The following is a 251,928-nucleotide window of genomic DNA, read 5'->3' as shown; positions in this document are numbered from 1 at the left end:
ATATTGTGAGAAAATAAATCTCTCTTTCTGAAGCCACTGTGTTATTTTGTTATGTCACCTGAGCTAAGACTGAAAGGTTTGCGTATACATCAAAATACTGTAATTTCAGTGGTCATAATTTTCAGTCACCTGTAATATGGTCATATAACATCCCCATGGGTTATGTAGAATGCCACTGCTTTCTGGACCCTCACTGCCACATCAGATAGAGCACCTCTGGGTTCGATCCCTAGTATGTCCAAACCAAACCAAATCAGACAAGTAAACAACAATGGTAGTGAGGGGTAGGGAAAGAAAGAAAGAAAAAGAAGAAAAAACCTAGTTATCAAAACAAGTGTAAAAAATAAAACCCACTGATAACAACAAAATAGAAATCAAGTACAATAGTTTAACCAAATATATATTACCATAGGATGTAGCAGTTCTACTTCTGCATTTATACTCAAAAGAATTAAAAGTACGGACTTAAACATTTTAATGTTTATAGCAGCATTATTCACAATAGCTAAAAGTTTGAAATAACTCAAGTTATCATTAGCAAATGAATGGGTAAAGAAATTATGGTATAATACATACAATGCAATATTTACTTGGCCAGAAAATGGAATAAAAATTGCTTTTCTGTGAAGTGGCACATAAGTGTAATCCCAGCTGCTTGAGAGCGGTATTCTCCCTACAGGAGAAGTACAAGTTCCAGGCCAGCTTGGGAAATTTAGTGAGATCTTGTTTCAAAATTAAAAAAAAAAAAAAAAAAAAATGGCTGGACTAGCTCAGTGGTAGAGCAATGGCCTAAAATGTATTTTTAAAAAACAGAAAGAAAAGAAATTCATGCTATGACATAGATGAACCTCAGAAACATAATGCCAAGTGAAATAAGGTAGATATAAAAGAATAAATATTCTGTGTATTCTGTATAATCCTATTTATATGAGGTATCAAGAAATTCAGACAAACTGCAAATAGAATAGTGGCTACTAGTGGGTAAGGGAAGTAGAAAATGTCAAGGCATTATTTAAAGGGTACAGTTTCTGTTTGAACTGAGAAACATTCTGGAGTGTATGATGGTGATGTTTGTATAACATTGTGAATCTCTTAATGCCATTGAATTATGTATTTTTAAATATTTAATATGATCAACTGTACATATTTTATATATATTTATTTCAGTTAACATTGTCTTAAGACATTTTCATCTATAAGCAAACATTATGGAGAAAACATATACCACAAAATAGATGAGCTAAGAAATCCATTCAGTTGTGTTTTTCTAATAATGGGCTTTTATTAGGAGTCTTTAATAGCTTTTCATTGGAAAGGGGATTACTCTCTTCAAGAATCTGAATGTTTTAATACTTGAAACTCCTATTTTTTTCCTCAAATATCTATAGTATTTATTCATGTGAAAAATTGTCTCTAGTAAAATTGAGCAAGCTTATTAGCACAGAGCAAAATCCAGGTATTTAATTTGATGTTCCAGGTGAGAAACCTTTTCAATTATAGAGTATTCTCTGAACTATTGCAACCTGACTTAATCACAGGAGAATACACCCTTTCCTATATATTTGAAATAAATCAATTTATAATAATGTTATATTTATCAAATTTGAAATACAGAATATTTTTTTTAATCCTGAAAATGGGTATTGCACATTTTGAATGTACTTTTTGTCAGTAAATTATACTTTTTAAAATGGCAAATTTTATGTTACATGTATTTTACCCCAGTTTTTTTTTCCCCCAGTACCCGCTGTGACTTAGATGAATGCTATGACATAGATGAACCAATGGCACTCAACTACTGAGCCACATTCCCGGCCCTCTTTTGTATTTTTTTAAGAGACATGGTCTCACTAAGTTGCTTTATGCCTTGCTTTTGCTGAGGCTGGCTTTGATCTCTAGATCTTCCTGCTTCAGCCTCCCTAGCTGCTGAGATTACAGGCTTGAACCACCATGCCCAGCCTTTACCACAGTTTTTAAAAAAGCACTTTTAGAAGCTAACCTTTGATAAAAGCCAGAAACAAATTTCTACTCCTTTTTAGCTAAAATTTAATGTGCTGTAAATTTTTGTTCATGTTGGAATAACAAAATAGAATTGAAAAAACATGATGCTTTGAAATTTGTCTTTCTTAAAGAGTTGGAACCAGTTTTCTCATCTGATTCTTGGTTCTTCCCTAACTGCAGTGTGTAATGCATCTTGAAGACCGGTTGCAGGAACTATACTTCAAGAGCAAAATGCTGTCTGAGTACTTGAGGGGCCAGATGCGCGTTCATGTCAAGGAGCTGGGTGTGGTTCTTGGGTATGTTCATGGTTTCTTTTCTGGCTTTGCTTTCTCATTGCTCTGTCTTTAGGCAAGGGATGTTTCTCAGAATTGCCCTTTTTCCTTTTAAGTATATTTTCCTATTAAAAGTTGGCCATTGTTTTCATTTGGATTGCTCTGTACCATACAAAAGCAGATTCCCTGTCATTCACTGATCTGAAAAGCAGTGTCCATTGTGCCACTACATGCAGTATAATGAGAATATATTCAGAGTGAATTACGATCTAAATTTTTATCTTAGAAAAAATAAGTTAATAGTAAGTTTTTATTTATTAAATATGTTGTAAACATTTTTCCAAGATTGGGTCCTATCTTTTACATGGTGAAGTCACAGCATTCTGAGGATGAATGTTTATATAAATATGTTTATCTACATATTTCTTCTCACCTTATCTATATGTCTGTCTCTTCTGAGTTATTCCATGGAAGGAAACAGTTATCCAAAATGCTAACTGCAGAGAAACAGAAAGTTTGTAGGAGAATAATAAAGCCCTATTTCAGTATATTCTTTGTTGGTGGTGTTTTCTTTTCTTTTGTGTCTGTCTTTTTGAGACAGGACCTCCCTAAATTGCTGAGGCCCTCACTTCTTACTCAGGTGAGCCTCAAACTTGGTGATCCTCCTGCCTCAGCCCCCGAGCCTCTGAAATTACACACATAAACCAACATGCTTGGCTTCAGGTTGTTCTATAATCACCTTTTTTTGTGTTCTGTGACCACTTTTTTTGTGTGTGTGTATGTGTATATTTCATTTCTTGAAATACTAGTTGAAGAAATTATAACAAGATAGAATTTTTTTTTCTAATTCAGTTTTTATGAAGGGAAAAGTGGAGAACATCATTTAGGAATTTACTGTGTGTCGCAAACCAAATTAAATTAAATTCTTTTATTAGTGTTACTCCTTTTTTGTGTGTGTGCATGCTGGGAATTGATTGAGCCTAGGGCTAGGACCTCAAAAATACTAAGTACACACTCTGCCACTGAACTACACTCCCATTTCTTAATTTTTACAGTTGTCCTTCAGTGTGTAGGCAATATCATCCAGATTGGAAATCAGGATTTTGTAAATTAACATGCCAGATGTTACACACTAGTAGGAATGAGTAGGGATTTGAATAACTATATCTTTCTGACGTCAGATTCTGTTTATTTATACCATAGTACCACACTGTTGTTCAGGTCCTGATGAGGCTAGGCTATTGACTTGAGGAGTACATAGAGAATTGTTGCCAAGTATTTGGGAAATCAGAAACAGTATATAATCTTGTTTATTCTAGGGAGGGAAATGTATATGTAATGCTTTTATTTTTAAAAAAATTAGACTAGTTTTTAAAATAATGGGCATATAGCCAAAGTTCATGCCATATTGGCATAAAATGAAAAGTTGTTTTCATCTTTCTCTCAGCTTTGGAGAGTTTAGACTCTTATCTATTATTATAGAACTGACCTTCTAATAAATATGTCTTCAACATTTATTCATATGAGCACATACTGATCACTCATTTTAATGGCAGTATAGCATTCCATCATATATTTTATAGTTTCCTTTTTCTTTTCCTAAAAATATAAATCTTTGGCTTTTGTAGGATATATTTCTGGAAGGAGAATTTTTGGGAAAAGGGCACATAATTAAAAAATTTTAAAGATATTATAATAGTTAATATTGAATACTATGCAGAAAGTAAATGTAAATTTCCACAAACAGCAAAAGCTAGTGTCTATTACCAGACTTTAAATTTTGCCAAGCTGCTAGCTGAAAAGTGGCATCTAATTTTATTCAAATTCCTCTAACTGTGAGTTAAGTCTGAGTTGTTTTTTCTATGTGTACTGGCCATTTTTCTTTTTCTGTAAATTGTTTTAAGATGTATTTTGAAGAAGTTTCCTTTACTTCTTCCAATATACCTTATTATAGAAACATTTTTAGCCAAAACAATCTACATATAATATTATTTAATTATACTAGATTGTACTATTTATACATTATGCCTTGCATAAATGCATTATTAGTGAGTGAGTGAGATGCTTTCCTGCATCCATGAGTTTGTTACCTTTGAGTTTAGAGGCTTTCTTTTCATTTTTTTTTAATTTTTATTTATTCATTTATTTATTTATATTGGGGATTGAATCCAGGGGTAATTTACCGCTGAACTACATCTCTAGTCCTTTTTATTTTTCATTTTGAGACAGGGTCCCAAGAAGTTGCTGAAGGTCTCACCAAGTTGCTGGGGCTGGCCGTGAATTTGGAATCATATTGTCTCAGCCTGCTGAGTTGCTGGGATTAAAGTGCCACCACACCCAGCTTTTCTTTCCTTTCTTTTAAATCTGTGGTTCTAAATTTTACTTACTAAAAAATGTTGCACTTTTGTTTTTCTCCCCTCTCATCCTTTTCCTTTTGGCCAAGGTGACTCCTAAACTGCTGAGGCATAGTAACATTTCAGGTAGTTGTCATCATCTGTAGAATTCATATTCTTGGTACAGAAAGCCTGAACTGAGTTTTCTTTTCTTTATTTCAGTATTGAATCCAGTGATCTTCCTCTTCTGGCTGCTGTAGCAAGCACTCATTCTCCATATGTTGCTCAGATACTCCTTTAACTTTGGTGTAAAGTTAAATAGAAACCAAGGAAAGAGGCACAACATGTATTTATGAAATTTTTTTCCTGTTAGACTTCTGTCTGAATGAGTTCATCTCCCAGGTACCCTGCACTGCATTGCATATTCTGGGTACATTGGATGAGTTTTCTTTTAACTGGATTTTGGGTGGTGGTAGGTTTTTTTTTTAACCAGGTGAAACTAAAGCAGCATAAATAATTTTGCTGGCTGGTGAGTGGGGGGCATTTGAAAAAGCCAAAGCATAACTTTGAAATTTCTACAAAATAAATAATATCAAGGAATTTCATGTCATCACTACAATGTTGTCACAACTCACAAATGAGTGTCTCATGATTAAATGGCTCATTAGTCATTAGTTTTTAATTCTGTAGAAAGCTAAAAAACCTTGATTATTTGTTATTTTGTTTTGCATTTCAAAACAGCTAATTTCTGGTTATTTCTCAATGTAAGTATTTTAAACATCCTGTTAATTACAACAAACTCAGAATAATGAGTAAAAATATATGTTATGTTGTCCACCCAAGTGTACATATGTATCTATTTTTTTTAAATGCAGAGGTAGAAATACAAAATTGGTAAACATGCCTTTTCTAAAAAAAATTTTCAACTAATATTAATTGTATGTAATGTTATTAGTTTATGTGATTTTTTTTTTCTGTTTCATATATTCTAAAATATACATAAAGCCAATTTCTTTTTAAGGCTGAGGATGAGGATTCCTAAAATAAGAATACTACTTTATACTATTTGTTTTTTAAGTATGAGCTAATTCTTATAAATACTAATATTTACATATTCAATAATTTAATAAATGAAAATTAGGATAAGAAATTACACCAAAGCATTGGCAAAAATAAGAATACTATTTTCTTTAAAAGTGCTCAGGTAGTCAAGCCCCTTATTTTCATTATCAGCCCTTTTTGAAACCACAGGAGCAGAGTCTTTGTTACACTGCTTAAAATATTCAATTTACACTAATTGAAATTATAAATTATTCTCTTTTCTGTGACAGTTCCTCCCTTCCAAATGGTGATTTTTTTCAGATTTCCACTTCTCAGTTTTTGTTGTCTTTGTATATACTGTAGAATGTTGCTTGTAAGAAAGGCTAATACGAAACCAAATGTAAATAGAAAGATGGGTAGATAAAATTTTCAGTATGCTCTACTACCTCAGTTTACTTGAATACTGAATTATAGTTTATTCTTTGCTTATCTGGTCTAAGATACATTAAATGGTAGAAGTAATTCTGATTTCTGCTTTGACTATTTCCATCACAATTAACTCATTAGCTTAAGAAAACCACTTGTTTATTCATTTACTAAATACATTTACAATATAGCACATCCATTCTTGCTATTATAACTTTTCAATGATCAATGAAAATTTTATGTTCTTTGTTTAGTCAACCTTGACTAGTGTTGGGTCACATTTTCCTCACCCTTTATGTTTATTCAAGAGATTTCCAACTAGACAAAGAAGTGGTTGTTTTAATAGAAAGTAAATCTGAAATTGATCTGCCTACAGTTTGGCCCATGTCCTTTAGGTGGTACTTGTTAGTACCCAAGTCTCCTGTGGATGACTTGCTGCCAGAATGTTTATGAATGTATTTTCTTTGGCTTAATTTTCTTACTCCATTCATTAACAGAACTCTTCTATTGTGTATTTTTGCAATTCAGTGAGTCGATCTCTGGCAGAATTCAGATTCTATAATACTTCCTATATGGGCCATTGTACATTATTTTTTGGTTGTGGCTCAGAATAATATGTAGCAGGTAGGTAATGTCTGTTTGAGTCAATTTTCTTAATCATCAAACTGTTTTCAGTCCTATTTGAAATGTCTAATAAATTACTATTTAGTAATTCTAGTCTTCAGTAAGTGAATGGCTCATGCTGCTGTTATTCTTAAAGCTAAGCTTTGCTGGGAAGGAAAAGGTTCATCATAGTTTCTTAAACACACCTTAATCCTTATAGGATTCCTGAGTTATAATTCCTAACACTCCTATAATTTCTGGTACCTTCATCATAATCATTCTTTCCTTATATGAAGCCCAAGGAATGATTTACTGCTTTGGTGATCTGTATGATGAATGTCAAAAGAGTTTTGACCTGTTTAAAATAAGTTTTTCAACTTCTTATTGTACAAATATGTTACATATCAAAAATATTGTTGCAACAAGCAATAAAAAAGGGATCTTTTATATGATAGAATTAAAACTAATTTTCCATACATATAAACTAATTGATTTGGTTCTAAGTGTCCTGGCATTTATTAATATGTCTTAATTTTGAGTTTGAAAATATTAAGTGCAATAAACATACTAGCACAGATTTCGTTTTCTTGCAGTTGGTATACACTGAGGATGATCACAAAAAAAAAATCAGATTTTACACATGGCCTACTTCTGTTTGATGTCTTATGAGAATGTTCTGCTTTCTCTAAGTTATTTAGATGATGGATATATAAAATGTACATACTTGTTCCTTGTTCAAAATACATTTTTCAAATGTACATCTGTATTATAATAACCTCCCAGTTCTAGGGGAAATTTGTGCAATAAACACACATCAATTTGATGGGTAGTGTTGGTCTTTCTTTCGTATGTTAATAAGGTCTATGTAACATTATGGACTCTGATGTCAAACACATTAGATGTTTGACACTTCTGGACATGTGACTTTTCAGTATTTGTAAAATATACGTTATGAGGTTGTTGGAATTGAGTAAAATAATGTATGTCAAGAATTTACTTCAGATCACTACTGTGGGTTTAATCTCAGCAGTAGAGTGCCTGGTTTCTTAATGCCTGCCCTAGCATTACATTCACTCCCCAGTACAGGGGTGGGATGGGGATACAACTCAGTGCTAGTGTGCATCAAATGATAAACCTTTTGGCTGTCACTAATAACCTGGTGATTTTTCCAGCCTTTTCCCAATTGTTGTTGGATAATTTTTAACATATGTTCTTATGAATAGAAACACAATAACAAAACATACACTAATACATTCTCAGACTGTATTACTCACAATGACAAAATTTCTTTAAATGTAAACTGAACCCAACCAACTAAAACCTAGAGGAAGCTATGTAAAGCTGTTAAGAACATTGATTTGAATACAAATTAATTATTACAAGACTTTACAATTAAGCAAAAAATTGGCCAATTGGTTTGGGTTGTAATCCTGGTTTGTTTACTGATCTGAATGTGACTTCCAGTAAGTCTCTCCTTTTCATCTGCATTGTAGGGTAGTCAGCTCTTCCTTATATCCTTCAAGCCCACTCCCTAATTCAACCATGAATAAAGTTGTTGGGGAGCTGCCTTTCTCAAACCAGGTTGACTTGAACAGAGTTATGCTTGGAGACAGGACTAGACCAGGGACTTGGGGAGTACCTGTTTTCATATCATATTATGTGTTTGACTTTTTTTTTTTCAGCAATTAGCCAAAGAAAATAAGTGCATTGTTTTCACGCAGGAGAAGTAGCTAATATTTGGGAAGCAACTATCAGTTCTCTTCATCTGTTCATACATACACTTAGAAAAAAATCTTGCAACACTTCTGAGAAGCATCGAGGACTTGCGAATGAGAAATTGAGGTATGATCCTCAGCACCACAAAAAATAATAAATAAAATACATAAAAATATTGTGTCCATCTTAAAAATATATTAAAAAAAGAAATTGAGGTATAAAGAATTTAACATTACCTCAAATCATATAGTTTTTCCTATATATAGTCCATCTTGTCTCTCAGACCAGAAGTTTTCTTAACTAGTTGTGGTGAGAGATGTAAAGATATCTGGGATTTCTTCATTTGTCTTTGCCAGTGTAGAACATAGAGGTGGGGTTGCAAGTGAAACAAATCTGAGATGAAAGTGTAATGGGGGCTGGGAAATTATAGCTGTGTGTGGGAAGGGATTGGGCAGAAAATATAATTGACAGGTTGGAGATGTAGCTTGCTGGTAAAGCATTTGCCTAATGTGTGCAAGGTTCTGGTTGGATCCCTAACACTGAAAAAAATGAAAAGAAAATAATACCCGTTAAAAAGTAAAATGGTCCAAAGCAAATTTTTAAAGGATATGTAAAATTCCCATACATTATTTGTCAAGAGTACTTTGGTGGGGCTTTTGATCTGAACATATGCTCAGTCATAGCATCTCCTCTCCCACAGGACACTAGGTCCCCTTATCACCTTTCTTTTAAAGTAGAATTTTCTTCCAGGGAATATATGACTCTAGACTGTGATCCCTTCATATTGCAGATAACTCTTGGTCTGTATTAACACTATCCTGTTAGATCTCCTGCAGATAAACCTTGATTTTTATTCTAGAGAGAGTTATCAATTTTTTTCTTTCCTTTTTTTTTTTCTTTGCACTGAGAATTGAATCCAAAGGCATTTTACCACTGAGCTACATCCCTGTTCTTTCTATTTTTTATTTTGAGATAAGGTCTTGCTAAGCTAATGAGGCTGTCCTTGAACTTGTGATTCTCCTGTATCTCTGCCAAATCACTGGGATTACAGTCATGTGCTTACACATGCCCAGTGGGGAAGTATTATATTAGGATTGAAATTCCAAATGACTGTTTTCACAAAGGAGAAGAAAAACATGTCTTTATATTCACCTAATTGCTCAAATTCATATTACTGATAAAGGCATATTACTTTCATAAATTGTATCAAGCAGAACAAATCTGATGAAATATGTAAATACATAGAAGGAGTTATTATTATTTCCTTTAGAAACTTATGGTACCACCCTTTTACGACACATTGAGTCTGTCTCAAGTATAGGAACTAGAGTTGAAATGGGTGAAATGCTAGTCTAAAACCTGAGTTTAAGAGATTCTCAAACCTTGGAGTATATTAGAAACACCTGGCTTTTTTTTTTTTTTTTTTTTTTTTTTTTTGGTACCAGGAATTGAACCCAGAGGCACTTAACCACTGAGTCCCATCCCCGTTCCTTTTTTATATTTTATTTAGAGACAGAGTCTTGCTGAGTTGCTTAGGGCCTCACTAAGTTTCTGAGACTACCTTTGAACTTGAAATCTTTTTGCCTTGGCCTCCTGAGCCACTGGGATTACAGATGTGAACCATTGTGCCCAGCAAACACCTGGCTTTTGAAACACACACATTTTGGCTGTGCTGGAGATCCAACCCAGGGCCTCAAGATGTGTAAATGGTTTTGAAAAACATTAATTCCTATCTGGGTTGGTTCAGTGGCACACACCTTTAATCCCAGCTACTCTAGAGTCATGTTAAACATAAGTTTGAGGATCCCAATTTTGAGGACAGCCTGAGCAACTTAGGGAAATCTTGTCTCAAAATTATTTTCAAAAAGAGGCTGGGATTTGACCCAGTAGTAGAACACCCTTAGATGCAATCCCCAGTACCACATACACAAAACAATTTTAATTTCTAAATCCTGCCTTCAGAGATTGTGATTCATTGATAACCTTCTGGATTTGAACCAGAAGTTCTATGGTAACTCAATATTCAGCATACTCATGCCTTAATTCCTTACCTTATTCCAAGTGCTACTAAAACCAGAGCTTTTTACTCCCATTTTTTGTTGTTGATTTACAGTTAATTGGAAAGGTGGTCATATACATCTGCTCAGTGGCTTTCAATTTGGTATGTGCAATAGATCTAGCCAAATTTCTTTCTTTACCACTGTAAAACAATCAAGTGCTTTACTTTGCTTTGCCTTTACTACTACTACAATTACTACTGCTACTTCCTGTTATTTTTTACAAGTATGTGCCATTATGCCCAGTTTCAAGAGCCTATTTTGCTAATAGCAAAATTCCTTCTTAGTATTTAGTTCTATTTTTTTTTTTCATTCAGCAAATAATTATTGAGCACCAGTTATGTGCTAGGTAGGGATAGATTTGGGTGCCAGGGATATGTCATTAAAAAATACAAACATTCTTTTCTGATCTCATGGAGTTTACATTTTCCCCTCTGGTGCAAAAGACAAATCAGGTAGTATAAGTACCATGAAAAAAAAAAATGAGGTAGAGAGTTAAGCTAATTTTTAAAAAAACCTAACCATGTTATTTTCCAACAATTTAATAAATTACTTGCATTCACATCATTATATTTTCACCTTACATACAGTTAGTGCTGGCAAATCCTGTCCTGGAGGTTACCTTATACAAGTTGGTTAAGGCCAAGATAGATTTTGAATATGTGCCCATTTTTAGATAATGGACAGCATTATTAGACAACTTTTAATTGCCACAACAAAATACCTGAAACTGTATAATATGTACAGACATAGTTCTGGAAGCTGGTATTAAAAATAGCATGGGGCCTGATTAGGCAAGGTTCTTATAGCAACCCCTCTTGGGAATTACTGGGGTCCCTTCTGGGGGCAATGTCCAAGTGATATAATTTCCTCACATTGGGTTCTGTCTAGTAAAGTTTCCATCCATCAACACACCAGGTTCATGCTTCCAACACATGAAACTTTTTGGGGACACACCAGCAGCATACCAGATTGTCATTGTGGATAACTTTATTATTGCTGTCACAAAAAAAGTCTAATAAAACAAGTTATTTTTGTGTACTAATTCATTTTCTCTTATGGTATACTGAAAAGTGAATATATACTCATGTAACAATTACCCATGTCGAAAAGTAGATTGTTTTCAGCAATATAGAAGCTCCCTCCTACCTGTATCTTGTCTCTTTATGGTGTGGGGGGGAATTTACTAGGGATTGAACTCCAGGACACTCAACTACTGAGCCACATCCCCAGCTCTATTTTGTTTTTTATTTAGAAACAGTGTCTCACTGAGTGGCTCACTTAGGGCCTTGCTTTTGCTGAGGCTGGCTTTGAACTCACAATCTCTTGCCTCAACCTTCCAACCTGCTGAGATTACAGGCGTGTGCCCACCCTGCAGGGCCATACACACCCTATCTTGATCATAATTTCTCATTTTTGTAACTATCAACGTGACTTTTTGTGAATGTGTCCTGTTTTTTCTTTAGTTTTGTCTTTGTGTATGTATCCATAACTAATACTTGTGTTTGAACACTGAGTGTATTCATACTCCTTATTTTGTTTTTGTTTTTCCCCTCAACATTGTTAGGAGGTTCGTCCATGTGCAATGCAGCTGATATTGCACTGAATGAGTATACCATTCTGATATTTGATTTGTTTCTTTGTTTTGGCAGCTATGAGCATTTTTGTCCATCTTTTTTGGTGAACATAGGCATTCTTTAAAACATTTATAAAGGAGCAGACTTGCTGTCATGGAGTGTTAAGTTTCAGCTTTATAAGATACTTTTCCCCCCTGCCAAAAATTTTTTCCAAGAATTCCTCGTTCTACATTTCATGTTTCTGAATAGAAATGAACAAACACATTAAACTATCCAATTCTTCAAACTTGAGTTTCTACTTTAGAGAAATCATTTCCTAGAAGTAAAGTGAAAATAATGAAGAATGTTTGAATTGTGCAGCAACATAGTGTTTAAATGAATTTTCATCTGTAATCTTAAATCCTGAAGCTATAAGTCCTTTACTATTCCCATTTTATAACTGAAGAAACTGAAGTTCAAAGATAGTTTCAAGGTTGCAGGTGTGGCTCAGTTGTATAATGCTTACCTAGCATGCACTGATACCCTGGGTTCAATCCCCAGTATCACAAAACAAAAAATAAAATAAAAAAAAAAAAGTCACCTAAGTAGAAGTGGTGTGTTAAAAGACACAAATTCAGGTCTGTTTGCCCCTAAAATCCAAGTTAATGACAATCCATGTTTTTGATTCCTTTCCCCTCTTTAAGTATACTGATGATACTGGAAATTGATCCTTGAAGAATAGAAGGGATAATCTTTTGTCTGACATTGGGCAGACCTTTGAGTATGTATAGGTGTGTGTGTGTGTGTGTGTATGATGTGGGGGAGGGATGGTTTGCCTACTGTTTTGTGATTTTTTTTCCACTATTATTTCTGTAATGGCTGAGCCACATCTACTTTGGTGTCTTTTCCCAAAATTAGGGAGAAAGAGACTTGTTAGTAGTGTGTTGTAAACTTCAAGTTTGAGCAAGTCCCAGGACCAGTGCAGAGTATGGCACTCTGAAATATTGTAGCCTGAACTTTTCTTTTCCTTTTTTTTACTCTAAAATAAATGTTAACTTTCACCATGCCATTAAACACATGAAAATCACGTCATAATCTTGAATCAATTTAGTGAAGTATATTAAGATGTATCTAAATGGGGCCAAAGCCTTCAAGGACCTTAAATTTCAATTATGTAAAAGACAGTCCGTGGTGTTGCCCAAGTGAGGAACCTTGTGACTACCATCTTCGCATTAATGAGAAATGGTACAAAGCATTGTTCTAAAATGAAGGATTCTGGAATTTTGAGCGAACTTTTATTGTTTAAATAGCCTTTGCTGATGTCTGATTGCCCCGAAGTGATGTTTTGCTTACCAAAGGACAAGTAAATTGAAATGGGCTTTATCCAGCTTGCTAGGAAGCAGATGCAATGTAAAAGCGCAAAAGCGTCCACTTTAAGTCCAGGAATTCCTACGCCCACCTGAGAGAGGATCTGGGTGGAGGGAGGCCGGTTCTGGGCATTAGGTGAATACGGTTTACACCTGGCTTTGCAAAACGGCGATTATAAGCTGGCCCCCAGCACCATGGACACTCGCCCCTCTCCAATGTCAAAAAGCTTTGCTTTTTCTGCCCTGGTGTTAAAATACTTGTCTTGAGAAGAACAAGCACTTTTTTGTGGTCAGCTTTCACGAAAGATTTTGTTGTATTGAAAGAAACACGGGGAGTGGTATGCGTGGATTTCCTTGCTTGGCGAATGGCGGCTTCGACTTCCGTACGTTCTCCAAGGGCGGGGCGTCACAGTTGCAGAGGAGGAGCTCCGCCTAGCTTCCGAATTTGGATACAAACGTCTCCCTCCAGACGCCTTCCCCAGAGTTCTGCCCAACAAGCTGTTTTCGCTTAGATCCTATGAGTGCGTTTCCGGCCCTACACCGGAAGCTAGAGAGGCCAAAACCACAACTCTGAGGCGGATCCCCTGATCGGTTTAAGTGAGATCTCGCGACGACTCATTAAATCTCACGGAGGGCTGGAAAAGGTTTAACCGCACCGCCCCAGTTATTACGTCACCCTTAAGGCTCTGGTTAGCGTGCGTGCACGTGATGCGCATGCGTACTTGCCTCCCCTCGCCCCCGCGCGGGCTTCTTTCTGGCCAGTCGCGCGTGGGCTGAGGCCCTGGGCGGGCACTGCGAAGGTTTGTTTGCTTGAGCTCGGACCCCAAGACGGTGCGGAGTTCCCTCCCTGTAGGGAGGGCGCACCCCTACGGGAGGTGAATGGGCTGTCCTGTGGGCTGCTAGGGGTGGGGTGGGGAACATCGGGGCTGCTGCCATGAACTCACCGGTGGACCCCTGCGCTAGGCAAGCGCTGAAGAAGAAGCCGCCCGAACGGACCCCCGAGGTAAGGCCGTTTGATCCTGGCGCGCTTCCGCAGTTCAATGGACAGCGTTCCTCAGGCTTGCGGCGACTGTCCCAGTGCCAGTAATTCTCACCTGCTGCCGGGTATCTGTTTTCTGTGTCCTCTAGCCCTGACCCAGGTCCTTGTCAGGGGCTGGATGGTGACCGCCTTTCCTTCCCGAAGTGCGGTCTTCTCAAGCACGCCCGTTCTTGCAGGGCACTTCCTTATGTCTTCGATAAGAAAAGCCTGTTTCTAAATAGTATTTTCTGAGTTGGGTAAAATGTGGGTGGGTGAGGGAGTTTGCCCGTACGTTCAGGTAGACTAAGACACAAAGTAAGAATTTTAAGTGACGTATAACAGGCAATTAAGAACGAACTTCAGTGTGTGCTGCGTCCCAGAAATATTGTACAGTCGACTAAAAAAGGTAAAAGTTTAGAAAGTCCGTTTAAAACTTTGCATCCAGTCATGATAAGCTCTATGGTGGCTGATGCCTGTTTTAAGATTACTTCTCTAGGTACTTTTTCAGACTGTCATTAGAAATTTTTTTTACACTATTTTGGGCTTGACTACACGATAAAGTATTTTGGGTTAGCAGTGATGGCATGAACTGAAAAAGTTTTCATTTGACCTGAGGCTAAATTTCAGACAAATAACGAAAACCTGTTAGCCTTGCACATCCTTGTGGATTATTTAAATTTGGGGGGGAAGGTGTTCCTTGTTTTGGAGAAGTTGTTTTTTTTTTTTTTTTTTTTTTTTTTTTTTTTTTTTTTAATAATCATTGGCATGTTTCCTAAACCAAAACAAAAACTATATAACAACCATGAATGGGAGTACTCGCTTATATTTGCGTTAATGGAATTGAAATGCTTTAATTCTTGTCACTTTTAAATTTCAAGGTTTTGTTTGTTTTTGCGGTGCTGGAGTTTGAACCCAGGGCCTTGTGTGTGCAAAGCAGGCACTCTACCAACGGAGCTATATCCCCAGCCCAGATTTTCAGGTTTTTTGCTTAGTAATAAGTAACTGCGCTGGCCTTGTAGGATATATTACTATTTAAGTCATAATTTAAGCCGTGGTAGGTCATACTTTGTTATTGGAAATCCTGGTCTTTGCACAGGAACAAAGTAAATATTACCACTTTCCAGAGTCCTTTGCATCTTTAATCGTGTGAATCTTAATTTTCTTTCTTTTTGTGTTTTGTTAAATTATTTATTCTAATTTATTATACATGATAGCAGAATGCAATTCATTTCATATTACACATAGAGCACAATTTTTCAAGTCACTGATTGTACACGACATATTTTCACACCATTCATATCTTCAGACTTGTACTTAGGGTAATGATGTCTAATCATTCCAACTTCATTCTTATTCCCTTGCTCCCTCCCTTCTCCTCCCTCCCCTTTGGCCTATCTAAAGTTCCCCCCATCGCTATTATGGAATCTTAATTTCTTATATGATTCTGGAAGGTCATGTGAGCTAAGTGAAAGCAGTCTTTAAAATAGCTGAATTTTCCTTTATTATTTATTTATTTTTGAGTTACTGGAGTTTGAATCCAAGGGCTCTCTACTATGGACTTACATCCCCAACTATCTGTCTATTTACTTTTCTATCTATCTCTATATTTTTTTAAATATTTATTTAGTTGTAGATGGATACAGTATATTTATTTTTATGTGGTGGTGAGGATCGAACCCAGTGCCTCACACTTGCGAGGCAAGCACTTTACTGCTGAGCTACAGCCCTAGCCCCCACAACTATATATATTTTTTATTTGGGTACAGGGTCTGGCTAAATTGCTCAGGCTGGGCTTGAACTTAATATTCTCCTTCCTCAGCCTCTGGAGTCATTGGAATTAATGGTGTACACCACTATGCTCCGCCCTCCCATAGTTTTTTTTTTATCATTAGAAATATTCAGGGGCTGAGGATATAGCTCAGTTGGCAGAATGCTGTCGAACAAACTTTGAATGTTTGATGTAAGTTTTACTTGTAAACATTAGTTTTGATACATTCATATTTTTTTAATTATTTTATTGTTGGTTGTTCAAAACATTACATAGTTCTTAATATACCATATTTCACAGATTGATTCAAGTGGGTTATGAACTCCCATTTTTACCCCGTATACAGATTGCTGTGTCACATCAGTTACATTTCCATTGATTTACACATTGCCTTTCTAGTGACTGATGTATTCTGCTGTCTATCCCATTCTCCACTGTCCCCCCTCCCCTCCCCTCCCCTCCCCTTCTCTCTCTCCATCCCCTCTACTATAAATCGTTTCTTCCACTTATATAATTTTTCTCCTACTCCTCCTTTCCTCTTATATGTAATTGTGTATAACCCTGAGGCTCACCTTCCAATTCCATGCAATTTCCCTTAACTCTCACTTTCCGTCCCGCCTATCATCCCTGTTTAATGTTAATCTTCTTCTCCAGCTCTTCGTCTCTACCCTGTCCTTGGTTACTCCCCTTATATCAAAGAAGACATTTGACATTTGTTTTTTAAGGATTGGCTAGCTTCATATTTTAATTGTAGAATTCTCCTTAATGGCAAAATTATTATTGCATATTTTTTGAGCATAGGAAAATTTTTAAACTGTTTGTGAAGTTATATTTGCCAAGTTGTGCTTTAAGTACTTTATCTTGTTTTACTGGAAGATCAGCATTATTCAAGGAATGCCTACAGTTCATAAAATAGAGCTTGACATATAGCAGCATAATACGTTAACTGCTTCATTCATTGGGGTACAAATGTAGAAATAAGGAAAACATGAGTAAGTAACCCAAATCATAGTGATGGTTTACTTTGATTAAAAAAATTGGGGGCTGGGGATGTGGCTCAAGCGGTAGCGCGTTCTGCTGGCATACAAATAAAATAAAGGTGTTGTATCTGCCGAAAACTAAACAATAAATATTTTTTTAAAAAATTCTCTCTCTCTTTAAAAAAAAATTGGTTAAATTCTCACAAGTTCATTTGCTTTCAGAAGAATCTTTTTCTTTTAGTCGACTCTTAAGGGTATATTATAAATATAGTAATTTGTAATTATTTCTTGTGCACTTACCTGTTCAAGATACAATTCTCTGTAATAGGACGTATCAGTGAACAAATAGGCTGGCCCTAGTGGGTTTTGTTTTTTTGTTTTGTTTTGTTTTGGTTTTGGCACTGGGACTTGAACCCAGGGGTACTTTACCACTCAGTTATATCCCCAGCCCTTTTAATTTTTATTTCAAGACAGAGTCCTTAAGTTGCTGAGGCTGGTCTTGAACTTGTGATCCTCCTGCCTCAGCATGCTGAGTCACTGAAATTAAAGATATGTGCCACCCTCCTGTCCTGTGGTTCTTATATACTAATGGAACAAGGAACGAAGAAGGCAGATGATAAATATAAACAAGTGAATTATTATATTGTATATAAGTAATATAAAAATTATATTGCTATAAAAAAGAGTAGGATCAGGGGTCCTGGAAACAATAGAACAAGAGCTAGGTTGCAATTTAAATAAGGTAGTTCCTGTTTTCCTGGTTGAATTGACTGTTTTGGTGGGGGGGGTTATCAGGGATTGAACTCGGGGGCATTCGACCACTGAGCCACATCTCCTGCCCTGTTTTGTATTTTATTTAGAGATAGGGTCTCACTGAGTTGTTTAGCACCTCGCTTTTGTTGAGGCTGGCTTTGAACTCACAATCTTCCTGCCTTAGCCTTTCGAGTTGCTGAGATTACAGGTGTATACACTGCACTCAGCTTTGAGTTGACTTTTGATTAAAGATTTGATGTATGTGGTGGAATTAATCATGGGGGAAGAGCTTTGTAAGCAGAGGAAATAGGCATTGCCCTATGATGAGAGCATGTCTTGATGCATTGTAGGAATAGCAAGCAACTCTGGAGTGACTATAATAAAGAGTGAACTAGGGTGAGTAAGAAGTGAAGTTAGAGGAAAGAATGGTGACACAGAACTTTCTGAATCATTGTAAATTCTTTGACTTATTTTAGTATTAGGGGTAGAAGGGCCATCTAAATATTTTAGAGCAAAGGAGTAAAAATTATCTTACTTAGCTTCATTTTTAAAGTCTCCTGACTGCTGTGAGGGAGCAAATAGAAGTAGGAAGTTAGAGATTATTGCATTAAGTCAGGTAAGAAATGATGGTAACTCAGACTAAGGTAATAGTAATGGAGGCAGTGAGAAGTATTTAGACTTTGAAAATTGTCATGAGCTATCTATGGGCTGTGTATGTAAGCTATGCACATTTGAGCGTATAAGGGGCCTGGCCTGAAGGTACTGTCTGATTAGGCTATGCGACATATGCATGCCTTTCCTCTAGCTCTGCCTGTGATCCCACACAGCACCTGAGACGGGTGTGGCTTTCCAACATGTCAGTCAATCTGCTGACCACAAGACATTACCAAGCAAGACTTCACTCTTCGAAACCCAGTCCCTTGTCTTATTTGGATGGAACTTTCTGTCGAATGTCTTTTCCCTAAATAAATAGTGTGGGGGTTAGGGTGTGCTCTCTCTCTTGCCTCTTGCCTCCGTTTCTCCCCTTGAATTCCAGCTTGGGAGCTGACATCTGAGGCATCAAAGCTGTCCCTGAGCCCTGAAAAAGGTATTTCTGTGTTTGTATGGTTTTTTGTTGTTGCTAGCTGGACCAGCTGGTGACAGAAAATAATTTGAATGTTTAGCCTGTGGGGTTTGTTAATACATTAGATGCAGTCTTTGAGGGAAAGAGAAGAATCAAACACTATTTTAAGAGTTTTGGCCTACATAACTGGAGTTTAATTAGAGTTTGAGGTGCCCTCAAAGAGCTGTGGACATGGACTGGGAGTGTAGCTTCATAGTAGAGCACTTGCCTCTGATGTTTGAGGCCCTTGATTCAACCCCAGCACAAGCACACAAAAAAGATGCGGAAATTTGCAAGAGGAGTAGGTTTTGTTGAGGAGGATCAGAAATTCAGTTTTGAACATGTCAGATTTAAAGTGACTATTAGAAATGTTGAGTAAGGAAGTGCATGTACAAATTTGTTCTAAAGGAATGCTGTGCTGGTGATTTAAAAGTGTCTTTAACTTGATGAATAAAATTTCAATCTCCAGTCTCCTGGGTGTGGGTGTGCTCTCTTTAAATAATATATGTAACCTTATGACTGCAAAATTTTAAAGCAGGAAACTGGACATGGAATTACTACTATCAAGAGTGTACATTAAAAATAGAAGGGGACTAAAGACAGTAAATTTCCCAGAGCACTCCATCATTTTAAGGTTGGGGGAAAAGCCGGGCGTGGTGGCTCGGGGAAGCTGAGGCAGGAGGATTGCAAGTTCAAAGCCAGCCTCTACAAAAGTGAGGCGCTAAGCAACTTAGTGAGACCCTGTCTCTAAATAAAATAAAAAATAGTATTGGGGGTGTGGCTCAATGGCCAAGTGCCCCTGAGTTCAATCCTGGATACCAAAAAGAAAAAAATAGTTGGGGAAGAAGAGCAAACACCATCAAAGAAATGGGAGCAAACTATCCAATAGGAGAAAAACCAAGAGAGAGAATAGTAGTGTTCTGGAAACCAAGTGAATACAGTGGATGATAAATGGAATTAACATTTGATTGATTAAGCTTAATTTACTTATTTTCCTTTGGGTGGAAATTATTTATGAAAAATACACAAATGGCTAAGAATTGTGTCTTTTTAAAATTATTTTTGTGGTGCTGGGGATTGAACCCAGGGCATTGTGCATGTGAGGCAAGCATTCTACCACCTGAGCTATTTGTGTCTTATAACTTTGTAATAAACTTTGTGAGCCAGACACGTCATGTCTGTCACTTAGATATCTAACAATTTTTACTTTTCTAGCTATTTCTCCAGCTTCCACAGCATTATTTTTTCTGAACTAGTTCTTTGATTTCATTTTTCACTTTATAAAGGTATTTTTATGGGAAAATTTGGACTTAAATACTCTGTGGGAAGCTGGGTGCATTGGCAAGCCTGTAATACCACCTACTTAGAAGGCAGAGGCAGGAGGAGCTCAGATTCAAAACCAACCTGTGCTGGTTTTGACAAAAACTGCTAAAGTACTCATTTTGAGTCCTTACATCAAAAATTACTTAAAAAGTCACAGATAAAATTGAATGTAACTGTTTTTCAACTGAGTGCATATTCGACACCATTCTTTATAACCTTTTTTTTTTCACTTTAGATTGAATGTACATCTCTTTTATGGTTATTTACCTCTCTTTAACATAATGTTTTGCAATATTCATCAAAAAAAGAGAAGAATTGGAAATATATTTTATAAAGTCCTCATATACTAAAAAATACTTCATGTTCATCAGGACTGATGATTTGTGTATGTTAGTCTTTTTTCAGTAACTTCATTTAATTTTTATGGTCTGACATATCCAAGCACCATATATTTCATTTTATCCCCTTTTTATGTGTTTCAGATTCATGTATCTAACTTTAAAATTGTCTTCCAGGTTCTTAACCATTTGTCTTAAATTGAAGTCTTCATTATTTTCCCTTCTTAGTATTTTGTTGAGATGATCGGACTACTTGCCCACCTAAAAAATGTGTGGGTTTTTACTCTTGATTCCTCCTGGTATCTTCCTCTTTATATCCAATTGGTTAATACATCTTATTGACCTTACCTCCTGAATCTATCGTTGGCCTCCCCAGTTCTGCTTTAGTTCAGACTTTTTTCCCCCATTTTTTCTACCCATGTATTTTTTTCTAGTTATTTCATCATTATATTGCTTTTAGATCTTGGATCTAATCATATTCTATTAAAAATATTTTTTAGTTGTAGATGGACATAATATCTTTATTTATTTTTATGTGGTGCTGAGAATCTAGCCCAGTACCTCACATGTGTAAGGCAAGAGCTCCACCACTGAGCCACAACCCCAGTGCTTCATATTTTACTCTTGTTTAGAATTTATTTCCCACTCTCTAGTATAAATTAGCAATATGTTACCATTTGGGGGATTTAAAAGAGTAGGTATTATGTGTGTGTGTGTGTGTGTGTGTGTGTGTGTGTGTGTGTGTGTGTTTGTGTGTATTTACATATATATGTTATATATATATATATATATAAAACTTTATATAACAGGTTAAAGAGGAAGTCTTCTAGAAGTGTACTTGCATTGCTCAGATGATAACATCCATACCTTTAACAAATAATATGTTAAAACTGATATTAAAACAAAGTTGTAGATAGAAATTGAGTACGGTCCCTGTTCATCAGTGACTTAGAAGAAAAACATGAAAACATAAATGTAGTAAAACATTATGGTTATTATTGGGGATTTGAAACTGCAAGTTGGGTAAAGGAAAGACTTTTTTTTTTTTTTTTTTGGTACTATGGATTGAACCCAGGGGTGCTTAACCACTGATCCACATCCATATCCCCAGTCCTTTTTAATATTTTGTTTTTAGAGCACTGATAACATTCTATATTAAATCTTTTTAATATTTTATTTAGAAGTAAGATCTCACTGAGTTGCTAAGTGCCTCGCTAATCTGTTGAGGCTGGCTTTGAACTCTTGATCCTCCTGCCTCAGCCTCCTAAATTGCTGGGATTACAGGCATGTGCCATTGCACCCGGCAGAAAAGACTTCTTGGAAAAGCATTGAATTCAATCTTAAATGTCATGAATAGACATCTGAATGGTATAAGGTATACCAAAGGGAGATCATTCTAGGCATATGCAAAGGCACAGATAGTGGCAAGCCAGGTAGATTTGTAGAACAAGAAGTCAATCTGTAGGAGCATGCATTTCCAGTGGAAGTGATATCACCCCAAAAGGGACAAAAACTGGTTTTTAGGGGGATGGGTGGGAAAAAAGGTGTGGTATTAACTACAAATATGGCCTTCTAAAACCCAACCTTACTTGGCAAAATTTTATTCTTAGTATTAATTGGATATGGGTTGGCAGTTATGGAAAGAATGTCTAATAAAAGGTTCTTTGAAAGGGGATGGTAATGGGGGAAAGAAAAGATTGTATAACACTGGTCTGATGTATGGGATGTTTGGTGGAAGTGGTTCCAAACATGTTGATATTATCAGTGAAGCTGGATGTACTAGTGTGGTTGGATCACTTCAAAGATTTGGATTCCATTTTATGAGTAAAGGAGAAACATTGGAGGGTTTAAATGCTGAAATAAGATAGTTTCTTAAGGATTACTGTGAGAATACGGAGATGTAATTGGAAGTAGAATGAAGCACACAAGAGGCAGGGAGGCTTATAGGTAAATAGAATGAATGTAAAATATTTTGTCTAAACTGATAAACATTTCTATGTGGAAGGTAAGACTATTCATAATTATATGAAGATAATAGGAAACCCAAGAGATATATGTGGTTTAGTTAAAGAAACATGCAGTAGATCATATGTAGATTAGGTCCTGGACACAATAGTGACAGCAGCAGATAAGCTGAGATATTGAAGAGGTAAAATAGATCCAGCATGGATTCTGATGGGAGGGGGAGTATATCTTCCCCACTAGAATTTTTTTTTTTTAATTTTGAAATTGACTAAAAACAATAATAGTAAAGTCTGCATACCCTAAGTATATTTAGCCAGATAAATGTTTAAAAATATTTTTTAGTTGTAGATGGATAATATTTATTTTTACATGGTACTGAGGATAGAACCCAGGACCTCACATGTGCAAAGCAAGTTCTCTACCATTGACCCACAACCCCAGCCCAAGCCAGATAAATTTTTACAAGTATATTTAGTTGTATAGAGCACAATATAGAATGTTATCAGTGCTCTAAAAAATTCTTTCCACTTCTCAGTCAATACCCTTTTCCAGAGGAAACCACTGTTACGCTTCTAATGCCAATATATTTCTTCTTCCCGCTTTTGAACTTCATTTGAGTGGAATTGTGTTTTTGGTTTTTTTTTTTTTTTTTTTTTTGGTTTTTTTTTCCTGGCAGTCGAGGATTTTTAAGCTGCTTTGGTTGTGTTTTCTCTCTAGACTGAACTTTAAAGCTCCTCTCTTGGAGCTTTCCTTGGTGTTAATCTGGGTATCCTGACCAATCCTTTGCCACCTTTTTTTTTTTTTTTTTTTTGGTATCATCTACTTCACTCTGTCCAGACTAGCTCCTGGAATAATTAACTGCTTCTCAGCCCCAGATGCTCCAGTTGTTCCAGATGCATCAGTCCCAAGTCTGGTGAAATATTCCTGTCTTTTGCTTACTGGTAACAAGCTTGACTGGATGCAAGAGCAAAGCAGAAGTTAAATTATTTCTAATTTTCTGACTTGGGTAGCTGTATAGATAATAGTACAGTGTTTAGGAGTATTAAAGAGCAGAGTTGCAGGGGGTGTCAGTTTTGAGACCTCTTACAGAAGATAATAGAGATGTTAAGTATTTGGAGCTTCAGGTCAAACCAGGCTATAAGATTGAATTGTTCTAATATTCTACAGTATTTAGGACACAGGTGAAGTCATAGGCTTGGTTGGAATGCCCAAGGTGAAATGAAGAATGAGAAAAGAAGAGGGTCAAAAACAGACCTTTGTGTTCCCCAACATTAAAAAGGTAGGGGAATAAAAAAGAATTATTATGGGGTAAGAGAACAGAATGCTGTTATAGGGAATGAAGACTGATAAATTCTTTGGATGGCTTCTGTCAGAATGATTCCATTAGACTGATTAAGAGAGAACTTGATTGTGGAGGATGAGAAAATAAGACACAAGAACCTAAAAATGTGGTTCAGACAGAGGTAGAGTCCTTTTCTCATTATGTGTGAGGCACTGGGTTCAATCCTCAGCACCCCATAAAAATAAATAAAATAAAGGTGTTGTGTCCAACTACAATTAAAAAAAAAGAAACTGAAAACAGTAAGTATAGTGTTTATGGTTTGGCTCTAACAGGAAGAGAAAATATACAAGGTTCTCCACGATCTTCTGCCCATGTTGATATGACACATGACTCTAACCTTATCATCCTCTACCTTCAAACACTGACTTTAACTACATTCATGTGTCATATCAACATTTTGGTCAGTAACAACATTGTGGTCAACACCATTCCCATGCTATTATAGTGCCTAGTAGCCAACTTAGTTTATAAGTATATGTTATGATGTTTGCACAGCAATAGAATCACTAATGATGCATGTCTGAGAACATATCCCTGTTAAGTGATGGAGGACTGTATTTAAAAATATCCTAACACTGTTTCAACCTAAGCTCATCCTAAATTTCTTAAATTAGAAACTTCTGAAGGGGAGTATAGACATTATTTATAGAAAGAGCCTCCAGTTGTTCTGATACATGACAGAGAAGTGAGAAGCATTGTTCATTGTGCCATATTCTCTCCTGTATCTGCTTTGCATAGGATAGAAACTATATGGTGTTATATCAGTCCTGAAATTTGTATTTGAACAAGGTGACTTAGATCTGGGGTCTAGGGGCTACAGTTGTGGCTCAGTGGTAGAGCGCTTGTCTAGCACACATGAGGCACTGGGTTCGATCCTCAGCACAACATAAAGATAGATAGATAGATAAAGGTGTTGTGACCATCTACAACTAAAAAATATTTTTTTAAAAATCTGGAGTCTAATACTGAGAATTTGATCCTAGGCAAGCTACATAGCTTCTAAAAATTGAGGAGGGATTGTTGTATTATTGCCCAAATGAGAATTTTATTTACATATGTGTGTGTGTATGAAATATATATTCAGCCACGTGCCTTCACAATGCACCATAAATAGTAGTCATATGTATTAGCTTGTTTCCTTTGCTAGAAAACCATTCTCTGGCTTGAATACAAAATTGAATACAAATTTCTCACTGAAATCTCATCCCTAGTACTCTGCAAATTTGTGCAGCCAGCCTTCTTTACTTTTCCACTTCTCTCTGTTCTCAGGATATAACACTACTTCTACCATAATGATTTCTGTACTGTTATAATTGCTCTTATATTTCTCTTTCTGATTGTAAACTCTTTGTATTGAGTGGGGAGTACTGGATATTGAGCTTAAGGGGTTCTACCACTCAGCTACATCCCTAGCCCTTTTTATTTTGAGACCTGGTCTCACTAGTGTCCTGTGGCTGGCTTGAACTCTTGCCTCAGTCTCCTGTGCTGGAGTGTAAATGGTTATAAATTCCTTGAGAATAGTGCTTGTATCTTTATCTTTCAGTGCTCCGCCATGTAATATTTGTAGAATAAATGAGTTATAAAGAAAAATAATGTGGGAAAATGCTGTTCTTTACAAGTCTGCTAGTGATTTCTATCAGTCTAATAGTTGAAGTGCTGGGATGAAAAGACTGGTGAAGTTTGGCATAACTGCAAAATTTGCTATTGATTTTTCTATTACCAAAAGATGAATAAGTACAATTACCCAGCATTTCCTCTGAGAGCATTGAGGGTAGAGGAAACTGTTATGTCCTGGAACAGGAATTCCTTTTCTGTATGGCTTCAAAACAATTTGTAGGAAATATCAGAGAACTATAGGTAAATGCCACTTTTACCTTTTTGTATTTTGTTACCAGAATACAAAGAAGGAGCTAGAACTGAAAAATGTAAAATTTAATATCTTATAATAATTTATTAATCTGTTTCAGAATTCATAATAATATGGTCTTTAACTGCACGCTTGGTGAGGTTTTTTTCTTCATTGGCAAAAGAACAAAATTGTACGTGGAATCATTTTTGAGTGAGTCATCGTGCATATCCCTGAGGGTGGCACAAAAAATTCTGTTGTGTTTTTCCATAGAAGATGTACATTCAGAGGGTTCCTTGGGAAGAAAAAGAATTTATTCTTCTAGGGTCCTTTGACCTTCATTTGTAAACCCTTCTGGATAGAAGGGGGGGATGTTGGATCTGGATGGTCCCCTTATTGAAGATCATCTTTTTAAGGCATTTTGTTTACATGCATTGGAGATTGCCAAATTGAGAAAAGGCTGTGACAGTCTTGGAGTTTAGATACTATATGATTTTGTTTCTGAGATGCTGAGAAATTTCCCTTTGAGTGAATATTCTAAAGAGGAGGAGCAACCATGAAGGATTTTATCACATGACAAATTCTTTTTTTTTTTAATTTGTTTAAATTAGTTACACATGACAGTACAATGATCTTGACATACATTTGAATCAGTTGGGATATAATTTCTCATTTTTCTGAGTGTACAGGTTGCAGAATTACATTGGTTGTGCAGTCACGTATATACCCACAGAAATAATAATGTCTATTTTATTCTGCTGTCCTTCCATTCCCTGATTCCCCTCCCTTCCCTTCCCATCACGTCTCTCTACCCACTTCTTATTTTTTTTTCCCTCACATCATCATACCTGTATTCTGTATAACGAAGGGGGTCTCCTTCCCTCTTTCATGCAATTCCCATTTTCCCTCCCTTTCCTTCCCACCTCTCTTCCCTATCTAGAGGTAATTTTCTTCTCATGCTCTTCCTCCCTACCCATTTTGAGTCATCTCCCTTATATCAGAGAAGACATTTGACATTTGTTTTTTAGGGATTGGCTAACTTCACTTAGTATAATCTGCTTTTATGCCATCCATTTCCCTGCAAATGCCATGATCTTGTCATTTTTTTAGTGCTGAGTAATATTCCACTGTGTATAAATGCCACATTTTTTTATCCATTCATCCATTGAAGGGCATCTAGGTTGCCTCCATAGTCTAGCTATTGTGAATTGTGCTTCTATAAACATTGATGTGGCTGTGTCCCTGTAGTATTCGGTTTTTTGGTCTTTTGAGTATAGTCCGAGAAGAGGAATAACTGGGTCAAATGGTGGTTCCATTCCCAGTTTTCCAAGGAATCTCCATACTGCTTTCCAAATTGGCTGCACCAATTTGCAGTCCCACCAACAATGTATGAGTGTACCCCCCTCCCCAATCCTCGCCAGCAATTGTTGTTGTTTGACTTCATAATGGCTGCCATTCTTACTGGAGTGAGATGGTATCTTAGAGTAGTTTTAATTTGCTAGCGATGGTGAGCATTTTTTCGTGTATTTGTTGACTGTATATCCTCTTCTGAGAAGTGTCTGTTCAGGTCCTTGGCTCATTTGTTGATTGGGTTATTTGTTTTTTTGTTTAACTTTTTGAGTTCTTTGTATATCCTAGAGATTAGAGCTCTGATGTGTGAGGGGTAAAAATTTGTTCCCAGGATGTAGGCTCCCTATTCACTTCACATATTATTTCTCTTGCTGAGAAAAAAACTTTTTAGTTTGAATTCGTTCCATTTGTTGATTCTTGGTTTTAATTCTTGTGCTATAGGAGTCTTATTAAGGAACTTGGGGCCTAACTCCACGTGATGGAGATTAGGGCCTACTTTTTCTTCTATTAGACACAGAGTCTTTGGTGTATGATTTCTAGATAGTTGATCCATTTTGAGTTAACATTTATGCATGTTGAGAGAGAGGGATTCAATTTCATTTTGTTGCATATGGATTTCCAGTTCTCCCAGCACCATTTGTTGAAGATGCTATCCTTTCTCCATTGCATGCTTTTATCACCTTTGTCTAATATAAGATAGTTGTAATTTTGTGGGTTGGTCTCTATGTCCTCTATTCTGTACCATTGGTCTACCAGCCTGTTTTGGTGCTAGTACCATGCTGTTTTTGTTACTATTGCTCTGTAGTATAGTTTAAGATCTGGTATAATGATACCAATTGTTTCACTCTTCCTGCTTAGAATTGCTTTAGCTATTCTGAGTCTCTTATTTTTCCAGATGAATTTCATAATTGCTTTTTCTATTTCTGTGAGGAATGCCTTTGGGATTTTGATTGGAATCGTGTTGAATCTGTAGAGTGCTTTTGGTAACGTGGCCATTTTAATAATATTAATTCTGCCTATCCATGAGCAAGGTATATTTTTCCATCTTCTAAGGTCTTCTTCTATTTCTCTCTTTAGGGTTCTATAGTTTTCATTGTAAAGATCTTTCACCTCTTTGGTTAAGTTGATTCCCAAGTTTTTTTGTTTTGTTTTGTTTTGTTTTGAGGATATTGTGAATGGGGTAGTTTTCCTCATTTCCATTTCAGAGGATTTGTCACTGATATACGGGAATGCCTTTGATATATGGGTGTTGATTTTATATCCTGCCACTTTTCTGAATTCATTTACTAGTTCTAGTTTCTTGGTAGAACTTTTTGGGTCTGCTAAGTATAGGATCATATCATCAGCAAATAGTGCTAGTTTAAGTTCTTCTTTTCCTATATTTATGCCTTTAATTTCTTTCATCTAATTGCTGTGGCTAGTGTTTCAAGAACTTTGTTGAATAGAACTGGTGAAAGAGGGCCACATGATAAAATTCTTGTCTTTGAAAGGGAAGGAGGAATGAGTGTAAGCTCTAACATTGTGGTTATCATTTGGCTTTATCTTGGACCAGTCTTAATACATAGTGGAAATTGCACTGCCTGGCAGGTATTTGTGAACACTTATATAGCACTTCCAGTAATACTTTAGCTGGTGGGGTCAACCTGTGAAAAGAGATTTACACAGATAAAGGAACTGAACTCTAGAGAGGTAAGATGTCTTAATGCTACATGACTCATCAGTGACTTCCTCAGCCCTGTCCTTCTCTTTATTGAAACAATGAGTTTTAGTCTACCTTTTAAACTTTGAATTTTAAGCATCTACATAGATGTCAGTATAGAAATGATGCCTTTTATTTAGTCTTGATTGTGCTAAGTGAAGTACATTGGCCATTTATATTCACAAGTTTCACATTGATGGATTCAACCAACCCCAGATGGAAATATTCAGGGATAGGACTAGGGGTTTATCTCACAATAGAGTGCTTGCTAAGTTGAATCCCCAACACCTCAAAAAGAAAGAAAATATTCTGGGGGAAAAGTTATGTCTGAACTGAACATGTACAGACTCCTTTCTTTCCATTGTCATTATTCCTAAATGATATAATATAACAACTATATAACATTTTATGAGATATTATAGGTAATCTAGAGAGGATTTGAAGTATATGGGAGAAACCCTTCATGGGTGTGCTCCCCTTTTTTGTCCCTGGCACTGAGGCTGCTGAGACAGGAGGATCTTTTGAGCCCAGAAGTTCAAGACCAGCCTGAGCAACATAGCCAGACTCTGTCAGTTGGGAATAAAGTATACAGAAGGATGTGCTTAGATTATGTGCCAATACTATACCATTTTATATAAGGCACTTGAACATCTGTAGATTTTTATATCTGAAAGGGGTCCTGGAACCAATTCCCCAGATATGATAGAAAACAACTGTACTTTAAAGGTGCCTGTGTTAATTTAGTGAAAGGTGTTTATTTTTTTTGTGGAGTTTTTGTTTGTTTTTTGTTACTGGGGATTGAACTCGGGGTGCTTAACCACTGAACCATATACCCAACCCTTTTCATTTTGAGACAGGGTCTCACTAAATTGCTTAGGGCCTCAGCCTCCCAAGTCACTGAGATTACAGGCATGCACCACTGCACCCGGCTTTAGGGGAAGTTTTTGATTCTTAAATTTTATGTAAAATGAAAATAGGTGTGCTTAATATGTGATCTTTAATATTATGTTTTTTAACTTACACTTTGTTTTCAGAGGATACATGGTAGCCTATTTAGTTTGGCTTCTTAAAACCATTCAGCTAATACGAGAAGGCTCCATCACAGAAGAAAAATGTCCATGAGTATCTTAGGCCTGAAGTTCTGATTATTTATCGGCTGGTTAAATTACTGTGAGGAACATTGAATACTTGAATACACACCTTTTTTTTTTTTTTTTTTTTTTGAAGGAAGGCTGGCTAATGAACATTGTACAATAAATATTTTTTAAGCACTGTTTTTAGTGCCAGTAATAGAAGGTTAAAGACAGTTCTTTCATCAGGTCCTCAAGGAGATAGATAAGTCCACAAATAGTTAATAATATATAACCTGTTTAAGTACAGTGATAATTACAAATACTAGGTACTCTAGAGTTTATAGGAAGACTTTTGGGGATGAGAGGTTAGGAAGGTGCCATTCAAGTTGTTTTGGAAACAGGATCCTGATTTGAAGTTAGAATATGCAAAAATTTAGGTGATAAGTGTTTCTTAATGAGGAACTTCATGTGCAAAGGCCACAAAATGAGCACATACAGCATGTACATGCAAGTTGTCTGTACTTCTAGAACATTGGGACATTAATGAGTAGTAAGATGAGGCCAGAGGAATGGTCAGGATCAAGATCATGAAAGGCTGTATTTTCTTTATTAAAGAGTTTGGATTTGGCATTTAGAAAGATTATTCTGGCAGCAGTATGAAGAATAGATTATAGAGCCCCAGACTAGAGTCCAGAAGACAATTTTCAGTTATCCTGTGAGTATTAATGAGTCCTTAGACTCATTTGGAATGCTAAACAGAGATATTCAGAAGTTAGAATTGACAGATTTCTTACTAGGGCTATTGAAGGTAATACTGTTTTCATGGAATTGATAGTGATTTTTGTCTTAAATATATTGCACTTTAGATAAGGATGGATCAGTCAGGTGAAAGTGTTAGTTTCCAGTAGTTTACTAGAGAACTCTGGGCTAGCAATACAAATAGGGACATCCTAAGCATACATAATAGTAATTAAAGCTATGTATAATGGAGAATACTCCTTAGGCTAGAGAATCTCCAGTGAAATAAGGGTAGATGTAATAATTCTGGAAACATAAACTTTATAATAAAGATTTAAGGGAATAAGAAGAAGGAGGGGGAAAAAAACCAAGAAGCAGGCTGGGATTGTGGCTCAGGGGCAGAGTGCTTGTCTCACATGTATGAGGCATTGGGTTCGATCCTCAGCACCACATAAAAATAAATAAATAAAATAAAGGTATTGTGTCCATCTACAACTAAAAAGATATTTAAAAACACACACAAAACAAGGTGCCTGTAACGGACATTTAGAAGGAGCAGAAAGGCACTGTATAGCAAAAGAAGTACCTGAGACTTGTAAGCTGTTTAGGATTTATTGGATGCCTATCACTGTTATGAAAAGTTTACCTACTTTATCCTTCAAAAAGCCCTCTGAAAGAAGCTATTACACCCACGTTTTACACCTGGGGAAGTAGAATTATGGAAAGATGAACTTGCCAAAGGTACTATAGCTAGGAAGCAGTGGAGAAATTCAAGCCTAGGCAGTCTGATTTTATAATCTTTGCTTGTCATCCTTGCTAAATAATTCTCATGAGGACAAGGACCCAGAGAGAACCATATTACAGAAGGGACAGGGTCTTTTAGGATGGGGATGTGAATGGATGATGAATGCAATGGCAGTAAAATGCTATATAGAATGTAAGGAGAGAGGATTGAAAAAGCATGGGGAAAAGTCTTGGGTGACTTCAGTTATTGAAGTACAGCGGGTGGTAGCATCAGGAATGTGAACTTAAGACAGCACTGTGAATTTATAAATAACAGGATGCCTGCTTTTTTTGATATATTGGAATTTTAGTGGATAATTATTGGAGTCCTGAAGTTAATGTATATCATTTGGGACTTTAATAATAATTATAATTTCAAGGTATAATTTTTTAATGTTAGGGAGGGAGTTTTTATTAATAAAAATTAATTTTTAGTTATGTAGTTAAGCATTGTGTATTAATCTGTAAATTAAAAGTTCAGGTTTACGATGAGATAAGAAATGTATAAAGTCAAATAGTGTCGTGTCCTGTCCATTTGCCATCCCCCAACCCCACTATCATGAACAAGGCAGTTTACACGTGTCTGGCCAGCTGTCTGAAAATTTATCATAATTTGGATTCCTGTGGTTGTTTTCTCATGATTAGATTCAGGTTAAATAATTTTCTTAAGAAAGTACATAGATAGATGATATCCTGTCCTTTCCATATTTGCCCCATCAAGGGTCATATATTATTAGTTATTTTCATTATTGGGGATATTAAATTGATAATTTGCATCTCTGTTGTAAAGGGTAAAGTCATGCTGTAATTATTTATTCATTCATTCATTCATTCATTCATTCATTTATTTTTAGTGCTGGGGATTGAACCTAGGGGCACTTTACCACTGAGCTACATTTTCAATCTTTTTTGCTTTTTAATTTGAAACAGCCTAAGTTGCTGAGGGTGGCCTGGAACTTTTAAATCTCCTGCCTCACAAGTGGATGGGGTGTGCCACTGAAACTGACAAATGCTGTAATTTCTAAATCATTCTACTTTGAGACTGTGTGAATGTTTTAGCATTTAATTGTACCTAAATTAACTATTACTTTGCTGTTACAAAATGATAATTCTCTGATTCTGTATTCTACATTTATTAGATGTTTTCAGTGTAAGAGAGCTTTCTCCACCATCCTCTCTCCTTCCTCTTTGTTTTTTTTTTTTTTTTTTTTTTTTAATCACTATGAATTTAGTTTTGTTAAATTGACCCACATTTAGGTAGTGGGAGCCTATGCCAAAGTCAACTTCTCTGTCTTTTTGACATGATCACCTAGTGTTTTAATTACTTTCTTGCTTTTTTTTTCATAAAAATATGTTCTAGGCTTATAAGTTCCTTGTTTTAGAACTAAAATCAGCCATTTATCCAAAGAAACCTCGTTCCCCTTTAGAGGAAATATATTTAGAAACCAGTATCTGGAGCCAGGCGTGGTGGTATACATGCCTGTAATCCAAGTGGCTCTGAAGGCTGAGGCTGGAAAATAGTAAGTTCAAAGCCAGCCTCAGCAACTTAGTGAGGCCCTAAGCAACTCAGCATGACCCTGTCTCTAAATAAAATGTTAAAAAGGGCTGGGGATGTAGCTCAGTGGTTAAGCGCCCCTGGGTTTAATCCCTAGTACCAAAAGAAAGAATCCAGTATCTGGGCTCTGGGTGTGGTCATTGTAGTTCTGTACTCCTGAATTTATACCTTGATGACTAAGAAAACCAATGGAATGAAATTCTGTGTTTAATATATGTCTTGTTAACTTGGGAAAACTGTTTGCATCTATAAGGTAAAATAGTTTTACTAGTCTTAAGAATGTAAATTGACCCTTAGTTTGTAGTTTTATAATAGTCACTGTGCTATACATTTAATAAGCATTTTTAAATTGTATGTCCAAAAATATTTTATCATTCTTATTGTACAGGTAATAAATTTGTTTTGTGTTTTGTTTATTGACACATAAAAATTGTACATATGTATATTATGGGATGATATCTTCTCATTATGGAATCTAAGATTGTTTTGAATGTTTAAATGGATACATAAAAATTATAAATATGGGGTTTCATGTGATATTTTGGTACATGTATACATTATGTAATGTTCTAACAAGAGTAAATACTATCTGCTCAAATATTTATTATTTCTCTATGGTAAAAACTTTGAAAATTCTTTCTCACAGCTTTATAAAAACTATACAGTATATTATTATTACCTGTCTTTAACCTCCTGTACAATAGAATACCAGAATGTCTTACTACTAAGTAACTTTGTACCCATTGATCAACCTTTCTGCTTTTCTGCTTACCTTCTGTTTTCCCCAGCCTCTGGTAATCACCATTTTCTCAAGTTATGTGACCAACTTTTTACAATTCCAAATGTAAAAAAGATCATATGGTGCTTGTCTTTCAGTGCCTGAATTATTTCATTTAACATAATGATCCCCAGTTCCATCTATATTGTTGTAAATGATAGGATTTCATCCTTTGAATAGCTTAATACTATTCCCTGTGTACATATACCACAATGTGTTTATCCATTTATCATTTGGTAAACACTTTGGTTGTCTCCATTTCTTGGCTTTCGTGAAAAATAGCCAGTGCTACAATAAACATGGGAATACAAATGTTTCTTCAATAGACTGATTTCATTTTTTCTGGCGGAGGTGGGGGAAGTAGTTAATATACCCAGTAGTGGGATTGCTGGCTCTTATGGTACTACTTCTTTTAATTTTTCGAGGAACCTCTGTATTCTTCTTTCATAATGGCTATACTAATATACATTCCAACTAACAGTGTACAAGGGTTCCCTTTTTCTACATTCTTTTCAGTAGTTGCTATCTTCTGCTTTTTTTTGAAAATGGCCATTCTTACAGGAGTGAAGTCTGGGTCATCAGACTGCGGCGGAGGAGATAACTTCATTGAAACCTGCGGCTACAGTGACTTCTTCCCTTCCCTTCTCATACCTTTCCTCCCAAGCATCTAATAAATTTATATGAGTAAACAGTAACTCAGCAGTCAAACAGAACAAGAAGTAACATGAGCAGCTTCAAAAAGCAAGGAAGAAAAGGAGTACAAACAATGCAGGACAGCCTAAATATTCAGGAGGACCTAGAGTCATCAGAAAAATGGTCATATAAAGAACTCAAGGAACACCTTAGACAGATGGAATGGAACCTTAAAGAGGATACAAGACAGCAAATACAAGCAGCGAAAGAACACATTGAGAATGAATTACATAAACAGATAAAAGAAGTAGTTAAGCATCTTTATCAGGAGAGAGATTATAAAAAATAATCAAACAATAATTCTAGAAATGAAGGAAACGATAAACCAAATTAAAAACTCAATTGAGAGTATCACTAACAGAGTGGAGCAAGTAGAAGCCAGAACGTCAGATAATGAAGACAAAATATATCATCTTGAAAAGAGTCTAGCCAACTCAGAAAGGCTGGTAAAAAATCACGAGAAAAACATCCAAGAGTTATGGGATAACATAAAAAAACCAAACTTACGAGTCATCGGGATAGAAGAAGGTACAGAGATTCAAACCAAGGGAATGAGTAACCTGCTGATTGAAATAATTACAGAAAACTTTCCAGAAATAAAAAAGGAAACAGATATACAAATTGAAGATGCATACAGGACACCGAGCACACAAAATCACAGTAGACCAACGCCAAGACACATTGTTATGAAGATATCCAATATACAGAACAAAGAGAAAATATTAAAAGCAACAAGAGAAAGGAGACAGATTACATTCAGGGGTAAACCAATAAGGTTAACAACGGATTTTTCATCACAGACACTGAAAGCAAGAAGGTCATGGAACAATGTATTTCAAACACTGAAAGACAATGGATGCCAACCAAGAATACTGTATCCAGCAAAATTAAGCTTCAGGTATGACAACGAAATAAAAATCTTTCATGATAAACAAAAGTTAAAAGAATTTGCAGCCAGAAAATCAGCATTGCAAAGCATTTTGAGCAAAACACTACACGAGGAAGAAATGAAAAACAATAACCAAAACCATCAGTGGGAAGTGCCTCAGTAAAGACAGAGGGCGAGGGGAAAGATAATCATGGAGAAACAAACTAAATTTTTTTTAAAAAAGGATAAACAATCAAACATGGATGGAAGTTCAAACCATATATCAATAGTAACTCTGAATGTTAATAGCTTAAACTCTCCAATAAAGCGACATAGGCTGGTATCATGGATTAAAAAAACAAATCCAACAATATGCTGCCTCTATGAGACACATCTGATTGGAAAAGACATACACAGGCTGAAGGTGAAAGGATGGGAAAAAATATACCACGCACACGGTCCTCGTAAGCAAGCAGGGGTGGCCATCCTCATATCGAATAAAATCGACTTCAAGACTAAGTTAATCAAAAGGGATAAAGAAGGTCATTATATACTGTTAAAAGGAACCATTCACCAACAAGACATAACAATTATCAATATTTACGCACCAAATAATGGTGCTGCGACATTCATAAAACAAATTCTCCTCAAATTCAAGAATCAAATAGACCACAACACAATAATTATGGGAGACTTCAACACACCTCTCTCACCATTGGACAGATCCTCCAAACAAAAGTTGAATAAAGAAACTATAGAACTCAATACCACAATCAATAACCTAGACTTAACTGACATATATAGAATATATCAACCATCATCAAATGGATATACTTTTTGCTCAGCAGCACATGGATCCTTCTCAAAAATAGACCATATATGATGCCACAGGGCAACCCTCAGTAAATATAAAGGGGTGGAGATAATACCATGCATTTTATCTGATCATAATGGAATGAAACTGGAAACCAATGATAAAAGAAGGAAGGAAAAATCCTACATCACATGGAAAATGAACAATATGTTACTGAATGATCAATGGGTTACAGAAGACATAAAGGAGGAAATCAAAAAATTCTTAGAGATAAATGAAAATACAGACACAACATATTGGAATCTATGGGACACAATGAAAGCAGTTTTAAGAGGAAAATTCATCGCCTGGTGGTCATTCCTCAAAAAAAGAAAAAACCAACAAATAAATGAGCTCACACTTCATCTCAAAGCCCTAGAAAAGGAAGAGCAAAACAACAGCAAATGTAGCAGAAGGCAAGAAATAATTAAAATCAGAGCAGAAATCAATGAAATTGAAACAAAAGAAACTATTGAAAAAATTAACAAAACTAAAAGTTGGTTCTTCGAAAAAATAAATAAGATCGACAGACCTTTAGCCACGCTAACGAAGAGAAGAAGAGAGAGAACTCAAATTACTAACATACGGGATGAAAAGGGCAATATCACAACAGATGCTACAGAAATACAGACGACAATTAGAAATTATTTTGAAAACCTATATTCCAATAAAATAGAAGATAGTGAAGACATCGATAAATTTCTTAAGTCATATGATTTGCCCAGACTGAGTCAGGAGGATACACACAATTTGAACAGACCAATATCAATGGAATAAATTGAAGAAGCCATCAAAAACTACCAACCAAGAAAAGCCCAGGACCGGATGGGTATACAGCGGAGTTTTACAAAACCTTTAAAGAAGAATTAATACCAATACTTTTCAAGTTATTTCAGGAAATAGAAAAGGAGGGAGCTCTTCCAAATTCATTCTATGAGGCCAACATCACCCTGATTCCGAAACCAGACAAAGACACCTCAAAGAAAGAAAACTACAGACCAATATCTCTAATGAACCTAGATGCAAAAATCCTCAATAAAATTCTGGCGAATCGAATACAAAAACACATCAAAAAAATTGTGCACCATGATCAAGTAGGATTCATCCCTGGGATGCAAGGATGGTTCAATATACGGAAATCAATAAATGTTATTCACCACATCAATAGATTTAAAGATAAGAACCATATGATCATCTCGATAGATGCAGAGAAAGCATTCGACAAAGTACAGCATCCCTTTATGTTCAAAACATTAGAAAAACTAGGGATAACAGGAACTTACCTTGACATTGTAAAAGCTATCTATGCTAAGCCTCAGGCTAGCATCATTCTGAATGGACAAAAGTTGAAGGCATTCCCTCTAAAATCAGGAACAAGACAGGGGTGCCCTCTATCACCACTTCTATTCAATATAGTTCTCGAAACACTGGCCAGAGCAATTAGACAGACGAAAGAAATTAAAGGCATAAAAATTGGAAAAGAAGAACTTAAATTATCACTATTTGCAGATGACATGATTCTATACCTAGAAGACCCAAAAGGGTCTACAAAGAAACTACTAGAACTAATAAATGAATTCAGCAACGTGGCAGGAGACAAAATCAACACACATAAATCAAAGGCATTTCTGTATATCAGCGGCAAAACTTCTGAAACGGAAATGAGGAAAAACACTCCATTCACAATATCCTCAAAAAAAATAAAATACTTGGGAATCAACCTAACAAAAGAGGTGAAACATTTATACAATGAAAACTACAGAACCCTAAAGAGAGAAGTAGAAGAAGATCTTCGAAGATGGAAAAATATACCCTGTTCATGGATAGGCAGAACTAACATCATCAAAATGGCGATATTACCAAAAGTTCTCTATAGGTTTAATGCAATGCCAATCAAAATCCCAACGGCATTTCTTGTAGAAATAGATAAAGCAATCATGAAATTCATATGACAAAATAAAAGACCCAGAATAGCAAAAGCAATTCTAAGCAGGAAGTGTGAATCAGGCGGTATAGCGATACCAGATTTCAAACTATATTACAGAGCAATAGTGACAAAAACAGCATGGTACTGGTACCAAAACAGGCGGGTGGACCAATGGTATAGAATAGAGGACACAGAAACTAATCCACAAAGTTACAACTATCTTATATTTGATAAAGGGGCTAAAAGCATGCAATGGAGGAAGGATAGCATCTTCAACAAATGGTGTTGGGAAAACTGGAAATCCATATGCAACAAAATGAAACTGAATCCCTTTCTCTCGCCATGCACAAAAGTTAATTCAAAATGGATCAAGGAGCTTGATATCAAATCAGAGACTCTGCGTCTGATAGAAGAAAAAGTTGGCTCCGATCTACAGATTGTGGGGTCGGGCTCCAAATTCCTTAATAGGACACCCATAGCACAAGAGTTAATAACAAGAATCAACAAATGGGACTTACTTAAACTTAAAAGTTTTTTCTCAGCAAGAGAAACAATAAGAGAGGTAAATAGGGAGCCTACATCCTGGGAACAAATTTTTACTCCTCACACTTCAGATAGAGCCCTAATATCCAGAGTATACAAAGAACTCAAAAAATTAGACAATAAGATAACAAATAACCCAATCAACAAATGGGCCAAGGACCTGAACAGACACTTCTCAGAGGAGGACATACAATCAATCAACAAGTACATGAAAAAATGCTCACCATCTCTAGCAGTCAGAGAAATGCAAATCAAAACCACCCTAAGATACCATCTCACTCCAGTAAGATTGGCAGCCACTATGAAGTCAAACAACAACAAGTGCTGGCGAGGATGTGGAGAAAAGGGTACACTTGTACATTGCTGGTGGGACTGGAAATTGGTGCGGCCAATTTGGAAAGCAGTTTGGAGATTCCTGGGAAAGCTGGGAATGGAACCACCATTTGACCCTGCTATTGCCCTTCTCGGACTATTCCCTGAAGACCTTAAAAGAGCATGCTACAGGGATACTGCCACATCGATGTTCATAGCAGCACAATTCACAATAGCTAGACTGTGGAACCAACCCAGATGCCCTTCAATAGATGAATGGATAAAAAAAATGTGGCATCTATACACAATGGAGTATTATGCAGCAATAAAAATGACAAAATCATAGAATTTTCAGGGAAATGGATGGCACTAGAGCAGATTATGCTTAGTGAAGCTAGCCAATCCCTAAAAAACAAATACCAAATGTCTTCTTTGATATAATGAGAGCAACTATGAACAGAGCAGGGAGGAAGAGTAGGAAGAAAAGAGTAACATTAAACAGAGACATGAGATGGGAGGGAAAGGGAGAGAAAAGGGAAATTGCATGGAAATGAAGGGAGACCCTCATTGCTATACAAAATTACATATAAGAGGTTGTGAGGGGAATGGGAAAATAAACTAGGAGAGAAATGAATTACAGTAGATGTGGTAGAGAGAGAAGAGGGGAGGGGAGGGGGGATAGTAGGGGATAGGAAAGGTAGCAGAATACAACAATTACTAATAGGGCATTATGTAAAATTGTGGATGTGTAACCGACGTGATTCTGCAATCTGCATTTGGGGTAAAATTGGGGGTTCATAACCCACTTCAATCTAATGTATATGTCAAGAGCTTTGTAATGTTGTGAACAACCAATTAAAAAAAAAAGAAACTCAGGTCTGTCTCACCTGAACACAAGTCTTTGCCCAATGCTGGGGCAAGTCTAGGGGCTCTGTCTATGAACTCTGGCCTGCATAAGGGCTGCCAGTTTCTGCCAGGTACTTGGTCTCATTGTGACAGACCAGGCATTGAGTTCCATGACAGAGTCCTACGCTTATTTTCATTACTTGCTTTCCAGCAGGTAGTGTCTAATTTATACTCTGCTACCCAAAGTTGTAGGAGGGGTGATAGAAGTAATCAGTTGCCTGGCCCAATACAGTTCCAGTAGTTCAGCTCGGTACTAGATTTCTAGTCTTATGCCTGGGATGCTTGTAGTTGGAGGAGGAGTGATGTGGAGTGATGTAATCAATTCTTCTTTCTGCCTTTTTCAATACCTTTTTTCATTTTGCTGTACTAAAAGCAGGCCCTGTGATCTTTCACATGACTTCCTTAGCTCTTGTGAAGATATTTTTGTGTGTGAAAAGCTTTCAACATGGTGTATTTGTGGGAAGATGATCACAGGAGAATCTTACTCAGCTGTCATCATGCTGTGCCTTTCACCATACTGTATTAACTTGTTAAGTCCTCTTATCTCAGATGGAAATGATGTAGACTGAAACTTTGGAAATTTAAATTGAGCAACCAAAAAAACTACTTATAATATCTTCCAAAATAAATGTTATTTTAGCATTTTATTATTTGGATAAAAATAATAGGTGCATGATGAAAGCATTTGAAAATATGTCTTTACATTTCCTATACACACATACATATATATAAAAAATAGATAAGGTATAGATTATGATTTCCAACTTCTTTTAGTGAGTCTGTATCAATTTCATTGAAATATTCACAGAATTTGAAACCTGGGTTTTTAATGGGTTAATACTATAGCTTTATAATATATTTTGAAGTCAGGTAGTGTAATGCCTTCTGCTTTGGTTTTACTTGTTCTTGTAATGGTGCTCTACTAGTGAGCTACATCACCAATCCTTTTTATTTTTCATTTTGAGATGGGGTCTCACTGTACTTTTGAGACTGCCTCAAACTTGACAGTCCTCATCCTCCAGAGTGGGTGGTATTATAGGTGTGCATCACTGAGCCTGGCTCAAGTATTGATTTCTTTGTTTTGTCAAACTTCTTTATGAATTTTGATTATGTTTTCTAATGCAGTGAAGAATGCTATTAGTATTTTGATAGATATGTGTCAAAGCTGGAAATTACTTTGGATAGTAATAGGAATTTTAACAGTATTGATTTTTCTGATCTATAAACACATATTTTCATTTCTTTTTGTCCACTTTAGTTTCTTTTGTTAGTGTCTTAGAGTTTTCATTGAAGAGATTTTTTTTCTTTGGTCACAAGGCTCCCCCCCGGCCAAGTTTTTAACCACATTGTTAGAGTGCTTTCCGCATGATTTGGAGAAGATTCTTCAGTATAATTTTTCATTATAGAACCATAGCTACATTATAAAACCAGTCTCTTTTTCACCTCATTTTCTAGGTGAAAAAAATACTGGGTAAATTATCTTGGTTAATGAAGGTTTTAGATAATTAATTTTTTTAAATTGAAAGTTTTATTGATGAACTAATCATACCATAGATAAGAATTTCACTAATGTTAGACTTTAAGACACAGCATGACAGTGTAATATGTTTAAAAGATTCACTAAGTATTCATATATACAGTTCTGCAAACATGAATTTAATATTTTATTCAACAGTGAAATAGAATATATCTACAATGAATGCTAGTTTACCCACCTTCACTCACAAAAAAGACTGGCAGAAGGTATGGCTGATTTGTATAGTCATGCGTTGTTTAACAACAGGCACATGTTCTGAGAAATGCCTCGTTAGATAATTTTTTGTGTGAACATCATATAGCATACTTACACAAACCTAGATAGTGGAGCTCAATCACTTGATGTAGCCCCCCCCCCTTTTTTTTTTTGGTAGTACTAGGGATTGAACCCAGGGCCTTGTACATAGGAGGCAAGCACTCTGCTAACTGAGCAATGTCCCCAGCCCTTGATGTAGCCTTTTGATGCCATAAAGATACGTGGTAAACAAAATGTGAAGCTGCTGCCAGTGTAACATGGTGTCTTGTTTTACAGTTAATTTTTTAAATATGAGAGGAATACACTTTATAATCTCAATAAAAAGTACAATACAATGAGAACATACACCAGTAACAGCCATGTATTATCATCATTATCAAATGTTTTTTACTGTATGTAATTGTATGTGTTATGCTTTTATACAATGACAGTGCAGGTTTGTTTACTCCAGAATCATCACAGACACATGAGTAATATATTACACTGTGACATTACTATGATGAGGAGGCGACTAGGCAATAGAAATTTTTTCATGTCCATTATGATCTTACGGGACAACTGTTGTTCTTGTGGTCTGTTGGTTGAAATGTTGTTAGGCATTGCATGACTGTATGGTGTCAGTCATTACCACTTCCTCACCTTCCTTTTTCTCCCTAGGTGGAGTTCATTATTTTATACATAATCTTGAGCTGATACTTGTTCTTCTAATATTCTTGCATAATTTCTTCAGTGTTTATTGTTGCAGTTACAGAAACAGATGTTACTGATCTGGGATGTCACTATATCCCAGATGGCTATTTTTCTGTTTTCCTCATGATTTCCCCTTTTCAGGCTCCATAGAGTAGCTTTCAAGTGCTCTGTAGGTAAATGATTAGTGCCCCCCTTGAATCTAACATATAAATTTAGGACTGAAGAAATATCTATAAGACTTTTGGTCTGCTTCTGTCCAGGTTCTGTTGTTGGGAGTGAGGAGGCTTTCTGTAATAGATTTTACTGACCTTTTTCTGTAATAGACATACCATAAGCCTAAAAATACAGTACCTCGAGCCTGTTTCACGGGTTATTGATACAAAAGCCCCTCAATTCCCCTTTCTAAGCCTAGCATTACACAATCAACAGGATCCTTGCTGTCTTCTGTAAACAAAATACCGTATTCGTCAAAATACCATAATTGCCCACATTTATAAGCAAGCAAGAATTAATCAGCTTGCCTTGTTCTGGGAGGTTCTTTTTTGTCTCTCTGGTGAAGGCTTAGCAGTTTGTGACCCTCAAATCTCTGCAATACTGGAAGGACTGTGATTTACTAGACATCCTAGTGCTTGTTTCTGTTCCCTACTAATAGGTTACCAGACATATTATCCAGAGTGACCTAGAACATACCTATAAACCTGTGGTTCTTAAGTGTATATCATAACTACGTATACGGCTTCCTAACTACAGACCATTGGACCCATCTCAGAAATTCGGGGAGTAGGACGTGAGAATTTGCATTTTTGGCAGGTTCCCAAGTGATGCTGATGGTGCTGATTCAAGGTGTCATAAGTTGTTACTTAATATTCAACAGAACTTAATTCTGGCCAATTTTAAAGAAAATGAACTTATTAAAAAGATTTGGGGGGCTGGGGATGTGGCTCAAGCGGTAGCGCGCTCGCCTGGCGTGCGTGCGGCCCGGGTTCGATCCTCAGCACCACATACAAACAAAGATGTTGTGTCTGCTGATAAAATAAAAAAAATAAATATTAAAATTCTCTCTCTCTCCTCTCTCTCTCTCCCTCTCTCACTCTCTCTTTAAAAAAAAAAAATTAAAAAAAGATTTGGGCCTGATGTGGTGGCACTTGCCTGTAATCCCAGTGGCTCAGGTGGCTGAGGCAGAAGGATCACAAGTTCAAAGCCAGCCTCAGCAATTTATTGAGGCTCTAGCAACTCAGTTAGACCTTCTCTCTAAATAAAAAATTTTTAAAAGGGCTGGGGATGTGGCTCAGTGGTCAAGAGTCCCTGGGTTCAGCCCCAGTACCAACAATAACAACAATAAAAGATTTGGGGTAATTACAAAATTGCTTGGAGTATTGGAAAAATAGAGTTGGAGCTAGGTAATCACGATCCATTCTTTCTTGTTAACAGATTTGATAAAGACACTACTGCTGCATTGAATATTGGGTGCTATAGCTTGCACTGCTGACCACCTATACTGTGCACTGCATTTGTAGCAGACCCTGCTGCTACAAAATAGCTGCCAGTTTGGATTCTGTGCAGTTCTTGATTCTTGCAGTTATTAGCTTCTCATTCAAAGTCTGGTATTGATGTGTCTGATAGCATTTTGAGTAATTTTCACATGTCTTAAGTTATATGGGAGGTTGTGGGGCAGGGGGAGACTGGTGTTTTTAAGCTTTCATGGTAGAGACAAACCTTTGAAGGTGGAATATTCTCCAAAAAGGAGTTCATTCATTGCTTAAATTGGTTAGATATTTTTTTTAAATATTTTTAGTTGTAGATGGATATAATAATTTTTTAATTTATTCATTTATTTTTATATGGTTCTAAGGATCAACTCAGTGCCTCACACATGCTAGGCTACCACTGAGCCATAACCCCAGCCCAATTGTTAGATAGTCTTGAACATATGTTTCAGGAGTTGTCAAATAACATCTAGGAACCAAATTAGCCTACCATCAATTTTTTGTGAATAAAGTTTTATAGGAACTCAGTCATACCCATTCATTTACGTATGGTTTAGCTGTTTTCATGCTGCAAAATGCAGAGTTATGTAGGTGTGTCAGAAACCATTTGACACACACAAAATCTATAATATTTACTAGCTCACCCTTTATAGGTAAATTTTATCAACTCTGAATAGGAATATTGCTAATATTTCAATCCATACCAGTGTAGATACCATAATAGATGTTCTAGGGAATAGCAAGTTCTTTTGGCCAAATTGTCTCTCTGTAATAAGGATTTTACAGGTAAATAATTGGGCAAACTTTCAGATATTTGAAGAAGCATCTGAAGTGATAAACTTTTTGAATCTCTAGGCTGAGAACTAAAAAGCATGCATATACACAAAATCGTGAATGATACTCAGTTTTTAATAAGTTAATTCCCAAGTTTTTGTCAGATATTCATGTCATAGTACCCTTCCTTCCTTCCTTCCTTCCTTCCTTCCTTCCTTCCTTCCTTCCTTCCTTCTACCACTGAGCTACTTTCCCAGCCTTTTTTTCTTTTGGGTACGGGGATTAAACTTGGGCACTCTTATCTCTGGGCCACATCCCCAGCCCTGTTTTGAACTCGCAATCCTCCTGCCTCAGCCTCCCAAGCCCCTGGGATTACAGACCTACACCGCTGCACCCGGCCTATTTATTTATTTATTTTTTATTTATTTGTCTGTTTCTTTGTTTGTTTGTTTGTTTATTTATTTATTTATTTATTTATTGGCATGGTATTTCTAAATTACCCAAGCTGTCCTCTAACGTGAGGTCCTCATGCCTTAGCCTCCAAAGTAACCAGGATTACAAGGATGCACCATTGCACCTAGTATTATAGCATTGTTAAAGATGAACCAAAGATATCCTCTGACTTGAGAACAGGGGAAATTATATGACATAAATTTAGCTGAGAATTTCAGAAAATTCTGGTGCTTTTTAATTAATGCTTAGCCTACCTTTACCTGGTAGGTCAAGTTATAGGAGTTCTGATTCTGTTAGCCATAAACCGTTGCATTTTAGAGTTTGCAGGACTTGTTTGATACTAAAGCAAAATTGTCTTTGTTTCAAAAGTCACAAGCATATTACCATAGGATAGGTACTTTGTGTATGTTTGCCTGGGTTATAATGACTCCTAATTCAAAGGGTTGGGCTAGCTATGTTTGTAGTACGATCATCCTGTGGTATTCTTACAGGATTGATTCCAGGACCATTTTTTAACCAAACTTTGTGGATGTTCAAGTCCCTTATATAAAACTGTAGTATTTTCTTATCACCTCTGCATATCCTCCCATATAGTATAAAATATTCCTAGATTACTTAAAATAGACCAAATAAAACGTAAATGCTATGTAAATTGTAGTTATGCTATATCATTTTTAAAATAATGACAAAAAAAGTCTCCGCATATATAGATGCATTTTTAAAAATACTTTCATCCCATGATTAGTTGAATTCATGAAGGTGGAACCTATATGGAGGGACAATGTATATGGCCATTGTTTTGAAATTCTTTGTTCATGTGATTAGGCAAGGAGATAGATAGTGAATGAAGACATAATACTGTAATTATTCACAGGTGTTATTATTTGTATGTAGAGAATCCAGAAGAATGTACAAATCATGAGAATTAACTGAAAAAAAATTTTTTTGCCTTGTACAGAGGGTGCTTTATTCTCCACAGAATAATACATGTTATTAAGTTGGCTTGGGCTTGGGCTAATGTCCCCATATGTACAGAATTAATAATGTGGGTCTCTGAGCAGAAGTCTGTTTTGCCTTGATGTGAAAGGGTGATGGGTAGGATGTTACAACCAGAGATGTGTTCAGGCCCGTATTGGTTCTGGCCTGGAATGTAGAGAGATGAGGCAGCTCTCAATGTATTTATTTCCAAACAGGAGATGCCTGCCAGGCTCAAATGGTTTTTTCTACCATATCTTCCCCCTGTCATCTGATATCTCCTGAGCCCAGGCAGGAACTCCTGGTACAAGCAGGCTTACTCTAACCATCTTTCTTTTCACCAGCTCTACGTGTTCTGGGTCCATGGGAATAGAGCTGTGGCTGCTCAATTTCCGTTAGCTCCCTCCTCATCTTCGTCCTCACTGTCCAATGATGGGTCTGGCAAATGAAGCCCCGGGCCTGGATCCAATCTTGGATGTCAGCAACTGCATCTTCTCCATTCCCCACTGGTGCGAGCTCCACCTCCTCTTGTTCAGGATATTAGTTTAAGGGCTAGTAGGAGTAGCTAGCCCTGCCTGTCCTCCTGCTCTTCTTCATGCTCCAATCCCCAGTGCCTGTAGGGCCCAGATGTGGCCCCAGTTCTTCACTCTGATTGGGGAAGATATACTCAGGGCCCATGGTGTCTCCCCTTAGAACTACTGGGGCCTTCTGGCAAATGAAGCCCCAGGCCTGGATCCAATCTTGGATGCCAGCAACTACATCCTCTCCATTCCCCACCGGTAGGAGCTCCACCTCCTCTTGTTCAGGGGCCTCTCAGAGCCCATGGTTGAACCCACCAAAGAGTAATGAATTTATTAGCCAGATTGTTGAATTTGAGTTAAATGTGTAGAATACTACAAAACATTTGTTAGTCTGGTCCTATGAAAAACAGATGTAAATACAGCATTATAAATGCAAGAGATATATTAGGGGAATGCCTATATATTAAGGGGGATGCCTATATTCCCTGTATTAGAGAAATACCTGAGCAAAAATGAAGAGAGCAGTCAGACCAGGATGCTGATGTAAACCTCTTGAAGGAGAGGGGAAAACAAAGTTCTATAGAAGAGCCTTAGACTGCAGTGCAGTTCTGTAAAAGTTTAGCGAGATAGATGGGAAATCCTTGAACCTATTTGAGTAGTTCTGAGTCTCCCGGAACTTGATTGCCCTAGTACCTCTACAGGCTTAGTTATTGTTTGGGAGTAATTCAGGGAAGGTTGGCCCCCATATAAATATAATGAATTTCACACCACAGTTAACAGAGGCATTTGGTCAGTTAACACTCCCTATAGTTGGGTATCTGAGAAGCACATTTTCAAGAACACTTGGGTTTACACTTTATACTATATAGATAACACTTTTTTCCACAGGTTCAATGCTCAGGAAACTACTTTTCTATGGTTCCTCATGAATCTTTTCCCTGAGAAATGATTTAGAAGATAAATGACAGTAGAAAGAAGTATAGCCCTTGTTGTTATGGTTGATCACAGAGTCACAAACCTTCTCTCCCACTATGTGTCTTGTTTTCTCTTTAGTCTCAGATAATCACTTAGGCAGGTCTCAGTGTTTTGTTTTGTTTTGTTTTGTTTTGTTTTGTTTTGTTTTGTTTTGTTTTGGTGGGGCTAGAGATTGAACCCAGGGCCTCTACCAGGTGAGCTATGTCCCTAGCCCTTACCTTTTTTCTAATGGTATGACTCAAACCTTTCCTGGAATGTGTGAACCCTTGGTAATCATATCCTTTTCTGATGTTGCCACATGTATCCATTTACATATACAGTGAGGTAAAGGAATAAACAGTGGATCATCTGGATTCCACACATAGTTCTTCCTGTTAGTATTACATTAAAAAACAAAGACAAAGCCCTTACCTCTACCTTCTGGACAGGGTTAGTTAACCTAGCCAAAATGGCAACTCTTCTTGCCTGCCAGTTCTTGGGCCCTGGAGTTTAAAGTACCCTGGTGGCAACTGTAACTTGTAGTTCAGTGAGACTATTGCACTGTACCCTGACTTCCCAACCTGCAGAGCCCAGATTTGTGGAAATAGGAAGCACCAAATCCTTTAGTGGCTTGTTGGGAGTAATGATAAGTGGGTGATCCTTGCTTCTACTGATTGGTTGCTGGGCCCATGTATTTTTCCTGCTGTGTACAGCACCAGATGAAGGTCTCTGATTTGAAGTATATTATACATCCTAAAAAAACGCATTCATTTGTATTATTGTCCTCAAGCTAAAGTTCATCTGTGTCTTTGCAAGAGTATTTCAGCATTCTTTGGGGCCAGCTACTTCTGAAGTGGTCCAATGGTCATGGTTTGACTCCTGCCCTGGTACTCATCATAAATCCAAGAAGACAATCCCAAATATTGAAATCCTGAAAGATTAAAATCCTAAAGATCAAAATCCTGAAAATCATAACCTTGAAAGATTAAAATACTGAAAGCCTGCTACCCCAGTTCTTCTCATTGTAAATAGGTTTTTGTTTTTGGTGCTGGCGATTGAACCCAGGGCCTTGTGCATGCTAGGCAAGCACTCTACCACTGAGCTTCATCCCCACCCCACCCCAGTTCCCATTGGGAAAAAGAGGTTATTAAAAAAAGGGGGGGGTAGAGGGTTGGGATGTAGCTCATTGGTAGAGCATTTGCCTAGCATGCACAAGGCTTTAGGTTTGATTCCTAGCACCACCAAATATAAATGAAAAAGGTCAAAAGCTGAATCTGAGTGATTGAGAGTACATATAGAATGGATTATTATGTAGATTATTCTCTCACCCGTAATCCATGTTTGCCTTGCAGAAAGCTTCATCAGAGAATGAAAAGAATTTAAGAAGCTCAGTGATCTTCTGACGTAATGACACTTGCTGATAAATAATAGAGTGTTATAAAATATTTAAATCGTGACTAATCTTGGTTAGGAATTTGACTGTTGAAGAAGATAGACTTCATATTTACTTCTTTTTTTTTTTTTTTTTTTTTTGAATTTTTAATATTTATTTTTTAGTTCTCGGCGGACACAACATCTTTGTTGGTATGTGGTGCTGAGGATCGAACCCGGGCCGCACGCATGTGAGGCGAGCGCGCTACCGCTTGAGCCACATCCCCAGCCCTCATATTTACTTCTAAATCTAACAGAAAAACTAGTACATACTTCACTTTGGTTATTGAATGGCACTTTCAGAACTGTCCCTACTTTCTTTTTCTTTATTAAATATTTACAATTTATGCTCCTGTTGCATCTGAAAGTTGAATTTATCTGCTTGTTTATTAATGACTGGAAAAAAATGAAGCACTTTATAATGCTTAATTTGAATGTTTGGTGTACTTCACAGAAGAAAAATAGATTTCATTTGAATTTCTAAACTACAGTAAGAGATTTTTAAATTGGGTACAATTGAGGCTTCTAAAAGCTAATTTCAAGCTGTTACCCATAAAGTTGTTTTGTTTTTTTCTTTCTTTCATTTAGCACAGTGCACTTGCTGGAAAATTCAGATTAGTGTATGGACTACTTTGATGAAGCAGTGAGGGAAAAATATGTCTCCGCTGGCATCCTGGAAGGGTGCTGGAAGGCTGATGAAATTCCAGGAGCTCTTAATGAATTAAAGCTTGGTTTTCCTGAAAAAAAGAAGATAGACACCATTGTTACTCTATGATTACCAGTATTATTTCCACCAAATTTGTGGTCTATATATGAGCACATGTAGAATGGATTTCCACTTACCTAAAACAATATGATGTAAAACTTGGGAAAATGTAATAGGGAATGCTCATGTTCAAAATGCTATATATCAGATCATAAAAGAAGCTCAGAATGAGTAATCCCATGAAGAAAATGAATGTGAAAATATTCTCTGAGAAGAGCCGTGTCCCCCTCCCCAAATAAGCAGCTATTCCCTTCTGATGTAATACTTAAAAAACATAATGATAGTTAAGAGTCAGTAAGCTCTTACAGTACCCATAATCTGCCCCTATAATATACTTCATATATCAAGTTTTCCTTTTAGTTTTTTTTCCTTTTTAAATAATTTTCTTCTATTTTAAATTGTCAGCAGTATTTTTTACAATTTGTTAAGACAACATTCTCAATGCTGAAAGTCTGAATTGTATTCTAATCAGAATTCTAATGTGTTTCCCGTTTTTTGCAAATTTGGCTCCATAGAAGTATATTATCACAACATTGATTTGTGTAAGCATGTGCATGTATGCAAAAATGTTGAAACTTTTTGTAAGTGAAGATATATTTTTTTGAGTATCTGCATTTGTGAAAAATAAAACTTCTTGAGATCTTGGTTCTGAGTAATTGTGTATGATTATGGTGGTGAGCATTACAGTTTTTCAATTGTATACATTAGAAGACTTAGGTTGTCTGTCATGGTGTTTCACATGAATATAATTATAAAACTAGGGGGACATAATTACCAGCCATACTGATACACGAATTAAACAGTTTACTGTTTGATCTCTTTTCTTATGAATATGGCTCATCTGCTCATAACTGTTACACCCACATTTGCAACTGTGCTTAGTATACCTTGTAAAACTGTGCATGTTGACAGTGCACACCTCTTTTCCTAGTTCTAGGATGCTTAGGCAGGAGGATTTCAAGTTCATGTCCAGCCTGTCTCAAAAAATAAGGAGGTTTAGGTGTAGCTCAGTGATGAGTATTTTGAGTTCAATCCCAAGTACTAAAAGAAAAACAATAAATCTATATGTCATTGCCTACTTTATTGAGTAAAATGTCCCATGAAGTATTCAGTCATATTTTTACACATTTTCTTTAAAAATTTAAACAAATGTATTAAAGATTTTTAAAAATTGTTTTCTGCAATTATATCTCATAATTTTCATCTTTTGGAATTTTAGACTTTAGGGATTTTGGTCTTTGAGGCTTTCAACAATTGGGATTTTGGCATTCAGATTTGTGTCTTTCAGGATTTGGGTTCAAACCCCTCCTTTACTTTTTGCTCTGAGTTGAATCCACTGGTAGGACATTTTGCTGCATGGGATTTCATTCCTGTGGCTCAGGTATTCATAAGCCCCTGATTGTAGACTTGGTTGAAGCTCCAAGAAAAGAAAGACAAACCCAAATCCAGACAATAGAGATTCCTGCAAAATGATTTTCAGAGATGGGAGGGACATGTTCCTAAGTAACTGGTTATTCTTGCAGAATAGTGTTATATCAGGAGCTCAAATGGTTGATCTCTGTTGCTGATAGATCGACCTGGATTAAGTGGGAATTCATTCTGTTAAACACATGCTTGGCCTCAGTCTTGTGTCAGCCTGGTCACTCCATTCATGTACTCATTGTGCTAGTTTGGGGATATCTGATGGTGAAGGCTAGCTAGTGTTAACCTGGCCAAGTCTTTTTGTCATTGTAATTTTTTAGTGACTATTCCATGGTTGATGTTTTAGATGAACATTGGTAATTTTGATTTCAGGAATATTCCCACCATTTCATAACTGAAAAAGCATGGTTTTCAGTTCTCAAACTGGTTTTGTAAACAGTATGATTTGTGCTGAACACCTGCTTCTGGGAATCTGGAAGACCTTCCCCAATAAACACTTGAGCACTGTTTTTTATGTTTTTAGACACCTCACAGATGTTATACTTTAATGTTGGAGGAATTAATTGCATCTACTGGGTGACTTTCCTGGGAGAGAGGACTTTTGGAAGCTTGTGCCTGGTGTCCGCTAGATTTTTTTCCACCACTCTTACTGCCTGTATTGTGTGATGCAAGTGTCAAGGTTATTTGCATTATAGTCTGGACCTTCTGCAGATCACTTTACTTTTTGAAGCCATACTCAAAGCTGATGGTCTTCTGTGGCACCCAGAACAGTATTTCTGGGTGTAGAATGTGGTACCTGCTAGTCACATTGCTTCCTTTTTGTTGTTGTTTGCTTTTTTTTTTTTTTTTCCCCTTTCAGTACTGGGGATTAAAATCTAGGATTTCATGAATGATAGGCAAGTACTCCCCAACCCTGTGCTTTCTTATTCCTGGGAGGAGGTGTAAAATATAGCAATTAATCTTTAACATTTGAAATGGGTTTCTTGTAGGCTACGTGTAATTGTGTTTTGCTTTTCTCATACAGTCTGACAGTCTCTCCCTTTTAATTTGTGTGTTTAGACCATTTACATTTTATGTAATATGCTTAGGTTTAAAATCTACCACTTGCTGTTACTTTTTAATTTGTGTCATTCTTTGAATCCCCTTTTCTACTTTTTTGCCTTTTAAGTTGTTATTTTTATCTCCTTTGTTGTCTTATTAGCTATTAATTCTTCTATTATTATGGGAGTTGTTATGGGGCTTATGGTGTGCATCTTAAATCATTCGTCATCTGCTTTAAAATTATACACTAACTTATATATTGTGTAAGAATCTTACACACAATATGCCTCCATATTTACCTCCTGACTTTAGAGGGACGTTTCAGTTCTACATGTTATAAACCTTGTAGTATGTTATTGCTTTAAGTAATCAGTTATCTTTTAAATTTGTTCAAGCACCACATTAAAGACTTTTGCATCAGTTGATCACATATACAAGGGTTTTCCCGTAAAATTATATGGCCTAGTGACAGCATAGCCATCTTAATTTATGTAAGTATACTCAATGATGTTTGCACAATGAGATCACCTAAGGACATATTTCCTAGATTGTATCCCAATAATGAAGCAACATGTGACCCACTAGATTTTCATCTGGTGTTATCTTTCACCTCATGAACACTTTTAACTTTATTTTTTAAAGAGCAGGTCTGCTGGTGATTAATTGGTTCAGATTTTGTTAATCTGAAAAATATTTTGCCTTGGTTTTTGAAAGGTATTTTGACTAGAAATAGAATTTTAGGTCTATAGGGTTTTTTTTGTTTTGTGTTCTTCCCTGTCCTCTGTTTGGGACTTTGAAGATGTTACTTCAGTGTTTTTTAGATTGCATTGTTTCTGACAAGTCTGTTGTAATATTAATTCTTGTTCCTCATTTTGTAATTTGTTTTCTTTCTCTGGCTGCTTTTACAAATTTCTCTTTATTCCTCTTTTTAAGCAATTTTCTAATAATGTATTTTGGGGTTATTTTATTTCTTGTGATTGAGGTTTATTGAGCTTCTTGGGTATGTGAATTAAGTGTTTTCTTCAAATGTGGAATATTTTTCCATGATTCTTCGAATTTTTTTTTTCTGTTCTCCCTTTCTCATAGCATTACTGTAATTATCCAGTGGCTTACTGGGGCATGTGCTCTCTAGCTGGTTTTTATTTTGGTCTCTTTTAAAAATTTTTTCCTCTTTAATTTCTATTGCTGTCTTTCAATTTATAAGTCTTTTCTTCTCTAATGTCTACTGTGTTGTTAGTCTTATCCCGTGTGTTTTTTTTATCTCATACATTTTTTTTTTATCCTTGGTAGTTAATTTTTAAGTATATTCTTATATGCTTATTCTTTTGTATTATCTTGAACACATAGGATATATATATATACATAACGCACTTTAAAATGTCTTTTTCAACAAATTCTATTGTGCATGTGATGATTTAGTCAGTTTTGATTTGTTTTCCTTTTCAGAATTTGTTTGTTTCAGTTTTCTTCCCATGTCTGGTAATAGTTGACTGGGTACCAGAAACTGAATTTTGTATGTGCCAGGTATTTTTGTATTCCTACAAATAGTCTTGAGGTTTGTTCTAGGACTCATTTAAGTAACTTGAAAATAGTTTGAAACTGTTTGTGGCACCTTTAAGTAACTTGGAAACAAGCTTTTGGATCCCCCCCCCCCCTTTCTGGTACTGGGGATTGAACCTAGAGGTGCTTAACTACTGGGCCACATTCCCAATCCTTTTTGTATTTTATTTAGGATGTTGCTGAGTTGCTAAGTGTCTCACTAAGTTGCTGAGGGTGGCTTCAAATTCGTGATCCTCCTGCCTCAGCTTCCTGAGCTTCAAGGATTACAGGCGTGTGTCACTGCACCCGGCTTGGATCATATATTTGAGCTATGTTATAATGTTATATAGCACCAGGATAGCACTTGATTTCTCATTAATTTTGTCCCAAAATCGAGTCCAAAGCCTTCTAAGTACGCCATTAAATGTGCTGTGAATTAGGAGATCTTGAAGACTTGTATGGTGAGAACATGAACTGTCCCTGTTTCTGTGTACATTGTGGATCTTGTTCCCTCTTACCCAGGGTGTTGAGGTTAGCCTCAACATTTTGGCCCAGATAATTCTGTTCTGTGCATTATAAGGTGTTTAGCAACATCTTTAGTTTCTATCTACTTGATGCCAGTAGCACTCTGCCACCACCAGTAGCACCAGTAGCAATAACCTGAAATGTCTCCAGACATTGCTAAATGTCATTCAGCAATGACAAAATCAGTCCTCAATGAAGACTACTGCTTCAGTCCTTTTAGGTATTTTCCTTTTTAACCTGACTTCAAATATTTCTTCACTTGCATGCCATGATCCATACTTTCTCAAGACTCAAGAGAATCTTCTGTAGGTTTCTGGAACACATTTTATATGTAGCTCCCTATGCATCTCCTTCCTGCTCTGCAAATTTTAGTCACTTCTACTTCCTGGGTCCAGCTTTTTCTCAACTCAAGATACTACCAGGTAATGAGGTGGAGTAATCATTTGTGTCACTTCATTTGTTTATTCCCTTTCAGATGCCACTGTTCTTTGGTTCTTAATACCCTATCTATTGAAAAATGTTTTTTTCCTATATTTGTGTTTACTTTTAGTAGTTTTAAGTGGATACTGAGTTTATTTCTTCTTATTACATCTTGACCTAAAGCTGAAGTTGTAACAGTTGGTCTTTTGCTTTGTAGGGAATGTCCAGAAGTGCCCCTAACCGCCCCTAAAAAACTTAAGTGGCAGGTCTGTGAATCTTCATAATGTTTATCTCCCTACTTCTGGAGCATATGTGTATTACCTAGTACTCTGGAGTATCAACCACCTGTGGATTATTATTTTGTTAATTCTCTCCAATCAATATGATGTTATCTGTGATCATGAGGTGTAGTTATCTGCAGACTATGGTGTAGCAGAGTGGGAGAATTAAAATAGCTTTAAGCAAATATAATTTAGAATTGCCCCACATAAACACACACTTTTTCTGATCTTAAATTATAATTGGAATGGAAAAGGATGCATTCACCAAATCAGCACTACTTGAGGATTGCCTAGCTTCAGTAACAATATTTTGTCTGAGATTACATATGCAATTAGGGCTGGAATTTGATTAAATCTATGATAGTCATTTTTTAGGATCTATTTGCTTTCTGCTGCAGGGTCCACACATATTAAAAAGGTATGATAAGGATCATCACTCCTTCATATTTTAAGTGTATTTATTTGTGACACTAGTCTTTGCTAGTTGACTTAATAACCTACTGGAAAGCTTATCTTAATTTCTTTTCTTCTTTATTGTCATCTGATAATTGGCAAGTTGCATATCAAAATTTGGGTGGCAGTGTTTGGGAATGGTCTACCCTTATATAGAGCATTATTCTCATAACGGAATAAAAAGGTACATTTTATGTGCAGAATTTAAGCTCATCTATTATTATTATCACTAACCAGTAATCTTAAATAATGTCAGTGGTAAAATACTCCTTTCCAGGGATATCTACTACTCTCATGTCTCATGTTGTTTGTTGTTGGGTTTTTTTTTTTCCTTTTTAATCTATTTATTTATTTATTTTTAAAAGCAAATGACCCTTTTTGTTGGGTTTTATTTACTTTTTGTTGTGCTGGTACTGGGGATTGAACCCAGGGCTTGGTGCTTGCTAGGCAAGCACTTGGCCACTGAGCTGCATCCCCAGTCCTGCTCTCTCATTCTTACCCTGCTGTATTGTTGCTCTTAGTTGATGTTATATTGTGTTGTCCTGGATACTTTTGGTTTTTACTCCTGGTTATCTGAGTGAGGGCTAAAGAAAGATTCCCTGTCTCTTTCAAAGAGTGAACAATGTCCATTGTATATAATTTCATTTAGTGGTAGATTATACAACTTTCATGTGCCATTCAGTTATTCATTCTCTTTTAGAAAGAGAGAGTCTTTAGAAAGTCATATTTTAATGGAATACGAATAAAGTGGGTCTTAAAAAGGGGTTGTCAGCTAGGCTGCTTAGAGATATGGAATCTGCAAATATTGAGATTATATAATCTAGAGAAAACAAAAAAAAAATTAACAAGAATGAGATAACTGTGTACAAATAGTTTGTTGTCACTGAAAAGGTTACCTCTACTTGGAAATAAAATAATGAGTTCATATATTTTTGTATTAAATAATGTGTGTTTGGCTTTTGATGTGTTTGTGTTGAGGAGTTGTTCCTGTGCAAATAGAGGGAGCTCTTTCTTTTTTTTTTTTCTTTTCTTTCTTTCTCTCTTTTTTTTTTTTGGGGGGGGGGCTTTTTCTTATTCAGGTCTTTTACCATTCTGTCTCTTCCATAGTTAACAGCTCTGTGATAAATATGTGTGTGCTTAAAATCAGAATTGTTTGGTGCCATTATGTTTTAAATAGTATATGTGAAAAATAAATTCCTTTCTGTTCCACAGGATTTAAATACTATTTATTCTTATCTTCATGGAATGGAAATATTGTCAAATCTCAGGGAGCATCAGCTTAGGTAAGTGTGGTGTTGTGTTTAAGAGCATGTGCCATGCAGTTATTCATTCATTTAATCACCTTTCCTATTTTTCATACTGTTTTAAGTACTTGACATATACAATATAGATTAGATCCCTACTTTCCTTTGGTTTTTGTATTGGTGGGTTGGGATTTGGGGGTTGTGGGAAAACACTATAAAAACTGTATATAATTTCCAGGAATTATAAGTACTGTGAATACAATAAAGCACAGTGATGTGAAATAAACCGAGTAGCTACTTGAATTTAGATGGTCAGTGAAGACCTCTCAAAAGATGTAATTTTTTAAATAGAGACCTGAATGACAGAAGGAAGCTAAGCCAAGAAAGAGGGCTTTGGTAGCTGGAACACAGAGAGAAAAGAGAGGTGGGATTGTAGAAAATGAGTTTGGATGGTGGTTATAGGGGCCAAGTCATTTGACATTTGTTGGATAGTCATGGAAATCTACATTTCTTCTCCTCCTACTCCTTCCTCTTCTCCATTCTCTCCATCCTCTTCTCCTTGACTCTCCACCTCCCCCTTTTTTCCCCTCCCCTCCTTCTCCTCTTCCTTTTTTAGTTATGTTGGGGATTGAATCCAAGGCCTCGCACATCTTAGAACCATACCCCTAGCCTAAGAATTTGCCCCTTTTTTTGGTAGTGGGGATTGAACCCAGGAACGCTTAACCCCACTGAGCCACATGTGCAACCCTTTTTTATACTTTTAGAGACAGGGTCTCTGAGTTGCTTAGCCCCTACTTTTGCTAAGGTCGTCTTTGAACTCAAAATCCTCCCGGGAGCCTCAGCCTCCTCAGCCTCTGGGATTACAGGCATATGCCACCTTGCCCAGCAGGAATTTTTATTTTTTCCTGAGCAATAGAGCCTTGACCAAGGCTTTTAGGCTGCAGTTTAGTCTCCCCAAAGTAGAGATAATAAAAGTGTAGGGGCCTGGGGTTGTGGCTCAGTGGTAGAGTGCTTGCCCAGCATGTGTGAGGCTCTGGGTTCAATCCTCAGCACCACATAAATAAATGAAGATGTTGTGTCCAACTACAACTAAAAAATATTCCAAAAATATTTTTTAAAATAAAAATAAATAAAAGTGTCTTCGTTACAGTGTTCTGAAGATTAAATGAGAGTAAGAATCTAAAGAAAAGCATAGTGCTTGGTATGTACTAGTTAGTGAAAATAAAACTGTTTTCTTTTTGGAGTTTGTATTAGTATTTGTTATACCAAATGCTTAAGATGATCATGATATCTTGTATTAAAGTGAAAGGAGCAAGGCACTTGATTTGGCACAAATCCCTTTGAAGAAGACAGCATCAACTTTTCTGAACCTCGTTTTTTCCTGCAGTTTGGGCTATCTACCTGTTTATCTTACATGACTATGATTAAATTTGTACAACTTTTACTGTAAAAGAACTGTAAAACACTCTTGTAATTTTGTGTAACATTTTAGTTAAACATTTTTCTTCATGACCTATTTATCTGACTACTTTTCTGGATGTTTTTCTGATTATGGACCAGATTATTTCTAATTTATTCTTTTTTCTATATAACATAATTGAGGTGTTAATCTATATCAAATAAGTATATCAGGTAGAAAGAATACAAATGAAAAACAGAGGAGTTAGTAATATTAAAAGTATTTTTTAAATGTAAATGTGTTTAACAATTTTTTTTGTATGTGTATTGCCTGTGCTAATAATTACTGTTCTTTACACTGAGGATATAGTAGTGAACCAAACAGTGGTCTAATTTTTCATAATATTTATTCAGTATGAATTGACAGGTTTTATAATGTGTGTAAGAATATTATGGTTAATGCCATTTAATATTATCTAGTTGCTCTTATAAAATATTACTATATTATATATATTTAAACTCTTAGGGAAAATTTAGTAATATGATTATTTTCTGTTGGTGTTATTATAATAAAATCTATTTTAAACAATTTTTACTTTTTAAAAAATAGATTAATGTCTGCAAGAGCACGCTATGAAAAGTACAGTGGCAACCAGATTCTTTTTTGGTAAGTATTCCACAATTACTATAAATCAGTGACTTTTATGTTTAAATGTTGATTTTTAGTATTGAAATTCATTTGATTCTGAAATAATTGCCATAGATCAAATTGAAATATAATCAAAAACAATGAAGTATAACATATATAGAATGCAAAGTGTCCAGTGCAGCAAATTTTAATAAATATATACACCTGGGTAACTACTGTTACTAATGAAAATATAGAAGATACCACCTTTTCATCAGCTTTCTTTTTTTTTTTTTTTTTTTTTTGGAAGATAAAACTTTTTTTTAAAAAATTGGTTGTTCAAAACATTACAAAGCTCTTGACATATCATATTTCATACATTAGATGCAAGTGGGTTATGAACTCCCATTTTTACCCCAAATACAGATTGCAGAATCACATTGGTTACACATCCACATTGTTACATAATACCGTATTAGTAACTGTTGTATTCTGCTACCTTTCCTATCCTCAACTATCCCCCCTCCCCTCCCCTTCATCAGCTTTCTTTAGGAACATTTACCACAGTGTGACTTCAGTCACCACAGATTACTTTTACCTCTTTTTTGAACTTATGGGTAGTCTTTTGGTCAGGCTTTTGTTACTTAGCAGATATCTGTCCTAGGTTTTTAATGTTTTGCATTTGTTCTTTTTCACTGCTATGCAGTGTACATTTGTGTGAGAATAACATTTATCCATGCCACTATTAGTAGATATTTGGGTAACTTTCAATGTTTTACTGTTGTGAATAGTAAAGTTTCTGTAGACTTTGCTCATCTTTTTATGCTCTTATGTACTTATTCTTGTTAGCACATTCCTAGGAATAGAATCCTAGAAATTTCCATGTTCAATTTTAGGAAATTCTGACATTTTTCTAAAATAGTTGATTCAATTACAGTAGACATTAGCTGTGTGTAGTACAAGTTTTGGTTATTTCACATCTTTGACAGCTCTTGAAATTGTCAGGTTTTTTTGTTTGTTTGTTTTTTTGTTTGGTTGTTTCTAATTTAATCATTCTGTTGATTGTTACATTATCTCGTGATTGTATTTTACATCTCCTTATTTACTAATGATGATGAATGATTTTAATGTTTTTATAGGATATTTGGATAGCCTCTGGTAGGAGATCCTGGTGGAAGTTTTTGACCATTTTTTTTTCATTTGAGTTATCTGTCATGTTTCTATTGTATGTAAATATTCTTTATTCTGAATCAAAATCTTCTGTTGGATATACTTATTATAAATACTTCCCACCATGTACAGTTTTTCTTCTTCACTCTTTTAATGGCATCTTCTGAGGAAGAGAAATTCCTAAATTTGTTAGTTTGTCTCTTTGTGATTAGTGCTTTTCATGTCCTGTTTAAAAAGTCAAATCTTTCTCTTAAAATTGTGAAGATAATCTTTAGGTTTCCTTTAAAAGTTTTTATGTTTTTTCTCTCAAAATTAATTTTACAGTTCATTTTGGAAATTATTTTTGTTGGCAGTGCAGAGTGTAAATTTCAAACTCATTTCTCTTAATTTTAAAAATGTTTATTTTAAAGTAATAAGTCAGGTGTGGCGGTGCACTGTTGTAATCCCAACTATTCTAGAGGCTGAGGCAGGAGGATTGCAAGTTCAAGCCTCAGCAATTTAGTGAGGCCCTAAGCAATTTAGCTAGACCTTGTCTCAAAATGAAAAATACAAATAGCTAAGGATATGAGTCCATTTACATTTTTGCAAATCTAATAGGTGGTTGACAGATTCTCATAGTTGTCTGCATTCAGTCTACTGTGATATATTTTTTTAAGTCAAGTAAAAAGTTTTTATAGTTATGTAAAACAATAACAGACAAATGGACCAATAAACAAAATAAACTAGAAAGACATGCACACATACAATCACTTAGTTTAGAACAAAGTAGATGCTCCACACAGTGGTATAGAAATGCAATCCCAGCTGAAACAGAAGGGAATAAGCATTTTAGTAGCTTAATAATAAGCATATTATTTTCAAATAATTTGGATATTCTTCTTTGATATAATACCAAAATTTGTTAAGTTTCTTACAGGTTAGTTGCAGTATGGAATCTGACTTTATCAGTGAATGTTTGGTACTCCATTGCATTATAAATCATTGATCTGTCATGTACTTTAATTAATTATTTACCCAGGTTTGATTTTATAACACTATGTCTTAGTCATTTGGAAAATATTGCTTGTTGTACTAGGTTATGTTGTTTTTATAATTTGACACATTTTAATGTATTATCAAAAATGACAGTTGTTATTATCACTCCTGATTTCTTCCAAAAAGTTTAGGAAAGTAGGAAGTTCAATAATATATAATTTAAATTTTGAGTAAAATTCGAATTTTATCATTGTCACAATTTATTATATATCTCTGTGGGTGTCCAGTTGACCCAACATCATATATTGAAAAATATCCCTGTTGAACTTTAATGGAATTTTTGTTTGGTTGGGTGGGTTTTTTTGTTTTTCTTTGTTTTACTGGTGTGGGCCCTGGAACTCTCTTCCACCAAGTTACATCCTTTGCCCTTTTTATTTATTTGAGTGTCGCTGAGGCTGGTCCCAAACAGGAATCCTCCTGTTTCAGCCTCCCAAATAGCTGGGATTACGTCTGCATCACTGTGTATTGCATCCACATTGTTTTAAACTAAGTGGTGTGTGTGTGTGTTGTTTATCTCGGTCCATTTGTCTATCTGATGCCATTATTAATTACTGTGGTATATGTTGACATTTGGTAGCATGTATTTTGTATGCTATTCTTGAAGATTGTCTTAATTAGTATTTTACTCTTCAATTTTAAAATCAATTCATCAATTTCCACACACATATATACACATAAAAACCTTTTGGACAGCTGGGGGGTTGAGTAGCATTAAATCTAAATCATTCAAGAGAGAACCCATGTTTTTATAAATATTATCATTTTTCACAAGAATGTTTTAGACAGATATTTTTACTGCAGACAGAATTCTAGCATTGCAGTTTTGTTTTTGTTTTTTTTCTTTTAATACATTTAAGACATGTTCTGGGTTCTGTGTATTTGAGGACTCAGTAACATTATTCCTTTGCAGGTAACATGTTTTTGTTTCTACCTCTGGATTTTATTTATTCATTTATTTTTTAAACTTTGGTATGGGGGTGTGAATCCAAGGACACTTAACCACTGAGGCACAATCCCAGCCCTTTTTCTTTTTTATTTTATTTTTAAAATTTGTTTTAATTAGTTGTACATGACTTCCTTTTTATGGTTTATTTTGAGACAGGATCTGCATAAATTGGTTAGGACCTCATTAAGTTGCTGAGAGTGGTCTCACCTCCTGAGTCACTAGAATTACAGGCATGTGCCACCACTAGAATTTTTTTCTTTTTGCTTAGTTAGATGTATCTATTATTCCTAAATATGATTTTCTTTGTATTTATTTTGTTTTAGGGTTGGTTTATAGAACTTCTTGATTCTTTGATTTAGTAGCTTTATCAATTTTGAAAAAATCTTTCCAATATTTTTTTATTATTGCTTATTTTCTTTTTCTTTAATTCTGTCCTTTATTTTCTTTATACTTTTTTCTGTATTTGCTGTTCTTTTTCTGTTACTCTATTCTTACTAACTTATTTCTGTTTTGTGAATGCAGATCTCAGTGCTTAGGTCAAATTCTCTATCTTATCTGTTTTCCTGAATGTATTAGATAAACTAACTTCTTTTTTACTATTGGTTCTAAATTTTTTGATCCCATTCTTAGTGATGATGGTAGTTTTATTATTTATTTATTTATTTTTAATTTTAGTGGTATAGCAGGGATTGAACTCAGGAGCACTCAACCACTGAGCCACACCCCCAGCCCTAGTTTGTATTTTTATTTAGAGATTGGGTCTCACTGAATTGCTTAGGTCCTTGCTTTTGCTGAGGCTTTCTTTGAACTTGTGATCAGTGCCTCAGCCTCCCCAGCCACTGGGATTACAGGCGTGCAGCACTGTACCTGGCTGAGGATGGTAATTTTAATTGAATGCCAGACATTGTATGAAAAGTTACAGAAATACTGTCTCCCCTTAGGAAGTATTTAGAATTTTGTTTTGTTTGACATGCAGAGTACAAACATCTTGATGCAGTTGAGAATACTAAATGATATATATTTTTCTTCTAATAATTTGTACTTTCTCAGTGAAATAGGAATCAAGAGTTGAGATAAGGAAGAAGAGATTGTTATTTGAAGAGATTAGGATAATGGATGTGTTCAGAAACATATTATGGTTGCTAGGCAACTTTAAGAGCCCATTTGAAATTTGTGGTGGTTGTAATTTTGTTTGTGGTACTGGTGATTGAACACAGGAGTACTCTACCACTGACCTATATCGCCAGCCTTTTTTATTTTTTTATTTTTTTTGAGACAGTATCCCACTGAGTTGCTTATGTGGGCCTTGAACTTGGTATACTCCTGTTTCAGCCTTCCCAGTAGCTGGGATTATAGGTGTATACCTGGCTATGATGGTTATGATTGTCTTTTGGTTTTTGTTTTTAATCAGCTATGTTCTGCTGTGGTGTAGAAGTGGAGTAGGTAAAAAGTTGGATTTATTTAGCTCACTAAATACATAAAAGGAAAGTAGGCAGAATCAAGGGAGTTTTTCCAAAGAAGTGATAGTAGTAACTTAACAAGAAAGGTACAAAGGGGAATAGAAAAGAGATATGAGATTGATTATGGAAGTCTGGATGTTAGAATCAACTAGAAGAAATCCAGTGGGATGCTTGAGCCTTCTGATTATGAAAGTCTTATGGTTACTGCTAATGCAAGATTTCTTGTGTTTGGCCATGGAAGTGATTGCCTGAAGTAAAGTAGGATAAGATCTTTAAAGAAGAGATGAAGTGATTCAGAGGCTGTCATTTCGGAAAGACAGAAACAATAATAGAATGCTTACCATATTTCAACACATAATCATCACAGATTTTTATGCCAAATTTTTTGGTTAAAAAATGGTGTATAACATTTACAAGAAGCTTTCTAAAAAATTGTGCTAGTATTAATTAAAAAGTATTTATTAATAAGCTGTCTTTGGTGCAGTATTAGAATGCACTGAATACTTGGTGAACATTCATTAAAATTGAATAGTCCAAATCAACCACACATCATTCTTTGTGACAATTTAGTCTTCTGTGTCCAAAAATTATGGATTAACCTCACTGTTTTCCTTACCTCACAAGCAGTCCCCAGCACCACTCATACGTTAGTACTGCAGTGCTAGGCTTTCCAAAATTAGTGTCAATGGGCCTGTGTCTTGCAGTGCACAAGAAGACAAAAATGCATCTGTATGCCACTGGTGGATACACTGCTGCTTTATTTATCTTTTAAGAGGCATGATGAACAAAATTATACCATGAATAATTGTGGACGAAAAGTTGTAAGCTGGTTTTTGCTTTGAATAAAAATGGGATGTAACGGTTATGCTGTGGGGACAATTATGCAGTGAAATTTGGTATTTAAAAGTCAAGAATTAAAATCTACAAGAAATGAGAGGACCTTGGTGTTCTTAATAGGTTGCATTAGAGAAGGACAGTGAATGGAATGATATGATGATCTATGATTCATCAGGGCGTTGTTAGGAGAGGAAAACAATGGTTTCAAACTGATTAGTAGATAGAAGAGATTGTCCTATCTCTAGGCTAGTGGTAGGAGTACTGTGTAATGGAAAACATTCACCAATTTTAAATGATTGTAAAGGAAGTAGTGTCCTCCGGAAATATTAAGAACACATTGAAAATAAAAAGTATTTTTCATAGACTTAGTGGATGAGTTTTAGGATTATGAAAAGGTTGGGAGAAAGACTAATCAGAAACTAGTCCATTTAGGATTAGGCAGGTTAGATACTTGCAGATGAAGGATAACAAGGGAGACCTAGGTTTTTGTGGTGATTGATATAGTTAAAGACTTCTTAACAATGTTTTTCTTTGAGTGGTTGGTGTTTCTTTATCTTAGGGGTAAGTAAGATCTTGTCTAGAAATTATTGTGGCTGTAAGTTTTATTGTAAAACTTCATGATAACAGGAAGGAGAAATGTTTTTCTTAAAGTATGAGATGCTCTTTTTAAGTGCTTTCATTACTGTTTCTGGTTAATGAGTATGACTTGAACAAAGGTAGTTTGGGGATTTAGCCAATATTATATTAGGATTTATCCAACATAACATTTTAGTATTCACTTCTTTCAGGCGAGTGCTAAATCGGGAAATCTGAAAAATTAGAGCATTTGGTAAACGTAATTGAATTGCATATAAAGCATTAGTTATGCTTCGTGGTTTTATGACTTAGAAAAATATTTAATATCATAAAGCACAATATGGCTTTAATTGGCTTTATTTATTTTGGTACTGGGGATTACACCCAGGGTAGCTTAACCACTGAGATACATCCCCACCTCTTTATTATATTTTGTTTAGAGAAAGGGTCTCACTGAGTTGCTTAGGGTCTCAGCCTTCTGAACCACTGGGATTACAAGCGTGAGCCACCACCCTGGCTTTTAATTGACTTTAAATTAGAATTATTTCAGTCAGATTAATAGAAACTCATTCAGACTGTGAAGCTATATGAAATTTTAAATCATGTATATATATAAATATAATTACTTGTGAATAGCTTTTGTCTTTAAAAGATAGTATTTTGTTTTCCATATGTAGATTTTCAACATCTGATGTCCTTAGTCTTCCCTATTTCTTCCTGGAAGTAACATATTTGTGAGAGAATATTTTCCAATGTAAAATGAAATATATAAAACAGTAGAATGTATCAATTGCTGAATTTCCCCTGGAGGACAGCATTCCTTCCTTTACCTTCCCTCCCCACATTCTTGAGAACTGGTTGCTACACATACTTTTGAACAGGTCTTTCCATCTGAAAGTTACTAATAATAATAATAGTAATTCACCCTTAATCCCAATTCTTCCATGCTGTTTTTTGTCATTTCTTTTGTATGTATTCATATTTTGTTTATGATATGCATATGTTCTTTGGTGCTTTATATACAATTCTATTTTAATGTATCTCTATTTTATAATGATTGTATGATAGCCTGTCATATTAATTGTACCATGATTATAAAACTATTCATAATACCAGTTTAGTTATCTAAACAGTACAAGATGTTTAGATTACTGCTATGATTATGTTCTGTATATTTTTTTCTTTTACTGGATTTTAAAAATCATTTCTATTGCATAGATAATGGGAAAATTAGAAAACAGTGAAATAGAAAAACTAATTTATTTAAAATTATATTGTACAGAAATAATAATTTCTCAGTGGTGAATTCCTCAGGAATAATTGTGAGAATAAAGGATATAACATTTTTATGGCTTGCACTGTATAGTACGCTATTGTTTTGAACAAAGTTTGTGTTGGTAATGATTGTCAGTATCACTAAAAAATGAATAAACATAATTTTTATCACACCCCTTGGTAACATGCTAATTTGTGAGGATTTTTCTGAAAGTGTTTTAAATGTGTTTTCACTTTCATTTTCTATTATTACAGATAAGTGTTCTGTTAAGAATTATCTGCTTTTTTTTCCCCATATAAATGCAGTTTTTACAAGACCCTAGACCATACTCAAAATTTCCCATGTTTCCAAGTATTGTTACATAGTTTTTATAATGATTTTTGCAATATTATCAGGATATATTCCATGTTGTGTATTTCATATTGAATCCATATATAAGTGAGTGTGTGTATTTATTTACTTGTTTATTTAAACAGCTCAGAAACTATTGCCAGATGTTGGTATATCCTGCTTTCTGGATCTGTACTTGTCAAAGACTCCATGGTTTTGCCTCCTTGCAGGTAATTTTACATTAACTTCTTAGCGTATAAGGCAAAGTTAACATTGTAGTTGATTTGTCTCTTGTATTAAACTACTTTATGTAAAGTGTTTATTTTCTCTCAGTGGATGATACATTTTTTTTTTTTTTACATCTATGTCTCTTGTTATCAGAAGTAATCTGACAGGAATTGACTGAAATTTCATACTTCTTGAAGCTTACACTGTGACATTGTATCCACTTCCTGTTTGACCCATAGTTTTGTGTGGGATTTGATCTGATTTAGCTTGGCATTTGGATTTATAACATTATTGATTATTGAGAAACAGTATATTGTAGATAAGAAATTATTTGTGGAATAAAGCAGACTAGATTAAAATCCTAATTTTGTCACTTCATATTATGTGACTGGACAAATATTAGTTTTCTTATCTGTGAAACAAGGATAATAATAATAGTAGAACCTGGATGAGTATTGTCATGAGGCTTTAGCAAGCTCTACTACTCAAAGCTCTCAACAGAAGTCTGTAAGGGTTTACACTCTAGAGCCACATACTCTACCACTTCTTGAGCAAATTGCTTAATCTCTGTACCTCAGTTTGCTCATTTGTAAAATGAGGCAGTAACAGCATCTATTTCATTGGCTAGTGCTAAGAAATAAATGAATTATCTATTTAAATCTCTGACAGCAGTGCCTACCTATTAAAAGAAATTGCTCATCATAATTATTAAATCAAAGAGGAGAAGGATAATTAGATGGTCAGTTACAGTATTCTTAGGGATTTTGGTCTTTTAGCAGTTCTTCAGATTTTTAAGCCTCAAATTATGCTTTGGTGACATAGAAATGTAATTTTTTCAATGACATTTCCCATAATATTGAAAGAGATTTAAGCTTTTAAAATAAGACTTGCAGTTGCAGCTAACTGAATTTAGTGTATAGCTATTAAATTTAATTGTCAGAGTATGGAAAATATCAGTTTAGATGCATTTTGAAAGTCATGTCTTGAGTTCTGAAACTTTATATTGCTGACTTTATTGATATAAAAATCTTTGCTTTTTGACTGGTAGAATAAAATATATGGTTGACTTTTTACAAATAAATTATATATTAGTTCTTTGTTATTTAAATCTTTGGCTGTTATTATTTTCCTCTATATTTATGAAACTGCCATTAATGGATTTGTGTTAAATTAGCCATTAAGACAGAATAAGCCAGGTTGATATTGCTTGCAGTTATGTTTTTGGATATTATTTTTCTTTTGAATATTTTCTCTCTTGCTGTTATAAACGGTAAAAAAAATTTTGTGAAGACTTTGTACCATCATTCAGCTACAATAATTCACTATTAGTTTGTGATTAAGACAGTGATGTTTAACTTTTTAAAGTAATGAATAGGAATGCATAAGGTTTTAAAAGACAAAGTCATGGTATGCATTAATATAGTCATCATGAACTTCATAAGAAACATACAAATTTGTTTAATCTCTATATTAAAGAACAATTCTAGGTCAGGTTTTTTGTATGTACGAAATATTTGTTATATCTAGGATGATTATTAGGATTAATGAGTTAATACAGAGAAACTACCTAGAATCATGTTGGCATATTATAATAAAATAATTTAGAGGTTTTGTTAATATTATTATAGCATAATATCAGTGGGATGTGATCATTATGATACCCACAAAATATGATCACTACCTAGTACTAAGTTTAGGAGTAATAATATTTTAGTTTATAGAAATATAGCCATTTTACTTACAGGGACAGTTTTATTTAAAGAATTCTTAACCCCTGAAGAGATCAGTTACTGTTTTAGTCAGCTTTTTCATTACTGTGACCAAAAGACCTGATAAGGAGGAAAATTTTGAGGTGCATGGTTTCAGAGGTCTCGGTCATTAGACAGTTGACTGTATTACTCAGAACCTAAGGTAAGGCAAAATATCATGGAGAAAAGATGTGGAGAAAGAAAGCAATTCAGGATATGGCACAAGTAAGCAAAGATAGAGTAAGCTCAGCTTATCTATTTGGTTACTATAGTTTCAGGGACAAAATATATACCTCAGCGACCCACCTCCTCTAGCCACATCCTGCCTGCCTACAGTTATTACCCAGTTAATCCATTCAAGTGGGTTAATGCACTGTCCTAACACCTTACATCTAAACCATAATAGCTACTAAGAACGAGAAAGGAGAATATCCCACAGCTGAGGGAGAATTCCCAAGAAAGGGATAAATTGAAAGGGGCACCCCTTCCCATGACTGAAATTCAGATTTGGCTGGTGAATATGCTAGCTGCAAACCAGCAGATGGTGAAGTTCACTGGATTGCCCTGGGCCAGAGTTGGTCCATAGTAATCTCATACAGGCTGGTGAGGAGGGTATTGCTGAACAGTACACGCAAGCAGAACCTCACTACTACAGCTCTGCCTCAAGATATAGAAGGGCTCCAAAGCCGGGGACCAGCACAACAAACCTCCTCCTCTAACACTTAGCACTCCCATCCCTAAATGCACAGCAAAAGCCTTCCTACTGCAGTATCCCTCTGATACCCTCTACTAACCAAGCTTTAACATATCCACCTGACAAAAGTTTATATAATCCACAGCCTTTAACATAAACTAGGGCAATGACGGTAGAGTTGAGAGGAAGTAAATAGCTGTCACAGTTCACTACTTTGAGGGCTGATCTTTTATATGAATGCCTCCAAGCACATTTCAAATTTAATTCAACAACAAATTCCACCTAAAAAGATACAGCTGTCCTTCATAAAAGTGAGGTTGTACTTATACTCTGTCCAAAATGAGGAAATGCACAATCCCAACAAAAATGGCTATCTGTATAAATTATATATTCTATCATAATGTCTCTGAATATTCTGATAACTTTATTAAAGACTATCTAATAAAGTTCATTTTCAACTACTAAGAAATATGGGGAAAAGAAGAAGATAGTTAATATAAAAATAAAGAGATATCACAATTAGCAAAGAGAAAATATGAAAAGTTACGGTAGTCCTTATATCTATTATTGGTCAGATTTTACCATCTCTGGTTTCCTTCTTTCACACCTCATTAAGTGTTTTTGCCCTCAGCTACTCTAGGGTCTTTACCTGATCATGGGAATACAGCTTTTATTTCTAAAGGCTTCTCAATTGTCCTGCCCCTTTTTGGTTACTATAGTTTCACATTAACCTTTTAAAATGAATGTGGAAGCACTACGTAGAGTGTTTTAGTCAGCTTTTTTGCTACTGTGACCAAAAGACCTGCCAAGAATAATTTTAGAGAAGGAAGAGTTCATTTGATGTTCACATTTTCAGAGGTCTCAGTCCATAGACTGCTGGCTTCGTTGCTTTGGGTCCAAGGTGAAAGCAGCTCAAGCACCAGGAAGCAGAATGAGTAACTCCCTTCATGACTGACAAAATATATGCCCCCAGAGATACGCCACTTCCCCAAAATCCACCTCCTCCGGCCACATACTACTTGCCCTCAGTGACCACCCAGTTAATCCACATTAGTGGATTAATGCACTGATTAGGTTAAAGCCCTCATAAAACAATCATTTCGCCTCTAAATTTTTTGTATTGTCTGACACATGAGCTTTTGGGGAATACCTGATATCAAAAACATAACATGGTTTTATAGTAGGTCTTAAAGATGGGGTAGTATTAGTTCTCTTTGTTTTTCAATAGGTATTTTTCTTCTCCGTATAAATTTTAGAATAAAATTTTTATTTATTTGCAAAATATTCATATTCATTTTTATTCAGTTCGTAGATGGCCAACTCCATTGTTCTGTGCCCAACATGAAGCAAAACATGGTAGAAGGAAGCAAAACAAGGTAGAGAAAAGCAGCTCACTGTATGATAATCAGAAAGCAGAGAGAGAGAGAACTCCCACCACCATGAACAAAATATAAACCCCAAAGGCACATCCCCAGTGATCCACTTCCTTCAGCCACACCCCACTGATTAAATTAAGGCTGTTTTTTTCACCTCTAAGTTTTTTTGCATTATCTAACGTATGAGCTTTTCGGGTATTCCTCATATCTAAAACATAACAAGGAGCCCAAGAGAGCATTCCCTCTGGGCCCCAGACAGTGCCCACCCACACCCACCCACCCTCAGTGTGTCATAACACAGTTTTTTCTTGGTAATTGTGATCCATCACTTGAGTTAGTAGAATGACATCTTCCGCCCTTAGTGGTCAGGTAGAAGTCTCTCATTGGAACCTTTATTGTGTCTCCTGGGAGAAGCATGAAGACTCTAAACCAGCAGAGCTTAAAAGGTGTTATAAGTGAAAGCAAAATTCTGTGCCACTCCTATTTCCAAGACTTGAATATGAGCCCTTATGTATTTACTCTTGGAGAAGACAAAAAATACGGTTGCTTGAAAAGTCAGTTCCTTTATTGTCCCAAGTAGCAAGACAGGAGTTACAATTTTTTTTTTTTTTTTTTTTTTTTTTTTTTTTTTTGTAGGGCCTGGGGTTGTGGCTCAGCAGTAGAGTGCTTGCCTCAAACATGTGAGAACCTAGGTTCGATCCTCAGCACCACATAAAAATAAATAAAGATATTGTGTCCCACTACAACTAAAAAAAAAAAAATTAAATGTTTTTTGTAAACCCATGCTTAGATGATGCAGAAGTGTTTCAGACAAATTCATTTCCAGAATAAATTTGTTCCATTGAGAAGAACTACCTGCTTCTTCCATCATAGAAGAGGCCCAGTGTAAATAACCTGCTTTTAGTGGCCAATTAGTCCTCTTAAGAAATAGTTCCATGTTAGAGACTCAGTTATTAGTCTTTTGGCAAATTAGGCACCCAGATATAGCATTAGCATTTGAGTCCTCTTGACTCTCCTCCATTTCTGCCACCCTGGTTGCTTTGTCCATATTGCTATTGAACAAGCACTAGAGTAGCCAGGAGAATAGTTAGGTTAGTTGATGTGTGTAGAGCATGCCATTTTTCCTTCTTATTAACAAATTTCTCAATAGTGAATGTCCTTTGGGAGTAAACATGGGATATAACTATTTGTAAGCTGTACGCCTGTTCTGAAAGAGATCCAACCACATTCCCTTCCCAGACTTAAAAAAAAAAAAAAAAGTCTTTCAATCTTATTCTTCCAAGACTCTAACCATTCATTTGAATATTACTGACTGCCCATGAATCTGTTTAGCTCAGAAAATTTTTCATCTTTCAGGCTAGACAAAACGAACAACCAAAAGTACTATTCTATTCCCTGGGAGGATTGCTCTTCACCAAAAGTACTTATTCTATTCCCTGGGAGGATTGCTCTTCACCAAATGATTTTTAGAGATCACCCCTAAGAGTGTCCTTTGTTCTTTCTCTTTTTTTTTTTTTTTTTTTTGGTACCAGAGATTGAACTCAGAGGTGCTTAACCACTGAGCCACATACCCAGCTTTTTAAATATTTTTATTTAGAGATAGGGTCTTGATAAGTTGCTTATAGCCTCACCAACTTGCTAAGGCTGTCTTAGAACTCACAGTCCTCCTGCCTCAGCCTCCCGAGCTGCTGGGATTACAGACATGTGCCACCGCACTCAGTGAGAATGTTCATTTTGAGTGGTCCCAGAATGTTATGCAGACCAGTCTATAAAACAGGTTTAGGTTTTTTTCTTCCTCAGTCAGCTGATCATAAAGAACTTCCATGGTGATAAACATGGATTGGGGGGGAGTAAGTAAGGTAACAGGAGTTGGTGTTGAAGAAATCTGAACTTCCTGAATGTATATCTTGCTCTGGACCTATGTGAACTAGGTCTCTTACATTACTCAGTAATAGGTTGGTTTGGATCCAGCCCTTATGGCTAGGCACTCAGTTCATGATGGTAAATTCAGGCTATATAGTTACCTGATATCTTGTGGTTAAGCATTCAGCCTCTACCAAAGACCAATAGCAAACCAGAAGCTGTTTCTTGAAAGTTGAATAGTTAGGGCATAGATATCTCAGAAATCCTAAAGGTATACATCATCATTCTCTTATTACTGTTTGCAAGATTTAGTGGAGAGGACCTTATTTACCATGGACACTCTAGATAATAGTCACACTAGATATGCTGAATTGTGTGCTTGATGGTACATTGGCTCTTGCTGACAGTTTTAGCATAACTCTGAAGATTGATAAGAGTAGGACACTCACATGTGGTATATTTTAACTCCACAATCAGAAGAAATCAACTAAACACTGTTTCTTTTTTTATGACTGTGATATTTCCATTGCACAACTTAAGGAGGGATATCTTGTCATGTCTCAAATCATGAAACCACCAGAAACTTTGCTGAGGAGGGGGGCCTTTAAATTTTTAGGATTTTGTCTTCTAATGCTTCCCTTATTTTATAATGAAATTTTATATTTTATTTTAACTGGTAAAACATGTTTATAATTTATTATAAACAAAGAAACAGGGTCAGATTTTTAAATTTTCTTTTGGCCTGACTAAAGTTCAAACCCTGGACCTTGTTACATACCCTAGGCAAGGCTTCTACCATTGAACTTCAGTCACAGTCCTTTGTGTCTGAAATTTAAATTTCTTATTTTGAAATAAATTTAGTACTTTTCTATAAGTAAATTCACTTTTTAGTTATTACAGCAAAATCTGACTTTAGCTCAATAAAGACTTTGTTGCATTTGATTTTTAAATAAAATTTAACTATTTATGCAACAAATAATCATTGAGTGTTGTCTATCCCTGCTTGAATACCATGCTGTTGTGATTATTGTGGGCTTTATAATGTATTGCAGGAGCAAGAGAACTCTTAACGAAGTACAGTACTTGAGTATGAGATGTGAATTGACAATAGAACAATTAACCCAAAAAAGGCATAGAAATTTATGTGCACACGCACATCACAGAATGGGGAACACTTACTACCCAATGAAATTTAGAAGCTTATATACCCTTTTTCATAGATTAGAGGGAAGTGAGCCACTATAGGCAATTTTAAAGGCAGAACAAATGATTTTTAGAAAAAGTGAATGGGCCTGAAGAACAGACAGTGAGCCAGGAGCGGTGGTACCTGCCTGTAATCTCAGTGGTTCAGGTGGCTGTGAGACAGGAGGGATCACGATTTCAAAGCCAGCCTCAGCAAAAGTGAGGTGCAACTCAGTGAGACCCTGTCTCTAAAGTACAAACAGGGATGAGGATGTGGCTCAGTGGTCAAGTGCCCCTGAGTTTAATCCCCGATACCCTACCCGCCCCTCCCCGCAAAAAAAAAAAAAAAAAAAAAAACACAGTGGCCTGGGACATTGTTGGTCTAGGCTCTGGTTGTGATATTTGACTCTGATTCTCTTTTTTCCATAATACATGTTTAATTCTCTTACATTGATGAAATAACAAGAAGACAGTTGTGTCCCCTTCTGGTCTACAATGGCTGTAAGTAGATGAGGAAACTTCAGAGAAAAGCCCTTTTCTGTTTTTGTTGCTACGCAGATGCTCTCAGTTTAAGTACAGATTGGTATGTTTTCTGGTGTGCCTTTCTGAGCTCCAGCATATCTTACTGGTTAATAGAGTCATTGTATATAAAGGCAGAATAAATGATTTTTAGAGAAAGTGAATGGCCCTGAAGAATAGACAGTGAGCCAAACTGTCCCACAGTGTTTGTATCATTGTAGAGTCCCACCAGCAATGTGGAGTTGGAGATTCTGTTTCTACATATTGTCAGCACTACATGATGGTGTCAATCTTTTAGTTTAGCTATTATCATTGTGAAATGGTTTTAATTTTTATTTTCCTGATTAATAATGATTTTGAACATTTTTTTCTTGTGCTAATTGGCCATTGCTTTCTCACTTTAGTGAAATATCTTGTTAAATTTCTGGGGTAGAAGCCTGTTTTAAACTCCTGTTGTTTGGCTTTTATTTTTATTCTCTAATATTGTAATACATTCAGGATACAAGCTATTTGTCAAACATTTTCTTTCATTAATTTGGCTTGTATTTTTACTTATGTCTTTTTGAAATGAATTTATTTAGGTATAATTGAGATACACCGAACTACATGTATTCATAGTGTATAGTTTGATAAGTTAGGGTATATGTAAATACTTGTGAAACCACCAAGATTAAAAAGATAATGAATTTATTACTTGAAAAGGTTTCCTCATGCGCCTTTGTAAACCTTCCCTACTATTATTCTTCCCTTGGTTCCCAGGCAATTACTGATTCCCGTCTCCCTTTTTTGCAGGGGTGAGGTGGTCAATGTAGATTAGTTTATACTTTCTTGAAAATATTTTATGTAAAGGGAAGCATATACTGTGAGTGGTATTCTAATCTGGTTTCTTGCATTCAGTAAAATTTTTTTTGACATTTTATCAGTGTTATGTGTAATGACATCTCATTTTTATTTCAAGTGTTCTTACATTGACTATACCACTGTTTGTTTTAGTATTCAATCACTGGTGGACATTTGGATTCTTTTTTAGGTTTGGGTTTGGGGTTTGTTGTTGTTTGGCAACAGGAATTGAACCCAGGTGTTCTTAACCACTGAGTCACGTCTCCAGCCCTTTTCATTTATTTTGAGACATGGTCTCACTAAGTTGTTTAGAGCCTCAGCCTCCCAAACCACTGGGATTGCAGGCATTTTCCTATTTTTTACTGATAGAGAAAGTTGGTATAAATTTTTGTCTCTAATTCATTAAATATCCAAAGAACTTTCACTGTTCTTTAGTAATTGTGTGGGCCCATAACTTTCATTTAATTTTAATAAATACCTAAGAATGGCTACTTTCTATGGTAAGTACATGTTTGTTTTTTTTTTAATGAGAGAGGAGAGAGAGTGAAAGAGAATTTTTAATATTTATTTTTTAGTTCTCGGCGGACACAACATCTTTGTTGGTATGTGGTGCTGAGGATCGAACCCGGGCCGCACGCATGCCAGGCGAGCGCGCTACCACTTGAGCCACATCCCCAGCCCATACATGTTTAATCTTTAAGAAAAATATTATACTCTTCTAAAGTTGTACTGTTTTACACCGTCATCAACATTGTAGGGATTTTTACACATCACATCACCAAGAGTTGGGACAATGTCAATCTTTCTTTGGTACCAGTCATTAAACCCCTTAACCACTGATCCACATCCCCCACAGTTTTTATATTTTATTTAGAGACAAGGTCTCATCAAGTTGCTTGGCCTTAGGGCCTTACTCAGTTACTGAAGCTGGCTTTGAACTTGCAGTCCTCCTATCTCGGCCTCTGGGATTACAGGCGTGCACCACCATTACCAGCTATCCAGTTGTAATTTTCATAATGGTGAACAACTTCATATGCTTGTCTCTTGTGTATCTTTTATGAAGGGTCTCTACCTTCTGGCCATTTGTCAAGGAGCAGGGTAGGGTTGTTTAATTTCCTATTTTTGTGTTTCAAAGAGTTTTGTGTGTATGCTCTATATAAGTCCTTTAAAAAGTATGTGATATACATATATTTTCTCCTTGGCTATGGATTTTGTTTTTCATCTGTTAACTGTTTCAGAGATTAGAAGTACTTAATTTAAAAAATTTGTTTTAATTAGTTATACATGACAGTAGAATGCATTTATGTATTTTGTTATACATAGATGGGATATAATTTCTCATTTTTCTGAGTGTACATATTGAAAAATCATATTGGTCATGCAATCACATATATACATAAAATAATGTCTGCTTTATTCTACTATCCTTTCTATCCCCACCCCCACCCCTCCCATCCCTGCACTTCCTTCTATCTAATCTAGCACTATTCTTCTCTAATGTTCCCCATCTTATTGTGAATTAGCGTCTGCATATTAGAGAAAACTTACAACCTTTGGTTTTTTGGAATTGGTTTATTTTGCTTAACATGATATTCTCCAGCTCCATCCATTTACTGGCAAATGCCATAATTTCATTCTTCTTTAAAGCTGAGCCATATTCCATTGAAAAAAAAATACACACACCACATTTTAATCTATTGAAGGACACCTACATTGGTTCCATAGTTTAGCTACTATCAACAATTGAGCCACTATAAACATTGATATGGCTATGTCACTATAGTATGCTGATTTTAAGTCCTTTGGTTATAAACCAAGGAGTGGGATAGCTAGGTCAAATGGTGGTTCCATTCCAGGTTTTCTGAGGAATTTCCATATTGCTTTCCATAATGGTTGTACCACTTTGCAGTCCCACCAGCAATGTATGAATGTACCTTTTCCCCACATCCTCACCAACATTTATTGTTGCCTGTATAATCTTGATGATTGTCATATATTTGTTGATCAATTGTATTTCTTCTTTTATGAAGTGACTGTTCAGTTCCTTAGCCCATTTATTGATTGGGTTATTCGGGGTTTCTTGGTGTTAAGTTTTTTGAGTTCTTTATATATCCTAGAGATTAATGCTTTATCTGAGGTGCATGTGGTAAAGATTTTCTCCCAATCTGTATCTCCTCACGTTATTGATTGTTTCCTTTGCTGAGAAGAAGCTTTCTAATTTGAATCCATCCCATTTACTGATAGAAGTACTTAATTTTGATGAAGTTCAGTTTATCAAGTGTTTTGATTGTTTCAACAAACTCTTCTTTTTGTGTTGTGTATAAAAAAATTTTTGATTAACCCAAGGTCACAAAGAACATTTTTCTATAGTTTCTTCTGAAAGTTTTAGATTTTACTATGAATTGCTTAGATCTGTTTGAACAATTTTTGTATATGACATGAGGTTTGGATCTAAATTTTATATTTACATGTATGCTATTAATATTGTTCCAGTAACATTTTGTTGATGAAAATATCCTTTTTCCTCTGGACTGCCTTTGAATATTTATTGAATCTTAATTGATATCTGTGGGTCCACTTTCTGATTTCATATTTCATTTCATTGATTTGCTTTCTTGTCGTTTTGTTCTTGCTTTTGACACGGAATCTCACTGTATTGTCTGATCTAGAACTCCAGGGCTCAAATGATCCTTCCATCTCAGCCTTCTGAGTACTGGAACTACAAATGTGCACCACTATGCCTGGCTGTTTTTGTTGTTTTTATCTTTGCACCGTTAACACATTGTCCTATTACTTACTATAGCTTTATAATAAATTACAAAACCAGACCCTCCAACTTTCTCCAGATTGTTTTGGTTATTATAGATTCTTGGCAGTTCCAAATGAATTTTGGCACCAGTTTATTTATTTTTTTTAAATGCAGAGGCTTTGATTGAGAATGCACTGAATCTATAAATTTGTTAAAAGATTCATAGTTGAATCTTTTGAACCATCTACAGGGTTTATTATTTATTTGATCTTCTTTAACTTCCCTCAACAGTGGTTTCAACATAAACTGCTGCATGTGTTGATCTTATATCCAATAAGCTTATTAAAATCACTTATTCTAATTGCTGCTTCATAGAGTCTTCAGGATTTTGTACTTAAGTGATCTTGTCATGTGTAAATAGGCAGTTTTGCCATTTTTCCTAATTGAAAATCTTTTTTTCTTCCTGCTTTGTTTTACCAGGAAGACAATACAGTGCAATATTGAAGAGATATATTGAGAGCAAGTGTTCTTTATTTGTTCTCGGTCAAAAGCAGGAGCTTAAGGGATAGAGAGGTGGAGGTATTCAGTTTTCCACCCAGCGTAATATTAGCTCTACATTTTGCACAGATGTTCTTTATCTAGTTTCCCCTTTTAATCTATACTTTCCTACACCAGCATCAGGCAGCCACTGTCTGCTTTCTAGTGTATAGAACAGTTTACATTTCCTACTAATTTGTATAAATAAATTAATGTGTTGCAGGGTTTTTGCATCTCGTTTTTTTCACTTTACATAATATTTTTATGTTCACCTGTGTTCTAGCACATATCATTTTTAGAATGTCCATTTTTTTGAAATACTGGCAAATTGTATTTTATTCTATGTAGATACCATATTTTGCCTATTGAGAAGATTAAAATTTTGGAATATTTGAAAACTTTGATTGTTTTAATATGGACACTCTCATAAATAACAATTGGCTTGCAAGTCTATTTTGATAGGATATGTTTTTTTTTAATAGATACCCAGAAATGGAATTTCCATGTTATAAGTACATGTTTAACTTTTTAGGAAATGCCTAATTGTTGAAAAAATAACTATCATTTTGTATTTTAACCAGCAACATGGATAGTTTTTATTGCTCCATATGCTCTCCATTGTTATTGACAGTCCTTTTGATTTCTGTTATTGCCAATACAGTGTGTACTTAACAATATCATACTGTTATTTTAATAGCATTTCATTAATGATTGCCGATGTTGAAGATTGCTTCATGCTTCCTTAGCCATTCCTGCATCTTCTTTGGTGTGAAAAGTCTATTTTTTTTTATTTTTTAAATTGTGTTATCTTCTTATTATCTAGTTGTAAAAATTCACGTTTAAATACAAGTTCTTAATCATATACTTGACTTGCCTCTATTTTCTGTCAGTCTGTGGTTTGTTGTTTTAATAGTGCCTTTTAACAATATTGTTGTTAGTACACTATAATTAGTACCTAACATTGGGGTTCATTTTGACATGATCATACTTGCATAGAATTTAATTTGCTCCCAGATTCCAGTGCCTCGTCTCCGTCCCCCCCCCAATTCCTTCTGTTACCCCTTCTTATACTCTAATGATTTCCTTATATTGTTTTTTTTAATGGTATTTTATAGACAAAGGCAAAACTTACTGTGGTACATTTATACATGTACATAGAATAATTTTGTCAAATTAATTCCACATCAGGGGTGTTGAACATTTTTTTCCATGTATTTCTTAGGCCATCTATTTTTATGTGTAAAAATGTCTCTTCTGCCTCCATAGGGGCTTAGTATACAGAATAAAGAACTCAAAATATTTTACACTTAAAAAACAAACCAGACAATAAATGGGTGAAAGAATTAATAGTGCCTTTTAAAGTATAAAAGTTCTGAATTTTGTGTAGTCTGGTTTATTAAAATTGTCTTCTTTTGAGGTTTGAGTTTTGGGCATCCTATCTTAAGAAATCTATCTTTTAAATTTATTTATTTTAATTAGGTATATACAACAGCAGAATGCATTTTGATTCACTGTACACAATTGCAGCATAGCTTTTTATTTCTCTGGTTATACACAATGTAGTGTCACACAATATGTGTAGTCATACATGTACCTAGGGTAATGATGTCCCGTCTCATTTCACCATCTTTCCTACCCCCATGCCCCTTCCTCCCACTCCTTTACCCAATCAAAAGTTCCTCCATTTCCCCCATTCCCTACCCCCCATCCCCCATGGATCATCACTGCCTTATCAGAGAGAACATCCAACCTTTGTTTTGGGGGATTGGCTTACTTTGCTTAGCATGATATTCTCCAACTCCATCCATTTACCTTCAGATGCCATAATTTTATTCTCTTTTAATGATGAATAATATTTCATTGTGTATATATACCACAGTTTCTTTATCCACTCATCTATTGAAGAGTTTCTAGCTTGGTTTTATAGTTTAGATGAATTGAGCTATTGTAAACATTGATGTGGATGTGTTGCTATAGTATGATGATTTTAATCAGACTCACAATTATTTTATGACTTTCTCTAAATTTTCTTTTAATTTACTTTTATATTTTGGCTAATGATTCATTGTGACTTAATTTTTGGTTTTGTTATGAATTTTTTGTTTTTCACATCATTGTTTTTACAGTTCACCCAGCACCATTTATTGAAATGGCTATATTTTCTCCACTGAATTGGCTTGGTAACTTCATTGAAAATCAGTTCGTTATATTTGAGGGTTTGTGTTTGTTTGTTTGTTTGTTTGCTTTAATTAGTCTTATTTCATTGCACTTTTTTTTTAGTTGTAGATGGACACAATATCTTTATTTATTTGTTTGTTTGTTTTTATGTGGTGCTGAGGATCGAATCCAGTGCCTCACACATGCAGAGGATTGTGCTACCAATGAGCCACAGCCCCAGCCCTCATTGAACTATTTTTGTATGTTCCTACTAGTGTCAGCTCTCTTCCTTATTTTGGCTTTATTATAGGTTTTCAAATATTAGTATGTCTTAAAACTTTGCTTATTCTTATAATGGTTTTGGTCATTTTAGATTCTTTATATTCCCACATAAATGTAAAGATTTGCTTGTCAATTTTTACAGTAAATCAGTTGGTATTGATAAGAAATTATTTGAAATCTACAGGTTTGGGGAGAATTGCAGTCTTAACAATAGTGTGTCTTCCAACCTATTCGCAAAGATTACTTCTACATATATTTAGGTGTTTTATTTTACCATAGCAATGTGTTGTATTTTTCAGTGTATATATCTTATATTTTTGATGAATTATTTTCAGATATTTTATTCTCAATGAAAGTATGGAATTATTTTCTTAATTATTTTTTCATTTATTTATTGCTAGTATATAGAAATGATTCATTTTTTATATTGACTTGATATTCTGTGGCCTTATTATGATATTTGTTAAACCTAAACATTTGTTTGAGGATTTCTTAGAATTTAGAGCATAGTCTCCTATGATAAAGACAGTTTTAGTTCTTTGTTTTCGGTCTCTGTGTCTTTTTTTTTTTTTTTTTTTTTTTTCATTATTTTTTGACATTGCACTGGTTAGGCTCTTCAGTATGGTTTTGGATGAAAGTAATATACAGCTTTGCCTAGTGTATACTGCCATCCTATATTACCCAATAAGAAAAAAATTACATTAAATCAAAAAAGGGAGCTGGGAATCTTGTTTAGCATGCACAAGGTCCTAGATTCAATCCCAAACATTCTAGAAACAGGAACCAATGGATTTAAATGATACACTGAACAAAAATGCATCTTTAATATAACTGATGGTAGTAAAGGAAGAACAGAAGAAACCAAAAGGGTGGAGTGCTTAAAAAGCAGTTAGAAAATGGCACGCATAATTCAGAGATGTCAGTAATTTTATTAGTCTCAATATTCCAACCAAATCCATGTTCGAGGTATATGTACTTTAGCTTCTAACATAAATAAAGTGAAAGTAAGAGAATGGAAGAAGGTATGCACCAGACTAATGATATTCATAGAGATCTTGAATGACAGTGTCAGTACTAGTCAAAATAGACTTTAAAATAGGAAATATTTTAAGAGGCTAACAATTTTATAGTGTTAAAATGATCAATATATTAGGAGCAAATACCACTTGTATGTTTTATAATAAATAGAGCCCCACATATTAAAGTGGAAAATGGCAAAATTAAAATTCTGTTCAAGTTTAACTATTATAACTGGAGGTTACTCCTCGTAATAGAATACTAGACTGAAAATAAGTAAAGGGCAACTTGAAGGGTATTGTCAGCCACTTTGATCTAGAACATATAAGGTGTTTTTCAAGACTCACGGGTCATTCCTCATGGTAAGGCATATTCTGGGATTTAACACAAATCTTAATAAATTTAAAAGAATAATAAAATAATTTTTTACAATTGACCACAGTGTAATTTTAGTTATAAATCAATACCAGATTTGAAATAGCATATTTGTAAATTACTCAGAGATCAAGGAAGACTTCACAATAGAAGTTAATAAATAGTGTGAAGTGAATGAAAATGAACATACATCAAAAATCATGGGATGTATCTAAAAGAGTACTTTGAGGAGAAACAGTACAGTCATCTCAATTCAGTCATCTTATGTTTCCATCTAAAAATGAAAAGAAAAAGGAAACTCAAAATCAGGCAGAACAAAGATACCATTGAAAAAATCAGTGAAAGGAAACCAGAAAAATAATAGTGAAAAAAATCTGTGAAATAAAAAGTTAATTCTTTGAAAAGGTCAACTAAACTGATAAATCTTGAGTTAGACTGACCATGAAATAAAAGGAAGCCAAAATTATGAAAATCAGCTATGAAAGAGATGTTCCTATCCTACAGAAATTAGAAGGAAATTTTATGAATTTTATATCAACAGTTTGGGCAAGTGTGTGTGTGTGTGTGTGTGTGTGTGTGTGTGTGTGTGTGTTTTGCTGGGGATTGAACCCAGGGCCTTATGCATGCAAGGCAAGCACTCTACCAACTGAGATATATCCCCAGCCCCTGGGCAAATCTTGCAAAGACATACATTACCAAAATAGTCTCAAAAAGAAATAATAACTTAGAATACAAAGAGAATCCTGAGTCCAGACGACTTGATTTCTGAATGTTTTGAAACTTAAGGAAGCATTCTTACATACCCTATACAAACCCTCTTGGAAAATAGGGAAGGAGAATGCTTTCAGCTCATTTCTATGAGACTTGTAGTATTGCTACCAATGCCAGACAAAGAAATGGAAAGGAAAATTCCAGATCGTATCCTCAAAAAAAAAAAAAAAAAAAAAACCATACAGAGTTTGCAAACAAAATAATAGCAATCTGAATCCAGGAATATGCTATAGTGTATTCTTTAACCATGTTGAGATCATCCCAGGAATACAAGATTGGTTGTTGATCTGTAAATCAATTAGTACAATATGTGGTATTAGTAAATACAAAAACACTGAGTCATTTAAAGAAACAAAAGAGTTGACAAAATCCAAAAACATTCAAGATAAAATTCTAGACATAGAAATAAGGTATATCCAAAAATGTATCACATGGAAAATTTTTATAGTTTTAATCTTTTTATGTATACTTGTTTCTAATCATTTTTTGCTTATGTTGTTAATTAAGACAACCCCCCTTTTTTCCTTCCATTATTGATACCTGGTTATTCTAGCATCATTTATAGAAAAGATTGTCTTTATTTTATTTCCTTGCCACTTTTGTCTCCCCTCCCCCCCAAAAAAAATCATACGTGTATTTCTCCCTTTTTTCTCCTTATCATTGATTTACTTGTTGAACCAATAACACATCATCTTTTTTTTTAAGAGAGAGAATTTTTTTAATATTCATTTTTTTAGTTTTCAGTGGACACAACATCTTTATTTTATTTTTATGTGGTGCTGAGGATCGAACCCAGCGCCCCGTACATGCCAGGCAAGTGTGTTACCGCTTGAGCCACATCCTCTGCCCCCCCACATCATCTTGATTACTGTTTATTTTTTACTTTTGGTACTAAAAATTGAACCCCTGAGCTACATGCCCAAGCCTTTTATTTTTTGAGACAGGAATCTTAATAAATTGCTGAGGCTGGCCTCGAATTTACAGTCTTTCTATTGCAGTCTCAAGAGTTACTGGGATTTTAGGTGTGTACCACCATCTCTGCTTTATCTTATTTTGAAATTTGATAAATAGTATTCTGATTTTTTAGTTTCCAAATCATTTTAGCTCTTTTAGATTCTTTATATTTCCATGTAGGTTTTAGATCATTACACCAATCTTTCTGGGATTTGTTATTATCATTGCCTTGAATCTGTAGATCAATTTATAGAGAAGTGCCATGTAAATAATAGCAAGTTTTTCAATCCAGAAGCAACTTACATTTATTTTTACTTTGGATTTTCTTTAATTTCTCTGGGCAATGTTTTATATGGTTTTTTTTCTAATTAGTTATACAAGACAATAGAATGTATTTTAACACATCATACATAAATGGAGTATTACTTCTCATTCTTTTTGTTATATATGATGTAGAATCACACCAGTCATGTAGCCATGTATACACACAGGGAAATAATGTCTAACTCATCCCACTATCCCTCCTACTCCTATAGCCCCTCCCCTCCCTTCATTCCCCTCTACCTAATCCAAAGTATCTCTATTCTTCCCTAGCCCCTATCCTTTCTTAAGAATTAGTATCCACGTATCAGAGAAAACATTTGGCCTTTGGTTTATATCCTTTAGCATGATAGTCTCCAGTTTCATCCATTTACCGGCAATTGTCATCATTTCATTCTTCTTCAAGGCTGAGTGATATTCCATTGTGTATGTATATCACATTTTCTTTATCCATTTATCTCTTGAAGGGCACCTAGGTGAGCTGCTATAAACATTGATGTGGCCAAACACTATAGTATGCTGATTTTAAGTACTTTGGCTATAAACCAGGGAGTGGGATAACTAGGTCAAATGATGGTTCCATTCCAAGTTTTCTTAGGAATCTCCATACTGCTTTCCATAATAGTTGCACCAATTTGCAGCCCTACCAACAATGTATGAGTGTACCTTTTCCCCACAGCCTCGCCAACATTTATTGTTGATTGAATTCTTGATAATTGCCATTCTCACTGAAGTAAAGTGAAATCTTAGTTTTGATTTACATTTCTCTAATTGCTAAAGGTGTTGAATTTTTTTTTCATCCATTTGTTGATTGATTGTATTTCATCCTCTGAAAAGTATTTGTTCAGTTCCTTAGCCCATTTATCGATTGGATTTTTTTGGTGTTAAGTACATCTTAGAGATTAGTGCTCTGTCTAAGGTAGGTGTGGTAAAGATTTTCTCCTATTCTGTAGGCTCTCTCTTCTCTTCTAGTTATAGTTTTATTTTCTGAGAAGTGTTTTAATTTGAGTCCATTCCATTTATTGATTCTTGATTTTACTTCTTACGCTTTAAGAGTCAAGTTAAGGAAGTCCCATCCAGGGCTGACATGATGAAGATTTGTGCATACTTATTCTTATTTTAGGCACAGGGTCTCTGGTCTAATTCCTAGGTCCTTGACCCACTTTGAGTTGGGTTTTCTGCAGGGTGAAAGGTAAGGGTTTAATTTCATTTTGCTTCATATGGATTTCCAGTTTTCTCAGCACCATTTGTTGTAGAGACTCTTTTCTCCAGTGAATATTTTTGGCACCTTTGTCTAGTATGAGATAACTGTATTTATGTGGATTTGTCTCTGTGACTTCTGTATCATTAGTCTACATGTCTGTTTTGGTGCCAATACCATGCTGTTTTTGTTACTATTGCTCTATAGTATAATTTAAGATCTGTTATTGTGTAGCCTTCTGCTTCACTCTTCTTGCCAATGATCGCTTTGGCTATTCTGGGTCTCCTATTTTTCCAAATTAATTTTATGATTGCTTGTCTAGTTCTATGAGGAATGTCATTTGGATTTTAATAGGAATTGTATAAAATCTATATAATTCTTTTGGTAGTATGGCCATTTTGACAGTATTAATATTTTGACAACATTAATTCTGCCTATCTAGGAGCATCTTTTCATCTCCTGGGGCCTTCTTTAATTTCTTTCTTTGGTGTTCTGTAGTTTACATTTTAGAGGTCTTTCATCTCTTTTGTTAGATTGATTCCCAAGTATTTATTTTATTGAGACTACTGTGAGTGGAGTAGTTTTCCTAATTTCTCTTTTAGTAGATTCATCACTGATAATATAGGAAAACATTTGATTTATGGGTGTTGATTTTATATCCTGCTACTTTTTTCTGGTGGAATGTTTTGGATCTTCTAAATATATAGTCATATCATTATGGTACTACTACCAAATGGTGGTAGTTTGTATCCCTTTATTCTTTCTTCTACTTGCTATGGCTAGTGTTTCAACGATGATGTTGAATAGAAGTAGTGAAAGAGGGCATCCTTGACTTGTTTCACTTTTTAAAGGGAATGCTTCCAATTTTTCTTTCTTTAGAATGATGTTGGCTTTAGATTTAGCATATATAGCTTTGATAAATGTTGAAGTATATTCCTACTATTCCTAGTTTTTCTAATGTTTTGAACATGAAGGAGTGATGTATTTTGAAAATACTTTTTCTGCATCTATTGAGTTGATCATATAATTCTTGTCTTTAAGTCTATTGATGTGATGAATTATGTTTATTGATTTCCATATGTTGAACCAATGTTGCATCTCTGAGATGAAAACCACTTGACTGTGGTGCATTATATTTTTAATATGTTTTTATATGCAATTTGCCCAAAAAATTTAATATTTTTTAGTTGTAGTTGGAAAAATACCTTTATTTTATATATTTATTTTTTTGTAGTGCTAAGGATCGAACTCAGCACCTCACACTTGGCGAGCGCTCTACCACTGAGCCACAACCCCACCTCAATTTTCCAGAATTTTATTGAGAATTTTTTGGGGCTGGGGATGTGGCTCAAGCGGTAGCGCGCTCGCCTGGCATGCGTGTGGCCCGGGTTCGATCCTCAGCACCACATACCAACAAAGATGTTGTGTCCGCCGAAAACTACAAAAAATAAATATTAAAATTCTTTCTCTTCCCTCTCTCTCTCTTAAAAAAAAAAAAAAGAATTTTTGCAACTCTGAAGTTTTTTTCCTTTGTGTGTCTTCCTTTATATTTTAGTTTATTGTTTTGTGGAGACTGTGTATGTATTTTGATAATTCATCTTTTAGGTATTGTCTAGTGGAATTTAAGAGATTATTATTTGTTTGTTGATAATTTACAATAAAATAATTGTTTTGGGGACATTGAGTTCTATCCTTCCTTGCTAAATTCTCTTATTTCTGGTACCTTGTGAAACTCTGATTTTATATGCAGTCATACTGTCTGAAGGTTTTATTCTGCCTCTCATGTGTAAACTATAGTACTGAAGCTCAAGTAGTGAGTAAGGGAGAGTTTTTCTTTTTATCTGTATACCATTTGATAAATTCAGTAAGAATGATAGAAAAATATAAAGCTATTTCGGTGGCCTAACACTTTCTGTGTAGGCACTAATCAAAAATGAATGCGAAAACTGTTGAAAAATTAAGAGGAAATTCTATAATGGGTAGATCAAGTTGACACTGACTGAAGCTGCTCACCAATTTTAACACTGCTAAAATAATAAGATAGGCAGACCTTATATGTCTGCACATGTGATGTGTAGAAATATTCTAGTAAATCATTTTATATCTTCTGTTTCTCATATCTATCTCTACTTTCTTGAATATATTGAGCATACTTAAAAATAGCTGTTTTAATGTCCATATCTATTGATGGTTTCTGGGTCTGTTTTTATTGAGTGGTTTTTCTGTTAGTTATTGAACTATAGTTTCTTATTCCTTGCCCTCCCTCCCCTTTTTATGAGTATTGGTTATTGTGACTTTTTGTGTCATTGATTTCCAGTTTTTGTTATTTTTTTTTTTTAGGTAGTATTGGGTTTTATTTTAGCATATGGTTTAGCTAATTATAATCCATTTTATTATTTTGAGCCTTTTAAAATTTTAGTAAATCCCACATTACTCTGTTGTAGAACTAATATGCCCCATGTGTTATGTGGTCTGTCCACTTTGGCTGTTAGGCTTATTCTCATATATTCACAGTGCAAAACTTACCCGAAGATTCAAGGGACCTTTCTGAAGAGATCTCCCTTCTTCACACTCCTGTGTTTGTTTTCTCTATTACTCTCCTTCCCTGTTCCTTCCTTTCCCTCATTTTCTTTTCTCCCTTACCTACTCCCTTTTTCCTGGTACTCACTCTCACAAATTCAAAGCATCTTTCTCTTATCACCCACACTCCCAAAACTCCTGTGTCTGCTGAGATTATCAAGATAGGCTCCTCTTCTTGTATTGTGGCTATAATGCTTTTTTTTTAATAATTTATCTTTGTGTTTAGCAACATTTCATTATATATGTGAATTTTAATGTTTTTTAAAAGTTTTTAATAATGCAATATTTTTATATGACATTACAGAATTATATACTCCTTATTAGCTATGCTTTCCTTTTCATTTAGCATGTGTTGACAGATGTTTAAAATTGAGATTAGGCCTGTATTGCCTATAAGTGATTATAGTGAATAATTAAAGGCAGGTATTTAAATTTTTCATACAGAACTATATTGAGACCTGTTATATTTGGGCAAATAAGAGCAAAGTTTGTTGTGTGTGTTGACTTGTCTTTTGTTTTTGTTTTTGTTTTTTAAAAGAAAATCTTAATAAACAGAATCAGAATTTCTCAGTTACATCTCAGGGGTTTTTTTGTTGTTGTTTACTATTTTTTCCTATATTGATATACTTTATTTTATAACCTCTGCTAAAGAAATTGTTTTTCTGTTTTTATAGTTTTGGTAAGCAGTTTGGAGGAAAAAGAGGATGTGATTGTCTTGTATTAGAGCCTTCAGAAATGATTGTGGTAAGAACTTTAAAGAATGCTGAATTTTTATTTTAAATGTTTCAGTTTCAACTTCAAATGTAGTAGGCCTTAAACCCTTCGGGAGGTTGCATTGCTATGACTTGTCAGAGATTTTAAGTAGCATGAGAACTATGTATCACCTTTTTCTGATCCCTAAGAGAATGGGAATCATGATACAGTTATATATAACATATTCCAAATTTGTTAATTTCTTTTGCCCATTCCACCAGAAAACTAAAGGTTTGGGGAAAGAGACTGATTTTTTTCAAATGTTTTCTTCTTTTTCATTGAATTCATTCAGGAAACTTGGAATATCCAAGTAATGTACCCTGGAATATAGGGGTAGAAGATAGAGAAAAGTTAGAGTCTTACAAGCAGACACAAGTAAGAAGTGATCTGCATCTTAATATTTTTGCTTTGTAATACTTCATTTATATACTTCATTTTTATATACTTCATTTCCTCCTCCACTCCTCCCCTTTTTCTTTTTTCATTAGAAGAATCAAGAGCAATAGTTCCCTTTTATCTTGTTCTGAGATGCCTTTACTTGAAAACAGTATATGCTCAAATGGATGTATTGTCCTACTAGCATCTTGTGTAGATGATCAGGTCTTACAATATGATTTGAACTTTTGAAAAGTAAGGTTGATTTCTTAATGAATATCAGGGTTGAGAGCTAACCACTTTTCCATTTCATGATACTATAGTCAGATTAACATCTTCAAACAGATTCCTCTTTCCCCAACTGAATCATAACCATAAATTTAGGTTTATAAAAACATTTAGGTTTTATAAAAACAACTGGAATTTGAGCTTCTTATAGGCAAATATTATGTTTTCTTTGGTTTGTATCTCTTGCAGTACAAAAGTAGTTTACTCTTTTTCTTGGGAGACATATTCTAAATGTCCCCTCCCTCCCCAAATGAATGCCTGTAAAAAAACTGTACATGTACCATGACTTTTCCTTTGCACACACACAAAAGTTCAACTTAAAAATTAGTTAGAGTAAGTGATTAACAAAAATAATAAAATAGAACAGTTATAACAATGCAATGTGTAAAAGTGAATGTGATGTTTCTCAAAATTCCTGATAATATACTCACCCCTCTTTTTTGTTGACTGTGTGTGACTGAAACTGTGGAAAACAAAATCACAAATGAGGGGGTTACTGCTTTATTGAAGAGAGTTGCCTGCATAGTAAGTATCCAGTGAACATTGCTTGAATTTAGGTTTGTTTAAAGCACTGATATATTGTTTTATATTTACTTTTTTCATTGAATATATGGGCAACTTGATAAGGCCTCAGAATTCTCTTTTAAATAAAAATATTGAGGGACTCAGCAAGAAAACTGTCCAGGCAGTATATATTTATATATATATATTGGTTGATGTATTTTATATTTCATATAAGAAAAGAATAGCACTTATATACGTTGTGTTTTTAATACATGCTACACATTCTTGTTATTTCATTTGAGGTTTGTTTTGTTTTGTTTTGTTTTTGGTACTGGGAATTGAACTGACATTATTTAAGCCACATCCCTAGCCCCCCTTTTGTGTTTTATTTAGAGATAGGGTCTCACTGAGTTGCTTACTCCCTTGCTAAGTTGCTGAGACTGGCTTTAAATTTTTGATCCTCCCCTCAGCCAGCCAAGCTGCTGGGATTGCAAGCATGTACTACCTTGCCTGGGCACTGTTGTAGTTTTGTACATAAGGAAGAAGAGAAAAATCATGAAGCCAATTAGTGTACAAGGTACTACAGGCTTGTCTTATACTTTCCCTGACCCAAACCTTGAGTTAGTTTTTCTTTAAGGGCACTTTCTTTGTTTTATTGGAGAAAAGTATATAGAAACCATGATCTGGCTGCCAGTTCTATTTATTGCTACAGGTATCTCATTACTTTTAGCTCTCAGTGAATAAAGCTAGAAAATTATGTCTCTTACATGTGCTTGTGAGCATGCACATACACACATAGCTACGTAAACGCTTGTTGTTTTTTCTTTTTTTTTTTTTTTTTTTTTTTTTTTTGCATTACTAGGGATTAGACCCAGGGGCACTCTACTACTGATCTACATCCCTGGCCCTTTTTAAAAAGTAATTTTTTATTTTGAGAGAGGGATTTCACTAATCTGCTGAGGCTGTTCTTGAACTTGAAGTCCTTCTGGCTTAGCCATCAAGTTGCTGGGATTATACGTGTGCACCACTGCATCCAGCCTTTATTTCTTTTTGTCGTATATCTGTTAAAAACACAAATTTTATTCTGGCATTTTTAGTACTTCCTTTTATTAAGGGATAACCTATTGGTTTCTATAATGGATATATTTACTTAAAAATAAGCAATTTAAGAATTGTTTTGCCATAATATTGTAGAAAGTACTAATAGCGAGAATATTAGCATTTACAAAAATACACATATTGCAGATGTTTATTTTAGTGAGATGTGACATATGTGTACTCTTTATCACCACTTCATTGTCAACATGTATTTTCTTCACCCACCCACAATGTAAGGAACTAAAAGGACACAGGAGCCAGGTTGAAGGGACTCTCACTGGTGAAATCTAGTATACTAGGGAATTCAAATGTACTAGTTGATATACAGAATTTTATAAGTCCTAATAATATGAATGAGTTAGGGACAAGAGAACACTCTAACATAATGCTATCTTACAAGTAGTATGAAGGAGTGATTAAGTTAAAAAAAACTTTAATGCTGAAACTTGTTGGGATGGGGGAGGGGAGCTAATGTTTGATGAGAAACAGAATATATATGCAGTCTCAGAGTATATCCCCACAAATCATTTATGAAGAGAAAAATTACCAAGTTTCTGGTGGGAAAACATAGCAGATACTATCATAACAGCAATTATTGTTACCACCATCATGTGGGCACAAGCTGATGTTACACAACTGATGCGATGCACTGAGAAGGACAGAATGTCACCTCTGTGACATAGTCCTACTAGCAGTGCTTACTTGAGATTAATCATTAGGAAATATTAGATTAATCAAATTGAAAGTCTATAATTTGGCCTATTCTTTAAATATCCTAGTGTCATGCAATACAGAGAAAGATTAAGAAACAGTTCTAGACTAAATGAGGGGGGAAAAAACTAAAAACTACAATGCTTCATCTTGTGTTAAATCCTGGAACATAGGAGTTATAGCAAATGATGTTGGAATAATTGATGAAATTTGAATTGAGCAGTGCCTAGTAGTACACACCTATAATCCCAGCAATTACATGATAAACTAGTGAATTGGTCATATTATGAAGTCATATTGTTTTTAAAAGACTGTAAATTTGTCATCTTCAACTTCATATCAAAAATTCATCTTGTCGGGCTGGGGTTGTGGCTCAGTGGCAGAGTGCTCGCCTAGTATGTGCGAGGACCTGGGTTCGATCCTCAGCACCATATAAAATTAACAAAAATAAATAAATAAAAATTTTAAAAATTCATGTTGTCATTTTGGGGGAGGGGCTATGTCAGGGTTTTGGTGTTTTTTTTTCTCAGTGCATTTTTCATTTAGGGTCATGTTTAAAATCTCTCCTCAGCACAAGATTATATAAAAAGTATATTGCTTTATGGTTTTTATTGATTAATTTTCTTAATTTAACTTTTAAATCTAGGTTCCTTTGGGTAGTTGGAAACAGTGCCATCCACTTAACTATATTTCTCTAATAATTTCCTCCAAAGTAAAATTTCCTAATGATGTAGAACTATAAGAAAGATAAAAGAAATCTACATACAAACCACATTCACATCATAACTTGAAGATAGAATGCTTCAAAATAGTCAAACTTTCTTTTTCTTTTTTTTTTATACAATATGTACCAGATTTTTTTTTTTTTAAATTTTCTGTGGACACAACATCTTTATTTGTACGTGGTGCTGAGGATTGAACCCAGGGCTGCAAACATGCCAGGCAAGCATGCTACCGCTTGAGCCACATCCCCAGCCCTCAAACTTTCTTGAAAATAATCAATCATAAAATTTCACAGATAGACAATAGCTGGTATTGGCAAGGGTATGGAGAAATTAGAGCCCTTATAACAGTAATAGAATGTAAAATGCTACAGCCAAATTAGAAAAGTTTGACTTTTCCTCAAAACAGTTAAAAAGAGTTATCATATGATCTATTAGTTTTATTTCTATGTATACCCAGGAGACTAGAAAACATTTGTCTATTTAATCTTGTAAACTAGTATATTATTTATAATATATAGGAAAAATTATCCCAAATGCCCATTACCTAGTTAAATTGATAAACAAAATGTCCTATCTTCATATGAAGGAATGTTATTGTACCATAAAGAATGAAGTAGGGCCAGCACAGTGGCACTTGCCTATAATCCCAGGAGGCTGAGGCAAGAGGATCGAGAGTTCAAAGCCAGCTTCAGAAAAAGCAAAGTGCTAAGCAATTCTTTAAAACCCTGTCTTTAAATAAAATACAAAATAGATCTGGGGATGGGGCTCAGTGGCGCTCAGTGGTTGAGTGCCCCTGAGTTCAATCCCCACCTGCCCCCCACGAAAAAAAAAAAAAAAAAAGAATGAAGTGGGGCTGAGGCTTGTAACTCAATGGTAGCGTGCTTACATAGCATGATCAAAGCCCTGGGTTTGATTCCCAGCACTGGGAGGTGGGAAAGTGAAGTACTGGTACCTGGTGCAGTTGGATGAAACTCAAAAATGTTAACTGAAAAAAGCTAAACACAAAAGACTACCTGTTATTTGATTCTGTTTATAAGAAATATACAGAATAAAGAAATTCATAAAGATAAATGATAAGTGGTTACTTGGGTCTGTGAAGAGGGAAATGGATACAGATGGATATGGATATAGGATTTCTTTAAGTTGATGAAAATATTCTGGAACTAAATAATAGTGATGGTTGTACAACTTTGTGAATATATCAAAAGCCAGTGAATTGTGCCGTTTTTTGAGGTGTGAATTTATAATATGAATTCTATATCAATTTACAAGTTACGTGAGAAAAAAGAAAACAGGACAAAAATAGGACATTTTGTTTATCAATTTGACTATTAAACCAACAAAGATATACACTAGAATGAAAATAAATGTGTTCCTAAATATCAAAAAAAACTTTAGTCAACAAAGAATACATATCTCATAATGTGATAAATATTGCAAACACACATGATTATAAAATGTTATTACAAGGTTGAGATCCAAAATATTAGTTATAATAGTAATTTGAATGGGGTTCATTGACTTTTTGTTAAAAAAGAGATTGTCAATTTGAGTCACAACAGAGAACCCAGTCATGTATTGTTTACAATAAACACTGTAATGATTTGAGAGGGCTACAGTAAAGCAGTGGTTAGTGGTATACTAAACAGGTAAGAACCAGAGAGAACAGGTGTAGTAATTTTATAGCATAAAATGTGGAATTTAGCCAAAAGCATTAACTATGGCATAGAATGATATTTTTAATACTAAAAGTCATCATTTATAATGAAGATACACACAAATATCTGTGCACTTAATTACAAAGAACTCTTTTCTGTAAAAATCTACAGGAGATTCAGTGAAATATAAACTACTAAAAGAATTTAATCAGGCTGGGGATGTGGCTCAAGTGGTAGCGCGCTCGCCTGGCATGCGTGCGGCCCGGGTTCGATCCTCAGCACCACATACAAACAAAGATGTTGTGTCCACCACCAAAAACTAAAAAATAAATATTAAAAAATTCTCTCTCTCTCTCCTCTCTCACTCTCTCTTTAAAAAATAAAAGAATTTAATCTTCTGTTCTTAGTATAAGTTAAATCAAGTAGACAAAAATTACTAAAGTCCTAAACAACATTAACAATAAAATGAATCCTAATATATGTTGAATTTTACAGGGTAATATACATTCTCAAGTGTGTGTAGCACATTTATGAAAACTGGTCATATATTATTTCATACACTGAAGAATAGGTAATTTCCTTTAAGTAAATATATTGAAAACATTTTCTAATTGCATGTCATGAATGTCAAAATTATTACTAAATAGTATTAATAATTACTATACAATGATTCAAATGTATGAATTGCCAAGGTCATTGTAATATCACGTGTAGCTAATAAAAAAATTGAAGAAAAAAAATGTGCAAGCATAAAAAAGTATGAAACTAAAAATAATAATTACTGTAAAAAGTGCATTTTATGTAGAAATTCTAAAAACTGTCTAGAACTTTGCAAAGTGATTACAGTGAAAATGTGCCATATATCAAAAATGTATGAAATACATCTAAAATGGTCAGAGAAAAATTAATAAACACTTTACCAATTATAAATACAAGAAATAAATGTCACACTCCCAAAATTTTGAACATAAAAAGAAAAGTCAAGTAAGCCAAAATAAAACATATAAAATAATAAAATAAGTGAAGTAGAGAATAATAATTAAGACTAGACCTAATGAACTTAAGTCAAGGCTGTGTGTCAGTCTAACGGAATACATAGTTTACAATTATTGGAGGTGTAGGAGTGGTGGCACATGCCTGTATCCCAGCTACTTAAGCAGGAAGATCACAAATTCAAAGCTACCTGGGTAACTTCACAAGATCCTCTCAAAAGAAACAAAAAATCCAGGGACTTATCTCAATAGTAGAGTTCTTACCTAACATTTAGGAGGACATTAGGTTTGATCTCCATTACTGCTAGAAAAAAAAGTTTGGCTGGGCTGTAGCTCAGTTGTTGCCTAGTATGGAGACCCTGGTTTCCATCCCCATCACTGCAAACAAACAAATAAATAAATGTAAAATAAAACACATATAAAGCAAAAATTGTCGTTAGTAAAATGCAGACTGGTCAAACCTGCAATTACAGTGGGAGATTTTAGTGTACATCTGAAAGCAACTAAGAAAACAAGCATCAGAATAAAAGACACTAAAGTTTGAACCCCTGATCATTTACATTTTACTTAATAGACCCATAGGGAATACTGCCTTGTCAACAACAGAATACTTTTCAAATGCTCATGGAATATTTTAAATTGACCATATGGTAAGACATAAGCAAGTCCCCCAAAATTTCAGTATTTAAAACTTTTCAGTTTTAGTTTTACCATCATGAAATCTATAAAACACAACTAGAACAAAATTATAAAATTATTATAAAACACAACTAGAACAAAATACAATTTTTTAAAGTATAGTTTATTTCAAAAGTCTACTTTATATCCCTTGTCAAAGAAGAATCGCTGGGAAAATATTTTATCACAATGAAGAGGACTTCCAAAATGTGTGGATTAAGCTTAAACATTTATTGCTGTGTATCAAATGCCTTAGTGCTTTAAGATGAAATGCCTTCCGTGAGTTAAATATTCATTTCAGTAAATTAAAGAGCAGCATACGCATAGAAATGGGAAGCAACAAATAATAAATATAAATATAAAACTTTAAAATCAGTGTCATGAAAACAAACTTGAAACAAAGAGGATAACATAGAGTCAGCACTCCAACATAGTGGTACAGAAACTGATTTCCTTAACAAGGCCTTTAAAGCTCAAGAAATAAAATGAAGAATATACTAGTGAGATCCTATCGATTAAAAAGATTATTCATCACAAAGGAAACATGAAGAATGTGAAGAGAGAGCATAGTGAATGGGCAGAAATCTTTGCCAGCTATTCCTCTGACAGAATATTAGTAGCAATAATACATATATATATAATGAACTCAAAAAGCTTAACAGCAAGCAAATTCAATAAATAAATGGGCAAAAGAACTAAACAGTTTCTTGGAATAGGAAATGCACATGGCTAACAAATACATGAAAAAATGTTCAGCACCCCTGACCTGACCATCAGGGAAATGAAAATCAAAACTACATTGAGATTCCATCTCAATCTTGTTAAAACAGCAATCATCAAGAACACAAATAATAACAAATGCTGGTGAGGATGTGTGTGGGGGGGGGGGTGAAGGCACCCTCATACTTTGGAAAGCAGTATAGAGATTCCTCAAAAGAACAGGAATAGAACCACCATATGACTGGGCCATCCCTCTCCTGGGTATTTATCTAAAACCACTAAAATCAGCCCACTGTAGTGATACAGGCACGTTGGTGTTTATAGCAGTGCAGTTCATGGAACCAGCCCAGGTGCCCGTCAACAAATGGATAAAGAAAACGTGGTATATGTGCACAGTTGGGTTTTACTCCATCACAAAATAGAATGAAATGATGACATTTGTGAGTAAATGGATGGAACTGGAGAAGATGCTGAGTGAAATAAGCCAGACTCAGAAAGTCAAGATTTGAATATTTTCTTTCACATGTGGGAGCTAAGTCAAAGTAAGTTGGGGAAGAGGTGGGGACAGATCCCAGAAAATAGGGAAAGATCAGTAAGGTAGAAGAAGATACTTGATGGGGAGGGAAGAAAGGGGAGGAAATGCGGAATTAATTTGACAAAATTATTCTGTGTAATGTATAATTGTACCACAGTGAGTTTCACCTTTATTGTTTATAATGTACTGATTTAAAAATAAATAGGTAAACCAGTAGAGTAGAGGAAGGGAGACTAAAAGAAGGAGGGAGGAGGGGGAAGGGAGGAAAAGGCACTGGGAACTGAAATGGAGTAAATTAAATTTTAAGCAAGTATGATTATGTGAAAATGAACACCCTATTAAGTTTTACTAAAAACGCACTAATAAAAGCATTTCAGAACAACAAAGGCGGCAGAAGTTTGTTCTTAGAGAAAATTAATAAAATTGATAATTCCCTGTCAAACATAAAAGGAACAAAAAAGTCACATAAGAAATGACAGAAATGAGAAAGGTTGTATACACTACCATGGATCCGACAAACATGTTTTTTTGAAAAAAGGGTATTATGAAAAACTTAAACCAACTAGTTTTGACGTTCAAGATAGTCCAGTTCCTTAAAATTTAAACAATTTACCCAAACTAGCCCACTCATATAGGAGAAACTGCATATACCATTATCTACAAAAGAAAGTGAATCTGATTATATACATTTCCATCTAAAAATTTAAACGTATATAGCATCACTGATGAATTTTCCAAACATATAAGAAGAAATAATATATAAAGCTAAATAGAAAAACTTGAATAGTTAACCTCTTTTATGAGCCCAGTTTAATTTTGATTACAAAGCCCAACCAGGGCATTATACAAAAGCTCTATTACAAAGACAGTGTTTTCTGTGAGAGTAGAAGTTAGTAAGGTTATCAGGAATCAAAAATAAATATAAAAAATTAATAAGGAATCATCCCAGGATAGGATAAGACACCATAACTAATTTGAACTTTTTCTCAAGAGTTACAAGTTTGGAAAATCAGTAAGATTTACTTCTTCAGTATAACTAGAAAATCAGATGATCATTTCTATAGATACACAATCGGCATTTTTAAATACTTAAAACCATGATTTAAAAGGCTTTTTGAGCAAAGTAGGAATTAAAGGAAACTTCTGTAACTTTATTTAAGTTATCTGCAGAAACCAAACAAAAATTGAAAACTTTCTCCCAGAGTTTGGTAATGTGTATAGAAGACTCACCAATATTAAACCAGTGGCAAGAACGTTCTATATGATGTATTTTAGCAAGAGGGAAAATGTCAGAAAGCAAGGAAATTGCAGAAAAACACGTATTCTTTGGGGATATTAACTCTTATGATCAATAAGGTTGATAGAGAAGTGGTCTTCTCAAAGTATGGAAAAATTATGGGTTGTTTTTTTGAGGGCATTTCCTCCTTTTAGTTTGTTAATGAGAGATGCCTAGGCAGTTGTAGTGTAAGAGAATGACGGAAGGATTACTAGCCAGTTCTAGATGCTGAACTGGCTGAAGAGCCTAAAGTGAGCCAGGAAAAAGCCGTGTGACATCATTTGATGGCAGAGTTATACAGTCTCCTCTCTTGATTTGGACTGTGACTTTCAACAGGATTAGGAGAGCAGGATGACTTTCCACGTCTGGAAAGTTAAAGGAGATGATCTTCAATCCGTTAAGAAGGAACAGATCCAGATTTTTTTTTTAAATGGATTCTCTACTAGAAAGCTTAGAATTTTTTTTGAAAAGGCACAGCCAAGAAAGGGAAATAAAGAATAAATCAGAAGAGGAGCAGAGTGGCAGCACCTTGAAAAAAGAGGAGACTAATATGAAAATGAGTCAGCTACCTACTACTGAGTGGTGATATTGAAGGTTAAATGACCAGTTACAGTTACAGTTGGTCAAGGATGATGAAATAGAAGCTAAGGAAGCAGAAGCATGTAGTGGGGTTTAGAAATCTATTCCATTACTTCTTTACCTAGACACTAGTCTTAACATTGAAATTTCACCAGATCCTCTTCCCTTGTATCTTCAGCACATGCTCACTGTTTTTTGCATCCTTGTCTTTCCCATTTTTGTTAATTTATATGGCACTCTTCTGCCTTGTCTCATTTTTGCTTCCTTTGATGTTTAGGTTTGTTAAGTCCTACCCTATAATATATGGTTTTTAGTCATTCCCTAAATAAATAAATAAAACTTATTAGACTATAGTAGACTTTTTGTTTAAGTACTTACCAAAAAATGTATTCTTCTTAAGGGCTATTTACATTACAAAAGTTTAGAAACAGTGATGACCAAGTACTTAACTCTTCCTAGTGGATACAGAGCCTAGATTATGGTGAATAAGTACCATTCTGCCACTAAGTGAATACAGACCTCCAGGAATCAATTACTTATGAATAGGTGTAGAGCAGGCACTGTCTTTGTTTTAATCAGCTTTTTCCGCTGCTCTGACCAAAGTATCTGACCAGAACAATTTTAAAGGGGGAAAAGTTTATTTGAGGGCTCTCAGTTTCAGAGGCTTAGGCCATAGAAAGCCAGCTTTATTATTCTGGGCTTGAGGTGAGACTGAATGGCAGAAGAATGTGGGGAAGGGAAGCGGCTCACTGTGAATAAAAAGCAGAGGGAGAATCTACTTGCCACATACAAATATATACCCAAAGCCATGCCCCAATTCCCACCTTTTCCAGCCATACCCTAGCACTTCAGTTACTACTCAGTTAATGGGGGGATTAAATCACTGATTGGATTAAGACCCTTATAACCCAATTATTTCTCCTGAACCTTCTTGCACTGTCTCACATGGGAGCTTTTAGGGGACACCTCACATCCAAACCCTGATAACATTCTTGGAGAGATTTTTTTTTTTTTAATGTTAGAAAGCAAGAAAATAGCAGATGTTATTGGTGTTCTGTCAAAAGTTCAAAATAACCTAAAGGGGTTAACTTCAGTATCAAAAAATATTGCTAAGAATTGTTATCAGGAAAGGATTCTGACTTTATTTTTTAAAAAAAGAACTTTTTTCTGCATTTCTAAGAGAATTATGTCTGAATCTATTTATCTTTTAGTATAATAATTTAACAATTTTTCTAACAAACTACCCTTGCATTCTCCGTAAAACTCAGCCTTAGATTCTTGTTATCTTTTTTCTACATTTTGGGCCCAATTGGATAATCAAGTTTAGGAGTCTTGTCTCTTAGTGAGATATTAACCTGTTATTTTAATTTCTTGTATTTTTTGTCATATTTTCTTTACTGGGATTCTGTGCACCTTTGTACTTAGGGTCTTTTCCCTCTTTTTCTGCATTTTAAGATTAATTTTTAACCTGAAAGACATTCATGTTTATTCTGATTGCTGATAGATTTGTATTTACTTTGCCACATTATGTGCTATATATATGTTCTTTATTTTTGCCTCATATTGCTTTTGTTCTCTCTCATAGTAAATTCTTTTCTCCCACTTCTCTTCTCCACCTTAGAAATAGGGTATGGGTCTTTCCTTTAATACTACTTCTGGCTGTTTTTAAATGCCTACTTTAAAATATCTGAAATTAGTAGTAGCCAACTTTTAAGATTTTAATGTTAATACCCAAATATGATTTCTGTTGCTCAGTATTTTAGCTTTATTAATTTCACAAATTTTGCCATATGTTATTATTTTATACAGTCATTAGTTGTTCATAATTAATTATGTATTTGGCATTTTGCTTTTAATTTTTGTTGTCAAGACCTTCCTTATGGGAAACTCATTTTTTAAAATAGTTTGTCCAGTAGATGGACACAATGCCTTTATTTTATTTTTATGTGGTGCTGAGGATCGAACCCAGTGCCTGACATGTACCAGGCAAGTGCTGTGCCAACTGAGCCACAACCCCAGCCTGGGAACGCATTTTTTAAAACACCCTTTGACTTTTATTTAGTGAAGCTCTTTTGTTGGTAAACATCTCAGTTGGCACATTGTTTTGTTCTCTTTTGGGAGGGGGTGTTAAAATTTTTATTTGGTTCATTGATTTTTGGAGGGTTTTGCTGTGAATATTAAGTTTAAGGGAAATATCCATTTTTTGTTTATTTGGTGTGGTTTTGATTTTTTGTTACCCAGGATTGAACCCAGGGACACTTAACCACACAGACTATCCCCAGCCCTTTTTTTAATATTTTATTTAGAGACAGGGCCTCCCTAAATTGCTTTAGGCCTCGCTAAGTTGTTGAGGCTGACTTTGAACTCGTGATCCTCCTCACTGTGTCTCTCAAGTTGCTGGGATTACAGGTGTGCACCACAATACCTGGCCTGCCAGTTTATTTCTTGAAGAATTTATACATATTTCCAGAACTTGCACATATTTCTTTTCAAATTTCACATATTTGAAAAGACATGAGGACTTAATGTGATGTGCATTTTTGCAAATCCCATAGTATTAAATTAACAAAGGTGAATATAATACAGTTGTTGCCTTGGAGAACTTGTTATCTTGCTAGTGAGGTTTTCTTAAATAAATGTGATGAGTATGCTTAGTGCTTTAGACGGGGAGATATCATCCTAGAGTAGAGGATGGATTGTTTGAAGTGGGTAATGAATAACATGTAGGAGACCAACAAGTTACCAGAGAAGGAATGGGGTTTTGGGTAGAAGTAATGGCAGCATTTTCAAAGGCCTAAAATCAATACCATTTATAAGAAGTCTGTGTGTGCATAGACCGAGCCAGTCAAGGTCTGAGGAGAGAAATGTCTTTTGTGATTGTGGAAGAAATGTCCATTGAGGTGTATCTTAAATGATTGGTAGTGTCCAATTGATGGCATGTAAAGATACAGAAGGAAATAACCTGTTACTTAGACGGGAGAGAATATAAGCTCTTTATTTGGAGAGGCACATGAGTAGTAGTATTGACCTATCTGGTACTACCCTTAAACTCTGCCTCAGCCTCCCAAAACTGAGTAAAATCTAAAACAGAATAGGGTAGACTCAACTCTTTCTGAGAAATCACTAGGAAGTTTTGCATATCATTAAAGTTTTTATGTGAGTGTATTTTTTAAGGGGAGAAAGATGAGAACAACTTTTCCAAGGTTGTTATATATATTATAAAATCATAAGAGTATTCCATGGGGTGGGGGTGGGGCGCTGTGGAGGTGTGCGTAGCTTTGAGTATCAAATATAAAAATTTAAAGTTTATTTGGTAAACATTAGAGTCCCATTTAAGTATTTTAAAACAGCAGACCTGACACTAATGATAAATGATCTAGGTGACTTATCTGACCATGCAGGATAGAATTAGAGAATCCCAGCAGCTGAATCACCAATTAGGGATAGTCAGGACTGAAGTGACTCAAGTAAGGGATAGTGATAGTGGAAATGAAGGAGGGGCTTGTACAAAAGAATTGACAATTGAAAAGTGATTGGGCCTAAGATTTGGAAAACAACCAGATAAGCTGGGAATGTTGATTAGATAGCATTTTGGTGCCTAGGATATTGTAATATTAACAAGAGGTATGACATTAATAGGAAAAGTAGTTGTGGGAGAAAACTGAAATCATCATTTGTCACCTGTGGATATGAGATTAATTATTCTCTGTCTCCTCTCTCTGTACTTGGAATTGAATCCAGAGGTACTCTACCACTGAGCTATGTCCCCAGTCATTTTTTGCTTTTTATTTTAAGACGGGGTCTCAATAAGTTGCCAAGGCTGTCCTCAAACTTGCCATTCTCCTTCCTGAGCCTCCTGAGTACCTGGGATTACAAGCATGTACCACTATGCTCCTTTATTAAAAGATGCTAGCCTTACTTTTGGCTGTTGTCATATACTCAGTTAAAACCAAAGAATAATGAGTAACTTGTTTTTGTTTTTGATTTTCAGCATTTCACTGTAAATCATAATCATGATTGTTTGCTAAGTAAAATATGTATGTCATCAGGCCATTTGTAATTAGACTGACTTAGAAGTTGTAATTATTGAATGTGTAGGTGTAGTTAACAGCCTTCATTTCTGGTAAGTGACTTTACTTAGAGGATATATGTTTATGTGCACAAGAGACTATTTCCTGGAAGGAAACTGTGGTCTCCTGATCTTTTATAACATTGTCTTTAATCTTTTAGAACTCATGAGCTTTGTCCTATACAGACATGTTTTTTTGAGGCAGTTTCTTGCCAGAAGTAAATGAAGATTCCTTATGAGCCTGATAAGACTTCATAGACTGTCGGTAACATGGAAAAATTGGGTGTTTAATCAGAAATGTGAACATGTGTTTCAGGTAGAGAATTCTAAAGATAATGAAGATAGTTTTCTACAAAGAGAAATTCCTGCTAGACAGTCTCGACGAAGGTTTCGGAAAATAAACTACAAAGGAGAACGCCAAACCATAACTGATGATGTGGATATTAACAGCTATCTTTCTGTGAGTATATTTGGGGATGTTTCATGAAACTTCTTTATTTTTCATAGGAAGTGAAATTTTTATATATTTTTGATAATGTCAACACTTTGGTCTCTACATGTAAATAAAAGGGGAGGCAAATACATAATTTTTAAAAATTCTTCTCTTTGATTAAATCAGAAATATTATCTGGGAATTTTTGTTTTGATTTTGCTTTTTTTCAGATATTAAAGCAGAAAAGTTGTTAATTTTTTGACACATTTGTGATCTTTCTTTTTATTGCTTGAATGTGGTGTAGATAGATCAGAATCCTATTTGATAACTCAGGTAATAGAATGGGGAGGCATTTTTTCTTTTTTTAATGCTGTAAGACATAGTTCCCTTGAAATGTGGGACAAATATGCAAAGTATACTAGTGTCAAAATATACAATTGTTGAAGGTATGTTTTCAAATGCAAATATTAAAAAAAGAAAAAGCAGATGAAATATTAACTTGTAATACCAGAAAAATATAAGTTGTTTCTTCAGAAGTCTTTAAATTTTGTAATTGTAGATAGCTTCTTTTTTTAACTGCTGTGTTTTAGATAAAGAAATAAAGGATAATCCAAGAATAAATAAATTCATGAGTGGTTTTCAGGAGGTGGTTACATAGAATCAGTTTTCCAAGGAGTCCTGATTTCTTTTCCTCTTTTGTTTGTTTTATTTAAATGATAATATGATAATAAAGGTTCATTTTGGAGGAATAGATGATTGGTAGACTAAGAGTATCTTTTTGGTTGTCAGAAACAGAAATGTTGCCTTTCTATGTTAGGAATAAAAAAGATGATTAAGGTAGTTGTTTACTGGAACAAGTATTCAGTTTAAAGCAACTTCTAAAGATTTTCTCATGTTTGCCTCATTTCATTGATTTAATGTGTTCTGTTTTTGATAGTAAACAATACCAGTTCAAAAACTTATTACCACATTCAGAGCTACCCAAGGTTCATTTTCTCCTTCAATTTTTTAACCATTTTTTCTTTATAAAATAAATTTCGTATCACTATTTAAGCTGTCTTGTTTTACCTTATTACCGACACATTTCTGTCTGTATTTTAAAAACTAAAAACCATTCTCACCATGCAGTTATATAACCATTGATGACATTTTATAGATTTTTGGTTAAAGGCTTTTCAGCATGTAGTTTGTTTTCACAACTTTCAGAAACTTAAAATATATAATGTTTTGTAACTTTTTAAACAATATATAATCTCAACATCTTTGAATGCTGGTAAATGATTTTTTCAGTACTTTTTTTTTAAATGGACACAATATCTTTGTTTTATTTATTTTTTATGTGGTGCTGAGGATCGAATCCAGTACCTCACAAGTGCAAGGCAAGCACTCTACCACTGAGCTACAACCCCAGCCCCCAGCACTATTCTTTTTTTTTTCCTTTAATTTTTATTCGTTCCTTTAAGTTATACATGACGGTAGCATGTATTTTGCATATACACATGAAGTATAACTTCCCATTCTTGTGGTTGTACTGATGTGAAGTTACACTGGACATCCAACACTATTTTTTAAAAAACTTTTATTTTTATTTATTTATTTTTATGTGATGCTATTTTAAGTGATTAAACCCATTGCCTTCACACATGCTAGGCAAGCACTGTACCACTGAGACACAATACAACTGTAGCCCCAATGCTGTTCTTAATGATTGCCATAATTTATTTGGCTTCCAATATTTGGTTATTTAAATTGTTTCTAGTTTTTAAATTTTTAAAACACATTTAATTTTGGTTAACATGTATTAATTGTACATATTAATAGCATTCATGCACTGATCAAATCCAGTCACTGTTTATCTGCCCACTTTTTACCCACTCTCCCCTCACCTTTCTCATTCTCTAGTAATTACTATTTTACATTCAGATGAACTGTTTTAGCTTCCACATGCCTTATTTCACTGAAGATAATCAAATCCTCCAGTTCCATCCATTTTGCAGCAAAAAAGGATTTTATTTTTCTTTATGACTGAATAATACTCTAGTGTGTGTGTATAACATTTTCTTTATCCATTCACCTGTTGTTTGGTACCTAGGTTGAGACTGCATGTCGTAGCTATTGGGAATAGTGCCACAGTGAACAGGGTTATGGTCATACAGATATCTCTTTGGTATGCCTTTTTCCTTTTCTTTGTTTACTTACCCAAGAGTGGGGATAGCTATATTATATTGTAGATCTATTTTTAGTTTTTTGAGGCACCTCCATACTATTGGTTTTTGTGTTTTTTTGTTTGTTTGTTTGTTTGTTTTTGAGGCACCTCCATACTGTTTTCCATAATGGCTATACTAATTTACATTTCTACAAAGATGGTATGAAAGTTGCTTATTCTCTACATTCTTGTCAGCATTTGTTATTTTTTGTCTTCTTGATAATAGCCACTCAAACTGGGGTGAGATGATAGCTCATTGTAGTTTCAATTTTCATTCCCTTAATGGCTAATGATTACTGAGCATTTTGAAAATATATTTGTTGGCCATTGGCATTTTTCTTTTGGGAAGTACCTATTTAGATCACTTGGTCCATCTTTTAACTGAATTACTTGTTTTTAGTTTTCTGTTAAATATTTTGAATTCCTTATGTATTCTGGATAATAATTCTCTATTAGACGAGTAGTCAGCACATTTTCTGTCATTCTATAAGTTTTCTCTTCACTCTGTTGATTATCTGCTTTGTTGTATAAAAGCTTTTTAGTTCCATGTAATCCTATTTATTTTTTTGTTGTTGTTGCTTGGTCAGATGTAAACAGTCAGTGGATATATTAATGCCTTGAAATGTTTCCCCTACATTTTCTTCTAGTAGTTTCAGAATATCAGTTTTACATTTAAGTCTTTGATCCATTTTCATTTGATTTTTATATAGAGTAGGGAACAATTTTCAGTATTTTGCCTGTAGATAATCCAGTTTTTCCAGCATCATGTTTTTCAGACTTTATCAAGAATCAGTGTTTGCTGGGGTTAGTTTAGTGGTAAAGCTCTTACCTAGCATGTGTAAGGCCTTAAGTTTGATGCCCAGGACCACTAAAACATAAGACAAACAAAAATACATAAATTAATTTGCTGTATTTGCATAAATTTATTTCTGGGAACCTTATTCTTTTCCGTTGGTATATAGTTTTCTGTTTTTATGCCATTAGTATCCTGTTTTGATACTGTGGCTCAGTAGTATGTCTTTTTTAAAATTTATTCTAATTTGATATTTATGATAGCAGAATGTTTATCAATTCATATTATACATATATTCAACAATTTTTCATATCTCTGGTTGTATACAACATAGTCACACCATTCATGTCTTCATACATGTACTTAGAGTAATGATGTCCATCTCATTCCTCTGCCTTTCCTACCCCCAAGCCCCCTCTGTAATATGTCTTTAAATTAGATATTATAATGCCTCCAGCTTTGTTTTTTTTGTTTTGTTTTGTTTGTTTTTGTTCAGGGTCTTCTGTGGTTCCATATGAATTTTAGGATTTTTTTTTCTAATTTTGTGAATTGGTATTTTGATAGGAAATAATTTATTGAATCTGTAAATTGCTTTGGGTAATGTGGGCTTTAACAATATTAATTTTCCTAATATACAAACATAGGAGGTCTTTCTAATTTTTTTATCTTTTCCTCAATTTCTTTAATTAATGCGTTATAATTTTTATTTTCGAGGTCTGTCTCTTCATTGGTTAAATTTATTCCTTGGTATTTAAAAAAAAATTACAACTATTGTGAATTGGATTGCTTTAATGATTTCTTTTTCAACAAGTTCATTATTGATATATAGAAATACTATTTATTTGTATGTTGATTTTTTTTTTATTCTACAACTTTACTAATTTCACTTATTCTTATAGTCTTTTGGTGGAACTTTTAGGCTTTTCTGTGGAGAGAATTATATCATCTGCAAATAAGAATAATTTTACTTCCTTCTTTCTATTGAATATGGTTATTATTTCTTTCTCTTGCCCAATTGTCTCTGGCTAAAACTTCTAGAACTATTTAATAAGAGCAGTGAGAGTAGGTGGACACCATTGTTTAGTGGATCTTAGTGGAACACTTTCAGCATCCCCCCTCCTCCATTCATTATGATTTGGATATGGGTTTGTCATAGCACCCTTTATTATGTTGAGGTATGATTCTTCTATACTTGTTCAGAAGTATGTTGTTGTTTTGCTTTGCAGTGCTGTATTAAGACCTCACATTTGCTAAATAAGTGCTCTAAACATCCTTACCTCTTTTATAAATTTGATTTTAAAACATAATCTTACTAAGTTGCCCAGGTTAATCTCAAACCTGTGGAACTTGTGCCTCAGCCTCCCAAGTAGCTGAAATTACAGGCATGAGCTACAATGCCTGGCTCATTCCTGGCTTTCATTGTGAAGAGATATTGAATGTTTATTGATTGGCCTATGTTGAACCATCCTTGGATCCCTGGGACAAATCTAACTTGATTGTGGTAAGTGATGTTTTGATGTGATGTTGAATTTTATTTGCTAGTATTTTGTTGAAAATTTTTGCATGCATGTTCATCAGGGATATGGATATAAAAATGTTTGGGTTTTGTTGCCACCTGATTTGGTTTTGGTATCAGGCTAATACTGTTCTCATAGACTAAATTCAGATTGGTTCCTTCCATTTCAGTTTTTTGGAGTGGTTAGTTCTTCACTAAATATCTGGTAAAATTCAGCAGTGGAGCCACTGAATCTAGGCTTTTCTTTGTTGGGAGCTGTTTTTATTATTGATTAAATCTCATTACTTGATATTGGTCTGTTCAAAGTTTTTAGATTCAATTTTTCTAGGTCACTTTTGGCCAGAAATATATCCATTCTCCTAGGTTTTCCAATTTGTTATATAGTTTTTCATAATAATTCCTAATGCTCTTTTTTTGTGTGATATAAATTATTACATCTCTTTTTTCATTTCTGATTTTTTGGGGGGCTTCTCTTTTTTCTTGGTTAATCTAGCTAGCTAAAGGGTTGTTGATTTTTGTTTTTTCAAAAGACCAACTCTTACTGGGCACGGTGGCACTCACCTTTAATCCCAGTGCCTTGGGAGGCTAAGGGAAGCAGGAGGATCACAATTTCAAAACCAGCCTCAGCAAAAGCAAGGCACTAAGCAATCTGGAGAGACTCTGTCTCTAAATAAAATACAAAATTGGGCTGGGGGATGTAGTTCAGTGGTTGAGTGCCCCTGAGTTCAATCCCCAGTACAAAAAAAAAAAAAAAAAAACAAGAACTCTTTATTCAGTTGATCTCTACTTCATTTATTTCTTCTCTGATCTTTGTTATTTCCTTCTAATTTCAGGGTTGTTCTTACCCCGCCCTCACCCCCTATACCCACCCCCCAGGACCCTGAGATGCGTTGCTAAGTTGTTATAATTTTTTTTGACATATTCGTATAAGTTTATTTGTTGATTTCTAGTTCTGTTCTACTGTGGTCAAAAAGATATAGAATGGGACTTCAGTGTTCTTGAATGTTAAGACTTCTTTTGTGGCCCTAATATATGCTCTATTCTAGAGAGTTCCATATGCTTATGAAAATGGTGATTGTTCTACAGTTATTGGATGAAATGCTCTGTCAATGTCTGTGTTAGGTCCATTCAGTCTGTAATATAGTTTAATGTATCTTTATTGTTGTTGTTTTGTCACTCTATTCATTGATAAAAGTGGGGTGTTGAAGTCCCCTACTATCATTGTATTGGAATTAACCTTGTTAACCTTGTTACTTGTTCTCTGTCATGTGGGACATGGGCAGTTAAGGGCATTCAGCATCAGAGCAGTACAGAGTTCCACAGAGGCATATGGCAGGTGACTGAACAAGGCATACATAGCGCAGGGATTATGCTAAGATAACAATAAATACAGCAGAGCATTACTTCTTTGTAAATAATTAACACAAAACAATTTGTATTTTAGCCAGCCTCTGAAAATCATGAGGACAGTAACTCACAATCTTACCAGTAAAAAAACATCAAATTCACCAGTGTAGAAAGTTAGGAAGATTTGTAGGTCTATGAAATCAGACTCAAATTAAGACAAATTTGTGACTCTTGTAATCATTATTTTTTTAATATTTTTTTTTATTTATAGGTGGACACATATTCTTATTTTACTTTTATGTGGTGCTGAGGATCAAACCCACTGCCTCATGCATGCTAGGCGAGCTCTCTACCTCTGTGCCACAATCCCAGCCCCTCTTGTGATCATTATTATTAGGCACGTTCATACAAGAACCCTTCCTTTGTAGCCTCCAGCTTCACTTAGGTTTGGTAGGGCTGACACAAGTGAACATCTTAAGTTACATTTAAAAAACTATTGTTTTTCTGTTGAGAGCCACAGCCAAAGGGGCCCCAGCAAACTTACAGCTGATTGGCTCACTGTAGCCCCAGCAAACTTACAGCTGCCAGCTGATTGGCTCCTCTGTGGTGATGCTCATTGGGCTGTTTCCCCTCCCTTTCAGACCACGGAGCTGCTCATTGGGGGACTCTTTTGGCTCCACCCACATGACCCAGCCAATCAGCCTCAAGAGCGGGAGGAGTAGGGGTTGAGAGGCTCTCCGGAAGCCGGTGGTGGCAGTTTGGCTCTGAGGGAATTCCTGAAGAGCTCTGTGGTGCAGCAGTGTGTTCTAAAAATAAAGTTCATTTTCTGCTTTACAAATGGCTCATGAATTGTGCCCAGCCAGACTGTGGCATTTTTCCTTTTAAATGTACATGTAGGACTGTGCTATTAGGCTATACTCTCCTGCCAGGTATTTAAGACAAAGTTGGTCAGAAATGACCTTATTCCTATCTATTATTAAAAGCCAGCTGAGATACCTCAGAGATGACTCTTGGGGACATGGGCAAAGCCTCCAGGCTTCTTTAGCTTTCCTCTACCAGTGGTGCCACTCAGCAGGATGGGTCAGAGTCTGGCAGACCATACATGGCTTCTCTTGTAAGCATCAGGGACATTTCCATCTCCAGTAACTCTCCTTTTTTCAGAGTGTGCACTGGTTGGCTTCCTGTTCTCTAGGGTCCCCTCAATTTTCCTGATCAGGTGACTCAACGGAGTTGCAGGGCCCAGAGATGAGTCCCATCATTCTCTGGGTCTTGGCTGACCATAGAGAGCAAGGGCCAAAATGTTGGCTGCTTTTTCCTTGGCTCTTTTACTTCCTTGACTTTGGTCTCCAAATTTTTTATTTTAAACACCCAGCAACCCAGTTTCATCAATCTTAAAGAGAGAGTAACAGGTTATAACTTCAATATCTATAATTTTACAGATACCCCTTTCATTTAAGGGGGTTAGTATTAGTACTGAAAGTCAGCATTATATACTGTCTGTCCTGTAGATGATGGCTTATTATCTCAAATTACCCAGTTGTTTTGTTTGTTTGTTGATAGAAGCAGTACCTCTGCAAAACACTTAATAGGCAACAGTTATAAAGTTTACAAGGAAACTACAAAGTGAAATTAACAGGACAAAAATATATTTCATTTTTGTAATAGCTATGAACCAAGAAAAATGACTTTTATAATCTTGACCCTTTACTTATGTATTATATCCCCTGTTTGAGATCACAGTAATCTTTAAAACAAAAATCAAATTTTTTTAATAAAGCCTTAAATGATCCAGCCTGTTTTAGAGAATTCTAACATGGGAGTAAGGAGGAGACAGAGCCTTATCTCAGGTAAGACAGGGCTGATTACAAATAACATAGTACAACATTACATCTGAAACATGAATTCAGAAAAGATTGAGAGAGCTTTTACCTTTATTTTTGTGGAAAAATTGGCAGAATGCTTCTGTGTTTTACAGTGTCACCTTTAAGCAGATCAGGATCTCCTTATGTCTTCCAAAAATTCATTTATATTCCAATTCCAGTGTGAAGAGTAATATAAAATTGTATATAACTTATTGGCAACAGGTTACTTTATCAAGCTATAAAACATCAAATGACATGAATAACAAATTTGTTATTTCTATACAAATTTGTTTTGGTATAGATAACTTTAGTTTGGATAACACCAGCTTGGCAAAGTGTTCTCCTAAGCTTTATGTTTAATTAAGTTTAACTTTTAAATCACAATTTAGAATCTGGAGTGTACGTTAACGATAATCACAAATCTGCATGGGTTACAAAAATCAAAGGATAGCCTTAAATTTCTTATACATTTAGGAAAATCTTAATCATCAAGAAATTGACATAGTAAAAGCAAACAGATATGAAACAGGTATTCAAATCACAATGTGCCCCTTCTATGTCAGATATAATGTGTAAAAGAGAGCACTTACTGGTTATATTGTCCGTAAACTTACATAAACTTCTCATTTTTACATAATACAAGTCTTAGATATAGTTCTCAGATGCATACATATACTTAGTCACATATATTTTGAGTATGAACAGTATTATTATAACCTAAATAACAGTTGTTTAGCCAGTTATAATCATTTAAGATTTTAAAACAGGTACAAACCCAAATTCCTTTAAGATTTAGTTTCCCCAAGTAATAGAACCTAACAAATATAAGAAAATTATCTCAATAGACACTAAAGCAGATCAGTGTTTTAGACTTTGCTCCACATCAGTATATTAAAGTTCATATAACTTTGACTTTTCTGATTACAGCAAATTTAATCACAAACACAAACTTCTTGATTTATCTTTCACAAACCTTCTGCAACTAATTAAACATTCACACCTTTACATCCTGAGTTTGTCCTCTTTCATCTTGGACTTTAGCCCAAGAATATTACATTACCATACAAAATATTTTCTCATCCAGAAACATTTGTTTTCCTTTCCAGTTTTCCATACTAAAATATATTTCAATATGTATGACTTTGTTTTATTTTTTTCTAGTTTTGAACCCTTTCTTAAATTAACATTCTGAAACAGTCCTTATGAATAGTATCTGTGCATTTAATTTACACAACAAATTTCATCCCAGGAAACAGTTGGACAATCCAGCATATACAAAACTGTGCCTTAATCTCTTTTCTCCCAGGTTGCATTTAAGGGGTTGGAGCACAGGACATTTTGAACCTGACCTGTCTCAGTTATCATTATCACAATGCCATCGACTTTAAGTGAGTTCCCCACTGTCGGTTATACCCAGAGGCTCCTTTTGGGCCTTTTCCTTATACTAGGTTATTGATACGCAATGGGGGAAGCCCTTTCCATACTTTTCTTTAGATTTTCTTGAGATCCCTTTGAAGAGGCAGGTGCATTTATTTATTCTGCCAGTGTCCCCAGGCATTTAGTTTAATGGAATAGTATTGTAGCAAGAATTGCTTTGCCCCAGTAATGAATATCCCCTGGCCAAATTGGGTCTCCTGTCAGATCTTACAAGGGGAGACTATTCCTGTCACCAGGTCGTAAACTGACAGTGCTGGAACCTACTGCCACATCCTTTGTTGCCAGCAGCCTGGTCAAAAGGAGCTGGAAAGCAGGGCAGAGGTCCAATTCTCTTTGACCATTTTTCTACAGCCTAGGCAGCTTTTCTGGGATCATATCCCACCCCACCTGTTTAGGACTGGTGTCGTTGACCACAGTGAAGAGATTTGTGGCTGCCTAGGACCAGGCTGAGGAACAGCACTGAATTTAAAAGATTTATATCTTTTTAGCCTTTTTTCTGGTGTCCTGCTATCTTTACACACCAAAGGCAGTGCCTTTTGGCACCTTCAGCTTAGTTCCTGACAGTTCGGTCCCTTTATCATGCAACTGCATAAATGCCTATACATACAGAATCTCTTTCATATACTTCACCCTTGACAGACCAACTTTAAGGTCAAGATTGTATAATAATGCAGAAAAGCCATTTAAGGCCATATTGTGTTAGAGTAAAGTCTCTTTCTCTTAGACAGGCTTATCCCTATAAGTGACCCTTCAGCCAACCTATCTCTGCTCAAGAGATTAGCAATAAGATCAATGGCCCATGTCTTAAGGGGCCAATAACAGACCCCCCCCCCAAAAAAAAAAAAAAGACGGGATCACAGAAACAGGGCTGACATACAAGAACCTTTAAAACAGACCTGCACATACAGATTTCTTCCACTTACTTTACCTTTGACAGACCAAACCCAACTGCAAGATTGTACAATAATTTAGAAAGTTATTTAAAAAGCCAGTTCATTACAGTAAAACATTATCTTAAACTTATAGATGGCCCTTTCTTCAACTCACTTTACCTCTGACAGACCAACTCCAATTGCAAGATTGTAAAAACAAGAAACGGAGACAACCAGAGAGGAGCCCCAAAACCATGGCTGACAGATGGAAACCTTTAAATTGACCAGCCAAGGGCTTTCCCGGGCTATAAAATCCCAACCTATAAAATCAATGCAGTACTGGCCATGTCTTAAAAGGGGCAGTATGGGATACAAACAAAACAGACAATCAGAGGGAATTCCCAAGCCCAAGGCCAACAAACAGATGAAAATCCAGAACAGATCAGAAGGGAGTATATATCCCTAGGTTCTTGAGTCCCGCTTAACTGTGACGCCTACATCATTGATACCACTGATGACCTCAGAGAATGAGACCAGATGTTCCCACAAAGAGGAACCAGTGTGTGGATTCAAGGGTCTCAGCGCGCATGCACATCGAGGTACTTATTAAATGGCTAAAGTTGTTGAGACTTTCCTTAGTTCAGTTTCCATTTTCTCAAAGGTGGACCATGGTGGAGCAACCTGTACTGTTCAGGGAGAGTTTTCTGTAAAATTAGGAGAACTCATTCTTTTTGGGGACAGCTTTGGAAATTTTACAGGTTTGATTTTATTATTATTTTTATTTATTTATTTATTTTAGTTGTTGATGGACCTTTATTTACTTACATATATGTGGTACTGAGAATCAAAACCAGTGCCTCACACATTTAGGACAAGTGCTCCACCACTGAGCCACAACTCTAGCCCTACAGTTTCTTTTTGAATTAGCAGATTACCGGTTTTTTTCTTACCATAGTGCTGAAAGTAAAGAATTTGTAAGGTATACAGAATGTTTGTGTTTTGTGGCAGTTAGGATTTAGTATACACCCTGTGCATCAGGGTTTATAAGTATTAAATATTTTTCATGAATTTTAAAGTTCCTTTCTAATGGCATGCTTAAAATGACTGAAAAAGATGTTTCATTTGAATGTTTTCATAGATTCATCATACATTGCTTTGTATAAAAATGACAGTCATATTAATGTGAAAGTTTAATGTATAAAGACCACTTCTATAGTAATAGTAACATTTTTTAAAGCCCATTGTGTATTCCTCAGTTTGCACCAGTTTGCTTTTTACAAATTTTATTGAGATGAAAATATACCATACATCTCCACTCCCTCTTCCTCTTTTCTTTTTTTTCTTTGTATGTGGAGGTGTGAGGGGGGTAGCTGGAACTGGAGATTGAACCCAGCAACACTTGACATGGAGCTGCAACTCCAGCCCTTTTTGTTGTTTTCAGATAGGGTCTCACTAAGTTGCCCAGGGTGGTCTTTAACTTGCATTCCTCCTGCCTCTGCCTCCTGAGTAGCTGGTGTTACAGGCCTGTGCCACCAGGCCCAGCAGAGTAAAACTCATATTTAAATTTAAGCGTACAATTTGATTAGTTTTGACATATCTAGGCCTTTATAAATATCATCATAATCAAGATAATGAACATTTTAAAATGTTTCCTTGTCTCCCTTTGTAGTCCATCCTTTTCTAAATCTCAACCCTGAGGAGATTAAATTGCTTCTGTCACTGTAAAATAGGGTTTTTTTCCTAGAATTGTTTTATAAATGGCATCCTATAAGTGTATCCTGTCTTGCTTGGTTTCTTACTAATTTTAATGATTATGAGATTTACCCGTGTTTGATGTTTTGTTAGTCTTCCCTTTCATTGCCAAATTATTCCATTATATGAATATACCACAATTTTTTTCTCTTTTTACATATTTTTGGATAATTCACTTGTTCCAGTTCTGGTCAACTATAAATAAATCTTTGAACATTTACTTACAAACCTTTATTGATACATATATTTTCATTTCTCTTAGGCTAATACCAGAAGTGGGTGACAAGATCATATTATAGATGTAGATTTAACTTTATAAGAAACCTCCAAACTGTTACCTAGATTGGCTGTGCTATCTATGAAAATGACCACTATTCTTCATCCTTATCAACACATGCTAGAATTAGGTATTAATATTACTTTAAAAATTCTAATAGTTATATACCATATCTCATTGGGGTCTTATTACTTAGACATTGAGCTTCTTTTTATGTAGCTTTTAGTCATTTGCACATTTTTTTGTATAATATTCAAATACTTTCAGAGGTTGTAACAAATTTAAATGTCTTCAGTTATTCTCAGAATTTCAGGGCTTTGACCTTTGAGAAAGTAGTATTTGGTATTTAAAAATAGCAAAAAGATGTTCAGGAACAATATTTGGAGAGTAGGATAAGTTATTAAACCAAGTAGAAAGAGTATGAACTAGCCAGGTGCAGTGTGGCGCACGCCTGTAATCCAAGCGGCTCTAGAGACTGAAGCAGGAAGATCACCAATTTAAAGCCAGCCTCAACAATGGCAAGGTGCTAAGCAACTCAGTGAGACCCTGTCTCTAAATAAAATACAAAATAGGGCTGGGAATGTGGCTCAGTTGTTGAGTGCCTGAGTTCAATCCCCAGTACTGCTTCCGCCCCCGCGTGACCCCCCCCCCCAAAAAAAAAAGAAGAAAGTATATGAGCTATCTGTCTTCAGTTCTTCCTTACTAAATGTATGATTGGGGCAGGTTTTTTTTTTTTTTTAATCCTTTGTGCTTTGATCACTTCACCTCTAAAAATTAAGATGGTAATACCATGCATTATAGGATGTTTGTTGAAGTACTTGGAACACATATGCGCGCTTATTATAGTCAGTAATATCTGTGGGGGTTTTTTTTCTTTGAGTGTTTAAAATTTGTGCTCTTATCTTAGTTTCCTTGTGTTGGTACCTTAATGCCCATTGATTTCTTTGTAGAACTGTTAAATTAGCATATCCTAAACTCCCTTAGTCAACAGTACAAGCAATGTGTTTGCAGTTTAGATTTGGAAAACTTTTTAAATTAGGAAATATTGAACAGTCTCTTTATCAACAGAAATCACTTCGTTGTTTTTAAATTTGTTCTTTTCTCTCTAAACTGGTTCCTATACTGCTATCCCTGTTCCCTGCATTCTCCCCGTCATCTTACTATCAACTGGTTCATTCATTTTGTTTTTTGCCATTTCTAATGAAGCTGTAACAATATTCCTTTATTTAAACTCTAAAATCGTTTCATGCTCTACCACCAGAAAAATTCCAATGATTCAGCATATAAGGACCTAAACCAGTTTTGTCTAATAGAACTTGCTGCGTTGGTGAAAATGCTTTCTGTGCTAACCAAATTGGTAGTAACTAGTTACTTGTGGCTTTGGAACATTTAAAATGTGGCTAGTATAACTAAGGATCCAAAGTTTTAATTTTATTTGATTTTGAACTATTAAATGTAAATAACCACATGTGGCTAATAACTGCCATATTGGACAACACAGGTATGTTCTTACTCAACTTTCCAATTTTATCTTTTCTTTTATATATATATATATTCCCTCCATTTTGGCCATGACAAATTTGCCTATCCTTGAAGAAGCCATATTTTCATGTACTGCTTTATTTGAAATGCCCTTTTATTCTTTGTCTTCTTAGCAAAAGCCTATTCATTCTCCAGACTCAATTCTAGATCATCTCACAGAAGGGCTCCATGATCTTTTCTTGGAAAGAGTTAGGTATTCATCTCTGTTTCTACAATATTTCTGCAACTGTTTTTTCTACATTATAGTTGTTCATCTTACTGCCTGTTTCCCTCCTCAGAATTTACATGCCTTAAAAATGGAGTCATCAACATTATATCCTCAAAGCATATTGCCTGTCAAAGAAAAGAATAGCACTTGTTCTTTGATCAGACTTCTTATCTTTCTGTATAACTCTGGGCAGATTATATAACCTTTCTCAGTCTGTTTTGTTTGCTTTTTATAATGCTGAAGAATTCTCAAGTCTGTTTTGATGTATCACATACAGGTTTGCAAAAGGATTAAATGTGAGAATATATAAAAAGGGTTTTGCTTAGTGTCTGGTACCCTGAAGAAAACATTCAGTAATGTCAGAAGTTTCACATTGCTGCTGTTACTATTATAAATATTCAAAAACTATCTTCCTGTTGCTTGTAAAATGATGTTATCTCTTGTATAGTGTGTTAGCTTTCCTATGGCTCTGATAAATACCTGAGAAAATCAACTTAAAAGAGGAAAGATTTATTCTGGCTCAGTTTCAGAGGTATCACTTCATGCTTACTTGGTTTCATCCCTTTAGTCTTTAGCCAGGTTGTACATCATGGCAGAAAGCGCATAGTGGAGCAGAGGTACTTACTTCATAGCATCCAAGAAAGACTTCAAGTACAAAATATCCCTTTCAAAGGTCTACCTCACATGATCTACTTCCCCCATCTAGAACCCATCACCTTCCAGTAGCAACAGGGGCTCATAGCTAAGCCTCTAATACATGGCTGTTGAGGAAATTTCAGATCCAAACCATAACAATCTGGATGTAAAGTGCTTACCAAAATATGTTAAGATAAATGAAAACAAGTAAGTTAAAGAATCAGACCTTAGGGAGAATAAATGTAGGAAAAGTAAAATTAAGCTGGTTTGAAGTTAGTACAATGATTAGCCAACTATCCCCATCCAAAAACAAACAAAAAAACAGCAGCCTCTTCATTGGTAGAAAGAGCCTTTCCTCTGATTTTTTAATTTTTCAATCCAAACCTATTTCTAAATCTTTATAACCATCCCTTATTTGCAGTAAATGGCATGATGAACTGAGTTTCAGAGGATCTCTTGCAGAAGTGTTCATGATTTCTGGTGCGACACATTGCCATCAGTTGGAACGTGTTTTCTATTCATGTCTTCTACCCACAAACTGAATGCCCTTTTTATCTTAACTAAATACTTATCCCTCGCCTGGCATGCGTGCGGCCTGGGTTCGATCCTCAGCACCACATACAAATAAAGATGTTGTGTCCGCTAAAATAAAAAAAAAATAAATAAAATTCTCTCTCTTAAAAAAAAAAAAAAAAACTTATCCCTTTATGCACTTTGAGATGTGGCATCAAAACTAGTACAGTTTTCTTTTTCCTTTTTCATAAATTCTTGGGTAGAAGGTTCATTCTTACTATAAATCTTAGCAACCTCAGACTACAGGACTACTTTTATAGTTTCTCTTTGGCATATCTGAATTGCCAGCATCATTGTTATTCTTCTATTTGAGGGTCATTATTAAATAAGGGTTACTTGAACTCAAGTGCTATATACTATGACAGCTGATCTGATAGCCAAGATGGCTAGTAAGTCATTAACAGGAAGGTAGCATATGCCACACAGATAGACTGGGCAGAGGGATGAGTCATGTTCTGAAAGTGAAAGAACAAATCAGATTTTATTTTACTACTCAGAAGAGCACATAATTTAAAACTTATGAATTGTATATTTCTGGAATTTTCTACTTAATATTTTTAGAATATAGTTGACCACAGTAATTGAAACTGTGGAAAGCAAAACTTCAGATGTGGCAGAGGGGCTTTATGATGGTAATTAGCAAGGCCAGTGTGCAGACCAAATATCTTAAAATTTAAGATTGTGAAATAATTTCCAGACTATGGGAAGAAAATGGTAGAATATAATAAAATTTGTATGTATTATGTCTTATCCTTTTAAATTTCAGGGGATTGTATATTTCATAATGAATCCAAATCTTTTTTGGGTAATAAATGTATTTTAAACAATATATGTTAGAAATGTAGCACAGGTGCCCCCCCCCATTCAGTGTATCATTCTAAAAGACTTGAGATTATATGTTATATGAGCTCTTGCCTTATTTGGCTACACCCTACCTCTAGAGCCTCCTGTCCCCATTAGGTTGGAAGGTTCCTTCCTTTGATCTTATTCTCTTTGTCTGGAAGGTTCTTATGAGCTTTCTTACCTAATAATATTTCTGTGCTTTGATGGGGCTATTTTAAATAAAGCTGCTATAAACATTTAGGTCCATATCTTTGGGGAATATCCAGGAGTGGGTGACAAGGTTAAATGATAAATGTATGTATAAAATCTGTGCATCTAGCTAAAGTCTTTTGATGCAGTATGGTGTCCCACCATGTCTAGCTCCCAAGACTTCATTCATCCATGACCTCTTTAGAGAAGCCTTCTCTGACCTTTTGTTTTAAGAGTACTCTTTTTTTTTTTTTTTAATTTTTAATACTTTTATATTTTTTTTTTTTAGTTTTTGGCGGACACAACATCTTTGTATGTGGTGCTGAGGATCGAACCCAGGCCGCACACATGCCAGGCGAGCGCGCTACCGCTTGAGCCACATCCCCAGCCCCTTAAGAGTACTCTTATCTTCTTTGGTCCCATAGGATGTTACACATCAGTACATGCAGTATGTTCATATAATTCAGCTCTATTCTGATGACAACATGAAACAAAATTTAACAATAGCTTATTAAAAAATTTTTAAGTTTTTAAATTAGCTCAGTGATACTATGTGTAAGGCTCTAGGTTCAGTCCTCACTACCACCCCCAAAGATTTTATTGCTTTATATTTTTATATAAATTTAATTGTGGCATTTAAAATAGCATATAACAATGTTTTTAGATGAGTTGAATTTTTTATGTTGGTATATACATAGAGTTATACGATAAAATTAAGCCAGGACTAATAAGTGTGAAACATTGGTTTTATGAAAGTCAAGCACAAAGGTATGTATACCTTTATTTAACCTGAAGTGAATCTCTGAAATATGAGGTATTATTCATGCCCAGTTAGAAATATGATTGAGCCAAATACAAATCAGAGCATTACTCAAAGGTTTAAAATTTTGTTGGTGTCTCCTTTCTTCTGGTGCTGTATTTTTAAATAGAAGTGTGTCAGAGTGGATGTTTAATATATTTGTTGTCTACTTAACTAGATCTCCAGTTTGTTAATAGACTAAATCATAACATTTTTCTTTCTTGTGGTTTCTGATTACTTTTTTAAATTTTTTTTTTAATATTTATTTTTTAGTTGTAGTTGGACACAATATCTTTATTTTTATGTGATGCTGAGAATCAAACCCAGGGCCTCACATGTGCTAGCCGAGCGCTCTACCGCTGAGCCACAACCCAGCCCCTCTGATTGCTTTTTTATATTTTTAGGTGTACAATAAGCTTCTAGCCTTGTTCCTCTCCTTGTTACCTCCATAACTGAACCTGTACAGACATGAAACCAGCTTGAAAAGAGGGATTTTATGGCAGCATCATTGATCATAGTTTTACATTTGGAATGCTTCCTTTTGCTCAGACTTCTTGTGCATATTTTTTTTCACCCAGACTTTTATTAGTCTTTCATTGTAGTTTACTCTTTCATTGTAGTCTCACACATTATTAATACATCAAGTGGCTCTTTCTAATGTGATTACACTTTTTGTTTCTCTTTCACCTGTAATGCTTCATGTTTTGATTGGATTTAGAGAATTTTTAGAGAGATTAAGGATACTTGTCAATGCATTTGAAAAAATGTAATAATTAAGACACAAGATCCAATTAGCACCTTTATGGTGGTGCACTGAATAATGGCAAATGTTACCACTTGTCCATGAGTCTGACTTCAAAGAGTGTTTTTGCTTTTAAGGATTGTGTGTGTGTGTGTGAGAGAGGGGGGGGGGAGAGAGAGAGAGAGTGATTTATCAATTTGTGTAGTGTGAAATAGGAATCATCCCTTAACCTGCACATGAGAAAATTAAATGATTTTAGTGCAAGTGTGCGATTGCTATAATATCTCCATAGAGCGACAGAGAACAGTTTAAAATCAAGTCAGGATGAAAGAAAGAGGTATAAACACACCTGTTGCATCATTCATCAGAATTTCATTCAGGCTATATAAATTATAGTCACAGATGAGGAAACTATCCACACTGTGAACTTTTATATTTGTGGGCTTGATCCATTCTGATTGTTTTTAATTATATGTGATATTTGGTAAATAGTTGTAGAATAAAATGATGAGTGAATAAACAATTTTCTATTATTTCTAAACCCAGGACTATGTATTTTGAGCCTTTGCTATTATTATTTGTGTGTGTGAGATAATAAGTAATGATCATGCTGCCCCTCAGAAATTTGGAGCTCTACCTCTGAGAATCTGCAGCTTTTCTAAATCACATTTTCTCTCATCCTATTTACAACCTAAGGGACTCTGAACAAATGTTGTATTCTTCATGGTGCTTTCTGTCTTAAAAATTTCAAGAACTTGCTCTTTTTTGTTCCTGGTTATCTAATACCTTCTAGCAGAATTCTGCTGTCTTGTTTTCTGAATAATAACAGAATTCTTGGTAGAAGGTTCTTATATATTCTTGGTAAAAGGGCACTAGAGTGTTATTGAACAAAATTTTTAAAAATTTTTGTTAAAACAAAAAACATTGTGGAAATGTAAGATATTAAGAAGGAGTTCTCTCAAAACTGGAGATAGCTACTGTTGCTAAGGACTTTTAAATGTATGTTTTTGATTAGTTCAGATCTTTTAACTACTTTTAGGTAATGCTGAATATTTAGTTGTATATTGTCATTTTTCATGCAATTAAATTTTCCCTAAAAATACTACTTTTAATATTGTATTCTCGTGCAGCTTCCAGATTCTCTCCTGTCACATGTAGTTTTATTGATAAATCTGTAAATGACTGATCATTTCCTTCTGATTGAGTCATAGAAATTAAATTGGGCTGTGGTTATAGCTCAGTGGTAGAGCGCTTGCCTAGCATGTATGAAGCACTGGGTTTGATCCTTAGCACCACATGAAAATAAATAAATGAAACAAAAGTATTTAAAAATACAAAAACATTAAAGAAAAAAATTAAGTTGCAGGATTTAGGGTATGAAAATTATTTTTTAAGTTTCTACATAAATATTGCTATCTTCTCAGTAGGTAGGCATTTAAAAAAAATTGTTTCTATCATTGACCATATATGAACTTCAGGAGTATTGGGGAAAGAACAGGGCATACCCTTCTGGCTGTATGGGATAGTTCTCCCTCTGCTAAAGGTGACACTGATTCATATGGATTTGCACAAGGAACCAGAATCAAAGGTTTTTGTCATACTTGAAATGATTTACACAGTAAATGCTTGAAAAAAAAAAAACTCTCTTGATTATTGTCTAAGCAATTCAGTATTAACATATTAAGATATAAGTCTATGACAATGATTTGTGAAGGATTCTGGTTAGAAAGAATTAATAACTACTCAAGCATAACAAATAAATTAGTTCTAGTTGTTATGGCCTTTTAATTTGATTTGTTATCTGTTCAATAACTGAACTATTTTCTGTATTTGACTTTTATAGTATTAGAAAATGTAGTTCTTAAAATTAGAGAAGTAATAAAAAGGTAATCTAATGTAATGCAGGCATTTACAGATAGAGACAATATTGATAGTTTAATTTTAAAATGAGATTTTATTGTTTTGTGGGGCACTTTAAATTATTGGCATTTTATTTTTGAAAATTAATATGCTGTTTCAAAACTGTAGATTTATACATGATATATAATGTATTTCACTGACTCCTCTTTTTTTCAGTATGTTCTTTTGTGCGAGTATGAAAAATGTTTGACACAAACTGCCAGTGTAGTAAAGAGTAGAAACATGGTGGTGCCTTTTATTGTTCCTTCAGTTTCACTGATTCTAATTATAGAAGCTTACATCACCTTAGTTGATGATAACAGCTTCTCGCTCCCTTCTGCATTTTCTTTCTAGATCACTCCCTAAGGATAGGTCATATTTCATGGTGCATGTATCCTGCTGGTGGCTTTGACAGGACTTTTTTGACAGCATGTGGTAATCAGTTAGTGGACATAGATGACAGTATGCTGAAGCACACTGTTTCTTACAAAAGAATAGGAAAAGGGTATAACATAGCCCTTCCTTCAGAAAAGCTAAGAAATAGACAGGATAGGCAGTTTGAAGGAAGAATTCCTGGGGGGCACCAGTAATTAGAGTGAACCACATCTGATAACTACAGAGATTCATTTCAGATGTTCAAGTTAGGCATGGGAGGAAAAGGGTGTCGAAAAGCTTGCTGTGTTCGTTTAAAAGGGCTGTATATTACCTCTGTCCACTGCAATGTGCATCATTTATTCATTAATTTTTCAAAAGGATTCAAGTGTTTTACTGTGTAAATCAGTACCTTTAACAGTTTATATTTCAAAAACCAAACAATTACAACTAATTTACTGAAATGAGTGCCTGTTCATTTTATTTCATACAACTACAGAATTTTTTTCTTTTGTTCCTCGCCTTTGAAATTTGGTTTCTCTAAATTGTGATTATGTTTCACTGTGCAGATGGAGGATAGACTGTATTTACTATGCTTGAGATTAGTATATATCTGGTTTTTCTTACTCATGTTTTTTTTTCATAATGCCTAGAATGTATATCTTCTGATAACCTGTCATAATCCATAGTAACCTTTTTACTTCTTTCTTGTTTATGTTATTACTTACTGAAATAAGTGGTTTATATGTAGTCCGTTTAGTAGCAATCAGAACCTTATCTTTGGTTTTCTACACAATATAGTTTGAAATATTCCAGTTTATTTTTGTTTATAGTTTATACAGTTAATATTAATTTTAATAACTGTATAGCAATTACCTTTTTATAAAACTATATTGTAATGTTTTGAAACTTTGTAGTAGTTTAAAGGGTCCTCTAAAAGATTTCATCAGTATGGCTTAGTATCATGGCATTTCATGTGCAGGGGAAGTGTATTCACAAATGGCTGTTCTTTGGTGATGATTCTAGACATTGTGTAGATCAGGACATTCTTCCTTGTTGCAGTTACTTCATTAGAATTGGTAAAATAATAAGGTGAGGTCATGATAAAATTCTGTGTGATGTAAGTGAAAAATAGCTTATTCTTAATAAATTACTATTCTCTCAAGGGATTTTCTTTCTTCAGTAATTAATTAAAAGGTTAAGTCGGTTTTTTCTGAAGAAACAATTTTGTGTATCATCAGGATGCTGTGAATTCATATGCTGAGTATAGAATTTGACCTGTTTGTTTCTTTTCATTGTAGTGTTGTTGCACAGGGAGATTTTGCATAATAGGATCATCATATAGTTTTTTTCCTAGAATAGCAGATATTATGTGGTGATTGGTAGAATGAGAAGGATGATGTCACCTTCACTTACAAGCCAAACTGAAGGAAAAGAGTTTTGTTCCTTTATTGAGTTGGCATAAACCACAGTATATCTAACATATGGCATTATGGATTGTGTTTTACATGCTGTACAGCAGTTTTTTAAGCTGTTAAGTGACCATCCCCCCTTGCTAAGCTTGAGGTCCTTCTTTGTGTGATACCAGCATGATTTATAAAATGGGAAAGGTTTCCATTAGGATTTTGCTTTTTGTTTTGGCTGTAATTTATCCTACTTACACTGTATGTGAATTGAAATTGAATTATATTTGAGTCCTGTTAGAATGATTACGAAGTACAAAATTTTGTCTTTTTGCCAATTTATCTTCAGCAAAAGTTTGTCTTCATCCATGTACAATGATTTTCCATTTTTAAAAAAAGATTAATATATTTTAATTTATATTCAAATGTTTAATATGTTTCAGATATCAACTCGGTTTGAATTAAATTGAAAAAATGCATTTGAGCTTGAAAATCAACCTGAACAAATCAAATATTCCATGTTTTACATTTAGAAAATTAGTCATGCTTATTTTATTTGAAATTTAATTTTATTTTTAAACTTATATTTTATGTATCTTCAATTTGGGGGAAAAAGTTCTTGCATTTTTGGAATCATAAGTTTATAATTATGTATTTTGAAGCATGGCTTGTCTTTGTTCAGGATAATACTTAGTTTTACTTAGTTACATTCTAGTTATATAAGTAGCAGCATAATTTCAGATTGGCAGTATAGTGTTGTTCAAAAAGTGACTCAGACTTTGCCCAAGGGGTATTAAGGAACCCCTCCCTCCTACCCTCCCCCCTTCTTGAGCCCAATGACAAGGTGTTTCTTCTGTAGTAACTGAAATCCTTTGTTAAAACTTGTTTTAATCTCCTTTTATGATGCATACCCTCACTCACTAAATTAAAAATATTAGGTGAATAAAGAAAAATGGTTCTGTTGCCTTAATTTGTTCACTGATTGTTATTCTTGGAATTTTGCAATTTTGCTGCCTGGATCTGTAACTATTTTATCATTGGTAACTGTTTTCCTTTAGCCATTGAGAGGCACTATTATAAGCTTAAGTGCTCAGGTGGGAGTATCTGCAGTTGATGCCTTGTGAAAGAAACATGAAGAAAGAAGAAGTGTGGGTACTAGAGTTATTGTTCTTTTCAGATAGGAGAGGGTGTGGCAAATTAATATTTTTCTGTAATTTTTAAAGAAAAAATTAGGCCATTTCCTTTTAGTTCAAGCTCATATTGGAAGGAGGTTTAATCATTTTCTCCTCTGACTCCTTCTGAGTTTTGCTGACCTCTCATCTCTTTCTAGGAATTTAGCAATGGGCCACAGAAAGGTACTATATTATACAGATTATTATTCTTTTAAAGGAGTTGGTGCAATGCTGCATCTGTTGTTCTGAGGATTTTTTCAACTTTTTCTTGCAAGAATGAAATTATATTTATTAAGCTTTACTGTTCTCATATAAATCTTAGCACCAGTTTTTATATTTTTAATGTTAGAGTAGACGTGAAGATTATACCTTTCAGAACAATTGTTAGATAAAAAGCAAGTTTCGCCAACAAAAATCCCTCAATTAGTATTGTTACAAAATACACATGTGACATCTGAGTACTAGACTGCCTTATGTATTTGGAATGCAAGAGTATCTCACCAGAGCTAATTATTTTCCCTTGGGAGGACAATGCTGTGTTAAATTTGAATAATAATTTACAAGTATGGCTTCTGAAATATAGCTTTATATCAATGTACAGAATTAAAACTCAAAATGGATTTTTAAAACAAATGCAAAGGGTATGTAAGTGAATTTTTTTCTTACAGAATTCAGCTTGCTGATATGTCTCACTGAAAGAGAGAGAGAGAGAGAGAGAGAGAGAGAGAGAGAGAGTGTGTGTGTGTGTGTGAGAGAGTGTGGGGTGTTTTCAATAAATTGCTCTTTGGGCTACATCTGCAGATACAGTAGCCAATTGATCTAATGCAGTTTCTGAAGGCTTTCTGTACAGGTGATGTCATCCTTTTAGCTCTATTCTCCTCCCACTCTCTTTCCTTCTTATTAGATATTTCATCTTACTGCAGAGCATAGAATCAATAGGAGCTTCTCCTTAGGGAACTGCTCTGAAACAGACAAGGACAGTAGGAATTAAGACACTAACATAGAATCTTGCTTTATCAAAAGATGAAGTGTTTTTGTACCATATTATACATAAATTTTTAACCAGAAAAGCCAGACTTAGATCAACAGCACTGTCTTACTGATGCATTATAACAAGAAGCAGTACTGCAGAGCTGTAAACAGTGCTTGTGAAAAGAGGAAATAATTTGAATTTTGGAGATTTCTCAAGCATTCTACAGGATAAACCTCTTATGGCATACATTTTTTCTAACTACTATTTGTTCAGTGGGTTTTTTTTTTTATTTTTAACCTCTGATGGTTATGCATATAAAGAAGAAACTTTTAATCTTTAGGATACAGTATTTTGGTTTGCTTCAGATGAAGAAGGATACTGCAGTGCTTATTCTACAGACTGAAATAAGTTGAAGAAGAAACAGCTATAATACAGAGAAGAAAGGTTTCATAGAATCCAGGAACACAGACTTGGTGCATGTTGCATTATTTGCTTTGATTGGTACAGTATTAACTGTTAAGCTACCATGGTGCATGTCTGGTGCATGTCTGTGCCAGGTGCCTGAGGACACATGTAAATGTCCAAAACAGCCAAAATTCTAAACTTCTTTATTTACCATGCTTTGCTTGTTAAAGTGAACATTCTAATAAGGATCATTACAGTTATTTAGAACAATACTCTTAAGCTTCTGAAGGCTCCTGATTTCAGTTTGTAAAGGGGTTTGGAGAAGCTGCGTTTATATAATACTACAGTGGTGTATGATTTGTAAAAAGAAACTTAACAATTTTGTCAACATTCTCATCGGTGTGGCTCTGAAAAAGAAACTACCAGCCTAGGAAATGGCTTTTCTTGTTCGCTGTTATGCCAATTGTCTTCAGCCATGGGCCTCCAAAGTAAGTAATTATTATTTTCTTTGAGATTGATATAATACAGTTATTAAATTTAAATTATATTTTGAATTATAAATTAGCATTACCATGCTAGTATATTTTCTAAAACTTGAAGAACTACAAAGCAGCCTAAAAAGCTCAATATTATTGCTATTTTATTTTTAATTCAAAGACATCTGTAAAGCATTTTAATATAACCTCTGAGACAATTTGAAAAGTATCTTTTAAATAATCTGTTGTCTTGAAAAATGTAGTGCATTTGATGTGTACTCTCTTCAGACTGAATTGTCATTTGTTTCTTGCCATTACTAAAACTATGATCATACTCTTTTAACTTGAATTTATTTTGTTGCTTTACTTTCTTCAACAGCTGGTATATTTAGATATATGAGTGAAATCCTTATATTTTACAACATTTTTTACTAATATGGTGCTAGAGATAAGTTATGATTGAAGAGTACAGTTTTTTGAAGATTAAGTGGTAATTCGTAAGCAGTAAAATAATATGAAAAAAACACTGTATGAATGTAAAAATATTTAATAATGTTATGAAGTATTTTTGAAGTAGTAATAGATAAACCTTTTGTCATTTTAAAGCAAACAAATATTAACTCTGAAAATAGCAAAATGCCACATATAGAAAATGCTAGGTTGTTGCAAAATACATACTGTAATTCAGTAAATTTTATTGTTCATAGTGGCTATTCATAACATCTGCAGTTTTATGCCACTTGAGTCATCATTCCAGTCTTGTGTGCTAATTTCAAAACAAAAACAGGTGTATAAATTTTTAGTTTTATATAACTGTTTTAGAAAATATTTTAATAATAATATTGAATGTTAAAATTTCTTCATGGATCTCTAGAATAGAGACAGAAGCCCTTTTCAGGAAGGTATGAAAGTCTTTGTTTAAAGGTTTCCCTGTTGATCATGACTAAGGGAGAAATACCGTGGCAGCATCATGGTGTACTGTTTTATTTGGCTTAGCTCATTGTATATCTTTTCTAAAGGCATCTTCTGGAAGGACTTAAATTCTCTATTCATTTGACTAATAGCTGATTCTAATGTAAAGAGATGGAAAGAAATCTAGATACACAATCTATTCATGCTATTATCTGCACATATTTAGAGGATAGCCTCTTTAGTGCAAATGCCACCTGTGGGGCCCAAGCATTACTGAAGCTTGATAGTGGCACTACTGAGGTTTCAAACTATGTGTGGAAGATAAATGGGTGAGATCAAATCAGGCAAAACTTAACAATGAAGCATAGGGGTTGTTTTTTAAGATTACCAACAAAAACACTTTGGAGGTACTAATAGACAACTTTTGATCAGAGATTTAGCAAGTATAGAAGAATTTATAAAAGTACATGTCTTCTTCCCTATCTCCAATGTTACTTCTGACAGAATTTTAGTCTTAGGCTTATTTTATCATTAAATTTTTATTGCTTGGTACTTCTGATTCCCTAATACATTTTCTTGTTTTTAATTTAGTGATCTATGTATTCTGCTTATGTTACTTAGTATTTCACTGCGCCAAATTCATTTATTTTCTTGCTAAAATAAGTAGTTCTATCAGCAAGGTCCTTAGGGGATGAATCTTAAGTCTTTGTATGTTCAAGATTCCTATTTATATTTTATCCTTAAAATGATGTTGAGTTTGTCATAAAATAACAAGTCCAATGTCTTTTCCTTTTAGGACTTTGAAAAAGCTAATGTACTGTCTTCAGCTGATTATAATTTTTGTTATGTTACTTTAAGTAATCTGTTTTTCTTCTTGTTAGTGGTGGCTAATTATGTTTTTATTTGTTTTATCCTTGGTGCTATCAAGTTTTATCATAGATTGTCTAATGTTTTGTTTTCTTTCCCCTTCTTGGTACTTGAAGGACTCTAACAAAAGTTGAAGATTCTCATTTGTCTTCAGTTATGAGAACTTTGTAGTTCGTGGAGAAAAAAATTACAATTGCTTCTTTTATCTAGTTTCTCCACATCTTGGAAATCAGAGTCTGTCAGTAATGTCTCTAAACATTTATTTCAGTTTCAGTTTCTGACTCACTAATTCATTTTCTGTTTGTAACCAGTACTAGTCATATTTTAGATTTGTAAGTTTAACCATGTATTATATATGGAGTTTGTTAAATGATTCTTTTCCTAACTACTTTTGTTTTCATTTTATGGATGCTCTTCTTTTTCCTTATTGTTTTATTAGCTCCTTCTTCAAGTATAAATCCTTCTCTTGGTTGTGTTTTTGGATTTCTTTCAGAGTGGTTGACTTTTCTCAGGGAAGGTTTTAGTTGGGGGATTGTTTTCGTGGTCTACTAGGGTTGTTTAATGGGACTGTTTACTAGGTGGAAGAGGCAGACCACTTGGGTTTCTGTTCTCCTTCTTTTAGGTGCTTTTGGAGTCATTAGTCATTGGAAATTTATGCAAACCTAAATCATTTCTCAGTCCATATTACTTTGATTGTCCTCATCATTTGACAAAGCTGATTGTTCCCTCCTTCAGAGACTTTCTTCAAAATAAAAGTCTTCACCGTGACCTACAAGGCAATGTGATGTCTTCCTTTCTCCCAGCACTCCTTCTTACTCCACCCACTGTGGTTTCCTTACTTGTTCTCAAACTTGACAAGCATTTTTATACCTACTTCCTCTTTTCTCAATGAGTCTGTCTGCCTTTACTTTTATAAATATTAACTGTAAATATTGATTAAAATTTTCTCTTTGGTTTCAAAAATATTAAAGTGGGAAGAAATGCCTTAGAATTAAAAAATAATAATAATTAGATTATTTAACTCTCATCTTTTACAAAATAATGAGGAATGCACTAAATTTCACCAGTAGTTTTGCATGCCTCAGGCATAGTACTGTGATGATCTGGTGGATATACCCAGGGCTAATAAGATTGGATACAGTTGTTTCCTCTGGGTTTTTGAGAAATTTTAGACTGTCCACAAAACAAACTGCAGACTACTTTTTAGATCTTGGAAACATGACCACCCCCCACCACTCCCACCCCTATCCCCCTCAGCTGACACTTTTCTGCATATGTCACTCTGTCAAGTCCTGGAAACTTCCTTATAATTCTGGTGGTTCACTTTTAATTTCATAAGGCTTCCATCTTCTTGTGCCTTGTCTAATGTCTCCTGTCCCTCATCTGTGTGATTTTTCTTTTACTTCATCTTCTGTGTTTCCAGAGTAGTCTCTTCCAACCACTTACTTGCTTAAAACTATTTGAAGGTTTTCTTTTAGTATGGAAATCTATGCCCCCAGGAATGCCATATCTGGCATCTCCTACAATTCTTCTCTACATCCCTACCTGAGATATATTGGATTGCTTATGGTTTCTGAATACAGCATGTCTCTAGCCTCATGCCATTCAACAGAAATATAAAATACTAATAAGGTATTCTACTTTTTTTGTTATTGTTTCAAGTCTTCTAAATTTAGTCCATATTTTACACTCACAGCACGTCTATGTCCGAACTATCCTTCCTTGAAATGCTCAATATGTGTGACTGATGTTACTGTGTTGAGTGCTATATTTCTGGGTCTTGGTCAGCACTGTTTAGTCTTGATTATTCCCAGGACTCATCTTCTTTTTTTTTTTTGTTTTTTTTTTTTTGTTTTTTAATATTTATTTTTTAGTTATTGGCGGACACAACATCTTTGTTTGTATGTGGTACTGAGAATCGAACCCGGGCCACATGCATGCCAGGCGAGCGCGCTACCGCTTGAGCCACATCCCCAGCCCCCAGGACTCATCTTGAACATTATTCTTCCTACTATCTATCCAGTGAGAATGAGGTCTAAGTTACATTAGTTATTTTAACTTTAAAAAAAAAAAAATTGAATCTCCCAAAGATTCAATTTGTGTTGTGGCCAGCATCAAATATACACTAGGTGCTCCTAGTTCAGCAGAGGGAAAATAAGACCACCAAGCCTGTTAGAAATGTTTTATATATATAATAAATTAGTAGAGGGTAGAGTTCTGAAATGTCTTCCTTTAGGCAGCACATTGGCACTTTTTAATATGTATCCAAGAATTATATTTATATCTTGGTCATTTTAAAACAAGTAAGTGACTTGCAGATAGGCACAGAAATTATGTTTTTAAAGGAAGTTTTAATAATGCAGTTTGGAGTTTAACTGATTTTTGAGGATTGCTGTTCTGTTGGAGAATTGATTTTTTAAGTATATTTAAGTACATTTTTAGGGTTAATAGTATATAGTATTTATTATTTTTAGAACTCACTGAAAGCTCTTAAGTGAAATAATGTTTGAGTATGGTTTGTAAGGAACTAAAAGTTTCACATAGCAAAAAGTATCTTAAGATTCTTGGTTGTAGCAGATTATTCTTGAAGGCTAAGTTTTTAAAACATGAAGTGGAACTTAGAACATGCATGTAACATTATTTTTATGCTATATGTGTCTGCATTCCAGTTGATCTCCATACTTCCTTTGCCCTTCTATGCTGAAAGTATTTCTCATGACCATTTCTTGGCCAAACATGTAAATTGCCCTCTAAATTTTTTTTGGAGAGATACCTGGGATTGTCCTAAAATTAATTGCCATGTAAGTATTTCTTTTTGGATATATGGAATTATCCAAAAGCACTATTTCACATTTGTAGGATGCTGATAAGAATATTGAGGAAAAGTAACTTTGGAGAATCCTATGTGAAACAGATTTCTTTTTTCTGGGACTTCCTGACTCTTCCATATATACATTTGCTATCAAAAGAGTAGAGAGGCATAAGAATATCATTGTTTTCCAACAGCCAAATACTCATGGATTTTATCTTCTGGAATGGCTCTAAACAATTGACAACACACTATGCTGAGTGAAATACTGAATATGCATATGCTAAATTTCTTTTTGTTTCCTGTACAGAAAATCAAATGAAATCTCGTCTGTTCAGATATCCTTGGAAACCTGAACAGCAAAGTGTTCAGAAGTCAAATATATTCATTCATTTATGCTGTACATACTTAATGAGCAGACATGTATACAAGATAGGTATCACTATGCCAGGCCTTCATTTGGTAATAAAAGTGGGGAGGGATATTAATATATATATATATATATATATATAGAGAGAGAGAGAGAGAGAGAGAGAGAGAGATACAGAAAACATGAGTTCCACATTCAGAGCAGTAGAGTGAAAATGGAACTTTTTAAATCTTCAAAATATACACTATGATAGGTTAAGCATTTAAGACTTGAAATCTTTCTGTTACAGCAACAAAACATTGTCTGCTGAGAAATATAGCTGCTCTTAATGTCATTGTTTTTCCCCCAGATCTATAGTAGCCTATTGAAATCAAATTCAAAATTCCCACATGGTATTCATGATTACATTCTTTCTGTATAGTCTCTCCTCAGTATCTCTCTGTCGCTATATCTTCAGTCAAGAACACCCTATATACTTAAATAATGACTGTGTTCAAGCTCAACCACATACTCCCACCCCTACCCCACCATGTAGGCTCCAGTAGAGGATAAAAGTTCAAATCTGGGAAATGTATGAAGGAGTCTAGAAAATGGGAAAGTTTTGCCAGATTTGATGGGCTGAAAGGATGAGAATGAATTGAGTTTGCTGATGAAAAGTCAAGTCCAGGCTGGATCAGGAAGAAAAGGAAAAAAAGCAGATAAGCTGCAAGAGAAAGTTAAAGGAACCAATAATTTATTTTGAAGGAACAGAACCTTTATGTTACTTCATTTGTTATAAAGAAAATAGAAATTATTGAGTATTGAAAAGAAATTGATTTAGAGTCAGTTTGCCTGGGTGTCATCCCAGCTTTTCTGCTTTCTAGCTGTGTGACTAAGGGCAAACATTATACTTTCTCTAAGCCTTGGTTTACTAATCTGTCAGTTGGGTATAATAATAGCATTTACCTCTTCTAGTTCTTTGATTAGAGTAGGTAATCTGTATAAAAGGCATGTAAAGTGTATTTGCTACTGTTTATGTATTTACTACAAGTAAGAAACACTCAAATGGTAACTGGAATCACCAGTCATTATTGTTCCTATCCCTTAGGAAGCTTGGGGGAATGAAGTCTGTTTTCTTTGATATAGAAAGCAGATGGTATTTGCTTATATATACTCTCCACTCTTAAACTAAGCTTCTTAAAAGCAAGACCTATCTGTTATCATGTTGATCTGACCACCGACATCCCTGGCACAAAGTATAGTATCATAGAGAGTGCTAGAATCAAATAGGACTGGGTTTGAATCCTAATCCACTACTTCTTGAGGGTGAAATTGGGAAATTATGTAATTTTACTGCCTGCTTTCTTTATCATAAAGTAGGAATAATAATAATGACCTGCTTTTTAGGAAGTCGTGAAATGAATATCAGTCAATACATTATAAGCATTACCAAACCTATTTCCAGACTCGTTCTGGCTTTGGTTTATTACTCTGGTATCACTTGTATGAATGACTTTCTTCTCCTTAGTCTTCTTACTTCTTCTCTTTGTTTTCTTACTTGGAAGTCTTATAGTGTTATAACATCTCTTATCCTGGCCAGGTGCAGTGGCACATGCCTGTAATCCCACCAGCTTGGGAGTCTAAGACAGGAAGATCGAGAGTTCAAAGCTGGCCTCAGCAAAAGTGAGATGCTAAGCAACTCAGTGAGAAGACACTGTAAATAAAATACTAATAGGTGGCAGTAGCACATGGGAAGATGAACTCTCCCTGTTTGGTTTACCCCTTTTCTTTGGCTGTATTTGATTACAGTATAAGATGTTCTTTTTTTTTTTTTTTAAAGAGAGAGAATTTTTTAATATTTATTTTTTTTTTTAGTTTTCAGCGGACACAACATCTTTATTTGTATGTGGTGCTGAGGATCGAACCCAGCGCCCGCACGCATGCCAGGCGAGCGCGCTACCGCTTGAGCCACATCCCCGTGTGTGTGTGTGTGTGTGTGTGTGTGTGTGTGTGTGTTTTAATAGTATTCCTACGCTTTACAATGGGAATAGCTGATATTTTTATTTGGTGGTAAAAAGGGGTGAGGTTTGTCCTTTGAAATACCGTTAGTAATGGCAATCTCTTTTGAAAATCGTTCTCTGCTACTCTGTTAGGTTTGCCTAATCATTTTAGAAAGTGCCATCTGCTTGTTACTATTTAAAAGATTTTTAGTAAGAATGAAAAATTTAGGTTAAAAATGAAGTTGTACAGTAATGTACATAAAATGAAAATGTGCTGCAAAAGTGACATTATATTAAAATCTCCTAAAAACATAAAGTTTGACATTTAGAATAACTAAAATTATTTTTCTTCTTCAGCTTCCAGCTGATCTTACCAAGATGCACCTCACAGACAACCCTCATCCACAGGTGACTCATGTGTCTTCTAGTCAGTCTGGTTGTAGCATTGCCAGTGATTCTGGGAGCAGCAGTTTATCTGATATCTATCAGGTAATATCTTAGGATTGTGTGCTGTGCATATAGCGTTTTTATTCTGCAAAATACTCTGTGCCTATGCCTTAGATGGTCATGTATCTTTTAATAGAATATGAAATTCAAGCATAAGGTCTTTGCAAAAGTATGTTTTATATACTGTTTCAAATTCATAAGTATAATTAAGAAGATGATCTATATTTTGAGAAGGATTTAGTAAGTATAGTTTAGTAATATATGACTGTAGCATTCTCTCTCATTTTTTTTTAATCCAGGCAAATCTATCTTAATATATAATGCTTTGGTTAAAAAAGAAAGTAAGAAAAGTTTTTTGAAACCCCTGAGCTCAAACTTATAAAAAGGTTGATATTTAGTTGTATAAGTCTACTAACTATAAGTCATGAAGAAATTTACAGTTGTTTATGAATTGTAAAGACTATTATTATATAACGTGAATTACATACAAAATTAGTAAATTTGCAGACTTTCCCATTCTTAAAACCCCAATAGAAACTTTTAAACTTACTGAGATTTTCAGTGATTGTGTAATAGAAAGAGGGGCTCTGGAAAGACCCATACACAGAGAGAATCCTCACAAAACCCTGCTGAGGTTAAATCCAAATTAGGTTCAAATCAGTGCAGTGTTTCATGATCCTGATAGTGGAATGTCTGTGAGATTTTATTTAATGTAAGATGTTAGGAACAGTTCCCTAGGTATGAGTTTTTATGTCCTGAAGTCCAGTGGTGGTTGATGTCATAGATTATAAAACATAAAACATTACATGTTAATTACATGAAACATACATAATAATCAGAACCAAGATGACTTGGTGTTGAATGAAATTAACATGTAATTTACCCTCCTTTATTACAACCTATATGAAGACAGATCACTTCCATTACCTAAGAAAGAACACTATGCCTTTTTGTCCCCCCTCCTGATCCATAACCCCCAGCAACCACCAATCTTTTTTTTCCCCTAATAGTTTTTGTATTTTCTAGAAAGGCATATAAATGAAATCATATGGTTTTAAAAAACATGATGCAATGAAACTTTCAGATTAACCAATAAAATAAAAGTAAGTTTTAATGAATTTAGGGAGACTGAACAGGTAAAGCGAATAGAAATTAAAATTGTATAAAAAGGAACTCAGAAATTTAAAGGAGAAAATTATGGTAGTGCTGTTGTGACATGTTTGAAATAAATCACAGAATCAGTCTTGAAGCAAGACATGGAACTTTTGTTTCACCAGAAGGACAGGAGGCTGCAAGCAGGTCACCCGTGTACCCCTTGACACCCTTCAGAATTTGGGCATCTCTTTTATATCCAAAGCCACAATCTTCTAGTAAGTCAAAACCATACAAGATACGAAGTGGATCAGATTTCAGGGAACAGCACATTCCCCAATAAAAATGGGGACTAAAAGGAGACTATCTTACATTATATAAAAATAAACATTTTTCAACCATTATGTGATGTTAAACAGGGTGTGCAAAGCAGGATGGCAGAGGCAGGGTTTTCTCATTGGAGAAGTGGGGATTTTGGTTTTGGTGGGGGTTTTTTGTTTTTGTTTTTTTAAAATATGAAATGGAGGCTCAGGGTAAAATGGAGTTTGTCTGGTCAAGGCACATATAGTTTGTCTCCTAACAGTGCTAAATCAAAATGCAAAAATGTAAAATCTTTAAGAGTAGCCAAAGAAAGTAAAAATTCTCAAACTGTTACACTCAGGGCAGTACTGAAAGAAATGCCATAAAGGTTAAAACAAAAACAAGCCACCATATAAAAACAGAAGGGAACAAAAAACCACTACAAATCTAAAAAATACACACGTCTATATACTTATACATAGAATGTACACTGAATTCAAGAGCATCAATTGACATCATTACCAGTGTTTTCTTATTGGTGGTAGGTTTGTGGGTAGTTTTTATTATGTTTCTTAAGGGAACATTGTTATTTCTGTTTTTGACAAATCTTAAGGAGGATATAAAGAGTGTATTGTTAAAAATACAAGTTGAAAATTTTTGAGAAAAGAGAAAGGATTAATTACTAAAGGGTAAAAGAAATTATCTACATTGGCAATACTTAGAAAACTGAATATACTTGATTACAAATGTGTATTGCCAGTACCTTAAAGAGCAATAGTTTAATTGTCTGGAGCACCTAACAGTAACTCTTAGCAGGAAAACTGTTTATACCATTTTATATTGCCAAATACGTGGCTAAAAATCTATGCATTTCTACTGAGCTACATCCCTAGCATCCTATTCATTTCCTTCTTCAGAGTTTTTATGTCTTATTATTTAAAAATAGAAACTCTTGGCTCTCAGAGAAAGTTATTTACCACAGTTTGGGGGGTGGGACGCAAGGAATTGTTTCAGTGAATATGTTTATAAAATCAGATTAGCTTATAACGTTTGGCTGAAAGTAGGTTAGGATGTTGGGTTATTCTTGGATGAAATATTCTATGCATTATCAGAGTTCTCTAAAAGAAATACTTCTTTCTAGATTTCTTTTTCTCTATATCAATCCTTTTTCAATAGCAGGAAAATTGTGAAATACTGACTCTTGAAGAAAAGAGTTTGTCTTTTCATTAACTCATTCTTAAATAGCCTTAGTTTCTATGTGGAAAATAAATGTGTTCCTAAAACTTTGTTATGACAATAACACAATTCCTTAATTTATAACTCTACTGACAGTCTTGTCAAACAAGACTGTCACTTTTCCACGGGTATCTTTTTTTTTTTTTTTAATTTGTTTGGCTACTCCCATTTTTTCAAGTCCTGTTTAATTTGCAAGAATATTTGAATCACATCACTTCTATATTTAAAAAGTGTTTAGAGAAGAAATCCATCCCATTTATTGATTCTTGGTTTTAATTCTTGCTCTTATAGGAGTCCTATTAAGGAAGTTGGGGCTTAATCCCATATGATGAAGATTAGGACCTACTTTTTCTTCTATTAGACACAGAGTCTCTGGTTTAATTCCTGGGTCCTTGATCCACTTTTGAGTTGAGTTTTGTGCATGATGAGAGATAGGGATTTAATTTCATTTTGTTGCATATGGATTTCCAATTTTCCTAGGACCATTTGTTGAAGAGGCTATCATTTTTCCAATGCATGTCTAATATAAGATAATTGTATTCTTGTGGGGTAGTCTCTGTATCCTGTATTTTGTACCATTGGTCTACCAGTCTTCTTTGATGCCAATACCATGCCGTTTTTATTACCATTGCTCTGTAGTATAGTTTGAGGTCTGGTTTAGTGATGCCACCTGCTTCACTCTTTCTGCTAAGGATTGCTTTAGGTATTCTGGGTCTCTTATTTTTCCAGATGAATTTCATGTTGCTTTTTCTATTTCTATGAGTAATGCCATTCTTGGGAGCAAATTTTTACCCCTCACACATCAGATAGAGCACTAATGTCTAGGGTATGTAAAGAACTCAAAAAGCTAAGCACCAAAAAGAAAAATAAATAACCCAATCAATAAATGGGCCAAGGACCTGAACAGACACTTCTCAGAAGAGGATATACAATCAATCAACAAATTTATGAAAAAATTGCTCATCATCTCTAGCATTTAGAGAAATGCAAATCAAAACTACTCTAAAATATCATCTCACTTCAGTCAGAATGGCAGCTGTTATGAAGAAACAACAATAAATGTTGGTGAGGATGTGAGGGAAAAGGTACACTCATACATTGATGGTGGGACTGCAAATTGGTGCAGCCAATATGGAAAGCAGTATGGAGATTCTTTGGAAAACTGGGAATGAAACCACCATTTGACCCAGCTATTCCCCTCCTCGGTCTATACCCAAAGGACTTAAAACAGCATATTACAGGGACACAGCCACATCAATGTTCATAGCAGCACAATTCACAATAGCTAAAATGTGGAACCAACCTAGATGCCCTTCAGTAGGTGAATGGATAAAAAAAAAATGTGGCATATGTACACAATGGAATATTACTCCGCAATAAAAGAGAATAAAATCATGGCATTTGCAGGTAAATTGATGGCATTGGAGATGATAATGCTAAATGAAGTTAGCCAATTCCAAAAAACAAATGCCAAATGTTTTCTCTGATATAAGAAAGCTGATTCATAGTGGGGTAAAGAGAGGGAGCATGGGAGGAAAAGATGAACTCTAGATAGGGCAGATGGGGCCGGGCAGGGAGTTAGCAAGGATGGTGGAATATGATATGATGGACATCATTATCCAAAGTACATGTATGAAGATACGAATTGGAGTGAACATACTTTGTATACATTATATACAAGCAGAGATATGAAAAATTGTGCTATATATGTGTAATAAGAATTGTAATGCATTCTGCTATCATTTATTTTTTTAAATCAATTAAAAAAAATAAAAAGTGGGGGCTGGGGATGTGGCTCAAGCGGTAGCGCGCTCGCCTGGCATGCGTGCGGCCCGGGTTCGATCCTCAGCACCACATACAAACAAAGATGTTGTGTCCGCCGAAAACTAAAAAATATTTAAAAAATAAATAAAATGTGTTTAGTTCCCACCATTACCTGATTTACACTCTTCATTATAAATTCAGATCTTTCACCTCTCGCCACAGTTTGCAGTTTGGTTTTATATTCCAGTATTCCCCTATTTATACATTCTAGATTCAGCTTCATGGCAGATGAAGATGCTATTCCCTGAAAATTTTTGCTTTTTCCTGCACTTGTACTTTGTAGTCATATTTTTCTCATGATATAGCTCTGCCTTGATGACATTTTCATTTTTGTCTCTATCTCCTTGGAATACACAGCAGTTTTTCTCTGTGTCATACCACTTTCCTACTATACTTTTTGTTTTTTTTAAGTTAATTGTAAACTTGACATTTTGCATTACAAGAGTGAATTTATAGAGAGCAGAGTTGATATCTTACTAACTTATATTTCATGCTTGAGTCAAGCACAGTTTTGGCACTTAGAAATTAATCTAGAATTGTTTTTTTGTTTTGTTTTGTTTTAATGAAAGTAGAAACCAGCCAACATTGGTTCTGAGGAAAATGCAGAATAAATCTGCTAATGTTTTATTATACAGGGCAGAGGAGCCCTTACTTTTCCTGCCTGTCCTGTTACAGAGATTATGAAATGGACCAGCCTACACTATATAATTATGAAAGATTAATTTCACAGGATTCTTGTCCTGACCAGAAATCCAAAGAGAAACCCTTATATGGGCCAAATGATCCATGAAAGAGGTTAAATAAAATACTAAAAATGAGAATACAGAAAAAAGCAGAACTGAAAGTGTGAGGTTCTAACTTTATACTTACTGTAAATTTGAAAATGTGGTTTTTGCAAGTTTGTATAACTCTCTTAATTTCAACCTGTGATAGCTACATGTTTATCCAGATGTAAACAGGAAAAATATTCTCTGATAGTTCATTTGGGAAAGGCCAAGTCACCAGCAAATTACCTCAGACTGTCTACAACACCAAATTATATGCACACATATACACAGACACATTCATATGACAGAAAAGGAAAAATACGATAATTTTAATACTTGTATTTTTAGTTCTATCACCAATATACTTTTCCTACCCTGAGCTTATTTTACTTATCATAGTCTTTCTTAGGGCTTACTGTATCCCAGGTGCTAGGATAAAGAGGTTGAAAGGCCGTGTCTTAATCTGCTGTATATCCTACCTTTAAAAAAAAGTAGAACTCATATGTTTTATACTAGCTCTTGATATTATCATATTATTCTCTCAAATTCTGTTTATGAATTTAAAAATAAAATTTGGAGAGGAGCTCCCCCCCCCCCCCCCGTTTAAATTGTGAAGTTTTTGTTTTTTGTTTTAAACTCATAGTTCACACACTTTCTTATTGAGTACACCCAATTCTCCTTATGAGCATAGTATTTAGTTATAACATGGGATTGTCCCTGTATGATGCTTTCAGGTAGACTAGGTGACTTATAAAACACTGGAATTTATTTCTTAGTTTTAGAAGCTGGAAAGTCGAAGATCAGGTTGCCAACAGATTTGTCATCTGATTAAACCCTTTTTGTAGTTCATTTGCCATCTCATAAAGGCCCTCTTTCTAGATAGACACCATCTAACTGTGTCCTCTGGGCGATTTTATTTATTTTATCTTATTTTATTTATTTATTTTGGTACTAGGGATTGAACCCAGGGATGCTTTACCATTGAGCTACATCCCAACCCTTTTTTATTTGGAGACCAGGTCTTATTTAAGTTGCTGGGCTGGCCTTGAATTTGCCATCCTCTTGCCCCAGCCTCCTGTGTTGGTGGGATTGCAGAACACTACTGTATCCATCTGGCCTTTTTCTTAAGGGTACTAAACTAAACATTCATAGGGTTCCAATGACCTAATCACTTTCTTCATAACTTAATCTCTTCATAGGTCCCACCTTCTAATACTACCATCTTGGGGATAGGGATTTAAACATAAGAATTTTAGGGGCTCTAGGAATATATATACCTCAGTGGTCAAACACTTATGTAGCATGTACACGACCTTGGATTCTATCACTAGCACTATAAACAAAACAAAATAGAACAAAAATTCAAAGTGCCACAGACGTTTAGACCATAGAAGTTTGTTGAAAGCCAGCTTGTTTAATCTTTAAGATCTGAAATTAGGTATTTTATTTGGATTGTTTACCAGCTATTACTTAAAGCTGTGCACAAATGTAAACAAGACTCTCATTTGCAAGTATCAGAGCCCTAACTTGAGTTAACAGAAGGATAGTTTATTTACCCACAGAGAAATCAGTGGCAGCTTTAGCCTCAGGGAGCCTGGATACCTGCAAGAATGTTGGCCTCATTTGTCTGGCTCTAGTCATTTGGCGTCCTGTGGCTGGCTTGTTTGTCCTCCCTCTTTTCTTTGGGACACTTGTCACAGGTGCTGTTGCTGCACATGTCATGCTCTTTTAAAAAAATATATTTTTAGTTGTAGATGGACACAATATCTCCCTGCCCTCTCTCGTGTGTGTGTGTGTGTGTGTGTGTGTGTGTGTGTGTGTGTATTTTTTAGATGTTGATGGACCTTTATTTTACTTATTTTTTTGTGGTGTTGAGGATCAAACCCAGTGCTTCATACATGAGGTAACTGAGCTACAACCCCAGCCCCATGTTGTGCTTTTTCTCTGCCTGCATGTTTAATACCTGTTGTTTTGTTATTCTGAATCTTTCTGCCTCTTGCTCAGTATCCTCCTTCCCATTCCCCTGCTCCTTCTCTACCTATTGGTTCCATTTTCTCCCGTGACAGGCATTTCTTTTTTTTTTTTTTAATACACGCCTCAGCACTAAAAAAATAACAAGATCATGGCATTTGCAGGCAAATGGATGGCATTAGAGCAGATTATGCTAAGTGAAGTTAGCCAATCCCTAAAAAACAAATGCCGAATGTCTTCTCTGATATAAGGGGGGGGGTGACTCAAAATGGGATAGGGAAGAAGAGCATGAGAAGAAGACTACCACTAAATAGGGAAGAGAGGTGGGAGGGAAAAAGAGGGAGAAGGGGAATTGCACAGAAGATGGAAGGAGAACCTCATTATTATACAGAATACATATATGATGTTGTAATGAGAAAAAGGAAAAAAAAGTGTGTCACTTTAGATTGGATAGAGAGAAAGGATGGGAGAGAAGGGGAGGAGTAGGAGGATAGGAATGGGCAGCAGAATAGAATTGACAATATGATTGATGTATGTACATTACATGTATGTATTATATGTCAAAATTCATTCTGTTGTCATGTATGACTAAAAATAAATAAATAAAGAATTAAAGACCTGGGGAAAAAAAACCGATTTGGAAAAAAAAAAATACACGCCAGCGGAATGTATTAATGATAGGCATTTTCATGTGGCTTTATTAGGCAGTATACTGTTGTCTTCAGGTGAGCAACTAGAGAAGAAAGGATGCTTTACATATAACTCCAATTACTAAAATCCAGAGAAAAATTTCTTTATACCTCAGCTTACAATAGTGAGGAAATAAGGCACTATAGCCACTAGAATCTTGAAATTTAAGATGGAAACAGCAGTTGCCAAAAAAGAGAGCTTCCTCGGGACAGACAATACAGTAAATGTTCAAAATAGGAGATGAGACAACTGTTTGGGTGAAACTTCCATAGTCTTTATTAATATACTCACACTTGAGTCTTTTTTTGTTATATAGAATTCCTGTGTCCAATTCATTTTTTCTGTAACTGCTTTAACATTCATGCTTTTTCATATATAATATGAATCAAGAGTGTAATATTCAGAAATATTGCCTAATAATCCACTTCAGAATGGTTGTATTTTTTAAAACACATCTTCATTACTTTTTGTGCATTACACTTAATTTATACTTTTGTAAAAATTGCTGGTTCTTTTAGAGATATATGACATAATATATTACCAAAGTTGTGGTTGTTGAATTCATTTTAAAGATTAATTAGAATAATCTCAGCTCTTTTCACACTGTTAGATCTAGTGATAAGGCAATGGAAAACAAGGAGTATCCATCTTTTAAGATGAGCCTATTTTAGCAGTACTATTCTACCTTGTTTCAAACTTTTGGTTTTATATGGTTTTGGTTTGGGGCTTGTGTGTGTATGTGTTTTGGTATTTTATTTTGTTTTGTTGTTATTTTTGCTTTTGTTTTTATTTTGTACCTGGGATTGAACCCATGGGCACTTAGCCGAATCCCCAACCCTTTTTATATTTTTTATTTATAAACAAGAGTCTCAATGCTGGGGCTGGCATTGAACTTGTGATATTTCTGCCCCAGAGAATTATCCCAAGCCACTGGGCCATCATGCCTGGCTCAGACTTTTGTTTTGAATTTACATGATCACCTACCATCTAGCACCTATGATGAAAGAATATATTACTTGTAAAGTCATTGTTGTTAAACTTTCTCTTTCTCATACTTCATGTTTTAGAAACCTTTGAGTTTAATAAAAAAAAAAAAAAGCAAGTGTTTTCTGGAAAACAATATATTTAGTGATCTTTGAATATCTTAACCATTTTATACTTCCTGGCTCAGATTTATCACCTGGATATCTTACTACGGAAAGATAAACATGTATTTGAGACACAAAGAAACCTTTTATAAATAAGCGTCATTTCATTGTAATCTTAACACAGCATGCATTGTTGCCTAAATTCATTTTAATATTTGGTAAGGACACAAGTTTGAGTTATTTCAGACTGTGATATACAATATTTTAATATAAAATGATAAATGATTAAAATTTCTTTCTGTAGGCTACAGAGAGTGAAGTAGGAGATGTAGATTTAACACGTCTTCCAGAAGGACCTGTTGATTCTGAGGATGAAGAAGAAGAAGAGGAAGAGATTGATAGAACAGATCCATTGCAGGGGCGAGATCTTGTTCGAGAATGTCTTGAAAAAGAACCTGCAGACAAAACTGATGATGACATTGGTAAGAAATACATCTGTTCATATAGTTTCCTAGTGTTTCTTAACAAAGTACTCTGAAAACTTAATGCCTTAAAGCAGTGTACATTTATTCTTTCATAATTTTTATGAATCAGAAATTCAGGGAACTATAAAAGAACAATGGATATCTGGAGGCTTGGATCATTGAGAACCATCTTTGAGATTAGCTGACACAGTTTGTAAAGCAAAAATTTAATTTCATTAAACTCATATCCATATGTATTTAAAACAGAATAATAATGTCCAAAGTTTGTGAATTAGCTTCTTAAAATTTTTCAAGAATCATATTTTTATTTTCCTAGCTTAAATTTTTGGGTAAAACTTAATGCATATTCCTCTGTAATTTATTAAAGAATTATTTAGTACATTATTAGTTGGCAAGTTGAATATTAAATATGTTGATGTTATCTTTGAGGAACAAAGGATTACTCAACGTCAAGTATATATTGTTAGGATTCAATCAACATTTTCTCATAGATTTTCTTTTTATACTAGTCTTATTGCTGTTCAAATCAGAAGATGCTCTTGCTAATAACAGCCAAAATTTATATCAGTAAAGATCAAAATATTTGAACATTCATTACCATTCCAAAGATATATTATTTAATATGAACATTATCTGGTCAGAAACTGGAAGTATTGTCATGGAGAAGGTGTTTTTGTTTTTGTCTTTTGCAATGTTGAGTATCAAATCCTCAAACATACTTAGGCAAGCACTTCTGAGTACATCCCCAGCCTGAAAGTGCATTTTAATGGTAAAGAATTACATGCTACGCGGTCTTCAGAGTTTTTTAGAAATTGAAATGTAAGTATTTCCAAACATCTGTGAGCATAGAGCTCCTTATGGTTATTTCTGTTAAAGCCTCTGGGTGACTATCTGTGTTTCTCCTTTTTTCTTTCTTCCTTCTTTGCCACTACCTCTCTGCTAGAGCCATTAATTCAGAAACTGGCAAGGGGCGTTAAGGGATTGAGAAAAGACAGACAAACACATAGAAAGTTGTACCAAGTGGGACACCATCTTCTGATAGAGTAACAGTGACCCAGAGGTAGCTCAGCACATTTATTATATAGGTTTTATTATCAAAAGTTTATTTGTGGGAAGGTTTCTGCAAAGCAGGCAAACTAAAGGACACAGCACTGGGGGAGACATTTGTGTTATCTTATTATGCTCAGAGTTCTGTATCCCTGGGAGCTGGTGCCTGAGCTCAAGGTCCAGACTGATATAACTCCATGCCTTTGCACAGTTTCTTCAAGCCAGGTGTCACCATAGCAACTGAGCAATCTTGACCTGTACAAAGGTACAGGTCAGAGAAAACACAGGCAGTCACAAATCATGATCCAAGTCACTGCTTTCCACGCTTCTTTTTTTTTTTTTTTTTTTTTTTCTTTTAATCCCCTGCCATACTGAGAATTGAAGCCAGGGTCTTCCACATGTGAGACAAGCACTCTGCCACTGAGCCATATCCCCAGTCTTCTTATTTCTTTGAAACATGATCTTATTAAGTTACCCAAGCTGTCCTCATGTCCTCATGATCCTCATGCCTCTGTTTCCTGAATAGCTGGGATTATAGGCATGTGCCGCCACCCCCAGTCTGTTTCTCCCTTGTATTTATCTTTATTGTTCATGTGTCTGTATACTAAAAAATGACTGAGGAACCCATCAGCCTTTATTGTACTACATAATTGCTTTGACAAATCTTGAACTATATTACACATTTGTTACTCCTAACAGTTATTTATTGGCATTGATGAGTTACATTTAAAAAAAGAAAGAAAAATCCCTAGCCAATAAGATTAGAAAAAAAGACTTTTTTCACTAATCTGATAGGTCTAAGGGCATCACTAATCCGAAATACAATGGCATCTCAGGCTAGGCAAATTAGTTAAGCTTTCCAGCTTTATCTCACTTTGAGTTCATTGTTTTCTCTAGGGGTTATAAATTCTGATATCTTTCCATATGCCCATATTTTATGTATGAATCTGAATATACATGTAAAGTAAATAACTGATATTTTTTTCAGTCAATGGTCTTTGTAATCTGGCTTTCTCTACTCTAGCAGCATAAATTCACAAGTCAGTTATGGAATTGGATATTGAAGTCTAGATTTTATTCTCTTTTAATGTATCATCCTGAAATTTGTTTTTTATAGAACAATTACTTGAATTTATGCACCAGCTTCCTGCTTTTGCCAACATGACCATGTCTGTAAGGAGAGAGCTCTGCTCAGTGATGATTTTTGAAGTGGTGGATCAGGCTGGAGCTATTATTCTTGAGGATGGGCAAGAGGTAGGTTAGCAAATAAATGTTACATTATTTAGTATGGATGCTAATTTCTACTAATTTTACTTTTAGAAGAATTTTATTTCCATAACCTCGTGTAAATCCTCACTTTTGAAATTTAAACTGAACAATGAGCTAGAAGGAACACTTAAATTTGAAGTAGTTATGATTTCTAAGGAGAGAAATTTTTTGTTTAGCTTTACTTTATCTTAATTTTTATTTCCTAGCAATGGATTTTGTGCAAAATAGATAACAAATTTGGTTCAACAAATATTATTTATTTTCACTTCTCAAGGTTCTTAATTATTATTCATGTATTTATATCATTGTTTAAAAATGTTTATAAAGTTAAATGTATGTATTCTCCGTTTTCTTTCTCTATATTAACATGAAAAACTGAGGCAGATGTATTGGTACCACTGCCTCCTACTGGACAAATCCCAATTGGGGCATTTATGTGGCAATTCTGTGTTTTAAACTGCTTAGATAGATGCAGCTGAGTGGAGAAAGGATGCAGTGGGATTAGAAAGTACGACTATTGTTAGGAAGTGTTTTGCTATTTTTCTTATCAAGTTAGTAATGATTAATGCTGAGATATTAGTTGCTGAACATTGTCATTTGTTTCTAATAGGAATAAAAATTGGTACAGTATTTCTGGAAAGTCATTTTTCTAATGTCAAAAGATGTTCATTATAGCATATTTGTAATAGTAAAAATTGGATGTGACCCAAAATATCCAAGAATAAGAAATGGTTATTCAAATTATTACATAGCCACAGAATATGACATATGCTGGGCAAGTATTCTACCACTGAACTACACCCTCAACTTCTCACATTATTTTAAAATTATTTGATGGAAATTCTGTGAGGGCAGGGGCCAAATCTCTAGTGTTTTTTGTTTGTTTTTTAACATATTTTCTCTTTACATTCTACACATAAAGTGTGCTCCCCAAAAAGTTTGGTGAATAGATGAGTATAGCATTAAATTTTTTTAAAAAGCAAAATAATATAAATATCTTAACTATTCAAAATGATATGCGCACAGATGAGAAATAAGCCAGACTTTTTTCCCCCCACAATTTTTTGTGTTGTCTTAATTTCCCACAGTTCCATCAGCAAAAATTTGTTGTATGTCAGCTGTGTACCGGCTTCTGCTCTAGACCCAGGGATGTAGTGGAAAAAACTGGGTAGTCCCTATTCTCAAATAGCCTATGTAATCCACAAGTTCAGTAGTGAGTATATTTTACATTTAAAACAGTAAAAAAAAAAAAAAAAATACACTTTGTGAAAAAAAATATTTCTTTATACACTAATTACCTTTTGGAACTGACAATCCTAGATTTTCCCTTAACTCACATTAAAACTATTGAAAGTTTACCATATAATAAGAAGGGTTGTTTATTAAAGGGAATTAAATGGTCTTTTATTGACACACAGTGACCTTTAAAAGAAATATCTCCCTGAAACATTAATTTCTTCCATATAAATGAGGGCATTGTCTTCTTAACATCAGGAGAAATTTTGAGCATTCTATTTTGTTAGATATGCCTTAAAATTCAGGCTTTTTCTAGTCTTTCTAAATTAATCACTATCTTTTTTGGTATTCTTACTACATGTCAGACACCTCTAAGCACTTAGTATGAAATAACTCAATTTATATAGTAATTCTATGATAGATTCTATTGTTAGGACCATTTTAGCAGTTAAAAAAAAAAAATGAGGTTCAGAATGGTTATATAACATGCCAAAAGTCACCAGGCTAGTTAATGGCAGGGTCTGGATTAAAATTCCAAAAAATCTGTGTTCTTAAACATTACATTTTTGCCTCAGGAAATTTGGTCATCATGAAAGCTCCTGATTTCCTTTGGTTACTAAAAGAAGAAAGTGTAAAATAAACTTCAGTGGTTATACAGACTAGAATAAAGAACATAAAATGTTTCTAAAAGTGCTTAATAATATAACCAGATTCTCTTTTTCACTCTTTCAAATTATGCAAATTATATATTTTGATTTAGATTTTTGTTCAAAGTTAACATATAACTATCACTTCTAAAAGATTCTTAAAACCTTTTGTTTTTCTCTATAGCTTGATTCATGGTATGTTATTTTAAATGGCACTGTAGAAATTAATCATCCAGATGGAAAAGTTGAAAATCTCTTTATGGGAAATAGTTTTGGAATTACTCCCACTCTTGATAAGCAGTACATGCGTGGTATTGTCAGAACTAAAGTAGATGATTGTCAGGTAAGCTTTTCTCTTGCTTGTTTGATTTGAAATGGCTGAACCTGATTTTTTTCCTTCCTTAAAATAAAATCACTGTATGTGAGAATGAGGAGTTTCAATAGCTCATTGTTAATAAAGGAAACTCAATTTTATAACTGCCTCAAATATTTATGGGATTGAGCAAACTATAAATTTTTTAAGAGAATGTGCCAAGTAACTGCTAGTTTGTTGCATTTCTTTCTGATATTAGCCAGCTCAGAGTCTTTTTAAAACAAGGGAAAGAAATAGGAACTTCAGAGTTGTTTGTTTCTAACTTACTCCTGCTTCGTGTTTTCTTTGTGTAGTGTCAGTTTTGAGAGAAGTGGATGTTCACTTCTCCTTTTAGAGCAAAATTCAAACGGATTTGACTTCTTCGGTCTCTTTATGTGTACATTGTTTCACCTTGATTTTTGTTAAAAGTTTAAAGGATTGAATGAAAGAACTGATGCCGCTTGATTTCTTGCCTTTGTGCTCTGCTTTGGTGCATAGTGATATATTTATGTACTATAGGTTCATTAATTGTCCCCATGTTGTTCTTGGACAGTTTGTCTGCATAGCCCAGCAGGATTATTGGAGAATTTTAAATCATGTGGAAAAAAATACCCATAAAGTTGAAGAAGAAGGAGAAATTGTTATGGTGCATGAGCACCGCGAATTAGACCGGAGCGGAACCAGGAAAGGACACATCGTAATCAAGGTGTGTATTTTAACTTATTATTCTAGATATTGATAGAATAAAGTTTTCAACTTGCTTTTAAAAAGGCTCTGAACTCCTTTTTTAAATAGTGCAAGATAACTTCACTAACAAATTGAAATCTAATTTTAATCAATATATTTGTTCTTTTGCCTTTTTCTAAGCTGATTTTTATCCATTTTAATGTTGAAAAATAACTTACTGCCATTTCATATCAGCATGGATAGGGGATGGGTGTTGTTTTGGAATATACTGGTCAGTTTTTCTTCTAAAATGTATTTTATATTTAGAAACAATAGAAATTCAAGGATTAGCCACAAAGGCATAGGACTCATAGATGAAAATGCAGAGTTAAAATAGGCATTGATTTCTCCATATCTCACTTTTTTTCTAAGTCTAAAGATGGTGGTAATACAGAAGGACTTGATTAAGATTAAATGAGGTAAATCAAAAGCTTTAGTACAGTTACAGAATTAAGTATGTATTCTCATACTTTCTCTCTCCCCGCCCCTTCCCCTATTCCTTGCCTTCTTCCTCCTCTGTTCTTTAAAAACCTCTGGATATAAAGTAGAGCCATATAGTCGAAAGGGAGAGAATAAATGCATAGCTTCTTGTCTTTTTGGACTAGTCTTGGTTGCTAATTGGAAATGGAGGAATTTATTTAATATGAGGAGTATGGATCAGAAAGACAGATCTAAAGCTGATATCATGTCTACTCTTCCTTAGAATCAAGACTTTCTCAGAGCTGTCTCTCTTTTCCTAACTGATGGTTTTAAGCTTTTTCTGTAGAGAAAAAATGAACATATCAGTGACCTTAGGGTCATGTATATATTTTATTTTAATTCCTTTGTCTTTTTGTAAGGACTTCTATGTTTATAATAATTTCAAAGTTACAGAAAAGTTGCAAGAACAATATAAAATCTCCCTGAGTCAGATTTCCCTCAATTTTAATATTTTACTGCATTTGCCCCATTGTCATTAGTGGAAATGGAAAGTAACCTGCAAAAGTAATGCCCCATCACTTCTAAATATATCATATGTATTTCCTAAAAACAAGAATGCTCTCCTGCATAAACACCATGGAATCCTTCCAAGTTTGGAGCTAAACATTGCTGAAACAGAAGGATTCAGCCCAAAAATCATGTTAGTTATTCACCAGCAATCCCATCATTGCCACTTTTTTATTTCTGGTCTAGGATTTCATCCAGGAACACAGATTTAGTTGTCATGTCACTTCAGTCTGTTCCTATTTTATATCCTGTAGGAATAACCCTTTACCTGGATCAGTCTAGTGTTTCCTCCTCCCAGCAGGAATTTCACAGAAATGATGACATGCACTTCTCATTACACCACATCAGGGGCCACAAGATGTTACCTTTTCCACCATGGTAAAATAAACCTTGATGCCCTGCTCACATTGATGTCTCATCCAGGAACACAGATTTAGTTTCTTCACTGTAAAAATTACCATTTGATCCTTTGTAACTGATGGGTACTTGGTAAAGGGATATTCTGAGATAGTATCAATAAAACTACCTCTAGTTCGTGGATAGTTACGAACTTCTACCCAGAAGTTTTTACTTCCACTGACTGACTGACTACTCTTGCCTGAAATGGTGAGACCTTATTACTATAATTTCTTGCATATTTTTAAACTGTCATTTTGTAAAGATGAGCTTTCTTTTCTTCTACATTTATTAATATTAGTATAGACTTATGTATTCACCAGTATTATTCCTTAGATCAAATTGTTTGAGATTTAGCCAGTGAAGCCCTCTTTAAGCTGACTCATATTATTTTGACATGTCCCTCTCTGGCAGATAGTAAGGCTCATCATGAACTTGATTTACACCAGATTTTGAAGTCAGCTGTTTCCCCCAGAGTATACAGGATCTTTCCAGTTGAAGATGGTATTTATGAACCAATATCTGGATATTCCCTTTGTTTTTAGATCCTCTCATCAGATAAAGCTAGGAAATCTATCTATGGATGGATGTATTACAAATACGTGCCCATTTATTACTTTTTCTGTTAAACATCTAGGGGTTTATACTGATACATCCAATCCAGTATTACACCCCATACAGGGTTTTCTCTACCCTTTTTCTTTCTGTTTCTATAAGTACATTCACCAACAATGACTCTTGTTATTCTCTGTATATTTACATATTTGCTTATTGTAACCAATCTCTGGCGAACCATCTGTTTTGCCTGCCACCTCTGTGTGTTCATCCAGCATCCCAACTTTTTTTCTTCCATCTGAGACATAGAGGTTTATTTAGGAAAGCAGAGGCATATTTAAGGAAGAATGTGGGCTATCTTGAGAGGGAGAAGTCACTGGGACAAAGCAAGTAGTACACATTAAAGGGAGAATGTGGGCCATCTCCAGAGGAAGAAACAGCAACCTTTTGGTGTGTGAGCATCCTACCTTCTCAGCTGCTAATAAACATAATTACCTGACTCATCTTTAAAGTTTAGAATGTATAGCTTCATGTCTATAAGAGACCCTGCCTCAATGACTTAGCCAGTCAAAATGATGGCCTCTGTTTAATGTTGACCAGTTTACACCATGACTTCCGATATATATAATCTAAAAACAACATTTAAGTGACCCTAAACCATCGATGATAATAAAGCCAATTTGGTGTTTAGAGGGTGGAAGAATAAGAATAATCTATGGTCTCCTTGTTCCTTAAGTTAGTTAAATGAAAATACTGTCTTATGACTTCCTTCAGAGAAATGATTTACATACTTAGCGGTGGGCACCTTTTTAAAAAAGATAAAATTCTTAAGTACTTTGTAGTACTAAAGTATGTTTAATGTACATTTATTTAATGTACATTTATTCTGAGCAACAAGTTGTTTGAATGAAGCAAATTGAAGTTTGGGGTCATGAGCAACAGTTAATTTTTATATCAGGCTTACCATCTGTTTTATTTAATTCAGAAGCTCAAAGAAGAGCAATGGTAAATGTTTGTTTGTATTCTTTTGATAAATTTACAGACAGGCAAGCATTTAAAACTCTGAATGTAAAAACTATCTATAGGACTTCTCATTCCTCCCAAGATGGTGAGCTAGCAGAGATAAAATGTAGAAGGAAACTATTTGAGGAAGTAACAGCAGTAAAACTGGCTTTTTTTGAACTGATATATTATTCCTGCAGCTTGGGACAGAAGAGAATTTGAAGTGAAATAAATTTGACAAAAAGCTTGCTTGCTTCCTTTTTTCTTTTTCTTTTCTTTTTTTTTTTCCTTCTTTCTCCCCGCCCTCTTTTTTTTTTTTTTTTTTTTTTTTTTTTTTTTTTTTTTTTTTTTTTTTTACTTCTTGCTTCTTCCTTCTTTTGCCTGGGACAGTCATTATATACCCCCATTATACTAGAAATGGCAGTAAGAGCCCACACAAGGAATAAATCAATTAAATTCTTGAGGATGCCAATGGAAAAAGGTACAGCTGAGTAAATGCTGTTTTGGGTACTCATTTCTATATTTTTTCTCATCTAAACCTCTACTGCTGCATTACAACCTAGAAAGACTAGCTACTCCCAGCGCTAAAGATTTAAAGGTGAAATTACTTTGGGGATTTGTATAAGGGAGTGGCTATAAAGGAGAATAATCAATGGGAGTTAATTGATTCCGTTTTGTCCTTGGATTTTTAGGCAACACCTGAGCGTCTCATTATGCATTTAATAGAAGAACATTCCATTGTGGACCCAACTTATATAGAAGATTTCTTATTAACTTATAGGACATTTCTTAAAAGTCCTTTGGATGTTGGAATCAAGCTTTTGGAATGGTTTAAGATTGACAGCTTAAGGGATAAGGTTGGTTTTAAAAATATCATGGGTATGAAAGTGATTTTAATGTAGAATTTTTGTTTTGAAGTACTGGGGATTGAACCCAAGAGTATTTCACCATTGGATTACAACCCCATTGATTTTTGTTTTTATTTTATTTTGAGGGTATCACTAGTTTGCTAAAGCTGGTCTCAAACCTGCAATCCTGCTGTAGCCTCCTCGGTTGCTGGGATTATAGGCATGCACCACCACACACAGCAACATTTACATTTTATTAATGAATGTTTCGCAGTTGATAGATTAAATGTTTACTTTGATAACAAAATTTAGTTCACCTAAAAAATTAGTAAGTTGGTATAGACATATATCTGCTTATCGACTTTTATGATAGCGTAGCCTATTTCAAGGGGACATGAATTTTTTTTTTTTTTTAGACATGAATCTTACAAGGCAAAAATTGAAATAAGGCTGTGATGTTGCTCTAAATTCAGGAAACGTAATACCTGCATAAGTGTTTTAGAATTTTACCAAAATATTTTATAATCATTTAAAAACAATATGTTAAATCCTAATTTCTCTGTCCTGCTACTTATTTAAATTTTTCTTTGAATTTGCATTAAATGTTATTTGCTATTTAAAATAGATTATTTTGCCTATTTCATGGTATGTACAGTTTAATGGAAATATTAGTAATACCTCAGCAAATTAGTGGGAAGTAAGTTGTTCTAAGAAAATAAAAAGTAGGATCATAATGGCAAAGAAAATAAGTTAGATGAAGGCAAACTTGATTTTTTGTTGGGGGTGGGGGGGATACTGAGGATTGAACCCAGGGGCATTTAACCACTGAGCTACATCCCCAGCCCCTTATATTTTTTTTTTTTTTTTTTTTGAGACAGGACTGTCTTTAAACTTGTGATCCTCCTGCCTCACCCTCCTGAGTCACTGGGATTACTGGTGTGCACCCCCACACCTTACTAAACTGTAGAATTGTATTATTTTGGAGATTAAAGTGTGCAAAACTACAGACTTGTCTTCCTCTCTTTTTTTTTTTTTTTTTTGGAATTAATTATAATTACTTTGGTTCCTGAGAAAATAAAGGCATGCCTAGAGACTGAAAAAAATATGATTTAGAAATAGCTAGATTTCTACATGCAAAAGAATGAAACTGGATTCTTACTTACCTTACACCATATACAAAAATTTACTCTGGGGCTGGGGATGTGGCTCAAGCAGTAGCGCGCTCGCCTGGCATGCGTGCGGCCCGGGTTCGATCCTCAGCACCACATACCAACAAAGATGTTGTGTCCGCCGAGAACTAAAAAATAAATATTAAAAATTCTCTCTCTCTCTCTCTCTCTCTCTCTCTCTCTCTCTCCTCTCTCACTCTCTCTTTAAAAAAAAATTTACTCAAAATATATCAGAGGTTACACCATTCATAAAAATTTACTCAAAATGTATAAGAGGGGCTGGGAATACAGCTCAGTTGGTAAAGGGATTGCCTCACAGGCACAAGGTCTAGGTTCCATCCCCAGCACCACAAAAAAAAAAATAAATAAATAAAGGCAATATAAGAGATTAAAGTATAATATTTTTACAAGAAAAGATAATAGTAAATCATGATGACCTGGGTTTTGGCAGTAGTGTTTCAGATATGACACCAAAAGCACAAGCAACAAAAGAAAAAAAAATAGATATTTGAATTGCATCAAAATTAAAATGTTTTCTGTATCAACTGGTAATCAAGAAATACAGGACAACACATGGAATGGCAGAATAAATTTGCAAATCATATCTGATAAGGGTCTAGCATCCAGAATATATAAAGTATTTTTACAATTTGGCAACAGAAGGACAAACAACACAATTGGAAAATGGACAAAGGACTTAAACATTTCCCAAGGAAAATGCATAAGTGGCCATCAAGCACATGAAAAAGATGCTCAACATAATTAGTCTTAGGGAAATACAGCTTGAAGCCATTGTGAGATATCACTTTGTATCCACTGGGATGGCTTTGTAAAAAGAAGGAAAAAGACCAAAAAAAAATTAAAAAACAAAGAATGTGAGAAATTAGATACCCCACCCCCAATATTAATGATGGAAATGTAAAATAATATAGCCTCTGTGAAAGACTGTTTGACATTTCTTCAAAAATTTGAACATAGAGTACCCATACAATCCAGTAATTTTTCTCCTAGGTATGTGCCTGAAAAACAGGTTCTCAAACAAAAATTCGTACACAGATTCATAGCACTATTGACAATAGCAAAAAAGTGAGGATGATCCAGATATCCCACTAATGTTTATCATGGATAAACAAAACATATATAGCAATTTAATAAAATATTATTCATCCATAAAAAGAAACAAAGTACTAATTAAAAGAAGCCAATCACAAAAAGCTAATATTACGTGATTCTGTTTATATGAAATGTCCAGAATAGGCAAATACATACAAAAGTAGACTAGTGGTACCTTCCAGGGTCTGGAGAAAGAACAGAATGGGAAGCATTTACTAAACTAGTTAGTGATAATGGTCATATAACATTATAAATGTGTGAAATGCCATTGAATTGTGCACTTTAAATTGATTGAAATGGTGAATTTTATGTGCATGTGCATTTTACATAATTTTGAAAATATATGACTCAAAATTACATTGCTAACTATATTACTACTTAACATTTTCTTACTTTTAATCTATGGAGCAAAGTAAACAAACCAATTCACCATTTTTGAAAATTGACAGTATTTACAATGAATGAAATATCAGATTTGTTTTCATTAAAATTTGGGGTTAAATATGTTTTTAGCTATAGAAACACTTATACTATTTTTTATATGATTACCTGCTCTTATGATATGAAGTTTGTATTTTGAGATGCTCTGAAATACATATCCCATGTATTTATTCCATTTTAATGAATATAAGATGACTTTTATCTTCTGAATGCACAGAGTTCTCTGTTGCTTGTGTACCCAAGGAAGCAAAATTTTAGACTAAAGCATGCCTCTGTTAGAACAAGCCTTTTTATATTCAAGGAAGGGGAGAAGAAGGTTAGTCATAAAGCTCTGTTCTTCCTTAGTTTGGGGCATGTTTTTGGAATGTACTTTTTCAGAAATAATGCCTCTCATAACCATATGCTGCCTTTTCTGTGTTTCCACAGGTGACACGGATTGTATTATTATGGGTAAATAATCATTTTAATGATTTTGAAGGTGATTCTGCTATGACTCAGTTTCTGGAAGAATTTGAAAAAAATCTGGAAGATACAGTAAGGCTCAAATGAATTTCTTTTTCAGAGTTGCTGCTCCTCAGTGAGAACTATTATTCAGAACAGCAGCGGCTTTTGTATTATCCTGCATACTAAATGTCCGTTCTGAGAACTCTGTAATTCTGCTTATCCTCTGCCACCTCAGCTGAAACAAAAATCATCCTTTTAGACTCTGTTTTTCATTTTTAGTTTAAGACTAGTATCTCTTAGGTCCTCAGGCTTCTAAGTACTGGGCATATGTGGATCAGTCCATAGTCACCCATGTCGCTGATTTAGGCATTTATGTATACATATGTGTCTTTGCTTTTGGTCTCTTTTTCAGCCATTTCTTTTCTACTTCCCAGTTTAGGAGCTCATTATTTCATTATACCTGTTCTATTATAGTAGCCTGCTAAATGGTCTTAGTTCTCGTTTTCTTGTACTCCATTCTGTGTGTCCAAAAGATAGATATTAAAGTACAAACAATGCATATTGCTTGTCTTTGTTAGCACACCATATTTTTTTTATTTTTTTAAGAGAGAGATTTTTTTTTTTTTTTTAGTTTTCAGCGGACACAACATCTTTGTTTGCATGTGGTGCTGAGGATTGAACCCGGGCCGCAAGCATGTCAGGCAAGCGCACTACCGCTTGAGCCACATCCCCAGCCCAGTACACCATATTTTCTACCAAAGTAGTGTCTCACCTTATACTCGTGTCACTCATCTACTTTTTCAGGATTTTTCTTATGTACTATAGATTATATCTAAACCAGACTATTTTGTAGTTCTTTATCACAGACCTTGTTGTATTCTCTTCTCCCAGTCTTGCTGTTTCCAGGTATGTGCAACTTTCAGTGCATATCTTTTATATCCGATCTACATTAAGACTTTGTGGATCTCCCTGCTACATGTGCTTTCACCTTTTCTAAATATACAGTATTTAAGAAAATTCCTTCAAGGTCTTCTTAACTTCCACAGTAGCTATTGATGAATACATTTTATTCTCCTTGTCACATAGAATTCAGCTGCAACTAGGTTGTCTGCTTCTAGCAGCTTGAAATTTTTGGAAATAAATAATGTAGTATAATGGTTAAGAGTACAGCTCAGGAATCAGTTTGCCTGAATTAACATTCATACTCCATCACTTGCTCGATATGTGAATTTGGACGAGTTGCCTAACCTTTATGTTCCTGTTTACTTATTTGAAAGATAATAGCCCCTACTTTAATGAGATTGTATGAAGATTGTAGTGAGTTAATGAATAACAATATGAAAACAATCCTGGCACATAGCAGATGCTTAAGAATTATAGTCTTCAGAGTCTTAGTGGCTTGAGTTGCCTGAAGAAAAAAAATGGAAGATTTGATCCAATTTTTACCCCTTAATTCCTATAGACCTCTCAGCAGCATATCTGCTTTGTAAAATGGGGAGAAATGAACAAGGACTGGGAAACCTGATATAGAGGCACACCAACGTCAATAGTCATGAGATGAACAAGATAGGTGTTTGTATTACGAAAGTTCAGAGAATGAGAAGTAATTTTTTTATCATCCCTGTGGGGATGAGATAACATTTTGAAATCTTTTGTTGGTGGTGGTGGTAGTGATGGTTCTAGGGATTTAACCCAGGGGCAGTCTGTCTCTGAATTACATCCCCAGCCCTGATATTTAGTTTTCTTTTTAACTTATCTAAGTTGCTGAAACTGGCCCTGAACTTGCAACCTCCTGCCTCAACCTCTTCAGTTGCTAACCTGTGATTATCTAAAAGACTTTAAAATCGTACTCAAAGGGCTGGAGATGTGGCTCAAGCGGTAGCGCGCTTGCCTGGCATGCGTGCGGCCTGGGTTTGATCCTCAGCACCACATACGAAGATGTTGTGTCCGCCGAAAACTAAAGATAAATAAATAAATATTTAAAAACAAAACAAAAACTTTTAAAAAATAAAATCGTACTCAGACATCTTATTCTTGAGAGTGTACTGCAGTAGACGTACCCTCTCCTTTAGTTGTTTTTATGTTTATAGTTCTTATTTTAATAATTTTTGATGATTTTAGAAGCCTATAGGAAGACATAATTTTACTCTTTTTTTTACTTTACAGAAAATGAATGGTCATCTTAGGTTATTGAATATCGCCTGTGCTGCAAAGGCTAAGTGGAGACAGGTTGTGCTACAAAAGGCTTCTCGAGAGTCACCTTTGAATTTCAGCCTTAATGGAGGAAGTGAGAAGGGATTTGGTATTTTTGTTGAAGGAGTAGAACCTGGTAGCAAAGCTGCTGATGCAGGACTGAAACGTGGTGATCAGGTAAGTAAATGACTCACCATTTAAATTAAAGCCATTTTATCAACACAATAGTCTGTTATTTTTGTTCTTATCCGATATTTCTTAAGTAGATATAGTCAGTTTGAGTATTTGTCTGAGTGCCTCTTAAGAGGTGGTATTCTAATATGGCTTACTTTTTAAACACATTTATTATATATCCACTGCTGTTAATAAAAAAGTTGATCTAGCGTTTGAACCAGCTCGACCAGGCCTCATCATCGTGACCTCCTTTGGGCCTGCCTCATACCCCAAGGATTAATTTTGAAGGAAGGGTCATTTCACTTCTTATGTAAGTGGCTGAAGATTACCATAAGTGATGGTATCAACTTAAATACTGTTCATATGATAACATACTACATTTATAAGCCAAGTGAGTCAGGTGAAGGACCAGAAAAAATGAGACACTGAAAGGAATTTGGTGATGATCCATATCTTCCATTTAGACATAAGGTAACTACTGAGCAGGCGGTTTGAAAATGTGATTTACTTATAACCTTTTGTTACATTAAAAATGCAATTCCCATGCTAACCTCAGTCCTTCCAGGCATATTTATTACATTCTCAAATGATAAAGTTTCTAAATTTGTATTTTTAACAAAGCTCTCTAAGATGATACTCATGCACATCAGAGGGTTGTTTCCCAGATCTTAGATACCATCAGACTCACTTGAGAAACTTACTTTTTCATGTTCAAAAACTTATTCATTCAGTTAAAATGTGGTTTTATTTTAATTTTTAACTGAACCATACTATCACTTTTTTAATATGATAAGGGTATTCACATTATAAAAAACTATTTTGAAAGATGCTATACTTCAAAATAGTGATTCATAACCAATGGGTGATTTCTGCTCCAAGAGACTTTTGAGTTTTTTGCTTCTTGTTTTTTTGTAGTGGTACTGGTAGTCAAACCTAGAGCCTCCCTCACTTGAGGATTCTACCACTGAGCTACATCCCCAGCCCTAGATAGATAGGTAGGTAGATAGATTTTGTTTTGTTTTTGTTTTTGTTTTTTTCCCTTTTTTGGTACCGGAGATTAAGCCCAGAGGCACTTTACCACTTAGCTACCTCCCCAGTCCTCTTGATTTTTATTTTAATTCAGCGTCTTACTAAGTTGCTGAATCTGGCCTCAAATTTTCAATCCTCCTACCTTAGCCACCCAAATTCCTAAGAATGAAATTTAATCTGCTTTTCCTTCTTCCATCAGCCCTCTCCATTACTGTGGAGATGATCTGAGGCTTTAAGCAACTCCCACACCCTCAAAAAAGGGGATCTCTTTATTTTTATTATTTTTGCATAATACTGTATTATCTGTTTTAGTAGATGCAGGTCTTTTTAACTTGAATTTTACTTCTGTAGAATTTTTTTTTCATAATGTATCGTTATGCATTCTTTCTTATCCTTTTGGAAGTTTTATATCAGTCCCTTAGATCTTTCTTCTTTGTTGATTATTTTTTATTCATTATATTTCTCTCTCTATCACTCTTTATTGGAATTGGCATTTTTTAAAACTAAACTTGTATAATTCTGAGGTACAGCCAAATTGGGCAATCCTTGATGTTCATATGAAAAAGAACTTATCTCAGTTATGCTTCTTATTGTTTGGCTACCTGATACAATCAGTGACAGCAGGTTTTTAAATATATTTAGAGAGCTACTTTCAAATGAATTATTTCACTTTTAAATGCAGTAAATTTACACATAGGATATTTGACTATACATACACACAGGTGGTAATTTTTGATATGATCTGATATGGTCAAAATTTTTCATTTATGAACTTTTCTGTGATCTTTGTTAAAAAAAATCCTTACTATTATCCTAAAGTGAATGAACTTTAAAAAAAAAAAAAAATATATATATATATATATATATATATATATATATATATATATAAAATTTACAGTAGGGAATTTGGAAAATGCAACCATATAGGAGAAAAAAATAAATACCCATCTACCTTCTCCCAAAGAGAGCCGTTGTTTACTTATGGTACATTTTATTGAAGTCCTACTGTACTTTTTCAGCCAGCATAAACTTTTTTAAGCTTTTGTCTTTTTACATTTTCTTCTTAATTTGTATTTTTCAAATACTCTTAAGATAATGGAAGTAAATGGACAGAATTTTGAGAATATTGCATTTGCAAAGGCCCTTGAAATTTTGAGGAATAATACTCATCTTGCACTAACTGTGAAGACCAATATTTTTGGTAAGTTTTGTTATAAATACTGTCTGAGCTTTGCTTTTTTTTTTTTTTTTTGTAATAGAAAAGTAAAGTCATAACAAAGAAAAGAAAAATAAAATGTAAAACATTTCTTATCTGAGCTATTAAGGTATTATTAGGATTGCTAATGTGTGTAGTACAATTTAGAATTTTCACTTTTCATTTTTGCTTATTATTTTGATATCTTAGAAAGTTTGAAAGTAGGATTCTAATCTTTTAACTAGCTTTCTGAAATAATGTAAATGCCAGATTGTTTCATGGAAATTAATTAAAGCACTGAATTAATGATCAGTGAATTACAGATTTCTAAGAAGAGACTCTACCTTCCTGTGTAAAAATGTTGATTATGTCATATAAACAAAGCAAATGTTCATCTTGTACTTCTTTTATTAAGAAATTTATGGGGTTTCTTAATAACTTTAAGAAAGAATTTATTGTCATTTGGATTCATTTGATACCACAGGATTTTTATTAAAATTCAGAGAAAGGCAACAGTAAATACAGTATAGCCATTGAAAATTGTCAAAGAAAATTTAAGAGTTTTTATTTAAGAGCTGGTTGCCCTAGGTTTCAGTTGCAATTAGAGAAGTAAGAGTTGACTTTTAAAACTAGGCCTATAGAAAGGAAGTGTGAGTTTTAATTTTTCCACTGTAACTCCTCTTTATACTCTGCTTAGTAATATTGAAAAAGGAGGCATTTGTTATTTTTCCTCTTTTTATTGGAGTCACTTTGACTGAATTACATCATGTTGACTCCTATATATAACAGTCAGTTGGCAACTATACAGTACTTAACAAAGAATAAGTAAGTAAGCCTTCAGCATTTTTGGATTTCCTAGAGGTGACACTAGTATTTAGTGACACCAGCTTTTAGTTTAAACCACAGGGATATCAGTTTTGAAAAACATGAAACCAGCATTATGCATGTTGGACAGATTATTTACTCTCCAGGCTTCAGTTTCTCCATCTATATTTCATAAGGTTCTTGTAAAGATCCAATGCCTTTACTTTTTTCTTGTCACTTAATGATTGCTAATTAGTATCAAATATTATTATATACAAAAATATATAGATAGCATAATATAGTGTTTAACAACATTAACTCTGAAAGACAGAAAAAGTAAGTTTAAAGATACAAAAGGTGTAATGTATAACAAATTAGAATAAATAAGTTTAAATTTTAAAAGGTACAAAAGGTAGTGAACCCACACTCTCAGAACCCTAGAACCCTCTGAGTGGTAAGAATAACAAAATGTCAAACTGGATGTTGCATGGACCTTTTCTTTTTTCCTTTCAAAATACTTTTATTTAAAATAAAAAAATTGAGGCTGGGCTTGTGGCTCAGTGGTAGAGTGCTCGCCTCGCACGTCCGAGACCCTGGGTTCAATCCTCAGTACCACATAAAAATAAATAAGTGAAATAATGGTATTGTGTCCAACTACATCTAAAAAATAAATATTTAAAAAGTAAAATTTAAAAAAAAAAAAAGCCACCACAAACCCTGCCTTTCTTTTTAAATAATGCGGCATGGAGCAGTTTGGTTTCCACCCTATTGTGCATGGTCCGGCCTGGTTCTGAATCTGGAAGCTGCTGGGGCTGAGGTCCTGCCAAGAAAGTGGGGTTCAACCTGGGGAAAAGAGATCAGCCCCTCCCACTCCCTCAAGAGGCAGAGCCTGGGTTTCTAGAGCAACCTGGCAGCGCACCTCTGCCACTGTTGACAGGCCCCACTTTATCTTCCCTGAGGACCCAGTGGTCACAAGGGGAGTGGGAACTGGAGTGAAAGGCAGAAGAAATGTGTGAAAAGTCAGACTCTCAGAGTCTTATTAAGGCATTTGGAACAGATAAATTAATTCAGGAAGACCTATCTTCACAGAAGGCTGAGGTAACCAGATACACACACATGCAAGCAAGTAAGTTTGTGGAACCCTGAAATGGGAGGAAAGGAGACCATAGTCACTATTTGGAGCTCCTATCAAAACACAGGAACGAGTTACATCCAGGGATCCAGCCCACTGAGGCCGCCATGAGGAAGGGTTCTGTTCCCATGATAATTTTAGGATCCTAGAATGATTTCCATGATGTGATCTAGTTCATTCCACTGCCAGGATCCTGGGACACAGAAGAGGTTGTGAGGAGGTTCTGGGGGTGAGGGGGCAGGGTAGGCTCCTTTTCCACTGCAGGATGTGTTAAAAGTTCAAAAAGAAGTCATCCAAGGTATAGTCCCCCAGGTACCGGGAGCTCAGAGCTTCCAAGAAGACTGGGTCAGGTTGGGGTAGCACTTCATTCTGGAGGCCGGGGGAGCCACTGGATTCTGAGGTATTTCTGTCTCATCCATGGATGTCTCCAACTCCCTGAGGGTAGAGCCAGTGGTGGTGGAGAGGGAGAAATCTTTTCCTCACCCAGGAAGAGGGGCTGCCGGGGCGGGCCGGGGCAGGGCAGGTGCTAGAGCCAGGTGAATGGCAGCCTGGAGTTGCTGTAGGGTTTTGTGGATAAGGACATGCCTGCAGAGGCTGGGTGCTCGGGAGCCCAGGCTGCGCTGGATTTTGTCTAGGGAGATGTATAGCAGAGCTTTTTGGCAGTTCCCAAGGCTTGCTGGACTTCAGTCCCACTTTCATCCTCCTCCTCTTCCAATCTGGGTGTTTCCTCTTCAGGCCTCTCACCAAGATGCCCTGGATCAGAAGTAGAGAATTTCAGGTCTGAACTCTGCCTTGGACACTGCTCAGTTGTGTGATCGTGGGAAATGATGTGAGGTCACTTCTATGAGCCTCATTTGTAAAATGGGTATTGTAAAAATACAGTTGGGGTAGAACTACATCGTTAGGGTCTAGGGTGGAGGGTGGTAGAGAGCAGTCAAAGCTGCTCCCTTTAATTTAGCTGGTCTTCACACCAAGATCCTGCATGGATCTTGTAAGCAAAGAAAATGTTTGTATACATGATACCAGAGCAAATCATACTTGCCATTTTGTATTACTTAGTATTCTGTACTAAGTAATTAGGATCATCAAGAGAGCATGATGAAATCCCTAATAAGTGATCTTACAGATTGGGAGCAGGGAAGGGGGACATTCAAGGAAGAGACAAAAAACATTTCTAGAACTCTGCTTAGAGCAATTTAAAAATCCAGCCCTTGAAACAAGAACAGCATGTTAGAAGGCGGGGGGGGGGGCGGGGGACATTGAGGAAGAAACAATTCTTAGAGTGATGTAAAATATGGTGGTAATGACAAAAGCATTCAGTAGAAGGAATTGATAATAAAATGGTATCATCCTTCTGCTGAAACCTTCCTACAGGATGGGAGAAAATATTTGCCAGCTATTCATCTGACATAAGGTTAATATCCAAAATTTATAAACAACTTAAAAAATGTGGTTTAAAAAACAAATATGGAAAAATATTCGGTATCATTAGCTACCAGGAAAATGCTCATGAAAACCACAATGAGATAACATCTCACCCCAGTTAGAATGGCTGTTAATAATAAATAACAATTGCTGATGAAGACGAGGGAAAAAAAAAAAAGGAAGTCTTATACACTATTGATGGGAATGTAACTTAGTATGGCCACTTTAGAGAACAGTTAAAAATAGATCTACCATATGATCCAGCAATCCCATTTCTGGGTATATATCTGAAGGAAATGAAATTGGTATACAAAAGAGATAGCTGCATGACGATTTACTGTGGCACTATTCATCATGCCTAGATATGGAGTCAGTCTAAGTGCCCACTAACAGATGAATGGATACAGAAAATATGCTGTGTGTATATATGTACATACAGCCATTTATATCAGCCATTTTATAAAATGCAAATTTTGGAGCAAAGTGGTGGAGCTGGAGGATATCATGTTAAGTGAAATAAGTCAGACATAGAAAGAAAAGTATGGCATATTCTCTCTCACATGTAGAAACTTAAGAAAGTTGACCTGAAAGTAGAATAGTGGTTACTAGGGGCCAGGTTGGCGGGGTAGGAAGGCAGAAGTATGGTTGGATATAATCAGTGCACACTATATTCATGTAAAGTATATTGCTCAGAGTTATGCCTTGTGATAAGCTGAGTGGTTTTATAACTTGTATTTGGTTATGTTATTTAAGTGTATTTTCCAGAGTATGCAGCCACCATTCCACATATAATCTATTTCTATAACATTAAGTAGTTAGTTATATTGCTTATTACCTAAATAGGAACCTGTAGATTTTTTAAACATGCTGGCAGCCTACCCATTTTCTGTCCATTTCCTCAAGTGACTTCATTTTATCAGTGTTGGGCAACATCATAAGTACAGTCAGGTTTGAAAACTGAAGAAAGAAGTAGATAAAGCAGATAAAGGATGGGTGATCATGTTTAATGGGCTGCAAAAGGCCAAATAACAGAAAGTGATTGTATTTATCCTTTAAATTTATTTTTGGTGTAAAAGCTTCCTAATGAAAAGAAATGACAGGTTTGTTTGTTTATTTCCAGTATTCAAAGAGTTGCTTAGTAGGATTGAACAAGAGAAATATGGTGTTCCTCATATTCCAAAAATTGCTGAAAAAAAAAGTAATCGGCATTCAATTCAAGATGTCCCAGGAGATATTGAACAGACATCACAAGAGAAAGGAAATAAGAAAGTTAAAGCAAATACTGTTTCAGGTGGAAGAAACAAAATCAGGAAAATTCTGGATAAAACACGATTTAGTATCTTGCCTCCAAAGCTATTTAGGTAGGTACTGTCACTCTGTCATGTAGGAATTTTTATATTGATTGTAAAATTTTTATTGTGGGAGAGGGAAGTTTGGGTCATTTCTTGTTTTTTATGTAGCTATTGCATTATAAAGTCTCATAGCAATCTAAAATAAGAAAATAAATTCTAAATTTCTCCCCATGGCTTTTATGAAGTTACCACTGTTAAATTATATAATATTCTATTGATGTTACTTTGAATTTTAGAAAACACTTGTTTTTTTATTCTGAGACCTATTTTTATATATTTTTTGGTCAAATTTCAGTCCCTGGTCTAATTTGGACAATCTTGGGACACATTTCACTGCTACCATCATTTTTTTTGTTTTGTTTTGTTTTGGTTTTGGTTTTAAATCATGGCACCATTTTCCCCTTCCTGAAGTCTAATGCTAAACTTTAGTCAAACCTATTTTTTATTTCAAAGCAGAATATCATCAAAACTAAGTAATACCTGAAAATTTTATATGTAAATTAAAGTCTGTGAAATACCAATTAAGTCAGTCCACTGATGAGTCATGGTTGAGAATGCCTCTAGTATATATTATATTATATGGGTATATATTTTACAGATGTACATATATTGTTATATTTTATGATGATTATGTTACATACTATACATATATAAAATACAGAACTTGTAACTGCTTTCATAAAGCAGTTCTGAGAACACTGAAATATAGGTATAATACTTGTACATAGTAGGCACTCAAGTAATACTTATCAAATAAGTTAAGATAGTGAATTAATCAGAAGAAAAAAGCATATTCAAAGAACCACATATATAATTTTCAGTATTTTTTAATAGTTAAAATTCTCAAAGATTTTAAAGATCAGAAAATGCTCTTCCTAAAGTTCTAATTTCCAACCAGAGAAGTACATTTGCTCTTCCTTTAATTTGTCATGCATAGATTGAAGTATCCTAAGCTTTGTTCCTAATCAGTCTCTCTCTCTCTCTCTCTCTCTCTCTCTAGAAAATTCATAACTCATTTTGTGAGTGCCTTGCTTTCCTTGAAGTAAAGGATTTATAAAAATCATAACCTTAAATAGCAGAATTTGCTAATATTGTACATACTATAGCAAACATTATAAGAAAGGTCTTGTTCTCACAAATGGGGATCAAGTAAGGAGAATATAAAAGGCACCAGCCAACATTGAAGAGGTTGAGGTCAGTTTTGTGATAACTAGAAGTCACTATGGGAAATAGAGACCGGAAGACAGAAAAGAATTCACAAGCAGAGTTTTTTAGAAGGTAGTGCTCTGACTTGTACTTCTAGAAACCCCAGTGGGTTTGGTCTGGAATCTTTTAAGTGGTTCTCATTTTGACTGATAGCAGAGTTGTGACATGTATATCATTTAAAACCTGAGAATAATGTTAATTATTACTCACCTCAGCTTGTTAGTGTTGAATTCTAGTAAGCTATACTCAAGTTTCAGGCAACTAAATCAATATATCATCTCCACATAATCCTTTGGGAAATGAGAATTAGTTACTGTGCTTGGATTCTATCTTTGCTTACAGCAGGAAGCATGGAAGTTGAGATCACCTGTAGTCAGTTGAGTATCTTCTACATTATCACCTTATATTGGTACCAAAAAAAGAAAGATCTAGTAGAATAGTTTCACTTAAACTCAGAAGGATTTTTCTGAATTTAATTTTCCTCATTTATTAACCAAGAAATATTTACTGTTTTGCTATGAGTACAAACATGAATAAAATGTGCTGCACTTTATTTTTTTTTTTTAAGTTTATTTTCAGTGCATTGTCGATATATGATAGAATAGATTGAAAATCTTTTTTTTTTTTAAAGAGAGAGTGAGAGAGGAGAGAGAGAGAGAGAGAGAGAGAGAATTTTTTAATATTTATTTTTTAGTTTTCGGCGGACACAACATCTTTGTTTGTATGTGGTGCTGAGGATCGAACCCGGGCCGCACGCATGCCAGGCGAGCGCGCTACCGCTTGAGCCACATCCCCAGCTGTGCTGCACTTTAGATGTCTTTACTAAACATGTTTTAATGAAGTAAAATACTAATAATTTCAGCTACAGGAGTTTAGTTAAATACATTGTACTGCAGAGTGCAAAAATCACTAGAAGGGAAAATACCAAGATGTTGATTATGGAAGATTTTGTAAAGAAGAATTTTATAGATAATTTTTCCCTTCTTCCCTTGCTTTCTGTATTCTTCAGGATTTCTGCTTTGAATATTTGTTATCTTTTAATTGAAATGACTGCAATTACAGGATATCTTTTATATGCCCAGATGCTTTGGGAGAGGCATCAAGAACAGATTTGATTTGTTCCTTTAGCAGTACTTACTTCTGTGAGAGTAGGGTGTGAGTTTTCAGAGAGATGTAGGAGAGAATTTCGGTATCTCTAAAAGGAACAAAGAAAGAATGTAAGGAAGCAAATACTTGAGATAAGAATAAATAATTCCAAAATCCTAAATCATATATACTATTGATTATAACATACCCAATAGTAGACTCTTTTGCTTGCTTATCAGGAATTATTTTTATTCTCCAACTTCTTATCAACATACTTTTTTTGTTTGCTTTTGATATTTGAATTATTTTTTATTTGCATATTGATGCTATTTTGTAACCATTATAGTTCTATAATATAAAACTAAGTACTTTTATTCTCAGTGAATCTAGTGTCAGGGAATTTTTGAGGAATTTTTCACAAATGTCTTATTTCTATTATTGCATCACCTCTCAGGAAACTGTTTTGGTAAGAGTTGATGTACTTATTTGCCAAATAGGCTTTATCAATTCAGCTTCAAGCATGGATATTTTGCCATGTAAATACTGTATCATTCCTGTCATAGCATGGATTGTACATGAAAATATAATTTTCATTTATATATACTCACACCTTAATTACCATGAATTTATAACCAGCTTTTCATGACTACAGCAACTAAGTGGCATAACAATTCATTATTAGAAAGCAAGTTAATGTTAAATAGCATTAGTGTGATATAAGGTCTTTTAGTAGTTCATGAACATCTCTTAGCATCTATAGTGAATTCCAATTTGCTATAACTGATGCAACTAATTCCCTTTTATAGACAATTCTAACTTTTAGTATCATTTACGTTTCTTCTACTTGATTAACAGGACTAACTAATCTCTAACTTTAGTTTCTTGGATTCAGTTTTCTGACCCTCTGTCCAAATATTGGTAGATATGTTTTCAAAAACTGAAAGAAAAAAAAGGCTGTTGCTTCAAAAAAAAAAAATCTTTATTTCTACTTAAGAATCTATGAAAGCTGTCCTTCTTTAAAACAATTAACTGTGACATCTAGGAATACAAATTATAAGGAGCCAATTTAGGGTAATCTCAAATTACTTATTAGATAGGATATTTCCTTTGCCTTACTTTTCAGATAGATTCCTTTCTCCTTGAGAACAAATGTTCCCGTACTGTCCTCTTCTGCATTTCAATATAAATTAATTAAAATAAATATCCTTTCTTAGGTTTGTGTGGTTCTTATTTTAATTTTGGTAAAAATACTTTATCTTCTTTTTGCCAAAATATTCACCTTCTTTACCTATTTTAATCCTTATAATAGTTTGGGGGTACAGATATGAGGAAAACCAAGGTCCAGCAAGAGAAAGAAATTTGCCTGAGGTCAAACAGCTAATAACCCAGGTCTGTCTGACATCAAAGCTTGCTCTTAAAACAGTAACAAGAAGTCTTTGCTTTCTTCCACATTTTAATTCTTTTCCCAACTCTTCAGCTGTCTGTCCTGGCCCTCTCTTTCTTGTATGGCTGTTAACAGTTCTTCAGCTATTTAACAGTTCTCTAGCATCATTTTCTAATCTGCCTAAATCATGTTTTACTTCTAACATATTCTAAATATACCCCCATATCACTCATTTTTAATACTGTAGCCTTATCCTTTCCATGATAATAGGTAAGTATTCTGTGATACTGCCTGTTTGAATGTACAACAAGGACTAGGCATAATGGTACATTGAATAAATTTAGGTGGGAACTAATATTAATGGAAAGTATTGGTTTTTGTTTTTTTTTTTAATATTATGAAAACCCTAGAAGTGGTATTTTGCTACTGATGCTGTTGGGAATCTTCTCCATGCCCTCCCCCATTGCTATCTTATGTTTATGTAGAAATGTTTTACTTTAAAATTTATATTTTGAGATCATAAAACTTAAGTAACAGTATCCCCATTCCCCCACTTACAAGTAGATTTAGAGTTGCCTGTGAGATTCTTCTAAAATATTCTAAAAGAAGTTTTTTCTTTGCTTAAATTTGGCCACTTAATTAATAACTTTTTTTTTTATTTTAAAAGAGAAGTAACTTTTGCTGCTTCCTTCCTATTCTGGATTTTGTATGTTGTAAGTAGGGAGGAAGGGACACTTTCTATAGTTTAGCTATGCATAGTTGGATACTTATTAATGGACACTAAATATGTATCCATGTATTAGCTGGCAAATTTTTCAAGGGCTCCCTAAACATTCAGGTTCAGTTTCTTTACCAAAACCAGTTGAAACTGAGTAAGACTTTTTTATGATGCAGTAGAATTACTCAGATGTACAAATTAAATTTTACATGAACATAGTTGTTAAAAATATTTCTATTTTCATCATTGTAGTTATCCTGTTTTAAAAATTACAGTAATATTTTAATCCAGTTGTTTAGATCACCATTTTGAAATGGTTTTTATGCCTTAATGCACAGAGAATAAAAATGTTTACTGTTTAAATACCCTCTAATATTTTAAAGTGATATATGATTTTTTTTTTTAAGTGATGGAGGCCTGAGCCAATCACAAGATGACAGCATTGTGGGAACAAGGCATTGTAGACACAGCCTAGCTATAATGCCTATTCCTGGAACACTCTCATCCAGTAGCCCTGATCTCCTACAGCCTACTACCAGCATATTGGACTTTTCCAATCCTTCAGGTAATGTTCACACATAATTTTATGAAGACAAATTGGTACCTAATGAATAGAAAAATGATTGGGCCATGCAGTAAATACTAAATTTGCTTGCCTGCTACCTTCTCTTACCTCTAGGTGACTTCATGCTGAAAGCAGTAAGATTATCTTTTTATCTAAACTTGCATAGTACGTCCTCAAAAATTAAAGAAAAGTACGTAAAAACTACCCCTGACCACAGATTTAGATGTCTTTTGGTAATTATTATCTGAGCAGTGAAATGAAAACAGACACTTCTTAGCCAAGAAACATGTTATCCAAAGTATGAAAAATTTAAATGGCCTCGCTAATCTTTCTTAGGGATATATAAAAATGCCTTGGTAATTTTCTAAAAGCAATGATTTTTTTTTTCCTCAATACCTGAAGCTAAAGTAGTTGTTGTTATCAAAGTATTACAGCATCTTTTTCATTGTTCAGACTTTCATTGTGACACATCAAGTTAATTTTTTTTATATATCTATTGATGCCCGGAGACAGAAATTATCACTTAACTATATAATCTAAAATTTCACTCCAAAGGATCAACACCTTTGAAGAATCAACTAGATATCATCATTTGAAGAAATTAAAAATGGCTTTTAATAAAAGACACATACAATTAAGTGAGCAATATAATGTGTCTAGGGAAGAGAAAAGAAAAAAAATGCTTCCACAAAGATCATCGTATTTCTGGTGCAGCATACATTTTCATTTCCAACAGCTAGTGTTAAGAAAGAAGGAAATTCAATTACATAAATCTCCATATTTGAAGAAAATACATAAGTGTAGTAGTAAAGTTTGTGTTTCATTATAGCAACTTACAACCCCAGGACATAACACAAAAACAGTGAGGTCATTCTGTATGTGGTTTTTTCCTTTTTAATTCAGTTGCCTCTTAACCACTAGAGCAACTACTAAACCCATTTATCTGTTTTTGTACAACTTACTTTCTATGTCATTATCAGTATTCTTTTCAAGAATAAATATTTTAGTGAATCATTACTTTGCATAGAAACATCTAGCAGTTTATCAGTGAGTGTTCACTTACGATACAGAAATCACTCTCCTTATTTGATCAGAAGTTAATGTAAAGATTGCTACCCACCTGTCAAGTTAATTAACTTAAAAGGGTAAGAAAGCAAGCACTGAAGTATCATAGGGGTGGGAAAATCTACCATCTGGATTCAGTTTCTGTTATATAAAGGAAATGTTACTACCAGTGTGGAACATTTTGCTGGGATAAACCTCCTTTCTTACCTCCTATTCTGATGTTATCCCCACTGTTTCTTCATCCTTTTTTTGAATATGGCATACCTGTAGAATTCTTTGTCCATGTGGCTTGGACAAAGAATTCTACAGGTATATAGTCAACTTTTTCTTTTCATCAATGCTGAAATTAAATGTTACTCATCTGGGAAGTTCAGCTCCCTCTGCTGTGGTGTTACTTGCTCTTTTTTCAGAAGTTCCCAGCACATTTTCATGGCCTGTCTTTATTTGTTATGTGATAGGTTAGAAATTTCTTTTTGTGCCTGTGTGAATTATGTTCTACAATGATGCTTGTTATACCATATATAAACTTTACAAAATGTTTTTGCACTACTAGAGCAGAAGCTAAATATACTTACATTCATAAGACAAGTATTTAAAGTATATGATACATAGATTTATTGAATTTTTGTCTGTATTTTTGCCATAGGCATATGTAGAATATAGGGCCAAGGTAATAAGGAATGGACTATGGGATAGGAGAGAGAATGAGAGAAGAAGTAAGATGGGGAACAAAGAAAAGAGGTTAAAGTTGTTAAAATTTAGAAACTTTCAGTTAAGCCCCATGGAGCAGAAATTTAGGCCTCTGAAGAGGAGATACTGCCCAACTTGATTACATATTGGGTCGCAATTTCTCTTCCTTGAAAACATTTTTAAAAGGACTGAAAATACCTTTTTAAAATCCATTGAGTGAATCTTAATATGGTTCAGTCTACAGACTGTGCCCGTGTTAGTAATGTAAATGAATGCATATATGTATTTAACTTACAAAATATATTTTAAGCCCCAAAATGTGTGACTTTGTGAAAGACCTTTTACCTAGTGGTGGTGGTATTTTTATTTATCTTTAAAAAATATTTTTTGACAACTAATTCAAAATTCATCTCCTCACATAATATGCAATCACACTGAAATTAGCACATCACATCCATATATTGTAGTACCTATGTGTCATCAGCCAAGCTTAAATTATCAGTCTTGAGCTCAGTTATGTTTATTCTTCAAGTATAAAATTGTTACTAGATCAAAATGAAAGTGGGGGCAGAACTACAAAACTATTGATAGTTTTATTTTAATTGCTGACATTTTTATGATTTTGCTTTATTTTTGCTGCCTTACAGCTGTTGGTTTTTACTGTAAGTATTTTGGAATTCCATTCCTAGTCTTTGTGGTATTTTGTTATTTTCAAAAAGTCATATGGTACAGAATTGAGTAAAACAGGAAACAGAACTTTTATTTCTTGTTACAAGGTAGAATTAACTGGCATGTATCCTTTTAGTCATTTTCTTTGGGAAAAAAATTAAATGTGTATGTGTTATTTCTATATTCAAAGTCTATGGGCTATTCTAAAGCTCGTGAAAAGGTTTTTGAAATTTTTAACCAAATGTAAGATAAAGCCTAAAAAATTCAGAGTGTGGCTAAAAGGAACTTGAAACTGAGGGGTTTTTTGTTTTGTTTTGTTTTGTTTTTGAGTTTGCAATAAAACTTTTTCCTTATTTTTTTCATTTACTAGCACAAGACTTACTTGATTTACTTAATGTAGCAAACTTACTTCTGCATTGAAAGTCTGAGGGCCATTTTTTACTAGCTTTTAATTTTAAAGAAACATAATCATAGTTTTTTGAAAAATCTGGTGTACACGTTTCTATTCCCCAGAATTTAGTTAATTTTCTCATGTATTCTTTAAAAAATTTATTATTCATAAAATGTGTATGCTATTCTTTTCATCTCAAATGCAATCTTGTACTTTTCTTTCACTTAGCAAGATACCTTGAATACTTTCCTGTATTAAAATGTGATGGTCTAGCAAAATTTTGTGGGGAGCACAGTCCTGAGATTGAACTAAGGGGCACTCAACCACTGAGCCACATCCCCAGCCCTATTTTGTGTTTTATTTAGAGACAGGGTCTCACTGAGTTGCTTAGCGCCTTGCTTTTGCTTGAGGCTGGCTTTAAACTCTAGATCCATTTGCCTCAGCCACAGCCTCTTAAGCCACTGGGATTTCAGGCATGCGCCACTGCGCCCAATTCTACCAAAATTTTTAAGCACCTGATAGAATTCTTTTCAGCAGTTTCCTATTAGTGGGCTTTTACAGTGTTTTCTAAACACTTATGTCTACATGTTTTATATTTCCATTTCCATTATTGATTTATTTTGAATTTTGTCAGTAAAAATTTTGTAGAAATTTTGTCAGTAAAATTTTTTTCTCATTATATGAGTACCTGAAAAATATCATGGGTATTGCCTCTTGGCCTATAAAACTTAAAATATTTACTTACCTGGCCCTTCAGAAAAACAAGTGTACCAATTCCTGATCTGTACCATTAAATCATTACACTTTGTTTTCTTGATATCTTGGTAGACTTTTTACTACAAGAAATTGCCTTGTTTGGATGATTATTGTCTTTCTTTAGAACATCATTTATTACTCATTTGAATGGAAGTAAATTCCCCGAGAGCAGATTATCTCATTTATCACTGTATCTTTATCACTTGGAACATGTTGACACATACTAGCAATGTTAATGTTCAATTAACAATTTATAGTAGAAAGAGTCTTTTTTTTTTTTTTTTTTTTTTTTTTTTTTTTTAGGATGCTCTTTGTTCTTTCAGGGCTGGGGGTATAGTTCATTTGGTAGAGTGCTTACCTCGAATGCACAAGGCCCTAGGTTCAATCCCCAGCACTACCAAAAAAAAAAAAAAAAAGTCCTTTCATTTGAGTATCGCTCTTGACTGTGTTCTCCCACTAATAACAATTATATATGTTTGTAAAGAATATATATGTAGTACTTATTTGTAAGATAATAGAGAAAGATTTACACTGTCGTTGGTGTCAGTAAAAAGAAGTTGTTTTCCTCTAATGTCTCAGTTTTCCAAGATGGCATTCATTATATTGGCAGATTTATCGGGGTTTGGATTATAGGGTACCCTTTGAATCCCACTTGGAGATCTGTGCTAGAGGTACCTCTGTATGATACTTGACTCTCTCTTATGTGATTAGAGAATACCTTTTCCTTGTCTAGGAGAACAGATGGTTTTAACAGAATGTAGCATTTTAACACCCCATTCAGCAAGATATACAACTGAGTGTTTCTTCCTAAAAGACTTTATAGCATCAGGGAAAGAGAACATGAAGTATGTGCAAATTCGCCCTCACCAGATTTTGTGAATAAATTCCCCTGAAGAAAGTAATACAAAGGATAAGGAAGTCCTCACCATTCCCTCAAGGTCCTCTAGTACCACTTGCTGAGGCTCAGCTTCCAAAGCTCTAGAAAACAGATCCAGTTCTGGAGCCCAGGACCCATTTCATGAAGAGGGTAGGATCAAAATAAGTAATAACTGTATATTGTTTGGTCTTTTATTAACAAGTTAAAATAATAGTGAAACCACTTTGTTTCTCCTTACAAACCAAAATACCCATCTGCTTCCAATAATTTCCTAGGACATTGTAGAGAAGCATCTCTGATTTTGGTGGATCATTAAAGAGTCCGACCTTAAGCCTTGTAGTTTTCAGACACCTGATGCTATCAGCAACAAATTAAGGGTTTGGCTCTTTGGCAAGAAATCTGAACAAGAAGTATATCCAATATTCAAATCTTTGAATACATCAAGGAAAAACAGTTAAATGCATCCTTCTTACAATAGAAACCTGAAAGCATTCTGCTTTCAACTTGACAGTAGATCCACAGCATTCAGAATGCATTGGCCAAGACTCCTTTGGAAATACATTCATCTATATTCAGTTGAATCTTCCAGTCCCAGGAGCCAGTTTCTGTCTTTTGTGTTACTATCTGTGGTGGGAGGGCACTTTATTTCATAAAATTATTTCCTGCCGTATATGTTGCATTGCTTTCTTTGTCCTTTTAAGACAACTGTTTTAATTTTTTTCCTCTTAAAAATTAGTTACCCAGGGGCTGGGATTGTGGCTCAGAGGTAGAGCGCCTAGCATGTGTGATGCACTGTGTTCAATCCTCAGCACCACATAAAAATAAATAAATAAAATAAAGGTATTGTGTCCAACTACAACTAAAAAATAGTTACCCACTAGCGTCTCAAAAGGCTGAGGCAGGAGGGTTCCAAGTTTGAGGCTAGCCTCAGCAATTTTGCAAGGCCCTATCTCAAATTTTAAAGAGTTGGGAATTTGACTCAGCAGTTTAGAGTCTGTGGGTTCAATCCCCAGTACCAAAAACAAAACAAAGGAAAAGTTAGTAGTTTATATAATGCTCATAAGTCAATGCTAGACAAAAAGTTAACCGAGCCACCACAGTCTCCCCTATCCACAACAAGAAACATTCCTGAATTTTTATAACAGTAACTTATTTTCATCGGCAATTTTTTACTATTTGTTTATGCTCTCAAATCACTTTTCGATTATTTTAAAACATTAACATTAAACTGCCAGCATAATAAACATTGTTCTGGAAGTTTTAACCCGTACTCTATGATGAGAAAAAAGATTTAATCAAGTAGGACAGAAAAAATGAAAATATCATATCATGACTCATATTATAGGAACAGGTGGAATTTATCTGTTAACAGCAGAATTCACAAGGGCAAAGACAGATATTTAAACATATAAACATTTAAAACCTTTCTTTGTTAGAAATACAATAGACTATTAAAATTGGGGAGATCTATCTCTGTAAAGTAGAGTGGGTGTTCATATCTATTATGATTCAGTGGGGAAAAGCATATAGGATATCAAAAGGTATTTTAGAAAAGAAGAAACACTAATTATTCTTTAAGCCAATACCAGTTACTGAATCTCATCAATAACCGAAGAAATGAAAAATAAAATAATCACATATTTTTGGAGGAAAAAGGGCTTTCAAAAGGAGGAAAGTGAAGTAAAATATTATTCTATAAACCATTTAAATAAGGATCAACAATTTTATGCTCTCACATTTGAGGATTATAAAATATAATCTCACTGGGGGACATTTTGGCAATGTCTCAAAAATCTTTAAGAGCCAAGCACAGTGATGCATGCTTGGCTGTAATGATGTAATGCCAGATAATCAGGATTCTGAGGCAAAAGGATCATAAGTGCAAGGCCAGACTAGGCAACTTAACAAGACTCTGTCTTCAAATAAAAGGAGTTGGAGATGTGTAGTGTAATGATAGAGCTACAGTACCAGAAAGAAAAATTAAGACTTAGCTTTTTTTTTTTTTTTGAAGGTTTTCACAGAGGAAATAATCTGATTGCCTACAAATATTTATCTATTTTGGGGGTGAGGAAGGAGTCTAGGTCATAATATCTTAACAAATATGTAAAATGGTAAACAATAAATGTTTATCATTAGGGGTTTGGATAATTGAAATATATAAGTTGTATATTATGGAGTTCTTTGCCTGTATTTAAAATAATTTTATAGAACATTGACATCATAATGTTTATAATAAATGAAAAAAATATGAGTTCTAAGCTAGACAGTAATATGATCCTAATTTTTATCTTTCTGAACATGTATTATCGTGTTTTGTCACCTAAAAAAATAGTAGATAACATTTTTATTAATAAATGCCACAGTGATTTCTATATGAATAATTAATCACCTACACAATATAGGAAAATAAATTGCAACATTTACAGAAATAGTTATGTTCCAAATTGTTTTTGAAGAGTTTAAAAGTAATTTTCATGAAAATAATAAGGCATTTTTTTATTTATATAGATATTCCTGATCAAGTTATAAGAGTTTTCAAAGCAGATCAGCAAAGTTGCTACATTATCATCAGTAAAGACACTACAGCTAAAGAAGTAGTTTGTCATGCTGTTCATGAATTTGGTTTGACTGGTGCATCCGACACATATTCTCTTTGTGAAGTTTCTGTTACTCCAGAGGGTGTCATAAAGCAGAGAAGACTTCCTGACCAGTTCTCCAAATTAGCAGATAGAATTCAACTCAATGGAAGGTGAATGAGCTTCTGAGTGAATGTGATTATTTTGGGGGGGGGGGGTGTTTATGATTCCTTGTTAAAACGCGTATTTTAAGTACAAACGTCATGTTTTATTACTACCGAATTCTCTCTAAAAATTGAAAGTAGGGTTTCTCTCTTTTCTAAGATTTTCTTGTCTCTATAATTATGAAATAGAATCTTAGGATATTCTTAAGACTTCCATAAATTGGAGATAATAAAAGAGAAAACAGTTTGCTAACTTTTTAAGAACCAGCCTCACTAAAAGCAAGATGCTGGTAAATCAGAGCTGAGTGAGGTGGTGCACACCTGTAATCCTAGCAGCTCAGGAGGCTGAGTTAGGAAGATTATGAGTTCAACACCAGCCTCACTAAAAGCAAGATGCTAAGCAACTCAGTGAGACCCTGTCTCTAAATAAAATACAAAATAGAGCTGGGGATGTGGCTCAGTGGTTGAGCAACCCTGAGTTCAACTCCCAGTAGCCCTTCTGCAAAAAAAAAAAAGTTATAAAATCAGTGTGTTCTAATGCTTGTTTTTTTGTGTTTTACAGAAGAGGCAGCAGAATAATACAAATCTGTATCAGTATCTGAATATGCATATGTATTAAAATATAAAGTTAGGGTTTTTAGATGTAGATGGACAGCATGCCTTTATTTATTTTTTTATGTGGTGCTGAGGATCAAACCCAGTGCCTCACACATGCGAGGCAAGCGCTCTGCCACTGAGCTACAGCCCAGCCTTAAATTTAGTTTTGAAACGCCTAGTGTAGGCAAAAGAAACCATTCATTATTCTTTTCCAAATAGTTTTACTTTTATGAATGTACAGAATTTTTAAATTTTTGTCTGAAAGTTATTGGATAATCTAGAAGATTGTTTTGGTATTATTCCTTTTTCTGATAACTTTCTCTGAAAATAATCTTTTTTAGTGACTCAGTTTTACATGTAGAACCTTGGAAACCTTAAAATGACAATCTGTCATGGTTGCCTCAAGTCTGCTTGTAGGCTATACAATTTATGGCATTAGAGATGAACAAAATAAAGGCTAGAAAAAATTTTTTCTTTGATAATAAAAAAAATATATGGACATAGCCAAGTGTAGTAGCACACACCTGTAATCCCAGCTACTCAGGAGGTTAAGGCAAGAGGATTGCAAGTTTGAGGCCCGCCTCAGCAAGTCAGCAAGACCCTATCTCAATAACATACAAAGGGCTGGGAGTGTGGTTCAATGATAGAGCACCCCTGGGTTCAATTCCCAATATCATTAAAAAAAATAGATATATAGATAAATTTAGCTGAATTTGTATTATTAGCACCTTATACAATATAGTTCCAACTATAAATAGTGTAGGTCCATATCTCAGCTTTTAAGTGTCATAGAAATGTTGATTTAAGAGAAGAAAAATTAAGGTCTTTTGTACAGATACCAATTAATGCTGTTTGCTAGAATGAGAGTTATATTTGACTATTAAAGAAACCACTGGTGGAAAAGTTTAATTAAATAAATAAATAAAACAGAAAGAAGTGAATACAGCAACAGCTTCTAAATAGATATGTAAACAGTCTTGATTCACTTGAATTTCTTCTGTCCATAAACAAATATTTTTATAATACAGCTGTATGTCAGATAATATTCTAGGTGTTGGTCCTCAAGAGAGCTTTTGTTCTTAAGAACATGCATACATGGGGCTGGAGTTATAGCTCAGTGGTAGAGCGCTTGCACAAATGAGGGCACTGGGTTCAAACCTCAGCACCACATAAGTAGCAGAGGTACACACCTGTAATCCCAGGAGCTTGGGAGGCTGAAACAGGAGGATGGAGAGTTCAAAGCCAGTCTCAGCAAAAGTGAGGCACTAAACAACTCAATGAGACCCTGTCTCTAAATAAAAATACAAAAAGGGACTGGGAATGTGGCTCAGTGGTTGAGTGTCTCTGAGTTCAGTCCTTGGTACATACTTAATTAATAAATAAATAGTATTGTGTCCACCTACACTTAAAAGAAAAATTTTAAAAAGAATATACACACATGATTGTTTACACATGGCGAGTAATTTCATCAATGATTAAGTTTCCAGCATAATGAACACTAATTTAAAAAATATTAGATTCTTACTCTGTCAAATGGCTGAATAAGAGGACAACTCCTTAGAAATCTTCTCATTTGGTGGGGTCTAATGGCACATGCCTATAATCCCAATGATTTGGGAGGCTTGGGAGGCTTGGGAGGCTGAGGCAGAAGGATCAAAAGTTTGAGAACAGCCTTAGCAACTTAGTGAAACCCTGTCTTAAAATAAAAAGGACTGAGAATATAACTAACTCAGTAGTAAAGTGCCTCTGGGTTTAATTCCCAATACCCCCACTCCCCCCCAAAAAAAAAAACTTTTCATTTAAATTGTTTCCATTTCGTATATGAGTGAACATTCTACATAGTAAAGTGATATTTTTGAAACCCATAATGAAAAGGGACAGCACTCTTACAAATGAAATTACATGTATGATCACATTTATGAAGAAATTTTTTTCCTTTTAGGTATTATTTAAAAAATAATATGGAAACAGAAACTTTATGTTCAGATGAAGATGCTCAAGAACTAGTTAAAGAAAGCCAGTTATCCATGCTGCAGCTCAGTACCATTGAGATGGCCACCCAATTATCAATGAGGGACTTCGATTTATTTCGTAATATTGAGCCTACTGAATATATTGATGACCTTTTTAAGTTGGATTCCAAAACAGGAAATACTCACTTGAAAGAGTTTGAGGACATTGTAAACCAAGAGACATTCTGGGTTGCCTCAGAGATTTTAACCGAATCAAATCAACTCAAACGAATGAAAATTATTAAGCATTTTATTAAAATTGCACTTCATTGTCGAGAATGTAAGAACTTCAATTCCATGTTTGCAATAATAAGGTAAGTTAGTACAAATAGGAACAGATATCTATATGGTTTTTTTTCCATGCTATTACACATGAAGCTGATTTTCTGCATAGGTATTAAGTGCCTAGGAAAAGAAAAGTTCGATTAATAAGACTTCATTGAAGCATTATTAGATTTCATGCACTTTCCCATTAATACCATTAGAATGGAATTTTTGTTTCTTCCATCTTTCTGTCGCTTAAAAATACCCCCCCCTTTTTAATTGAATGCGAATCATTCCCTTCCCACCTTTTTTTCCCTCCTTTCAATGATCACACCCTTTTTGATACATGCCCAGTGAGCTAGTCTTTATCATAGACTTATGATAAAGATACTTAAACATGCATAGAACATAGACTTATGTACTATGCATGTTTAAGTACCTGCCTCACTATTATTTGACACTGAAAAAATCAGTGTGGTATCGATTTTCTGACCTAAAATTGCTGTTTTGAAATAACAGCCAAAATACTATCAACCATTTGATAAGCTCTTCCTATTTGCCAGGCATTGCATGGGGCATTATGGGACATATTGTTATTTGAGCAAGCTAAGCCATTAGAATTATAAAAATTCTTAAATGTTTATAAGCCTGGGATTTATAGATGGTTACATGAGCTTTCCCTGCTACCTTCTGTCTGCTCATTGTGAGAAGCCAATTCTAGAAAATTTATTTTCTGACCTTCATCCAGCACACTGCTCATCCAAAAAAAAAAAAAAGGGGGAATTCTTCTTAAAGCAGGTCTGATTTTAAAGAGGAAGGGAGTTATAGTTAGGTCAATTTGAAGGCTTTGTGTGTGTGTGTGTGCGTGCGTGCTGGGGATTGAACCCAGGGCTTTGTGCATGTGAGGCAAGCACTCTATGAATTTAGCTATATCCCCAGCCCTGCAGGCCATATACAGCAGCCTAATTTTTTTTTTCCTTCCCACTGCCACCAAAACACACATGTGTTCCTGTCACTCATGTGGGGTCTTTTTAAGAACTCTTTAATCATGAGTCTGTCATGGTAATATGATGCCCTTTGTAGTGAGTTAACCAGTGCTACAATTGAACTAGACACTGTAGAAGTATTGAATAGAGATTATCAAAGTGACTTTACAATCAGCTGTGCCTGTACTTGAATTTAGCCTCTCCCATGTAGTAGCAGGGTGTTAATGGGAAACTTAAGACTAGTTTTCTCATCTGTAAGATACAGGAGTTATACCACTTATCTCACATTTTTTTTTTAACACTAGGTCTAAAATAGAAGAGAGATGCCACTGATAAACACTTGGAAGGCTAGAAAGTCACTCTGTATAGGAAGCATATCAGGTAAAAGATTTGAGAGTTACAGGCTCAGTTTAGAGTATCCTACGAAGAAAATTGACATGGAGAGAGAGAGTGGATGATCTGTTTAAAAAGAGTATAGAAAGAAAATGGTAGAGGACTAAAAAACTAAACCTTATATTATCTTCTGTGGGCAGCTAAGAAGAGAGTCCAACCAAAGATGGAGCATCATTACAAAGCAGCACAGTTATGATAGTGTAATTAAAGGCAGGGAATTTGAGAGAAGGTGGTGGACAGTAGCTCAAAGAAGGGTGTAGGAAAGGCCCAAGGTTTAGTTAAGATGATTTGTTTTGTTACAGAGAACATTTATTATACACAATTTCCATGGTTTATATGAATATAACTGCTTTGTATTCTTATATTTAAATTCAGGTTTATCAAAGAATATATTCTTTTCATTGGAGATGGAATAGGTGAATCATTTTGTTCTGACCAAGATTAAATAGCATTTTGTATTAAAAATAAATTTAATTTTTGAAAAAACATTACATACACATAGAAAAAATTCAAAGATACTTTAAAAAGTGCACAGTGTAGGACTGGGGTCGTGGCACAATGGATGAGTGCTTGCCTCACGTGTATGAGGCATTGGGTTCAATTCTCAGCGCCACATATAAATAAATTTTAAATAATAATAAATAAATTTTAATAAATAAATTTTAAAAACAAGTTTAAAAAAAACTGTACAGTGTAAAGTAATTCTCTTCCACTTAATCTCCAGTCCATCCATATTTCTCTCCTATCTTGGTTTATTTAGGGGCTTATTGTTTATTTTGTTTTAGGTTTTGGCAGGTTTATGTTCCCTGGTATCTCAGGTAATTTTCTTACACTTAGTTTCATGCTTTCAGAAATACCATTCCTGATTTTGAAAGTATTTTCTTCTTTGTTCGATTGGTTGGTCCATTTTCTTTCTATACTCTTTGATTGATCATAGAGATTATTCCAAATTAGTACCTATAAAGGTGCCTCAGGATTTTTTTGAATGTTTTTTTTTTTAAGTTGTAGATGGACACAATACCTTTATTTTATTTATTTTTGTGCCGTGCTGAGGATCAAACCCAGTGATTCACACATGCTAAGTGAGCACTCTACCACTGAGCCACAACCCCAGCCCGGATGCCTCAGTTTTTAAAGCAACTACAGAGTATTCCTTTATACATTATTTGTGGATCATTCTAAATTTTGACCTTAAGCTACTTAAGAAAATGTATGATGTTTGTATTTGCTATACTTACGCCTTTTTTTTTTTTTTTCCTTTAATAATCATTTTTCTTTCTTGGAGATTCTACATTTTACATTTGTTTAAGAACAAATGTAAATGCTTTGGTTTGAATCCAGTGTTGGCACTTAATAAGTGAACTGAGTTTTCTCATCTGTAAAATGGGGAATCATGGTAGTTCCTGTCTCATAGGGTTAATTCAGTGAATTAGTACATTGAAAGCTCTCAGAACCTTTATACTATTATAGTTTGATTTATATTAACAATTTTTATTAATCTTCAGTTCACTTTGAGGTAAATAGTGAGGTAGTAAAATATATCTTACTTTGTTCCAAATGGCTTCTTGGTTATCCAGAATAATTAATCTTTTCTCCTAAAATATAATACTGTCATACACTAAAATTCCATACATATTTTTGGTCTGTTTCTGGCATTCCGCTTCATTTATTTATCTCTTCATTTACTGTTTAAATTGCTAAAACATTAAATTTTAAGAACTGATAGAGTTGTACTATTATCTGGCTATTTTCAGCATGTTTGTTTCATATGAACTTTAGTGTTAATTAATTTAATTATTTTAAAAAGTTTTGTGGGTATTTTCAATGGATTACATTAAATAGATTAGATTGATTTCGCAGCTACTTGACATACCAATGCCTTGTTACACCTAAGAAAAATTAACTTCACTTCTCATTTTCTTGTTTCTTTGGCAGTTATAGGTTGTTTATATAAATCTTGAACATTTCTTTGAATGTTTAATACCGTTTAATGCTGTTCTGAATGGGATCCTTATAATCACTTGTTGCACCTGCCTAAGGATTCTAACGTTTATGTATATCAGTTTTGTATACCCTAATCTTACTACATTCTAATTTCTAATAATTTTCAGTTAATTCTTTTGGGATTTTGAGTTAAGACAGTCTAATATTTAAACTACTAATAATAACTTGACCTTTTATTCCTTTTTTTTCCTTAGAGAGAGAGAGAGAATTTTTTTAATATTTATTTTTTAGTTTTCAGCAGACACAACATCTTTGTATGTGGTGCTGGGGATCGAACCCGGGCCGCACGCATGCCAGGCGAGTGCGCTACCGCTTGAGCCACATCCCCAGCCCATTTTTATTCCATTTATCTAGTTTTTTATTTAGTCTGTTTCTATCTGCTGGTACTTTCACATTAAATAGTAATTGTAATTATGAGCCTCTATGCATAATTTGTTAGCTCTTAATAAGAATGTTTCCTGTGCTTCTTCATTAAACATAATGCAGACTGGGTTCAAAAATATATGATTGAATTCTCTTTTTCCTGGTTTTCTAAATATTAGGGATAGTATTGAAATTAATTGTATATTAGTATTATAAATTATTTTAATAGTTTCCTGAAAATGAATTACCTTTCTAATCTGGCTTGCGCTCCATTTAAGCATGGTAAATTTTATAGTATTGTATCTTTCTGATTTGTGTGGCTTTTTTGTGGATTTTAACACAAATAACATGCTGGCTTCGTAAAACTTGAAAGTGTTCATTCATTATTTATGCTCTGTAACAATTTAAATCTCCTTGGAGGTAATTATTTGGTTGAAAGTTTGAAAGAACTCACAAGTGAAATTCTCTGGGCCTTGATGTTCTTTAATAATCTCTGTAATCTTGAGACCAGGAGCAACGTAGTACACCTGTAATCCCAGCAACTTGGGAGACTGAGGCAGGAGGATTTCAAATTAAAGGCCAACCTCAACAATTTAGTGAGGCTCTGTCTCAAAATAAAAAGAGCTGGGAATGTAGCTCAATGGTAAAGTGCTCCAGTAACTATTCCCACCTCCAAAAATATATATATATATATCTACAATGGCATGGGTATTTCAGTTTCAGTGTTTCCTAAAATAAAGGTCAGCACACTTTTTCTGAAGGTGAAATGCTTTCTGCTTTGTTGGCTATATAGTCTCCTTTTTGTTGGGGGGGGGGGTGCTCGGGATCGAACCCAGGGCCTTGTGCATACAAAGCAAGCACTCTGCCAACTGAGCTGTATCCCCTCTTAAAACTACTTAATTCTGCCATTGTAGCATAAAAGTACTCCCATAAAAAGTAAGTAAACAAATGGTTGTAGGTGTGTTCCAATAAAATTTTACTTACAAAAATAGGCAGTAGACCTAATTTGGTCCACTAGTTGTCATTTGATGACCATAATATGTATCAAATGACTGTAATATATCATTTGTTTTATCTGAATTTTTAAAAATTAACTTGACTTTGGACCAAATGAAAATAAGCTTTTTCCAGAAAATGGGGGCGGTGGGGGGGGGACCAAAACTGGTAAGACTAACTCAAGATTGAAAAATAGTTTCCCTGGTTGTAATGTGAAGATCACTCCAAATTAGATTATTCTGACTTCTTTAAGGATCTTTAGTACTGATTGTGATAAGATAATATTGTAGCACCTTCAACATTAATGGTATGAGGGTTGGGATTGTATTTACCCAATTCCTGTTTTTGTTTTTTTTATTTTCCTAATATGGGGAGTTGCGGGGCTGAAGGGTGTAGCTCAGTAGTAGAGTGCTTGCCTGGCATGCAGAAAGGCCCTAGGTTCAATCACCAGCACCATAAGGAAAAAAAAAAAAAGAATCTAAGATAGTGTTGGGCAAGTTGCCAGTGCTTAATTCATATTTATCAGTGGATGAATAAATAAAAACCATGTAAGTTTGAAATATTTTTATAATATCATTATGGAATATTTGAGCATTAAAAAATCAAATTCTGATTCCATATAATTTGATTTTATTCATGTTATGAATGTTCCACTGTATTGATTTTTTTTTTAGTATTTTATTGTTGATAAACCTTTATTTATTTATATGCAATGCTGAGAATTGAACCCAGTGCCTCACACATGCTAGCAAGCACTCTATCACTGAGCCACAAAAAGAATGTATTAAGATTCTTTTGATTATAAGTCAGGAGCACAGTTACTGCTTTAAAGGGGATGGGGGAGTAAAGCCTTTGCGCAGGGATGACACAAAATTCATGAAGCGTTCCATATTTTTTTGAATACATGTATGAAGACATGAATGGTGTCAAAATACTTTGTTTACAATCAGTGACTTGAAAAATTGTGCTCTATATGTATAATATGAAATGAATTTCATTCTGCCATCATGTATAACAAATTAGAATAAATAAATATATTTTTTTTTAAAGTAAAGAATGGAGGGAAATTGCCTGAGGGACAGATGGATCCCAGGAATCAACTATGTTCTTAGGATCTTCTCTCTTTGTGAACTGTGCTCTGATTCTATTTGTTTACTTGATTCTCTTCTATTGAGAGAAGTACTAAAGAATGGAAACTACAAAAGAAAGTGTAAAAAGGCTTATGTGGTCCTTAGTCAACAAGCCCTTTGAAAGTGAGCACTGTTGACTCTCTGCTTTAGTATATATGGTCATCGATAAAAACACTTGTGTCACATACTCATTCTTTTTTTTTCTTTTTTTTTTATTGGTTGTTCACAACATTACAAAGCTCTTGACATATCATATTTCATACATTAGATGGAAGTGGGTTATGAACTCCCAATTTTACCCCAAATGCAGATTGCAGAATCACGTCGGTTACACATCCACAATTTTACATAATGCCCTATTAGTAATTGTTGTATTCTGCTACCTTTCCTATCCCCTACTATCCCCCCTCCCCTCCCCTCCCATCTTCTCTCTCTACCCCATCTACTGTAATTCATTTCTCTCCTTGTTTATTTTCCCATTCCCCTCACAACCTCTTATATGTAATTTTGTATAGCAATGAGGGTCTCCCTTCATTTCCATGCAATTTCCCTTTTCTCTCCCTTTCCCTCCCATCTCATGTCTCTGTTTAATGTTAATCTTTTCTTCCTGCTCTTCCTCCCTGCTCTGTTCATAGTTGCTCTCATTATATCAAAGAAGACATTTGGTATTTGTTTTTTAGGGATTGGCTAGCTTCACTAAGCATAATCTGCTCTAGTGCCATCCATTTCCCTGAAAATTCTATGATTTTGTCATTTTTTATTGCTGCATAGTACTCCATTGTGTATAGATGCCACATTTTTTTTATCCATTCATCTATTGAAGGGCATCTGGGTTGGTTCCACAGTCTAGCTATTGTGAATTGTGCTGCTATGAACATCGATGTGGCAGTATCCCTGTAGCATTGCTCTTTTAAGGTCTTCAGGGAATAGTCCGAGAAGGGCAATAGCAGGGTCAAATGGTGGTTCCATTCCCATCTTTCCCAGGAATCTCCAAACTCTTTCCAAATTGGCCGCACCAATTTGCAGTCCCACCAGCAATGTACAAGTGTACCCTTTTCTCCACATCCTCGCCAGCACTTGTTGTTGTTTGACTTCATAGTGGCTGCCAATCTTACTGGAGTGAGATGGTATCTTAGGGTGGTTTTGATTTGCATTTCTCTGACTGCTAGAGATGGTGAGCATTTTTTCATGTACTTGTTGATTGGTTGTATATCCTCCTCTGAGAAGTGTCTGTTCAGGTCCTTGGCCCATTTGTTGATTGGGTTATTTGTTATCTTATTGTCTAATTTTTTGAGTTCTTTGTATACTCTGGATATTAGGGCTCTATCTGAAGTGTGAGGAGTAAAAATTTGTTCCCAGGATGTAGGCTCCCTATTTACCTCTCTTATTGTTTCTCTTGCTGAGAAAAAACTTTTAAGTTTAAGTAAGTCCCATTTGTTGATTCTTGTTATTAACTCTTGTGCTATGGGTGTCCTATTAAGGAATTTAGAGCCCGACCCCACAATCTGTAGATCGGAGCCAACTTTTTCTTCTATCAGACGCAGAGTCTCTGATTTAATATCGAGCTCCTTGATCCATTTTGAGTTAACTTTTGTGCATGGTGAGAGAAAGGGATTCAGTTTCATTTTGTTGCATATGGATTTCCAGTTTTCCCAACACCATTTGTTGAAGATGCTATCCTTCCTCCATTGCATGCTTTTAGCCCCTTTATCAAATATAAGATAGTTGTAACTTTGTGGATTAGTCTCTGTGTCCTCTATTCTATACCATTGGTCCACCCGCCTGTTTTGGTACCAGTACCATGCTGTTTTTGTCACTATTGCTCTGTAATATAGTTTGAAATCTGGTATTGCTATACCGCCTGATTCACACTTTCTGCTTAGAATTGCTTTTGCTATTCTGGGTCTTTTATTTTTCCATATGAATTTCATGATTGCTTTATCTGTTTCTACAAGAAATGCCGTTGGGATTTTGATTGGCATTGCATTAAATCTATAGAGAACTTTTGGTAATATCGCCATTTTGATGATGTTAGTTCTGCCTATCCATGAACAGGGTATATTTTTCCATCTTCTAAGATCTTCTTCTACTTCTCTCTTTAGGGTTCTGTAGTTTTCATTGTATAAATCTTTCACCTCTTTTGTTAGGTTGATTCCCAAGTATTTTATTTTTTTTGAGGATATTGTGAATGGAGTGTTTTTCCTCATTTCCGTTTCAGAAGTTTTGTCGCTGATATACAGAAATGCCTTTGATTTATGCATGTTGATTTTATATCCTGCCACTTTGCTGAATTCATTTATTAGTTCTAGTAGTTTCTTTGTAGACCCTTTTGGGTCTTCTAGGTATAGAATCATGTCATCTGCAAATAGTGATAATTTAAGTTCTTCTTTTCCAATTTTTATGCCTTTAATTTCTTTCGTCTGTCTAATTGCTCTGGCCAGTGTTTCAAGAACTATATTGAATAGAAGTGGAGATAGAGGGCATCCCTGTCTTGTTCCGGATTTTAGAGGGAATGCCTTCAACTTTTGTCCATTCAGAATGATGCTAGCCTGAGGCTTAGCATAGATAGCTTTTACAATGTCAAGGTAAGTTCCTGTTATCCCTAGTTTTTCTAATGTTTTGAACATAAAGGGATGCTGTACTTTGTCGAATGCTTTCTCTGCATCTATCGAGATGATCATATGGTTCTTATCTTTAAGTCTATTTATGTGGTGAATAACATTTATTGATTTCCGTATATTGAACCATCCTTGCATCCCAGGGATGAATCCTACTTGGTCATGGTGCACAAATTTTTGATGTGTTTTTGTATTCGATTCGCCAGAATTTTATTGAGGATTTTTGCATCTAGATTCATTAGAGATATTGGTCTGTAGTTTTCTTTCTTTGAGGTGTCTTTGTCTGGTTTGGGAATCAGGGTGATGTTGGCCTCATAGAATGAATTTGGAAGAGCTCCCTCTTTTTCTATTTCCTGAAATAACTTGAAAGGTATTGGTATTAATTCTTCTTTAAAGGTTTTGTAAAACTCCGCTGTATACCCATCCGGTCCTGGGCTTTTCTTGGTTGGTAGTCTTTTGATGGCTTCTTCAATTTCATCCATTGATATTGGTCTGTTCAGATTGTGTGTATCCTCCTGACTCAGTCTGGGCAAATCATATGACTTAAGAAATTTATCGATGTCTTCACTATCCTCTATTTTATTGGAATATAGGTTTTCAAAATAATTTCTAATTGTCTTCTGTATTTCTGTAGCATCTGTTGTGATATTGCCCTTTTCATCCCGTATGTTAGTAATTTGAGTTCTCTCTCTTCTTCTCTTCGTTAGCGTGGCTAAAGGTCTGTCGATCTTATTTATTTTTTCGAAGAACCAACTTTTAGTTTTGTTAATTTTTTCAATAGTTTCTTTTGTTTCAATTTCATTGATTTCCGCTCTGATTTTAATTATTTCTTGCCTTCTGCTACATTTGCTGTTGTTTTGCTCTTCCTTTTCTAGGGCTTTGAGATGGAGGTGTGAGCTCATTTATTTGTTGGTTTTTTCTTTTTCTGAGGAATGACCACCAGGCGATGAATTTTCCTCTTAAAACTGCTTTCATTGTGTCCCATAGATTCCGATATGTTGTGTCTGTATTTTCGTTTGTCTCTAAGAATTTTTTTATTTCCTCCTTTATGTCTTCTGTAACCCATTGATCATTCAGTAACATATTGTTCATTTTCCATGTGATGTAGGATTTTCCCTTCCTTCTTTTATCATTGATTTCCAGTTTCATTCCATTATGATCAGATAAAATGCATGGTATTATCTCCACCCCTTTATATTTACTGAGGGTTGCCCTATGGCATAATATATGGTCTATTTTTGAGAAGGATCCATGTGCTGCTGAGAAAAAAGTGTAGCCATTTGATGATGGTTGATATATTCTATATAAGTCAGTTAAGTCTAGGTTATTGATTGTGGTATTGAGTTCTATAGTTTCTTTATTCAACTTTTGTTTGGAGGATCTGTCCAATGGTGAGAGAGGTGTGTTGAAGTCTCCCATAATTATTGTGTTGTGGTCTATTTGATTCTTGAATTTGAGGAGAATTTGTTTTATGAATGTCGCAGCACCATTATTTGGTGCGTAAATATTGATAATTGTTATGTCTTGTTGGTGAATGGTTCCTTTTAACAGTATATAATGACCTTCTTTATCCCTTTTGATTAACTTAGTCTTGAAGTCGATTTTATTCGATATGAGGATGGCCACCCCTGCTTGCTTACGAGGACCGTGTGCGTGGTATATTTTTTCCCATCCTTTCACCTTCAGCCTGTGTATGTCTTTTCCAATCAGATGTGTCTCATAGAGGCAGCATATTGTTGGATTTGTTTTTTTAATCCATGATACCAGCCTATGTCGCTTTATTGGAGAGTTTAAGCTATTAACATTCAGAGTTACTATTGATATATGGTTTGAACTTCCATCCATGTTTGATTGTTTATCCTTTTTTTAAAAAAATTTAGTTTGTTTCTCCATGATTATCTTTCCCCTCGCCCTCTGTCTTTACTGAGGCACTTCCCACTGATGGTTTTGGTTATTGTTTTTCATTTCTTCCTCGTGTAGTGTTTTGCTCAAAATGCTTTGCAATGCTGATTTTCTGGCTGCAAATTCTTTTAACTTTTGTTTATCATGAAAGATTTTTATTTCGTTGTCATACCTGAAGCTTAATTTTGCTGGATACAGAATTCTTGGTTGGCATCCATTGTCTTTCAGTGTTTGAAATACATTGTTCCATGACCTTCTTGCTTTCAGTGTCTGTGATGAAAAATCCGTTGTTAACCTTATTGGTTTACCCCTGAATGTAATCTGTCTCCTTTCTCTTGTAGCTTTTAATATTTTCTCTTTGTTCTGTATATTGGATATCTTCATAACAATGTGTCTTGGCGTTGGTCTACTGTGATTTTGTGTGCTCGGTGTCCTGTATGCATCTTCAATTTGTATATCTGTTTCCTTTTTTATTTCTGGAAAGTTTTCTGTAATTATTTCAATCAGCAGGTTACTCATTCCCTTGGTTTGAATCTCTGTACCTTCTTCTATCCCGATGACTCGTAAGTTTGGTTTTTTTATGTTATCCCATAACTCTTGGATGTTTTTCTCGTGATTTTTTACCAGCCTTTCTGAGTTGGCTAGACTCTTTTCAAGATGATATATTTTGTCTTCATTATCTGACGTTCTGGCTTCTACTTGCTCCACTCTGTTAGTGATACTCTCAATTGAGTTTTTAATTTGGTTTATCGTTTCCTTCATTTCTAGAATTATTGTTTGATTATTTTTTATAATCTCTATCTCCTGATAAAGATGCTTAACTTCTTCTTTTATCTGTTTATGTAATTCATTCTCAATGTGTTCTTTCGCTGCTTGAAGTTGCTGTCTTGTATCCTCTTTAAGGTTCCATTCCATCTGTCTAAGGTGTTCCTTGAGTTCTTTATATGACCATTTTTCTGATGACTCTAGGTCCTCCTGAATATTTAGGCTGTCCTGCATTGTTTGTACTCCTTTTCTTCCTTGCTTTTTGAAGCTGCTCATGTTACTTCTTGTTCTGTTTGACTGATGAGTTACTGTTTACTCATATACATTTATTTGATGCTGTAGCCGCAGGTTTCAATGAAGTTATCTCCTCCGCCGCAGTCTGATGACATACTCATTCTTGTACCAATTGTGTCAGCATAGTTGATACAAGACCAGTTTAGGTAATACGCCCACCCTATGACAAAGGTAGGAAGCAAGATAGAGGGAGAAGGAAACATCATGGTTGATAGCCTCACTGGAATCAGAATCAAGAACTGTTTATCCAACAGAGGGAACAGTGTTCATGGAAGAATAAGGTTAAAACTGTTCTGGGTGGGCGGGGGAGTAGCTACTACAGTCCACTGTCATATTCAGACAGTTTTAATATTCTTTGCATATATTTTGAGGATCTCCATTCCTTCTAGATTTCACTGAACTAAAAAATAAAAATGAGAATTAGGTACATTGTATGTTCTTAAAATTTCATGTGTATCTATGGTTATTTTGCCTGTTCTTATTTCCTAGTCTTATATATTTAACTCCCATGAGCTACCAAGCATTGTTTTGAGTAGTCTTTAACGCTGATCATTTTAGTATTTTTTTTTTTTATTTCTCCAATCATGTCTTGGTTGGTTGAAGTTTGTTTTCTGTTCATTACTTGAAGAAGGACTTGTGGAAATTATATTTCCTAAGCATATTCAAAGTATCTTTTTGTTGCAATTCAACATGACTGACAGTTTGGCTATTGTTTCATATATCATTTCTTGGGGACTTTATAAACAGTGGCTCTTGAACTGATATTTTATGTGGCTATTTAGTTCATAAGATTTGCTTTACTTTCTCTTCTCTCCCACACTCCCAGGTTCTTCCTATTTCTCTGAAGTTATTTACATAGATGTTAATATATATAGTTTTACAAGACTCTGGCACCTGTTTAATTTGTAGATTCAAATCTTCCTTTATTTCTGGAAATTTTCCTGAAATTATACCTCCTAATTTTTTTCAGTTCAATTTTTTCCTATTCTTCAGAAATACCAATTCTGTGAATTTTATATATCCTTTGTTTTACATATTCATCATTTTCTCTCCAGTCCCTGTCAAGTCTGTCCATGTCCTTTGGTTGATTTTGTTAATCCTTTTGCTCATGACATTTGCACAGTGGTTTAGCAGTGTCTATATCTTTTAAAGGTTCCAGGGCAGCCCTCATTTCCGTGTTTTTTTTTTTTTCTTCCATGTTGCTCATGACCTTTACTAGTCAATTTTTAAATCAACTTCTCTTATATTTTCCCTAAGCTCTGATTTCATTGCATTAAGCTCTTTGTTTATTTTATTGGTTTACTTGATATCACGACAGGTTACTGGTTAGTTCCAGTTTTTCATTGTTGACAACATTATTCTGCCTTGTACTCTTTGTTTTTCTTTGTGAATACTTTGTTACAGATGCTGTATTTGTTCATTCCTTTTGAATGACAAAAGAGTTTTTCCAGTACTGTTTTTATAAGAGGTTCATGTGGGAGAGAAACCGGGAGTAGACCCTATATGTGAATTGTTTTACCCTTTAATTTTTCACAGCAAAGGGAGATTGGAAGTTTTAGGGCTTCTTACAACTCGGAGAGTTTTCTCTCTTCTATCCTGTTACAGAGCTTCCTACCAAAATGTATCACTGTTCATTGATTTGATCTTATTTCCCTGATAATCCATGATAAAGAAGTATGTCCTGCCCTGCCTAACCCCATTAACCTAAACCTTTTTATTGTTCCAAATAAGGGATTATTGGTTTTGACCTAAAAAGGAGTTAACCTGCTATGGAGAACTCTGCTTGGCAACTAGCTAGCTTGCTTGTTTTCTTTCTTTCTTTCTTTCTTTCTTTCTTTCTTTCTTTCTTTCTTTCTTTCTTCCTTTCTTCCCTTTCTTTCCTTTCTTTCCTTTCTTTCCTTCTACTGGGAATTGAGCCCATCTGCACTTTACTACTAAGCTATGTTCCCCCAGCCCTTTTTATTTGAGAACTGGATCTTGCTAAGTTGCCAGACTGGCCTTGAACTTGGGATCTTTCTCCCTCAGCCTCCTGAGTTGCTTAAATAGAAGTGTGCCACCACACCTGGCTTTTGCCCCCTTTCATTCCATCTTTAGCTATAGACATCATTTTCAGCATCTTTTCATATACTCATTTGACCTTGCCTATTTTGGGGCAAGCATTCTAATGAGTTTAGGAGTTTAAGATGAAATTTGCATTTCTGTTATCTTATTCATTCTTATAATTGTTTGGGGGCAGTTTTGAAGAAATAAAGGAACAAAGATGTCTTAACTTCACACCTTAAAATCAGAAGTCAAGAGAACATTTTAATGTGGTTTCGGTAAAAGTCAAATAAGGATTAACTGATAAGAAAATTGAGGCATACAATTTGTTTATATATATCCATACACAACTCGTGCGCACGCACACACACACACACACACTCTGTTCATTTGATAAACTTACCAGTATCACGGTAGTATAAAGGTAAAGAAATAGGGAAGAATTTCAACTCAGTGGGCATGAATATCTTCAAGTTACGGAATATCTGAACTTATTTAAAGTCCTATGGAATTGAAACATTAAGTATTTAAGAGGCTTAGGGGACAAGATTAGAACCTATGGGTATATAAGCTTTAAAATTAGGGACATAGGTGAAAAAAAATCTCAGAAAAAAAAAATGCTACCACAGTTGTTGAACAGTTGTTTCAAGCATTTCTTAAATCACTCAAATAGGCGGTTTTTGTAAAGTTATGTCTGTGTAAAATGAACAACATTGTGATGTTTGAAGTTTTATTGTTTATGAACTTACTATAGTTGACACTTGCATGCAAACTGTAAAATAAAGCTATGTGTGTACATCTATAAGCAAGTAAAATATATCCCTTCAAAAGACATTCTCCATATTTTAAGATAAGGAAGTCCCTTTTATTCAATTTTTAAGTAATTCTTTTCTGTTTATTTCAGTGTATTAAGTAGTTTCTGGGCTGGGAATATAGCTCAGGTGATAGAGTGCTTGCCTCACATATATATAAGGCCCTGGGCTCAATCCCCAGCACAAAAAAAAAAAAAAAAAAAAAAAAAAAAAAAAGAGAGAGAGAGAGAGAAAATAGGTTCCTTATCTTTTGAGCAATATTAAAACACTTGGTATATATATACTTTTCTGACCTGAGTCTACCCTCTTCCCCTAAGTCCTTTTTTAATGTTTTTATTGTCATCTTTGGCAGTGGCTTGAACTTGGCACCTGTAGCACGACTCAGAGGTACTTGGGAAAAGTTACCAAGCAAATATGAGAAACATCTCCAAGATCTACAAGACCTTTTTGATCCATCTAGAAACATGGCAAAATATAGAAATATTCTTAGTAGTCAAAGTATGCAGCCTCCAATTATTCCACTGTTCCCTGTTGTCAAGAAGGATATGACATTTCTACATGAAGGTATTTATAAAAATTACTTGAAAATCAGCATGTTTTAGCTTCAGTTAATTCTACAGTAATGGTTTATTATATATTCCAACTTAATGAGTGTAAGTTACTGCCCAGACTCTGGCGCACACCTGTAATCCTGTAAGGGTCCGGCGGAGCGTCGGAGAAAGAGACCACACAAGAGACTGGTTCCATGCAATTGGCAAAAGGGGATTTATTGGGGATCCATTCCAGCGCGCTGGGGCTCCGTGCTCACTCAAGAAGGGAGAGCAGCCCAGAGCCCAGAGCAGAGGTCAAGCAGAGCTTAAGTACACTTTTTGGAGAGGGCGGTGGGCTTTGCATACATCAGAACAAATCATCATGAGGCGCGGGAAAATTGAACAACAACTCTGAGACATGATTAGCACATTCATTGGCGGGAACAGTTTGGGCAGGGGTGATTGGTCACTTCTAAGTGGAGTACACATTTAAACTGATTGGTTCTGGGGCCTAGATGCTTACGTGCCATGTTACTTGGAGCCCTTAGCTATTGAACAACCAGGGAATCAATGGAGATATTTACTGGGCAGTTCCCGCATTGTCCTAACAACTTAGAGAGATTACAGGTTCCGGGGGTAGCAGAGGAATTGTAACAATAGACTTTTACAATTGTAACAATTGTCTTTTACTTTTTAGCCCAGGCCTCGCCATTTAGAGACTTTACAATGCCCAGTCTTTTACACTTTAACTCAGACTTTTGCAGCTTAGAATCAGCTTAGAAATTTTACCTTTACAATCCCAGCAGCTCAGGAGGTTGAGGCGGGAGGATCATAAGTTCAAAGCCAGCCTCAGCAATATAGAGAGGCCCCAAGCAACTCAGCAAGACCATGTCTCTAAATAAAATTTTATAAAGGGCTGGGAACATGGCTTAGAGGTTAAGCACCTCTGAGTGCAATCTCTGGTACCAAAAAAATAAAAAGAATACAATTTACTAAAGCCTATTTACACAGTTAAATACAATAAATTTTAGGCATCTAAAATCCACTTTGTTAAGAACGAATAATGAAGTTTTTACTGCATGCATTAAAAATATATACTTGATATACCAAGATTAAACTCTTTGATCATATTTTTTTTCAGTAATATTTTTCCTTCCAGCTTTTTTAAAAGTTTTAAGTTATCCTCCTGAGTCCCCCAAATAGCTGGGATTAACAGCTATACACCACCATGCCTGGCTAGATTGTCCTTTTGTTTTATATTTTTCTAAGAATTTTTTGTGTATCCTGGTATGATATGGCTTGCCTTTCCTTTTGATGAACATTGAAAGTTCATCATTTTAAAAGCCTGATTTATTGATCCTTTACCATGGATAGCTTATTTATAATCTGTCTACATCAATTTTTGCATGGTAATGGTATTTTTTTCTACTTTGTTAACTTGGTAACTATTCACTATTTTGTTATTTTTCTAATGTTATATACTAGATGTTGTACTTTATATATTTGTTAACATTGTCAGATCAGTCAGGGCAGACAATGGCCAAAGGAGGCAGATTTAAAAGGGCCGCTGAACAGGCTTTATTGAGATATCACTCCCGGGCAGAACTCCCATCAGACCCACAGAGGGGACAGGAGAAGGGTCTGAGGAGAAACCGAGTGGAATCTCGACCTGACTGGACTTTTATGGGGCTTACAGCAGGAAGGGAAGGGTTTGGGACAGGAAAAGGTGTTTCTAGGGTCCATTGCCCCCTTGAAGTTGGTCAGGGGAGTTGGCTGAACTCCAGGATTGGCCAGGGGGGTCCTGTTGATTGACAGGCGTTAGTCAGGAGATCTGGCTTTTTGACAGGCGTTTCCGCCGGCATCTGCTTTGTTCTAAGTTGCCACTAAGTCGCCACCAAGTCACCGCCACCAACCTAACAAACATTAATTAAACAGACAGTACTATTAGGGTGTATTAGTACTGTTAGTGTGTCAGACAACACAAGTGGACCACTTACATTTCATTTACTTTACTTCCATTGTTATACAGTTGTTACCATGCCTTTAAATCCCATAATGTAACTTTAATTTAGTAAAGTCATTATTTATTTAACCTCACCTGTCTGCTTATATTGTTTGTTTGGGGTACTTTTTGTCTGGTTAGTTTTTGTTTGTATTTGGCCTGTAGAACACTTTTTAGCATTCCCTTAGGTACAAGTCTTTTGTGATGGAAATCTTTTTTTTTTTTTTTTAAGTATTTTATTTTTTTTTTAATTTTTTTTATTTTTATTTTTTTAAAGAGAGAGTGAGAGAGAAGAGAGAGAGAGAGAATTTTTAATATTTATTTTTCTAGTTCTCGGCGGACACAACATCTTTGTTGGTATGTGGTGCTGAGGATCGAACCCGGGCCGCACGCATGCCAGGCGAGCGCGCTACCGCCGCAGCCCCCTGTGATGGAAATCTTTTAATTTTTGTTTATCTAAAATTTTCAGAACTGTATCTTTGGCAGCTACCATCTTTCAACATTTTAAAATAACATTTCATTGTCTTTAATTCTCACTGGTGTTTATAGGACACATTGAAATATATGGTTTGGTATTTTTCCTCAGTTTCAGAAAATTCTCTGTAACACTGTCTTCATATGTTTTATTTGCCCTTTTCTTGTCTTTTTATTAGAAACTCTGATTTTACCTGTTTTAAACCTGATCTTTGTTCCCCTGTTATCTTATACTCTTTTATCTGTTTGTTTGTTTTGTTTTGTTTCTCACCATGCCCCATTCTAGATATTTTCTTTCACCCTGTTTTCCAGTTTCTTCTCTCTTCAACTGTGTTTAATCCCTCATAGATTTCCTAATTCAGGTTTCTGGGGTTTGATTCAGTATGTTCTAGTTTTACAATTTCTCTTGCCTTTTTTTTTTTTTTTTTAAGTTTGTTTCTGATTGCTCTACAATCTGGATCCCCTGTGGGTCTTTTTTCTGGTGTCTTTTTTTCTTCTTTCACTCAATCATGTTATTTTTTTCTCCTAATGTACCATGTGTTTTTTTATTTGTTTTTTGGTTGTTTTTTTTTGGGGGGGGGGGTGGTGTTTTGTTTTGCTTTTTAAAAACAATAAAGATATAAAATTTTTTTAAATCTCCCAAAATCTGAGGGTTTTGAACAATGTTTCATTCCTTCAAAGAGGATTAAGTCTGCACAGCTAAATTCAGTGTTTTATCCATTTTCAGATTTAGAGAGAATTCAACACCAGACTATTAATTATTTCAGTCTACATTTGGTTCATCCTCCATCCCAGGATATAGGACTTTTTCTGAGTTCTAACTCAAAATATTGGAGGTTTAACTGGACTTAGTTGCTTCTATCTTACCTCAAAAAACAGGGTGACTCAGTTTTGTTTTTTGTTTTTTGTTTTGGTCATTGTTTTTGTTTGTTTGTGTTTTTGTTCTTCTTCTCATCATCCCCCTCTTCTAAAATCAGCAAGTACACTTAGGAGCAAGCACTGGCAAATGCCATACTTGCCTTTCTGCATTCTCATTCTCTGCAGATCTTCACTGCCTTCTTAACATTCAGATAGTTTTTATATTTGTCCAACTTTCTAATTGTTCTCAATAGTAAGGTTGTTCTAAACTGCCTAAATTCATCACTCTTTTATCATTTAAAAAATCAAAAGTGCCATAGGCTTCTAACATCCTTCTTTGGACATTTTCCCTCAAATTTATGTGACTTGAGAGTTTTTGATGATTATTTGGTTACCAACTCTTTTTGAGACCCTGAAAATTCATCTTTTTAATGTATAAGTGCTCTTTACTGTGATGAGTTCCACACCTATGTAGTTACACAGCAGCACCTCAGGGATTTCCATGGGAGAAAAATGGGGTTACACTGTTAAAGACAGGTTTTTTTTTTTTTTAAGAGAGAGTGAGAGAGGAGAGAGAGAGAGAATTTTTAATATTTTATTTTTTAGTTCTCGGCGGACACAACATCTTTGTTGGTATGTGGTGCTGAGGATCGAACCCGGGCCGCACGCATGCCAGGCGAGCGCGCTACCTCCTGAGCCACATTCCCAGCCCAAGACAGATTTTTTAAAAGAAAAAAAAGAACCACTGTGAGCAGAAAGATTGCCCTTTGAACATTGTTTTTGCCTCTCACTACAAGTTAGATAAGACAGTAAATGAACTATATCTTGTCTCATAACTTAATCTCTTCAGAAAAAAGTAGATTATTTTTTAAATCAGATACATTTTTTCCTCAGAGAACTATTAAGCAAAACAAAAATAATGAAAATTATGAGCAGGGAAATTTTGAGTTCATGATTATAAATCATGTTCTGGGAAAGGAAAGTTGGATGCCAGACTGAAAAGCATATACCTTTCTTTGTTTTAAGTATTGCTACGTGGGAAAACAAACCCAACATCATGTAATCTCCCATCTCACATTCCTTTGGGATGTCTTCTTTAAGGATTATAATTCATTAAACAATTTTCAAAACATTGTAAACCAAAGAAAACTTATAGGCTTAGTTAATTAAGCCCAAGGTGACCTTGTGCCCTCTGACTAAAGCCTAAGTTTTCAAGCTATGTCCTTGATGTCCAAAAGAGCAAATGAGCAAAGCAAGCATGTGGAGATACAGATTTGAATGACTGTCTATTTTATGGGTCTGTAAAATAATTGAATGTGGTTTTAGTAGCCAGGGACAGTTCATCATGTATTTAATAAGCATAATCATTATTCCCATAGGGAACACAATTCCTCCCAGTAGTACATTCCATGCAATTGTGATTGAGCCATCTACAGATATATCAATTCTTTTTTTTTTTTTTTTTAAGAGAGAGAGAGAGAGGAGGGAGGGAGGGAGAGAGAGAGAAAGAGAATTTTTAATATTTATTTTTTAGTTCTCGGCAGACACAACATCTTTGTTGGTATGTGGTGCTGAGGATGGAACCCGGGCCACACGCATGCCAGGCGAGCGCGCTACCGCTTGAGCCACATCCCCAGCCCCAGATATATCAATTCTTAAAAACAAAAGTAGCACTTATAAAGAAGGCTCTTATTTGTACTCTCCAAGAGTAACAGTTTGACTTTTGCTACTTTGATATAAAAAAATTACTTTTATTCTATAGGAAATGACTCCAAAGTAGATGGTTTAGTAAACTTCGAGAAGCTAAGAATGATTGCCAAGGAAATTCGTCAAGTTGTTCGAATGACTTCTGCTAATATGGACCCAGCTATGATGTTTCGACAGAGGTATGACACAGAAATGTGAAGTGTTATTGGGTGGCATCAAGGGTGATAATAATAATAATCATAATATTTATCATTTCTTGTGCACTGCACTAAGTGCTTTTACAAGTGCCAATCTCAAGTAATTGTTTATCACAGTAACCCTAACAGGTAGGTGGTATTAGCCTTGCTTTCATATCTGAGGAATGTAAAGCTCAAAGCAGTTTTTATGTAATTTGCTAAAATTTAAACCCCTAGTTTCTCTCTTTCTTTTTTGAATATATGGATAGTTCTACATTGTTGTAATTTTTTTTTAAATATAAGCAAACGCATTGTTGATCTTCACTGAAATTATCATACAGGATGAATAGTTTCAAACCTAATCTGTAATGTATTAATTATCTCTTTTTTTACTGAATATTTTTAAAAGTAATTGTTTATATTTTTTAAAAAAACATATGTTCCTTTGTTCAGGTTAATAATGCCGCTTTTTATTTGTATGTACATTCTTTAACTTAATTTAGAAAGTGCAAATTTAATCATTCTTCATCTTTATTAAAAATGGAAAATATTTATATTCTTTATTATCTGATCTTCTATGAATGCATTTTAAATTCATTTTTAATGTAATAACAAAGGCTTCTTCGAATTGCTATGTAGTTTATTTTTTTTTAAGAGAGAGACAGAGAAAGAGAGAGAGAGAGAGAATTTTAATATTTATTTTTTAGTTATCGGCGGTCACAACATCTTTGTATGTGGTGCTGAGGATCGAACCCGGGCCGCACGCATGCCAGGCGAGCGCGCTACCGCTTGAGCCACATCCCCAGCCCACTATGTAGTTTATAGAAAGTACTTTGTTAAGCTGCTCCTAGTAATTTTTATAATTTTCAGGGTATAAGTAGACATTACAGTTTTAATTTTTGGTCTGATTTTCTTTTCTGTGTTTAGAGCATTAAAAAATGGAATAATTTACAGATGCCAACTAATTCCTAATATTTAAAAAATATATACTCTGCTAAGGAAACAAAAATGCTTGGTACTTTAAAAACCAGAGTTGAAAAGCCAGGTGCCATAGTGCACACCTATCATCTTAACTAATTGGGAGGCTAAACAGAAGGATTTCAAGTTCAGGACTAGCCTAAGCAACTTAGCAAGACCCTATCTCAAAATTTAAAAATTTTAAAAAGCTAGGGGTGTATATCAGGGGTAGAGTTCCCTAAGTTCAATCCCCAAAAGAAAAAGAAAAAAACATTTGGAGTTTATGTAACCCAACAAACCAGTGTGTGTCACGATTTTTTTTTGCTTATTCACATCACTGTTCAGGAGTCTGTTTTTGTGAGTAGTTAATCTGATGGTTTCTCTAATTTAGAGATCCTCAATATGTGGAGGAGGAATGAGTGTGCCTAATCTCCTCTTCCCAATTTCCATCCCTTTTCTGCCACTTGAGACCAATACATATAAGAGATGTCATTGCTCAACAGTGTGATAGCAGAAAACATTAAGAACCAGGAACCAAAGCAAACCTGGAGGAGGGCTTGTTCACTTGTTTTGTTTTTATTTTTGTTGCATGTCCTTGTACAGTGGTCTTGACATTCCCTATTGTCTTATATGGAACTCCATTCACTCATATGTTACCACTCTGGTCCCTGACTATGTAATGAATTTGTGTCCCTGCCAGACCAGTTGATAATATACCAACTACCATCTGTGCCTCAGAAATGGGCAAAGAGGGGGAAAAAACTGATGTGAAAATTAATAAACCTGGCTGTTTGAAGTGGTTGGGGGGGAATAGCCTGGGTTGAGTAGAATAAGAAATGAGGGAAAATATCACTGTAAACATTGGACTGAATTTTTCCTGAATCGGTTTTATTTGTCTGCCAGTAGTAATCATCAGTTTGCTAAATAAAAAAAACACTGTCTTTATTTGAACAATAGCATAAAGATATACAATATGGTAAGATTTCACTGACACATTTTTACTTATATTTTAAGTTGGATTTGTTGGCCAACTGTTCTTTACAATTTCTTATAAAATACTTCATCAGAGAAATTTCTGCACGTAGAAAAGAATTGTTAATATTCCTTGTAGTTTCATTCTGTCACTTAATGAATGGCTTAAAAAATATTTTCAAAATCACATTCACAAATTTTATACTTCAAGATTTTTTTCTTAAAAACTTTTAACTCAAAATTTATAGTATTTTCATTTGAGCTTCTTATAATAAACTGCTACATGAATTTATTAAGACCCTCACCCTCAGTGAGGCCCTGTCTCAAAATAAAAAATAAAAAGGACTGAGGTTGTAACTCAGTGATAAAGCACCCCTGTGTTCAGTCCCCAGTACCAAAATACATACATACACATATACTAAGTTGTTTTTTAAAAATCCATCACTGGGGGGGCTGGGGATGTGGCTCAAGTGGTAGCACGCTCGAGTAGCATGCGTGAGGCACTGGGTTCAATTCTCAGCACCACATAAAAACAAAATATATTGTGTCCACCTAAAACTAAAAAATAAGTATTTTTTTTAAATCCATCATGGGGTTTCTTTTGGCCTTCTGGACGTATCATAACTCAAACCCTTGCATTCCCTTAAAGTCATTTTACCATTAAGCTACAGTTTTTTCCTGGTGAAATATTTCCATTCTACCCTGTCTACATAGTTTTTCTGACTTTCAACTGTTGTCTGTTTCTGTGCTTTCCTGTTAAAACACATGCTTCAATGTTTGTGGCTCTTGCTTACAGGAAGAAGAGGTGGCGGAGTCTGGGGTAAGTGTAGAGATGAACACAACTGGAATGAAGGTTGTGCAACTCTTAACATATAATGCATCCCTTTCATTAATGCACGCATATAAAACAGCATGTGTTCTATTAACTCTGTCAACCTACATTCCTGACAAATGCCTTTTGCTAACAAGGTGAACGTAGTGATAGAACTTTTTAGGGTTTTTTTGTATTTTTTTTATGTATTTGTTTACTGATTTTACTTTTCCAATACTGATGTTCTATAAGCCCATTTTAATTTTTTTTTAATTTAGCAGGATCTCATAGATGATGATAAAGACAAGGATGGTAGTGAATATTTGTTATATATTTCCCATGTGCCACACGTTGTTCTAAGTTTTCTAAATGAATTAGCTGTTTAATTCTCCTATCATCCTTTGAGTAGATGTTATTCCCATGGTATAGATGGGGAAGATGGAATTGCCCAGTTTTATAGCTCATTGATAGTGAATCCAAACCTAGGCATTCTGACAAGACTCCACACCACATTTTTCTTCATTACCATATTTTATTTTATAAAAGTAAACATTTGGGGCTGGGGATGTGACTCAAGCGGTATCACGCTTGCCTGGCATGCACGGGGCGCTGGGTTCGATCCTCAACACCATATAAAAATAAAAAATAAAGACATTGTGTCCACCTAAAACTAAAAAATAAGTGTTTTTTTTTTAAAGTAAACATATCATGTCAGTGGTATAAAAGTGGATGAGAACTGTTTGTGAAGGTTGCATTTTCCATCACTTTTCCAAAAAGAGGCAATCTTTATTCAAGCTATATTACGCAATAAAACTAGAACCTGATTTTAATTCTTCCAAGCCATTTACACCTGAGATTTCCAACACTGATTGAAAATTATTTTAAATTTCTACCAGCTTTGCTAAAAGACTTTCTTAACTCTCTGTAAAACTGTTAGAATAAAAAACACCTTTTGTTTTTTGTTTTTTATGCTTCTACATATGTAGATATTCGTTTAGAATCGTAAATTGTTAAGTTTTTATATATCATGTACTTAGTCCTTTCATTTTTAGATCAAAAGAGAGATGACTTTTATGGGTGAAAGAATTATATAAGAAGAATTTTCTTAATACTAGTGAACCAAGAAGTTAGATTTTTTATTACATGTAAGAAGAATTATTTTGTGAGCCATTTTCTTTAGTATTGTGTCTTATTTGTGGTTTTGTTTTCTGTTAAAGCTTAGCAAATTTGGCTTTCCTATACTTCATTCCTTCCTTCCTTTTCTGTGTTTCTTGTGTATTTCTTCCATATCATACATTTATGTCGTAGTCTTTTCTGTCTCTTCTAACCCAATATTAATATTTTAAAGAATAATACTTGGACAATCATAGTGGCTTTTTGAGGTGATTAATGATTTAATACATTCACTTTTTATTCAGCTTTAGGATTTGTATTGTATGATAGTTGATGCTTACAAACAGATATTTTCATTTTACATCAGTATTTCCTGTTTTGGAAATAGTGTGGAAGACACTGTCATTTATTACAGTGTTTTCTTTTTTAGAATTTTGTTATCTATACTGCCAGGCATAGTGGTGCACTCCTATAATAATCCCAACTACTTTAGGAGGTTGCAACAGAAGGATCACAAGTTTGAGGCCAGCCTGGGCAACCTGACAAGACACTGTCTTAAAATAGTTTTTAAAAGGATGGAGAATTTGGCTCAGTGCTAGAGTGCTTACTTAGCATGTGCGAGACCCTGGGTTTAATACCCCGTTCCACAAAAGAAAAAAAAAAGAATTTTTATCTATCCTAAATTTGTTAACACCCTCTCTTTCTTTTAAAATTATTAAATATTAGTATATTGAAACTTGTTACTAAATTTTAGGACTGAATTTTACTTCATTTCTTTGAATCCAAAGTTTTATCAGTTGACTCCACTATTATTGTATGCAACACAAGAAAATCACTGCAGTGGTCAAGTGTGGTAGCATATGCCTGTCATCCCAACTGAGGCAGGAGGATCACAAGTTCAAGACCACCCTAGACAACTTATGACTCTGTCTCAAAATAAAAAGGGCTGGGGATATAGCTTAGTGATCAAGTGCCCCTGGATTCAATCCCCCTGTGCTGCCAATCCCCCAATCCCTAGCTCACTGCTTTATCCTGTTACCAAAATTTTACTTCATGCTATTGAAAGATCTCTTATAAGTCTGTGAACTTAGGTTTGAATTTTTATTACATTAACCTTATTGTGTATATATAAAAAGGAAAACAAGCAAAATAAATTGGTTTAGATCTTTATAAAATTTCTTCATATTCAGAACGTGAATCTTCTGAAACACTTTTAGAGTCATTAGTTTCTGGGTTTTCTGCAGTATACAGAGACTCAAATGCACACAGTTTTGTCTTCTGTGCCATCCAGTGTATTGATAATCCACCATCTTAAAAATATGGCATAATGCAAGCTCCTGATATTGGGTTCTGAGGCTGGCTTTGCAAGTAATTAGAGCTAGCCACCTTTTGACACCTTTGGGAATGTTATTGAAATTGTCAAATTTACTCTCTTTATATCATTTGATCCCTGGAATCTGAAAGGGTAATTTACTCATATCAATATTCTCTCTTCCAAATCATTCTGCAAGTTTTAAGGTTTCTGCATCACTTTAAGTAGTATCACTTTTAAGTAGTGATGACTAGATCAACAGTTTCTGCCTAACCAGCAGCAATTGAAAGTTGTCATCAAATCTTAATATACCCCTATTTCAAGAGATCTTAAAATGTGATTTTTTTTAAATGCCATAACACTATTTTAGTTGTTTCACCTAATTTAAGTATGTGAGCACTAAAGAACAAATTGTTGTGTGGTTGTGATCTGTGTATTTAGAATACTTATATGTAAATATGAGGCAAATTTAGAAAATGAATGGATATTCTTGTTTTAGAACAGCAGCTGCCTTCAAATAAAAATCATTCAAGAACCTTGTGTTTGCTAGTCTTGTTAAAGGATGCTTGACAAACAGTAGAGTTGGGTGAAAGTGCAGGTTATTTGAATTGTTGTTGTTTTTACTCAACTTGCAGTTCCATCACATTTAGCAGCATTACAAAGTTAATTTCAGATTCCCCTTCCTTAAACCCAAATATTGACTAACTATTCCATATATGAGAGGAAATATTGAAAATTTTTTTACATTTCCGATCTCTATTCTGAATTGAATAAAATGCTGTTATTTTCAGCTAATATCTTACTAGTAAAATTGGACAGCATGCCCAAAGTAATCCTGTTCTAGACAGGAATGGTGATTGTAATAGCGTGTCCGTGTGTCCAGAGTAGCACAGATGAGCAAAACTGCTCTAGAAACTTCCTTATGGGAGAACCTTCATGCAGATATCTGATAGATGATAGTCTTGTGTTGCCAGACTCTTGCCATATCTCCAGAGTGTGGATGGCTTCTAGGGCCAAAGGAATGCTTTTTCTTGTCACAGTTGTACCATGGTTGCATAGGCACAAACACAGGTCTGATAGAATATATTGCGTAGGGAGGAGTTGGTATCTTATTCTTTAGAAATTTGCATTTTATCAAATCTTATTCTTTATTCAGAAAATCGCCATATGTGCCAAATTACTTTGCATTAATGCTCTTCATCTTTTAACTCATTTGCGTCAGCATGCAATAGCATTAACAGAGCAAAATCTTTTAATCTTCATTCTTCTGTGCTTAATTCTCATCTTTACCACCCCTTATTTTGATTTCTATCCTCTTACAGGTCACTCAGTCAAGGCAGCACAAATTCAAACATGCTGGATGTTCAGGGAGGTGCTCACAAAAAAAGGACACGCCGCAGCTCTCTGCTTAATGCCAAGAAGCTGTATGAGGATGCCCAAATGGCAAGGAAAGTAAAGCAGTATCTTTCTAGTCTGGATGTAGAGACAGATGAGGAGAAGTTCCAGATGATGTCATTGCAGTGGGAGCCTGGATATGGTACCTGTGAGTACAAGTTTTCATTTATGTGATACTACAGAGGATAACAAAATAGATAGTTGGTTCCCCAGAATTATGCTGAAGTTCCAGGAAAATTAACTTTGTACTGACATACCCTAAACATCATGTAATTCCGTTAATCAGATCCAGAATCTTATTCATCCCTGATATTCAAGAAAGAGAGGGATAATTTGTTATTCTTTAAGAAGCTTTATAAAGCAGGGCACAGTGGCACACACCTGTAATCCCAGCAACTCAGGAGCTGAGGCAAAAGGATTGCAAATTCAAGGCCAGCCTTAGCCACTTAGTGAGACACTGTCTCAAAATTACTTTAAAAGAAGGTGAGGGAATGAGGATGTAGCTCAGTGATTAAATGCTCCTGAGTCAAATTCACAGTACCAAAAAAAGAAAAGCAGCTTTATAAAGACATCTTGTAAAACTTGGAGCCTTACAGAAGAGTCTTTTTGTTTGAGAACATTTTTGCATTGAGCTTAAAATGAAGGGTGAAATTTTTACTTTTTTATTTAATGGGTATTATAATTATATAATTGGTCAATTAGAAAATATAAGAAATCTGATTCAAACATTAGAGATAATAGGTGTTTTGCAGGTGTCAGGTAAAACAAGAAAAAGCCAGGCATATTCTGATAATATCTAGAAAATACAATGGAAAAAGAGATTCTGTCCTCAATATTGAACAACCCCTTCCTGCCACCCATGCTGGCATGCTTAACAAACAGGTACTCTGCCACAGAGCCACACTCTCAAGCCCTATGCTGACTTTTTTAAAAAATTTATTATTATTATACATAGTGTTTTGGTTCCTTTTGAAAAAAAATTATACATATAAGGAATTTGATTTCCCACTTAATGCTGACCTTTTAAAAATTAAGTATAAATAACAAACCATGTATGTTAGTGAAATCAAGAACTGATATAGTGTTGAGAGAAAGGTAGAATGTGTTTCAAAGCTCTAACTCAAAAATTACATTTTAGGATAAATTCGTTGATGAGTCAGTGTTTATTGTCCCCAGGAGTCCCTGTGTTTTAGCTTTCTGCGATATTCCCTGATGTTTATCACCCAAAATATTCACTAGGCTCTCATAATAAAAGCATAATTACTAACTATTACATCTGTGCTGGGACATTTTAAACATCTATTTGCTTTTATCCTGATATTTAAAGCAAACATATTATGAAGTACTAAGGTTATACTTACCTACATAAAACCATCCTGAATGACTGAGTGAAGGATTAAAAGTACTGCATGGGGCTAGGGATATAGCTTAGTGATAAAGTGCTTTCCTGGCATGCATAAGGCTCTGGGTTCATTCCCTAGCACCACAAAATAAGTAAGTAAATAAATAAATAAATAGAAGCACTGCCTGAAAAAAGAATATCCTTTAGACTATGGTATTGATTATGTGCAAAGGAGCAGCTCTTTCATTTCTTAAGTTCCCTGGGTTTTTGAGCAAGTGCACCTTCATCTGAAAGATGCACCAAGTGTTACATAGTGGAAGGGAGTTTTCCAGTCTAGAAAACTAAACAATTTATTTTAATAGGAATCTAGAGAGTATAGGGCTGAGGAAAAGAAAGGCACACAGTTAAAGAGGGCGGGTGGCTAAATCATGCAGGGTCTTTTAAGGCCATGTTGTAAGGCTTTGGGCCTTTATCCTGTGAGCAGTGAGAAGGCATATAAAGTTGTATACAGGGACATATGGAGAAAGAAAGTGATATGATCAGATTTTCATTTGGTAGAAACATTTTGCCATTGTATGGAGAATGGCTTGAAGTCATGAAATTTATGAAAGGTAGTTTAAAACATTTTATTTTTGTGCTAAAAATTAGTGGTATTTAATAGGCCACTTATTGTTGCCTGTGGTAATAATAGCCTTGCCTAAAAAAGAAGTTCACTTACCTTTTTTTTTTTTTTTTCCCCTCTCCTATAGTGACCAAGAATTTAAGTGAGAAAAGATCTGCCAAGTCATCTGAAATGTCTCCAGTGCCTCTGAGGTCAGCTGGCCAAACAGCTAAAGCCCATTTACATCAGTCCCACAGAGTAAGCCAGGTTCTTCAGGTACCAGCTGTTAATTTGCACCCCATCAGGAAGAAGGGACAAGCAAGAGACCCTACATTGAGTGAGTATTCACAATTAGTATTATATTCATTCAGTTAAATTCCAGGGGGATTAAAGTGACAATTACAAATGCTCAGAAGATGAGCTATTGTAAGTTGTGTAATATCATCTCTTAATGAATCAGTTTAAAGGATAAAAAGAATACCAGTTTAAGTATATTCTGTTTGATTTTTCCTAGAGATATTTGATGATAGCATACTTAAGTTTTGTTTTTGTTTAGTTGTAGATGGACACAATACCTTTATTTATTTTTGCCCCAGTGCCTTACACATGAGGAGCAAGTAATCTACCACTGAACTACAACCCCAGCCCCAGTGTAAATGTTTTAAATGCTGGCCTTGGAATTCCTGTAAAGCTAAAATCTGTTTATCACCCCAAAAAAACTTATAGTAATATATCTTGAGTATTTGCATCAAACCCTGGGCAATACATCAAGGGCTTACTGCATTAAAAGATGTATTTAATAAAATACCAGCTACAGATGTAACCTACAAAAACTGTGACAGCCAGCCAGACACAGTGGCACATACCTGTAATACCAGTGACTCCAGAGCATCAGGCTGAAGGATTGAAAATTGAAGGCCAGCCTCAGCAACTTAGTGAAACCCTATCTCAAAATAAAAAGGGCTGGGGATGTGGTCAATTGTTAAGTGACCTTGGGTTCAGTCCCTGGTAACAAAGAAATAGAAGAGGAAAAGAAAGAAAAAGAAAAAAAAATCTATGTGTGTGTGTGTGTGTGTGTGTGTGTGTATAATTTATATATATAAATATATATTTGTATAATTTCCACATTTCTTTGCCACTTTTAGACCATGTAGACATTATCCAAATTACTTTTTTATTGTTTATCGCTATTTCAGCTTTTAGGTGGGAAGCTACATTAAATTTGATTCCTAAAATTATTACTTTAATCTAGACATTATATATAATACATATTAAATAGAAGTTTGTGAATTTAATTTCATTTTATTTGAGTTACAAAGTTGAAAATAAAAAAAGAAAGAAATGCCCCCTCCCGTGCCAAATTTTCAGTCTGGTTTATATAGAGACTCCCAGATACTTCAGTATTTGTTTATTGTTATGCAGGGGGTAAATACAGAACATATAAAAGGAAAAATAAGAGGCACCTTTAGCAGGAGTGAAAAGGCGGGGCTTCAAAAGAAAGCTTTTTGGAGATAAGATTTAAGCAGAACCTCAAGACATTGATGAGGAAGGAAGTAATTAGGGGAAGGTTTCAGAAAAGTTGCTTCAAGCAAAGGAAACAGCTTAGTGTCTGCAAGAAGCTACAAGTGCTTTGCAGACTGGCTGTAAATTTCATGCAGAGTATTGAAAGAAAATAGTAACTAAAGTTGACAGTTAGCATTTAGGGAGTTTGAGGCACAGTTCACAGTGCTTTACTGACCATACATTCGTTTATTCTTTATAATAACCTATAAGAAAGGTAGTATTTTATTCTTACTGGGAACCAAACTCATTAATGTGTCAAAATTATAATTTGCTATGCTAAAGGCAAGTTGTGATTGAGAAGCCATTAAAGAAATTTGAACACAGGAAAGTTATAGTACAAATTATGATTGAGAATAGACTATAGTAGAGAATGCAGCAAGATCTGAGGTAGAAAGCCTGAATGGATAGCTGATGTAACATTTTATTGGAAATTGCTCAGGACCTAGACTAGTTTAGTGGCTGCAGGAATAAAAAGAATTGGATGCAAAACTGATAAATTTGGTAAGAGTAAGGGAGGGACAAGTTTAGCTTTCATTGTTTAACTTGGATATTAACACCTGAGAGACGGCACTATGTATACTGGGTATGTCCCCTCCCTCTCGTTCCCTCCCCAATAATATGGCTGGTATTTATGGATTAAATATATTGTATATTAAAACTATATTCAAGTAGTAAGGATATAGTGTGATTAAAGTGTTTTCATTGTCAAAAGCTGCTTGTTACTGGGCCATATTCTCATCAAAGTTGTGTTTACTCTGCTGGTTAAGAACAGTGTCAGTAGTTCTTTGACATTTCTTAGAGAAGACCACATTGGAAAAGTCAGTTGTCAGTATATTGAAAGCATTTTGGTTTAACTAAACCTCGCTAAACAGTGCCAGCTGTTAGATAGGGTAATGATAGAATATTTCCACTAGGCTCCATATTATTTTTCTATGAATTCATGATTCTTTCTGTTGTTTACTTCTCTCCTGGAGAGTGAATTTAGTGCTCTTGTAAAGGGCTGGACTGGCAGCCCTGCAGCCTCTTTTGTATACCCTCAGCACAGATGTACCACAGGTAGTGCCAGTGCCAGCATTCCTACACTGCCCCTGACCAATGCCTCACTCTGACTTGGAGAGGCCACCTCTAGAGGGGAGGGAAGAGTTTGAATCCATGTCTTCCCTTTAAGATTTCAAACAGGTGTGTCAATTGTGAGGGGTGGGTCACTTTATTCAGAATTCAGAGGGTGGTTTTTAACTTCTGTGACAGAGAGCAAGCATAAGTAAAAATTGATTTCTCTTCTGCCACAAAGCAAACTTTTTATTATAAACTGATCTATGACCAGCTGAATTTGAACAAATAAACTAGAGGTGAGAATATCTGTATGCCATTATCCAGTCATTTAGTCTTCGTTTGTCATTTACACATTTCAGTTGACTGTACTAGCCATTGTGCATCATGGCTTTAGTTATGTAGTGAATTAGGCATCTACAGACATTTAAATTGTAAAATGGGACTTATGCACTTCTTTGATTTTATTCTTAGGTTCAAGTTTACCTCAGAAAGTTTTAGGACCAACCGAAGAAATAAGTGGTAAGAAACATACAGAAGACACTGTGTCTGTGGCATCATCTTTACATTCTAGTCCTCCTGCATCTCCTCAAGGTTCCCCTCGAAAAGGTAAGACAGACATTTCAGGCTTGTTCTTGTTAAACTGAACAGCACTTTCTAGCACATATTTTGCTTTTTAGTCCATAAATAAATGAATAATAGAAAAGTGTAACTGTGGGCTGGGGTTGTGGCTCAGCAGTAGAGCGCTCGCCTAACAAGTGCGAGGCCCTGGGTTTGAACCTCAGCACCACATAAAAAATAAATAAATACAATAAAGGTATTATAACCAACTACAAGTTTAAAAAAAAGAAAAGTATAACTGCTAAGAGTTACTTTTTGAACTTTGCTATTTCTTATTGAATTATTCAAACAACTTTTCAATTGTTATACATCATGTAACTGGGTCTCCAGAATTCAGAGGGTGGTTTTAATTTCTGTGACAGAAATAAAAAATAAAGGCAGAAGTCACAGGTTTTTTGATCTGTGCCAGTTCTTGATGTTACTTTCTAAATTTTCGGTATTCAAACATTTCATTGGAGCATTTGCCAATAAAAATATCTACAATAATATTTTTAACCAAGATGTAGAAAAAGAAACAAATGTTTAAGGAGACTTTTTTTTTTAGCAATAGCATATTACCTTTTTATGAATCAAGATTTAGATCAGATACCTTTATAGATTTTACATTTATACTTATACAGAACCTAACGAGGTAAAAAACCTGACATCCTTCTTGTTCTTTTACATGTGTTTTTATACTAAAAAGAAATTGAGACCAGAGCTTTTCTTGGCTAGCCTGGACTGTACCTATGGAGATTCCATTTCATGTTAACTGCACATGTAGCATTCTAGACAGAGTGTGTATTTCTTACATTGGCCCCTGTACCCTCTGTTTGTACCCTGGAAGAAAGCTCCCTAATACTGGGATCTTTACAGATATACAAGAATTAGAATCTTTAAATAATTACAGCTTAAGATGGCATATAAGCAGAGGGGGAGACAAGTTTGTTAATTCTAGCAGGAGGGAGAAGCTTCCAGACTTTGCCTCAGCTCCCATGTTCTGAGTTACATCTCATTCTTCAGGGCTTTTTCTTATTTTTGCCACCTTATGTAGCAATGATGTCAGATCTGAGTTGAATCTGATTCTGTCCCCTGCTATATCTGTGTTACAGTGTATAACTTATTTATAGAGTCAGGTTTTCTCTCTGAAAGACAGGGGGAAATACCATCTATTTCAGGGTCCTCCAAAGTTTAAAGGTAATAATATTTATAAAGTCATATGTGCTAAAAAGTAGTGTCTCTTTTCTTTCCCTGCTGCCAACCCAGGGCAACATAGCTGAAACTGGCTAGAATTTTCATTCAGATTTTACCAGGGAAAGCTTCATGAAAATCAGAACATATAAGCAGCATATATACAATAGTTGTGTTTATAAACACATATTTCTCATCCTGTTGTGACATATGCATGATTTTTTTTTTTTTTTTTTTTTTTTTTTTTTTTTTTGAGGCACATAGACCTGATCCCATCTCCTTTTCTCCCTTGCCCCATCCAGAGTGCCTTTGTCAGATCTGGCAGCAGCGCCTGCAGCCAAATAATCCTCATAAACAGTGCCTGTGTGCTAATACCCTTGAAGGAGCACTTTACATCCCTCATCCCTTTTGGAAGCTATTCAGAGGTCCATTTCAGACTAGAAAATTCTATAAGCAGAAAGCTATATGCTTTATGCCTGACTATAACTTGGGGGAAGAAATATCAGGAACAGGAATACCCCCATTGGCCTTATTCCCAGCAGAAAATCCACTCTCACCATTGAAATAGAAAGGTCTTTTCTGGATTATCTTTCAGTGTGTAGCTGAGAGTTGACTATGATATTTATAGGTTTGTGAACCTGTCACAATCATATTTAGAATCCTGAAGAAATTCTCTTGCATTATTTCAGTTTGTTGTTACATATGCTCTGTCAAAACCTCAACTGAGGCACAGAGGTTGTGGCTCAGCAGTAGAGCACCTGCCTAGTGTGTATGAGGCACTAGGTTCAATCAAGCCTCAGCACCACATATGAATAAATAAAGATAAAGATATTGTGTCCACCTACAACTAAAAAATATTTAAAAAAAAAAAAAAAAACTCAGGCATGGTGGCACCTGCCTATAATTCCAGCAGCTAGGGAGGCTGAGGCAGGAGGATCACAAGTTCAAAGCCAGCCCTGGCAACTTAGTGAGGTCCTATGCAAATTAGCAAGCCCCTGTTTCAAAATAAAAATAAAAAGGGCTGGGGACATGGCTCCTGGGTTCAGTCTCCAGTACACACACACAACACGCACATGCACGCACGCACACACACATATAAATAACTCGCTCAACTGAGTATGATATTTCCATAGACAGGTTTTTGCCAATTATCTGTCATTACACTAAATATGTTATTAGGATCCGTTCTTGGTTTTATCTCGATTCTGGAATTATTTGTTTTCTGTTTTTCTCCCCTTCTTTCCTTGTGCTACTGAGGATTGAACCCACTGGTGCTCTACTGCTCAACTACATCCTCACTAATTTACGTAGATTGGCTTTGAACTTGTGATCCTCCTACCTCAGCCTCCTGAGTAGCTGGGATTACAGATATACACCACCATACCTGGCTTGAAATTAGTTGTTTTCTAACAATTTAGAAAATAATTCTGTTTCATATTTTCGTAAGAAGTAGTTAAACAAGTAAGCACTTTTAAAAGAGGGAAGTTGAGAGACTTTAAGCATTATATAGTCTTCCTCAGCACTTAAGAAAGGCAACCTCTCCACCTTAGAGCCACAGCAGCATCAGAAATGATGCTTTGTAAATATACGTGTTAATATGTATTATTTTTGTGTTCCATTTGGTTTTTACTAAGCTTTTTCTTAGTAAAATCTGCTGGAAAATTCTAGACAGGCATAATTTCTTTTGAGAAATAGTTCTGGTTACCTGTTACTCTAGTCATATATTTTCTGATGATTTGACCACTTTGGTTTACTCTCAACACTGTTACCATCAGCCTGTTCTGATCAAGATAATCTTTCTCCTATGTTCTGTCTTATTATAATATCAATGTGTTTATGCTATATAATACATTTTTTATGCATTAAAAATATTTTTGCTAGATTTCCGTTTTGCAGATGTTGTCAAGATAATAAATTTTTTAGTAGGCTGATTGTGATTAATTGGAAAGAATTAATTGACCATGTCAGGGTTTTTGCATTTCTCCCTCCAGTTGGCAGTATCATATCTGATCACAGCATCCTCCTGCGCCTCTCAGGGCCTTGCTCATCCCCTCCCTGTGAGTCCAGCACCGAGATCAGTGGCCAGAACTGCCCCGGAATAGGTGGGGTTTACTTGCAAAAGAAAATCCTTCAGATTACCAGGAGCACAGCCAAAAGAACAGACAGGATCAAGAAGGCCACTGAGGAGAATAGAGACAGGACAAGTTGTGAGAACACAACCAGAAAAAGAATGACATCCCCGTTTAGAAGATTTAGGGAAAGAACTCTTTCAAGGGAGAGACTAGTCAACAGCCAAAAAGAGGACGCAGATCACAATCAAGCTACAGACAGCTGTGAGAAAGTGAAGGATGTTGGAAGCAACATCAAAGATGAGAAAGGGAATGACATCTTCAATTCAAATAGCCGAGGCAACAGTAATATTTTAAACTGCTTCCATACGCGATTCAAGTCTAAAAGGAGGAAGACACTCTGACGAAGTTCCTTATTACAGTGTTAAATTTGTTTTCAGTTATTAATGTAAATGTAGCTTAAATTAAGCCACTTGGAGAGACAACTTAGTAAGATGCTATTAATAAGCATTTTATGATTAGTATTACAGGTCCTCTTATAACAAAGTAATCTTGATTAAAAGTGCCTTATTTGTGCATGTTATTTTACTAATGTATTGAGTTAGTAAATGTTATACTCTTGTTTTCTGTAGTTGGCTTTATTTCCTACAGCTGGGTCTGTGAGTGAAATAAATACAGAAGCTTTTCAGGAATTAGTGTTCATTTTCGCCATAAAACCCCTGGTAAAAATCTGATTTGATTATCTTTTTTTAATTATCTGATAGTTATCTCTCTTTGCCTTAGAGAATTTTATTGCCATCTTAGTACTCCCTACAGCATTATAAGCTAATGGACAAAGATGTTTTTAGGAGGCAAGAAATTGGATCTTTTTCACATCCATTTTTTGTATTATCTGTCTTTCACATATCTCTGATTGTGAAAGGAGGAACTGATCTAACAGTAGGTTCAAAGCCATTTGGGAAACTTATTTAAAACTGTATAAATAAGCTAGGTGCAGTGGCGCATACCTGTAATCCGGTGGCTCAGGAGATGGAGGCAGGAGGAATGAAAGTTCAAGCCAGCCTCAGCAATTTGGTGAAGCACTAACTCAGTGAGACCCTGTCTAATAAAATACCAAATAGGGCTAGGGATGTGGCTCAGTGGTCAAGTGCCCCTAAATTCAATTCCCAGTACCAAAAAGAAAAAAGAAATTATATTACTATGCCCCATCCCAGACCTCATAAGTTGCCAGAAGTGGGCATGGGAATGTGTATCGTAGTAAGCTTTCCAGGTGATTCTTGAAATACATTATATTTGAGAAATAACTAACACACAAGGATGAAATTATTTTCAAAAAGTAAGTCAAGTGTGTTCCAAGAATAAAAGAGCAATGGTTTTTCTTTTAAGGAAGTTTTTTTATTTTTTTATTTTATTTACCATATCCATTTTATTGATCCTCTTAAAAATTGATCAGTTTATGGGCATTAGCAAATAACAATGATCCTCAAGATCAAAAATGTGCAACTAAGGAGGCTAGCTTGTCTTGACTTAACCTGGTTCTTGGGCCCCTAAGCCATGGGTTAATTGCACATTTCCTGGGGCTTGATACTTCTCCTTGAAATAGTTAAAGAGGCCATTAATGTGATTATTGCACAACACATTTTTTTTTGAATGACTACAATCATGGGTGAATAAACTCCCAAGAGTTTTAATTCAGAAAAAGATCTTAGAGCTTAGGTAGTTGACTTCCTCTCTGTATGTATAAGAAAGCTAAGGCTCTGAAAATGCTAGTAACATACCTGAGGGATTGGTCCAAGGTCATATCCTGTTGATTGGTCCAAGGTCATATACCTGTTGAACCTCACTCCATGAACAAGAAGATACTGTTTGCTTTCTAGAGACCTGCCCCCTTGTTGGGTCACTTCCTTTCAACTTTGTTTTTGGATCCTTTTACCTCATTCCATCCTTACCCTTTTAACCCAAAGAATACAAAAGAAAATCTGGCTATCTGCTATGCAGTAAGTCACAGAAGAATTTAAAACATATAGTCACTGTTTTGTTTTGTTTTGTTTTTTCATTATATATTTTTCTAAATCTATCTGTTCAGCTGTTGAATATTCTTCAAAGAAATGAAGAAAAAGGAAAGTAGGTATATAGTTAAGTCCAATCCAAAACAATCTTTAAAAATATGGAAACAGGACTGGGCTTGGTGATTCATACCTATAATCCCAGCAACTCAGGAGGCTGAGTCAAGAGGATTATAAGTTCAAGGTTAGCCTCAGCAACTTAGCAAGATCCTATCTCAAAAAATAAAAAGGATTGTGGATATAGCTCAGTGCTAGAATGCCTCTGGGTTCAGTCCCCAGTATAAATAATAATATTAATAATAATCATGAAAAAAATAATAATGATGTTGAAACAGAACTGGGGGTATGGCTCAGTAGTAGAGTTTTTGCCTAGAATGTGGAATTCCTGGGTTTCATCCTCAGCATCACAAAAAAATAAAATAAAATACTGAAACAGTGATTCTCAACTTGGAGCAAGACTTCTTAGGTGGCATAACCAGAACATCTTTGGTAAGTATATGTAGTTTGAAAAAGCAAAAATGTAGTCCTGACTTCCACCCTTACCTCAAGGTATTATTTTGGATTTAAATCAGGCCAGGAAATATTTGTGTTAATCAAAGGAAGAGGGCATAGGGCTAAAAAGAAATTGAGAAACTCTATTATGTGTACTTCTTAATATTTGTAATGTACTTAATGCTTTTTTGTTTTATTAAATACTTGTGACTCTGGGAGAGCCTAGGCCAGATATACCCTTGGACAAATTCTTAGTAATGCTAGATTTTGGCTTTGCTCTTGAATTTAGAGTATTGGTGAGATGTGGGATAAGTAGGTTAGCAGATATTTAGGGGAGTATGTGGAGAAATTGGGCACTATTACATCTATATAGATATTTATATTTTTATTTGTCCTCTCCCTAACTACTCCCACTCATATTCCTTTGAAGTTTGATTAGAGTTTTGGTTTGTTTGTTTTTTCCATTCAGGTTATGCACTTATACCATCAGCTAAATCGGACAACTTGTCGGACTCCAGCCATAGCGAGATCTCTTCACGGTCCAGCATCGTGAGCAATTGTTCTGTTGACTCCATGTCTACAACTCTACAGGATGAACGGTGTTCTCAGACCATGGCAATCGCTGAATCCACTGGGACATTGGAAAAGACAGAGCACTCCTCAGGGATAGGAGACCATACTCAGCTTGGTCCTGGGTAAACCATCCTTATCTATGTTCAAACTATAAAACCTTAGCCAAGAGGCCATCAATCATTAAGCCGCATTCCCCATCTTAACCCTGTACCTTCCCTAAGTCGCAAGATATTCCGTAAAAGAATATAAAAGTCAAGCACATATTCTCTATGCCGAATGTGGAAATAAGTACATTTTTAAACATGTATAGATGATTTCTTTTTCTTTTTGTGGTACTAGAGATTGAACTCCAGGACACTTTACCCCTGAGGGGCACCCCAACCCTTTTTTATATTTTATTTTGAGACAGGATCTTGCTAAGTTGCTGAGGCTAGCCTCAAATTTGCCATCCTCAAATTTGCCTTAGCCTTCCCTCCCAGCTAGGGATGCTTATTTTTAAAGTGTTACTGAATTGAAGTAACTTCTAAATGATAGAAGTTACTAGGGCTCAGGATTTAACCCAATGGTAAATTTGCATGGTAGAGTGCTTACTACGTAGCATGTTCAAGGCTATGGGTTGGATCCCCAGCAACACCACCCCTCTCTTCCCCCCGCCCAAAAAAAAAAGAAGAAAAAGAAACTGGCTGTTAGTTTAAAAGTGTCTCGAAAATTGTATAATAGAAAGTACACCCTCACCGTGTGGTGGCACATGCCTGTAACCTGTAATCCCAACAACTCTGGAAGTTGAGGCAGGATGATGACAGGTTCAAAGCCAGCCTCAGCAACTTAGTAAGGCCCTAAACAACTTACTGAGACCCTGTCTCGAAAATCTAAAAAAAAGCTAGAAGAATAGGAGACGTTGGGGATGGAGGCTCAGTGGTTTAATGCCCCTGGGTTGAACCCACAGTACCAAAAAAAAAAAAAAACATGTACACCCAGTGTTGTACGTATCATAGACTGGTTGGGAAAGTGGTATCAGTCCTTAATCTTGTTTTCTGATATCATGATTTGAATAAGAATAATGAGCTATCAAAGATTAATTTTTTAAAAAAAATTTTAACTCCAGTATGACTGGGTAACAAGAAGTCCCAATTATGTACACCTATAATACACCAATAAAAAAAATGTAGAAAGAGAAAAAAAAATTAACTTCCAATTTCTCTTTAGAATCTTCCAATTTCTTTTTAGAATCAAGCAAAATAGAAATCTTCAATAAAGCATCAAAACTTTAAAGTGATTATTGTTAAGCTTCATCTACTTTAATATCTATTTTAAGGTATATTCTAGATTTCATAGAGTAAGTATTTTTATAAAAATTGGGGTTTTCTTTTTTTTTTCCTTGTTTGTTTTTTGTTACTTTTGTTTTGTTTTGTTTTTTCCTGTCCTGGGGTCTAACTCAGGGCCCCAGGTATACTAGGCAAGCTCTCTACCACTGAACTACATCCCCAGCCCCAAATTCTAAATATTTTAGATGTCACAGACCATAAGATCTCTGTTACAACTACTTTGCCTTTATTGTTAACACCAAAACAGCTGTAGCCAATACATAAGCAAATCGGCATGACTATTTCCCATAAAACTTTATTTTTTTTAATATTTTTTAGCTGTAGTTGGACACAATATCTTTATTTTATTTATTTATTTTTATGTGGTGCTGAGGATCGAACCCAGGGCCTCACACATGCTAGGCAAGTGCTCTTCCTCTGAGCCACAATCCCAGCCCCCAATAAAACTTTATTTACAAAACTAGGCAGAGGACTGGATTTGACCTTGGCCTGTAATTTTTTGACCCCTTTTCCATATTATAAATCAAAGGTTCACAAATATTTTGTGAAGGACTAGATAGGAAATATTTTAGACAAGCAGGCTGCATATGGTTTTATTTAAGCCCTTTAAAATATAAAAAACCGTTCTTTGCTCCAGACCATACAAAAAAAAAAATGGGCTGTTAGCTGGATTTGGCCAATCAGCCTAAGTTTGAAGATTCCCCCCAAAAATGATAGGATTCATTTAATAGATTGTGGGGGAAGTTGCTGTTTACTTGGTACTATAATAGGCTAACTTCAAATATACCTTGAAAAGTAAAACATGGTTTCTTAAGCTATGGATTCTTATGTCTATACTCATTGGAGAAGAGTATATTGAAATAGAATGAAAAGGTTTGCTTAATTTTATTCATTTCAAACCTTATCATTGCATTTTTCACTTAAAATGTATTTTTTAAAACTTTTTAGGAAACCTTGCCTAAGCATTTGAGTTTTTTCATTGTATGTTTCTAGTTGTGTATGTTCTGTGTTTGTTATAAGAGCTTATACTTGGAATAGACAGAAGAAAGATTGCCCAATAAGCCAGTAAATTACTTCTAATTGTGTGTTTTCTCCAATTGCAGGTGGATGCTTTCAAAACCATCTTTAATCAAAGGTTTAGCTGTCTCAGCTTCTATGAGCAATGAAGAGATTTCTCATGAGCATGTTGTTATTGAAGCAGCTGATAGTGGTCGTGGAAGTTGGACTTCCTGTTCAAGCAGCTCCCATGACAACTTTCAGAGCCTTCCAAACCCAAAAAGCTTGGACTTTTTGAACTCCTATAGGCATACTCATTTGGATGATCCCATTGCTGAAGTAGAACCCAGTGACTGTGATCCCTACTCCTGTCCTAAAGGCTGCTCTAGAACTTGTGGCCAGTGTAAGGGAAACCTAGAGACTAATCAGTTGAGACAAAGTTGGGCCTCCTCCAGTTCTCTCTCTGATACATATGAACCAAATTATGGGACAGTTAAACGGAGAGTATTGGAGAGCATCCCCACTGAGTCATCTGACAGCTTGGACCCAAAGGATGCCACTGACCCAGTTTATAAAACTGTCACTTCAAGCACAGAAAAGGGCTTGATTGGTAAGTTGTGTGCTTTGTTGTATACTTGGTATTCAGAGATTGTGGCAAAAAATAATATTAATAAGGCAGTGGAATATATTGGCCAGGATTTTATTCTTGGAAAAAATCATTCTCTTTGTCCCTAAAATTCATGGCTTCTCAAGAGTTTTGGAGTATTCAAGCCATTAAAATTAAAAGTCTGGTGAGAAAATATGTAGTTAAGGAAATACATTTGTCATGTTTTATTTTTTAAGATATTTTTGGTTCATTGAAGAATATCATCACATTACTATACAGTAGTAATAAAGATATTATTCTCTTTGTCATAAGGGGAAGAAATTATTTGGACCACAACTGCTAGGCATGCATGGTAGAAACATTTATTCTTATGTTACTTTTAGGTAGTAAAAGTGAGAGGGGGAAATATGAGTGAGCTTAGTGGTAGAGCATATTCTTAGCATTCAGGAGGCCCTGGGTTCAATCTTCAGCACCATGAAAAAAGAAAGAAATCAATCTGAAACATTTTTCATTATACCTTCCTTTTGCATATCATTAGTGTACAAAATAATTTGTGAATTTCATTCTAGGCTTTCTTAGTGTATTTAGCCATCAAATAATATTTTTGAAAAATTTATTCCCTGAATTATATAAATATTTGAATAATAGTCTCTGCTCTTCTACATATGTGGAATGACTATTTGTTAAATCTATATTATTCATGATCAGTTCTTAATTCTATGACATAGTCATGATATCACATTTAATTGCTAAAGTGTGCTTATTTTATAGTCACTTGCTAAATTGCACTATAGATTGGGTGTTTAGCTCTCGTTTTGTGTGTGTGTCGGGGCGGGGGGGGGGGGATGCTGGGGGTTGCATCCAGGGCCTTGAGCATGCAACGCAAGCACTCTACCAACTCAACTATATCCCCATCCTCTAGAGACAGGGTCTCACTGAGTTGCTTTTCACATTGTTTTTCCTAAGGTTGGCTTTGAACTTGCTATTCTCCTGTCTCAGCCTCTTAAGCTGCTGGGATTACAGTTGTGCGCCACCACACCTAGCTAAAGTCACCATTAATTTTTAATGTCCACTGAAAATAAGAGAAATTTAATTTAAGATAAATTTTCTAAGATTATGGTTTTTTTCCTTCTCTATTTAATCCAAAAGCAGAAGTTAGAAGTAAGGTCCTAAAAAAAAGATGAGTTCATCTTTATGGGTAAAGTTAAATTTGTCCACATGCTTGGATGGAGAACTAATCTGCCCAGTAGTACCACAGAACAGTGGTTCATGTCTCCAGGAAAGGGTGAAACAGCTCTCCAGCAACCCCAAACATCTTTTGAAAACTCGACTAGTCAACAGAGAATGATGGTTAGGGTGAACTTTTAAATGTTTGTCGTCTTTAGGACTAGTGTTAGTACAGGATGTGTCTCACACTTCTGTGATGTGAGTGCTAAACTGTAGAAGAAAGTTTATCATCAATGTCATCTTCAGCACACTCTTTGAATGTTTATAAAACTTAACGTAATTGTGTTTTAATGTAACCTGTGTTTTAAAACAGGTTTCAGTATTGTTTATTAAGCTAATCTGCTGTCATTATATTTAAATTTATTTTATCCATTTTAAGTTCTTTTGTCATCATCATAAGTTTCTGTGTGTGTGTTATTTCCTACATTTTTCATTAACATTTCCACTGCTTATTTTTCATGCCAGTGTACTGTGTAACTTCACCCAAGAAGGATGATAGGTATAGGGAGCCACCTCCTACTCCTCCAGGATATATGGGAATTTCTTTAGCGGACATAAAAGAAGGACCCCACCTGCACCTAAAACCTCCAGATTATAGTGTGGCAGTGCAAAGGTCAAAGATGATGCATAACAGCCTTTCTAGACTGCCACCAGCTTCTCTCAGTAGCAGCCCTGTGGCGTGTGTTCCATCGAAGATTGTAACTCAGTCTCAGAGGCATAATTTGGAGCCATCCCATCCTAAACTAGCAGATGTGACTGATGCAGATAGCGAAGCAGATGGTATGTTGACAACCTACCTTAATGGGTCTTAAATGAATTGCTGAATTAATAGAAAATGATTTTTACTCTGGCTCTTTTATGGTAATTAATGTTTTCTTAATACCTTAAAAATCTATCTAAAAAAATAAGAAATCCCTAAACATGATTGTATGTTTTGTTTTGTTTTTTTAAATAGAGATGCAAGCTGCTCTTTTTTATGATCCCAGTACCTTTCTGCTGGGTCCCAATGGAGTATTCTTATCTTTGATAGAGCAGCAACTTAGTCTAATAGGATAATTTTGAGAGGAAACACTTGACATCAGTAGAGTTGTGATTTACATCAACATATGGAAATGTTTCAAATGCCAAATTGTCTGAAATTATGTTATTGATACAGTTCCTCTTATTTGCAATATCCTTGACTGACTTTGTACCTGTGGTAATAATTTGAAAAATAATTGGCTTTCTTAAATCAAGTTTTTTTGTTTGGTTTTTTTTTTTTTGTGGTACTGGGGATTGAACCCAGGAACTGTATCCTCAGCCTTTTTTATTTTGAGACAGGCTTCTCACTATATTACCTAGGCTGGCTTCGAATTTTGCAATCCTCCTGCCTCAGTCTCCTGAGTAGCTGGGATTGTAGACATGTACCACCACACTCAGCAGAAATAAATGAAATTTTATCCTTTTGAACAGTAAAATAATAAAATGAATTTAAAACATTTATGAAATTCCAGGTTTTTTTCACCCTTTGTTGTGATCAAAAGTGTCATTACAATAAAATGTGGGCCTTGATAGGCTGTTGAGGATTTTTTTTGTTGAAATTGATAAATTTTCTAACAGCAACAGATCACTAGATTATTACTCGATCTTCATTAACATGCTGATCTGCTGTTTGTGGGTTTTTTTAATTTTCAGAAAATGAACAGGTGTCAGCTGTCTGACCATTGGATGACCCTTTTGAAGACCACCAAAAGTTTTGAAGAAGTGGACAGAAACCCTGATGATTCTGCAGGTCATTGCCAACAAATAGCTCACTGCTACTAACCCAGAGGTTTCATTCCTTGTACTATGAGCAGTGAGATAGACCTGAGTGGTACTTGCTTTCATTTAATCTCTGAAGATGCAGTTTCCTCAGCTATTAATGCTGTGCCTGGATACCATTCTGCACTTTGTACACCATACCTGCCTTGGGACCACATTACAGAACCAATCCAAACTCAAGAGTCATCCCCATGTATATCACTGTAGATTTTCCTTTCACAAATTATTTTAAAGGTAGTGGTATTGTTATTTCCAAGCCATAGCTTGGACTAAAGGACAAATTCAAAATGTCTGCCAATATCAAGCTTTCTCTTGTATATTTAAAAAGTAATTTATTATTTAAAGTGTTGTGGTTTTGTTTGTATGTGGGAGCCATTGTTAGATGATGTTTGTTTGAGGTGATAAAACTGTCTCTGGTCTGACTAAACAGAAGTCATCTTTGTAAAGATGCTGTGTTTGATCTATATGGAGATGTAACTTGATCTGAGCACCAATGCAATTGGGGGGGGGGGTAGGTTCAGTTTGAGTAAACTAAGAAGCCCTTTGCAGTGGAAGTGTTAGGAACCTTCTAGATCATGGTGTGAAATGAAGTTGCCACAGGGTTTCTTGTCAGACCTTTGGGAAAGGGGAGGGGAGGTAAAATGATAGGTGGAACCTTAATTTCCAAAGACTAATTCTTTCTGAAGTGAAAGTCATGCTGCATCTAATTATAAACTAAAAGTAAACCTAATAGAGAATGAGTTCTAGAGAATTCTACTCTAAGGAAACCCTAAACTAAAATTTCTGACAACTCAAGTATGGAGTTCATTTTTTAAAAGAAGTATAATCATAGATGTTGTAATCATGAAGACGAATTTGCCATTATGCATTGTCCGGCAACATATCCCACATCTCTCAGCACAAGTTGCATCTAATCTTAATAAAACATGCAGCTCTGAGCCATCTCAGTAAAGCTCAGTAGCCACCAAGGTACATAACTGGTTGAAAACTCTGTGGGAGAAAGAGGAGCTAGAAATGTAAAAATGATTGTCTCTTGTTTCTCATTTTAGCCCTTGAGAGACGTAGCTTTCTGGCCTCTTGGGCATGGCATTCTTAATTTAAATATTTAATTAAAATTTCAGTGACTATTTGCTGTATGTAGATTTTTCACATTTTTTTACGAATTAAATATAATGTTTTCTACTTGTATTTAAATTTTTTTCATTTGTTTTTTAACGTAAAGGCAAATGGGATTTTCATAAACTTCTGTGATAACCAAAAAAAAAAAAAAAAGGAAGAAAAGGAGGGGAGAAAAAAAAGCCAAAGCCATTAAGGTGCACTGTCCAAATCAACTTGGAGCCTAATGGATTTACTTCAAAATGGTTCTCCATATGTGACCATATAGGATTTAGTTAGTGACTTCTTTTTTAAGAATCTGTATTTTTTCCTAGCTGTCTTTCTCTCTTATTTTCTTGCCTGTCTCCTTTATTAAAATTATAAATGAATTCCAGGTGATAAATCATAGCAATTCATTTTTCCCATCAAAATGATGATCTCCTGGTGGGGGACATTAAGCTGAAACTTAAGCCTTAGAGATTAACCCCAATGTTAAAATAAAGCTAGGTCTCTTCATAGCTTTCTTGGTTCTTTGAAGAGGAAAGTGAATCAAAAATCCTGGCTTGAAAGTCACACTCTAGTAATTTGGTCTATAAATAGTGGTTCTCTGATTATAAATTTTTTATTCTGTGATTTACATAACATCCTTTTTGTGTCCTCAGCAAAAAAAAAAAAGAAAAAGAAAGAAAGATATTTTTGCTATAACCACCTTTTTATCAAGTTTGGGTATTTATTCTCACCATTTTATATCCATTACTCCAGAAAAAAAATATGTGCTATTTGCACAGCATCTGTTTATTTAGCAGGTCTTTCAAACCAAATGGAAGCCTTACTGTCTTTGTTCTTAGTGGTGTAAACAATACCTTGCTCAGAGAGTTGAGGCCTGTGGTTTTGGACTTGCACCATGTAGCTGCCTTTGTTGTATTTAGCTTTAACTGTGAGTGGATCAGCTGATCACATTGATCAGGAAATAAAACCAAATGCTTTGTAGTTTGATAAGTATAAATCCCTTACAAAATCATGAACTATTGACTTCTTTCAAAATTTAGGGTACATTTCTCAGTCTTTTCTTAGTTTCTTATATGACTAGAATGGGGAAGCCTTAACCTGTCCTTGCTCCAGTTCCAAATCCCTTTTTGTGTTTGTTTTATAAATTTAAACTTCATTGAAAAGACTAGTGCCCACTCTTCCCACCACAACTCTACATCTGCCAAAACTTGTAAAAACAGTAAACCTTGAGTGTAAACTTTTGCCAAATGTTAAATTTCAGCAGAATCTCTTCGTAATGCAAGATTTGGAGAATTAGTAAATCCAGTATATAGTTCCATTAAAGTTTATTGTAATTAACAGATTCTCATTTCCTCGAATAATGATTTCAAGATGATCTTTGGGGAGAAGAATCTTTTAATGGGTTTTCGTGAAGGTGATAAGTCAGATAGATCATTGTCATCTATGTCACCTTCCTGAGCATCTCTCCTAGACAGGAAATGCAGCAGTAATCATGGGGATTTCTAAGGATGAACTTAGAAATGTGTTATTTATAAAATATTCTTTCCCCTGCCCCACCCCAAAAAAAGGTGGAGCAGGGGGAGTTTCTTTGTATAGTTAAAACAGTGATTGTTATTTGGATACAAAACATTATGTTAAAGTGTTTGTATCCCTTGAGCATTACTTAAAGGCTAGGGAAAAAAAGGATGACTCTTCAGAAAAGTGTCAAATACATTTTTAAATTTAAACTTGAACCCCAATTCATCTTTAGCTTTTGTTGTGCTTCTTTTAAGGCTTCTTTATTTTTGATATACAGAATGCGGTTACACTTGATCTTTTAAATTGAAACGTAAGCTTATCAGCAAAAGACAAAAACAAAATTGCACCATTGTAATTATCAAAATAGCAACTATACTGCACAATTCAGTGATTGTAAGGTATCCTATAACAAGCAATGTTTGTCTCCTATTTTTTGATACCTCTTAAACTTATGTCTTTTAGAAAGACAGTGCCTCTGTATGCTTTTTGTATTTTTACTGAGTGTAAATATTTGTTATATTTTTGGTTAAGAGAATGTAAAGGTACCATTTATTATTACCATATCTACTGATACATTGGTGGAATCAATAAAGAGTCTACATTAACCTTCTCTGTACTTTATTGCAAATGTATGGAATAGATGAAATAATTACACGTGTACACTCAAGAGTGCTGTTCTGGGATCTGTGTTGGTTAGAAGTCAGCCTTATTTTTTTAAGTGTGCAGAGAAATTGAAGTGGTCTGTTTTTGTTGATCATATGGAATCTGTGAAACAACAGTTTGTTTAGGTTAAAGTTGTATCTTGATTACAAACCAATTAAGAGTGACTTAAACTCCATTAGGGATTGTTTTTCTTTTATAACAGAAAAGACCCCAGACAAACTGTTCAGGGCTGATATAGTAACTCTACAGTGCTATAAGGGACTTGGAGAACCTGACAGACCCCAAGGAGTCACCTCAGTACTTCAGGAAGGAAGGACTTAGAGGAAAATAAACAAATGTGTATCTCTTTTTATTAGCAAAGCAAAAGGTTTTTCAGAAGTTCCATTTAAGTATTTCTACTTAACATCCCATCAAAACTGCTGTATAACCTCTGAGGAGATTAGGGAACTGATCTGATCTGAGCATTTGATACCCCAAACAAAATTGGAGTTCTTTTCAGTGAAAAAGGAAAGAATGGGTATCAACTGGGCAGCATACTACTGCCAACTCCTTTGGACAAGTATGTGGTAATGCAGTCTTTTTATGGGACAGGGTCCTGTTGAGGAAGAAGGAAATTGTGCTGCAGCACCCCTTTGTAAAATCTCCAGTCATCCCTCTGAATCCAGAGAATGTTACTCCTGTAGTGACCAAGTCTTTCTTCTTAGTTCTCCCTTTTCAACATATGCACCATGTTTTCCCAGGCTGTTTTTTCCCCAGACAGGCTCTCTAGTCTCTCTAGTTTTTTCTTCTATTTAGAAAATATTAAACACAAGTGAAGTTAGCTGGATAACAGCTAGCCAAAAGCATTATACCCTGTCCAGGAATTTGTAAAAGTTACTTTATCTGGGAGAAGAATCTAGATGTAATAATTAAACACTTTGGGGATAAGATTACTTCGGATTATCTGTTGGGGCCTAAATGCCAGCAGAAGCGTCCTCATAAGAAAAAGAAAAAGAAGGGAAATACACAGAGGAAAAGCCATAATGAAGACAGAGCAGACAGATGTAGGCCACAAGTTAAGTAATGCCAACAGCAGGAACTGGAAGAGATGGAGAGTTCTAGAGCCTCCAGGGGATGTGCTGCCCTGCTGACCTCTTCATTTTGGACTCTGGCCTTGAGAACTTTGAGATGATACATTTCTACTGTCTTAAGCCACCCAGTTTTTGATAATTTTTTAATAGTTCTAGGAAAATAACTTTATTTGCCTATTTTGGGGGGACCCACACCCTGTAGTTCAGCAATGTGGTGATCTATAAGCAAACCTCAGGAACCTCCTTCAACTCTCCCCACTGCCAGGAAGCATGTGATTAATCTAGGAGAGAGAACTGGTTGTCACAGAGATGGTCTCCACCACAGCCTAGTCAGCCTATTGTTTTTCTCCCTTTCAAGGTAAGTATGTACTGGTATTGTGATTTTAATTGTAATTTCCATAATGATTGATTAATAATATGCATCTTTTCAAATACTTATTGGCTATTTGGATACTATTGCAAAGTGTTTAGGTTTTTGTTTTCTATTTGTTAAAATAAATGAATGCATAATTAACTTATAATGAGCTTATATATCTAGCAATCTTGCAGTATTCATTTAGATTCTAACACTTTATGGATTCTTTTGGATTATTCTGCATGCTTATATGCTCATAAAAACCTTATTTCTGGCCATTTTACATTTTTTTCTTATTACATTGACCAAAATATTCAATTCTGTGATAGGTAGAAGTGGTCAGAGTGGAATTCCTATCTTTATTCCTGATCTCGGGGAAATCTTTCAGAAATCACCTTTAAGCATGCTGTTTGCTGTGGTGTTCATGAGTCCCCTTTTACTTATATTTTGTTAAAAAGGATTTATGATTTAGCCAGCCATAGTGGTACACAACTATAATTCCAGCAAGTCAGGCAGCTGAGGCAGGAGAATCACAAGTTCAAGGCCAGCCTCGACAGCTTAACAAGATCCTGTCTCAAAAAGGACTGGGGAGGGGGCTGGGGATGTGGCTCAAGCGGTAGCGCACTCGCCTGGCATGCGTGCACAGCCCGGGTTCGATCCTCAGCACCACATACCAACAAAGATGTTGTGTCCGCCAATAACTAAAAGAAATAAATATTTTAAAAATTCTCTCTCTCTTCTCTCTCTCTCTCTCTCTCTCTCTCTCTCTCTCTCTCTCTCTCTCTCTCTCTCTCTCTCTCCCCTCTCTCTTTAAAAAAAAAAAAAAAGGACTGGGGAGGACTGGGGGGTTATACCTCAGTGCTTGCCTAGCATATGTGAGTCACTGGGTTCGATCCTCAACACGACATAAAAATAAATAAAGGTGTTGTGTCCATCTACAACTAAAAAATATATTTAAAAAAAAAAAGACTGGGGATACAGCTCAGTGATACATTGGCCCTGTGTTCAATTCCTGCTACCACCAAAAAAAAAAAAAAAGTACAGTTTTGAATATTGTCAATCACTTTTCTTGAATCTATTGATGATCCATCAAGTTGTTGTTTCATTATCTGTTACTGTGGTCTTTAAGGGAAGTTTGTAGTCTTAAATGCATACATGAAAAGAAAGACTAAACGTTGATTAAGCATTATTCTCAAGAAACCAAAGTAATAACAAAATTAAACCTAAATAGGAAATAATTAATAGCAGAAATTAGTGAAATATATAATATGTCCCCCAAAAAGGTTAACAAACAATAAGTTGATTCTTTGAAAAGAATGATAAAATTGACAAACTGTTGGTGATCAATGAAAAAGGAAAAGGGCATAATTAATGTCAGGACTGAAGAATAATCATGACTGTAAAGTTTACTAAAGATAATGACATAGGGGTTGATATTAAAACAGTTTATGGGGTGTGGTTCTGTGGTAGAGCATTGGGTTCAATTCTCAGTACCACAGAAAGAACAAAAAGTAACTTACCAAAACCTTAACAAGGAGGGACAAATTTTTGTAGTCCTATAATAAAGAAATTGGATGTAACATTCTTCCATTCCTTGATGGTCTCATGGATAGGTTATACCAGAAAAAATAATATTGAATTTATATAACAAAATCTTAAATATAGGAGTGTAGGAATATCTTAAATAGGAGACAAATGCTATCAAAAATAATTAAGTCTCTCTGTTCCTCCCTACTCAACAGACAGCAGTCGCTGGGTCATTAGGGCTGCTTTCAACTCTAGCACTATTGCCATCAGTGACCCCCAACTACACCATTAACATGTCCCAGTATGATTTCACCCATCATGAGGTCAATGGCACAGTCTAGGATGAGAATAGGAAGCTTGTGGTCAGTGGAAAGTCCATCTCCCAGGAGCAGGATTCCCAGCATCGAAGAGGGTGATGCTGGTGCTGAAGGTGTCTTGGAGTCCACTGGTGTCTTCATTACCACAGAGAAGGCTGGGGCTTATTGAAGGGCAACACCAAAAGAGTCATCATCTCTGCCCCTTTTGCTGATGTCTCATGTTTGTGATGGGTGTGAGCCATGAGAAGTGTGACAACTTCCCTCAAGATAGTCAGCCGTGCCTCCTGCACCACCAACTGCTTAGCCCCCTTGGCCAAGGGCATCCTTGATACCTTTGACGTTGTGGGAGAACTCATGACCACAGTCCATGCCATCACTGCTGGGGCTGACATGGCCCTTAACGACCAAGTTCATTTTCTGGTATAACAATGGGATGGTGGAACTTGTGGTCCCCATGGCCTCCAAGGAGTTGAGTCCGCAGACCACTTACCCCACAGCATGAACACAGAGGAAGAGAGAGGCCCTCAGCTGCTGGGGAGTCCCTGCCCCAACTCAGTCCCTCAACACACTGAGAACTCTCCTCCCAATTTCCATCAGAGACCCCTAAAAAAGGGAAAGGACTAGCAAGCCCTATTATTAAAAATCATCAAGAAAGTCACTGTACCCAAAAAATAAATAATTGATATATTTGCCTATATTTTTTTCTTTTTTAGTTATTCATGGGCACAATATCTTTATTTTGTTTATTTATTTTTATGTGGTGCTAAGGATCGAACCCAGTGCCTCTGCCACTGAGCCACAACCCCAGCCCCATATTTGCCTATATTAAAAACACTCATCAAAAATACTATTTGTAAAAAAGTTCAGAGAACTGGGTGCAGTGGCACATGCCTGTAATCCCAGTAGCTTCGGGCAGGAGGATCAAGAATTCAAAGCCAGCCTCAGCAAGACCCCAAGCAACTCGGGGAGACCCTCTAAATAAAATATGAAAGGGCTGGAGATACGTCTCAGTGTTAAAGTGCCCTTGAGTTCAATCCCCAGTAGCAAAAAACAAAAGGCCGGAGAGTTGGGAAACACTTAATTCTTAATAACCTTCAAAGACTTGTATTCAGAATATATAAAGTACTTCTATATACAAAAGAAAAATCCCAATTAAAAAAATAGTCAAAAGAAATGTGCACAAGTCTATAATTCCAGCAGTTTGAGAGGCTGAGGCAAGAGGATAGCAAGGAATTTCGAGACCCTGTCTCAAAAAATAAAAAGTGCTGGGGATATGACTCAGTGGTTAAGTTCCCCTGGGTTCAAACCCTGGCACCAAAAAAAGAAGAGAAAAAGCTATCGATAAACACATGGAGAGGTGCTTAATCTCATTTTAAAAACTCTGTAGGTCTGAATGGACAACAATGTGTTAACTGCCCTCTCTGTGGAGTTGTAATGGTAGATGATCTTAGGCAGAAAACTGCTTAGGAAGAAAGGAAAGTAAGAGGGTGGACTCCAAGGGGAAATATGATAAAAAAAAAAAATACACAGGATCCACTAGGTGGCCTCATACTACAACGTGATTTGTTTTTCTTTGTTTTTTTCTTTTTTTTTTTTTTTTAGTGGTAGATGGACAGCATGCCTTTATTTATTTTCGTATGCAATGCTAAGGATCAAACCCATTACCTCACACATGCTAGGCAAGTGCTCTGCCATTGAGCCACAGCCACAGCCCTTGAGGGTCTTCTTTAAAGAGATTAGAGGTAATATCTCATCTTTCCAGATGCAGACCCTAGAGATATATTGGAGAAGAATTTTCCTTCACAAAAGTAATGATCTGGGAACATTTTCAAAAGAGATAATTCCAGGAAATTTTAAGCAGATTCTGGTTGGATAATCTTGGAACAACAGTGAATGAATAATATAGCTGCAACTAATTCCTAATGCAGGTGTGGGCAGAGGATGTAGAACACTTCATGAGTATTGGTCTTTTCCAGGGATCCCAAGAGAAATCTATTGAAAATACAAAACGTTACATTCTGAACTGGAATGCAAAGCAGGTAAGATGCATAAGAACCAGTCAAAATTCTAACAGGATATACAAAAGAGTTATATTTTTCAAAGATCCTCCAGCAATTGCTCATCTTTTCTGACCAGTAGGCATTTGAATAAACTTAAAAGTACTTATGTACTTGTAGTTTGCATTTCCATGGTTATTAGTCTAGTTAAGCTCCCTTCGGCTTTGTGTCCACCATTGGATTTTCTTTTTTTTTTTTTTTTGAGGTGCCTTTTTAAGTCTATTTTAATTGTAGGTGTTCTTTATATATTCTGGACGTGACTCTTTTTAGTTTTACCTATGGTAAAATCTTTACTCTGGCTTATTTTGTCATACCCTTAATGGTGTCTCTTCCATGAAGAGAATTTTTTTTTAAAGAGGGAAAGAGAGAATTTTTAAATATTTTTTAGTTTTTGGTGGACACAACATCTTTATTTTATTTTTATGTGGTGCTGAGGATTGAACCCAGCACCTGGCGCATGCCAGGCAAGCGCACTACCGCTTGAGCCACATCCCAGCCCAAGAAGTTCTTATTTCTAAACCAGAGAAAGTTATTTTCCTTTATGGTTTTTGAATATAGTATGAGGTAGGAGTCAGATTTCATCCCTCTTTCTACAAATCACTCCTATACCCTTTAGTGAAAGGATATTTCCCACTGCATTTCAGTGCCACCTTTGCTATAAATCAAGTGTGTGTCTATATACGTATTTATTTCTGGGATCTGTATTGTCTTACTGGTCTGCTTTTCTCCATTTCCTGACACCACACTATCTTAATCATTCTGGCATTATAAATCCCATATTGTTCTTTTTCAAGAGTATCTTAGTTCTTTTATCATTTTATTTCCAAGTAGATTTCAGAACTAGCACATCAGGGCTGGGGTTGTGGCTCAGTGGTAGAGCACTTGCCTAGCATGTGTGAGGCACTGGCTTCGATTCTCAGCCCCAAATATAAATAAATGAGTTTTAAAAACAAAAAGATCCATCAACAACTAAAGACATTAAAAAAAAAAAAAACTAGCACATCAGCTTTCACACACATGCACTGGCATGTATACATAAACAATTGCAATTTTGATTGGAATTTTCTTGAGTTTATTTATCCTTTTTTTTTTTTTTTTTTTTTTTGAGAGGTACCAGGGATTGAACTCAGGGGCACTTGACCGCTGAGCCACATCTCCATCCCTATTTTGTATTTTATTTAGAGACAGGGTCTCACTGAGTTGCTTAGTGCCTCACTTTTAGTAAGGCTGGCTTTGAACTCTCGATCCTCCTGCCTCAGCCTCCCGAGCCACTGGGATTACAGGCATGTACCACTGCACCCAGCTATTTGTTTATATTTTCTATTGTTTCATTGTTTTGGTTTAAAAACATTCATACTTTTCATGTAAATTTTGTTTTGTTTTGTTTTTGGTGTTTGCCTTTATAAACAGTAGATTTTAAATTTTCAGTTTTTAATTATTTTGTTTTCATAAATAGAAATAAAATTGATTTTAATGTTTATCCATCAGCCTTACTAAATTTACTTCTAATGATTAATAGTTTAAATTTTCTGCATAAAATTTACAGCTAAAGATAGTTCCATTTCTTCCTCCTCCTTACATTTTTTATTATTTTATTAACCAGAACTTTCAGTATATGCTAAAAGTAGTGAAGATAAGGAAAATTCAACCTTTCACTATGAAATACAATGTTTACTTTAAATTCTAAGTTCTTTATTGAACTAAGAAAGTGCTCTTTAGTCCTACTTTTCTCAAACTTATTTATCATTAATGTTGAACTCTGTCAAATGCTTTTTCTGTATCTATTGAGATTACTGTGATTTTTTTCTCCTTTATTTTATTAATGTGATGTTTCAGTTACTATGGCTATATAACAAATCAACCCAAAACAGTGTCATTTAAAAAAAAAATTGGGGACTGGGGTTATGGCTCAATAGTAGAGCGCTCACTTAGCACATGCAAGGCACTGGGTTCCATCCTCAGCACCACATAAAAATAAATAAAATAAAGGTATTGTGTCCAACTACAATTAAAAAAAATGTATTTTAAAAAGTTATTGTGCTTGTTATGAGTTAGGAATTTACACTTGTATCTGCCCCACAGGACTGAGGCCTTATCCTGAGGACAGGAATTACCTGAAGGACCCTATCGCTGGCAATTGTGTGAGGCCTCAGTTCCTGATAACATGGACCTCCCCTCTCTTTTGGTCTCTCCCTGTGGGCTGATTCTGCCTCCCTTGTTTCATGGAGGCTGGGTTTTAAGGACATTTTGAAAAATAGGGCCAAGGAAATCATCACTCTTCATCACCTGGCCCCTGAAGTCCCTCGGTGTCACTGTTCCACATAATGCTCATAATGTTTCACCAGGTTCAATGGCGGGAAATCGGGGGAAGTAGACTTGATGAAGCGGGAAGCTTCTGGAAGAATGTCGGGGACAGAAAATATTGCTGTATGCTATAGCCCTTTTTGGAAAATGCAGTCTGCCACACATGGTGACCTGATAGCCATGCCTTCCTCTAGGAGGAGCCCCTTGATTAAGATCCAAAACTGTGACTTGCTGCTAACACATAGAAAATGGCAGAAGTGGGGCTGGGGATGTGGCTCAAGCGGTAGCACACTCGCCTGGCATGCGTGCGGCCTGGGTTCGATCCTCAGCACCACATACCAACAAAGATGTTGTGTCCGCCGAGAACTAAAAAATAAATATTAAAAATTCTCTCTCTCCATCTCTCTCTCTCTCTCTCTCAAAAAAAAAAAATCAGTCCTAATATGGCTGAGAAAAAACTATAAAAAGAAAATGGCAGAAGTGATGGAATATCATTGCACAGTTATCTTCTAGAAGAACCACCGTGCTAACAGGCTAGTTCTAGAGACTCTTCTTGGCTTAAAGTTAGTGGACATGTTGAGGAAACGCATGGCACAGGAACTGCAGAAGATCTCTAGGAACTAAGGGAGGCCTCCAACCTGCAGTCACCAAGAAGTGGGAGCCTCAGTTTTTGACCAGCTCGAGTGAGCTTCGACCCTAATGAAGCCCTAAACTACAACCCAGTGGTTGACTCCCTAAGTAGCCCTGTGAAGAAGCCTTAAGCTGAAGACCTCACTGAGCTGGCCTGGACTCCTGACCTAGTGAACTGGGGAGATGATAATAATAATATGCTGTTTTAAGCTGCAAATTTTGTGGTGTTATGCAGCAGTAAGTGACTAGAATACCACTTGTTAGCCCTGTGGCCCTGGGGAAGTCGCAGATATTCCCCTGTGCCTGGTTTTCTCATTCTTAAAACAGGATACAACAATAACCCATCTATAGTTGCCATGAGGATGCAATGAGTTCACACACCTGTGATGTTTTTTGGCAATACCCAGCACATAGAATGTGCCCAGTAATGAACTGTGTCATCAGTGCCCTAAGATTACATGCTGCTGCTGCTTTCTCTCTCTCCCTCACGTCTTCCACTATTCACACCTCTGTAGTTTAGTGTCTGAATTCATCTCATCGTGCTAGAATTTTCTTTCATTCCTCAGGATAGTCTTGGCTGGCCAACACCCCCTTTATCTAGTGCTTATTTATCTGACAGCCTCAACTATTCAAAATAGAATTAAGATACTCCAAAAATTAAAATAAACTCATATAGAAAATAGACTAAAGTTTTATTTTTTACTTGCTGATGAGACTTAAAAGCTACTCCTCAGATGTGGGAGGCCACCACTTCATGTGACCAGCATTTTTCTCTCCTGATTGGTTTGAGGCACTGTCGGTCATTTCCAGTGATCTGGCCACTTTCAAGTGGCTATAGACAGTAGCCCAGATCTTGAGAGTAGTAAAAATGTAACAAATGTGTCTTCCTGTGTAGGCATGCCTTCCTGCAGCCCCCAAGGTTGAGCTACGCCTACCTGTTCCTTTGTGATATTAACCCTTTGCCCTGTTTGGGATAGAATGTTCCATGGAAACACCCTTTGTGTGTCCCCTTCTCTTATTCTGCCTTTGGGTGTGGCCTACTTAATGTCAGTCACTCTGCTGACAGCAGGCATCAGGAAGCTAGACTCAGCCCCTTGAAACCTGATCCCTTGCCTCCTTTGAAAGGCTTCTCCATAATGTTTTGAACAAAAAAAAGAAAAGAAAGGCTTCTCCTCAATAAAGAGGGTCAGCACACCAGTGTGTGCACCTGTGCTCGCTCGCTCTCTCTTTCTGGGGACCCTTAAATTCAGAGGAGCCATCACAGGACCCCCAAAGAAAAAGGTATCTGTCTTTTGTTGTTATTTCAAGTGGCCCAGTTCACCTGGAGTGACCCTGAGTGTGTTTGTCAGAGCTGTCTTATTTCATAAGCCAAAGCACACTCACTGTAAGTCAAAATTTAAAATGGTAAGTGGAGCCAGGTACGATGATGCCCACCCGTGAACCCAGCTACTCAAGAGCCTGAGGCAGGACCACTTGAGTCCAGGAGTTCAAGTTCAAGGCCAGTCTGGGCAACATAGCAAGACCCTGTCTCAAAAAATTCATACAGATAAAAATTTAAATGATGAGTGGAAAACTACAAGGAAGCATATTCATACCAAGAATTTGATTCAAACAACCTAAGAGGGAAAGAACCTGAAAAAAAGCAGCGTGATGCACAGACAGCTGACTTCTGGGATGATACCACTGAACAAGTGCCCTGTCTTGTTGGACGAGGCACTGATCCTTTCCAAATCTCAATTTCCACATTGATTTATCAAGAGGGGTTCAAGCAAAGTTCCTTCTGCTGATTAGGAGAGCTGAATGTTTGCAGGCATGTAACATTTTGTATAATGTTAGGTTAATGTGGACTGGAATTGTGGCTCAGCGGTAGAGCGCTTGCCTAGCACGGGCGGGATCCAGGTTCGATCCTCAGCACCACATAAAAATAAAGGCATTGTGTTGTGTCCATCTACACCTAAAAAAAAAAAAAAAATAGGTTAATGTAATGTTTTTAAAAATTTCTATAATATCATTAAAGATATCAACAGTAGTCGGGCACAATGGCATAAACTTGTAAGCCCAGCAGCTCAGGAGGCTGAGACAGGAAAATGGCAAGTTCAATACCAGCCTCAGCAATTTAGTGAGGCCCTAAGCAACTTAGACACTATCTCAAAAAATAAAAAGGATCAGGAATGTAGCTCAGTGGTAAATTACCCCTGGGTTAAGCCCCCAGTAATGCTCCCATCCTGCGAACTGTCCCCCCACAAACAATCTCAACAACAGAAAAATAACTCAATTTAAAAATGGGACAAAGAATCAGAATAGACATGTCTCCAAAGAAAATACACAATTGACTAATACATATAAGAATGCATAACCTCATTACCATTAGGGAAATGCAATTCAAAGCCATAAGAATGTATTATACTCATTAGAATGGTTCCTATTTTTTAAAAAAAAAATTTTGAAGGACAGGTAAGGTGTCACATTTATAATCTCAAAAAAAATTTTTTTCCCCCTTGGTGGTGCTGGGGATCGAACCCAGGGCCTTGTGCATGTGAGGCAAGCACTCTACCAGCTGAGCTATATCCCCAGCCCTCTAATTTCAAATTTTTAAAATGAGCTGCCAATGTAGCTTAGTGAGCTCTTGCCTAACATGTAGATGGCCCTGTGTTCAGTCCCCAGCACTGCAAAAAAATAAATAATAACAAATGTTGAGAGTGTGGAGAAATTGGAACTCTTGCGCAGTATTACTGAGAATGTAAAATTGTGCAGTTGTAAAAATAAAAACAGTATAGCTATTCCTCAAAAAATTAAACTATAACCATATGATCCATCCGTATCACTGGTGGGTATACAACCACAAGATTGAGAGTAGCATCTTAAAGAGATAGTTATATACCGTTGTTCATAGCATCATTATTCACAATGGATAAGGTGGAAGAAACCCACATGTCCATCAGCAGATGAGTGAATAAATGTGGGATGCATACAAGGGGATATTCAACCTTAGAAGGAAATTTTGCTACAACGTGGATAAACCTTCAGAACAGACATTATTCCAAATGACATAAGCCAATCACAAAACCTTGAGAACAGACATTATTCCAAATGACATAAGCCAATCACAAAAAGACGAGTATGACTCACTTCTATGAAGCATCTAGAACAGTCAAATTCACGGACACAAAGTAGAACAGGAGCAGATACAGGGAACTGTTTATTGATATAGTTTCAGTTTTGCAAGGTAAAAATATTCTGGAGATTGATTGCACAAAGCAAATGTAGCTCTACACTTAAAAAATGGTTACGATGGTAATTTTATGTTATTTTATTGTAATTAAAAATAAAAATCTGCACCTGTAATCCCAGCAGCTCAGGAGGCTGAGACAGGAGCATCACAAATTCAAAGCCAGGCTCAGCAAAAGTGAGGTGCTAAGCAACTCAGTGAGACCCTGTCTCTAAAATACAAAATAGGGCTGGGGATGTGGCTCAGTGGTTGAGGGTCCCTGAGTTCAGTCCCCGTATCAAAAAATTTTTTTGAAAAATCTGGTGCTTGAAAAGGCATTGGGTACCTGTAAAATCAATGTTATTCTTATACCTTGTTTCACAATGCTGCAGGATAATTTGGACTCTTGTATTTTTTATTTGCAAATCATTGTAGCCTCCATCTATTTTACTGCATATGCATTGTTATGCAAGTCATTTTCTTCTCTATCAATTTAACCATATATATGGAGAGAGAATTTAGATATTTGTGCTTTGCAAACTTTGACCCAGAAAACACATTCTAGAAGCTTCTTATCAAAGAAGATTTTCTCATTTCAGGTGAAGTCATTCAAAGGTAACACCAGAGTGGAAAAATAGAGAAGGGAAATATTGATGCTCACAGTCTGATTGTACATTAAGAATTGCCTCCAAGTATTATGCTTGCAGCTAAAATATGAAAGTCAGACTTGGTCGTAAAATCCTCTTCTCTTTCACATCTACTTGGATTAACTCTAATTGAGACCACAAGTGTTGGGCACTCTACCAGTAGAAATTGATGCCTGGATGAGTAAGATCTTGCACTAGAGTCTGGTTGTGGCCAGGACTAGATACCCCAAAAGAAGCCATGTTAGGGCTGGGATTGTGGCTCAGCTCACTAGCCTAGCATGTGTAGGGCCCTGGGTTCGATTCTCAGCACCACATAAAAATAAATGAATGGAATAAAGGTATTGTGTAAAACTACAACTAAAAAATATTTTTGAAAAAAAGAAGCCATATTAAAAGCTCAAGTTTTTCAGCACCTGCCCAATGCCTCAGGACTAAACTGTGTTCATCCCTTGAGCAGCAGGAATTCAATACAGACTAAAAACCATAGCACACAAAGCCTTTGTTTGCTGGAGGGTTCCTGATGCCTCATACTGTATACAGAGCATCCTCGCCGTGCCTGGCACACAGCAGGGTCTTATGTGGATACATGAATCATGAATGGCAGTAGAAATCATGAATGCCTATTTGATGTTTTCAGTTGAAACCTCAGACACACTCGTAGCATTTCATGTGAAAAGCACCATGTGCCCAACACTCTGACGTGGACCTGGGACTTTCCTGGCGTGTCAGTCCCTAAGGAAAGGGGAAACCCAGCGCAGCCCAGCCAGTGAGAATGAAACAAACCCTCTTGCACCAGTGTCCCCCTTGACTTGCATTTTAGACTGCACTGCCAGCTCCTCTTTTCTGTGTGAACTCAGTAGAGCTCTCCCTCCTGTCTCTCAGGGCCATCTTTTGCAGCTCTCATATATAACAATCAGCAGGCAGACAGGCAGATCGTTTTAGCTTCAGGCTGCTCTTAAGTAAGTCCTAACCTTGGATTTAGTTTCACAAAGTCTAGAGCAAGAGAACACAGCTGCTGGGCTTTGGGGGAAATGGGTGGTAAGAATGCTGACGTCATGATGACCTCTGCCCTAACTAAGCACTAAACACGGAAGGGACATCTTCCAGGATAGGTTCAGTTATTGGTTGATTCATGAGACTTATTTATTTATTCCAGGTTGCCAAAAGCACTTTACAGCCCCTGTCTAATGGTGGAGGGAAGGGGGGAGTTCAGTGGAAGTTTCCTGCCAGCGGGTTACTGAGGGGTGGGAAAGAGGGGCGTGTAAACACCAGTCATGTGACAGGTGTGAGCCTAGCTTAGGTGATCTCATTCTCACCTGCTTCCTGGTGAGAATTCCTGAAATTTTATTTCCCCAATTTCACAGGTGACATTTACAGACGGTGAGAGAGGGTAAAAAACTTCCTGAAGTCAAATAGCTAATCAATGACTATTGCTGGGCATTCCTGGGATCAGGAGTCAAGGCCTCAGGGCTCTTGGGGGCTTCTCTTCCAGCTCTCCTCTTGTCCTTTCAGCTGTGTGTTGGTCCCATTCTTCTCCCAGGCAGGTTTCTTATGGTGGTGGGCTGTGGTTAGGAGGGACATCCTGGGGTCATGCACGGACTGGGGTTAACCTACAACCTTGGAAATTGAGGGGAGGTATATTGTCCTTAAAGAAAAGGAGAACAGTAAAATACTCTGTCCCTGACTACCCACTTTCTGTTCCCCAAACCTAGCCAAGTTAAGGGAACAATGAGAGTAAGCCTGGGCCACACTGTCCAGACACGTTATCTTGAGGGACACTGGCTCTCATGCACACTGGGATCTAGGCAAGTAAAGCCATCTGTACAAAGTTGCTTTTTGCACAAACTCCACAACTGCAGCTCCTTGGGATGCTGGTCATACAAAGCAAACTGGGCAAGCTAATGATGAGGTTGCAGCTTTGCAGCTCAGTGGCTCCTGGTGCAGAACTGAGGGCACCGTGGACCGAATGCTGTGAGGGACAGAGGTGCTGCCTGTCTGGTCAGTTGCCACTGGAACTTCCCCAAAAGCATTTCACAGCAAACCCTCCGGCCTCCTGTATTAAATACCTCCCAGGTATTGAACCTATTCCACTGGCCAGGCCCAGCTGGGCTTTAGATGGAACAGAAGGCTTTGCGCTGGATCACCACCAGCATTCGGGTGCTGGCTGCTTGACTTGTGGTCCCAACAGAAGCCCCTGAATTGCCCAGAGAAGAGAATCTGGGCATCTGAGGAAAAGCAGGAAAGTTTGTAGGACAGAATGCAGAACCAGTCTGCATCCGCCAGCTGCTTGGAGGGAGAAAGGCGACAGGGCAGGACAGAGGAGGATACTACCAAGCTGCTCTGCCAGACTTAAGGGCTCTCTCCCGTCTCCTGGTGGACGGGGGGGGGGGGGGAGGGGGGGGGGGGAGACATCTGGTGCTGAAGCCTGGACTCTGACTCACAGTGACCCCAGACCCAAAGTGGCAGTCTGTCCCTGGAGACCTAGGATGCCATAGTCTTTAAACTGAGCAGTGCACGTAGGACAGGTATGAATGGCTTCAAAATATTTTATTTATTTTAAAAAAGTATTTTTTAAAAAGGCAGCAACAGGGATGTCCGTGAACATCTAGCAGCAGCACCTACCTCCAGGCCCAGGTTATGGTGGGCAACCTGACAGCTTTGGGAAGGTCAGAAGCCAGGAAGCAGTTTCAAGGCTCAACTTTGAACAGGGGAAGAGCGCACACCCCAGAACCCCGGCTGTCCTGAGCACACGGCCCTGTTACTCTCCAAACAGACTCACAACCTGTCCCCTGCCTGCAGTTCCTGGAACAGAAAGAGCTCTTTGGCCATGAGCTCAAATAGAATTTATATGCCTCAGTTTCCTGGGTAGATAGGATGACATCACCCTGCCCAGAACCCAAATCACCGCTATTTTTTTTTTTTTTTTAAGGAGGGAACATTTATTTGGATTCAGAGGTTCAATTTGTGGTCGACTGACTCCATAACTCTGGGCCTGATGGAAGAAAGCAGCTCTGTACATGGCAACCAGGAAGAAAGGAGACCTCTGCTCACCAAGGACAAAATATAAACCCAAAATCATGCCCCCAGGGACCTACTTCCTCCAACCACACTCTCCAAGCCTAGTTACCACCCAGTTAACTCCTACCAGAGGATTAATCCACTGATTAGATTGCAACTGTAATGTAATCATTTCACCTCTGAACATGCTTGCATTGTCTTGCACATGAGCATTTTGGGGACATCATATATATCTAAACTATAACATTCTGCCCCTAATTCTTAAAAAGCTCATGTCTGTGTCACAGTGCAAAATACATTTAGTACATTTCCAGGAGTCGCCAGCTCTTAACAGTTCCAGCATTGTCCAAAATCTCACCTAAGAATCAAGGCAATAGGGCTGGGGTTGTGGCTCAGTGGTAGAGCACTTCCCTGGCATATTTGAGGCCCTGGGTTCAAGCCTCAGCACCACATAAAAATAAAGTTATTACATTCATCTACAACTAAAAATATTTTTTTAAAAGAAGGCAATAAACTGTGCTACATATACACAATGGAATATTGCTCAGCATTAAAAGAGAATATAATTATGGCCTTTGCAGGTAATTGGATGGAGTTGGAAAATATCATGCTACGTGAAATAAGCCAATCTCAAAAAAACCAGGAGCCAAATATTTTCTCTGATAAGTGGGTGCTAATCCATATGGGGTGGGGGGATGCATAGGATAAGGGGAGGAACTTCGGATAGGGCAAAGGGGCTAAGTGGTAGGGAAGATGGTGGAATGAGACAGACAACATTAACCCTAGGTACCTGTGTGATTGCACAAATGGGGTGACTCCATGCACAACCACAGAAGTAAAAAATTCTGCTCCATATGTGTACAATGAATTGAAGATTTTTCTACTGTCATGTGTAACTGATTAGAATAAATAAATAAAAAGAATCAAGGCAAGCCAGGTGTGGTGGTGCACGCTTATAATCCCAGCAGGAGGCTGACGCAGGAGGATCACGAGCTCAAAGCCATCCTTAGCAACTTAGTGAGGCCTAAGCAACTCAGTGAAACCCTGTCTCAAAATAAAATATAAAAAAGGGCTGGGGATGTGGCTCAGTGGTTGAGTGTCCCTGAGTTTCAATTGCTGATACCAAAAGGAAAAAGTAGAAGGCAAACTCTTGAATGTTTTTCTCTAAAAACATCAAAAACAAGTTACGTATATACAATATGCGATGGCACAGAGTGAACATTTCTATTCCACAAGGGAGAAATAGGGGCATATAAAGAAGGGACGGTGGCACCCCCTTTCTCCACAGAAAAGTCTTAACTGGGGTTTTCCAGAAATCTTCAGCATGGCTGATTTTAGGACCATCAGCAAAAGAGTCTCTACAAAAGAGTTCAAAGTAGATAAACTTCCAATTTTCATGTTGCCCTGTTTAACTTGGCCACTGGCCAGGAAGAAATCAGCACTCCAGGTGCTGGACACCCCCTTACTAGTTTTTCACAAATGTATCCAGTATAGTAGTTTGTAGAAATGTGTAAACAAGGCCTCTGGCCTTGAGCTGGGCTTCACAGAGATGTCTACATTTTTAAGATAAGTTACCCACTGGGCTCCATGGTAACAGTTGGCAGGGGGAGAGAAGAAAGGTAAGAAGCTCTCCCCTTCTCAGGTGCTGTCCTTGAAGAGTTATCTTGCCCACAACAGTGAAAGAAAAAAAGCTGCTTTTATGTGAACTTCTGAGCCCCTCCCCTTTCATGCTGGGTATAAAACTCCGAAATTCCCTGAACCCGGGGCTCAGGGGATTGATTGATTACAGCAAAAGCTGTGCCCTGTGAATCTGGCTGCAGCCAAATAAAACTGTTTCCTGCTACCTTCGGTGCCTTGACTCATCTGCCCCTACAACAATGGGACCAAACAAAGCAAGACCAAAATCCAATTGGGCAAAAAAGTCTTTGTAGCCCCACATTTGGTGTCTGGATCACAGGGCATCATGGTGCCCTCTGGAAGGTTTGTGCAGCTCGGCCCCAATGGCCTTGCTACTTTCAGCCCAAGTGGCCTCTTGGTTTGAATCTGCTTACTTCCTACAGCTTTCCTCAGATCAGCATGGATATTGGCATCTGAATGGCGGTCTCCACTGCAGTTCCAGCTTCCTTTCCATGCTTGGCCCATCACCATCCCAGAGCCAGACCACAGGGACTACAACCCTGCTACACTTTGTATGGCTTCCCAGGCCTTCCTTTGAAATCTCAGTGGAGGCCTCCAGGACCCCCTAACTCTGGCACCCTGCATTCCTGCACGGCCAGTAAAACACAGTTGGTGTCAAGGTCTGCCACCATTCTGGTGGGCAGTAGCTAACCCTCCTGTGACCATGGCTGCAGCAGCCTATGAGTGGCTGGGCAGTTGAGCACAGGGAAAAAACTTCCTGCCCTTGCCTACTCCCTGCAAACAGGGTGCCCCCAGTGTCTCTTCTCTAGGAATTTTACACCCTTGACAGTGTGATCTTGCCAATTTCTGAGATACCCTTCAAGCCATATTGTCTTTGTGCAAATCACTTAGCATCTCTTCAGTGGCTGTAAACTCTTTAGCAACCACATCTTTTTTTGGCCCCCGTTTTACATACACTTTCCTGGCCAAATTGCTAGTTTTTCAAATCTTTCTGCTCCTGATTATCACAGTAAATTTGGCTAACAGTCACTAGCAATACACACTTCATTGCCTCAATGCTGTGCTGTTTTGAAATTTATTCCACCAGATTAATTAACTCATGAGCCAAGTTTTTGTCTTAAGTCCTATGTGCATTCTGGTCTTCTGAGCTCCCACCTCAATTGCTTATTAAGCTCCATTCCAAGTTGCATCTTTTAAGTTTTTAAACATTTCACCTATAAGCCAGCTCCAAAGGCTTCTGAATCACATGGTCAGGTTACTTGAAGCACCAACCCCATTACTTGGAACCAATTTGTTTTAGTCAGCTTTTTCACTGCTGGGACCAAAATATCTGTCAAGAACAAGAATTTATTTTGGCTCAGGGGTTCAGAGGTTCTGTCCATGGTCGGCTGACTCCACAGCTCTAGGCCCCAGGTAAGGCAGAACACTAGGGCAGAAGGGTGTGGCGGAGGGAAGCAGCTCAGCCCAATCATGATTCTTTTGGAGCTACCAACCCTGTGCCCAGCCCCACTGTTGGACATGGATAACCAACTCCACCACTATAATGGAATGACACACATTGCTTCTTTAAAGTGACATATTTCAAATTGTTGGTTGGTTTAGGATCTGCATACCCCAGGGGGGCAGTGAAAAATGAAGACTTGGGGGGCTGGGGTTGTAGCTCAGTGGTAGTGCATTTGCCTAGCACGTGTGAGGCACTGGGTTCGATCCTCAGTACCACATTAAAAAATAAAAAAATAAAAATTTACAGGTATATGTCCATCTACAAATAAAAATAATAAATCAATTTAAAAAGAAAAAGAAAAATGAAGACTTGAACCTCTTAATTTATGGGATTTTTGTGGGTCAAGTTTATTGTGAATCATTTCCACAAATCACCACAGGCTGCTTACGGGAAGAGCTGAAGTTTTCTTTATATCCTTTTCAGATTGTTCACTATTAGAATATATAAAGAAACAGATTTTTGTTGTATTGATTTTGTATCTTGCAACTTTACAGAGTTTAATAGTTTCAGCAGGGGCTGGGGATGTGGCTCAAGCGGTAGCGCACTCGCCTGGCATGCATGTGGCCCGGGTTCGATCCTCAGCACCACATACAAAGATGTTGTGTCCACCGAAAACTAAAAAATAAAAAATATTAAAAAAAAGATTATTTTAAAAAAAATAGTTTCAGCAGTTTTCTTGTGGAAACTTTTGGACTTCATAAGATCATGTCTCCTTTGAAACAGAGATCCTTCCCTTCCAATTCATATGCCCTTTTCTTCCCTAATTGCTCTGGTTAAGACTCCCAGTTCTTCAAAGAAAATTTGTGAAAGCTGTCAATCATATCTTGTTCCTGATCTCAGAGGAAAAGCTTTTCCCTGTATGCTGTTAGCTGTGTCCCTTTCTTTTGTAGCCTTCATTAAGTTGTGGTATTTTCCTTCTATTCCTCGTTAATTTTAGTGCTTTTATTATGAAATGGTGTTGAGTTTTGCTGATGTTTTTTGCACCAATTAAAGTGATCATCTGGGGTTTTTCCTCATTTCGTAAATTGATTTTCATGTCTTTTCAAATTATCTTTTATTCTTATTATGCATGACAGCAGAATGAGTTTGACACATTATACATACATGGAATGCAACTACTCATTCTTTAGATTGTACCTGATGATTTTCATTTTTTAAAAGTTATACAAGGACACAATATCTTCATTTTTTAAAAAATGTGGCGCTGAAGATCAAACCCAGTGCCTCACATGTGCAAGGCAAGCAGTCTGCCACTAAGCCACACCCCCAGCCCTGATTTTCACATCTGACCATCCTTGCATTCCAGAATTAAATCCCACTTGGCAATGCTGTATAATCTCCTCCCCCTCCCCCCTAGGGATTTAACTCAGATGTAGCTTCACCACTGAGTTACATCTCCAACCCTGTTTTAAAGTTTTTTTTTTTTTAAAGAGAGAGTGAGAGAGGAGAGGGAGAGGGAGAGAGAGAGAGAGAGAGAGAGAGAATTTTTTTAAATATTTACTTTTTAGTTCTCGGCGGACACAACATCTTTGTTGGTATGTGGTGCTGAGGATCGAACCCGGGCAGCACGCATGCCAGGCGAGCGCGCTACCGCTTGAGCCACATCCCCAGCCCCTGTTTTAAGACAGATTTCACTAAGCTGTTGAGTGCCTCACCTTCCCAAGTTGTTGGGATTAGAGACGTGTGCCCCCACACCTGGCAGTATTTCTACTGTTTGAATATCTACATGTCAGTGTATAATCCTTTTACTTTATTGTTGAAATCTATTACAGTACTTTCTTAAGGGTTTTTAAAGTGATTTTTCTCCTGCTGCCATGGAAACATTATATGTAAGAAGACTTTGCTGGCAGTTTGTGTCCATGTGGGTCTTTGGTGTATCCTACTTGGAATTCATTTAGCCTTAAATGTTTACATTTTCACGTCTTCAAATCTGGGAAGTTTATAGCCATTTGGTTTTCAAATACTCTCTCCCCCTTTCTGCCCGCCCCCATGTGTGTATATTGGTCAGCTTGATGGAGTCCCATAGGCTGTTCACTTTCCTCCTTTTTTGCTGCTCTCAGTAATTTCAAGTGCTCTGGCTTTACGTTCACTGGTTCTGTGTGATCAAGTCTGTTGTTGAATTTGTCTCATGAATTTTTCAATCCAGTCATTTTATTTTTCAGCTCCAGAGTTTGGTTTTTTAATTTCTATTTCTCTTAATATCCTCATTTTGTTCAACAAATCGTTCTCCTGATTTCATTTAGCTGTCTGTCCGTGTTCTAGTTTACCTCACTGAGCATATTTAAGACCATTTGTTAAATTCCATGCCAAGTATACAAAGGTCTGTTTCTCTAGGTTTGACTTCTGCAGATTTACTTTGTTCCTCATTTCCTTTTTCTTTTTCTTTTGTTGTTTTATGCCCTGTGACCTTTTGCTCAGATTTGGGCATTTGCAAACACCTAGGTCTTAAGACAACTGGCTTAGAGCAGAAAAAGAGCTTCAGTAATAACCCAGCCTAGTAAAGGCTCATGCCCCTCCCCCTTGTGGTCATGCACTTTCCCTGGAACTGCATGTGTCCTCATGGTTATTTACTTGTACTGTATTGTGCTGTCCGGTGTCACCTTTTCTTCTGCCTGTCACCTACTTACTGCCCCATGCACCCAAGACCTGCAGGCGACCTGTGCTCTAGTGGAACACCCACCTCACATCCAGCTGTGCCAGTGTTCCCATCCTTGAACCAGCAAGACAGAAACCAGTCCCTCTGGTAGCCCTGGACAGGCCTCAGAGTTACAAACAAGTTCCACTTTATTCCAGGAGTCTCAAGGGAGAAACAGAATTGGGTTTCCCCACACTGCTTCAGGGGAGGATGGTGCACAGGGAAGCAACATGCTATGAAATTCCTACACTTTTTGAGTGTGGCTGTTTCTTGATGAGGCATTTCCTTGGTTGCTGCTGCTTGATTTTTGAGTTTTCACAAAGCTATTTTGATCTGAATGTTGTTTATTCCATTTCTTCAAGGGGCAGTGAGGGCCTAGAGCTTCCTATCTACCATCTATCTTGCTGACGTCACCTGTCTCTTGTTTCTTGTATAAAATTTAATGTCCAACCCAGCAACTCAAGAGACTGAGGCAGGAGGATCACAAGTTGCAGGCCAGCCTCAGCATCACACCACCCTGCCTCCAAAAATAAATAAATAAGGACTGGGGATGTAGCTCAGTGGTAAAGAATCCTTGGGTTCAATCCCCAGTACCAAAATAACAATAATGATGATAAGAATTTTGTTGACATTATGAAATTGGTAAAATAAAGAGAATGAAATTCAAACACCATAGAAAGGCGTGAATTGAAAACTGTCTTTTTATTCACTTCCCAAGCATCTTTCCCACTGCCTAAGGATGAGCCTCTTAACAGCCAATGCGTTTTTGAGTTACCTCAATTCTAAATAATGCAGGCATACTTCATACCTTGATTCTTCAAATTGTACTAATGATTTTTTGGGAGAGGATACCCAGCTCCCCACCTTATTTCTACTTTTTAATCTATCTCTGGTGAATAACTTCTATTTACCACCTATGAATTTTTAATAGAAGTCTGATAACTTTTTTATTTTTATTTTAGTTGTAGATGGACAGACACAATACCTTGATTTATTTAGTCTATTTAGTGCCTGAGGATTGAACCCAGAGTCTCACGCAAGCCAGGCAGGCGCTCTACCACTGAGCCACAACCCCAGCCTCAATTTCCTTTTGGATATGTCTGCACTGCTTTGGCTTTTCTGCTAATATTCATTTTGCTGAGAGGAAAAACAGTTTGTTCAATATCAAGATCATCATTCTTTCAGCACTTGCTAGAAAGCCCCAAGGCAGACACTCAAACCTTCTTACTCAGGGAAGGATGACTTCTCTAAATGAAAGGATCCCTTTTGCTGGGCATCAAAGGCAGACCAGCTGGAAAACTAACAGAAGGCGGGCATGCAGAACACGAGGGCAGAGGGCAGGGGGAGCCTAGGGTGCATGTACCTTGGAGAAAACAAACAAAATAACAACAAACCTTATCTGGAGAACATTGTAAAAACTAAAAGCTAGAATGCCAAAATAGGAAGAGATTGAGTCAAGCCATTTAATGGTTTCAATTCTGGCCCATTCTGGTTGGAGACAATAAATGGCTCCCAGGTTTGCTAACAGTGTACTTTAAGTAGAGGGAATAAATTCCTTTTTGTATCACCTTTTTTTTTTTTTTTGAGTTTTTTTTAAGTTTCAAGAAATTGTGAGCTGTCTGACACTATTTTTTCTGGATACGCTTTTGTGGTTATGTGCCCTCTCCTCAACATGTTATGCATGTTTTTTAAAAAACAAAGTGTTTGGGGCTGGGGTTGTGGCTCAGAGGTAGAGCACTCGCCTAGCGTGCATGAGGCACTGGGTTAAATCCTCAGCACCACATAAATGTAAAATAAAGATATTGTGCAAACCTACAACTAAAATATAAATTTTTTAAAAAGTGCTTGATATACCAGCAACAATTTCTTCAGATAATTTCTTCATAATTGGGATAGAGGTCTGAGTATTAGAATGTCAAAATGTTATTTTGTAAAGAACCTTTTTTTTTTTTTTGAGGGACAGGGTACGGAGGATTGAACCCAGGGGCACTTTACCACTGAGGTATACCCCAGCCCTTTAATTTTTTGAGACAGAGGTCTCACTAAATTGTCAGGGCTGGCCTTGAACTTGCAATCTCCTATATCAGCCTCCCAAGTTGCTGGGGATACAGCTAGGATGAGAGGAGTGCACCTCTGCACCAGGAAGAACTTCATTTTGACAAAAGTCATAAAAACTAAAAAAGAAAAAAAAATTACTCTTTCCTAATATTTTCCTTACTGAAATCTCTATTTTCAAAATGTGTGTGGCAGTTCTCATGATAAACCTGACTGGCCTGTCCTTAGTGTCCAGCCACTGAAGTACCTCACCAGCCTGTGCACCCATCCCCATGCAACTCCATGTGGTCCTAAAGCAGGGCTAAGCTGTGGCCCCGCACTGCAGGCGCTGTCCTGTGCCTCGCAGGCCACTCAGCCACCTCATGGTTTCCACCACCAGATTCACTGTCTCACTCTCAAGTTGTGGCAACCAAATCAGGATCTCCTGACATTGCCAGCTGTTCCCTGGGGAGTTGCCACCCCTATGGGAAACACTGTCTTAAGCTATTCTAGGAAGCAACTCTGTAACTCCCTAACATTCTGTGGTGACAGTGTTCTATAACTTAGTGATATGGTGGTGATAGCCACATGATGCTATTAGTACCTGAAACATGGCAGCATGAGGAATAAAATTCCCGATTTCATTTTAAGTTATTTAAACCCTACAAAAATACTTCTTTTGAATACCTTTTTTAAAAATCAGATGTGGCTGACTGGCAATTAAACCCGGGGGGGGGGGGGAGGGGGGAATGATAGAACCTCAGTTCTACTCCACAGAAGGCAGGAAGATTATGGGGTGGGCC

The 251,928-nt window shown here is 35.4% G+C and overlaps 2 protein-coding genes and 2 pseudogenes across 12 annotated transcripts in view; 2 read left to right on the top strand and 2 right to left on the bottom strand.

Annotated features, from left to right (window-relative positions):
• Positions 1–7,499, top strand: part of FNIP1 (folliculin interacting protein 1) — a 100,232-nt gene extending 92,733 nt beyond the window's left edge. Inside the window, exons 17-18 of the mRNA XM_081298089.1 lie at positions 2,182–2,297; positions 4,829–7,499. Coding sequence (XP_081154215.1) covers positions 2,182–2,297; positions 4,829–4,907 — 195 coding nt within the window. The 3' untranslated portion in view covers positions 4,908–7,499. The remainder of the gene's footprint in view (positions 1–2,181; positions 2,298–4,828) is intronic.
• Positions 7,500–14,131: 6,632 nt separating this feature from the next.
• Positions 14,132–228,123, top strand: RAPGEF6 (Rap guanine nucleotide exchange factor 6). 9 transcript variants are annotated; one of them, XM_081279811.1, is made up of 29 exons: positions 14,132–14,375; positions 56,622–56,692; positions 58,662–58,718; positions 66,456–66,539; positions 88,378–88,447; positions 102,981–103,124; positions 134,686–134,817; positions 144,048–144,225; positions 146,393–146,529; positions 148,612–148,770; positions 149,333–149,485; positions 153,138–153,302; positions 156,443–156,550; positions 158,627–158,830; positions 160,949–161,057; positions 165,533–165,773; positions 170,566–170,723; positions 177,680–177,920; positions 180,451–180,834; positions 195,440–195,651; positions 200,714–200,837; positions 203,560–203,583; positions 207,322–207,542; positions 209,486–209,674; positions 212,425–212,559; positions 218,838–219,063; positions 221,370–221,872; positions 223,562–223,876; positions 224,771–228,123. In XM_081279811.1, the coding sequence occupies exons 1-29, from the start codon at positions 14,307–14,309 to the stop codon at positions 224,794–224,796; spliced, it is 4,839 nt and encodes a 1,612-aa protein (XP_081135937.1). In that variant the 5' UTR covers positions 14,132–14,306; the 3' UTR covers positions 224,797–228,123. The 9 variants fall into 9 exon arrangements, with proteins under 9 accessions (XP_081135937.1, XP_081135939.1, XP_081135940.1 ...); XM_081279813.1 differs by lacking the exon at positions 58,662–58,718; XM_081279814.1 differs by lacking the exon at positions 66,456–66,539.
• On the bottom strand, positions 46,261–47,860 carry LOC308652382 (male-enhanced antigen 1-like; annotated as a pseudogene). The gene is made up of 2 exons: positions 47,771–47,860; positions 46,261–46,866 (listed from the first exon to the last, which is right to left on the bottom strand). The product of its transcript is annotated as a male-enhanced antigen 1-like (transcript).
• LOC308652376 (SERTA domain-containing protein 3-like) lies at positions 163,125–165,345 on the bottom strand (annotated as a pseudogene). The gene is made up of 2 exons: positions 165,292–165,345; positions 163,125–163,740 (listed from the first exon to the last, which is right to left on the bottom strand). The product of its transcript is annotated as an SERTA domain-containing protein 3-like (transcript).
• Positions 228,124–251,928: the final 23,805 nt, after the last annotated feature.

Source organism: Spermophilus citellus (genome assembly GCF_964194105.1).
Source record: "Spermophilus citellus genome assembly, chromosome: 1".
NCBI classification, from domain to species: Eukaryota; Metazoa; Chordata; class Mammalia; order Rodentia; family Sciuridae; genus Spermophilus; species Spermophilus citellus.
Note: the sequence above shows the minus strand (reverse complement) of the source record. Positions and strands in the feature narration are given on the sequence as shown.

What these genes read in the sequence shown, in the direction of transcription:
- RAPGEF6 (XM_081279811.1), top strand. Translation starts at nt 14,307, where the DNA reads ATGAACTCACCGGTGGACCCCTGCGCTAGGCAAGCGCTGAAGAAGAAG. An exon ending in AAGGACACATCGTAATCAAG is followed by an intron (nt 149,486 to 153,137) that starts GTGTGTATTTTA and finishes TTGGATTTTTAG; the next exon opens with GCAACACCTGAGCGTCTCAT. An exon ending in AAGAGGTGGCGGAGTCTGGG is followed by an intron (nt 203,584 to 207,321) that starts GTAAGTGTAGAG and finishes ATCCTCTTACAG; the next exon opens with GTCACTCAGTCAAGGCAGCA.